Source organism: Salvelinus alpinus, chromosome 4 (genome assembly GCF_045679555.1).
Source record: "Salvelinus alpinus chromosome 4, SLU_Salpinus.1, whole genome shotgun sequence".
Taxonomy (NCBI): Eukaryota; Metazoa; Chordata; class Actinopteri; order Salmoniformes; family Salmonidae; genus Salvelinus; species Salvelinus alpinus.
Window position 1 is genome coordinate 66890354 of NC_092089.1, and position 279681 is coordinate 67170034.

General features: G+C 42.4%; 11 protein-coding genes, 1 long non-coding RNA gene and 1 other non-coding gene across 22 annotated transcripts; 5 read left to right on the forward strand and 8 right to left on the reverse strand.

Annotated features, from left to right (window-relative positions):
* The first annotated feature begins 21013 nt into the window (after positions 1-21013).
* On the forward strand, positions 21014-43037 carry LOC139574201 (ubiquitin-conjugating enzyme E2 D2-like). 2 transcript variants are annotated; one of them, XM_071398554.1, is made up of 8 exons: positions 21073-21403; positions 33053-33116; positions 33202-33233; positions 33323-33400; positions 33539-33644; positions 33759-33852; positions 34032-34081; positions 42209-43037. In XM_071398554.1, the coding sequence occupies exons 1-7, from the start codon at positions 21380-21382 to the stop codon at positions 34078-34080; spliced, it is 447 nt and encodes a 148-aa protein (XP_071254655.1). In that variant the 5' UTR covers positions 21073-21379; the 3' UTR covers position 34081; positions 42209-43037. The 2 variants fall into 2 exon arrangements, with proteins under 2 accessions (XP_071254656.1, XP_071254655.1); XM_071398555.1 differs by lacking the exon at positions 34032-34081 and having other exon boundaries at positions 21014-21403.
* Positions 43038-45993: 2956 nt separating this feature from the next.
* Positions 45994-80467, reverse strand: LOC139574202 (nuclear factor NF-kappa-B p105 subunit-like). Of its 3 annotated transcripts, none has more exons than XM_071398557.1 (24): positions 80208-80467; positions 79640-79698; positions 71795-71867; positions 66487-66527; positions 66247-66345; positions 59573-59721; positions 57096-57259; positions 56777-56935; positions 54164-54268; positions 52647-52738; positions 52421-52559; positions 52096-52239; positions 51783-51881; positions 51586-51705; positions 51259-51400; positions 50924-51038; positions 50618-50819; positions 50373-50542; positions 48984-49086; positions 48711-48844; positions 48407-48476; positions 48106-48272; positions 47669-47807; positions 45994-47537 (listed from the first exon to the last, which is right to left on the reverse strand). In XM_071398557.1, exons 2-24 carry the CDS (start codon positions 79673-79675, stop codon positions 47458-47460), a joined length of 2742 nt encoding a protein of 913 aa, XP_071254658.1. In that variant the 5' UTR covers positions 79676-79698; positions 80208-80467; the 3' UTR covers positions 45994-47457. The 3 variants fall into 3 exon arrangements, with proteins under 3 accessions (XP_071254658.1, XP_071254657.1, XP_071254659.1); XM_071398556.1 differs by having other exon boundaries at positions 79640-79680; positions 80208-80466; XM_071398558.1 differs by lacking the exon at positions 79640-79698 and having other exon boundaries at positions 80208-80466.
* Positions 80468-84174: 3707 nt separating this feature from the next.
* LOC139574203 (diacylglycerol kinase theta-like) lies at positions 84175-110773 on the reverse strand. Of its 2 annotated transcripts, XM_071398560.1 has the most exons (24): positions 110168-110772; positions 109817-110044; positions 108201-108280; positions 107743-107842; positions 107352-107437; positions 106443-106568; positions 106175-106328; positions 103013-103075; positions 102598-102698; positions 101918-102132; positions 96102-96186; positions 95686-95740; positions 95473-95534; positions 95224-95374; positions 94978-95016; positions 94354-94469; positions 94070-94221; positions 91977-92125; positions 91687-91865; positions 91352-91452; positions 91116-91262; positions 90658-90769; positions 88443-88595; positions 84175-88304 (listed from the first exon to the last, which is right to left on the reverse strand). In XM_071398560.1, exons 2-24 carry the CDS (start codon positions 110037-110039, stop codon positions 88203-88205), a joined length of 2751 nt encoding a protein of 916 aa, XP_071254661.1. In that variant the 5' UTR covers positions 110040-110044; positions 110168-110772; the 3' UTR covers positions 84175-88202. The 2 variants fall into 2 exon arrangements, with proteins under 2 accessions (XP_071254661.1, XP_071254662.1); XM_071398561.1 differs by having other exon boundaries at positions 108207-108280; positions 109817-110773.
* Positions 110774-113248: 2475 nt separating this feature from the next.
* On the reverse strand, positions 113249-121686 carry LOC139574204 (uncharacterized). The gene is made up of 2 exons (XR_011674738.1): positions 117274-121686; positions 113249-115676 (listed from the first exon to the last, which is right to left on the reverse strand). It is a non-coding gene; the product is annotated as an uncharacterized lncRNA (long non-coding RNA).
* Positions 121687-136839: 15153 nt separating this feature from the next.
* LOC139574205 (tubulin beta-4B chain-like) lies at positions 136840-139577 on the reverse strand. The gene is made up of 4 exons (XM_071398562.1): positions 139370-139577; positions 138560-138668; positions 138283-138393; positions 136840-138052 (listed from the first exon to the last, which is right to left on the reverse strand). Exons 1-4 carry the CDS (start codon positions 139424-139426, stop codon positions 136992-136994), a joined length of 1338 nt encoding a protein of 445 aa, XP_071254663.1. The 5' UTR covers positions 139427-139577; the 3' UTR covers positions 136840-136991.
* A 1617-nt stretch (positions 139578-141194) lies between these two features.
* On the reverse strand, positions 141195-150128 carry LOC139574206 (lipid droplet-regulating VLDL assembly factor AUP1-like). Its single transcript, XM_071398563.1, has 12 exons — positions 149889-150128; positions 149399-149536; positions 147875-148025; positions 146935-147122; positions 146433-146505; positions 146060-146133; positions 142979-143045; positions 142639-142744; positions 142360-142503; positions 142025-142173; positions 141790-141878; positions 141195-141671 (listed from the first exon to the last, which is right to left on the reverse strand). The coding sequence occupies exons 1-12, from the start codon at positions 149927-149929 to the stop codon at positions 141581-141583; spliced, it is 1311 nt and encodes a 436-aa protein (XP_071254664.1). The 5' UTR covers positions 149930-150128; the 3' UTR covers positions 141195-141580.
* Positions 150129-164764: 14636 nt separating this feature from the next.
* LOC139574217 (synaptotagmin-like protein 4) lies at positions 164765-179654 on the forward strand. 4 transcript variants are annotated; one of them, XM_071398580.1, is made up of 18 exons: positions 164765-164917; positions 171051-171156; positions 171651-171829; positions 172106-172321; positions 172699-172808; positions 173103-173220; positions 173353-173502; positions 173605-173710; positions 173902-174007; positions 174149-174246; positions 174389-174478; positions 174880-175058; positions 176797-176899; positions 177247-177408; positions 177567-177669; positions 177778-177904; positions 178076-178284; positions 178838-179654. In XM_071398580.1, exons 3-18 carry the CDS (start codon positions 171711-171713, stop codon positions 178978-178980), a joined length of 2139 nt encoding a protein of 712 aa, XP_071254681.1. In that variant the 5' UTR covers positions 164765-164917; positions 171051-171156; positions 171651-171710; the 3' UTR covers positions 178981-179654. The 4 variants fall into 4 exon arrangements, with proteins under 4 accessions (XP_071254681.1, XP_071254679.1, XP_071254683.1 ...); XM_071398578.1 differs by having other exon boundaries at positions 171654-171829; XM_071398582.1 differs by lacking the exon at positions 171051-171156.
* Positions 179557-199953, reverse strand: LOC139574220 (sushi repeat-containing protein SRPX2-like). The gene is given in 4 exon segments (XM_071398584.1): positions 179557-180105; positions 182106-182227; positions 182396-182727; positions 199300-199953. Coding segments are annotated over 4 exon segments (675 nt in total). The 5' UTR covers positions 199352-199953; the 3' UTR covers positions 179557-179936.
* Positions 185465-196764, forward strand: LOC139574219 (piggyBac transposable element-derived protein 4-like). Its single transcript, XM_071398583.1, has 2 exons — positions 185465-185790; positions 193384-196764. The coding sequence occupies exons 1-2, from the start codon at positions 185480-185482 to the stop codon at positions 195029-195031; spliced, it is 1959 nt and encodes a 652-aa protein (XP_071254684.1). The 5' UTR covers positions 185465-185479; the 3' UTR covers positions 195032-196764.
* A 1455-nt stretch (positions 199954-201408) lies between the features above and the next one.
* Positions 201409-213293, forward strand: tspan6 (tetraspanin 6). Its single transcript, XM_071398585.1, has 8 exons — positions 201409-201761; positions 205104-205292; positions 205413-205487; positions 205784-205879; positions 209261-209416; positions 209628-209711; positions 209898-209982; positions 212534-213293. The coding sequence occupies exons 1-7, from the start codon at positions 201675-201677 to the stop codon at positions 209964-209966; spliced, it is 756 nt and encodes a 251-aa protein (XP_071254686.1). The 5' UTR covers positions 201409-201674; the 3' UTR covers positions 209967-209982; positions 212534-213293.
* Positions 213294-225683: 12390 nt separating this feature from the next.
* LOC139574207 (mid1-interacting protein 1-like) lies at positions 225684-227896 on the forward strand. The gene is made up of 2 exons (XM_071398564.1): positions 225684-225827; positions 226377-227896. Exon 2 carries the CDS (start codon positions 226467-226469, stop codon positions 226956-226958), a length of 492 nt encoding a protein of 163 aa, XP_071254665.1. The 5' UTR covers positions 225684-225827; positions 226377-226466; the 3' UTR covers positions 226959-227896.
* Positions 227897-239441: 11545 nt separating this feature from the next.
* On the reverse strand, positions 239442-275513 carry bcorl1 (BCL6 corepressor-like 1). Of its 3 annotated transcripts, none has more exons than XM_071398566.1 (12): positions 275343-275513; positions 248329-248419; positions 245535-248201; positions 245019-245149; positions 244411-244868; positions 243729-243937; positions 243207-243464; positions 242759-242925; positions 242386-242531; positions 241679-241756; positions 241290-241449; positions 239442-241101 (listed from the first exon to the last, which is right to left on the reverse strand). In XM_071398566.1, the coding sequence occupies exons 2-12, from the start codon at positions 248332-248334 to the stop codon at positions 240771-240773; spliced, it is 4611 nt and encodes a 1536-aa protein (XP_071254667.1). In that variant the 5' UTR covers positions 248335-248419; positions 275343-275513; the 3' UTR covers positions 239442-240770. The 3 variants fall into 3 exon arrangements, with proteins under 3 accessions (XP_071254667.1, XP_071254668.1, XP_071254666.1); XM_071398567.1 differs by lacking the exon at positions 275343-275513 and adding an exon at positions 256563-256707; XM_071398565.1 differs by lacking the exon at positions 275343-275513 and adding an exon at positions 256431-256569.
* trnaa-ugc (transfer RNA alanine (anticodon UGC)) lies at positions 241886-241962 on the reverse strand. The gene has a single exon. It is a non-coding gene; the product is annotated as a tRNA-Ala (tRNA).
* Positions 275514-279681: the final 4168 nt, after the last annotated feature.

Consider the following 279681-nt stretch of genomic DNA (forward strand, 5'->3'; position numbering starts at 1 on the left):
AAACCACTCTCCTTCAGATTTTATACATTTTACTTAATTAGAATAGAAAAGTCAAAGCATTGAACATTACCTAACTGACTGTTACTCTGTGTGCCTTGTAGGATGCCGCCGGAGAAGATGGCTGACGTTTTACCTAACCAAATGTGTTTTCTGTTAGTTTTTTTGCGTTGTTTGTAACTTATTTTTTTACTTATTCTGTACATAATGTTACTGCTACCGTCTCTTATGATGGAAAATAACTTCTGGACATCAGAACAACGATTATTCACCACGAACTGGCAGAAGTTGTTTTTTCCTTTAACGAGTCTGACGAGCCCGACGTGAAGGACATACTGCTTTCACGGGAACAGGCCCAAATCACAGTCATTTGCGTGAAGAGAAGATGGAGAAAAAGAGGACAGAGGTCGGGCTACCTTCTGAGAATTCGTAGGTGATCGAATAAACCCCCACTGCCTTCCGGTTTACTAGCTAACATGCAATCATTGGAAAATAAAATTGACGACCTACGAGGAAGATTAAACTACCAACTGGACATTAAAAACTGTAATATTTTATGCTTCATGGAGTCGTGGCTAAACGACGACATTATCAACATACAGCTGGCTGGTTATACACTATATCGGCAGGATAGAACAGCGTTGTCTGGTAAGACAAGGGGGTCAGACTATGTATATTTGTAAACAACAGCTGGTGCACGATATCTAAGGAAGTCTCAAGGTTTTGCTTGCCTGAGGTAGAGTATGTCATGATAAGCTGTAGACCACACTATCTACCTAGAGAGTTTTCATCTGTATTTTTCGTAGCTGTCTACATACCACTACAGACCGATGCTGGCACTAAGACCGCACTCAATGAGCTGTATTCTGCCATAAGCAAACAGGAAAACGCTCATCCAGAGGCGGCGCTCCTAGTGGCCGGGGACTTTAATGCAGGGAAACTTAAATCCGTTTTACCAAATTTCTATCAGCATGTTAAATGTGCAACCAGAGGGAAAAAACTCTAGACCACCTTTCCTCCACACACAGAGACGCGTACAAGCTCTCCCTCGCCCTCATTTGGAAAACCTGACCATAATTCTATCCTCTTGATTCCTGCTAACTATCAAAAATTAAAGCAGGAAGCACCAGTGACTTGGTCAATAAAAAAAGTGGTCAGATAAAGCAGATGCTTAACTACAGGACTGTTTTGCTAGCACAGACTGGAATATGATCCGGGATTCTTCCTATGGAATTGAGGAGTACACCACATCATTCATTGGCTTCATCAATAAGGACATCGATGACATTGTCCCCACGGTGACCGTACGTACATACCCCAACCAGAAGCCATGGATTACAGGCAAAATCTGCACTGAGATAAAGGCTAGAGCTGCCGCTTTGAAGGAGCGGGACTCTAACCTGGAAGCTTATAAGAAATCCCGCTATGCCCTCAAAAGAACCATCAAACAGGCAAAGCGTCAATACAGGACTAAGATCGAATCATACGAGACCGGCGGTCGTCAGATGTGGCAGGGCTTGCAAACTATTACAGACTACAAGGGGAAGCACAGCCCAGGGCTGCCCAGTGACACGAGCCTACCAGACGAGCTAAACTACTTAACATAACATTGAAACATGCATGAGAGTACCAGCTGTTCCGGACGACTGTGTGATCATGCTCTCCGCAGCCAATGTGAGTAAGACCTTTAAACAGGTCAACATTCACAAGGCCGCAGGGCCAGACTAATTACTAGTACGTGTACTGCGAGCATGCGCTGACCAACTGGCAAGTGTCTTCTGACATTTTATACCTCTGTAATACAAACATCTTTTAAGCAGACCACCATAGTCCCTGTGCCCAAGAACACTAAGGTAACCTGCCTAAATGACTACCGACCCGGAGCACTCACGTCTGTAGCCATGAAGTGCTTTGAAAGGCTGTTCATGGCACACAGCAACACCATTATCCCAGAAACCCTAGACCCATCCAATTTGCATACCGCCAAATCCACAGATGATGCAATCTCTATTGCACTCCACACTGCCCTTTCCCATCTGGACAAAAGGAACACCTATGTGAGAATGCTATTCATTGACTACAGCTCAGCGTTCAACACCATAGTGCCCTCAAAGCTCATCAATAAGCTAAGGACCCTGCGACTAAACACCCCCCTCTGCATTGGATCCTGGACTTCCTGACGGGCCGCCCCCAGGTGGTAAGGCTAGGTAACAACACATCCGCCACGCTGATCTTCAACACAGGGGCCCCTCCTGTACTCCCTGTTCACTCATGACTGCACGGCCAAGCACGACTCCAACACCATCATTAAATTTGCCGATGACACAACAGTGGTAGGCCTGATCACCGACAACGACGAGACAGCCTATAGGGAGGAGGTCAGACAGGACAACAACCTCTCCCTCAACGTGATCAAGACAAAGGAGATGATTGTGGACTTCAGGAAAAGGAGGACCGAGCACGCCCCCATTCTCATCGACGGGGCTGTAGTGGATCAGGTTGAGAGCATCAAGTTCCTTTGTGTCCACATCACCAACAAACTAACATGGTCCAAGCACACCAAGACAGTCGTGAAGAGGGCTCGACAAAACCTATTCCCCCTCAGGAGACTGAAAAGATTTTGCATGCGTCCTCCGATCCTCAAAAGGTTCTACAGCTGCACCATCGAGAGCATCCTGACGGGTTGCATCACTGCCTGGTATGGCAACTGCTCGGCCTCCGACCACAAGGCACTACAGAGGGTAGTGCGTACAGACCAGTACTGGGGCCAAGCTTCCTGCCATCCAGGACCTCTATACCAGGCGGTGTCACAGGAAGGCCCTAAAAATCAAAGACGCCAGCCACCCTAGTCATAGACTGTTCTCTCTGCTACTGCACGGAAAGCGGTACCGGAGCACCAAGTCTAGGTCTAAGAGGCTTCTAAACAGCTTCTACCCCCAAGCCATAAGACTCCTGAACATCTAATCAAATGGCTACCCAGACTATTTGCATTGCCCCCCCCCCCCCCCCCCCACCTCCTATTTTACGCCGCTGCTACTCTCCTACTCTCTGTTATTATCTATGAATAGTCACTTTAATAACTCTAACAAACATGTAAAAATGTACCTAAATTACCTCAACTAACCGGTGCCTCCGCACATTGACTCTGTACCGGCACACCCTGTATATAGTCTCACTATTGTTATTTTACTGCTGCTCTTTAATGACTTATTCCTTTTATTTCTTATTCTTATTCATATTTTTTAAACTGTATTGTTGGTTAGGGGCTCATAAGTAAGCATTTCACTGTAAGGTTTACACCTGTTGTATTCAGCGCATGTGACTAATAAAATTTGATTTGATTTCATTCTATAGCCTCTTTTGTCCAGTTGCCTTTCTGTGTAAATGTTCCATTTTCCGAACTCTGAACTACCAAATGAGAGGATGTAGGAAAACTATTGTGTTTTTTGGGGAATTTGTGAACTTATTTGCATTGAACTGTAGTGCAACAGTGCCTCTACAGTATTATATAATTTCTTATAATGAATACTGCTTTTATTCAATATTTTCTGTGATGACAACTGAAAGTATAGGCATTGTGGCAAGTATTCCCAGCATTTGCCTTTTTTTAAGGTATCATTTATGTTTATAGAATTTAATGTTTTATCAATTTATTATATTATTTGTATGTATAAAAATAAAAAAACACCAATGCATAGTTTATTAGTTGACTTGTGTCTAATAAACACTACTTTCTGTGATTTGTTTTGTTTGGGTGTGGTCAGATTAGGGTTGCAAAGAGAGGGTATATTATTGGAAACTTTCTAAGTTTACCAGTAAACTACCAGCGTTTTGGTATCTTTCAAGGATTTAATGTTATCTATCATAAGCAATCTAGTGGTCCTTTTGCGTACTTCAGATTTTTAAAGGTGTGTGTAAAATATATCTAATTTCTAAATAAGAGGATTTTCGAATAAAAAATGTTAATGACAAAGCTGTAAAACATTATCCTAAATATTTACCATCAGCTTAGTGAATGCCATTGGTGTTTAATATGAGGGTTTCAGCATGAAACTTCCTTTATATTTTTTTTTTTTAACATTTATTTATTTTACTATGTCAGTATGTATTTGTTAATGTTTCGGCTTTACTGGTGGCAGATGTGAAAAAAGTCAGTAGTTGGATGTTGCAGAGTTAAAGGAGAAGTTTACAAAAAAATCCAGAAACTCCCAAGTGATTCCTTATTTTGAAACTAGTTCAGTGGAGTTTGCCCACTCTCCCTGGATTGCAGAACTGAGACAGCTGAAAAAATGGTCATGTGACTTATGATGTTGCTGGATGCAGGCCTCGCTCTGCACTGTTGTCAGTGAATGCGTTATTTGGAAATCCGTGAATTGTGGACAAATTCATTGTTTTGTTGAAAGCGTACAGCAGAATTAGCTCTTTTTTTCAAAAGTACTATCGGTTTTGAGTCAGGAAATGTGCACTTTTCCACTTAAAACATTTGCGATTATTTCAAATAATTATTTTATGTAACCGACTGCCACACCAGTGGAGCTGGGTAACAACTGCACATGTGTACCCTCGTGGGGGAAACCCTGCTCATGATATGCCCTTACATTTTTTTTATTTTTTTTATTTCACCTTTATTTAACCAGGTAGGCTAGTTGAGAACAAGTTCTCATTTACAACTGCGACCTGGCCAAGATAAAGCATAGCAGTGTGAACAGACAACAACACAGAGTTACACATGGAGTAAACAATAAACAAGTCAATAACACAGTAGGGGGAAAAAATGAGTCTATATACATTGTGTGCAAAAGGCATGAGGAGGTAGGCAATAAATAGGCCATAGGAGCGAATAATTACAATTTAGCAGATTAACACTGGAGTGATAAATCATCAGATGATCATGTGCAAGTAGAGATACTGGTGTGCAAAAGAGCAGAAAAGTAAATAAATAAAAACAGTAAGGGGATGGGCTGTTTACAGATGGACTATGTACAGCTGCAGCGATCGGTTAGTTGCTCAGATAGCAGATGTTTAAAGTTGGTGAGGGAAATAAAAGTCTCCAACTTCAGCGATTTTTGCAATTCGTTCCAGTCACAGCGCGTGGAGCGCGTGCTATGGGTGGGTGTTGTTATCGTGACCAGTGAACTGAGATAAGGCGGAGCTTTACCTAGCATGGACTTATAGATGACCTGGAGCCAGTGGGTCTGGCGACGAATATGTAGCGAGGGCCAGCCGACTAGAGCATACAGGTCGCAGTGGTGGGTGGTATAAGGTGTTTTAGTAACAAAACGGATGGCACTATGATAAACTGCATCTAGTTTGCTGAGTAGAGTATTGGAAGCTATTTTGTAGATGACATCGCCGAAGTCGAGGATCAGTAGGATAGTCAGTTTTACTAGGGTAAGTTTGGCGGCGTGAGTGAAGGAGGCTTTGTTGCGAAATAGAAAGCTGATTCTTGATTTGATTTTGGATTGGAGATGTTTAATATGAGTCTGGAAGGAGAGTTTACAGTCTAGCCAGACACCTAGGTATTTATAGATGTCCACATATTCTAGGTCGGAACCGTCCAGGGTGGTGATGCTAGTCGGGCGGGCGGGTGCAGGCAGCGAACGGTTGAAAAGCATGCATTTGGTTTTACTAGCGTTTAAGAGCAGTTGGAAGGAGTGTTGTATGGCATTGAAGCTCGTTTGGAGGTTAGATAGCACAGTGTCCAAGGAAGGGCCAGAAGTATACAGAATGGTGTCGTCTGCGTAGAGGTGGATCAGGGAATCGCCCGCAGCAAGAGCAACATCATTGATATATACAGAGAAAAGAGTCGGCCCGAGAATTGAACCCTGTGGTACCCCCATAGAGACTGCCAGAGGACCGGACAACATGCCCTCCGATTTGACACACTGAACTCTGTCTTCAAAGTAGTTGGTGAACCAGGCAAGGCAGTCATCAGAAAAACCGAGGCTACTGAGTCTGCCGATAAGAATATGGTGATTGACAGAATCGAAAGCCTTGGACAAGTCGATGAAGACGGCTGCACAGTACTGTCTTTTATCGATGGCAGTTATGATATCATTTAGTACCTTGAGCGTGGCTGAGGTGCACCCGTGACCGTCTCGGAAACCGGATTGCACAGCGGAGAAGGTACGGTGGGATACAAGATGGTCAGTGATCTGTTTATTAACTTGACTTTCGAAGACCTTAGATAGGCAGGGCAGGATGGATATAGGTCTGTAACAGTTTGGGTCCAGGGTGTCTCCCCCTTTGAAGAGGGGGATGACCGCGGCAGCTTTCCAATCCTTGGGGATCTCAGACGATATGAAAGAGAGTATGAACAGGCTGGTAATAGGGGTTGCGACAATGGCGGCGGATAGTTTCAGAAATAGAGGGTCTAGATTGTCAAGCCCAGCTGATTTGTATGGGTCCAGGTTTTGCAGCTCTTTCAGAACATCTGCTATCTGGATTTGGGTAAAGGAGAAGCTGGGGACGCTTGGGCGAGTAGCTGCGGGGGGGGGGGGGGGCGGAGCTGTTGGCCGAGGTTGGAGTAGCCAGGTGGAAGGCATGGCCAGCCATTGAGAAATGCTTGTTGAAGTTTTCGATTATCATGGATTTATCGGTGGTGACTGTGTTACCTAGCCTCAGTGCAGTGGGCAGCTGGGAGGAGGTGCTCTTGTTCTCCATAGACTTTACAGTGTCCCAGAACTTTTTGGAGTTAGAGAGCTACAGGATGCAAATTTCTGCTTGAAAAAGCTAGCCTTTGCTTTCCTGACTGACTGCGTGTATTGGTTCCTGACTTCCCTGAACAGTTGCATATCGCGGGGACTATTCGATGCTATTGCAGTCCACCACAGGATGTTTTTGTGCTTGTCGAGGGCAGTCAGGTCTGGAGTGAACCAAGGGCTATATCTGTTCTTAGTTCTGCATTTTTTGAACGGGGCATGCTTATCTAAGATGGTGAGGAAGTTACTTTTAAAGAATGACCAGGCATCCTCAACTGACGGGATGAGGTCAATATCCTTCCAGGATACCCGGGCCAGGTCAATTAGAAAGGCCTGCTCGCAGAAGTGTTTTAGGGAGCGTTTGACAGTGATGAGGGGTGGTCGTTTGACCGCGGACCCGTAGCGGATACAGGCAATGAGGCAGTGATCGCTGAGATCCTGATTGAAGACAGCAGAGGTGTATTTGGAGGGCAAGTTGGTCAGGATAATGTCTATGAGGGTGCCCATGTTTACAGATTTAGGGTTGTACCTGGTGGGTTCCTTGATGATTTGTGTGAGATTGAGGGCATCTAGCTTAGATTGTAGGACTGCCAGGTGTTAAGCATATCCCAGTTTAGGTCACCTAACAGAACAAACTCTGAAGCTAGATGGGGGGCGATCAATTCACAAATGGTGTCCAGGGCACAGCTGGGAGCTGAGGGGGGTCATTGAGCTTGATGTCACTGTTTTTTGGGGTGGGAGAAGGAGCTTGTGCGAAAGTTGATAAAGTTAGTTACGCAAAGTGGAAAAAGAGATGGCAGCAAGAGACAGCTGGTTTTTGGTCCTTGCCTGCACTTTATAGGCTATATATAATTTAATCATGGCAAGGCGACTGGAAACATGGCCGAATACAAACAGTGTAGTAATTCCCTCCGTAAGGCAATCAAACAAGCAAAGCATCAGTATAGAGACAAAGTGGAGTCGCAATTCAACGGCTCAAACACGAGACGTATGTGGCAGGGTCTACAGACAATCAAGGATTACAAAAAGAAACCAGCCCAGTCAATACGTCTTCCTTCCAGCCAAATTAAACAACTTCTTTGCGCGCTTTGAGGACAATACAGTGCCACCGACGCAGCCCGCTACCTAAGGCCTTGGGCTCTCCTTCTCTGTGGCCAACTTGAGTAAAACATTTAAACGTGTTAACCCTCGCAAGGCTACCGGCCCAGACGGCATCCCTAGCCGTGTCCTTAGAGCATGCGCAAACAAGCTGGCTGGTGTGTTTACGGACATATTCATTCAATCCCTATCCCAGTCTGCTGTCCCCACATGCTTCAAGATGGCCACCATTGTTCCTGTTCCCATTAAAGCTAAGGTAACTGAACTATCGCCCTGTAGCACTCACTTCTGTCATCATGAAGTGCTTTGAGAGAGTAGTCAAGGATCATATCACCTCCACCCTACCTGTCACCCTAGACCCACTCCAATTTGCTTACCTCCCCAATAGGTCCACAGACGACGCAATCGCCATCACACTGCACACTGCCCTATCCCATCTGGACAAGAGGAATACCTATGTAAGAATGCTGTTCATTGACTACAGCTCAGCATTCAACACCATAGTACCCTCCAAACTCATTGTTAAGCTTGAAACCCTGGGTCTCGAACCCGCCCTGTGCAACTGGGTCCTGGACTTCCTGACGGGTAGAAGGTAAGAAACAACATCTCGACTACGCTGATCCTCAACACTGGGGCCCCACAAGGGTGCGTTCTCAGCCCCCTCCTGTACTCCCTGTTCACCCACGACTGCGTGGCCATGCACGCCTCCAACCCAATCAAATCAAAGTTTATTTGTCAAATGCTTACTTACAGGCTCTACCCAATAGTGCAAAATAGGTGTTAGATGAACAATAGGTAAGTAAAGAAATAAAACAACAGTAAGAAGACAGGCTTTATACAGTAGCGAGGCTACATACAGACACCGGTTAGTCAGGCTGATTGAGGTAGTATGTACATGTAGATATGGTTAAAGTGACTGCGTATATGATGAACAGAGAGTAGCAGCAGTGTAAAAAGAGGGGTTGGGGGGGGCACACAATGCAAATAGTCCGGGTAGCCATTTGATTACCAGTTCAGGAGTCTTATGGCTTGGGGGTAAAAACTGTTGAGAAGCCTTTTTGTCCTAAACTTGGCACTCTGGTACCGCTTGCCATGCGGTAGTAGAGAGAACAGTCTATGACTGGGGTGGCTGGGGTTTTTGACCATTTTTAAGGCCTTCCTCTGACACCGCCTGGTGTAGAGGTCCTGGATGGCAGGCAGCTTAGCCACAGTGATGTACTGGGCCGTACGCACTACCCTCTGTAGTGCCTTGCGGTCAGAGGCCGAGCAATTGCCGTACCAGGCAGTGATGCAGCCAGTCAGGATGCTCTCAATGTTGCAGCTGTAGAACCTTTTGAGGATCTCAGGACCCATGCCAAATCGTTTTAGTTTCCTGAGGGGGAATAGGCTTTGTCATGCCCTCTTCAAGCCTGTCGTGCCCAATCATCAAGCCTACAGTGGTAGGATTACCAACAACAACGAGACAGCCTACAGGGAGGAGGTGAGGGCCCTCGGAGTGTGGTGTCAGGAAAATAACCTCTCACTCAATGTCAGCAAAACAAAAGAGATGATCGTGTACTCCAGGAAACAGCAAAGGGAACACCCACCTATCCACATCGACGGGACAGCAGTGGAGAAGGTGGAAAGTTTTAATTTCCTCGGTGTACATATCGCTGACAAACTGAAATGGTCCATGCACACAGTGTGGTGAAGAAGGCGCACGAGCGCCTTTGGCTTGTCACCGAAAACCCTCACTAACTTTTACAGGTTGAGAGCATCTTGTCGGGCTATATCACCGCCTGGTACGGCAACTCCACTTCCCTCAACCGCAGGGCTCTCCAGAGGGTGATGCGGTCTGCACAACGCATCACCGGGGGAAAACGACCTGCCTTCGAGGGCACCTACAACACCAGATGTCACAGAAAAGCAAAAAAGATCATCAAGGACAATAACCACCCGAGCCACTGCCTGTTCACCCCGCTATCATCCTGAAGACGAGGTCAGTATAGGTGCATCAAAGGTGGGACAGAGAGATTGAAAAACAGCTAATATCTCAAGGCCTTCAGATTGTTAAACAGCCACCACTAGCACAGAGAGGCGGCTGCCTACCTATAGACTTGAAATCATTGGCCACTTTAATAAATGGATCACTAGTCACTTTAATAATGTTTACATATCTTGCATTACTCATCTCATATGTACAGTTGAAGTCTGAAGTTTACATACACTTAGGTTGGAGTCATTCAAATTCGTTTTTCAACCACTCCACAGATTTCTTGTTAACAAACTATAGTTTTGGCAAGTCGGTTAGAATATCTACTTTGTGCATGACACAAGTCATTTTTCCAACAATTGTTTACAGACAGATTATTTCACTGTATCACAATTCCAGTTGGTCTGAAGTTTACATACACTAAGTTGACTGTGCCTTTAAACAGCTTGGACAATTCCAGAAAATGTCATGGCTTTAGAAGCTTCTGATAGGCTAATTGACATAATTTGAGTCAATTGGAGGTGTACCAGTGGATGTATTTCAAGGCCTACCTTGAAACCCAGTGCCTCTTTGCTTGACATCATGGGAAAATCAAAAGAAATCAGCCAAGACTTCAGAAAAAAAATTGTAGACCTCCACAAGTCTGGTTCGTCCTTGGGAGCAATTTCCAAATGCCTGAAGGTACCGTGTTCATCTGTACAAACAATAGTACGCAAGTATAAACACCATGGGACCACGCAGCCGCCATACCGCTCAGGAAAGAGACCCGTTCTGTCTCCTAGAGATGAACGTACTTTGGTGCTAAAAGGGCAAATCAATCCCAGAAGAACACCAAAGGACCTTGTGAAGATGCTGGAGGAAACGGGTACAAAAGTATCTATATCTGTCAATGGTGTGCGTACTGGGAGAGGAGTCAGGTGCAGGAGAGCAGGGAGTTGTGAACAGGCGCACACTTTATTTAGGCAGTTGAAACCAACAGACGGACGCCACTGCGTCAAAACCTCCAACAAATAGGCAAAAGTGCAAAACGCGCAAACAGTCACAATAATTATGTACAAACAAATAAACAGACCTCGTGACAAAACACGGAATAAATGAATAAATGAACACATCAAAATTGACACGTAACACAAAACAATTTCACACAAAGACATGAGGGGGAACAGAGGAATAAATACATGTAGTGTGATTGGGGAATGAAAACCAGGTGTGCAGGGAACAAGACAAAACAAATGGATAAATGGAGCGGCGATGGCTAGAAAGCCGGTGATGTCGACCGCCGAACGCCGCCCGAACAAGGAGAGGAGCCGACTTCGGCGGAAGTCGTAACAATATCCACAGTAAAACAAGTTCTATATCGACATAACCTGAAAGGCCGCTCAGCAAGGAAGAAGCCACTGCTCCAAAACCGCCATAAAAAAAAGCCAGGCTATGGTTTGCAACTGCACATGGGGAAAAAGATCGTACTTTTTGGAGAAATGTCCTCTGGTCTCATGAAACAAATATAGAGCTGTTTGGCAATAATGACCATCGTTATGTTTGGAGGAAAAAGGGGGAGGCTTGCAAGCCGAAGAACACCATCCCAACCGTGAAGCATGGGGGTGGCAGCATCATGTTGTAGGGGTGCTTTGCAGCAGGAGGGACTGGTGCACTTCACAAAATAGATGGCATCATGAGGATGGAAAATTATGCGGATATATTGAAGCAACATCTCAAGACATCAGTCAGGAAGTTAAAGCTTGGTCGCAAATGGGTCTTCCAAATGGACAATGACCCCAAGCATACTTCCAAAGTTATGGCAAAATGACTTAAGGACAACAAAGTCAAGGTATTGGAGTGGCCATCGCACAGTCTTGATCTCAATCCTATAGAAAATTTGTCGGCAGAACTGAAAAAGCGTGTGCGAGCAAGGAGGCCTAAAAACCTGACTCAGTTACACCAACTCTGTCAGGAGGAATGGGCCAAAATTCACTCAACTTATTGTGGGAAGCTAGTGGAAGGCTACCCGAAACGTTTGACCCAAATTAAACAATTTAAAGTCAATGCTATCAAATATTAATTGTGTGTATGTAATCTTCTGACCCACTGGGAATGTGATGAAAGAAATAATAGCTGAAATAAATCATTCTCTCTACTATTATTCTGACATTTCACATTATTAAAATAAAGTGGTGATCCTAACTGACCTAAGACAGGGAATTTTTACTGGGATTAAATGTCAGGAATTGTGAAATTCTGAGTTTAAATGTATTTGGCTAAGGTGTATGTAAACTTCCGACTTCAAATCAAATTTTATTTGTCACATACACATGTTAGCAGATGTTAATGCGAGTGTAGCGAAATGCTTGTGCTTCTAGTTCCGACCATGCAGTAATATCTAACAAGTAAATCTAACCTAACAATTTCACAACAACTACCTTATACACACAAGTGTAAAGGAATGAATAAGAATATGTACATAAAAATATATGAATGAGCGATGGCCGAACGGCATAGGCAAGATGCAATAGATGGTATAGAGTACAGTATATACAGTGGGGAGAACAAGTATTTGATACACTGCCGATTTTGCAGGTTTTCCTACTTACAAAGCATGTAGAGGTCTGTAATTTTTATCATAGGTACACTTCAACTGTGAGAAACGGAATCTAAAACAAAAATCCAAAAAATCACATTGTATGATTTTTAAGTAATTAATTTGCATTTTATTGCATGACATAAGTATTTGATCACCTACCAACCAGTAAGAATTCCGGCTCTCACAGACCTGTTAGTTTTTCTTTAACAAGCCCTCCTGTTCTCCACTCATTACCTGTATTAACTGCACCTGTTTGAACTCGTTACCTGTATAAAAGACACCTGTCCACACCCTCAATCAAACAGACTCCAACCTCTCCACAATGGCCAAGACCAGAGAGCTGTGTAAGGACATCAGGGATAAATTGTAGACCTGCACAAGGCTGGGATGGGCTACAAGACAATAGGCAAGCAGCTTGGTGAGAAGGCAACAACTGTTGGCGCAATTATTAGAAAATGGAAGAAGTTCAAGATGACGGTCAATCACCCTCTGTCTGGGGCTCCATGCAAGATCTCACCTCATGGGGCATCAATGATCATGAGGAAGGTGAGGGATCAGCCCAGAACTACAGGGCAGGACCTGGTCAATGACCTGAAGAGAGCTGGGACCACAGTCTCAAAGAAAACCATTAGTAACACACTACGCCGTCATGGATTAAAATCCCGCAGCGCACGCAAGGTCCCCCTGCTCAAGCCAGCGCATGTCCAGGCCCGTCTGAAGTTTGCCAATGACCATCTGGATTATCCAGAGGAGGAATGGCAGAAGGTCATGTGGTCTGATGAGACAAAAATAGAGATTTTTGGTCTAAACTCCACTCGCCGTGTTTGGAGGAAGAAGAAGGATGAGTACAACCCCAAGAACACCATCCCAACCGTGAAGCATGGAGGTGGAAACATCATTCTTTGGGAATGCTTTTCTGCAAAGGGGACAGGACGACTGCACCGTATTGAGGGGAGGATGGATGGGGCCATGTATCGCGAGATCTTGGCCAACAACCTCATTCCCTCAGTAAGAGCATTGAAGATGGGTCGTGGCTGGGTCTTCCAGCATGACAACGACCCAAAACACACAGCCAGGGCAACTAAGGAGTGGCTCCGTAAGAAGCATCTCAAGGTCCTGGAGTGGCCTAGCCAGTCTCCAGACCTGAACCCAATTGAACATCTTTGGAGGGAGCTGAAAGTCCGTATTGCCCAGCGACAGCCCCGAAACCTGAAGGATCTTTAGAAAGTCTGTATGGAGGAGTGGGCCAAAATCCCTGCTGCAGTGTGTGCAAACCTGGTCAAGAACTACAGGAAACGTATGATCTCTGTAATTGCAAACAAAGGTTTCTGTACCAAAAATTAAGTTCTGCTTTTCTGATGTATCAAATACTTATGTCATGCAATAAAATGCAAATTAATTACTTAAAAATCATACAATGTGATTTTCCTGATTTCTGTTTTAGATTCTGTCTCTCACAGTTGAAATGTACCTATGATAAAAATTACAGACCTCTACATGCTTTGTAAGTAGGAAAACCTGCAAAATCGGCAGTGTATCAAATACTTGTTCTCCCCACTGTACATATGAGATGAGTATATAAAGTGACATTGTTTAAAGTGGCTAGTGATACATTTATTACATAAATGTTTTCATTATTAAAGTTGCTAGAGATGAGTCAGTATGTTGGCAGCAGCCACTCAATGTTAGTGATGGCTGTTTAACAGTCTGATGGCCTTGAGATAGAAGCTGTTTTTCAGTCTCTCGATCCCCGCTTTGATGCACCTGTACTGACCTCGCCTTCTGGATGAGAGCGGGGTGAACAGGCAGTGGCTCGGGTGGTTGTTGTCCTTGATGATCTTTTTGGCCTTCCTGTGACATTGGGTGGTGTAGGTGTCCTTGAGGGCAGGTAGTTTGCCCACAGTGATGCGTTGTGCAGACCTCACTACCCTCTGGAGAGCCTTACGGTTGTGGGAGGAGCAGTTGCCGTACCAGGCGTTGATACAGCCAGACAGGATGCTCTCGATTGTGCATCTGTAAAAGTTTGAGTGCTTTTGGTGACAAGCCAAATTTCTTCAGCCTCCTGAGGTTGAAGAGGCACTGCTGCACCTTCTTCACCACGCTGTCTGTGTGCATGGACCATTTCAGTTTGTCCGTGATGTGTATTCCGAGGAACTTAAAACTTTCCACCTTCTCCACTACTGTCCCGTCGATGTGGATAGGGGGCTGCTCCCTCGCTGTTTCCTGAAGTCCACGATCATCTCCTTTGTTTTGTTGACATTGATTGTGAGGTTATTTTCCTGACACCACACTCCGAGGGACCTCACCCTGTAGGCCGTCTCGTCGTTGTTGGTAATCAAGCCTACCACTGTAGTGTCGTCTGCAAACTTGATGATTGAGTTGGAGGCGTGCATGGCCACGCAGTCGTGGGTGAACAGGGAGTACAGGAGAGGGCTGAGAATGCACCCTTGTGGGACCCCAGTGTTGAGGATCAGCGGGGTGGAGATGTTGTTACCTACCCTCACCACCTGGGGGCGGCCCGTCAGGAAGTCCAGGACCCAGTTGCACAGGGCGGGGTCGAGACCCAGGGTCTCGAGCTTAATGACGAGTTTGGAGGGTACCATGGTGTTAAATGCTGAGCTGTAGTCGTTGATCAGCAATCTTACATAGGTATTCCTCTTGTCCAGATGGGTTAGGGCAGTGTGCAGTGCGATTGCGTCGTCTGTGGACCTATTGAGGCGGTAAGCAAATTGGAGTGGGTCTAGGGTGTCAGGTAGGGTGGAGGTGATATGGTCCTTGACTAGTCTCTCAAAGCACTTCATGATGACGGAAGTGAGTGCTACTGGGCGATAGTCATTTAGCTCAGTTACCTTCGCTTTCTTGGGAACAGGAACCATGGTGGCCCTCTTGAAGCATGTGGGAACAGCAGACTGGGATAAGGATTGATTGAACATGTCCGTAAACACACCAGCCAGCTGGTCTGCGCATGCTCTGAGGACGCGGCTGGGGATCCCGTCTGGGCCGGCAGCCTTGCGAGGGTTAACACGTTTAAATGTTTTACTTACGTTGGCTGCAGTGAAGGAGAGCACACAGGTTTTGGTAGCGGGCTGTGTCAGTAGCACTGTATTGTCCTCAAAGCGAGCAAAGAGGTTGTTTAGTTTGTCTTGGAGCAAGACATTGTGGTCTGCGATGGGGCTGGTTTTCCTTTTATAGTCCGTGTTTGACTGTAGACACTGCCACATCCCTCTCTTGTCTGAGCTGTTGAATTGTGACTCTACTTTCTCTATATTGACACCTAGCTTGTTTGATTGCCTTGCGGAGGGAATAGCTACACTGTTTGTATTCGGTCATGTTTCCGGTCACCTTGCCCTGATTAAAAGCAGTGGTTCGCACTTTCAGTTTTGCGCGAAGGCTGCCATCAATCCATGGTTTCTGGTTGGGGAATGTTTTAATAGATGCTGTGGGTACAACATCACCGATGCACTTGCTAATAAACTCGCTCACCAAATCAGTGTATTCATCAATGTTATTGTCCGACGCTATGCGGAACATATCCCAGTGCACGTGATCGAAGCAATCTTGAAGTGTGGAATCCGATTGGTCGGACCAGCGTTGAACAGACCTGTGCACAGGCGCTTCCTGTTTTAGTTTCTGTCAATAGGCTGGGAGCAACAAAATGGAGCTGTGGTCAGATTTTCCGAAAGGAGGGCGGGGGAGGACTTTATATGCGTCGCAGACGTTAGAATAACAATGATCCAGGGTTTTGCCAGCTTGGGTCGCGCATTCGATATGCTGAAAAAATTTAGGGAGCCTTGTTTTCAGATTAGCCTTGTTAAAATCCCCAGCTACAATAAATGCAGCCTCAAGACATGTGGTTTCCAGTTTACATAGAGTCAAATTAAGTTATTTCAGGGCCGTCAATGTGTCTGCTTGGGGGGGATATACATGACTGTGATTATGATAGAAGAGAATTATCTTGGTATATAATGCGGTCGGCATTTGATTGTAAGGAATTCTAGGTCAGGTGAACAAAAGGACTTGAGTTACTGCATGTTGTTATGATCACACCACGTCTCTTTAATCATAAGGCATACACCCCCACCCTTCTTCTTACCAGAGAGATGTTTGTTTCTGTCGGCGCGATGCGTGAAGAAGCCAGGTGGCTGTACCGACTCTGACGTATCCCGAGTAAGCCATGTTTCCGTGAAACAAAGAACGTTACAATCTCTGATGTCTCTCTGGAAGGCAACCCTTGCTCGAATTTCGTCTACCTTGTTGTCAAGAGATTGGACATTGGCGAGTAGTATGCTCGGGAGCGGTGCGCAAGTCTACGGAGCCTGACCAGAAGACCGCTCCGTCTGCCCCTTCTGCGGCGCCATTGTTTTGGGTCGCCGGCTGGGATCCAATCCATTGTCCTGGGTGGTGGACCAAACAGAGGATCCGCTTCGGGAAAGTCGTATTCCTGGTCGTAATGTTGGTGAATTGACGTTGCTCTTATATCCAATAGTTCCTCCCGACTGTATGTAATAAAACCTAAGATTTCCTGGAGTAGCAATGTAAGAAATAATACATAAAAAATGAAATACTGTGTACGGGTGAGACTTTGTGTACGGGTGCTGTGATGAGGAGGGGAAGGCTTTCTTGGTGAATGGGTCCAACGGTGATGGTGAATGGTGCTGTGATGTGCGTGACTGTACCAGATCCCAATGGTCGATAATCCAGGGCTAGAACCTGAAAAGGAGAGGGCAGCGGGTACAAGGGGGTGTTCAGGGAGGAGGCGAGGGCCTGGTAGATTAAATTCCCCATGGCACCGGAGTCCCCTAGAGCTGAAGAGACAACACATGAGGGACGTCCAGCCAGTGAAATGGAAACCAGGAACGGTTTGGCGGAAAGCGATGATGGAATACTCAAGCCTACCGCGGGAGACGGATGATCATGAGGCCGCTCCTCTGCCCCCTTGGACCCAGGGTCGGGATACACCAAACACCGCTGAAGCTGGTGCCCCTCCTGGCCGCAATAGAAACAGAGCCCCAGCTGTCTCCTGCGACGGAGAGGTGTGTGGCCCCTACCTCCATGGGTTCAGGCTCTGCCTCAGGATGGCCAAAGGAGGAGGGCGAGAGGCGAAGGGGAATGCCGGCGCTCCCGAAGAAGGTTGGCCAGACGGATGGCTATTGCGATGAGCGCGTCTCAAGGAAAGGTGGTAGTCCCGGCACGTCAACTCCGTCTGGACCTCATCGCACATTCGTCTTCGGAATAGGGTGTGTAGCACCGGCTCATTCCATCCGTGGGAGGTTTCCACGGTCCAGCAGGATGCAGACTGGGCATCCTGCGGGAGTTGGAATATTCACTCACCTCCCTCTCTGCCTTCCGGTGGATGCTTGAAGACCGCCATGAACCTCTCGTAGGAACCCAGCTCTTCCTCTCCTCTCTCCCAGACGGCTGTAGCCCACGTCAACGCCAGGCCGATCAGCAGGGAAATGCCTGTTGCAACCTTGGACCTCTCGTGGTGGGGGCTCCTGTCTGATGGGTGAAATAGAGGGAGCACTGGAGTAGGAATCCACGGCATTTGGATGGAGTCCTGTCATACTTGTCTGGGAGGGACAGTCGGAAATCGCTTCCCTGGGCAGTCTGCTGTGTAGGCTTGGGGGCTGGTTCGCTGGAACTACTCGTGGTAGGAGGCCCTCCGCTAGTTGGAGGTGAATCCTCTCAGATGGTGTCGAGGCAGTGGAGGATGCGGAGGACATCATCCATAGCCACACCCAATTGCGCCAGCTGATCGTGGTGTTGGCGGAGTAGGTGTCCCTGTTCGCCAAACGTCTGGGAGATGTCTTTCTTTTCTGCTGCTTCCATATAGCGAGGCAGCATTCTTTAAAGTATACACTGGGAGTCAGGAAGCAGGTGCAGAAGGTGAGTTTAATTCATCATTAGAAAAAGGCAGATAAACATAACAGGAGAAGTGTACTGAACGTGACAAAACCAATAATGCCTGATGACTGAAGCTACTGAGAGCTAAATAAAGGGAGAATAATCAAGGTGATGATGAGGTCCAGGTGTGCGTAACTATGGGGTACAGGTGTGCGTAATGATGGTTGCCAGACCAGTGGTTAGTAGACCCCCACTAAAAATGTAATCTGTAACATCAAGCTTTATATACGGGCATATCATGATGTTTCTACATAGCAGGGTTTCTCCCACGAGGGCGCTCATGCTACCCATCTCTGCTGCTGTCGGCTACGTAGTCGGCTACAGAGCGTAACGATATAAAATAATCTCAAACATCTTTGGTGGAAAAGTACCCATATCCCGACTCAAAACAATAGTACAAAACAATAGTACTTTTGACAAAAATATCTCATTCGGAAGTTCACTGTCAATAAAATAATGAATTTGCCCACAGTTCGCGGATTTGTGAATCATGTATGCACTGACAAAGGAACAGAGCAAAGCCTGCATCAAGCAAAGTCACGAGTCATGTGATCCGTGACTCGTGAAGAGAAGGGGAAAGGGAAAACTCCACTGAATTAGTTTCAATATATGGAATCACTTGGGCAAACCAGTCCTTTAATTTAAAATAATGCCATTGTTGATTATATGCTATTTTCATTAATTAGGCTATTTTCTTTTGAACCATATGGTCTATCTACTAGAAAGTCATGGACAATATGGAGAATGATAAAAAAAAATGAAAACTACAGTTGAAGTCGGAAGTTTAGATACACCTTAGCCAAATACATTCCTGACATTTAATCCTCGTAAAAATTCCCTGTCTTAGATCAGTTAGGATCTCCACTTTATTTTAAGAATGTGAAATGTCAGAATAATAGTAGAGAGAACGATTTATTTCAGCTTTAATTTCTTTCATCACATTCCCAGTGGGTCAGAAGTTTACATACACTCAATTAGTATTTGGTAGCATTGCCTTTAAATGGTTTAACTTGCGTCAAACGTTTCGGTAGCCTTCCACAAGCTTCCCACAATAAGTTGGGTGAATTTTGGCCCATTCCTCCTGACAGTGCTGGTGTAACTGAGTCAGGTTTTTAGGCCTCCTTGCTCGCACACGCTTTTTCAGTTCTGCCCACAAATGTTCTATAGGATTGAGGTCAGGGCTGTGTGATGGCCACTCCAATACCTTGACTTTGTTGTCCTTAAGCCATTTTGCCACAACTTTAGAAGTATTACTCAATATGGACCGTGGGCCCAGAGTTGAATTATTTTTGTTAATTTGGGGGGGGGGGAATTCGGGTTGGGATTTGACTCCTGGTATGATATGATACACATAAGACATGGAAAAATGTAAAATTGCAGGAAATTGGCTTTTAAACTGAGCTTTAAAATGGCTCTAAATCTTCCCTTCGCTCCATGGCATAATTATGGAAGCTTGTTCCCGCCACCCCCCAAACAAAAATCAGACTATGCACTATGCATGAGATTGTAAATCAGAGTTATGAGATAGTAAGTCATTATTATGAGATAGTAAATCTGAATCATGGACATTGAATAGTGCTGCAGATCTTCCACTTTTAAAGGGGCAATCAAACAATAACAAAGCAGCCCCCCCACTTTATTTGGTAAACAGCTGAGGAATGGGGCAGCAAAAATGTAGCCACTCTCAAATACATAGACGCAAGAACTCTCACATATGGATGCAAGGACTGACCATCCTTGAGATCGAAATTATAGTTGTAATCATGTTTTGAAGCAAAACAGTGTTTCTGCATGGCTTGAAGTAAACCAAGCTTATATTTTGGGTTCTGATGGGGTAAGACTGTTGCTCATGAGGCATTTCTAAGTTACATTCTTCAAAAATCAATGGCTATATTTTAATAATTTAAAAGTCAAAAAATGTATGTACCAATCCCAGATTACCCCTTTAATGGATTTAATTAAATGAATAAATTAATTCAATCTGATGTCAACCAGATGTCATCAAACAGGCACCAACTCACATCAACAAAACTCTCCAATCCATTAATATGGAAAAATAACACCACAAACTCTCTCTCATGCAAGCACTCACGCACGCACGCGCACTCTCTCTCTCTCTCACTCTCTCTCTCTCTCTCTCTCTCTCTCACACACACACACACACACACACACACACACACACACACACACACACACACACACACACACACACACACACACACACACACACACACACACACACACACACACACACACACACACACACACACACCCACTTGTGACTGACTATAGGATATACAGTATATGAGGATTGTATGTGCATGTGTGAGTCAGTATGAATGTGTGTGAGCAAATGAAGTGTGTGTGTGTTGGAGTGTCAGTGTGAGTGTGTGTGAGTGAGTGAGTGGGTAGAATGTGCATAGAGTGTGTGCGTATGCATAGAGACAGTGCAAAAAATATATATAATATAAGGGTCAATACAGATAGTCTGTGCATCCATTTTGTTAGCTATTTAGAAGTCTTATGGCTTGGGGATAGAAGCTGTTCAGGAGCCTCTTAGTACCAAGCAGTGATGCAGCCAGTCAAGAGACTTTCAATGGTGCAGCTGTCAAACATTTTGAGATTTCAACAGATTTTTACTGTTTATTGTAAAATGAATAAATGATTGTCTTTATGGAAGGACATTCCAACCTTGTTTAGCATTACCTAGTCCAATTGTGGCACGATTGAACTATTTGTATCCGTTTGCATCAGTTTCAATGCGGGACTTTTCTTTTGAAGGCGAACCGCTGATTGTACTCATCGCGAATATTGCTCACATCACAGTCGTGACTAGAAGAACGAGCCGAGCTAACGTAATCATTCGGCTGGTCAAGTTTGTAACGGCAACGTTGTAATATCAGTGCAGTCAAAGGCTGTCGACAAAGGAAAGCCAGAATATCATTCTATATTGATACCCTTGTCTCAACTGTAAAAGTAAAATAGTCAGTTTTTGTAAAGCAAGCTAGGTAACGAACACGTTAGGTAGTTCGCCTTACACTACAGCTAATTGATATATGCTAGTTAGCATCACGTAGCTAGCCTGTGCTCTCCCTCTTCGACAACCGCTCCCTGCTACGCACTGGCAGAATGGCCTTAAAACGAATTCACAAGGTAAATGGATTGTTTGACGCTTTGCCGTAAATACTGCTTAATAAGTTATTTCTTCTGTAGCAGGTAGCTAATGTGGTGAAATTGATATGTCGTTTTAGTTAGATAACTATGTTAGTTAATGTCGTTGTACAGTGGGCAGCTGACTATAACGTTAGCTAGCTCGCTATAACCTTAGCTCGCTATAACCTTAGCTCGCTATAACGTTAGCTAGCCAAGCGTGCTGCTTTGGCTTTTGGTTAGCCATTTTAGCTAGCAGTAGCAAAGTGGCAGCAGGGCTTAGCTAGCTAATGTCAGCTAGTTTTAGCCACTTTTTAAAGTGAGTGTGACGAAAACATTAGTAAAGAATCTAAGTAGTTAAAATCCAAGCTAAATGACTCGACTAACGTTAGGTTAGTTCGTGTAAAGTTTGTAAGCTAGTAACGTTATCCCTTAAACTACTACTGGAGTTATTAACAAGATATGGTGAAACCTGATGAGAGGGAGGATAAGGCTGTTGCATACCACTAACGTTACCAGCTCGTGGCATGTTTCGGGTTGGAGTTTCTTGCTGGAAATATAAACCTTGTCATGCAAGTTGGCCAAGTCAAGTGTTATCCTGGTGTGGGTATTTTTTTCTGGCCTCCACTATTTTAAGAAACACGGGCATAAAAATAGACTTAGCTAGCTGCTGTGGTGTTACTACTATGTTAGTCTGGAATTGCTGTGCCCCCCTAAGCCAAGTTCTACATTAAACACCTCTCCAAATCTTGGTTTAGAGGTGTCATTCACTGACACTTGAGTTGAAAATGCAAGAAAATGTAGTTAGTTGAAAGCATACCATATTACTCAGCTTTAAATGTTATAGGGCCATGGCATTAAGTGATAGGTATGCCTATTGTCATTGGCAAACATTCAAACTAAAACACCATGGATGAGGTCACCAACATTACATTGCTGTAGTAGGTGTTAAACCAATGCCTACATCCTTGAAACTTTTTTGTTGTTGAGGGGGTTTTTATGTAAAGAGTATCTTATAAACGTTAAGTTTGAATAGATGTAAACTAATGTTGGCCTATGCTGCTAGCTGTTCACCTTAAGTGGGACAGGGCCCATGCCTAAAAATAAATTGTTGGTATCCCTGGATGTTGCTTCAAAGCCCTTTGAGTCCTGCCTGAAAATAAAGGGGAACATTGGTTGTTACTGTACAATTAACTTATAGCATAAAGAACCTATTGGAATTAGTTTCAAAGGTACTAGTAGATTAAAAAACATGAGCTGGCACACACCCAGAAAAATAAGTTTGTGTGGGGGTGCTGACTAACAGTGAATAACCAATAAGGTACAGTTATGCCGACACGTTGGTAAATACCCATTAAAGTGCTGTGAGTTTATTTATGGAGTGTGCAACTTTATTTTGATAGATTATAGTTTCAAAGATACTGACACAATTGAACTGAATTGAACCCAGCATAGTTTATGAAACCAACAACAAAATGTAGACCTAAACATTAAGTACGATGCATATAACTCAGATTTATTAATTTGCTTCTTATCAAAAACCTTTCTAATTTCACTAAGCCCACTCTTTAGGTTTGCTCAACCACAGAGAAGTGCTTGAGTGCAGATACACATACTGACAGCAATGCTGCTGTTGTCTTTCCCTCCCGTTTGGGCTCCCACAGTATAACACTGGTCAGGCCAATCCTCATTCTGACTCAGGTGTTTGAGTAAGACATTGCCACAATTTGTTAGGCTTTCATCTATCATGCAAAGTTCTGTATTCCCTATCGCTAGATACTAATTACTTGCCTCAACTCACATACGCATCACTCAAGTCTTTACAGTCCTATGTTTATTACTGAGTTATAGCAGGTCTGTATTTACATAATGGTTGAGTGTTGATCTTTCTAACCGGTTAGTTGACCATAGTAGAGGAATCCTAGGCCCATGTCACACAGGCTGTTAGCCTGTTACTGGTTGAGTGACAGCTGTGTATGTTTATACGCTATCTCAGCTTTGCACAGACACCACCTGTGCCTGACGGAAATACAGCCCACAGCTTCCTACCTGTTCAAGGCTTGACTTACACCTCCTTTACTGATCTATTTGATGACAAACATTGTCTCATCCTCTCCCAATCAGACCCATATGCAATATAGACTGTAATCAACAGGACCCTGAACAGCTTCTACCTCCAAGCCTTAAGACTGCTAAATATTTAGTACAGGTTGCTATTGGTTATCTGCATTGAGCCTTTTTGCACTAACTCTATTGACTCACCACATATGTCTATCCTGTTGCCTAGTCATTTTATCCCTACCTACAGTGCGTTTGGAAAGTATTCAGACCACTTCCCTTTTTACGCATTTTGTTAAATTACAGCCTTATTCTAAAATAGATTAAATAATATATTCAAATCTATCTTCCCCCTAATACCCCATTATGACAAAGCGAAAACAGGTTTGTAGAAATTAGTGATGCACCGATACCCAATATTTTCCTTGTCAAAAAAACCCGATACCGATAACCAATATATTAAGAAAAAAATAGCAGCCTTTTAAGCATTCTAGTACAGTTAAATAGTTAAAACACACACATGGACACAGCGGTCTAAGGCACTGCATCTCAGTGCACGAGGTGTCACTACAGTCCCTGGTTCGAATCCAGGCTGTCTCACATCCGGCCGTTATTGTGATTCCCAGCGTCGTCCGGGTTTGGCCGGGGTAGGCCGTCATTGTAAATAAGAATTTGTTTTTAACTGACTTGACTAGTTAAAGGTTACACACATCACACTGACCAAAGGTTATTGTGTTTGTGTTTACGTATGTCCCCAATACCAGTAAAACATAATCAAAACCAATTTTTTTCACTTACTTGCTGTGCTGTTTCGTTTGTTTGTTCAGTCGTTTCATTCTCAACCAGGATTTCTATGGAATGCCGTTTGGGTCTTTGCTATGGAACGCTGTTTGGGTCTTTTCGTGTCAAAAAATATACTATAACACTATTTGACGTGTCAGATAAGCTTGTTGACCAATCTGGACCTGAATATGACTGCACGTCATATAATATTTTAACACGTTCATTTTTTACGTAGTTGTTACACATTGATTACACTATCACTCATATTTCATGTCACAATGATTCATCGATACGTATGCTATGGTGCTGGTAAAGTTGTCTCGCGCACCTAGAGTGCTGGTCATAAAAAAAGCTAGCTAGCTTATGGATGCAAACAATGTTCTTCCCCAAAAACATAGCAAAACATTGTTTCATTAGCTATAGTTAGCTAGATAACTATATTGCTATGTGTCATCTAAAATAACCGTAATTTATAAGACAGTTCTTATTTGATTAATGGTTGGACCATCTATGTGAAGCTAGCCACAATAGTGGACTTTGCGGTTAGCCTTCAAAATATAAGTATGATGTAATTCTGCTGTTTGTATTCATTTGCATCACTGTCATTGACATACTTTTATTTTGAAGGCAGACCGCAAATCTCACTATTGTGCCTAATTGTTGTGGCTAGCTTCACAAAACAACCTGGTCCAGTCGAGCATAACTAGCCAGATGAAGCTAGCTGGCTGCTTATAATGTTATCTTTTGGCAACAGGGTTAAGTAGCTGGCTAGCTATTTATTTTCATGAGCTGAAGTTCAATTTCAATAGGCGAACAACAAGTGGCAACCTAGCTAATACTTACTCACAAGGATTCCTAAATCGTTGCTAAGAATAATGGAAATGACTGCAGTTTTTACTGGTCATTGTTTTCAGGCTGGTTGTATTGGTGCTAGCTAGGTACCAAGCTAAAGCTAGCTACCCCAGAAGTTGCGGTCGAACAAATGATGCTATATTACCAAAGCGCTATTGTAAACACATCGTTCGTGGCCTGTGTTTGCTTGTTTGCAGACTTTTTCGTACAGCTTTGACAGTGCTATTATATATTTTGACACGCAAAATTTAATCCATTTTAGAATAAGGCTGTAACATAACAAAGTGGAAAAGGTCAAGGGGTCTGACTACTTGCATACTTTACTGTATATGTACATATCTACCTCAATTACATCTGCACATCGACTTGGTACTGGTACCCCGTGTATATAGCCAAGTTATCGTTACTCATTGTGTATTTATTCCTTGTGTTATAATTTTTCTATTGTTCTCTCTGCATTGTTGGGAAGTGCCCGTAAGTAAATATTTCACTGTTAGTTGCACGGTATACCGATACCACGGTAATATCACAGTACCAAAACATCATGATACTTATGATACCAACATTTTAGAGTACCGTTTCATATGATACTACCACGTTTTTCAGCTCTTCTACAGAACCAGCTGGCACCTATTATAAAAGTTTTATAAAGGCAGTTTTTTGTTCCTAAATTCAGTTGAATTTAAGCAAAAGCCACTAGTACGCGCCGGTCTAATAATATCCACTTCACTTTAATGTGCAAATCACGTGGCAGCTGTAATCCGCCAGCCGCATCCCCTGCCAACCCTCACTCACCTGCTTCTCTCCATCCGCTCTTCCTGTGCATCTGTTGCGCCATCCGTTTTTAAAATATAGTTTAACCGTGATGGCGAGCAGGGATGCAGACCCTGATGAGTCTTCTGTTATATTTGTACATTTGTGACATTGGAGCAGAGCGAGAGAAGTTGATACATTGTATAATGTAATCGCCTGTTATAACCATGAGCACAGGCCAGTCTGATTACACTGCAAGTTCGCTCTCATGCAGACTCCGAGCTCCAGAGAGGGGAAATGGAGCACAGCTTTGCGGCTGGCATGCTTGCAGCTTTACAGCAGAGAACGGCTTGTCTCCAGCCTAAATGGTTTTTAAAATTACCCTTATTACAGGTGTTACCTTTTTTTCTTCCTATTTTGATTTGCGCAGATTTATACTGGTCAAAAATCTAAATGCAACAAGGTCAAAGATTTAACTGAGTTACAGTTCTTATAAGCAAATCAGTCAATGGAAGTAAATAAATTAGACCCAAATCTATGGATTTCACATGACTGGGAATACAGATATGCATCTGTTGGTGAACCTGTTGGTGAGCCTGATGAACCAAACCACACATTTTTCTGATAATACCTACAGATTTCATCACTTTGCTGCAGACAAATTGAATATGATTTTTCCAGGATAACTTTTCATAAATTATACCTCAATGGAATCTAGTGGATGTGACTTGTTCCATTTCATTCCCACCAATTGAGATCCTTGCTCAGTTTTACAATATTTCATGTTCTTACTAGTGAATACAACAAAGTTGGATTTTTGTTAACGTTTAAAGATAATTTGTTTATCTGGAACCATTCAGAAAATGTGGCCATGCCTGAGTTGGCTTCATTAATTAGTAAATCAAAATTCTTGTGTGATGAAAATCTAATTGGTATCATCAGCAAAGAGAATGGGAAGTACGGTAGAAGACACAGCAGCAAGGTCATTGATATAGATTACGAATAACAAAGGTCCACTTATCAAACCCTGTGGGACGCCACAGGATATCTTGGCCCTGGTAGATGCTAATGCCATTTGCCTAAAGAAATTCTCTATCATAAACATAACTATATAATCATGAAAACCGTAATAATGCAATTTAGAAAGTAATAGTTTGTCAACCGTGTCAAACGCTTTGGATAAATCTAAAAAGATTCCAAGAGCGTATTCATTTTTAAGGGCTGTAAATATTTTATCCACAAGTTGCAAAAGAGCTTTATCTGTGGAATATTTTTTACGAAAACCATATTGGTGCTCACAGAGAATAGTTGATTTTTTAAAAATGTTTCAACATTCTTTTATACACCAATTTTTCTAGGATTTTAGAAAAACATGGTAGTACAGATATTGGGTGAATATTTGTAAAACATCTTTGATCCACAGATTTTAAAGATGGGGATAACAATTTTCTAATATTTAGGAACAATACCAGTTTGCATAGATTTGGTAAAGATATACAGTTGATGTCAGAAGTTTACATACACTTAGGTTGGAGTCATTAAAACTCGTTTTTCAACCACCATTTCTTGTTAACAAACTATAGTTTTAGCAAGTCGGTTAGGACATCTACTTTGTGCATGACACACTACATTTTTCCAACAATTGTTTACAGACAGATTATTTAACTTATAATTCACTGTATCACAATTCCAGTGGGTCAGAAGTTTACATAGACTAACTTGACTGTGCCTTTAAACAGCTTGGAAAATTCCAGAAAATGTGATGGCTTTAGACGCTTGAGATAAACGTACTTTGGTGCGAAAACTGTAAATCAATCCCAGAACAACAGCAAAGGACCTTGTGAAGATGCTGGAGGAAACAGGTACAAAAGTATCTATATCCACAGTAAAACAAGTCCTATATCGACATAACCTGAAAGGTTATCAGCAAGGAAGAAGCCACTGCTCTAAAACCGCCATAAAAAAAGCCAGACTACGGTTTGTAACTGCACATGGGGGAAAAAGATCGTATTTTTTGGAGAAATGTCCTCTGGTCTGATGAAACAAATATAGAACTGTTTGGCCATGATGACCATTGTTATGTTTGGAGAAAACAGGGGGAGGCTTGCAAGCCGAAGAACACCATCCCAACTGTGAAGCATGGGGGTGGCAGCATCATGTTGTGGGGGTGCTTTGCTGCAGGGGGGACTGGTGCACTTCACAAAATAGATGGCATCATGGGGATGAAAAATTGTGGATATATTGAAGCAACATCTCAAGACACCAGTCAAGAAGTTAAAGCTTGGTCACAAATGGGTCTTCCAAATGGACAATGACCCCAAGCATACTTCCAAAGTTGTGGCAAAACGGCTTAAGGACAACAAAGTCAAGGTATTGGAGTGACCATCACAAAGCCCTGACCTCAATCCTATAGAAAATTTGTCGGCAGAACTAAAAAAGCGTGTGCGAGCAAGGAGGCCTACAAACCTGACTCCGTTACACCAGCTCAGTCAGGAGGAATGGGCCAAAATTAACCCAACTTATTGTGGGAAGCTTGTGGAAGGCTACCTGAAACGATTGACCCAAGTTATACAATCTAAAGGCAATGCTACTAAATACTAATTGAGTGTATGTAAACTTCTGACCCACTGGGAATGTGATGAAATAAATAAAAGCTGAATTAAATCGTTCTCTCTACTATTATTCTGGCATTTCACATTCTTAAAATAAAGTGGTGATCCTAACTGACCTAAGACCGGGAATTTTTACTAGGATTAAAGGTCAGGAATTGTGAAACTGAGTTTAAATGTATTTGGCTAAGGTGTATGTAAACTTCTGCCTTCAACTGTATATATTGTTTTTTTAAACCATCTTGCCTCTGCCGCTCTATCATTGCTCATCCATATATTTATAGGTATGTATTCTTATTCCATTTCAAGCTCCTAAAGCCATGACAATTTTCTGGAATTTTCCAAGCTGTTTAAAGGCACAGTCAACTTAGTGCATGTAAACTTCTGACCCACTGGAATTGTGATACACTGAATTATAAGTGAAATAATCTGTAAACAATTGTTGGAGAAATGACTTGTCATGTACAAAGTAGATGTCCTAACCGACTTGCCAAAACTATAGTTTGTTAACAAGAAATTTGTGGAGTGGTTGAAAAACAAGTTTTAATGACTCCAACCTAAGTGTACGTAAACTTCCGACTTCAACTGTACGTATGAGATGAGTAATGCAAGATATGTAAACATTATTAAAGTGGACAATGATTTCAAGTCTATGTAGGCAGCAGCCTCTCTGTTAGTGACAAGCCACATTTCTTCAGCCTCCTGAGGTTGAAGAGGTGCTGTTGTGTCTTCACCACACTGTGTGGGTGGACCATTTCAGTTTGTCCGTGATTTGTACACCAAGGAACATAACTTTCAACCTTCTCCACTGCTGTCCCGTCAATGTGGTTAGGGAGGGTCTCCCTCTGCTGTTTCCTGAAGTCCACGATCAACTCCTTTGTTTTATTGACGTTGAGTGATAAGGTTATTTTCCTTGCACCTCTCTCCCAGGGCCCTCACCTCCTCCTTGTAAGCTGTCTCGTCGTTGTTGGTAATCAAGCCTACTACTGTTGTGTCGTCTGCAAACTTCCTGATTGAGTTGGAGGCATGCATGGCTACGCAGTCATGGGTGAACATGGAGTACAGGAGGGGGCTGAGGACGCACCCTTGTGGGGCCCCAGTGTTGAGGATCAGCGAAGTGGAGATGTTGTTTCCTACCTCCACCACCTGGGGCGGCCCGTCAGGGGTTGAGACCCAGGGCCTCCAGCTTAATGAGCTTGGAGGGTACTATGGTGTTGAATGCTGAGCTGTAGTCAATGAACAGCATTCTTACATAGGTATTCCTCTTGTCCAGATGGGATAGGGCAGTGTGATGGTGATTGCATCATCTTTGGACCTATTGGGGCGGTAACCAAATTGAAGTGGTTCTAGGGCAGGCCTGGGCAATTCCAGTCCTCTGGGGCCTGATTGGTGTCACACTTTTCCCCCATCCCTAGAAAGCTCACCTGATTTTAAACTAATTGCATTTTTAACTGAAGATCATGATTAGTTGATTATTAGAGTTAGGTGTGTTAGGTGTGGCAAGTGTGACACCAATCAGGCCCCAGAGGAATGGAGTTGCCCAGGCCTTGTCTAGGATGACCGGTAAGGTGGAGGTGATATGATCCTTGACTAGTCTCTCAAAGCACATCATGATGACAGGTTAGTGCTACGGGGTGGTAGTCATTTTACAATTGGCTCATTCATCCCCCTCTCCCCTGTAACTATTCCCCAGGTCGTTGCTGCAAATGAGAACGTGTTCTCAGTCAACTTACCTGGTAAAATAACGGTAAAATAAATTTAGTTCAGTTACCTTTTGCTTACTTTGGTACCTTTGCCTTCTTGGCATGTGGGGACAGCAGACTGGGATAGGGAGAGATTGAATATGTCCGTAAACACTCCAGCCAGCTGGTCTGTGCATGCTCAGAGGACGTGGCTAGGGGTGCTGTCTGGGCCGGCAGCCTTGCGAGGGTTAGCGCGTTTAAATGTCTTACTCACGTCGGCGAAGGAGAGCCCACAATCCTTGTATTATCCTCAAAGCAGGCAAAGGTGTTTTGTCCGTGACGTGGCTGGTTTTCCTTTTGTAGTCCGTGATTGTCTGTAGACCCGGCCACATACGTCTCGCGTCGGAGCCGTTGATTTGCGATTCCACTTTGTCTCTATACTGACATTTCACTTGTTTGATTGCCTTGTGGAGGGAATAACTACGCTGTTTGTTTTCGGCCATATTCCCAGTCACCTTTCCATGGTGCAGTGGTTCGCGCTTTCAGTTTTGTGCGACTGTCACCATCTATCCACGGTTTCTGGTTAGGATAGGTTTTAATAGGCAGTGGGTACAACATCTATACACTTCCTTATAAACTAACTCACCGAATCAGCGTTTACGTCGATATTACTCTCTGAGGATACCCGGAACATATTCCAGTCTGCGTGTTCAAAACAATCTTGAAGCGTGGATTCCGATTGGTCAGACCACCTTTTGAATAGTTCTTAGCACGGGCACATCCTGTTTTTGAGTGTCTGCCTATAGGAAGGGAGGAGCAAAATGGAGTCGTGGTCAGATATGATGAAGGGGGAGGGCCTTGTATGCATTGCAGAAGTTAGATTACCAGTAATCCAGTGTTTTTCTTGCGCGTGCTACAGTCAAAAGGTAGCCTTATTCTCAAATTTGCCTTGTTAAAATCCCCAGCTACAATAAATGCAGCGTCACGATATATGGTTTGCATAAAGTCCAGTGAAGTTCCTTGAAGGCTGTCGTGGTATCGGCTTGAGGGGGGGATCTACACGGCTGTGAAAATATCCGAGGAGGATTCTCTTGGAAGATAATACGGTCGGCATTTGATTGAAGAATTCTAGGTCGGGTGAACAAAAGGAATTGAGTTCCTGTATGTTATTACAATTACACCATGAGTCGTTAATCATGAAACATACACCCTGCCCATCTTCTTCCAGGAGATATATTTATTCCTTTCGGCGCGACACACAAAGAATCCAGGTGGCTATATCCCGAGAGAGCCATGTTTCCGTGAAACAGTATGTTACAATCCCTGATGTCTCTCTGGAAAGCAACCCTTGGCCTATTTTCGTCTACCTTGTTATCTAGACTGGACATTAGCAAGTAATATACTCGGCAGCGGTGGGTGTTGTGCACGCCAACGAAGTCTGACCAGAAGACCACTCGTCTGCCTCCTTCTTCGGCGGCGGCGTTTTGGGTCAGCCTCTGGAATCAGTTCAAATGCCCCGGGTGGTTCGGACAAAGGATCCGCTTGAGGTTAGGTGAAACACATGAACAAAGTACAGTAAATATGTGTATCTGTTGGTGTGAATGCGTGTGTGTCAAATCAGTGTAATATAGCTGAGTGACTTGCCATAGGCCTATGAGATGGGGGGTGAACGACCAGCTGATCATACTTCAGGTATGCGATGTTGCCTTTCTTTTTGTTCTTCAATTAGTCGTGGCAGCAGTTCCTTTCTTTTGAGGTGTACCTTTTCGGAGAAGTTTTCATTAATGAAGATTTTGGTTCCCTTCAGGCACTTGGCTCACCTGAGAATAGATCTGGGCTGTCCATCGGGGATGGAAGTGCCATTGATATGCGTCCTCCATCTCGAGGAGTTTAGGGTCCAGTTTAAGTTCATCTGCCAGGAGTTTCTTGGCCTTGACAGTAGGTCTAGGCAAATTTGATTGGCACAGGAAGAAAGGAAAAGGGTCTGCTACTCATGAGATGTGCTTCAATGTAAGCCTAAAATATATTTAAATGATATTTCTGGTGGTTCTTAAATGTTATATGGTGCCTAATGTTATAAGTTGGGAGCTGTGTGTGTTAACTGAGTAAAAGTTTAATGCAGTGTTTTCCCTTACTGCCACAATAACTTGCAGATCATTATACATGTATATTCCTTCCTCCCATTCCTCCAGCCAAATCACAGGTAGGCCTTTGCAAATCAGAAATTCTATGCAGTATTCTATTATACAGTGTGAAGTTAAATTCAGTTTGTTGTATTGAGTAGAATGTGAATTTCAGTGACAGGTTTTTGCGAAGCACATGCGCAGAACATTTAGAAAATGTGAACAAGGGGATGGGACGAACAGAACTCTAGGCTACTCAGAATTTTTAACCCTGTGGTATTGTGACATCACTAGTCTACACCTGTTGTTTACGAAGCACATGACAAATATAATTGTATTTATTGGCCGAAGAAGTTCTTACCTAATCTGGTTTCCTGAAGTGTTTGCTCTGGCAGGGCTCTGCAAGAGACCATGTCAAGAAACCTGTTAAGTCACTGCCCACTTTCACTAGGGCCAAGACTAGTCATTGTGCTGTGTCATTATGAAAATTGATTCCTCTTTTCCTCCGTCCCTAATTAACCTTTAGAAATACTTACTGTGCAGTGCTCTTTGCAACGGCAGCAATGTAAATGCCCTTCGAAATACAACTGTGAGGTCTGTACAGTAGCAGTATCATGGAGTTTGCTGTTTCCAGTTGTCCTATAAAATAATGACCAATGCACACGTGTTTGCAACCACAGCCATTATGCTGGATCAACTAAATAGGTGGAGTTGAAGGGATGAGAAACTCAATAACCATGTTGGTAGGGGAACAGTGGGACTGATGGTGTCCTGGTTTGGTCCCTCTTTCAGGAGCTGAACGACCTGGCCAGGGACCCTCCTGCACAGTGTTCCGCCGGCCCTGTTGGAGATGACAGTAAGGCCAAACTAAGCACTTTTATTTGAGCGAACATTCTCAACATTGAAACATGTTTCTAACTATCTACTTTCTGGTTTTGCAGTGTTTCATTGGCAAGCTACAATTATGGGGCCTGTAAGTATAATTTATGAAGTGTTTGCTCATGGAAGTTGCATTCGTTTTGGCTGGTCAGTGTGTCCGTTGACATTTTAGTTTCTTTTCAGAATGACAGTCCATACCAAGGTGGCGTTTTTTTCCTGACCATTCATTTCCCCACAGACTACCCCTTCAAGCCACCTAAGGTAATTATTTCCTCTCCTGTTCCTCTGTTCTATTACAATTAATAGTTTTCTTGATGCATGTAGACGATTGAGGAGTATGGTTTCCGTTGATCTTATGTAATCATGTGTTTGATTGCTGCTCCAACCTTTTCATTGCAGCTAGCATTCACCACAAGAATTTATCACCCAAATATTAACAGTAACGGCAGCATCTGCCTGGATATTTTGAGATCACAGTGGTCTCCAGCATTAACTATCTCTAAAGGTAGGATGTCCGTTGTTTTTCATGCTTTGTGATACACATTTTTACCTTGTGACTTCATTTCAATTCACATGCCTAAGATCCACTTCTAATACTTATTTTTAATCTCCTTTTCAGTACTTTTGTCCATTTGTTCTCTCTTATGTGACCCCAACCCTGACGACCCGTTAGTGCCAGAAATCGCCCGTATCTACAAAACAGATACTGAAAAGTAAGTATACTGTAGACCCAGCTTTGTTCTACATTTTGTTCATGAACTGCATACTCTAATATTTGTGAAAAATATTATGCTACTTTTTGATCCAAGACTTGAACGAGATAGGTGCTAAATGATAGTTAATTCCTATAATGTCATATCTTTATAATATAGGACTTTTCCTTCCATATCAGGTATAATAGACTAGCGAGAGAATGGACAGACAAGTACGCTATGCTTTAGGGTAAGACTGCCCTGCATTGTGAAGGGAGTGGACCGTGTGTGTGTCTGTGGTGGAGCTTTATGGGTTGTGACCAGGGGAGAAGGACTCCTCTCCCTTCTCATTGAATCCACGAAGTTCAAGGCCGACCGTGGTACTACAGGCATTGTTTGCAGAAAACAAGATCCCCCCATTATAGTGAAGGGAAAAATGGCAATCTTTGTGTAAACAAAAATATAATTTTTGATGACAATCATGGCACCAATAATTACTTTTACTACACCAGGTGTATTTCCTGATTATTTTAAAATCGTACACAGAAGTTATGAGGATAATTTTGTAGCTAATGGCAGCCTGCAGTACCCCGGTCGGCTTTCAATTTGAGATACTCAATGAGAGGGGGCAGCACTGAGCTAGCCTGCAACGTCATTTCCCGGTGTAGCTCAAACTGCATGTTATGTCTACATAAATCTCTGACATGAGACGCCATCTCAACTAACTTATTTGACTTCAAATGCGGGAATGAGTGATGTCACGCGATCAATAGCTTTGGCCAGACATTTTTTGTGGGTGGGCCTGCAGAAATGTGGGTGGGCCCAAAAAAAACACAACGTCTAAGTTACTGCAATTCTACACATTTTGTCATTGGGTAGAGAGGAAACTGCCGTTTTTATAGCTAATCTCATGCTATTCTACACATTTTGCCATGGGGTTGAGATAATTTTGCATTTGAAGCTAATTAAAGTATAAGTGTGACTGTGATAAAGGCACTGGATTATGAGCTGTCTTGTTTGCTAATGAACTAAGCAGTGGCATGGTGCATATAGCCATAGAAGCACAGTGGTTTCTGCCTCAATGCAGTCCTATTCTTGGCTTATTTGGGGTGTGGCTTTCAGTTAGATGTCATTCCAGTTCATCTGAATGTCAATCCAGTGCATTGCTTGCTATGAATTATATCTGATGGTGTTTGCATGTTTAGGTAAAAAGACAAATGTCCTGTTTGGAACACTAACAAGTAGAGAGCGTTAAAAAAAATATACACAGTACCAGTCAAAGGTTTGGACACACCTACTCATTCAAGTGTTTTTCTTTATTTTTGACTATTTTCTATATTGTGGAATAATTGTTTAGACATCACAACTATGAAACAACACACATGGAATCATGTAGTAACCAAAAAAGTGTTAAATATATATTTGATGATATTCTTCAAAGTAGCCACCCTTGATGAGAGCTTTGCTCAATCTTGGCATTCTCTCAACCAGCTTCATGAGGTAGTCACTTGGAATGCATTTCAATTAACAGGTGTGCCTTGTTAAAAGTTAATTTGTGGAATTTCCTTAACTTCTTTGGGCTGCAAGCCCGAAGCCGGGCACAATATGACAACAGCCACTTCAAGTGCAGGGCGCGAAATTCAAAAGATATTTTTTTGAAATATTTAACTTTCACACATTAACAAGTCCAATACAGCAAATGAAAGATAAACATCTTGTGAATCCAGCCAACATGTCCGATTTTTAAAATGTTTTACAGCGAAAACACCACGTATATTTATGTTAGCTCACCACCAAATACAAAAAAGGACAGACATTTTTCACAGCACAGGTAGCATGCACAAAGCCAACCTAACTAACCAAGAACCAACCAAACTAACCAAGAAACAACTTCATCAGATGACAGTCTTATAACATGTTATACAATAAATCTACGTTTTGTTCGAAAAATGTGCATATTTGAGGTATAAATCAGTTTTACATTGCAGCTACCATCACAGCTACCGTCAGAAATAGCACCGAAGCAGCCAGAGTAATTACAGACACCAACGTGAAATACCTAAATACTCATCATAAAACATTTCTGAAAAATACATGGTGTACAACAAATGAAAGACAGGCATCTTGTGATTCCAGCCAATATTTCCGATTTCTTAAGTGTTTTACAGCGAAAACACAATATAGCATTATATTAGCTTACCACAATAGCCAGAAACACAAGCCATTTACCAGCAGCAAAAGTTAGCGATCGTAACAAACCAGCAAAAGATATATAATTTGACTAACCTTGATAAGCTTCATCAGATGACAGTCCTATAACATCAGGTTATACATACACTTATGTTTTGTTCGAAAATGTGCATATTTAGAGCTGAAATCAGTGGTTATACATTGTGCTAACGTAGCATCTTTTTCCCAGAATGTGCGGATATTTTTATGACACTCAACTATTCTGACCAAGTAACTATTCATAAACGTTACTAAAAAATACATGTTGTATAGGAAATGATAGATACACTAGTTCTTAATGCAATCGCCGTGTTAGAATTCTAAAAATAACTTCATTACGACATCCAGATTAGTTATAGCGAGAGAGTGCCCAAAATCTGGTCGCAAACTACTAGTTCACATGTTCGACAGATATATGAAATAGCATCATAAAATGGGTCCTACTTTTGATGATCTTCCATCAGAATGTTGTACAAGGGGTCCTTTGTCGGGAACAATCGTTGTTTGGTTTTAGAATGTCCTCTTCTCCAGTCAATTGGCACGGAAAGCTAGCAAAGTGGCGCGAAGCTCTCCTTCCTGAACAAACGCAGACAAAGCAACACGCCTAACGTCCCGAAAAAAATTCAATAATCTAATAAAACTATATTGAAAAAACATACTTTACGATGATATTGTCACATTTATCAAATAGAATCAAAGCCGGAGATATTAGTCGTCTATAACGACAGCTTTACAGAAGGTAATACCAGGTCCCTTCTCGCGCGTTCCAGAAAACAGGAAATTGGGGTCACGTCATGCCAAGAGCTTTTATTCGACCTCAGATCATGTTATACACTCCATTTCTTCTCTCACTGCCTGTTGACATCTAGTGGAAGGCGTATGAAGTGCATGTATACTAATAAATATCAAGCACATTTATAGGCAGGCCCTAGAACAGAGCATCGATTTCAGATTTTCCACTTCCTGTCAGGAAGTTTGCTGCAAAATGAGTTCTGTTTTACTCACAGATATAATTCAAACGGTTTTAGAAACTAGAGAGTGTTTTCTATCCAATAGTAATGATAATATGCATATTGTACGAGCAAGAATTGAGTACGAGGCCGTTTGAAATGGGCACCTTTTATCCAGGCTACTCAATACTGCCCCTGCAGCCCAAACAGGTTAATGCGTTTGAGCCAATCAATTGTGTTGTGACAAGGTTGGGATGGTATACAGACGATAGCCCTATTTGGTAAAAGACCAAGTCCATATTATGGCAAGACCAGCTCAAATAAGCAAAGAGAAACAACTGTCTGTCCTTTTTGAGTCCAAATTTGAGATTTTTGGTTCCAACCGCTGTCTTTGTGTGTGGTTCCCACCATGAAGCATAGAGGAGGTGTGATGGTGTGGGGGTGCTTTGCTGGTGACACTGTCAGTGATTTATTTAGAATTCATAAAAAAAAAAAAATGTTTACCCATTTTCCTCCACAATTTCATGGTGTCCCACTTGTCTCATCGCTGCAACTCCCATATGGTCTTGGGAGAGGCGAAGGTCGAGAGCCATGCGTCCTCCAAAACACAACTGAACCAAACCGCACTGCTTCTTGACACAATGCCTGCTTAATCTGGAAGCCAGCCACACCAACGTGTCAGAGGAAACACCGTAACACTGGTGACCATGTCAGCATGCATGCACCCGGCCCGCCACAGGAGTCTCTAGAGCGCGATGGGACAAGGACATCCCTGTTGGCCAAACCCTCCCCTAACCCGGACGATGCTGGGCCAATTGTGCGCCGCTCCATGGGTCTCCCGGTCGCAGCCGGCTGTGACAGAGCCTTGACTCGAACCAGGATCTTTAGTGGCACAGCTAGCAACTGCGATGCAGTGCCTTGGACCACTGCACCACTCGGGAGGCCCCAAGACACACTTAACCAGCATAGCTACCACAGCATTCTGCAGCAATACGCCATCTCATCTGGTTTGCGCTTAGTGGGACTATCATTTGTTTTTCAACCGGACAATGACCCAAAACACACCTCCAGGCTGTGTAAGGGCTATTTGACCAAGAAGGAGAGTGATGGAGTGCTGGATCAGATGACCTGGCCTCCACAGTCACCCAACCTCAACCCAATTGAGATGGTTTGGGATAACTTGGACTGCAGAGTGAAGGAAAAGCAGCCAACAAGTGCTCAGCAAATGTGGGGACTACTTCAAGACTGTTGGAAAAGCATTCCTTATGAAGCTGGTTGAGATAATGCCAAGTGTGCAAAGCAGTCAAGGCAAAGGGTGACTACTTTGAAGAATCTCAAATATAAAATATATTTTGATTTAACACTTTTTTTTGTTACTACATGATTCCATATGTTATTTCATAGTTTTGATGTCTTCACTATTATTCTACAATGTAGAAATAGGAAAAATTAAGAAAAACCCTTGAATGAGTAGGTGTCCAAACTTCTGATTAGTACTGTGTGAGATGTATACCAAACATTAGGAACATCTACCTAATATTGAGTTGCACCCCCCCTTTTGCTTTCAATTTGTCAGGGCATGGGCTCGACAAGGTGTCCAAAACGTTCCACAGGGATGCTGACCCATGTTGACTCCAATTCTTCCCCCAATGCTTCCCACAGTTGTCAAGTTGGCTGGATGTCCTTTGGGTGGTGGACCATTCTTGATACACACTGGAAACTGTTGTGTGGGAAAACCCAGCAGCGTTGCAGTTATTGACACAAACTGTTACGCCTGGCACCTACTACCACCCTCTGAATTGCACACACACAATCCATGTCTCAAGGCATAAAAATCCTTTAACAAGTCTCCTCCCCTTCATCTATACTGTTTTGAAGTGGCTTTAACAAGTGACATCAATAAGGGATCATAGCTTTCACCTGAATTCACCTGGTCAGTCTGTCATGTAAAGAGCAGGTGTTCTTAATGTTTTGTACACTCAGTGTGTGTATATACACTGAACAAAAATATAAACGCAACATGCAAAGATTCCACCGAGTTTTGCTAACCTCTCTGGATTAAAACCAAATTATGTGTGCTATATTATGTATTGGATCACAAAAAAAATGCACATTTTACATTACTGTGTAGTTTACCAATAAAATGGTCTGACGGGGATGTGGACATACTCGGTATACAAATCCGAAAAGAAAGAAATGATCTCACTCCAATAAATGTTTATAGAAAGTTTGAAAAAATAGATAAGATCTTGCTACCATGGAAAGGAAAATACCTGTCTATTTGTGGAAAAATCACCCTGATTTAACTCTTTAGTCATATCACACTTTACCTATTTGCTTAAGGTTTTGCCTACACCTAGGGACCTGCTTTTTAAATTATATGAACAAAAAATATTCAATTTTATTTGGAATGGCAAGCCAGACAAAATTAAAAATGCCTATTTATATACTGAATATGAATTAGAAGGGCAGAAATTATTAAATATTAAAGCATTAGACCTCTCACTAAAGGCATCAGTCATACAAAAGTTATACTTAAATCCAAACTGGTTCTCTTGTAAATTGGTAGGAATGTCTCACCCCATGTTCAAGAATGGCCCTTTTCCCTTTATTCAGAATACATTATACAACTGCTCGCTTTCGGTTATTTGAAAACCAATTTATTCCATACTATCGTTATTTTTTTCAACAAGCTTTAGAAAGTTGGTTGCAATTTCAGTTTAATCCAACTGAAAAGACAGAACAAATAATACAACAAATATTGTGGTTAAACTCTTCCCGATTTAATTGTTTAAAAAAGGTATACTTTTAGTGAATGATATCATAAATAGGACTGGTGGAGTTGTCACACATGCAGCTAACACAGACATATGGAAATGTCTGCTCTACCCAAAATTAAAACCAATTTATTGCAGCATTACCACAAAAATGGAAGAGGCAAGTAGAAGGGGGAAAAGAAAGGAACTTGTCTGTCGGCCCTGCATTAAACAACATAAATGGTTAAAGAAAAGTATGATAAATAAAAACATATACCAATTTAATTTAAGGACCAAAAGATTGACAGCTGTGCCCTATAAATTGCAAAATAGTTGGAAGAGATTTGATGTACCCATTCCATGGCACATGGTTTATGAATTGACACGCAAAACAATGCCGGATTCAAAACTTTGAATTTTTCAATTTAAATTACTATACAAAATTCTTGCAACCAATAGAATGTTATATATTTGTGGGATACAATCTTCCCAGCTCTGCAGATTTTTCTGTGAGGAGGCAGTCATTAGATCACTTATTTTGATACTGTCCATATGTAGCTCGTTTTTGGTCACAGGTCCAGGAATGGCAACATTTGTCTAGAACTAACGTTGCAGATAGCAACACTGGGTGATTTGAAAAGCCATAGTCAATCGATCAATAATATAATCATTATTTTAGCAAAAAAATGTATCTTTAATTTACAATCTGTAGAAGCTATGAGAGAATAGAAAGGTTCAGTACTGTTGTGAAGCATCACAGCACAGTTAAAAAATATATGGCAAATAGAAATCCGAGATAGATGGGAGGGGTTGAATGGAGCTGAAGGGTGGGACTAATAACAAGACAACAAATGTAAAACATACAGGGTCTGTAAAATTGATATAGGTTCAGAAATGTTGTGAAATAGGACAGTTACAAACAAATCAAACTGGATGGACATCAGAAATAGAGGAAGGACTAAAAACAAACAAAATATAACTATTGTAAAATAAGTATAAAACTGAAGGTAGAAGCCTAAGTGTTATTGTTTATTAGTTTACTCCAATTGGGGGAAGGGTGGTAGGGTTTGCGGGGAATAATAAAGGTATATTTAAAAACACGTATGTATATATGTGTTTATGTATGTGTGTTTATATATATATATATATATATATATCAAAAAAAGATATGGGGGATTGGAAATGATGCAGACAATTACATTGATGGAAGCAACAATCTTTCTGCAATATTAAGCTGATCCACCCCTAAGAAAAAAAAGAAAAAAAAGGTTTTACCGAGTTTGGGTTTGTAGAAAAAAATCTAGCAATTTAAATGAATTAGGCCCTAATCTATGGAATTCACATGACTGGGCAATGGCGCAGCCATGTGTGAGCCTGGGAGGGCAAAGGTCCACCCACTTGGGAGCCAGGTCCCTCCACTGGGGAGCGAGGCCCAGCCAATCAGAATTAGTTTTTCCCCACAAGGGCTTTAATAGACGGAAATTCTCCTGAGCACCCCCTTCCCCATCCTCAGATGCTTCCGCAGGTTAAGAAGCCGGATGTGGAGGTCTTGGGCTGGCGCGCTTACATGTGGTCTGGTTGTGAGGCCGGTTGGATGTACTGCCAAATTCGCTAAAACGACGTTGGAGGCAGCTTATGGTTGAGAGATTAACATTCAATTATCTGGCAACAGCTCTGTTGGACATTCCTGTAGTCAACATGCCAATTGCACGCTCCCTCCAACTTTAGACATCTGTGGCATTGTCTTGTGTGACACAACTGCACATTTCAGAGTGGCCTTTTATTGTCCCCAACATAAGGTGCACCTGTGTAATGATCATGCTGTTTAATCAGCTTCTTGATATGCCACACCTGTCAGGTGGATGGATTATCTTGGCAAAGGAGAAAAATGCTCACTTAACAGGGATGTAAACATCATTTTAGAGAGAAGCTTTTTGTGCATATGGAAAATTTCTGTCAACTCGTGAAAAATGGGACCAACACTTTACATGTTGCGTTTTATTTTTTGTTCAGTGTATATATCTTTTTTTGTTGCTCAATATGATTGGGTGGTCCTGGCTCTTCAGTGGATGGGTCGGGACCACCGCTGCCTAAAACAGTTGATATATACAGTCATTGGTTGTGACAGTGATATTATTGACAGCACTTCAACTAACTCTAGGCTGCCATATTTGGCTGCTCTAAATAAATCTGCCTTTGCATCGGTAGATTTTGGCTTGGTACTGACAGTATTTCCACTGTCTGGGACTGTTTATTGACAATGTTGAATGCCATTTTGGTGGGACTATGGGGGGGTTTATGTGTGAACATCGTGGATCTCAACTTGGGTAGTTGGCAACCTGTTGCTGTGTTGTAATGCATGGCGTTCGTGATCTTCACACCCCTTGACTATTGTGTATTGATAGTCTATTTTCTTTTTGCTGATTTGTTCTATCTCCACAGGTACAACAGAATAGCCCGGGAATGGACTCAGAAGTATGCCATGTGATAATCTGTCATGGTCGTAACAACTTGCATTATAGATGGGATAAACTTTCAATTACTGTAATTCTTTTGCCCATTCGGCCGCAACCCCTTAACATCAGCCAATAACAGTAATTTTCTTTTTCGCCCCCCCCACCCCATACATTTATTTACATGCTCTTAACAAGGAAAAACATCTCCATGGCCCCCTTCTTTCCAAAAGATGCCAATTGATCAGAACTCTCAATGGAGCATGTATCTGTATAAAGCCAACCACAGCCACTTTGTGAAGAGCTCTTGATTTCTCTAAGTTCACACAGAAAGTGCCAACTAAAAGGAATAAGGATTCTCCAAATGCCACAATTTCTGTATTGAGAGGATCAACATGGTGCAATCACATTTTTGTAAGATTTGCCAATAGCGTTAGAGAACTGAGGTCTGTGAATATTATACACTTACTCTTAACTGTTTGAATGGAGAATTGCTGAAGTTAGCTATATCTGCAGTAAATAAGGACAAACATTTTATGCATGTTGATAAGATAAATATTTGGTTTATGTGCTGCTGAGAATGAAAAGAGTTGAGAGCAAACGTGTCCACTTTTTAAAGTTTCACCTTTTTTGTTAATCCTTTTCCTTTTGTCGTTTTTAGAACGGGAGCCATTAGTTAATCCATCATCCACAACACTGTTCTCGCTTTTGCACTGAATACGTTATTCAAAGCTCTCGATGGCTGATCGATCAACTAATAGCTCTGCTATTTAATGGTTACTTTTATTTTTTTTCTCAATAAAGTTGAACAAATAACCCTCTGGTATTCTGGTGTGTTTTGTAAGATAACTACTTTTTAATGTATGAACATGGAGATGCATTGGGACTGTTGTTGTTAGTCTGTTCTGGTTGCACTACAAGTAGGAAACGATATGCCGCTGAGAACCCCTCAACAACTGTGGGGCTATTTATAGGCCCCCCATGACTAGAGCAGCTATGGCCTTTCATATGTAATAGTAGCCGTGTCTTTTCCTAGACTCCTTACCTCCATTTTAAGCAAATCTTTGAAGACTTGGAATGGTCAGAGCAAGTCCACATCAGTATTGAGATGCACCTGGACGCTGTTCTCTGGATGCTGAATGCCTGCATTTTGAATATTTATTTACAGTTATTATTTACAGTTTGGTCATTTAGCAGACCTATCCAGAGTGACTTAGATACCCTATTACACTGAATACAAATATAAAGTTTTCATGTAAAGTGTTGGTCCCATGTTTCATACGTACCAAAATCATATTTCTCTCAAATTTTGTGCACAAATTTAACATCCCTGTTAGTGAGCGTTTCTCCTTTGCCAAGACAATCCATCCACCTATCAAGAAACTGATTAAACAGCATGATCATTACACAGGTGCACCTTGTGCTGGGGACAAAAGGCCACTGAAATGTGCAGTTTACTCACACAACGCAATGCCACAGACGTCTCACGTTTTGAAGGAGCATGCAATTGGCATGCTGACTGCAGAGAATGTCCACTTCTCTACCATAAGTTGCCTCCAATATCATTTTAGAGAATTTGGCAGTATGTCCAACCGGCCTCACAACCGTGTAAGTAACCACGCCAGCCCAGGACCTTCATGTCCGGATGGAGGGGATGCCAAATAGTAATTCTGTCATTTTGTGGGCCTATGTGCTCCCATGCCCACCCATGGCTGCGGCCTGTGAAATCCATAGATTAGGGCCTAATGAATTTATTTAAATTTACTGATTTCCTTAACTGTAACTCCACAAAATCTTAATTGTTGCATGTTTATTTTTCTGTATAAAATATTGTCCTATTATACAGTGTACAGTTGTGGCCAAAAGTTGAGAATTACACATATTAATTTCCACAAAGTTTGCTGCTTCAGTAGATATTTTTGTCAGATGTTAGTATGGAATACTGAAGTATAATTACAAGCATGTCATAAGTGTCAAAGGCTTTTATTGACAATTACATGAAGTTGATGCAAATAGTCAATATTTGCAGTGTTGACCCTTCTTATTCAAGACCTCTGCAATCTGCCCTGGCATGCTGTCAATTAACTTCTGGGCCACATCCTGACTGATTGCAGCCCAGTCTTGCATAGTCTGAATTTGTGGGTTTTTGTTTGTCCATCCGCCTCTTGAGGATTGACCACAAGTTCACAATGTGATTAAGGTCTGGGGAGTTTCCTGGCCCTGGACCCAAAATATCGATGTTTTGTTCCCCGAGCCACTTAGTTATCACTTTTGCCTTATGGCAAGGTGCTCCATCATGCTGGAAAAGGCATTGTTCGTCACCAAATTGTTCCTGGATGGTTGGCAGAAGTTGCTCTCGGAGGATGTGTTGATACCATTCTTTATTCGTGGCTGTGTTCTTAGGCAAAATTGTGAGTAAGCCCACACATGAATGGTCTCAGGATGCTTTACTGTTGGCATGACACAGGACTGATGGTAGAGCTCACCTTGTCTTCTCCGTACAAGCTTTTTTCTAGATGCCACAAACAATCGGAAAGGGGATTCATCAGAGAAAATGACTTTACCGCAGTCCAATCCCTGTACCTTTTGCAGAATATCAGTCTGTCCCTGATATTTTTCCTGGAGAGAAGTGGCTTCTTTGCTGCCCTTCTTGACACCAGGCCATCCTCCAAAAGTCTTTGCCTCACTGTGCGTGCAGATGCACTCACACCTGCCTGCTGCCATTCCTAAGCAAGCTCTGTACTGGTGGTGCCCCGATCCCGCAGCTGAATCAACTTTAGGAGACGGTCCTGGCGCTTGCTGGACTTTCTTGGGCGCCCTGAAGCCTTCTTCACAACAATTGATCCGCTCTCCTTGAAGTTCTTGATGATCCGATACATGGTTGATTTAGGTGCAATCTTAATGGCAGCTATATCCTTGCCTGTGAAGCCCTTTTTGTGCCAAACAATGATGACGGCACGTGTTTCCTTGCATGTAACCATGGTTGACAGAGGAACAATGATTCCAAGCACCACCCTCCTTTCAAAACTTCCAGTCTGTTATTCGAACTCAATCAGCATGACAGAGGGATCTCCAGCCTTGTCCTTGTCAACACTCACACCTGTGTTAACGAGAGAATCACTGACATGTCAGCTGGTCATTTTGTGGCAGGACTGAAATGCAGTGGAAATGTTTTTTGGGGATAGAGGGACTTTGCAATTAATCTGATCACTTCATAACATTCTGGAGTATATGCAAATTGCCATCATACAAACTGAGGCAGCAGACTGTGAACATTAATATTTGTGTCATTGTCAAAACTTTTTTGCCACGACTGTATACAGGTTTCTTTTTCTTTCTCTATAAAGAACCTCAATGTCTTACGTTTGTTTTCTTGGATAGCTTCGAGTGCTATTATGATGCAATATTAGTACTTGTTGCATTTACAACTTGTCTAAAAAGTCCTATCAACTGATTTGAGCCAGGCTGTAGATTAACTGCATTGTTTGAATGTAATGTTGGCAGTGAATATAAAAAATGTATGGTATCATTCCTCAAACTGTGGCTAGCTATCAGAACATAGTGGAGATAAGATATGCATTTTAAGAGTTTATCAAAGCACTGGCAAACAATGGCTGACCTTTAGACTGTCATAAGATTAATATCCATTCTAGTATTCTAATTCTATGGTCAGATACTTGCTATCTTCTCCCAACTTGTTGTGCAAGTGTGTGAATATGTACTGGACTTTGTCCACCACTAAGAAGCTGCTAGAATATGGGGAAAAGACATGCACACAATTAACAATTTTATTAAAAAAGTATTACAATAAAACCCATTAAAAAGCAAACCTTTGACTATACAAAAGTTTCACAGGGTACAGGTATAAATATTGAAGCTCCACACAAAGTGAAGCGGTGCTTGCCTATTAAATCTTTGGTTTGGCATTGAGAGTCATCTCAAAATGCCAGTGTTGTCAGGAAAATGTTGGAACAGCTTCAAACTTTATTGAAACAAATCTCTTGATGTCGATAACATAAAAAAGAGGGTTTAGGAATATCAAATGACTCACTGAATACTTAATTGTTCTTCCCCATTTTGCAATTAAGAAAATAAAGCACCACTCATTCTCCAACGTGGTCTTGAAGCAGAACTTGATAACCTGGCTATGAACATTTGATAAAACAATTCAACTTACTCCAAGTGCATTGATAACAGAAAAATGTTACTAGAAACAAATGGCTTCCAAAAGTGAGTTTAGACCCTACTTCATACAGACATCAATGGATAAAATGAAGGGATACACTAACTGATGATAACTGGTATGATGAAAAGCTTGTCTACACAGGAATGAACTCAAGGCTATTCAAAAGTGGTTTCTGTACTGTAGTCAAGGCTGAGGATTGTGCTTTAACAGGCTTCATGATTATTGCAATAAACCATTATCATACGTACAATTCACTGGTAGCACCACTTCCATAGGAAATGTAATTTGACTTTGTTGTACATGATACAAAAACATTGCAGGAGCATGTATTAGTGGTTGCTTGGTTTCAATACAAACCACTGAACAGTAAACCATTCTATCCATGTGATATTTCCACAGCTACGGAGTCACTTTATGAGTGGGGGATACATAACGGGCTATCCTTTTGGCAACTACTGCTGTATAAAGGGGCAATTTTCATTTAATATAATTTAATCAGACACTTTTTTCCAAAGTGGCATTGAAGCCTGCTCATTCTGTATGGGGGCTACGCCTTGTAAACAAGGGGGTGTTGGAACGTATTTCTCGGGCTTTGCCAAGGTCCAGAGTGCCACACTCAAAATTGGTCATTTGAATCGGCTGCATTTTTTACCTCCATGCTCCAAATGAACTGTAGTGTGGGGAGAACATTTCTGATCATATCATTTTGAATCTAATAAATTACAAATTATTTAAAAAGTATTTTCCACATTTATACCAAGCCTCTTGAGTTTTTCCCTGAATAAAACACATTCATGATGTTAATTCAAACAAGATTCAAATAATGACATTTCAGGAAACCTGAATGTAATCTATGCAAACATAACATGCATACTATGTTTACGTATTCAAAACATTAAAAGTAAGGATATTTAGCATGATGTGTGAGGAGACGAGCTTGCTAGAGTGTCCCTTTCAGAGAGAAATTGTCTGTAGCCTGCTTATAGGAAGTAGAAGCCTCATGAAATCCTGACAAGGTCAGGGCCCTGATGTGTGATAAACCAATCTGGCAGTCACGCTGTGGAGAGCTCCACCCCACTGTCACACACGCCGCTGTCCTCCTGTCCGTCCAGCTTCAGATCCTGGACACGTCCTGAGAGACAAGTGGGGGAGGGGGTTAAGGGCAGGTGACTTATATCCCAGATGATTCTATTTAAATCTTATAAGGTATGCTAGTATATATTTTGTACATTGAGCTACTGGCTGAGTCCTTTTTGAGCATACCTAAGAGCTCTGTGGTGCTTTGGGGAGCTAGAGGAGCCTGCTCTGTTTTACACAGTGCCCCCTGCAGTACTGTCAACGCGGTGGAGTTATCCACCATCCTGAGTCCCTCCAAAAGGTCCATGACCATTCCCCCGGACACCTACAGACAGGGGCATAGAAGTGTTACTTATCGACCAACTATTGAGTCCAAATTAAACGGAAGTGTTGAAAAAAAGTCCCCAAGTTTCAATGAGAACATATGAATTCATTTTCTGTGCTGACTTGAATTCAAGGTGGGAGAAATCCGAGCAAAATAGAAGAAACTATCAATGTGAAATTTCTAATCTATGTTTCCCCCTCATGTCTTTGTCTGAATGTTGATTAATGTGTCCTGGATTAAGTTCCAGAGAAACATCAGCTTTCTTAGGTTGGGATAGTGTGTGTGTGTGTGTGTGTACCTCGTAGCTGTCCAGCAGTGTGCTGGCGGGGGAGGGGCTGAGTCTGAAGGCACTGTTGAGGATGCCCAGCCCCAGCGTGTTTGCCAGGCTCTCCCAGCTCCCCCCCTGGCACTCAAGTGCCTGGCATAATGCCCGCTTTGTGTCTGAGCCCAGGCTCCGCATGTCGCCTACAGAAACATGACACCGTTAGCTGTACTCCACAGTGGACAAGAACCAAGATGAGACAGCAGTATAACCCTATGGCTTAAGACGTAGAGATCACAATGAAAGGGGTTGTTTAAACTGAAGTGCAGGAGCCAACCTTGAGGGGGGATGAAGACTGGGATGGTGATCTCTGGCTTGTACTCTTTGCCATTCAGAATTTCCAATACCTAGAAGTACGAGAGAGAATATTTAACGAACGTTCTTTCAACTCGTGAATTCACGTCAGTAGTTTCGTCGTCATAAAATGACATGCATGTTATCTTTAGAGTAAACATGTAAAGGTGTGAGAAAGGACTGTAGCAATATTAGTCAGTTGAGTGAGATATGTGCGAGACGATAGCAGAACATGGAGGAAAATGACTTCCAGAAAACACATCAAAGTGTGTGCATGTGGAACCCACCTCAGCAGTGGCAGCCATGTTAAGAGGAGTCATCCCTGGGATGTAGCCTTCATCCTGTTCCTCTTCCTCATCCACACAGCAGTCATCCTCTCTGAAGAACAGGGGCTCAAAGTTTTCTTTGTGAGGATTGGCACCTAGACATGAAAAGATTGATCAAGTCATGTCTGCCTTTGAGCTAGGACTATATTACCAAAGAGCAGTTACAGAGACAACAAAGACATCGAACTAAGCCATTTTCACAAAAGGGGACAGTTTGAAGAAACTCAGTCATACCTGCAGCCATGAGGAGAGCGGTCAGTTTGACAGAGCCCCGGCCTGCTGCTATGTGTAGAGGGCTGGAGCCGTTGTAGGTGCAGCAGTCCACATCAGCATTCCCCTGCGGAGGGAGAGAACACTGTCAACACACATATTACACCCAGTGGCGACCCGTCATTCTGACATTAGAAGTGCCCATCCATGAAAGCTCACGGTCATTGGCCACAGATAAAATGACGGCAAATCATGTTATATGTACAGAGGCTTTGATTGGACTGATCATGTCAACATCATACTTTCAAGAGCTTAGCTAGTAGTCATCATCATGAATCAAGTCGACAATCTACTGGAAAATCCTTTTCAATCCTTGTCATGTGACGATAAATAATGAAGAGAAATTCTAGATAAAACGTATTGGTGCTCATCGGCCATTGCACAAACATTTCACAACAAGTTGGAAATCGCAAATTCAACAATGAGTGGTTTGGAAGGTGAGTCCAAATATGTATTGTATGCTGATGCATAAATTATGTACGTAATATGCCAGGGAGATATGTATACGGTGGCTAAGAAAGTAATCATCTCCCTCCATGTGGCTCACGCTAATAATTTGGTCCCTTTTCCCCTCTTAATTAGCCTATAGCCTGTTTTAGAGAAATGTAATCATCGAATATTGTAAGAGCTTTCATTGCTTATATGCCCATGTTATTTATCCAACGGTTCTGACTTGGTGTACAGGGAGAATACTGTAAGAACGACTCATGTCCTGAATTCTGTTTCTGTACATTTCTAAAGTGCTGAACAAATAGTTATATCGACTACTTGCTCATTAATGTCTTAATCGAAATTACGGCTTGCCTCTTATCCGCTCGTCGTTCCCTTATGCCATAGTTTGTACATCTCAATTGTCAGTAGAAACTACATTTGTTTAAACATATCAGCTATGTTTTTTTAAAAGCCAGTAAATGAGGCTGAATGAACTGTTTCGCTGCCAGACAAGGCTCTGCTGATAGCCAGGTGTATCAGTGGTAAGGTGTTGGGACAGCTTTATGTAGGCCCTAACAGTTTGTGGGCACCGTTTGACACCGTTATAGCGCAATTAATGTATTGTTTAGTGTAGTGGCTTTGCTGGCATGCATAATTATTATTTTTAAATTAAGTTTGCCCCACCAAAATGTACATGCTAAAATAGCCACTGCTTACACCCATGACCCATCCACCGTCACAAGGAAAGGGCTACTTGAGTTGTGCTAGTTTGTTACGTTCTAGTTTCACCTTACTAAATACACTCTAGGTCTCCCTTCCAGGTATTGAACAGGCCCAACTCTGCTTAGCCTCAAGATGCCAGCCAGTAGAAAGATGCAGGGTGGTAGGTATGGAGGTAGGCAAGGCTTCTACGGTACGTACCTCCAGTAGCAGGCAGCCTGCCAGGGAGACGTTGTCCAGCTCAGTGGCCAGGTGGAGTGCCGTGCGGCCGCAGCTCCTCTCCTGGACCTCCACATTGCCCCCGCTCACCAGGAGGTCCCTGAGGGAACATAGGCTGTTGGCCAGCACAGCCAGGTGGAGGGAGCAAAATCCTGGAGGATAAAAGCACTGTCATGCTCTAGTCGACTCTTCACTTTCTACTATGCATGTGTCTGTGTGTGTTGTACCTGCTGTGTTGGGGAGGTCCACTAGTTCCACCACCTCTCTGTGTCTTAGTAGAAATCCCACCATCCCTCCCTCCTTCTGCTGAGTGGCCAGGTGTAGAGCCGTGTTTCCGTGGCGATCAGACAGAGTGACATCAGCCCCAGCCAATACGAGGGCCTCGGCTGCCTCCTTCTGCTGGGTTATCACCGCTAGGTGCAAAGGAGTCTGGGATAGAGGGATACAAATATAGGATATTACTGCCTGTTCTGTCACAGACGGACTAAGATCACCACAGAAACACAAGGCCTGTTAGTGTATGTGTTTGTTACCTGGTAGAGGTCATTCCTCATGTTGAGGACCTCCTCTCCAGGCAGGGCAGAGAGCACCTGGGCTAGACTCCTGACTGCGTCTGTCTGGCTGTGGATCACCCCCAGATGGAGACCACTGGAGAAACAGAGGACAAGTCCAGATTGGCATGTGCTACTGGAGAAACTATGCCATATCAGGGTTATATATCCCATTGGCATCAATGCAAAGCTGAATGCTGATGGACACAAAATGGAAGCAAATCAATGCAGTTAAAGAAGTTAGACAAATGCAGTGAAAGTTCGGAGTTATGTTCATGTTAGGATTAGGTCTGAAGTGATAGGTTGAGGGGACGGACGTGTCGCCGTTCTCGTCCTGAGTCGTCATGAGGTGGCGCTGTGGAGCCATCAGGTAGCGGACGTCTCCAGTGACGGCGTAATGGAAGAGGGCTTCAGCCTGCCTCTCAGCCACATCCACCAGCCTGGCCTCCAGCACGCATTCTGGACACAAAGACACTGTCATTAACTACCCTGGCTTCCAGCACAAACACACAGTCCTACACCGACAAGTACAGTAGTCTGTTTCCTTGTCCAGTGGCTCACTCTGGCTAATCATTGTACTAATTTCCCTGTTGGGCATACTGCCAGTCCTGTCCCTAGCTCCACACCAGCCCCTCTCTCCTCACTTGTCTCCCCAGCAGAGGCATCCTCCTCCGACTGGGCTCGGTCCGCCACCACTGCCCCCGAGGACGGGTCATCGCCCATGTCGCTGTCATCACCGCTGTCCTCCGCTCTGCCCTGTGTAGCTGTGTCGAGGGAACATGGTTGAGCTTCATTGCTATCCTGAACTTAAATGGAATTGCAGACAGACAAACACGCTCACCATGTTTAATGCCCGCCCCGCCACCACTCATGCCAGGGGAAAAGCCAGCGCTATAGCCGGTGCCGTAGTTATTGTAGGTGGAATAGGCCTGGAAGTAACCTAAAAGATAAAACAAAGATGTTCTTTTTAAGTGGTTACACATTTCCTTTTAGCCTAAATAGACAGTAAAGCTTTTGAACTTGTACCCTCTCATCGTGTGAAGGACTTTGAGAAATTGCCCATTTGAAGTTTACATGGCTTGTCTCGTTCACCTTAAAATCACATTCCTTCTGTGTAAAAATGAACGACTCATCAGAATTTTTGGGGGGTGTACCTCCTCCACCTGAGCCGGGTCCTCCCCCCGTAGCGGAGCCTCCTCCCCCTGGTCCCCGGTACATGCCCCCTGATCCACCTTGGCCGCTGTAGTCCTGGAAATTAGGCAGGGTCTTCTGTCTCTTCCTCTGCACCTCTTCCTTATCTGAGGATGAAGACCAGGGGCAAGATGAGCAGATTGACATGACAGTTGACAGAATAGTGGGTTATGTCCAATTTGAACCCTGTGCCATAAGAATGGCACAAACTATAGTGGGTTGGGATAGAGACCAGCATGCACAGGGATTCTCCAGGACCAGGTCTGGGGGTGTTTCAGACCGGCTCACCTATGATCTGTGGGTGGTAGGTGAAGGGCTTGGGCTCGCTCGTCTCGTTGTCCGATTTACGCTTCAGCTGCACAAACACTGAGGTGGGCTTCTGGAGGTTCAGGTCTCTGTATTTGGGGGTCTTGAAAACAATGGCAAACTGTGGAAGGGAGTGGAGATTTTACCAGTGGTTAGGTTATAGTACTGTTACAGGGGAGGAAATATAAAAACAGACTTTATTGTGCACCTGTCGATGCACATCAGTGGGGGAGAAGTCCCCAAAGGCCTCCCATGTCAGCCCGGTCTCGTCATCCTCATAGAAGCGTACCTGGATGTCATCTGTAATTACAGGGGAAAAGGTACACTGTCACAACCCCACTTTCAAACTAGGAGTAAAAGAACAAACTGGTGACGTGAAAGATATTGGAGGATAATAGAAGATGACTAGGAAAAAATATACTTATTTTCAAAACCAACATGTTTGCGCATATAGCCTTCAAGGGTTGATGAGAATCTTTCACGTGTCATCGGTCATGGAACCACAAGGAGATGTCAATGTCTTTCCAAGGTAACCAGGAAGTGGTGCCACCCACAACTGACAGCCCCACAACTACAGACAGAAGTATTTGAATATCCTATTGGAATGTTTTAGCTGCACCGTACATGTCCTTGACAAGAAAACTCAAGTCCTGGGAGAGCTGCTGGATGTGCAGACCTTTGCTCCAACCCAACACTAATATTTCAAAGAATCGACTAAAATCGTGATCTTCAGTATGTTTTGTCTGAAGGAAGTGTCTTAGAGCTGGGCTGAAATAAAAGCCTGAAGGGCTGGAGTAGTATATCACTGATTGACTCTGCAAAGCATGATACAGCGAGTGGACACTTACTGACAGTTGTGGCTGCTTCGCATGATGCATTTTTGTCTCTACCTACTTGCCCTTTGTGCTGTTGTCTATGCCCAACAATGTTTGTACCATGTTTTGTGCTGCTGCCATGTTGTGTTGCTACCATGATGTTTTCATGTGTTGCTGCTATGCTATGTTGTCGTCTTAGGTCTCTCTTTATGTAGTGTTGTGGTGTCTCTTGTCATGATGTGTGTTTTGTCCTATATTTTTAATCCCAGTCCCCGTCCCCACAGGAGGCCTTTTGCCTTTTGGTAGGCTGTCGTTGTAAATAATAATTTGTTCTTAACTGACTTGCCATGTTAAATAAAGGTTAAATAAAATAAATAAATAAAAAGGTAGAACTAGACTCGAGATGAGGCCCTTTGTTTGGAGGTCAAACAGCAGAGCACAAAAAAAGATAAACTTCTGTCCCAAGAGAGGATCTTGCATTCCAGGTTTGTTGACGTTTTGCCAACAGGCCAATACGGCTAAAACAAAAAAAGGTAGAGAGGACAATACACCACTATAAACCTCTTCCTGGAAAAGCAGGCCGGAGGACTTCTTCATGAACAGTATGATAATGTCACACAGAACTAAGAGCCGAAGAGATAATGCTTCAGACTACGTGTTGACTACGTGTTGCTTCAGACTACGTGTTGACTACGTGTTGCTTCAGACTACATGTTGACTACGTGTTGCTTCAGACTACGTGTTGACTACGTGTTGCTTCAGACTACATGTTGACTACGTGTTGCTTCAAACTACGTGTTGACTACGTGTTGCTTCAGACTACTTGTTGCTTCAGACTACGTTATCATCTTCATGTAAATCACACTCGGGATCATAGATGACAAATCCATTCCCCTGTCACATACTGTACCTTTCTGGACCTTGTCACAGAGCAGGTAGACCTCTTCTCCTCCTGTCACACAGCCAGCTGTGCGGTCCATCCGCACAATCTTCAGGTTGGATGCATTAGGAGCTTCTGCAAACAGAATAAGGGAACTCAGATCTTCTGTTTAGTGCAGGCAGAATACCGTTACTTCTCATTTATTGACAGCTAATAGGTACAGTTCCTTCAGAAAGTATTCAAACACCTTAACTTATTCAACATTTTGTTGTATGACAGGCTGAATTCAAAATGGTTAAAAAAATAAAAATCTCCCCCATCTACACACAATACCCCATAACGACAAAGTGAAAACATGTTTGTTTTTTAAAGAAATGTTTGTTTTCACACCCGAGTCAATACTTTGTAGAAGAACCTTTGGCAGTGGTCCCGTGTGGCTCAGTTGGTAGAGCATGGCGCTTGCAACGCCAGGGTTGTGGGTTCATTCCCCACGGGGGGACCAGGATGAATATGTATGAACTTTCCAATTTGTAAGTCACTCTGGATAAGAGCGTCTGCTAAATGACTTAAATGTAAAAATGTAAATTACAGCTGTGAGTCTCTAACAGCTTTCCACACCTGGATTGTGCAACATTTGCCCATTACTATTTTCAAAATCCTCAAAATTGGTTGTTGATCATTGCTAGAAAACCATTTTCAGGTCTTGCCATAGATTTTCAAGCAGATTTAAGTCAAAACTGTAACTCGGACACTCAGGAACATGTCTTCTTGGTAAGCAACTCCAGTGTACATTTGGCCTTGTGTTTAAGGTTATTGTCCTGCTGAAGGGTGAATTAATCTGTCAGTGTATGGTGGAAAGCAGACTGAACCAGGATTTTGCCTGTGCTTAGCGCCATTACGTTTATTTTTTATCCTGAAAAACTTCCCAGTCCTTAACAATTAAAAGCATACCCATAACATGATGCAGCCACCACTATGCTTGAAAATATGGAGTGGTACTCAGTGATGTGTTGTATTGGATTTGCCCCAAACATAACACTTTGTATTCAGAACAAAAAGTTAATTGCTTTGCCACATTTTTGCAGTATTACTTTAGAGCCTTGTTGCAAACAGAATGAATATTTTTAATCTGTACAGGCTTCCTTTTAACTTGTCAATTAGGTTAGTATTGTGGAGTAACTACAATGTTGTTGCTCCAGCCTCCATTTTCTCCTATCACAGCCAACTCTAACTGTTTTAAAGTCACCATTGGCCTCATGATGTAATCCCTGAGCAGTTTTCTTCCTCTCCAGCAGCTGAGTTAGGAAGGACGCCTATATCTTTGTAGTGATTGGGTGTATTGATGTACCATCCAAAGTGTAGTTAATAACTTCACCATGCTCAAAGGGATATTCAATGTCAGCTTTAAAAATTAAAAAAGTACCCATCTACCAATTCTTTGCAAGCCATTGGAAAACCTCCCTGGTCTTTTTGGTTGAATCTGTGTTTGAAATTCACTGCTCGACTAAGGGACCTTAAATATAAATTGTATGTGTGGGGTGCAGAGAGGAGGCAGTCATTCAAAAATCATGTTAAACACTATTATTGCACACAGGGTGGATCCATGCAAATGTTTACTCCTGAACTTATTTAGGTTTGCCATATCAAAGGGGTATAATACTTATTGACTCAAGACATTTCAGGTTTTCATTTTTAATTAATTTGTAAACGTTTCTAAAAACATTTTTCTCTTTGACATTATGGGGTATTGTGTGTATGCCAGTAACAAAAATCAAAATGTAACTCATTTTAAATTCAGGCTGTAACATAAACAAATTGTGGAAAAAGTTAAGGGGTGTGAATACTTTGAAGGCACTGTAACGAAAACACTTTTCTCTTTACTGTGCATAATCCATATTGGATTCCTTGTAAATCCTTGAAATTGCCCATTGTTATCAAACTGGAACCACTATTTTATTTGTTTCTCTTCAAAAATATTTTCTAATTTCAAAAAAACAGAGACACCAAATGTAGAAAGAATAACTTGACACAAACTGTGTGGATGCTTTCACACAGTAAAGGGCAGGCATCAAAATGAAAGTGAAGGCCTAGTTTCAGCCTGCGAGAGGAAGCCGAGTAAGAAACGTGACGTAGAGGAAGAACAGAGCTAGGAAAATGAAACCAGTGCACACTGATGTGGTTTTACTTCAATACATCTTAAACTCAGTGACTAATTACATGAATTCAGTATTGAGAGGCACAAGAATGGTTCTATTCATTTGTTCAAAACAGTAGTTCCTTTCTGAGCTTCATTAAGCTGAGGCACTACTGGGTACTATGTAGCCTAATATGGTGTGTGTCTATGGTGAGGTGGGGGACCTTTGTCATAGATGGATTTAGTGAAGGGTAATGGAACATCCTTCACTGATAATGTAAAGAAGAAACAAAATGGTGGAGCACAGACAGTTCTTATTGGGTCATGGCTAAAGACTGTTTCAGCTAGCTAGAACCGTTGTTTTGTTGGGGTCACAGCGCACTGGGAAACACAGCACTAATGGCCTAATAATTGTTTTCATAAATCATGCATTGATGTCAACGGGCACATTTTCACAAGAACTGAAGTTGATTTGGTGCTTAGTGACTAGGTGGCTGTTAGTGACTTACTGCTGTCGAAAATGGGGTCTGATATGACGGGGTCCAGTCTACGGGAGAAGCCCCCGTCACTATCTGGGAGGAAGGCTGTGAACATGAGGCGCACCACGCTTAGGTCCATCTCTTTAGCCTGCTTGGTTGCTGCACTGCAGATCATGCTTCTCTGGTGATCTGAAGGCAGACACACACACACACACACACACACACACACACGAAGGTTGAGTGTGAAGTTGGCGATGCGTATATATTCATATATATGCAAAACAACAAATATTCTTAGTGCTCTGCAGAAATACATTCATTCAATCAAATTGTCTTAAAGGTGACTGACCAGTGAGCTCCCGGGGGATGCGAACCTCTCCCTGGATGGCGTCTATCTCGGGGTGGATGACAATGCCACAGTTGTAACCCATCCTGTAGGCCTCAGTCATGCGGTCCTCCAGTGTCTTACTCACATTCTTCTTGGTCACGTGGAGGATGCCCAGGTTGGGGAAACTGTCACAAGGAATGTCTGATTTACATGTGGTACTTTTTTAAGAATTACTGCAAGATATAACACCATAAGGTCAATTCAAGTTAGATGGGGAAACCCTAAGTGAGAAATCCCATCATTACATATGATCTTAAAGGAAGGATCCATAATGGTCCTAAAGGATGTCCAGACATTTCTGCAATGTTGTCAATAAGCAAACAGTTAAAAGGTGTTAAACATACTCATTTACCGGTAAGCTAACTGGTTCTTTCGGTGGTGTGTGTTAGGGCTGTGAAGATCATGGAATTTTGGTTAACGGTTTGCAAAATTAAAGCAGGCAAATCTTCTGTCCTCTAGTGGGTAAATCTATCACGTGCAGTGGTCATGCCTCTGGGTTATGCACATAGACTTGACGTTTGCTAGCCTATTTGATCTCAAATTCGTTTTTTATAACATTTATAATTCACTTTTGCTTATACAGTGCATTCAGAAATATTCAGACCTCTTGACTTTTTCCACATTTTGTTACGTTACAGTCTTATTCTCAAATTGATTGTTCCCTCATCAATCTACACACAATACCCCCTAATGACAAAACCAAAACAGGTTTTTAGAAATGTTTGTAAAAAAATGTTAACGAAAAAACAAATATTAAATTTACAAGTATTCAGACCCATTACTCAGTACTTTGTTGAAGCACCTTTGGCAGGGATTACAGCCTCGAGTCTTCTTGGGTATGATTCTACAAGCTTGGCACACCTGTATTTGGGGAGTTTATACCAATCTTCTCTGCAGATCCACTCATGCTCTGTTAGGTTGGATGGGGAGCGTCGCTGAACAACTATTTTCAGGTCTCTCCAGAGATGTTCGATTGGGTTCAAGTCCGGGCTTTGGCTGGGCCACTCAAGGACATTCAGAGACTTGTCCCGAAGCCATTCCTGCGTTGTCTTGGCTGTGTGCTTAGGATTGTTGTCCTGTTGGAAGGTGAACCTTCGCCCCAGTCTGAGGTCCTGAGCGCTCTGGAGCAGGTTTTCATCAAGGATCTCTCTGTACCTTGCTCCCTTCATCTTTCCCTCGATCCTGACTAGTCTCCCAGTCCCTGCCTCTGAAAAACATTCCCACAGCATGATGCTGTCACCACCCGTAGGGATGGTGCCAGGTTTCCTCCAGATATGTTTGTCATTCCGGCCAAACAGTTCAATCTTGGTTTCATCAGACCAGAGGATCTTGTTTCTCATGGTCTAAGAGTCCTTTAGGTGCCGTTTGGCAAACTCCAAGTGGGCTGTCATGTAACTTTTTCCTGAGGAATGGCTTCTGTCTGGCCATTCTACCATAAAGGCCTGATAGGTAGAGTGCTGCAGAGATGGTTGTTCTTCTGGAAGGTTCTCCCATCTCTGCAGAGGAACTCTTGAGCTCTGTCAGAGTGACCATTGGGTTCTTGGTCACCTCCCTGACCAAGGCCCTTCTCCCCTGATTACTCAGTTTGGCCGGGCAGCCAGCTCGAGGGAGAGCCTTGGTGGTTCCAAACTTCTTCCATTTAAGAATGATGGAGGCCACTGTGTTCTTGGGGACCTTCAATGCTGCAGAAATTTTTTGATACCCTTCCCCAGATCTGTGCCTCGACACAATCCTGTCTCGCAGCTCTATGGACAATTCCTTTGACCTCGTTGCTTGGTTTTTGCTCTGACATGCACTGTCAACTGTGGGACCTTATATAGACAGAAATGTCAAATAACCTGTTGTAACTTTGTCATGATGGGTTATTGTGTGTAAATTGATGATGAAATGTATTTTAAATTTGATCAATTTTAGAATAAGGCTGTAACGTAACGAAATGTGGGAAAAGTCAAGGGGTCTGAATACTTCGCTGAATGCACTGAAAATGTCCACACTCACCAATAATGACATTGGCTAGCTAAATTCAGCAGACAGAGTGGCGATTCAGGTCAGATTTTGGCATATTTTTACATCTTTACAAACCGGAGAATTATGTGCACTGCAACTGGCTACAGCAGCATCTAAGGGAGTGTGCATTTTGAAGAACAGTGTGTGCCAAGACAGCGTGTGTCGGGAGGAGGTGGAGACAGTTTGATATCTAGATGGATTAAGGTAGCAACACAATTGTTCATAATCATTAATTGACCCTACTGCTATTGTGTCAAATATATCTACTATTGAAAATAAAGTTAATTAAAACTTTTTAAAAAATGATCTATGTTATTTTATTTATGGTCTTCATCCATAAATTGTTGGTTACATGTTTATACAATTACCTTGCCAGCCCTAGTGTGTGTTCATGCGCGACGCTAACTAGAGAGAGCGGTGGAGACACACACCTGATGCTGGAGTCTTTGGGCTGTTGGTCTGTGATGCAGATGCCTTTGTCACACTGCTTGCCCACCAAACTGTGGGCATGGAGGTGGGCATCTTTAGAGTTGGTCACCAGCTGTACCACCACACGTGCCAACCCCTGGTAGTTACAGATCTGCAAAGACAACAGCAGTCCTTTTTAGAGGGAGACACTTTTTAGACAAGATATTAGAACGATAGCCTCGTGTGCCAGACTGCTTAGTATGGTCGTGTTTTGTGTAAAGAAAAAAAAATCTTGTAAAATCTCAAATGTGCTCTCTGGTTTATTGGCTCTTAGCCGGTGTAGCTAGTTCAGTCATACCTTGACTGAGTGACAGGCTCAGTTAGGAGCTGGAGTGTTACTGTCACTTTGTGCTTTGTTTCTCATGTGGTTATTCAGACACTTTCTCTAGGGGGGAAATGAGTCACTTTTGCAACAACAACAACACACACATCATTCGAAACAGTTAAAAATCCACGTCCAAATGGTAAACCATTTCTGAGTGATGAATTAACCAAATGAGGTTAGTCACACACTTTCTCTAGGGGGGGAAAGTGTGTCACTCATATGTCAAAAAACACATACATACAAATCACACATAAACACACAGCATTCAAAACAGTGGAATATGCCAGTCCAAATGGTAAACAATTTCTGAGTGATGCATCAACCAAATGAATACATGAAAGAAATGCTGAATGAAAACAGTTTTACACATGGCTGAGATTTTGACAAAGGGCTACATGCTGACCACACCGCCTGTGTTGTGTGGGAAAGCGTTGCAAAATAAATGTACACACAAATCTTATTCAATAAATTTCATCCAAACGTTACCAGGCGATAAAATAGAACATGGTTCTATTCTAGACACTTGACGCGCTGTCAAGTCCCACCTCTCCCCACACACATACACGCACACGTGGGTGATTGACAGATGAACAAGGCCAACACTTCAGTAGGTTGCAGTAATGCACCTGAAAGTTGGTTGCCAACCGCCATAAGAAAATCCACAGAAGACTGAACTAGGAGAGGTTACTAGAAACTAACTAGGTTTCCCCTATGGATTAATTGTCAGAGTAGAGAACACACGATTTTGTGTGACTAAAAAATGGGTCAAAATTCTACAAAGATCCAGCAAAAAAAAAAAGGACCTTGTACATTTCAGGTAAAATAACAACCAAATGTCTATATCTCAGGACAAATTAGCTAGCAACAGCAAGCTAGCTAGCTAAATGTTTCATGTGTGTTTCAACCTTTTCCCAAACAAAAATAGGTGATTCAGAGTTTGTTTTGAGAACATTCCTGGTCATCCCTACTGCCTCTGATCTGACAGACTCACTAAACACAAATGCTTCGTTTGTAATTTACGTCTGAGTGTTGGAGTGTGCCCCTGGCTATCCGTCATTAAAAATAAAAATAAATGAATTTGAAATGGTTTATACTTTCACTTTTGATACTTAAGTATATTTAAAACCAAATACTTTTAGACTTTTACTCAAGTAATATTTTACTGGGTGACTTTCAATTTTACTTTAGTCATTTTCTATTACGGTATCTTTACTTTTACTCAAGTATGACAATTGAGTACTTTTTCCACCACTGCTAAAACAGTTAGGGTAAGGCAATTAAAAAGGTAACTATGCCTACCTATGCCTATCAATCCAGTGGCCATTTGATTTGAACACTCCATCACAAGTGTGCTACAGAAACACAGCTAGCCAAACAAAACCATCTGGCTGGTGCACATCTGAATTAAAAGGGTAACTACACAAAAACAAATCAACATTTCTAATATTTTACCCAGACCTAAAAGAATTGTCCCTTATGTTGTTTAAGAATTGTTGTGCAGTTAAGAACTCCAATCTTGTTGTTTTTCTATATAAAAAGTGTGATTTTGATAGTGAAAACTGGGGGAGAATCACAGTCCTCCTCTAAAATAAATGTAACAAATTATTTTTCAAAATTGGTGTGACCAAAACATGTGCTGGTGTCACAAACTAAAAAAGTCAGTAACACCAGTGCCACCAGTGGAAAACGTTAATGTAGAACCCTGGGTTAGGGTAGGTTTCACAATCTCAGTCCTTCATGTAACCAGAGCTATTTTCAAACAATGGTAAAATGTCAAGTTCTTCCACAACTTCAGCTAAAGATCCCATCCTTCCAAAACCCCTCACGGGAAACCCCTCAGCTTATCGGTCACCCATTCTTCACAGAAAAGAGAATGCACACTTCTCTTCAGTGAACAGATATGAATGGCATGCAGATGAATGACTTTCTATGACACATACACCAACGTCTCAGTAAGTTATGTTCGAACTAACAGGAAGCCAACATAGATCCAACAATAGTGTAAACAACATGCTTGATCTGTCAAAGGCTGATACCATTCATTTAATCCCGCCACAATGATGCATCACATACAGTACCAGTCAAAAGTTTGGACACACCTACTCATTAAATTGTTTTTCTTTATTTTTACTATTTTCTACATTGTAGAATAATAGTGAAGACATCAAAACTATGAAATAACACATATGGAATCATGTAGTAATCCATAAAAGTGTTAAACAAATCTAAATATTTAGAAATTAAAGCACTTTATATACAGTGGCTTGCGAAAGTATTCACCCCCTTGGCATTTTTCCTACTTTGTTGCCTTACAACCTGGAATTAAAATAGATTTTTGGGGGGTTTGTATCATTTAATTTACACAACATGCCTACCACTTTGAAGATGCAAAATATTTTTTATTGTGAAACAAACAAGAAATAAGACAAAAAAACGGAGAACTTGAGCGTGCATAACTATTCACCCCCCCCAAAGTCAATACTTTGTAGAGCCACCTTTTGCAGCAATTACAGCTGCAAGTCTCTTGGGGTATGTCTCTATAAGCTTGGCACATCTAGCCACTGGGATTTTTGCCCATTCTTCAAGGCAAAACTGCTCCAGCTCCTTCAAGTTGAATGGGTTCTGCTTGTTCTGATTAAAGAAGCAATAAAACTGGCCTTCTTTAGACTAGTTGAGTATCTGGAGCATCAGCAATTGTGGGTTCGATTACAAGCTCAAAATAGCTAGAAACAAAGAACTTTCTTCTGAAACTCGTCAATCTATTCCTGTTCTGAGAAATTACAGCTATTCCATGCGAGAAATTGCCAAGAAACTGAAGATCTCGTACAATGCTGTGTACTACTGCCTTCACAGAACAGCTCAAATCAGAATAGAAAGAGGAGTGGGAGGCCCCGGTGCACAACTGAGCAAGAGGACAAGTACATTAGAGTGTCTAGTTTGAGAAACAGACACCTCACAAGTCCTCAACTGGCAGCTTCATTAAATAGCACCTGCAAAACACCAGTCTCAACGTCAACAGTGAAGAGGCGACTCCGGGACGCTGGCCTTCTAGGCAGAGTTGCAAAGAAAAAGTCATATCTCAGACTGGCCAATAAAAATAAAAGATTAAGATGGGCAAATGAACACAGACACTGGACAGAGGAACTCTGCCTAGAAGGCCAGCATCCCGGAGTTGCCTCTTCACTCTTGACGTTGAGACTGGTGTTTTGCGGGTACGATTTCATTTCAGTTTAATCCACCTGAAAAGACAGAACAAATAATACAACAAATAGTGGTTGAACTCAAATATACCAATTGATTTTTAAAAACAATGTATTTTCCTATATAATTTATAATACATTTTAAAAAGTATCATAAACAGGACTGGTGGAGTTGTCACACATGCAGCTAACACAGACATATGGAAATGTCTGCTCTACCCAAAATTACAACCAACTTATTGCATCATTACCACAAAAATGGAAGAGGCAAGTAGAAGGGGGAAAAAGTAAGGAACTTGTCTGTCGACCCTGCATTAAAGAACATAAATGGTTAAAGAAAAGTGTGATAAATAAAAACATATACCAATTTCATTTAAGGACCAAAAGATTGACAGCTGTGCCATATAAATTGCAAAATAGTTGGGAAGAGATTTCCGATGTACTGGTTCCATGGCACATGGTTAATGAATTGACACGCAAAACATCCCCGGATTCAAAACTTTTCAATTTAAATTATTATACAAAATTCTTGCAACCAATAGAATGTTATATATATGTGGGATACAATCTTCCCAGCTCTGCAGATTTTGCTGTGAGGAAGAGTCATTAGATCATTTATTTTGGTACTGTCTATATGTAGCTCATTTTTTGGTCACAGGTCCAGGAATGGCTGAAGAATTGCAACATTTACCTAGAACTAACGCTGCAGATAGCAACACTGGGTGATTTGAAAAGCCATAGTCAATCGATCAATAATATAATCCTTATTTTAGCAAAAAAAAAGATCTTTAATTTACAATCTGTAGAAGCTATGAGAATAGAAAGGTTCAGTACTGTTGTGAAGCATCACAGCACAGTTGAAAAATATATGGCAAATAGAAGAGATAGATGTCAAGAGAGATAGGTGTCAAGAGATAGATGGGAGGGGTTGAATGGAGCTGAAGGGTGGGACTAATAACAAGATAACCAACGTAAAACATACAGGGTCTGTAAAATGGATATAGGTTCAGAAATGTTGTGAAATAGCACAGTTACAAATAGAAATCAAACTGGATGGACATCAGAAATAGAGGAAGGACTAAAAACAAACAAAATATAACTATTGTAAAATAAGTATAAAACTGAAGGTAGAAGCCTAAATGTCTTTTTTTATTAGTTTACTCCAATTGGAGGAAGGGTGGTAGGGTTTGCGGGGAATAATAAAGGTATATTCAAAAAATATATATAATATGTACTACAAAAACAATCATGTGAACAGAACTTAGAGCTTACTGAAGAAATTAAGAGAACATTCCTCTTTCCCCTGACCATTGAATGACTATCCATTCTCATGTCTTGCTCCAATAAAAGATCACTTAAAACCTTTTAGCAAAAAACCCTCAGGTGTAAATGTATTGAAACAAAAGCACGCTCAGAAGATGAGAGGTTGGAGTAAGTGACTCATCACCAACAGACAATACCTACTCTTACTGCTTGAGGGAAATATTTGGAGGCACAACAAGAGGGGATTTCCCAGAGTACAGTCTGAACATAGTTCAAATTGCCAAAAGATACATTATTTGTATTTGTGCTGTGTGTGTTTTTGTGAGGTGCAAAATTGTGTTATTTGTATGAACAGATTTCTGTCAGGATGGACATTTAAATGTTAGTTTGAAATACAGGCGGAGCTGATCAAAAAGTTTTCATTCACACATGAAAAAAATTATTACACCTCAAACACGTGAACACAAAATTCCTAGGAATCTCATGGGGAATTCCTACTTCCGCTTGTTTAGTTGAAAGATCAAAAGAAGAAAGGAGAAAGGGACGGACAGCAGGCCTCAAGGAGGGAAATAAAAAAAGAAAGTAAAGGAGAGGAGGGAGGGAAAGAACAAAGGAAGGAAGGATGGATGGAAAGACAGAATGAAGGACAGAAGGTGTGACTGAAGAAAGGAAGGAAAAAAATTACATCAGGAAGGACATGTTGGTGGGACCATAGAGATATATAAAGGACTCATCTTTGTATCTATGCCATTATAGCATCTGAGATAGCATGGGCAGAGTAGTCAATTTTCTTCTTCACGATTGGCTGATCCCTCATGATGACCCATTCGGACATGACTCCCACCCAGGTCCCACCCAGTTGACTACATTAAAATGGTGGAAGCCCTCAATTAGAGGTCTTCATGGATCCACCTGTACCCGAACAATAACTCAAAATAATGTCACAGGTCTGGGTCAGATCTGATATGTCTTGGGTATGTATAATTTTAAATGACTTGTCCGGAAGGGCCCGTACAGATCCAAACACGACTGCTGCAGTAGAGAGAGACATTTGATCCTTTATGCTGCTGCTCTTGCTTTTCACGAGAGTGGAGAGTGTGGCTTGTTGTTTGACAATCTTAAGTCAACAAAGCGGCAATAGGCTACAGTCATAGAGCCTCGCACTGTGTGGCAAAAGTTAGGAGATATCTAATCAAGGGAAGATGGAATTAAAATGACAATTAAAAGTTAAAGGAGGCGGATAGGCTACAACGACCAAGAGCCAACGTGTAGGCTGCTACTTAATTTTCTGAATGGAGTTGTTATTATTAACTGTAGGATGAGAAAGCGCATGCAGCCTCAATTAGCCTAGCTAGCTAGCTAACATTAGCTAGCTTAACTAGCTTCTCCCGGTTTGATGCAGTCAAGACTGGTACGACGTAATCATATTGGATGATAAATAACCTAGCTATGTAGCTATTAGTCTACTATAGCGCGCATCAGCTTGGTTGGTTGCTGTCTCTTCCTACTCAACTTGTCACTCGCTCACACTCGCGCTTTATCAGCGCCGGTTAATAGGGTAGCTTAAATTACTTTTCTGCTTCTTCCCTCACTCGGATCGGACCGGGTCTGCAGCCGACAAGGTCTATACAGATGGGATCTAGCTGTCTTCGGGATCGTTCGAAACGGGTCTCTATATTTAAAAAATGTTTTATGCATATTGGGTCTAAGTGGGAAAGTCCCTAGTCCATTTCGAAATGGGTCCAACATTCTGGACCCGAGAAGACCTCTACCCTCAATGGCGCTGCCCATGCTAATACAGCCTTTTGATCACTAGAGGCCTCTATCATTCTCTATGGGTGGGACTTACCTTGACCTGGGGATATGACTTCCTGTTCTTCTCGCTGGAGGCCCCTGGGAGCCCACCGTGAGAGGGCCCCTCACAGCCATAACGGAACCTGAAGCCCCGCTGGAACAGACATCAATAGTAGTCAAATAAACCTTTTGTAATATCACTTTGAAATTTGTTAACATTTTCATTTTGAGTGTACCTTGTTTACATAGCCTATGCTGTAACTGAGAGAAGGAGCACACTGAAGACAAGGGTTACCTGTTTAGGCTGTTCAATGATTTGGAGGTAGGGTCCATCTGCTGTAATTAAGAACAAATAAACAATGGTTTACATTAGTTTTACAGCAGGACTGGCTGACCCTCCTCCTACTGTATTGGCTGTGAAGGCTTTTGCTCCAGCTCTGCTCGAACACACCTGATTCTAATAACTAATAAGCGGCCAATGAGGACATTGATTAGCAAAAGCAGGTGTTAGAGCAAGGCTGGAACAAAACCCTGAACAACCAGTAGCTCTCTAGGGCCATCCCTCCTCTTAACAAACATCTTTAATTGAGCTCAGGTGCTGTAGTAGAGGATGTATTTTGAATCAGATAAACAAAACTAACAAAGTTATGACCATGTCAACAAAACAATGGTTTGAGGCTTTTACTAAATATGACAAAACCCCTTGTGATAGTTGTCTCATCTTGCTCCTCAAACAATTGTTTGCTGAGCCAGCCTCTTCCTCTTCCTGCCTAATGCAGAGCCCGCTGCCTAAGCCACATCCTCCCACCGATGTAACTTCAATCAAGCACCTTATCAGCCAAATTATACTCGGCTTCAGCTCTCTATAGAACAGACAACCTTCATCCGGACATTGAAATTCGACAATTTCCTTCAGCTCTAAAAATGGAGCAGAGCCCTCACAGGATGGCTGTATCCATACTTGTAAGATTAATGAAGTAATGAGCATCAATATAAGAGATTGTGGGGTATGTCCATTCATCTAGACTGCTCTTGAATATGCCATTTGTTGGTAAAGAGATGGGTATCCCCCATTATTCCCATTCCCACAACCATTACTCTTGCCTAAACAACCACTAGTCTCGCTTAAACCTTGGTTTTAAAACAGCCCACTTGAGAACAATGGAGAAGTGAAAGTTACAGAAGGAGAAGTAGGCTTATGTCTACATCGTAACTCTGCAATAATATCATGACATAAAACTGAGTTTAAAAAAACGACCTTTTCATGAAAAGAAGAGAGGTGGCGAGGAAGAGCTTACTCTTGACAATAAAAGTAAGCGCTCCAGTTTTAGGCTACCACTGGCATTCACGAAATTACATCTTTGGATAGACCCATTTAATCTCTATTTTGGAAAAAATACCTACAGTGCATTTGGAAACTATTCAGACCCGTCACTTTTTCCACATTTTGTTACGTTACAGCCTTATTCTAAAATGTATTGAATAGTCCCCTCCATCAATCTACACACAATACCCCATGATGAAAAAGCAAAAACAGGTTTTTAGAAATGTTTGCCAATGTATAAAAAATGTAAATATAACTGAAATATCATATTTACATAAGTATTCAGACCCTTTGTTATGAGACTGGTGCATCCTGTTTCATTGATCATCCTTGAGATGTTTCTACAACTTGATTGGAGTCCACCTGTGGTAAATTCAATTGATTGGACATGATTTGGAAAGGCACACCTGTCTATATTAAGGTCCCACAGTTGACAGAACATGTCAGAGCAAAAACCAAGCCATGAGGTCAAAGAAATTGTCCGTAGAGCTCCGAGACAGGATTGTGGGTACCAAAACATTTCTGCAGCATTGAAGGTCCCCAGGAACACAGTGGCCTCCATAATTCTTAAATGGCAGAAGTTTGGAACCACCAAGACACTTTCTAGAGCTGGCCGCCTGGCCAAACTGAGCAATCGGGAGAGAAGGGTCTTGGTCAGGGAGGTGACCAAGAACCCGATGAGCACTCTGACAGAGCTCTAGAGTTCCTCTGTGGAGATGGGAGAACCTTCTAGAAGGACAACCATCTCTGCAGCACTCCACCAATCAGGCCTTTATGGTAGAGTGGTCAGATGGAAGCCTGCTGTGGGGATGTTTTTCAGCGGCAGGGACTGAAAGACTAGTCAGGATCGAGGGAAAGATGAACGGAGCAAAGTACAGAGAGAGCCTTGATGAAAACCTGCTCCAGAGAGCGAAGGTTCACCTTCCAACAGGACAACGACACTAAGCACACAGCCAAGACAACGCAGGAGTGCCTTCGGGACAAGTCTCTGAAGTTCCTTGAGTGGCCCAGCCAGAGCCCGGACTTGAACACGATCAAACCTGTTTTGCTTCGTCATTATGGGTTATTGTGTGTAGATTGACAATCATTTTTTATTTATTATTCATTTTAGAATAAGGCTATAACATAACAAAATGTGGAAAAAGTATAAGGGGTCTGAATACTTTACGAATGCACTATATACACTAGAGGTCGACCGATTATGACTTTTCAACGCCAATACCGATTATTGGAGGACCAAAAAAAGCCGATACCGATTAAATCGGCCGATTTTTCGGAAGTCGGAAGTTTACATAGATTTAGGTTGGAGTCATTAAAACTCGTTTTTTTCAACCACTCCACAAATTTCTTGTTAACAAACTATAGTTTTGGCAAGTTGGTTAGGACATCTACTTTGTGCATGACACAAGTAATTTTTCTAACAATTGTTTACAGACAGATTATTTCACTTATAACTCACTGCATCACAATTCCAGTGGGTCAGAAGTTTACATACACTAAGTTGACTATGCCTTTAAACAGCTTGGAAAATTCCAGAAAATGATGTCATGGCTTTAGAAGCTTCTGATAGGCTAATTGACACCATTTGAGTCAATTGGAGGTGTACCTGTGGATGTATGTCAAGGCCTATCTTCAAACTCAGGGCCTCTTTTCTTGACATCATGGGAAAATCTAAAGAAATCAGCCAAAACCTCAGAAAAAAAATTGAAGACCTCCACAAGTCTGGCTCATCCTTGGGAGCAATTTCCAAAAGCCTGAAGGTACCACGTTCATCTGTCAAGCAATTGTACACAAGTATAAACACCATGGGACCACGCAGCCGTTATACCGCTCAGGAAGGAGATGCGTTCTGTCTCCTAGAGTCTCCGTACTTTGGTGCGAAAAGTGCAAATCAATCACAGAACAACAGCAAAGGACCTTGTGAAGATGCTGGGGGAAACAGGTACAAAAGTATCTATAGCCACAGTAAAACAAGTCCTATATCGACATAACCTGAAAGGCCGCTCAGCAAGGAAGAAGCCACTGCTCCAAAACCACCATAAAAAAGACAAGACTACGGTTTGCAACTGCACATGGGGACAAAGATCATACTTTTTGGAGAAATGTCCTCTGGTCTGATTAACTTCTTTGATATAGGGGGCAGCATTTTCACTTTTGGATGAATTGCATGCCCATAGTGAACTGCCTCCTACTCTGTCCCAGATGCTAATATATGCATATTATTTCAATATATGCATATAATTTCTATCCAATTACTATTGGATAGAAAGAACTCTGAAGTTTCTAAAACTGTTTGAATGATGTCTGTGAGTATAACAGAACTCATATGGCAGGCAAAAACCTGAGAAAAAATCCAAACAGGAAGTGAGAATTCTGAGGCTGGTCGATGTTAACTTCTTGACACTAGGGGTCAGATTTATTATTATTATTATTATTTTTTAATACCGTTCCCAAGGTAAACAGACTATTTCTCAGGTCCAGATCGTAGAATATGCATATAATTTACAGATTAGGATAGAAAACACTCAAAAGTTTCCAAAACTTTCAAAATATTGTCTGTGAGTATAACAAAACGGATTTTGCAGGCGAAAACCTGAGGAAATCTAACCCGGAAGTTATTATTTTATTTTTTTTATCTGTGTTTCATTTCCCGTCTTTCTTCCATTTAAAGGGGTATCAACCAGATTCCTTTTCCAATGGCTTCCTCAGGCTGTGACCAGGCTTTAGACATAGTTTCAGGCTTTTATTTTGAAAAAATTAGCGAGATTTTTCAAAACTAGTCAGGTGTCCTTTGATTAGTTCCTGCGCGCGAGAGGGGTAGCTCTCCATTTTCTTTCTCTCTTTTATTGAATAGGTTACGGTCCGGTTGAAATTATCGATTATCGATTATGTATGTTAAAACAACCTGAGGATTGATTATAAAAAACATTTGACATGTTTCTACGAACATTACGGATACTTTTTGGAATTTTCGTCGAACGGAAAGAGGCTGTGGTTTTCTGAACATAACGCGCAACCCAAATGGCGTTTTTTTGTTATAAAAGTAATATTTATCAAACAAAAAGAACATTTATTGTGTAACTGGGAGTCTCGTGAGTGCAAACATCCGAAGATTATCAAAGGTAAGCGATTCATTTGATTGCTTTTCTGACTTTCGTGACCATGCTAATTTGGGGCTAGCTGTTCTAGCATTGATTGATACACTCACAAAAGCTTGGATTGCTTTCGCTGTAAAGCATATTTTCAAAATCTGACACGATAGGTGGATTAACAACAAGCTAAGCTGTGTTTAGGTATATTTCACTTGTGATTGCATGATTATAAATATTTTTTGTAATATTTGGCGCCCTGCAATTCAGCGGTTGTTTAGGAAAATGATCCCGCTAAAGGGATCCGTAGCGCCAAGAAGTTAAACTCATCGCCTATTCAATTCCCTGTAATATATGGATCTGTTTGCACTTCCTACGCCTTCCACTAGATGTCAACAGTTGGTAGAACGTTGAATGAAGTTTATACTGTGTTCTGGGGCCAGATAAGAGGGGAATGAGTCAGTGGTCTGGCAGATTGCCAGTTCCTGGTCACGCGCTTTCCTCATGATATCGCCTTGCGTTCCATAACTTCTACAGACATGAAGGAATGCTCCGGTTGGAACGTTATTGGATATATATGATAACAACATCCTGAAGATTGATTCTCTACTTACTTTGACCAGTTTATTCGACTTGTAATATAACTTTTTGAAGTTTTCGTCCGACGTTTGCATCATATTGTGGGGGTGCTTTGCTGCAGGAGGGACTGGTGCACTTCACAAAATAGATGGCTTCAATAGGAAGGAAAAGTATGTGGATATATTGAAGCAACATCTCAAGACATCAGTCAGGAAGTTAAAGCTTGGTCGCAAATGGGTCTTCCAAATGGACAATGACCCCAAGCACACTTCCAAAGTTGCAAATTGGCTTAAGGACAACAAAGTCAAAATATTGGAGTGGCCATAACAAAGCCCTGACCTCAATCCTATAGAACATTTGTGGGCAGTACTGAAAAAGTGTGTGTGAGCAAGGAGGCCTACAAACCTGACTCAGTTACACCAGCTCTGTCAGGAGGAATGGGCCAAAATTCACCCAACTTATTGTGGGAAGCTTGTGGTAGGCTACCCGAAACATTTGACCCAAGTTATAAAGTGGTTAATTTAAAAGGGGTTTATAAAGTGGTTCATTCAAAAGGGGTTTATAGGTCAGATAAAAAGATTATGCTCTGCCATGAAGTCATGACTTCTTACCTGTCCGGAGTGAGTTGGTGAGTGACATGGGAGGGAAATTCAGAGGATCCCATATTGGATCTATGTCATAGTACTACAAGAAAAGAAAACAAGAGAGGACACGGTTATTGAAATCTCATTTCACTGACAAATGTAGGGGTACGACTATGAAAGAGACACAGGCAAACCTGTCAGCTCAAGATTCAGAAAGAATTCACTCCTCAACTTTTTGAAAATGTTGCTGTGTTACAGCTTGAATTTAAAATGTATTAAAATTAGATTGTGTCACTGATCTACACACAATACCCCATAATGTCAAAGCGAAATTATCTTTTTAGAAATCTTTACAAATTAATAAAAAATGTAATGCTGAAATGTCTTGAGTCAATAAGTATTCAACCCTTTTGTTATGGCAAGCCTAAATAAGTTCAGGAATAAAAATTTGCTTAACAAGTCACATAATAAGTTGCATGGGCTCACTGTGTGCAATAATTATGTTTAATGTGATTTTTAAAATGACTACCCCATCTCTGTACCCCACACATACAATTCTCTGTAAGGTCCCCAAGTTAGGTCTCTCTTTATGTAGTGTTGTCTCTCTTGTCGTGATGTGTGTTTTGTCCAATATATATATACAGTGGGGCAAAAAAGTATTTAGTCAGCCACCAATTGTGCAAGTTCTCCCACTTAAAAAGATGAGAGAGGCCTGTAATTTTCATCATAGGTACACTTCAACTATGACAGACAAAATGAGAATTTTTTTTCCAGAAAATCACATTGTAGGATTTTTAATGAATTTATTTGCAAATTATGGTGGAAAATAAGTATTTGGTCACCTACAAACAAGCATGATTTCTGGCTCTCACAGACCTGTAACTTCTTCTTTAAGAGGCTCCTCTGTCCTCCACTCGTTACCTGTATTAATGGCACCTGTTTGAACTTGTTATCAGTATAAAAGACACCTGTCCACAACCTCCAACAGTCACACTCCAAACTCCACTATGGCCAAGACCAAAGAGCTGTCAAAGGACACCAGAAACAAAATTGTAGACCTGCGCCAGGCTGGGAAGACTGAATCTGCAATAGGTAAGCAGCTTGGTTTGAAGAAATCAACTGTGGGAGCAATTATTAGGAAATGGAAGACATACAAGACCACTGATAATCTCCCTCGATCTGGGGCTCCACGCAAGATCTCACCCCGTGGGGTCAAAATGATCACAAGAACGGTGAGCAAAAATCCCAGAACCACACGGGGGGACCTAGTGAATGACCTGCAGAAAGCTGGGACCAAAGTAACAAAGCCTACCATCAGTAACACACTACGCCGCCAGGGACTCAAATCCTGCAGTGCCAGACGTGTCCCCCTGCTTAAGCCAGTACATGTCCAGGCCCGTCTGAAGTTTACTAGAGAGCATTTGGATGATCCAGAAGAAGATTGGGAGAATGTCATATGGTCAGATGAGACCAAAATATAACTTTTTTGGTAAAAACTCAACTCGTTGTGTTTGGAGGACAAAGAATGCTGAGTTGCATCCAAAGAACACCATACCTACTGTGAAGCATGGGGGTGGAAACATCATGCTTTGGGGCTGTTTTTCTGCAAAGGGACCAGGACGACTGATCCGTGTAAAGGAAAGAATGAATGGGGCCATGTATCGTGAGATTTTGAGTGAAAACCTCCTTCCATCAGCAAGGGCATTGAAGATGAAACGTGGCTGGGTCTTTCAGCATGACAATTATCCCAAACACACCGCCCGGGCAACGAAGGAGTGGCTCGTAAGAAGCATTTCAAGGTCCTGGAGTGGCATAGTCAGTCTCCAGATCTCAACCCCATAGAAAATCTTTGGAGGGAGTTGAAAGTCCGTGTTGCCCAGCAACAGCCCCAAAACATCACTGCTCTAGAGGAGATCTGCATGGAGGAATGGGCCAAAATACCAGCAACAGTGTGTGAAAACCTTGTTAAGACTTACAGAAAACGTTTGACCTCTGTCATTGCCAACAAAGGGTATATAACAAAGTATTGAGATAAACTTTTGTTATTGACCAAATACTTATTTTCCACCATAATTTGCAAATAAATTCATAGAAAATCCTACAATGTGATTTTCTGGATTTATTTTCCTAATTTTGTCTGTCATAGTTGAAGTGTACCTATGATGAAAATTACAGGCCTCTCTCGTATTTTTAAGTGGGAGAACTTGCACAATTGGTGGCTGACTAAATACTTTTTTGCCCCACTGTATATATAATATAATTATATATAATTATAGCCAGTGTCCCCACAGGAGGCCTTTTGGTAGGCCGTCATTGTAAATACAAATTTGTTCTTAACTGACTTTCCTAGTAAAATAAAGGTTAAAACAGGCTAAAACATGTATACATGAGCAGTGAATTTCAAGTACAGATTCAACCACAAAGAGTAATTGAACACTGGTCACATTAATACTGTTTAACCCACTTCATATGTATATACTGCGTGCACACCTTTTCTAATCATATACTGTGCATAATGTCTATAAACATCATATAAACTCAGCAAAAAAGAAACGTCCTCTCACTGTCAACTGCGTTTATTTTCAGCAAACTTAACATGTGTAAATATTTGTATGAACATAACAAGATTCAACAACTGAAACAAACTGAACAAGTTCCACAGACATGTGACTAACAGAAATGGAATAATGTGCCCCTGAACAAAGGGGGGGTCGAAATCAAAAGTAACAGTCAGTATCTGGTGTGGCCACCAGCTGCATTAAGTACTACAGTGCAGCGCATCCTCATGGACTGCACCAGATTCGCCAGTTCTTGCTGTGAGATGTTACCCCACTCTTCCACCAAGGCACCTGCAAGTTCCCGGAAATTTCTGGGGGGAATGGCCCTAGCCCTCACCCTCTGATCCAACAGGTCCCAGACGTGCTCAATGGGATTGAGATCTGGGCTCTTCGCTGGCCATGGTAGAACACTGACATTCCTGTCTTGCAGGAAATCACACACAGAACGAGCAGTACGGCTGGTGTCATTGGCATGCTGGAGGATCATGTCAGGATGAGCCTGCAGGAAGGGTACCACATGAGGGAGGAGGATGAGTTCCCTGTAACAAACACCGTGGAGATTGCCTGCAATGACAACAAGCTCAGTCCGATGATGCTGACACACTGCCCCAGACCATGACGACACCTCCACCTCCAAATCGATCCCGCTCCAGAGTACAGGCCTCGGTGTAACACTCATTCCTTCGATGATAAACGTGACTCCGACAATCACCCCTGGTGAGACAAAACCGTGACTCGTCAGTGAAGAGCACTTTTTGCCAGTCCTGTCTGGTCCAGTGACGGTGGGTTTGTGCCCATAGGCGACAATGTTGCCGGTGATGTCTGGTGAGGACCTGCCTTACAGCAGGACTACAAGCCCCCAGTTCAGCCTCTCTCAGACTATTGCGGACAGTCTGAGCACTGATGGAGGGATTGTGCGTTCCTGGTGTAACTCGGGCAGTTGTTGTTGCCATCCTGTACCTGTCCCGCAGGTGTGATGTTTGGATGCACCGATCCTGTGCACGTGTTGTTACACGTGGTCTGTCACTGCGAGGACGATCAGCTGTCCATCCTGTCTCCCTGTAGCGCCGTCTTAGGCGTCTCAAAGTACGGACATTGCAATTTATTGCCCTGGCCACATCTGCAGTCCTCATGCCTCCTTGCAGCATGCCTAAGGCACGTTCATGCAGATAAGCAGGGACCCTCGGCATCTTTCTTTTGGTGTTTTTCAGAGTCAGTAGAAAGGCCTCTTTAGTGTCCTAAGTTTTCATAACTGTGACCTTAATTGCCTACCGTCTGTAGCTGTTAGTGTCTTAACGACCGTTCCACAGATGCATGTTCATTAATTGTTTATAGTTCACTGAACAAGCATGGGAAACAGTGTTTAAACCCTTTACAATGAAGATCTGTGAAGTTATTTGGATCTTTACTAATTATATTTGAAAGACAGGGTCCTGAAAAAGAGACGTTTCTTTGTTTGCTGAGTTCACATATTGTTACAGGCTTTGGTTTTTCCATTTATGTTTTGAGTTTGGACTTTAGCGAGTATAGCTCATTAGCACATAAGGCGCACCGATTGGAGTCACCTCATTAGTCAGTATGTGCTACACCTGTGGTGGTTGCAATCTCATTAGTGGGGAGGTGTTTCACCTGTGCTGGCCCAGTGCTCTTGAGAGATGTGGAGGGTTAAACACCTTTAGTTGGCTCTCCCTATTTTGATTGCTAGACAAACAATCCTTTATCTGATTTCCCTGGTTTTGTTGAGCGCCACCTTTTCGGTTTGCTTACTGTCTATTTTGTTTACCTCTTGTTGGGCAAATTTAGTGGGTGTCTTTTAGGTTCCAGTTGTTGTTGCTAGTCAACTTTCAGTGGGACACCCCCATGAGTTTCTCTCAGAACCCCTCTTAAAACCCCACCGGTTTTGTTGTCGGTCTGTTAGTTCCCCCTTCTGTTTGAGCGACATTATTGGTTTTCATGCTGGGGAACGTAACACTATATATTTATATGTAATGACTGCACTGTCAGAGCTAGAAACATAAGCATTTCACAGCAACTGCGGTAAAATCTGCAAATTATGTGTACACGACCAAAAACATTTGATTGAGGTTTTCCTATTGTTTGCAAAGAAGGGCACCACCTATTGGTAGACGGGTAAAAAAAAAAAGCAGACATTGAATATTCGTTGAGAATGGTGCCGTTATTAACTTTACACTTTGGATGGTGTATCAATACACCGAGTCACTACAAAGATAAAGGTGCCCTTCCTAAATCAGTTGCCAGAGAGGAAGGAAACTGTTCAGAGATTTCAGCAGGCCAATGGTGACTTTAAAACCGTTACAGAGTTTAATGGCTGTGATAGGAGATAACTGAAGATGGAACAACATTGTAATTTATGTTAGTATTATGGGTAAAAACAGAGTGAAAAGAAGGAAGCCTCTACAGAATACAAATATTCCAAAACATGCATCCTGTTTGCAACAAGGCTCTAAACTTTAGTAATACTACAAAAAAAGTGACAAAGCAATGAACTTTTTGTCCTGAATCCAAAGCGTTATGTTTGTGGCAAATCCAACAACACATCACTGAGTAACTCTTCATATTTTCAAGAATGGTGGTGGCTGCATCATGTTATGGGTACGCTTGTCATCAGCAAGGACTAGGGAGTTTAGGATAAAAAATAAACGGAATGGAGCTAAGCACATGCAAAATCCTAGACGAAAACCTGGTTAAGTCTGCTTTCCAACAGACAGAGACAAATTCACCTTTCAGCAGGACAATAACCTAAAACAAGGCCAAATATACAATGGAGTTGTTTAACAAGACAACATTGAATGTTCCTGAGTGACCTAGTTACAGTTGTGACTTAAAATCGGTTTGGAAAACTATTGCAAGACTTGAAAAAGGCTGTCTAACAATGACCAACAATTTGACAAAGCTTGACTTTTTTTTAAAGAATAATGAGCAAATATTGTACAATCCAGGTTTGCAAAGATTTTAGAGACCCAGAAAGACTCACTGCTGTATTTGTTGACAAAGGTGATTCTAACATGTATTGACTCAGGGGGTTGAATACAGTGCATTTGGAAAGTATTCAGACCCCTACCCTATTTCCACATGTTGTTACGTTATAGCCTTATTCTAAAATGGATCAAATAAAAGTCTACATGCAACACCCCAACATGACAAAGCGAAAAAGGTTTGTCGAAATTTTGCAAATTTATAAAAAATAAAAAACAGAAATACTTATTTGCATAAGTATTCAGACCCTTTGCTATGTCTCGAAATTGAGCTCAGGTGCATCCTGTTTCCATTGATCATCCTTGAGATGTTTCTATAACTGGTGGTAAATTTAATTGATTGGACATGATTTGGAAAGGCACACACCTGTCTATGTAAGGTCCCACAATTGACAGTACATGTCAGAGCAAAAACCAAGCCACGAGGTCGAAGGAATTGTCTGTAGAGCTCAGAGACAGGATTGTGTCAAGGCACAGATCTGGGGAAGGGTACCAAAACATTTCTGCAGCATTGAAGGTCCCCAAGAACACAGTGGCCTCCATCATTCTTAAATGGAAGAAGTTTGGAACCACCAAGGCTCTTGCTAGACCTGGCCGCCCGGCCAAACTGAGTAATCGGGAGAGGTGACCAAGGACCCGATAGTCACTCTGACAGAGCTCCAGAGATGGTTGTTCTTCTGGAAGTTTCTCCCATCTCTGCAGCACTCCACCAATCAGGCCTTTATGGAAGACTGGCCAGATGGAAGCGACTCCTCAGTGAAAGGCACATGACAGCCCGCGTGGAGTTTGCCAAACGGGACCTAAAGGACTTTCAGACCATGAGAAACAAGATTCCCTGGTCTGATGAAACCAAGACTGAACTCTTTGGCCTGAATGCCAAGCATCATGTCTGGAGGAAACCTGGCATCATCCCTACGGTGAAGCATGCTGGTAAGAGCATCATGCTGTGGGGATGTTTTACAGCAGCAGGGACTGGGAAAAATTTACGGAGCAAAGTACAGAGAGATCTTTGCTAAAATCCTGCTCCAGAGCGCCCAGGACCTCTGACTGGGGGCGAACGTTCACCTTCCAAAAGGACAACAAACCTAAGCACACAGCCAAGACAAAGCAGGTGTGGCTTCGGGACAAGTCTCTGAATGTCCTTGAGTGGCCCAGCCAGAGCCCGGACTTTAACCTGATCGACCATCTCCGGAGAGACCTGAAACTCCAAATACAGGTGTGTCAAGCTTATAGTGTCATACCCAAGACTTGAGGCTATAATCGCTGCCAAAGTTTCTTCAACAAAGTACTGAGTAAAGGGTCTGAATACTTATGTAAATGTGATCATTTTTTATTTGTATACATTTGCACACTTTTCAAAAAAAAACTGTTTTTGCTTTGTCATTATGGGTTTTTGTGTCGATTGATGAGGGGGGAAAAAACAATTTTATCAATTTTAGAATAAGGCTGTATATAATCAAGATACACTCAGTTGCCCGTTTATTATGTACACCACCCCGTTCAAGAAAAAGCGGCTCCATTGGGCACGCAATCACCAACACTGGACAATTGAGGAGTGGAAAATCGCCTGGTCCGACAAATCCCAATTCCTGTTGCGTCATGCTGATGGCGGTGTCAGGATTTGGCGTAAGCAGCCGCTTCTTCTTGTTTTTAGCTGACAGGAGTGAAACCCGGTGTGGTTGTCTGCTGCAATAGCCCATCCGTGACAAGGACCGACGAGTTGTGCGTTCTGAGATGCTGTTCTGCACACCACTGTTGTACTGCACTGTTCTTTGCCTGTTTGTGGTGGCCCCATCCTGCATGGTGTAAAAGATACATGCTGGTGGTGGTGGTGTAATGGTTTGGGGAATGTTTTCCTGGCACACGTTTAGTCTCTTGATACCAATTGAGCAAAGTCTGAATGCCACACGTTGTAGAATCCATGCCCCAGGGAATTAAGACTGTTCTGGAGGCAAAGGGTGACCAACCCAAGGCTAGATGGGTGTATTTTATTATTTTCCATTAATAAAAAATAAAAATGTATTCCACTTTGACATTAGAGTATTTTGTGAGGATAGTTGACACTTATTTGTTTTATTAAAGCAATTTTAATCCCACTTGGTAACAACAACATTTTGTAAAAAGTCTGAAGGCACTGTACATCTTTCGCCACAATGTTAACCTCTACTTTTATAATTATATTGTTCTGAAGAGTTTTTTAAAAATCTATAGATTTCTGCTTCAAACTTTGTGACAAACGATATAGCCTACAATGTATATATATAACAAATACAGAGATCCAGTGTAGACATAGCATGGACATGAAACACCTAGCCTACCTGTGGGTGAGGCAGGTAAGCCTCCTCTTCTGCCATGGCGTCTGAGAGAAGATAAATACCTTGAGAAAAGTCATGACTTATACAATTTAATTGTAGTTTACTGTACATATGCTTTATTACATAGCTAAATGTTTTACCGGAATTAAAGATTTTAGTGATTTTCTGCATCTCATCCAATCTCAAATGTGCCCTGATTAGACACCTCTCGTGACATTTGGACTTTCTATTGGCATGCTGTGTATAAACCACTTATCTAACAAGCTAACCAGTTAGCTAACTAAAACACAAGTGTCAAGATATATTAGCTAAAACAGCACCCTCTCTTAAGTCAATTTTTCAAGACACCAAAACAAAGACAAAGCCAACCGTCCGTTTGCTCTGGTCTAACTAACGTTAGATAGCTAACTAGTCAACTTCATTTTTTTGTGGCTAGCATGCAAATAGCTAGCTAATTTGACAATGAGGAAGTGGACTTGGCTAGCTAGCAAAGTTATAACAATAAACTTAAATTGGTTACTTATTATAATTACTCATATCATTACATTTAAATATTGTAGCCAAAGCTTACCTAGGTCACATGCGATTCCTACATCCACATCAGATGAGTCGAGTTTTGCACATTATTGCGCCATGCTTAGGTGAACTGATTTGACCGAATCTGACAGTATCCTATCGTCAAACGTTCATATTATACAACACTTCTAGGTTAATAATTTTGCTTCAGTTAACGAGGATGAAATATAACAGTGCTAGCTAGCAACATCGACTTGTACAGTTGTTCAGAAACTTCACTTCCCCACTGGAAATTCCCAGTGACGTAGACTTGTGAAGGTCTTTGCAGCACCTGCCCCCAGGTGGCCAAAGCTGGGATATGTTTCCTCACAACTAGGCCTCCTAAGGCAACAAAAACCCAGGCAAAGATTATCTATTATATTGACAAGATAGCCGAATGGCCGCTCTAACAATGGAAATACATGTACTCAATGACTGAGGCGAGATCAGGTGCGACAATTCGAGCCAATGAGAGGGAACTACCCTCTCCCATGGCCGAGCCACATATAAAACAATGATATGGATATTTCACCGGATATGAAGCATCCGCTTTGTGTTTCCACTAACTATATGGTAGTGAGAAGAAGCCCATTGGCCGGCAGTGGGAGAAGATGGAAAGAGATGGATTTTAGCCGACATTCTGCAAATGTTCTCATTAATTAAACATTTGATCTTAATGCAGTTCTGTTCGCAAAACTAACATCGGTTATGAACAGAGTGGACTAAGTTTTGTGGACTTTCCCCTTTACAATAGTAAAACAATTAATATAAAAAATATATATCGTTGTTTAGACTGCAAAGGCGAATTTGAGTTACTGCACACGCGCACTTCACAGAGGAGGCGTTCCCCAACGGAAAACGTGCAGATGTCTGCTAGAACGCGCCAATTACTTCTCGTCAAGATCAGTATGTAGTAGTGGGTCATTCGCGAACGATCGGCTCTTTTTGGTGAACCGAATTGCATCGGTGGAAGAGCCGTTTATTTGGCGCCCGGATTTGTATACCTCTATTACTGCAGAACGTTTGTCTTCAGATAAGTTACACAATAAATTATCTAAAAAGGGTGAATCCTCACTGCAGAAACAAGAAATGGTGGGGAGACCACGTCAAACTTGACCTCCAAAAAACATCTGGGTCAGATGGTTTAGACATTTTTCTTCTTAAGGTTGCTGCCCATATCATCGCCAAGCCTACCTGACCATTTTAACATGTCTCTCCTCTCTGAGGAGGTTCCCATTGCTTTGTAGGCTGCCATGGTTAGTCCTTTATTTAAAGGGGGAGATCAAGCTGATCCTAACTGTTATAGGCCTATTTCTATTTTTCCCTGTTTATCAAAAGTGTTGGAAAAACTTGTCAATAATCAACTGACTGGCTTTCTTGATGTTTATAGTATACTCTCTGGTATGCATGCTGTTTTCCGCTCAGGTTATGGATGTGTCACTGCAACCTTAAAGGTCCTCAATGATGTCACCATTGCCCTTAATTCTAAGCAATGTTGTGCTGCTATTTTTATTGACTTAGCCAAAGCTTTTGATACGGTAGACCATTCTATTCTTGTGGGCCGGCTAAGGAGTATTGGCGTCTCTGAGGGGTCTTTGGCCTGGTTTGCTAACTACCTCTCTCAAGAGTGCAGTGTATAAAAGTCAGAACATCTGCTGTCTCAGCCACTGCCTGTCACCAAGGGTGTACCCCAAGGCTTGATCCTAGGCCCCACGCTCTTCTCAATTTACATCAACAACATAGTTCAGGCAGTAGGAACCTTTCTCATCCATGTATATGCAGATGACACAGTCCTATACTCAACTGGCCCCTCCCCGGACTTTGTGTTAAACGCTCTACAACAAAGCTTTCTTAGTGTCCAACAAGCTTTCTCTGCCCTTAACCTTGTTCTGAACACCTCCAAAACAAAGGTCATGTGGTTTGGAAAGAAGAATGCCCCTCTCCCCACAGGTGTGATTACTACCTCTGAGGGTTTAGAGCTTGAGGTAGTCACCTCATACAAGTACTTAGGAGTATGACTAGACAGTACACTGTCCTTCTCTCAGTACATATCAAAGCTGCAGACTAAAATTAAATCTAGACTTGGTTTCCTCTATCGTAATCACTCTTCTTTCACCCAAGCTGCCAAACTCACCCTAATTCAGATGACCATCCTACCCATGCTAGTTTATGGAGACATAATTTATAGAACGGCAGGTAAGGGTGCTCTCGAATGGCTAGATGTTCTTTACCATTCGGCCATCAGATTTGCCACCAATGCTCTTTATAGGACACATCACTGCACTCTTCTGTAAACTGGTCATCTCTGTATACCCGTCGCAAGACCCACTGGTTGTTGCTTATTTATTAAACCCTCTTAGGCCTCACTCCCCCCTATCTGAGATATCTACTGCAGCCCTCATCCTCCACATACAACACCCGTTCTGCCAGTCACATAATGTTAAAGGTCCCCAAAGCAAACACATCCCTGGGTCTCTCGTCTGTTCAGTTCGCTACAGCTAGCGACTGGAACGAGCTGCAACAAACACTCAAACTGGATAGTTTTATCTTAATCTCTTCATTCAAAGACTCAATCATGGACACTCTTACTGACAGTTGTGGCTGCTTTGCGTGATGTATTGTCTCAACCTACTTGCCCTTTGTACTGTTGTCTGTGCCCAACAATGTTGGTACTTTGTACTGCTACCATGTTGTGTTCATGTTGTGTTGTCATGTGTTGCTGCCATGCTATGTTGTCGTCTTATGTCTCTCTTTATCTAGTGTTGTGTTGTCTCTTGTCGTGATGTGTGTTTTGTCCACTATTTTTATTTAATTGATTTTTATTCCCAGCCCCCATCCCCACAGGCCTTTTGCCTTTTCGTAGGCCATCATTGTAAATAAAAATGTGTTCTTAACTGGCTTGCCTAGTTAAATAAAGGTTAAATAAAAATACATTGCATTCATGTAATAGTTTAACATTAAAATTGTCAAAAAGCAACAAAAAATAGCTTTTTAGCAAAAAACTATTTCTCAATCATGAATTTTGCTTGGACTTTCTGGGAGTGGTCAGAGTGAGGAACCTAATGGGAGGGATATACAGTGTACAAAACATTAGGAACACCTTAATATTGAGTTGCCCCCCCTTTTCCCTCAGAACAGCCTCAATTCGTCAGAGCATGGACTCTACAAGGTGTCAAAAGTGTTCCACAGGATGCTTGCCCATGTTGACTCCAATGCTTCCCACAGTTGTGTCAATTGGGCTGGATGTCCTTTGGTTGGTTGACCATTCTTGATACACATGGGAAACTGTTGAACGCGAAACCCAACAGCGTTGCAGTTCTTGACACACAAACCAGTGTGCCTGGCACCTACTGCCATACCCATTTCAAAGGCACTTAAATATTTTGTCTTGTCCATTCACCCTCTGAATGGCACACATACACAATCGATGTCTCAATTGTCTCAAGGATTAAAAATAATTATTTAACCTGTCTCCTGTGCTTCATCTACACTGATTGAAGTGGATTTAACACATGACATCAATAAGGGATAATAGCTTTCACCTGGATTCACCTAGTCCTAGACAGTCTATGTAATGAAGAGCCTGTGTTCCTAATGTTTTGTACAATCAGTGTATAACCTGAAAACTAGAGGTTGTTGGCAGAGAGATTTGGAACTCTGTTATTGGTCTATTAACTTATACTGCCTGGGGATGTCACCAGGCAAGCCAAAACTTCACCCATGCAAAACCTCCTGATTAAAAGGTCCTGTGTAAATTGTATTTTCAATCAATCAACTATCAGGAAATAACACAAAAAAACTGAATTTTGACAGCACTGGGCCATTAAATGTGCTACTATCTTGTACCAAATTATGCTTTACTTAATGAAATGTAAAATACCTTGTGATTTCAGTACCGTAAAAATGTGCTACCAGTTTTTGCCTTGTATTATCAGCCCCAGACATGACACCCAACTACAATAATAACTCAGGTAGATATTACATAAGATGTTCCATTTATTTTATTTTAAAAATGGACACAGTTGTTACACAGTATCTTTTCATATATTTTTAGTTTTTGAACATAATGTTGAAATAACTAAATAAAAAATAACAGTAAACAATCTTATCACCTAAAAGCATCTGTAAAACAATACATTTAGTGCAATTTACAGTTAAAACTATACAGTTAAAGACTTAAAAAACAAAATACCTTCTATTAGGAAAATAAAAATACAGAATTGACAACATAAGTCACATAAGCTCAAAATGGTCTAGAAATGCAGAGATTAAGATATTCAAATCACTGCACCAGCAGGAGTGGACCACATATCATGTTAAACATTTTGACACACAGGTAATACCACCAAGGTTCGAGAAGCACTTGAATGAGGCACAACGTGGAGTTTAGGCCTAATGACACCACTTTGGCCTGAAGGTTCATCGCACAGGCACAATTTATGCAGAAGCTGTAAACTTACTACGAGACGCACAAAAGCGGCATTCAACACACAAAAAATAGTACCTTGGGCATTGACATCAACACTGTTACGCAGTTTTCAGCGCAGCAACATTGAGAAATGAAAAAATATATATATATAAATGGCACTTTTGTGGGTAAACACATTGAAAACCCTGATCAAACTGTGTTTCGATGCATTTACCAGCAATCAGTCATCACTTATCCCATGTCTTTTCATATCATCCCTTGGTGTGGACATTCTTCAGTCTTATGAAACGGGTTAAAGGGGCAAACATATTGGACTATCGCCATCATTGGTGTGGATTGCTTTTGGGGATGGAGTTATGTTGTGATTACAGCCTCACGGCAATTATTCTAAAATACTGTCTTTTCCAATGGGCACTGCAGAACAGAGCTGACCATTGACACCAAAGACAGATACATATTGATCTGAAACACAATACTTACCTCTACATACTGAACATGCATAAACACTTTCTGCCTCTAAATGGAATAAACATGGACAATATAAAAACTCTGTTTACCCATGTGACTTCTGTACACATGGTGTTAAAAGTACATGCATTTCACAACACAAAAGCTGTGTCCCCTCAGTCTTATATGGGTTCATTAACTTGTCATACGTCTCTTGACTTGAATGGTGAAAGTATGGTACTGTATATAATGAATACCTATCCAATCCTTTCATTTACTAGTGGTCAGGAAGGAGAGGAGACAAGGAAAGGAAGCCATTGAGAGAATTGGAACACGGCCGATGAGGAACCACAGGTGAAATCACCATAGTGAGTAAGTCTAAATGGCCATGATGACCCAACAGTCTAGGACCCTATTCATTCAAGCCTAGCTGTCAATGCACATTTGATTTCCTGTAGTCGAAATCAAGAACATCAACTGCATGTCAATTCAAAAGCTTTCACACTGTATATAAAGGACTGCAGATTCAGACTCAACCCTGACATCCGCTTATCAGCTTTGATTGAATAGGGCCCAGGAAGCTGCTAGTGGGTTGAAAGATTCAAACGTTTTGCTACACACTAGCACCAAGCCACAAAAGTGAGTCAACTTATATACAACTTCAATAAAAAATTTAAAAACACAAATACTGTTCCAGCTACATCACATGTCCTGGGATGTAAAAAAAAGAAGAAAAAAAAGAAGAGATCTTTCATATTATGGAGTCTTTTCATGATTGCATTTTCTTGTAAATTATACATCATCAGGAATATGGACGAAGTGCTGACAACAAGAGAACAGGTACTCAGGCGTACTTTCTACTATGGATGAAACATGATCTCTAGGCCAACTAAATGACTGGAGAAATCCAATACAAGCCTCTAGTTTATAATGCATGTTTAGGATTGGCTAGTGGCCTCCTCCCTGCATTCATTCCATCAACTATAAAAAATGAGCAGCAACAGAGATACTGTAAGACAACATATGGAGTGCAACGTTTAAGTCATGATTCCTTTCAAACTTCCTACCTACAGCTTCCTCGACAGCTTTCAGCTTTCCCGTCTCTCAATGATACTTATGTTTGGAATACATTTGTGAGGCCTTAAGTGTTGGTAAACACATATTCTGCAGTGAGGGCAACTGCTACAGAGAAAGGTTGAGGTACTAAAATATGAGGTACTTAGCTACAGACTGAATATTAAGATGTGAGTGTGTTTGTGTGTGCGGCTGTGCATATTTCCGAGACTGAAAAATATAATATTGTCTCACATTAACTTCATAAAATTGTTATTGAATGGCCACTGTGGTTTTAGATGTATTGTCAGTTTTCTTTTCCTCTAATCTAATTTCGTATGAATTTTATGATAAGCAAGTTTTTTTTTTTTTTTTTTACATTAGTACTTTGTAAAACCAAGCACAAGTGTCTGGACTATTTTACATTTTAATCCAGTATTTGGCACAGAGGACTCTCTGAAGCAGCTCGATGTCTGAACTTCGAAAAAGCGACAATTACACTTTATTTTACAGTCTGGTATTTACTTTGATTTTAAATGGAAGCAGTGTAATTACATCTTATAAATACACTACATGACCAAAGGTATGTGGACACCTGCTCGTCGAACATCTCATTCCAAAATCATGGGCATTAATACGGAGTTGGTCCCCGCTTTGCTGCTATAACAGCCTCCACTCTTCTGTTAGGCTTTCCATTAGATGTTGGAACATTGCTGCGGGGACATGCTTCAATTCAGCAACAAGAACATTAGTGAGGTCAGGCACTGATGTTGGGCGATTAGGCCTGGCTCGCAGTCAGCATTCCAATTCATCCCAAAGGTCAGGGCTCTGCGCAGGCCAGTCAAGTTCTTCCACACCTGTCTCAACAAATGGACCTCGCTTTGTGCATGGGGGGGGCTAGCCTGAACCATGAAAAACAGCCCCAGACCATTATTAGGGCAGGTAGCGTTCTCCTGGCATCTGCCATACCCAGATTAGTCCGTCGGACTGCCTGATAGTGAAGTGTGATTCATCACTCAAGAGAACATGTTTCAAGTGCTCGAGTCCAATGGGGTTCCACTCCAGCCGACGTTTGGCGTTGCGCATGGTGATCTTAGGCTTGTGTGAGGCTCCTCGGCGATGGAAACCCATTTCATGAAGCTCCCAACGAACAGTTCTTGTGCTGACGTTGCTTCCAGAGGCAGTTCGGAAACTCGGTAGTGAGTGTCGCAACAGAGGACAGACGATTTTTACGAGCTACACACCTCAGCACCTGGCGGTCCCGTTCTGTGGCCTACCAGTTCGCGGCTGAGCAGTTGCTCCTAGATGTTTCCACTTCACAATAACAGCACTTACAGTTGACCGGGGAACCTCTAGCAGGGCAGAAATTTGACAAACTGACTTGTTGGAAAGGTGGCATCCTTTGAGGGTGCCACGTTGAAAGTCACTGAGCTCTTCAGGAAGGCCATTCTACTGCCAATGTTTGTCTATGGAGATTGCATGGCGGTGTGCTCGATTTTATACACCTGTCAGAAACGGGTGTGGCTGAAATAGCCAAATCCACTCATTTGAAGGGGTGTCCACAAACGTTTGTGTGCGATATATATATATATATATATATAGTACATATATATATAGTACATCTCGGTATCTTATTGATTCATTGTAACTACTTGGTACCAAATTCTACTTAGTACTTACTACTTGTTTCAAAATGTATTATTGAATCATTTTTAATAAGTACCAGATAGTACCACTATAAAATTGTTACCATGTATGTCGCTCATAAAATACCAGGCCATAACAACTCTGATGGACTGTAAAACAAAAAATAAACCAACGAATTAGACAAGAAGCTAATCTGAAGGATCCTAACAGGGGCAAACCGAACCCAACAACAGTGAAATTGATAAGCAGTAAGATGATAATGGGAGTGACTGCTAAATGTTTTGTCAATGTACCACTCTAGGAGCTATAAGTGCTAACTACACAAACCATCTGAGAATCTACTGGGCACACAGGCCACAGCTATTTAGAGCAGCCAACAGACCATCATGCTCTCACGGAGACACCAAGGAGCAGATGTTGGGGGGGGGGGGGACCTCATTGTCCCCCATCGCTGGACGAAGGGCTTTCAGATTGCCAGCCTAAAAGAGGGGCTGACTGCTTCTTCTGCTTGTGTTTGGACTTCCTCAGCATCCGCACCTGAACACAGCAACAAGGACACGATTACTTAATAGCTGTTGACTTTATAGAAAGGTATGAGAGGTTTGCAACCATAGTGAAGGATACCACAGTGAAATTGTAACTATTTGTCCCATTATAGTAACAAAAAACTGTTACCTTTGGGCCTGCTGCAGATATGATGATATGTCCGGGGGCCTGGATCCAGGGCTCTCCATCCACCTGCACAGGGATGGGCTTGGTCGCTGTGATACGCACGTAGTTGCCCTGGGCGAGACGGATCCCAGAGCGCATGCCGCTCTGCACCTGGCCCTAGACAACACAACACACATTCCGTTGGCTTGCACGATTCTTTCCATTCTCCTTCGACCTCTCATTTCGCACACAGAACTGCCGCTGACTGGATGTTTTTTGTTTGTCGCACCCTTCTCTGTAAACCCAAGACAATGTTGTGTGTGAAAAGGCCAGGAGGGCGGACGTTTCTGAGATACTGGATTCGGCGTGTCTGGCACCTCATTTAGCCCATTCTAACGTTCAAATAAAACTGTAACTGAATGCCTCGATGCCTGATTTATATAACAAGCCACAGCCACGTGACTCACTGTCTGTAGGAGCGATCCATTTTCGTGAACGGGCTGGTGTACCTAATAAACTGTCCGGTGAGTGTATATAAACTGTCCGGTGAGTGTATAAACACTACATACAGTGCATTCGGAAAGTATTCAGACCCCTTGACTTTTTCCATATTTTGTTACGTCCTTATTCTAAAACGGATTAAATTGTTTTTTCCCCCCCTCATCTTTCTACACACAATACCCAATAAAATTTATAAAGAAATTCCAAACTTAAATAGCACATTGGCATAACTATTCAGACCCATTACTCAGTACTTTGTTGAAGCACCTTTGGCAGCGATTACAGCCGAGAGTCTTCTTGGGTATGACACTACAAGCTTGGCACACCTGTAATTGGGAAGTTGCTCCCATTAGTCTCTGCAGATCCTCTCAAGCTCTGTCAGGTTGGATGGGGAGCGTCGCTGAACAGCTATTTTCAGGTCTCTCCAGAGATGTTCGATTGGGTTCAAGTCAGGACTCTAGCTGGGCCACTCAAGGACATTCAGAGATTTGTCCCATAGCCACTCCTGCGTTGTCTTGGCTGTGTGCTTAGGGTTGTTGTCCTGTTGGAAGGTGAACCTTCGCCCCAGTCTGAGGTCCTGAGTGCTCTGGAGCAGGTTTTTAATCAAGGATCTCTCTGTACTTTGCTCCAGTCATCTTTCCCCTTGATCCTGACTAGTCTTCCAGTCCCTGCCGCAGAAAAACAGCCCCACAGCATTTTGCTGCCACCACCATGTTTCACAGTAGGGATGGTGCCAGATTTCCTCCAGATGTGGCGCTTGGCATTCAGGCCAAAGAGTTCAATCTTGGTTTCATTAGACCAGAGAATCTTGTTTCTCATGGTCCGAGAGTCCTTTAGGTGCCTTTTGGCAAACTGCAAGCGGGCTGTCATGTGCTTTTTACCGAGGAGTGGCTTCCGTCTGGCCAGTCTACCATAAAGGTCTGATTGGTGGAGTGCTGCAGAGATGGTTGTTCTTCTGGAAGGTTCCCCCATCTCTGGAGCTCTGTCAGAGTGACTATCGGGTTCTTGGTCACCTCCCTGAATAAGGCTCTTCTCCCCTGATTGCTCAGTTTGGCTGGGCGGCCAGCTCTAGGAAGAGTCTTGGTGGTTCCAAACTTCTCCATTTAAGAATGATGGAGGCCACAGTGTTCTTGAGGACCTTCAATGCTGCAGAAATGTTTTGGTACCCTTCCCCAGATCTTTGCCACGACACAATCCTGTCTTGGAGTCGCTAAGGACAATTGCTTCAACCTCACGGCTTGGTTTTTGTTCTGACATGCACTGTCAACTGTGGGACCTTATATAGACAGGTTTGCGCCTTTCCAAATCATGTCCAACCAATTGAATTTACCACAGGTGGTCTCCAATCAAGTTGTAGAAACCTGATTGGATGATCAACAGAAACAGGATACACCTGAGCTCAATTTCGACTCGCATAGCAAAGGGTCTGAATACTTAATAAATTTGCAACAACATTTTTTTAACCTGTTTTCACTTTGTCATTATGGGGTATATTTGGGGTAGATTGATGAGAAAAAAAACGATATTTGATTCATTTTAGAATAAGGCTGTAAAGTAACAAAAAGTGAAAAAAGTCAAGAGGTCTTTCCAAATGCACTATATCAATGAGAGTTATTTACATTTTGATCTGGATAAAACATTTTGGATCACTGGGATCATTTTTTAGCTCTGATCCCTTCTTTGTGGCAACAGAACATACTCAGAGTAAGGAAATACTTGTAGTGAGTGATTAACTCACCATGTGTACCACCCCAGTCACCCCCACCACCTCCAGCATGCCATCGTCAATGCGAGGTTTCCCGTAGCGCGAGTCACCCTCTGATCCCCACAGGTCTGCCCCGGAGCCCCAGCTACACACACACACACACACACACACACACACACACACACACACACACACACACACACACACACACACACACACACACACACACACACACACACACACACACACACACACACACACACACACACACACACACACACACACACACACACACATACACACACATACACACACAGTTGTAAGTGCTGTGTTTCAGATCAATATGTACTGAAGGTGTAGGGGGCCAGTGTGGGGCCAGTGTGCGAGGCCATTCTTGTTTAGGAGCATGCATCTTAAAGTGAATGACATGCGTCATGAGTGTCTGATTGTTAGCTGTGTGTAGAGTTTAGCCGTTTGTGTGCATTTCCTACCTGGGGATGTTTAGGAAGATGAGGCCTTCTATGCTGGGCAGTTCTATGTCTTGCTTGTCCACCTGTAGTTTGAGGACCTTGTGAAGGTTCCGTGTGTGACTCAGCTTCTGCAGACCCGCCTTCAGGTACACACCTTTGTTGTGAAACCTACACAGACACCAAAGATAAGTCGTTTTGGAGAAATTCCTTTTTTGGGGATATTTTAAAGCAACTTCTCACCGGAGGTGGTCTCCTACCTGCTGTTGAACTTCCCAGGTTCCTCTTGACGGGCATGGTGGAAGTCCAGACTGACTTCAGCATCGATGCCCAGCCCAAAATAGTTGTTCATCTGCACTATCTGCAACAAGGGAGACCACCAGTTGAACGGCCACGCCAAAAAGTACACCCATGCATCGATTAAAATGGCAATGTAGTTATAACAATGGCAATAGTTATAACATAAATCATATATTTCTATACCTATTCATGTTTGTCAAGTTATTGTTTCGTGTGCATTGTTATATTGTGAAAGTAAACAATAAAAACTACAATTGCAAAAACATGAATCATATCTGCATTATTCTGATTGGACCTTTGGTGGTTCCAAAAAGCCGTTCTCCTTGCCGTCATCTGTGATCTCCTGTGCATCCAGCAGAATAGTCCAACGGTCTATCTGCACCTCCTCCGCCTCGTCCACAGATACCAGGATGTGGTGTGGGTCCTCTCCGCTGTAGCCCGCCCCCCAGCGCAGGATCCGCGCCAGGTCGTTACCTGATGGGAGGCATTAGGGGTGGGAATATTGTGAAAACTACTGATTGAAGCTAACTTATGCAAACTACAGCAATTAGAAGAGAAGGGTGTGTCCTCAGGGGTCCCGCTCACCTGTGCCGAGTGGGACGATGCCGACGGGTGGCTCGGGACAGACCAGCTTGTGTCTGATGGCCTCCAAGACTCCCAGGACCCAGCCCACTGTCCCATCTCCCCCACACACCAGCACCCGGAAGCGGGGCACCGCCCTAAACGTGTGGAGTCTGTGGAAGATATAAGAAAACAAAAACATAAAAGAGATTAGGTGGGGAGGGCCAACTGAATATTAGGATGTTGTTCTTAATGTTTGGTATACTCACACACACATATATATATATATATATACAGTTGAAGTCGGAAGTTTACATACACTTAGGTTGAAGTCATTAAAACTTGTTTTTCAACCATTCCACAAATTCCTTGTTAACAAACTAGTTTTGGCAAGTCGGTTAGGACATCTACTTTGTGCACGACACAAGTAATTTTTCCAACGATTGTTTACAGACAGATTATTTCACTGTATCACAATTCCAGTGGGTCAGAGGTTTACATACACTAAGTTGACTGTGCCTTCAAACAGCTAGGGAAATCCCAGAAAATTATGTCATGGCTTTAGAAGCTTCTGGTAGGCTAAATAATTTGAGTCAATTGGAGTTGTACCTGTGGATGTATTTCAAGGCCTACCTTCAAACCCAGTGCCTCTTTGCTTGACATCATGGGAAAATCAAAAGAAATCAGCCAAGACCTCAGAAAAATAATTGTAGACCTACACAAGTCTGGTTCATCCTTGGGAGCAACTTCCAAATGCCTGAAGGAACCACGTTCATCTGTACAAACAATAGTAAGCAAGTATAAACACCATCGGACTACGCAGCCATCATACCGCTCTGGAAGGAGAAGCATTCTGTCTCCTTGAGATGAACGTACTTTGGTGCGAAAAGTGTAAATAAATCCCAGAACAACAGCAAAGGACCTTGTGAAGATGCTGGAGGAAACAGGTACAAAGGTATCTATATCCACAGTAAAACAAGTCCTATATCGACATAACCTGAAATGCCACTCAGCAAGAAAGAAGCCACTGCTCCAAAACTGCCATAAAAAAATCCAGACTATGGTTTGCAACTGCACATGGGGACAAAGATCGTACTTTTTGGAGAAATGTCCTCTGGTCTGATGAAACAAAAATAGAACTGTTTGGCCATAATGACCATCGTTATGTTTGGAGGAAAAAGGGGGAGGCTTGCAAGCCGAAGAACACCATCCCAACCGTGAAGCACGGGGGTGGCAGCATCATGTTGTGGGGGTGTTTTGCTGCAGGAGGGACTGGTGCACTTCATAAAATAGATGGCATCATGAGGCAGGAAAATTACGTGGATATATTGAAGCAACATCTCAAGACATCAGTCAGGAAGTTAAAGCTTGGCCGCAAATGGGTCTTCCAAATGGACAATAACCCCAAGCATACTTCTAAAGTTGTGGAAAAATGGCTTAAGGACAAAAAAGTCAAGGTATTGGAGTGGCCATCACAAAGCCCTGACCTCAATCCTTTAGAAAATTTGTGGGCAGAACTGAAAAAGCGTGTGCGAGCAAGGAGGCCTACAAACCGGACTCAGTTACACCAGCTCTGTCAGGAGGAATGGGCCAAAATTCACCCAACTCATTGTTGGAAACTTGTGGAAGGCTACCTGAAACGTTTGACCCAAGTTAAACAATTTAAAGGCAATGCTACCAAATACTAATTGAGTGCATGTAAACATCTGACCCACTGGAAATGTGATGAAAGAAATAAAAGCTTAAATAAATCATGCTCTCTACTATTATTCTGACATTTCACATTCTTAAAATAAAGTGGTGATCCCAACTGGCCTAAAACAAGGAATTTTTACTAGGATTAAAATGTCAGGAATTGTGAAAAACTGAGTTTAAATGTATTTGGCTAAGGTGTATGTAAACTTCCGACTTCAACTGTATATATATTAGAGTCAATCATATATTCACTGGCTGACATTTCTCTGTGTCGTGCCATGGCTCACAAAAATACATGATAGACAAAACTATTTCAAAGATCTTGCGGAAAATAAACATTGCACAACCCAGACCCCCCCTTCTACAAACACAACAGCTGTGACATCACACTGCTGAATGAGGATAACCACCATTTGTCTCACCCAGACAATGGTCCCCCATTGGTCATGTCAAACACTTGGTGGGGGTTCAGAAGCTTCCGGAAACCGTAGAGGAGCTCTCTGCCCTTCAGCTCACCGCTCTTGGGGTTGACAAACACCAGTAGGGGCGAGTCACCTTTGGGTAACTTGTTGTGCTGCAGGGGAGTTACAACAACAGCAATGTCAATGGAGTAAAGCAAGCCGGCTTCTTTAAAAGGTTCAGTTCACGTAAATTACACATTCAACTGGGATCTGGGTTTGTTTACATCACATTGACATAGCATTACCATGATCTCTGGTAGGACAAGAGAGGTGAGCTGCTGGTTGCTGACAGACGTGTCTTTGGCTAACATGTAGATCCTCTCAGCCTCAGAGAAACACGATATCTGCAACACCACTGCACCTTCAACGCAGACAGATAGACATGCAAACCTCAGAATCGATGAACTCCCACATTCAATGTTATGATGACATTTACCACTTTGTATGTAATGCACTAAAACTGCTCCGCATAGAAATCGCTTATTATAATAAAGACATCACAAGATAAATGGCTGTGGGCCATACAGCAGGCTTGATATAAATTGACCATTTAGCTCTTGGGCAGTGGCAGCAGCAGTGGGGCACTCACAGTCTGTAAGAAAGGGACTTATGTAACACTGAATGGGGTAGGACCCTGCTGCAGTGGCCTGCGGCAAAAGAGCAGCGACTTGAGCAGTGTCAAGCAGAGACATAGCCCAGAACAGGCCGTCTGGGGATGATGTGGAATGAGGGCATAGGGAGGGAGACAGGGAGGGGATTGTGGGGAGAAGAGAGTGTGATACTTAGGGAGGGGACAGCAGGATTAGAGAGGGGGACAAGATGGAGGGGGGGTGGTGCTCCACTAGCTGTTTCCATGGCGACGTACACACCTTGGTTCCCGTAAACATGTGTGATGGTGACCAAGTGACCTATGGAGGAGAGCAAATTCGCATCTAGTCAGTTAACAACAGTTTCAAATAACATTTAAATCAACTATTGTCCATTTCAAGGAAAATGTTCAGGAGGATCTCTGTGGTAAAGTGAAACAAAGGGGGACAGCACTGAACCCCATGGGATTCTGTCCGTTTTATTTCTTGCAAAGGAGTGGAATCGTGATCCGACGTCTGTAGACTCACTCTTGATAGCTAAGTGCTCCTGTAGCAGGTCTGCGTATTCCTCCTTGCTCAGCTGTACAGGCAGTCCCTCTAGCAGCAGGTTGACCTGCACAATCCTGTTCCTGCTCTCCACTATGTAGAAACGGGTCTGGTTCATCTGCCTCAGGGAGATCTGTCAGAAACAAAAAGACACAGCTATAAACACACACACAAACACCCCCCCAATTACCCATAAACTTGAATGTCAGCTTGAAGTTCCTCATACTGTACCTTCCTTATCTCCTGCAGTTTGTCCAGCAGCAGCTCGTGGCCTGTCAGCACTTGTCTCTGAACTGGGATGTGGAGAAAAAAAAAACACACACCGTCAATGAACTTTGATAAGATACAATAATGAAGGCATATAAACAAAGAGACTTCTTATTTTATGGAAAAGGCCAGCATTGATGTTTAGGTCAGACATATTCCTGTTTCTTATTTCCTTACCTTGCTTACTGCCCATGTAAACCTCAACAAGATTGAAGCTTGATGGGTCTTCATCCTGGAGAAAAGAGTATCACCAAACAAGAGTATTGAACTAGTATTGTCATTAACAGATATATATTATAGTCAGAGCAATAGTTCAACCATTAAATTGAAACTTCCGGGTACAATACATTTAAATATTAGGCATATAGCAGACGTGTTATCCAGAGCATCTTACAGGAGCAATTAGGGTTAAGTGCTTTGCTCAAGGGCACATCAAGAGATTTTCACCTAGTCGGGTCAGGGATTCGAACCAGCGAGTTACTGGCCCAACGCTCTTAACCGCTAGGCTACCTGCCGCCCATACAATACTTGTGCCAAGTTGTATTTAAGATAGAGTGGTTGTGTTATGTTGGTGACCTGCTGGTAACCTGTACCTGTTTTCCCAGTTGAGTGAGGACCTCCTTAATGACAAAATCCACAGTGCTGTTCTTGGAGATGGATATGTACGCCACAATAACCCTGTAAACAGACCCAGGCAGTAGCGATGGAAGATATCAAAAGGTATGGTATGAGGGCAACTGTCACCTAGTCGGCTCGGGGATTCGAACCAGCAACCTTTGCATTACTGGCCCAATGCTCTTTTGACCAAAGCATTTTCTGATGCCTAATGAGTCCTTTGAGATTAACTCATTAGCGCATTTGAGATTTGCGCTAGTGATGTGGTTATATCAGCTGGGCGAACGGGTTTAGGTTAATTAAATATTGTGTGGATGAAGGGCGGGTTGAATAAAGAGAAAATAATACGTAAAAAAATCCATACATTTATAATTCTTGTGCAATTTACATCTATAGACTACATTGAGGTTTTTCTTTAAATATTTTAGGCTATCTGGTATTAGATCTTAAAGCTTAGGCTTACGCACTAAGTGCACATGCACCAAATAGCCTACACACCAATCACCAAATGCTTTTGGGAATGGGCAGAAAAAGTTCACGTCAATCCACGGAAGCAAAATGGACAATGTCACAGTTTAATACAAGAGAAAAGCTGCAACATGGAGAGTTGAAACTAAAAAGGGAGGGCCAGAAAAGTAATGTTTGGGAAAGATTTCGTGAAGTGGGAAAATAGAATTATAGCAGTACGGGCCAACTATGTTATGTGATGATTGTGAGGCGCTACACAAATTCGACAGCCACAAGACGGGGACTTCAAATAGGCCTATGGCAGGTCATCGGAACTGTGGCCTACTGTTCAGATGGGTTACATGGAAACTGTAGGTCTATAACCTCTCACACAGCCTTAATATGAACTCCCGCAGAATTAAGCATTTCTTGCAGTAAAATTATACACTAAATGTAGGCAAAATTCTGACTCTGGAACAGGAGTGGAGAAATATGAATTATTTATTTCAGCATCTTGAGTGAATGCGATTGTCACGCCCTGGCCTTAGTATTCTTTGTTTTCTTTATTATTTTAGTTAGGTCAGGGTGTGACATGGGTATTTATGTGGGTTTTTGTGTGTCCAGGGTGATTGTATGGTGTAGGGGGTTTATTTAGAGTAGTTGGGGTTATGTTTAGGATAGTTGTCTAGCTGTGTCTATGTGGGGTGTAGTTGTCTAGGAAAGTCTATGGTTGCCTGAATGGGTTCCCAATTAGAGACAGCTGGTTTCTGTTGTCTCTGATTGGGAGCCATATTTAGGGTAGCCATAGGCTTTAGTTTAGTGTGGGGAATTGTCTATGTTGAACGTTTGTAGCCTGTGTGTGTGCACTACGTTTATTAGCTTCACGGTCGTTTGTTGTTTTGATAGTTTGTAAGTGTTTTGTGTCGTTTTGCCTTCTTCTATAATTAAATGAAGATGGCTTATTTTCCTCATGCTGCGTCTTGGTCCGTCTCTCCTCTACACGATCGTGACAGAATTCCCCACCAACAATGGATCAAGCAGCATGAGCGGAACCAACAACAGCGGCAAAGTAAACAGGACCCACCTACACCGGACTATTGGAATTGGGAGGAAATTCTGGACCGCGAGGTACCAGGAGAATATAATCGCCCCAAAGCTGAGCTGGAGGCAGCGAAAGCAGAGAGGCGGAGATATGAGGAGGCAGCAAGGAAGCAAGGCTGGAGACCGGAATATCAAGCCCAAAACCGGCGTTGTGAGGGGACGCGTCTTGCACGGAAGCCCGAAAAGCCCGTGAGTACTACCCAAAAATTTCTTGGGGGGGGGCTAAGAGGTAGTGGGCCAAGGGCAGGTAGGAGACCTGCGCCCACTTCCCAGGCTAACCGTGGAGAGCGGGAGTACGGGCAGACGCCGTGTTACGCAGTAGAGCGCACGGTGTCTCCTGTACGTGTGCATAGCCCAGTGCGGGTTATTCCACCTCCCCGCACTGGTAGGGCTAGATTGAGCATTGAGCCAAGTGCCATGAAGCCGGCTCTACATATCTGGCCACCAGTACGTCTCCTTGGGCCGGCTTACATGGCACCAGCCTTACGCATGGTGTCCCCGGTTCGCCTACATAGCCCGGTGCGGGTTATTCCACCTCCCCGCACTGGTCGGGCGACGGGGAGCATTCAACCAGGTAAGGTTGGGCAGGCTCGGTGCTCAAGGGAGCCAGTACGCCTTCACGGTCCGGTATTTCCGGCACTACCTCCCCGCCCCAGCCCAGTACCACCAGTGCCTACACCACGCACCAGGCTTCCAGTGCGTTTCCAGAGCCCTGTTCCTCCTCCACGCACTCTCCCTATGGTGCGTGTCTCCAGCCCAGTGCCTCCAGTTCCGGCACCGCGCACTAAGCCACCTGTGCGTCTCCTAAGTCCTGTGCACACTGTTGTTTCTCCCCGCACTCGTCCTGAGGTGCGTGCCCTCAGTCCGGTACCACGCACCAGGCATATAGTGCGCTTCGAGAGGTCAGTGTGCCCTGTCCCTGCTCCCCGCACTAGGTTTGAAGTGCGTGTCCCTAGCCCAGTGCCTCCAGTTCCGGCACCACGCACTAAGCCACCTGTGCGTCTCCTGAGTCCTGTACACACTGTTATTTCTCCCCGCACTCGTCCTGAGGTGCGTGCCATCAGTCCGGTACCACGCACCAGGCATATAGTGCGCCTTGAGAACTCAGTGTGCCCTGTTGTTGTTCCCCGCACTAGCCTGAAGGTGCGTGTCCTTAGCCCGGTACCTCCAGTTCCGGCACCACGCACCAGGCCTACAGTGCGTCTCAGCCGGCCAGAGTCTGCCGTCTGCCCAACGGCGCATGAACTGCCTGTCTGCCATGAGCCTGCAAAACTGCCCGTCTGCCATGAGCCTACAGAGCCTTCCGCCAGACAGGAGCAGCCAGAGCCTTCCGCCAGACAGGAGCAGTCTGAGCCATCCGTCTCCGCAGCGCCATCTGAGCCATCCGTCTCCCCAGCGCCGTCTGAGCCATCCGTCTCCGCAGCGCCATCTGAGCCATCCGTCTCCCCAGCGCCGTCTGAGCCATCCGTCTCCCCAGCGTCGTCTGAGCCATCCGTCTCCCCAGCGCCGTCTGAGCCATCCATCTCCCCAGCGCCGTCTGAGCCATCCGTCTCCCCAGCGCCGTCTGAGCCATCCGTCTGTCCCGAGCCATTAGAGCCGCCCGTCTGTACAGAGCCGTCAGAGCCGTTAGTCAGTCAGGAGCCGCTAGAGCCATTCGTCAGTCAGGATCTGCCAGAGCCGCCAACCAGACAGGATCTGCCAGAGCCGCCAACCAGACAGGATCTGCCAGAGCCGCCAACCAGACAGGATCTGCCAGAGCCGCCAACCAGACAGGATCTGCCAGAACCGCCAACCAGACAGGATCTGCCAGAACCGCCAACCAGACAGGATCTGCCAGAGCCGCCAACCAGACAGGATCTGCCAGAGCCGTCAGTGAGCCATGAGCGTCCAGAGCTGTCAGCCAGCCATGAGCGTCCAGAGCTGTCAGCCAGCCATGAGCGTCCAGAGCCGTCAGCCAGCCATGAGCGTCCAGAGCCGTCAGCCAGTCATGAGCTGTCCCTCAGCCCAGAGCGGCTATTTCTCCAGAACTGCCCCTCAGTCCAGAGCTGTCTCTCTGTCCGGAGCTGCCTTTCAGTCCGGAGTTGCCCCTCTATCCTGAGTTGCCCCTCTATCCTGAGTTGCCCCTCTATCCTGAGTTGCCCCTCTATCCTGAGTTGCCCCTCTATCCTGAGTTGCCCCTCTATCCTGAGTTACCTCTCTATCCTGAGCTACCCCTCTGTCCCGGTGCTGCCCCTGGTGTCGATGTTACCTAAAGGATTTAGTGGGGTTAAGATGAGGGTGGTCATTAATAGGGGGAGATGGAAGCTGGGATTGACTATGGTGGGGTGGGGACCTCGCCCGGAGCCTGAGCCACCACCGTGGTCAGATGCCCACCCAGACCCTCCCCTAGACTTTGTGCTGGTGCGCCCGGAGTTCGCACCTTAAGGGGGGGGCTATGTCACGCCCTGGCCTTAGTATTCTTTGTTTTCTTTATTATTTTAGTTAGGTCAGGGTGTGACATGGGTATTTATGTGGGTTTTTGTGTGTCCAGGGTGATTGTATGGTGTAGGGGGTTTATTTAGAGTAGTTGGGGTTATGTTTAGGATAGTTGTCTAGCTGTGTCTATGTGGGGTGTAGTTGTCTAGGAAAGTCTATGGTTGCCTGAATGGGTTCCCAATTAGAGACAGCTGGTTTCTGTTGTCTCTGATTGGGAGCCATATTTAGGGTAGCCATAGGCTTTAGTTTAGTGTGGGGAATTGTCTATGTTGAACGTTTGTAGCCTGTGTGTGTGCACTACGTTTATTAGCTTCACGGTCGTTTGTTGTTTTGATAGTTTGTAAGTGTTTTGTGTCGTTTTGCCTTCTTCTATAATTAAATGAAGATGGCTTATTTTCCTCATGCTGCGTCTTGGTCCGTCTCTCCTCTACACGATCGTGACAGCGATTGCACAGTTAGATACAGTCTGTAGAGGTGCTATCTTTACCAGAATCATAAAAGCTGAAAGTATTTCAACCACATAAAGTATGCATCCAAGCCGAACTGAAATCTTATCAGAAACATGTTGGGTCATTTTCACAGCTTTCCATTTTCTTACAACCGGTCAAACTGATGTAATTTGGAAATTTTGCACAGAAAATCTTTTCAGTTTTGTTTTTGTAATTGCATTTTCTCTCCGGTCCCTAAACGTCTTTGCTCCATTAAAGAAGATGAAAAAAATGATTTGTTTGCATCCCTGTTAGTGAGCATTTCTCCTTTGCCAAGATAATACATCCACCTGACAGATATGACATATCAAGAAGCTGATTAAACAACATGATCATTACACAGGTGCACCTTGTGCTGGGGACAATAAAAGGCCACTCTAAAATGTGCAATTTTGTCACACAACACAATGCGTGCAATTGGCATGCTGACTGCAGGAATGTTCACCAGAGCTGTTGCCAAATAATTGAATGTTCATTTCTCTACCATAAGCCGCCTCCAACGTTGTTTTAGAAAATTTGGCAGTACATCCAATCGGCCTCACAACCGCAGACCAAGCGTATGGCGTCGTGTGGGTGAGCGGTCTGCTGATGTCAACGTTGTGAATAGAGTGCCCCCTGGTGGCGGTGGGGTTATGGTATGGGCAGGCATAAGCTACCGACAACAAACACAATTTAATTTTATCAACAGCAATTTGAATGCACAAAAATACTGTGACGAGATCCTGAGGCCCATTTTTTTAAGGTATCTGTGACCAACAGATGCATATCTGTATTCCCAGTCATGTGAAATCCATAGATTAGGGCCTAATTATTTATTTCAATTGACTCATATGACCTGTAACTCAGTAAAATCTTTGAAATTGTTGTATATTGCGTTTATATTTTTGTTCAGTATAGATTGAAGCATTCATTCTATTGATTTATGACATTCTGGTGAGCAGGGCTTTATTTAGTCTTCTAGGGCAACATATAATGACAGAAGAGAAGCTGCTTGTATCTAATTATAGACAAGTTGACTAACAAATAGCTTACCAAAACATTGGAAATTATAAGCAGAAACATATCTAAATCAGGCAAATCGTTCCGCCGTCTTTGACTAACCTACAGCACATTTTCTACATTAGCAGGTTAGGGTCAGGTGCAGGCCTCAGACTTTCCATTTATCACATATGGTTGGGCGGTTGCGGATGGGTTAATAGCAACTACAGGCGGGTTAACAAACAGCTGACCCATGCATCAATAGTTTGCACCATAACTGAGCAGTTTCCCTATACATTACTCACTTGAGCCAGCCGGCATAGATCTTGAGGACCTCGGTTTCCTGAGGTTTGGCCCTTAGGAGCCACGCCTCGGGCACATTCTCCTTAAAGATGGCCTTGCTATCGGGGGTGCCGTTATGGTTGAGGACGTCGTCATCGACTAGAGCCTGCTGGCCGTTGTCTTGGAGCTCATATTCCAGGGGGTCATCTGCGATGTAAAAGGCCCTCAACGCTGACTCCTGCAGACAAGGATTAGATCAGGGACTGGTGACCCTCCTCCTGGAGAGACCTATTGGATGTGCAGGCTTTTACTCTATCCCTGCTCTTAGAAACACACCTGGCCTGATTCTACTGATCAGGTGCATGTCAGACCCTTGATTAGATGAATCAGGTGTGTTAGAGCAGGGCTGGAGCCAAAGCCTGCTCTCCAGGAGGGTTGGCCTTGGATTAGGTTGTTCAAAACTATTGTTATTATCATCATTAGTGATGTTACTAGTGATAGTAGTGCGGTAGTATTGGTGATAATAGTATAAATATTATTAGTACCTGTTGTTGCTGTAGTAGTTCAACAATATTAGATCAGTATTACAGTAGTAGTAGTAGTAGTAGGAGTTGTGGAAACACAAATGAATGCACTCTTAAAACAAGGAAGCACTTAATTAATGTAGTGTAAATCTGTTTTTAGGGAATGGGGAGAATCTCACCACCACTTCCACATTCTTGGTTATCCGAGGAATGGAGACCAAACGGAAGTGGCTACGCTTGACTGCATCATCCCCATCAAACACCTTGAGAACCTGCTTCCCTGCAGTTTTGCACACAATTTTTTTTTTTTGACCAATATGGTCAATTCTATGGACCTGTATGATTAGGATTATGTTAGACTTGGATTTGATAATTAAGCATTAGCAAATGCTGCAAAACAGGAGCGGTAGGACAACTGTTAGCTTAGTGTCATGCTCTAAATAGCAAAGCTAAAGCATTTTAAAATAACTTTAAACCAGAAACGTTAGGGAATCTTTTTTCTAGCTGAAACATGGGAATAATCATACGTTTACATGTGGCTTCAATGGGGACATGCTTGGCTAAATACAGTGTGACAACTCATCCTGTACCTACCTGAATCTGGTGTGGTTGCCAGCTGGCTCTCCTTTGTAGGTTTGTCAGCATCTTCCAAGTTATCTGATGAAGCAAAGTTCAAGTTTTCGGTACGTGAAAGCAAACAATGATGAAATAGAATGAACGTTGCATTTGCTACAGGTTTTTCCCATATACTTTACATTGTTTCACTTCTGTGTGCAAACAGTCTACTGAAGAATGGATGCCTTTTTCATTTCAGGTTAAAGCCAAACACAGTTTTACCATTGCTCATCTTGTTTGACAAATGGCTTGTGACTCATCTTGCCTGATGTAGAACAAGTGACCAACAACATGTTGACACTTGCTCCAAGCACCTCTCATTCCTGGCAGCCTAGGTGCCCAAGTACAAATGCTTACAAAAGGGAGTGCAAAGTTGACTGTGTGGAGTTAGCGGTGAATGAATTAAACCTATGTCTTACATTGTCATAATGGAAACAAATTTTCTTGATTTACACTGAACCAAATTATAAATGCAGCATTCAAAAATGTCAAAGATATTACTGAGTTATAGTTCATAAAAGGAAATCAGTCAATTTAAATAAGTTCATTAGGCCCTAATCTATGGATTTCACATGACTGGGAATACAGATAATGATTTATTTCAGCTTTTATTTCTTTCATCACATTCCCAGTGGGTCAGAAGTTTACGTACACTAAATTAGTATTTGGTAGCATTGCCTTTAAATTGTTTAACATGGGTCAAACGTTACGGGTAGCCTTCCACAAGCTTCCCACAATAAGTTGGGTGAATTTTGGCCCATTCCTCCTGACAGAGCTGGTGTAACTGAGTCAGGTTTGTAGGTCACCTTGCTCGCACACGCTTTTTCAGTTCTGCCCACAAATTTTCTATGGGATTGAGGTCAGGGCTTTGTGATGGCCACTCCAATACCTTGACTTTGTTGTCCTTAAGCCATTTTGCCACAACTTTGGAAGTACTGGGGTCATTGTTCATTTGGAAGACCCATTTGCGACCAAGCTTTAACTTCCTGACTGATGTCTTGAGATGTTGCTTCAATATATCCACGTAATTATCCTGCCTCATGATGCCATCTATCTTGTGAAGTGCACCAGTCCCTCCTGCAGCAAAGCACCCCCACAACATGATGCTGCCACCCTGTGCTTCACAGTTGGGATGTTGTTCTTCAGCTTGCAAGCCTCTCCCTTTTTCCTCCAAACATATCGATGGTCATTATCGCCAAACAGTTCTATTTTTGTTTCATCAGACCAGAGGACATTTCTCCAAAAAGAACAATCTTTGTCCCCATGCGCAGTTGCAAATCGCAGTCTGGCTTTTTTATGGCAGTTTTGGAGCAGTGGCTGCTTCCTTGCGGAGTGGCCTTTCAGGTTCTGTCGATATAGGACTTGTTTTACTGTGGATATAGATACTTTTGTACCGGTTTCCTCCAGTTTCTTCACAAGGTCCTTTGCTGTTGTTCTGGGATTTATTTACACTTTTCGCACCAAAGTACGTTCATCTCAAGGAGACAGGATGCGTCTCCTTCCTGAGCGGTATGACGGCTGCGTGGTCCCATGGTGTTTATACTTGTGTACTATTGTTTGTACAGATGAACGTGGTACCTTCAGGCGTTTGAAAATTGCTCACAAGGATGAACTAGACTTGTGGAGGTCTACAATTATTTTTCTGAGGTCTTGGCTGATTTCTTTAGATTTTCCTGTGATGTCAAGCAAAGAGGCCCTGAGTTTGAAGGTAGGCCTTGAAATACATCCACGGGTACACCTCCAATTGACTCAAATGATGTCAATTAGCCTACCAGAAGCTTCTAAAGCCATGACATCATTTTCTGGAATTTTCCAAGCTGTTTAAAGGCACAGTCAACTTAGTGTATGTAACCTTCTGACCCACTGGAATTGTGATACAGTGAATTATATGTGAAATAATCTGTCTGTAAACAATTGTTGGAAAAATGACTTGTGTCATGCACAAAGTAGATGTCCTAACCGACTTGCCAAAACTATAGTTTGTCAACAAGAAACTTGTGGAGTGGTCGAAAAACGAATTTTAATGACTCCAACCTAAGTGTATGTAAACTTCCGACTTCAACTGTACCTTAAAAAAAAAAAGTGTTGGTGAGTGGATCAGAAAACAAGTCAGTATCTGGTGTGACCACCATTTGCCTCATGCAGCGTGACACATCTCCTTCGTATAGAGTTGATCAGGCTGTTGATTGTGGCCTGTGGAATGTTGTCCCACTCCTCTTCGGTGGCTGTGCGAAGTTACTGGATATTGGCGGGAACTGGAAAAAGCTGTCGGACAAGTCGATCCAGAGCATCCCAAACATGCTCAATGGGTGACATGTCTGGTGAGCATGCAGGCCATGGAAGAACTGAGACATTTTCAGCTTCCAGGAATTGTGTACAGATCCTTGCGACATGGGGCCGTGCATTATCATGCTGAAACATGAGGTGATTGCGGTGGATGAATGGCACGACAATGAGCTTCAGGATCTCGTCACGGTGTCTCTGAGCATTCGAATTGCCATCGATAAAACGGCATTGTGTTCGTTGTCCATAGCTTATGCCTGCCCATACCACAACTGCACAGCCAGCATGGGGCATTCTGTTCACAATATTGACATCCGAAAACCGCTTGCCCACACAACGCCATACCGGGGATTCATCTGTGAAGAGCACACTTCTCCAGCGTTTCTGGCAAGAGCTCTGGTGGACATTCCTGCAGTCAGCATGCCAGTTGCACTCTTTCAAAACATCTGTGGCATTGTGTTGTGTGACAAACATATACATTTTAGACTGGCATTTTATTGTCCCCAGCACAAGGTGCACCTGTGTAATGATCATGCTGTTTAATCAGCTTCTTGATATGCCACACCTGTTAGGTGGATTGATTATCTTGGTAAAGGAAAAATGCTCACTAACAGGGATGTAAACAAATTGTTGTGCATATGGAACATTTCTTGGATCTTTTATTTCAGCTCATGAAACATGGGACCAACTGTTTACATGTTGCGGTTATTGTTTTGTTCAGTATAGTTTCCAATGTGTATATTTTTTGTCCAATTTAATATTCCTTTGTATGTACATTTCTGTGAGTGAAACAGTTGCTGAGAGGATGTGACTTTGGGTAGGGGGAGGGGTAATGGATGTTGGAGACCACAAGCTTACCCAGCTCATTCTGGTAGCTCTCAGAGATGCGGTAGCAGTGCATCTTGCTAAAGTTCCTCGAGCATATTCGCACACAAGCAGGGTGAAGAAGCATGTTGCGTAGCCGTCCCAGACTGCACTCTGGGGCCACGATGAGATAACAGGCAGCGTGTGTCTGCAAAGTATGACACAAACACTGTTAAAACAAGCACATGCAACATGCTGTCTGGCATTATTAGCTACAATAGTTTTTTTGTGGCGGCACTTTTATTTTCGTTTTGAGTCTTACCGTAATACCACACCACTGACACCGCATCCCCGCCAGGACGTCTGAGGAGCTACAGGTGCGCCGGCAGACCTCACAGCGTGCACCTGAAGGAATGTTCCCCTCCCGCCAGTGGTGGGGGAACGTATCCTTGCCCAAGAGGATTAAAAAAAAAAAAAAACGAGAGAGATGCGTTACAATAAGCAAAAAGTAGACCAGTCAAAACATAGGAAGAAACTCATTATCCTGTTGGATGTGCTTTTATGTTAATCTAAAAGGACCAAACATATTTGGTATTGCTCAGCACAGCTGTCATTTCTCTCAGGCCGTTCCAGTGTTATTTCTCAGAATCAAGCCCTTGAAGCCTCTCTATGGAACTCTCTATGGAGGATTCGTCCCTTGACAGTGGCAGGTGATAAGTGTGAAGTGCCCAGTGCATTCAAAAATGTGATTTTCCTGTGTTTTATATATATTTTTCACACTACGGAGGTTGGAATAATACTGTGAAATACTGCCTGAAATTTCAGCCTGTTTTGGTGGGATGGAGTTTTGGCCTACCTGATGACATCAATAGGCAGTAAATTAGTTATTAGACCAATAAGAGAGTTCCAAACCTCTCTGTCAGCTAGTTTTCAGCTTTCCCCTCCCCACTCAGACCACTCCTAGCAAAAATCTTGCTTCAGAAATTGCTCTTTGCTTCTTTTTGACCATTGTAATTGAAAACAATCACAGTACGGTATTTAATTGTTACCCAGAAATGATTTGATATTGAGATAAGAATAGCTGCACTTTCATTTTAACTCAAAAGTGCACTTGTCTTTTGTTTAGCTTCTTGGCCTAATGAGTTTATAATATCTTAACATGCCACTGAGGAAATGAAGTGAACATTGTGAACAGAATGCACCTTTTAGACAGAAGGCTTGTGATACTTACAAAGTCCTGACTCCCATCCTGGTGACAGAGACGGCAGTCGCCACAACTGAACGTAGCACAGTCATAGTGGGCATGCAGCTCACAAACTGAAAGCAGAACCAATGGTTACGTTACTTCTGTAAAAGTCACTACTACCACTGATGGACTGGCTCCCTATCAGATTTCCCCCAAGGAAGTTGAAATACAATTTGAATGTACATAGAATGTACTTTATGTGTGTAAACTTGTGCGTTTACTTTGTCATGTAGCCTATCTACACATACGCTGAGGTTTAGCTTGCTAGATTTCACTCATTTGTTACATCATGACCTGTACACTTCTACAAAGTGAACCTGCAAAACTTTGGCCATAAGTTGTACATTGTATGTTGTGAAAGCTCTTAAAAACCAACCTTCACAACGAACGGCAGTGTTTCCCTCCAGATGCTTTCGACACACACAGCAGAATCTCTTTTTCTGCCCTGCTGGACCAAAGCAATGGGCGACAGGGACCTGGAGTTCACAAATGGACAAAAAAGGAATATGACCAAAAATACCATGACAGAGGATTGCCGTGCCAGGGTGCACTCAACAGGAGCATGCACTCAACAGGAGCATGCACTCAACAGGAGCATGCACTCAACAGGAGCATGCACTCAACAGGAGCATGCACTCAACAGGAGCATGCACTCAACAGGAGCATGCACTCAACAGGAGCATGCACTCAACAGGAGCATGCACTCAACAGGAGCATGCACTCAACAGGAGCATGCACTCAACAGGAGCATGCACTCAACAGGAGCATGCACTCACTCATCAGATCACAGGCAGTAACAGAGGAGTGTAACTTTATGGTGTCAGTGTCACTCACCCGCACCTGTGTTGGGGCCATGCATGCACACACAGTCCTCACCATCTTCAGGCACTTTTCATGGCACATAAAGTTACACACTAGCGGTGGGAGGAGACACCAAATAACAGAGTCAGTCAGTCGAGGAGCATCAGGAGCATCAGAAACTAGGCTATCCAAAGTCCCATTCATATTCTTGTAATTAGATTTTTGTTGTAACATCGTCTATGAACCACCTTTCAGTGTTTCCCCTATATTATTTTCGCAGCTGTGTACCGCTAGCTAAGATACAGTAACGTTATGCTAGCTAAACAATTGTTTTGTTAATATAGGATTGGCTGGTGATGTCATTAAGATCAAGATATCAAATTAAACTGTCCTCAATTTTCAGATGAATTTCAAAGGAAGAGAACATAATTAAATGTTTATGTATTTTGGAATAGAATGTCCTTTTACCACCCCTGCCACCGCTGCTGAAATAAATCCTAAAGGGAAACATTGCCTTTCTATAGGCTAATGCATTATAAATGCATTAGTAATGCCTTCACCCAATAATGCAATATGGTATTTGCTAAGCATTCACAGTAGCCTAATAGATCCACGTATCTTCAAACTCAGTCATAGTGCATTACATAGAGCAGAGGTTCGTCACAAAGGAGCAGTCGACCTCAAGCTGGCTAGGGAGGCTTTAGTCCTTGTGCATCCATTGCCCTCTAATAAGGCAACCTGTCTAACAGAGTTCATGAGAAGCATCCAATTTCATGGAGGCGACACGCAGTATACGCTTCAGGTACTAGTCTAGCATAGTTTTGCTAGAATTTGACACATTAACAAATAGGCTGTTACCTCATTTAAGTAGGCACATTAGTCTAAAATATAGCACCATTGTAGCATTATACATTTTTTATGCTGTGTCTAGGGTGATATGCTTTTACAGATGCTCTGCCTCTGCTCTCCAGCGTCCAGGTCCATGTTGCCATGCCGACCAGTTAAAGTATATCTGCAGCTGATTGCGCAGCAGAGGCTTTGAATCTCCCCTCTCCACTCTGCATGGTTAACACTATGTGTTATCCATCATCTTCTGTTGTGTTGTGCAGTGCTGCTCCTATATGCTTTAGTGCTAGGTGAGGGGTAGCTTCGCTTACTACATGTTCTATTCACGTTTTCAATCTTTTTCAAGGGAGCAACATTTTCTGATGTCAAACATGTAGGAAAAGAGAGGGAATTTACTAAATTCACATTAATTGATAGAATCACAATGTCAGTCTGTGCATGATGATGGCATAGCCCTAAAAGCCAGTGATTTTCCACATACAAACAAACTCATTGGACACACAGAACCAAGGCACCTTTTCTCTCTCACACACACACACACAGCTTCTCCTCTCGCACACACACAAACATGCCATCACCCTCTATGAACATACTGTACATGATGACAATATCTAGAAAAGTTGAGAACATATAGCATTTATTTAAGCTCAAAATGATTCCGTTTGTGCATCCATTCAACAATTCAAAGTGAATTCCCCAATGTCAAATACATTTGACATTTCAGTTGAGCGGTTTCAACTCAAATAGTCTGGCCAAGTGAAGAAACAAAAACAACCGTCACGTTCTCATGTAAACCAACCTACCTTCACAAATGAATCCGTTAAGACCCCATATGAAATCACTGCAGTTGTGGCAGAACGTTGGCTTGGTGAGAGTCACTTTCCTAAAACTGTGTCCGGGTGCGCTGACCTGGTACCTTGAGCGAGAGCCAGGGGACTGTGGAGGCTTTTCCCTCCCGAACAAGGGGCTAACGAGTGGGCTTTCCATTATGGAATTATCATTCTTAGCTCGAGCGCTGTCTGCCATCGTATCTGTGCATCACAAGGGTCGCGTACAATGAAAACTTAGTTAGTTCAAATATGTTTCCGCTGGTAAACTAGCGCGCTCCAAGCAACGCGTTATCCCGCGCGGCTGTGTCATTCATTAAGTTATACCTTGGAACCAGATGCGCCAGCTGCTGAAGCCATAGCGGTCATGAAGTTGGCGAGCTAGCTAACAACAATAACGTTGGACATGGCAGTTAACTGCATTGCAAAACATTTTATAAAAATAAGTATTGAATGATCCAGAACGACGGTTAATTCACAACAATACACTTCACCTGAGTCTTGTCGCTCGTCACCTGGAAACATTAAAAATAAGCTTACTGGCTAACGTTAGCTAGCAAGCTACATTTGCTCGCGAACAAAATAAAAGCAAGAAACGAAAATCCATCAAAAGCAACGTGTCAAGCTAACTAATTATCACATTTTTACGCCCACATAACTAATTAGCTAATTTTTACGCCCGCAGTTTTCATAGCTCTGTGTAGTCGTTTACATCCACCCTCAGTGTCCAGGTAAAATGAGTGAGTGACTATCGTAAGAGAATATTAACAAAGACAGCACAGTATGAAGATAAGCAGAAACTGCTTCTCCAATAGAAATCCCCGATAACGTTTGTAGGCGATGTCATGGCGACGTTGGCTAGCTAAACTCAGATGCAGAAACACGTCATCGGTTTAACTGTCGTCTCCAAGTACCCCTGATGGCAATGAATTTAAACTATGTCAACTGGGTGATGATACCGCCATATTTTTGAGAGACAGGAATGAGGTTTCTAAAGCAGTTTCCTGTATTGAAGACTTTTCCTTAAGTTTCAGGTTTGAAAATTAATATCAATAAGTCAGTCTTATTTCCACTTAAGGACTGTGTTTTACAGGAAGTATATGGAATCCCAATTAAAGATAAGGTAACTTATCTTGGAATTGTTATATGCAAGGATGAAAAACAAAGGAGTGAATTAAACTTTGACCCCATTATTGAGAAAACAAAGAAGAAATTGAACCTCTGGTTGCTGAGAGATATTTCGTTACACGGTCTGGTTTTATTGTCCAAAGCTGAAGGGTTATCCAGATCGTTTATGTCTCGTTATCACTTGAATTATCCCCTAAAATTGTAAAGGACTTAGATAAGATTCTTTATAGTTTTATTTGGAGGAACAAGCCTCACTATCTACGGAAAGATATTCTCACTAATACCCAAGAACAAGGAGGTCTTGGGGTTTTAGATTTCAATACTCTAAATAATACTTTTAAAATAAATTGGATTCTGAAGAATATTAAGAACCAGAACAGTATTTGGAATGTCTTCCCTAAATATTTATTTGACTCTGTTGGTGGTTTAGAATTTTTGCTTCGACGTAATTTCGATGTTGATAAAATCCCAGTAAAATTGGCCAAATTCCACAAGCAAGCAATTTTAGCTTGGATGTTAGCGTATAAACACAATTTTCCCCTCACAGATACTTTATATGGAACAACAAAGATATACGATTTAAAAATAAGTGTCTTTTTTTTCGTAACTGGTTTGAGAATAAAATTATTTTGGTTGGTCAGTTACTGAATGAGGATGGATATCTACTCTCATATGGGGAATTTCTTGATAATCTTAAAATTCCAATAACCCCGAAAGAATATGTCATTGTTTTTGATGCGATTCCAATGGGGGTTGTATCTCTTTTAAATTCCTCTGTGGTTGATGTAAGTAACATAGATTTACATTAAAATATATTCATTGGCAATATTAACATCAAAGATAAATGTATAAACAGATTAGGAATATTGTTTGTGATACTACAATTCCCTCAGCAAGATTATTTTGGTCAAATATCTATGGTGATATACAATGGGGGAAAGCATGGAAAATTGCTAACAAATATTGTATCAGTAACAAGGTAAAGGAAGTTTCATTTAAAATGTAACATAGAATTTATCCTGTGAAACATGTTTTGGAAAGATTCAAGCTAAATATTGACTATAAATGTGATTTCTGTGGAATGGAGAAGGAGACCATTATGCATTTGTTTTTTGCCTGTATTTATAGTAGAATTCTTTGGATTGACATAGAGAATAAAAAATTAAAAAAATAGGACCGGTTGTACTATTTAATGGTTTTGATATAATGATTTATTTCAGAAATTCTGACATAAAGATGTAGTATATTTAATTCAAATGCTAATAATACTAGGTACATTTCATATTCACAAATGCAAATGGTCTAATTCACAAAACCTAACTTTTTTCACTTTATAAATAAATTTAAACAATATGGCACTACTTTAACTAAAATGAAAAACAAAAAAGCAATTAAAACTTATTGTATTATTGAATATGATTTGTTTGTTTAGGATTCCTGGCAATGTAAATAGTTTGTATGTATGCTTGTTTGCATGTGACTATTCCGCTTTTGTTTGTTGATATTTGTTTAAAAAAAAAGGGAAATAAAAAAAAATAATCAACATTTATTTATTTTTTAAATATATGCAAAAAATATATTCAAAAAGTACCCCTGACTGCAGTGTGCAATTCGGGGCCGGGCTCAATGTGGGCGGAGTCAAACGTTTACTTTTGACTCCGCACACATTTGACCCCACCCATCTTTGTGTGTGACTGAGGTGACAGTCACACACTGAATACAAACACATGTTTGCGCAAGGCACACGTTGAATACAAATGTATTTAATTTTGAAGATCATAAGAAATATTATATAAAGTACCAGCAGATGTGTTGCAACACTTTTTGCTTCATGCTACATTTGAGACAAGCTACTGATATTGTTGCAGTGAACAACAGACTTGTTATGTATGTCATGTACTGTTAAAATTGTGCTGATAAATGTTATAACGTTGTAATTATATTATTTCATTGAGCGCATATATACAGTATATACAGTTGTGGCCAAAAGTTTTGAGAATGACACAAATATTAATTTTCACAAAGTCTGCTGCCTCAGTTTGAATGATGGCAATTTGCATATACTTCAGAATGTTATGAAGAGTGATCAGATGAATTGCAATTAATTGCCAAGCCCCTCTTTGCCATGCAAATGAACTGAATCCCCCAAAAACATTTTGATGAAGGAATTTGATTCCTATGTGTTCGTTAACCAATTTAATTATAACAAAGCAAACACTCTGTCCATTTAAAATAATTTGTAAGGTTCTTATTTGCATAAAATAGACAAAGACCAGCCACCAAATTAATCAATAGCTTTATTCTCGAGAGAGCTCTACTCAAAAAACCATGTACATTAGTTTATATATCACACATAGCGTCATATCTTTCTAAATATCCCTCCTCTTCTCCGATAAGGACAAAGCTGATTCCAAAGTCCATCCCAACACACTAACGCACATACTTTACACACTATATCTGGATTATCTCCTGAAGTCTCACCACACTTTATTACCACTTAGCTGACAGTTCCAGTCCCCCCCAGATACGGAAAACCTAGAGGGGCTCTTGCTCTTGTCTTATCTCCACAGAGTTATAGCTTGGTCGGTTCAAACATAGGTTAATGATCCACTTAGTTTTCTTTAGGCACACACATACATTCCTTTCTTCCCATGTACATGCTACATAACCTCTTTCTTATGAACTAACATTATTTATCAATATAGAAAAACAGGGTAGATTTCAATCAGTTATAGTTCTAGTTAAATGTATACATCGTTTAGTAATTTATTCATAAAATTCATAACACATTTCCACTGCATTTCAGCCCTGCCACAAAAGGACCAGCTGTCATCAGGTCAGTGATCCTCTCGTTAAAACAGGTGTGAGTGTTGATGAGGACAATGCTGGAGATCACTCTGTCATGCTGATTGAGTTTGAATAACAGACTGGAAGCTTTAAAAGGAGGGTGGTGCTTGGAATCATTGTTCTTCCTCTGTCAACCATGGTTACCTGGAAGGAAACATGTGCCGTCATCATTGCGTTGCACAAAATGGGCTTCACAGGCAAGGAAATTTCTGCAAGTAAGATTGCACCTAAATCAACCATTTATTGGATCATCAAGAACTTCAAGGAGAGCGGTTCAATTGTTGTGAAGAATGCTTCAGTGCGCCCAAGAAAGTCCAGCAAGCACCAGGACCGTCTCCTAAAGTTGATTCAGCTGCGTGATCAGGGCACCACCAGTACAGAGCTTGCTCAGGAATGGCAGAAGGCAGGTGTGAGTGTATCTGCATGCACAGTGAGGCGAAGACTTTTGGAGGATGGCCTGGTGTCAAGAAGGGCAGCAAAGAAGCCACTTCTCTCCAGGAAAACAATCAGGGACAGACTGATATTCTGAAAAAGGTACAGGGATTGGGCTGTTGAGGACTGGGGTAAAGTTATTTTCTCTGATGAATCCCCTTTCCGATTGTTTGGGGCATCCGGAAAAAAAGCTTGTCCGGAGAAGACAAGGTGAGCGCTACCATCAGTCCTGTGTCATGCCAACAGTAAAGCATCCTGAGACCATTCATGTGTGGGGTTGCTTCTCAGCCAAGGGAGTGGGCTCACTCACAATTTTGCCTAACAACACATCCTCCGAGAGCAACTTCTCCCAACCATCCAGGAACAGTTTGGTGGCGAACAATTTATTTTCCAGCATGATCCAGCATGATGGAGCACCTTGCCATAAGGCAAGGTGCTCCATCATAACTAAGATCCATCATAACTAAGATAACTAAGTGGCTCGGGGAACACAATATCGATATTTTGGGTCCAGGGCCAGGAAACTCCCCAGACCTTAATCCCATTGAGAACTTGTGGTCAATCCTGGACAAACAAAAGGTGGCAGGTGGACAAACAAAAACCCACAAATTCTGACAAACTCCAAGCATTGATTACGCAACAATGGGCTGCCATCAGTCAGGATGTGGCCCAGAAGTTAATTGACAGCATGCCAGGGCAGATTGCAGAGGTCTTGAAAAAGAAGGGTCAACACTGCAAATATTGACTCTTTGCATCAACTTCATGTAATTGTTAATTAAAGCCTTTGACACGTATGAAATGCTTGTAATTATACTTGAGTATTCCATATGAACATTTGATAAAAATATCAAAAGACAGTGAAGCAGCAAACTTTGTGAAAATTAATATTTGTGTCATTCTCAACTTTTGGCCACAGTTACTACCTATCCTGACTTATAATGCTATTTACTTTCCTCGTGAGAATGGAGACAGACTATACCATATAGACATACTGACAAGCTGAATGTGCTTTGTACATTTAAGTTATACCAGCTCCAGGAAAGAGATCAGAGACGCGGGTGACTTCTACGTCATCTTTACTAAACAACATACCACAATTAACAAAGCAGACAAAACAAGGTTTGACCACTCCTCAAAAATGGCTTCACTCCTGCTCCTCAGAAGAGGCAAAGACATTCATTTTCTTGTTGTCAACTGCCTCCACATAAAACATCTCATAATCTCTCTGTAACTGGAACATGAATGGTTCCTTGAGGATAATATCTTCCTCTTCATCCAGGCCATCATACAACCGTAGTTCTTTAAGGGTTGTAATGCAGTCTTCCCCGTCCATCCCAATTACACTAGGGAGGGAAACTGTGCCTTTAAATGTTTGGAGTTCACGCCACCTTGCTGCCTCTAGGGTGCCCATTAGAATAGCATCTGCTTCCTTGAAGAAAAAGGAAGAATAAATATTAAGAATAGTGCCTCATTGGGTGATCAAGTCAAATTACACCCCACTTTCACAATACAAACAAAAGACACTATTACTAAAGGGGTTTTCTGTGATATCTATAACTACTCAACAAGTCATCACAACTATTATAAACTCAGCAAAAAAAGAAACGTCCCTTTTTCAGGACCCTGTCTTTCAAAGATAATTCGTAAAAATCCAAATAACTTCACAGATCTTCATTGTAAAGGGGTTTAACACCATTTCCCATGCTTGTTCAATGAACTATAAACAATTAATGAACATGCACCTGTGGAACGGTCATTAAGACACTAACAGCTTACAGGCGGTAGGCAATTAAGGGCAGTTATGAAAACGTAGGACACTAAAGAGGCCTTTCTACGGACTCTGAAAAACACCAAAAGAAAGATGCCCAGGGTCCCTGCTTATCTGCATGAACGTGCCTTAGGCATGCTGCAATGAGGCATGAGGACTGCAGATGTGGCCAGGGCAATAAATTGCAATGTCCATACTGTGAGACGCCTAAGACAGCGCTACAGGGAGACAGCACGGACAGCTGATCGTCCTTGCAGTGGCAGACCACGTGTAACACCTGCACAGGATCGGCACATCACACCTGCGGGACAGGTACAGGATGGCAACAACAACTGCCCGAGTTACACTAGGAACGCACAATCCCTCCATCAGTGCTCAGACTGTCCACAATAGGCTGAGAGGCTGGACTGAGGGCTTGTAGGCTTGTTGTAAGGCAGGTCCTCACCAGACATCACCGGCAACAACGTCGCCTATGGGCACAAACCCACCGCCACTGGACCAGACAGGACTGTCAAAAAGTGCTCTTCACTGACGAGTCGCGGTTTTGTCTCACCAGGGGTGATGGTTGGATTCGCGTTTATCGTCAAAGGAATGAGCGTTACACCGAGGCCTGTACTCTGGAGCGGGATCGATTTGGAGGTGGAGGGTCGTCATGGTCTGGGGTGGTGTGTCACAGCATCATCGGACTGAGCTTGTTGTCATTGCAGGCAATCTCAACGTTGTGCGTTTAAAGGAAGATATCCTCCTCCCTCATGTGGTACCCATCCTGCAAGCTGATCCTGACATGACCCTCCAGTATGACAATGCCACCAGCCATACTGTTTGTTCTGACAGGAATGTCAGTGTTCTACCATGTCCAGCGAAGAGTCCGGATCTCAATCTCATTGAGCACGTCTGTTGGATCAGAGGGTGAGGGCTAGGGCCATTCCCCCCAGAAATGTCCAGGAACTTGCAGGTGCCTTGGTGGAAGAGTGGGGTAAAATCTCACAGCAAGAACTGGCAACCCTGGTGCAGTCCATGAGGAGATGCACTGCAGTACTTAATGCAGCTGGTGGCCACACCAGATACTGACCATTACTTTCGATTTTGACCCCCCCCCCCCTTTGTTCAGGGACAAATTATTCCATTTCTGTTAGTCACATGTCTGTGGAACTTGTTCAGGGGGGGGGTCTTCTACATCATCCTGAAATATATTGGAGGGATGGTTAAGTCTTTAAACATTGGTTTAAGACTGTACCACTCATCATATAACACCTACCTGTAGTGTGTTTTGTTTTCGCCGCCTTATTCGATCTTTTGACCCCTCTTCTTCAGACCATAGTGAGTGAATGACCTACATTTAATATGATAATATATTCAGGTCAGTCTGGCTACAGTGAAACAAGTGATTTTAAGGATGCAAATGAAAAGTCTTTATAATGTTCAAGACTTATGGCATGGGAAAGTACTGCAGGAGAACTAGGCACCACCATCGCTTAATTTGCTCCATGTTTTCCTTTGAAAAAGAAAATCACACAATCGGATGGGGATCCCAAAAAACATTATATCCACTAGTGATGAGAATTTATACATACCTCAGTGAAATCACACTGTGCTTCCATTGCAATGTACAGAACGCACTGTAAGTTAAGAAAGTGTAGGTTTGATAGTTATGATAACAATAATGATAATAGTAAATAATGAGAAAGTATGAGCAATAACAATAGTGTGTTTTGCATGCTGCAAGCACAGAAATAATAACTTTTCACATGTTATAACAGAAAATAGGACTAATATAATATACTGAACAGTCAGCATCTTACCATCAAAACAAACACCCCACAGTTGTTTGAGAAACCCTACTTTGGTAGGCTCTGTGGTGTGAACAAGGTACAATTTTCAATAAAGGAATGACAATCAAATGGTGCAGTGGAATAATTTAAAGGAATATCTAACCTGAACATCATCCACACCAAAAGTCCTGTCACGCTCATCATAATAAGTAGACCAAGGCGCAGCGTGCGTAGAGTTCCACATATTTTAATAAATTGAAACTCACCAAACAAAACAATAAAGCACAAGAACAAACAAAACGTAAAGCTACTGGTGTGCACACAGGCAACTAACTGTAGACAAGATCCCACAAAGCACAATGAGGAAATGGCTACCTAAATATGATCCCCAATCAGAGACAGCAATAAACAGCTGCCTCTGATTGGGAACCATATCAGGCCACCATAGAAATACAAATTCACCTAGATGACCCACCCTAGACACTATCACGCCCCAACCAACATAGAGAATAAACAGCTCTCTATGGTCAGGGCGTGACAGTACCCCCCCAAAGGTGCGTACTCCGACCGCAAAACCTGACTCAATAGGGGAGGGTCTGGGTGGGCATCTACCGTAGGGGGCGGCTCCGGTGTGGGGTGAAGTACCCACTCCGCTAGCAGATACCCCATCCAGCTCTGGTGCGGGAATCGTCGCCGGAAGCTCCGGACCGTGGATCCTCACCGGAGGCTCCGGACCGGGGACCGTCGCCAGAGGCTCCGGGCCATGGATCGTCGCCGGAGGCTCCGGGCCATGGATCGTCACTGGAGGCTCCGGGCCATGGATCATCACTGGAGGCTTCGTACGTTGAGCCGGAACAGGTCTCACCGGACTGAGGAGACGTACTGGCAGCCTGCTGCGTGGAGCTGCCACAGGGCTTACCAGGCTGGGGAGACACACTGGAGGCCTGGTACGTGGAACCGGAACAGGTCTCACCAGACTGGGGAGATGCACTGGAAGCCTGGTGCAGGCACCGGATACACTGGGCCGTGGAGGCGCATTGGAGGTCTCGAGCGTAGAGCTGGCACAACCCGTCCTGGCTGGATGCTTACTTTCGCCCGGCAAATGCGGGGCGCTGGCACAGGACGCACTGGGCTGTGAAGGCGCACCGGAGACACAGTGCGCAGAGCCGGCACAATCCGTCCTGGCTGAATGCCCACTCTAGCACGGCAAATGCGGGGAGCTAGCACAGAGCGCACCGGGCTGTGAATGCGCACTGGAGACACAGTGCACATCACCGCATAACACGGTGCCTGACCGGTCACTCGCTCCCCACGGTAAGCACGTGGAGTTGGTTCAGGTCTTAACCCTGACTCCGCCAATCTCCCCGTGTGCCCCCCCAAATTTTTTGGGGGAGCTGCCTCTCGAGTTTCGGTCGTTGACTTAACTCCTCGTATCGTCGCCGTTCCTCTCTCGCTGCCTCCATCTGGTCCCTTGGACGGCGATACTCTCCGGCCTGCGTCCAGGGTCCTTTTCCATCCAGAATGTCCTCCAATGTCCACGCCTCCTGGCCACGCTGCTTGGTCCGCTTGTGGTGGGATCTTCTGTCACACTTGTCATAATGAGTAGACCAAGGCGCAGCGTGCATAGAGTTCCACATATTTTAATAAATTGAAACTCACCAAACAAAACAATAAAGCACAAGAACAAACTAAATGTGAAGCTACTGGTGTGCACACAGGCAACTATCTGTAGACAAGATCCCACAAAGCACAATGAGGAAATGGCTACCTAAATATGATCCCCAATCAGAGACAACGATAAACAGCTGCCTCTGATTGGGAACCATATCAGGCCACCATAGAAATACAAATTCACCTAGATGACCCACCCTAGACACTATCACGCCCCAACCAACATAGAGAATAAACAGCTCTCTGTGGTCAGGGCGTGACACCTCCAAGATCCAGAGGACAAGATCCGAGCACTGTGAACACAGTGTATGTCAAAGTAAAGAAAAAGTACAATTCAACAGCTTTTTATACTCCAGCATGCATAACAGTTTTGAACACAGTTGGAACTGAATTAGCCCAAGTATTTTTCACAACATGTATGGGTTTTGCTGGACCAGAAAATGTATTTTCGACTGCAAACACACCATTTCTCACATCAATGCACTCACATGCCAAAAATCTTTCCTTGGACACTGTTTCAAAGCAATGTGTATGCTTTCTTCGTAAATGTGTTTTGACGTTTTTCTTATTTAACTTCAGTTTGCAGTTACAAGTTACAATGACTTTTCTTGACTTGCCATGTACGTTGTGACCAGGTGATTTTCATTATTGTATATACTATGTGTAGGCTGTGTAGACTCGCTATGTGTAACTAAGGGAATGGCATCAACGATACACATTTAGAGCCAGCCAAACACAACAAGGCATACATTGAAAAAACACAGAAAATCAACGATCAAATCGATTACATAACTGTACATGTAAACCTGGGCTTACTGCTCAAGTAGGCAAATTTCCCTCATTGTAAGCAATTAGCTAGCTCACATGCAAATAAATGCTAATTAACGCTATGCTAACATTGGTGCGGTGGTTGGTCATACAAAAATATACCACTGCACTGGTATAACATGAATATTACAAAGTAGATTATGCATAATGATAGTCTCACTTCCATGGTTTATATTTTTATCCATCTAGGTTAGGTTAGGTTCGATTAAGATTCGCTTTCGTTGATGTTGATACCTTCGATGTTTACCTCAACTTGGGTAACCTTGAAGGAGACGGGAGGGTTCAGGTTAAACACGTTTGACTCCGCCCACATTGAGCCGCCCCAAACTGCACACTGCAGTCAGGGGCTTCTCATCATCTCGCGCAGAACTGTGCATGTGTAGGCCGTCAAAGGCACTACTTCGATATAAAAAGTTGTTCAATAACATGTTCAACTACTAAAGATATTAGCTCGAATCTAGTGTGCGCTTTTAGATTTCGAGAAAATGTAAACTAAGAATTTTTCATTTCTCCGATTGGGCTTGTTCGACTTCGCAACCGACATTTCAGGCGACTGCTGACTGACTGATCTACAATGTACTTTGCATCATAAATAACTACTCATTAGTATAACATCATAAATTTCTACTCACAATGTGCGCATGATACCTTACGGGTTTGATCCTATTGAACACGGCCAAGCTCAAACCCCCGGCCTTCTTCTGTCACGCCCTGACCTTAGATATCTTTGTTTTTCTATATATTTTGGTTAGGTCAGGGTGTGACTAGGGTGGGTACGCTAATTTTGTATGTCTAGGGTTTTTGTATGTCTAGGGGTGTTGTATGTCTAGGGGTGTTGTATGTCTAGGTTTTTTTTATGTCTATGTTGGCCTGAGAGACAGCTGTTTATCCTTGTCTCTGATTGGGGATCATATTTAGGTAGCCATTTTCCTCATTTGTGTTGTGGGATCTTGTCTACATTGAGTTGCCTGAGTGCATACCAGTAGCGGAACGTTTAGTTTGTTCTTTATTTGGTTTGTTTTTGGTGAGTTTCGATTTATTAAAATTATGTGGAACTCTACTCACGCTGCGCCTTGGTCTCATCCTTACGACGAACGTGACATCTTCTGATTGGTCTGTTTCGCAAGCGTTCCCAAAAGTCTCTGGATGCTGCTTCTCTGGGTTAAGAAAATCTGTGATATTAAGCCATTTAATCCTATCAGTCACAATACTGAAGAAAAAACACTTTTGTACATTACAGGCTCTAGAGAAGTTAAAGTTGTACTTATCAACAAATGTGTTATTTATTATGCCTTATTAAGGTGTCTAGTATGATTCAGAGAAGTTTCATATGATTTCTCAAAATGGTCACAAGACCACAAGCATAAATCTCCAAGGTGTACTTTCACAGATGAATTTGGCACCAGAAGTCTATATTCAACAGCTTAAAAAGAAAATACATTGTTGAAATTTATTGAAATTGAAATTGAAATTTAATTTAAAATATTTTATTTGTAAATACACTGAACAAAAATATAAAGCTACGTGTAAAGTTCTGGTCCCATGTTTCATGAGTTGAAATAAAAAATCCCAGAAATGTTCCATATGCAAAAAAAGCTTTTTTTGTCCACAAATGTGTTTATATCCCTGTAAGTGAGCATTTCTCCTTTGCCAAGATAATCCATCCACCTGACAGGCTTGGCACATCAAGAAGATAATTAAACAGCATAATCATTACAGGTACACCTTGTGCTGGGGACAATGAAAGGCCACTGTAAAATGTGCAGTTTTGTCACACAACACAATGCCACAGAGAGTGTGCAATTGGCATGCTGACTGCAGGAATGTCCACCAGAGCTATTGCCAGAGAATTGAATGTTAATTTCTCTAGCATAAGCTGCCTCCAATGTAGTTTTTGAGAATTTGGCAGTACGTCCAACCGGCCTCACAACCACAGACTACGTGTAAGCACTCCAGCCTAGGACCTCCACACCTGGATTCTTCACCTATGGGATTGTCTGAGGGGGGTGCTGAGGAGTATTTCTGTCTGTAATAAAGCCCTTTTGTGGGGAAAAACTATTTCTGATTGGCTGGGCCTGGCTGCCAAGTGGGTGGGCCTATAGCCCTCCCAGGCCCACCCATGGCTGCACCCCTGCCTAGTCATGTGAAATCCATAGATTAGGGCCAAATTAATTTTTTACTTATTTCCTTAATTCAGTAAAATCTTTGAAATTGTTCCATGTTGTGTTTATAATTTTGTTCAGTGTATACTGTTTATTAAAGGATATAGTTTACGTATGTGCCTTCATTTTCAATACATTGAATCCATGGATGCTTGTGGTACAGTATATTAAAATATCTTAGCGTCACATTTGCTGTTATATGCAGTATATTTAATCATAGCATATTACTTTTTTCAGTAGATTGAAGTTGAGTTGGGTTATGGATAAACTTATATATACTTATTTTACTATTATCCATTAGCCTTAACATATGTTTAAATCAGTGATTTTGACTGTAAAACATCAAATGTTATTTCAAGGGTCATAATTGACCCATAAACTGAATTAGAGTAATAACTTAACACATATTTAATGTCAATAGGTTTGTTTAGTGTCTCTTGCACATTGGTAGACCTGGTTTATGTGAGTTTTGCTGAATAGTCACAAGGGTAGACCTGAGCTGTGTTCGAAAACCCATACTAACATACTATATACTGCATACTATATACTATTAGTTTATTTTAGTATACTGTAAACGAATGGTATCGTTTCAGTTGAACGCACTAGAGCTTCACCTGTCTTACCGGAAGTTGATGCTGTTACTATGTAACCTCTTGCTAGCTTGTTAGTTTAACAAATGACTAGCTAAACTTTTTACGATTTCGGGTGTGTTCGTAAATTCAATCTGGAGTGCCAGAGTGCGCTCTTGGCATTCCTAAATCCAGAGCGTTGTCAGATTGTCCATTAGTAAATTCAGAGAATTTTGCTCTCAGGGCGTTCAGAACGCACACTGGACTAGTAGTGTATTAGTAGCCGACTAACCTTAGGTAACTAGCTAACATACCGGTACATACTTCTGTAATGCTATGCGGTTCATAAGGATAGCGTAGCTAACAAATTGTCATCCAAAATAACATGTAACGTAACTTATTTGAAAAGGCATTACTTTATTATATTTTTCAACATTTTCTTAACAATTGTCATAATTAGTTAAAACAATTAATTTATATCCGCTCTCGTCGGACTTCGGCTGCATATTTTCTGCCATTTTCTTAAAATCTGAAGTTATGAAGCCACGCCCCTTTTCTGAAGAATTACATATATTTTTTATTTTATTTAATTTGACCTTTATTTAACTAGGCAAGTCAGTTAAGAACAAATTCTTATTTACAATGACGGCCTACCAAAAGGCAAAAGGCCTCCTGCGGGGATGGGGGCTGGGATTAGAAATTTAAAAAATACAAATATAGGACAAATCACACATCACGACAAGAGACACAACACAACACTACATAAAGAGAGACCTAAGACAACAACATAGCAAGGCAGCAACACATGACAACACAGCATGGTAGCAACACAACATGACAACAACATGGTAGCAACACAACATGGCAGAAGCACAACATGGTAGCAGCACAAAATATGGTTCAAACATTATTGGGCACAGACAACAAACAGCACAAAGGGCAAGAAGGTAGAGACAACAATACATCACACAAAGCAGCCACAATTGTCAGTAAGAGTGTCCATGATTGAGTCTTTGAATGTAAAGATTGAGATAAAACTGTCCAGTTTGAGTGGTTGTTGCAGCTCGTTCCAGTCGCTAGCTGTAGCGAACTGAACAGACGAGCAACCCAGGGATGTGTTTGCTTTGGGGACCTTTAACATTATGTGACAGGCAGAACGGGTGTTGTATGTGGAGGATGAGGGCTGCAGTAGATATATCAGATAGGGGGGAGTGAGACCTAAGAGGGTTTAATAAATAAGCAACAACCAGTGGGTCTTGCGACAGGTATACAGAGATGACCAGTTTACAGAAGAGTGCAGTGATGTGTCCTATAAAGAGCATTGGTGGCAAATCTGATGGCCGAATGGTAAAGAACATCTATCCGCTCGAGAGCACCCTTACCTGCCGATCTATAAATTACGTCTCCGTAATCTAGCATGGGTAGGATGGTCATCTGAATTAGGGTTAGTTTGGCAGCTGGGGTGAAAGAGGAGCGATTACGATAGAGGAAACCAAGTCTAGATTTAACTTTAGCCTGCAGCTTTGATATGTACTGAGAGAAGGACAGTATACCGTCTAGCCATACTCCCAAGTACTTGTATGAGGTGACTACCTCAAGCTCTAAACCATCAGAGGTAGTAATCCCACCTGTGGGGAGAGGGGCATTCTTCTTATCAAACCACATGACCTTTGTTTTGAAGGTGTTCAGAACAAGGTTCAGGGCAGAGAAAGCTTGTTGGACACTAAGAAAGCTTTGTTGTAGAGCGTTTAACACAAAGTCCGGGGAGGGGCCAGCTGAGTATAAGACTGTATCATCTACATATAAATGGATGAGAAAGCTTCCTACTGCCTGAGCTATGTTGTTGCCGTAAATTGAGAAGAGCATGGGGCCTAGGATCAAGCCTCGGGGTACTCCCTTGGTGACAGGCAGTGGCTCAGAGGGCAGATGTTATGACTTTATATACTGCACTCTTGAGAGGGGTAGTTAGCAAACCAGGCCAAAGACTCCTCAGAGACACCGATATTCCTTAGCCGGCCCACAAGAATGGAATGGTCTACCGTATCAAAAGTTTAGGCCAAGTCTATAAAAATAGCAGCACAACATTGCTTAGAATCAAGGGCAATGGTGACATCATTGAGGACCTTTAAGGTTGCAGTGACACAACCATAACTTGAGCAGAAACCAGATTGCATACCAGAGAGAATACTATAGACATCAAGAAAGCCAGTCAGTAGATTATTGACAAGTTTTTCCAACACTTTTGATAAACAGAGTAAAATAGAAATAGGCCTATAACATTTAGGATCAGCTTGATCTCCCCCTTTATATGGGCAGCAACCTTAAAGAAGAAAAGGTCTAAACCATCTGACCCAGATGTTTTTTGGGGGTCAAGTTTAACCTCGGACTCAGTGACCGCCTGCAGGGAGAAACTTTGTAGCAGGGCAGGGATAAAAAAGGGAGGAGCGTCGGGGCTAGTAGCATTAGAAGAGGTGGGAGATGAGGAAATGTTGGACGGGCAAGGAGGCATGGCTAAGTCAAATAGGAATCCTGACATAATTAAGTGGTGATTAAAGAGCTCAGCCATGTGCTTCTTGTCAGTAAGAACCACATCATCAACATTAAGGGACATGGGCAGCTGTGAGGAGAAGGGTTTGTTCTCCAGGTCTTTAACCGTTTTCCAGAACTTCTTGGGGTTAGACCCACAGAGAGAGAACTGCTCCTTAAAGTAACTAACTTAGGCCTTCCGGATAGCCTGAGTGCACTTATTTAGCATTTGCCTGAACGAGAGCCAGTCAGCCCGAGTATGCGTGTGCCGAGCCTTTCGCCAAATGCAATTCTTGAGGTGGAGTAACTCTGCAAGATCACTGCCGAACCAAGTGCTGAACCTGTTTTCAATTCTCATTTTCTTTATGGGGGCGTGTTTGTTAACAATACCACTGAAAATATTTAAAAAATAAGGTCCAAGCATCTTCGACAGAGGGGATCAAGCTGACTATACCATTTTACAGAGGCCAGTTCATGAAGGAAGGCTTGCTCATTCAAGTTTTTTAGCAAGCGTCTATGACAAATCAGGACAGTTCGTTTCACTGAGGCTGTAAAACAGTGATCACTAAGGTCCATCTTGAACTTGCAGACGTGTTGCTGTGCGTTTTGTTTTGTTGCCAACCTTACTTTGCTAGCTGACAACTTTACGGTTTTTACTTTTTAATTACCGTTTATATTTCTAGTTTTTCCCTCACAACTTTTTTCCCTCATTCAACTTTTTCACTCCGGACGCTTTATCTGGACATGGTTCGTCAGCACCTTCAACAGCCGAAGCTAAGTAGTAACATTAACATGATGCCTTCTAATTGCAGTCGCTGTACTTATAATATACAGGAGAACGATCGCCTTACGGCGAGGATAGCTGTGCTACAAGCCCAGCTTCAGACGCAATCGTTAGGCAAGGGTAATTTCAGTGTAGGAAAGGAAGAAACAGCGTCTGTGCCACCAGTAAGTACAGATAGTAGTATAAATCCCCCCCGCACAGTCCCCGCAGCCGGACAACTTTCTCATGGCTTCTGGAGGGAAATGCTGTAGGAATGCTCAACTGGTGTCGCTCATTCAGCCGACAGAAATTTTCAACCGGTTTTCCGGATTAAGTAGCGAGTCGGAGTCTGAGGCCGAGTCTTCTCTTGTCTCTACTCCTCCCGTTACGGGGTCTGAGACGCCGAAGCCTACCACCATTAGCTCTGACAAATTGAAAACCCTAGTCATTGGCGACTCCATTACCCGCAGTATTAGACTTAAAACGAATCACCCAGCGATCATACACTGTTTACCAGGGGGCAGGGCTACCGACGTTAAGGCTAATCTGAAGATGGTGCTGCCTAAAGCTAAAACTGGCGAGTGTAGAGAGTATAGAGATATTGTTATCCACGTCGGCACCAACGATGTTAGGATGAAACAGTCAGAGGTCACCAAGCGCAACATAGCTTCAGCGTGTAAATCAGCTAGAAAGATGTGTTGGCATCGAGTAATTGTCTCTGGCCCCCTCCCAGTTAGGGGGAGTGATGAGCTCTACAGCAGAGTCTCACAACTCAATCGCTGGTTGAAAACTGTTTTCTGCCCCTCCCAAAAGATAGAATTTGTAGATAATTGGCCCTCTTTCTGGGACTCACCCACAAACAGGACCAAGCCTGGCCTGCTGAGGAGTGACGGACTCCATCCTAGCTGGAGGGGTGCTCTCATCTTATCTACCAACATAGACAGGGCTCTAACTCCTCTAGCTCCACAATGAAATAGGGTGCAGGCTAGGCAGCAGGCTGTTAGCCAACCTGCCAGCTTAGTGGAGTCTGCCACTAGCATAGTCAGTGTAGTCAGCTCAGCTATCCCCATTGAGACTGTGTCTGTGCCTCAACCTAGGTTGGGCAAAACTAAACATGGCGGTGTTCGCCTTAGCAATCTCACTAGGATAAAGACCTCCTCCATTCCTGCCATTATTGAAAGAGATTGTGATACCTCACATCTCAAAATAGGGCTACTTAATGTTAGATCCCTCACTTCAAAGGCAGTTATAGTCAATGAACTAATCACTGATCATAATCTTCATGTGATTGGCCTGACTGAAACATGGCTTAAGGCTGATGAATTTACTGTGTTAAATGAGGCCTCACCTCCTGGTTACACTAGTGACCATATCCCCCGTGCATCCCGCAAAGGCGGAGGTGTTGCTAACATTTACGATAGCAAATTTCCATTTACAAAAAAAAAATGACGTTTTCGTCTATTGAGCTTCTAGTCATGAAATCTATGCAGCCTACTCAATCACTTTTTATAGCTACTGTTTACAGGCCTCCTGGGCCATATACAGCGTTCCTCACTGAGTTCCCTGAATTCCTATCGGACCTTGTAGTCATAGCAGATAATATTCAAATTTTTGGTGATTTTAATATTCATATGGAAAAGTCCACAGACCCACTCCAGAAGGCTTTTGGAGCCATCATCGACTCAGTGGGTTTTGTCCAACATGACTCTGGACCTACTCAATGCCACAGTCATACTCTGGACCTAGTTTTGTTCCATGGAATAAATGTTGTGGATCTTAATGTTTTTCCTCATAATCCTGGACTATCGGACCACCATTTTATTACGTTTGCAATCGCAACAAATAATCTGCTCAGACCCCAACCAAGGAGCATCACAAGTCGTGCTATAAATTCTCAGACAACACAAAGATTTCTTGATGCCCTTCCAGACTCCTTCTGCCTACCCAAGGACGTCAGAGGACAAAAATCAGTTAACCACCTAACTGAGGAACTCAATTTAACATTGCGCAATACCCTAGATGCAGTTGCACCCCTAAAAACTAAAAACATTTGTCATAAGAAACTAGCTCCCTGGTATACAGAAAATACCCGAGCTCTGAAGCAAGCTTCCAGAAAATTGGAAAGGAAATGGCGCCACACCAAACTGGAAGTCTTCCGACTAGCTTGGAAAGACAGTACCGTGCAGTATCGAAGAGCCCTCACTGCTGCTCGATCATCCTACTTTTCCAACTTAATTGAGGAAAATAAGAACAATCCAAAATTTATTTTTGATACTGTTGCAAAGCTAACTAAAAAGCAGCATTCCCCAAGTGAGGATGGCTTTCACTTCAGCAGTAATAAATTCATGAACTTCTTTGAGGAAAAGATCATGATCATTAGAAAGCAAATTACGGACTCCTCTTTAAATCTGCGTATTCCTCCAAAGCTTAGCTGTCCTGAGTCTGCACAACTCTGCCAGGACCTAGGATCAAGAGAGACACTTAAGTGTTTTAGTACTATATCTCTTGACACAATGATGAAAATAATCATGGCCTCTAAACCTTCAAGCTGCATACTGGATCCTATTCCAACTAAACTACTGAAAGAGCTGCTTCATGTGCTTGGCCCTCCTATGTTGAACATAATAAACGGCTCTCTATCCACCGGATGTGTACCAAACTCACTAAAAGTGGCAGTAATAAAGCCTCTCTTGAAAAAGCCAAACCTTGACCCAGAAAATATAAAAAACTATCGGCCTATATCGAATCATCCATTCCTCTCAAAATTTTTAGAAAAAGCTGTTGCAACTCAGCAACTCACTGCCTTCCTGAAGACAAACAATGTATACTAAATGCTTCAGTCTGGTTTTAGACCCCATCATAGCACTGAGACTGCACTTGTGAAGGTGGTAAATGACCTTTTAATGGCGTCAGACCGAGGCTCTGCATCTGTCCTCGTGCTACTAGACCTTAGTGCTGCCTTTGATACCATCGATCACCACATTCTTTTGGAGAGACTGGAAACCCAAATTGGTCTACACGGACAAGTTCTGGCCTGGTTTAGAGCTTATCTGTCGGAAAGATATCAGTTTGTCTCTGTGAATGGTTTGTCCTCTGACAAATCAACTGTACATTTCGGTGTTCCTCAAGGTTCCGTTTTAGGACCACTATTGTTTTCACTATATATTTTACCTCTTGGGGATGTCATTCGAAAACATAATGTTAACTTTCACTGCTATGCGGATGACACACAGCTGTACATTTCAATGAAACATGGTGAAGCCCCAAAATTCCCCTCGCTAGAAGCCTGTGTTTCAGACATAAGGAAGTGGATGGCTGAAAACGTTCTACTTTTAAACTCGGACAAAACAGAGATGCTTGTTCTAGGTCCCAAGAAACAAAGAGATATTAATCTTGATGGTTGTAAAGTCGTCTCAAATAAAACTGTGAAGGACCTCGGCATTACTCTGGACCCTGATCTCTCTTTTGACGAACATATCAAGACTGTTTCAAGGACAGCTTTTTTCCATCTACGTAACATTGCAAAAATCAGAAATGTTCTGTCCAAAAATGATGCAGAAAAATTAATCCATGCTTTTGTTACTTCTAGGTTAGACTACTGCAATGCTCTACTTTCCGGCTACCCGGATAAAGCACTAAATAAACTTCAGTTAGTGCTAAATACGGCTGCTAGAATCCTGACTAGAACCAAGAAATTTGATCATATTACTCCAGTGCTAGCTTCCCTACACTGGCTTCCTGTTAAGGCAAGGGCTGATTTCAAAGTTTTACTGTTAACCTATAAAGCGTTACATGGGCTTGCTCCTACCTATCTTTCCGAGTTGGTCCTGCTGTACATACCTACACGTACGCTACAGTCACAAGACGCAGGCCTCCTAATTGTCCCTAGAATTTCTAAGCAAACAGCTGGAGGCAGGGCTTTCTCCTATAGATCTCAATTTTTATGGAATAGTCTGCCTACCTACAGTGGGGAGAACAAGTATTTGATACACTGCCGATTTTGCAGGTTTTCCTACTTACAAAGCATGTAGAGGTCTGTAATTTTTATCATAGGTACACTTCAACTGTGAGAGACGGAATCTAAAACAAAAATCCAGAAAATCACATTGTATGATTTTTAAGTAATTAATTTGCATTTTATTGCATGACATAAGTATTTGATCACCTACCAACCAGTAAGAATTCCGGCTCTCACAGACCTGTTAGTTTTTCTTTAAGAAGCCCTCCTGTTCTCCACTCATTACCTGTATTAACTGCACCTGTTTGAACTCGTTACCTGTATAAAAGACACCTGTCCACACACTCAATCAAACAGACTCCAACCTCTCCACAATGGCCAAGACCAGAGAGCTGTGTAAGGACATCAGGGATAAATTGTAGACCTGTACAAGGCTGGGATGGGCTACAGGACAATAGCCAAGCAGCTTGGTGAGAAGGCAACAACTGTTGGCACAATTATTAGAAAATGGAAGAAGTTCAAGATGACGGTCAATCACCCTCGGTCTGGGGCTCCATGCAAGATCTCACCTCGTGGGGCATCAATGATCATGAGGAATGTGAGGGATCAGCCCAGAACTACACGGAAGGACCTGGTCAATGACCTGAAGAGAGCTGGGACCACAGTCTCAAAGAAAACCATTAGTAACACACTACGCCGTCATGGATTAAAATCCTGCAGCGCACGCAAGGTCCCCCTGCTCAAGCCAGCGCATGTCCAGGCCCGTCTGAAGTTTGCCAATGACCATCTGGATGATCCAGAGGAGGAATGGGAGAAGGTCATGTGGTCTGATGAGACAAAAATAGAGCTTTTTGCTCTAAACTCCACTCGCCGTGTTTGGAGGAATAGAAGGATGAGTACAACCCCAAGAACACCATCCCAACCGTGAAGCATGGAGGTGGAAACATCATTCTTTGGGGATGCTTTTCTGCAAAGGGGACAGGACGACTGCACCGTATTGAGGGGAGGATGGATGGGGCCATGTATCGCGAGATCTTGACCAACAACCTCCTTCCCTCAGTAAGAGCATTGAAGATGGGTCGTGGCTGGGTCTTCCAGCATGACAACGACCCGAAACACACAGCCAGGGCAACTAAGGAGTGGCTCCGTAAGAAGCATCTCAAGGTCCTGGAGTGGCCTAGCCAGTCTCCAGACCTGAACCCAATAGAAAATCTTTGGAGGGAGCCGAAAGTCCGTATTGCCCAGCGACAGCCCCGAAACCTGAAGGATCTGGAGAAGGTCTGTATGGAGGAGTGGGCCAAAATCCCTGCTGCAGTGTGTGCAAACCTGGTCAAGAACTACAGGAAACGTATGATCTCTGTAATTGCAAACTAAGGTTTCTGTACCAAATATTCAGTTCTGCTTTTCTGATGTATCAAATACTTATGTCATGCAATAAAATGCAAATTAATTACTTAAAAATCATACAATGTGATTTTCTGGATTTTTGTTTTAGATTCCTTCTCTCACAGTTGAAGTGTACCTATGATAAAAATTACAGACCTCTACATGCTTTGTAAGTAGGAAAACCTGCAAAATTGTCAGTGTATCAAATACTTGTTCTCCCCACTGTATGTGAGAGACGCAGACTCGGTCTCAACCTTTAAGTCTTTACTGAAGACTTATCTCTTCAGTAGGTCATATGATTGAGTGTAGTCTGGCCCAGGAGTATGAAGGTGAACGGAAAGGCTCTGGAGCAACGAACCGCCCTTGCTGTCTCTGCCTGGCCGGTTCCCCTCTCTCCACTGGGATTCTCTGCCTCTAACCCTATTACAGGGGCTGAGTCACTGGCTTACTGGTGCTCTTTCATGCCGTCCCTAGGAGGGGTGCGTCACTTGAGTGGGTTGAGTTACTGACGTGATCTTCCTGTCTGGGTTGGCGCCCCCCCTTGGTTTGTGCTGTGGTGGAGATCTTTGTGGGCTATACTCGGCCTTGTCTCAGGATGGTAAGTTGGTGGTTGAAGATATCCCTCTAGTGGTGTGGGGGCTGTGCTTTGGCAAAGTGGGTGGGGTTATATCCTTCCTGTTCGGCCCTGTCCGGGGGTATCATTGGATGGGTCCACAGTGTCTCCTGACCCCTCCTGTCTCAGCCTCCAGTATTTATGCTGCAGTAGTTTATGTGTCGGGGGGCTAGGGTCAGTTGGTTATATCTGGAGTACTTCTCCTGTCTTATCCGGTGTCCTGTGTGAATTTAAGTATGACAGAGACGCGCGCCGACAGAAAGACCCATCTCTCTTGTTTTGCACACTTTGTACAAAATAATTCTCTCCTTCTCTCTTTCTTTCTCTCTCTCGGAGGACCTGAGCCCTAGGACCATGCGTCAGGACTACCGGGCATGATGACTCCTTGCTGTCCCCAGTCCACCTGGCCTTGCTGCTGTTCCAGTTTCAACTGTTCTGCCTGCGGCTATGGAACCCTGACCTGTCCACCGGACGTTCTACCTGTCCCAGATCTGCTGTTTTCAACTCTCTAGAGACCGCAGGAGCGGTAGAGATACTCTTAATGATCGGCTATGAAAAGCCAACTGACATTTACTCCTGATTATTATTTGACCATGCTGGTCATTTATGAACATTTGAACATCTTGGCCATGTTCTGTTATAATCTCCACCCGGCACAGCCAGAAGAGGACTGGCCACCCCTCATAGCCTGGTTCCTCTCTAGGTTTCTTCCTAGGTTTTGGCCTTTCTAGGGAGTTTTTCCTAGCCGCCGTGCTTCTACACCTGCATTGCTTGCTGTTTGGGGTTTTAGGCTGGGTTTCTGTACAGCACTTCGAGATATTAGCTGATGTACGAAGGGCTATATAAAATAAACTTGATTTGATGATTTGATTTGGTTATTATAGGCCCTAAAAAATGTGCTTATCTTAGTCCTGTGACTTCTGTCCTCTATATGCTAATCATTTTAATGATAAACTCATAGTACAGTGGTATAGCACATGTGGCCCAGGGTTGCTGTGTGCCACCGATAGCTGCATATACAGTGAGCTCCACAGTGGATTAAGGGTACATTTACTAGGCCTACTAGTTACATATGTAATTGTGAATTGATCAAAATAAACAATCAAAGGGCAAACAACTCACACAATGAAACAATGAATATCCAATAATTGTCAGGAGACAGCAGAGCACATGGAGAGAGATGCCCATATCTTCACCTACACACCCTTCCCCTTCTACTTGTCTCAACATTTTAAATTATACTCAAAACACATTATCTTCCCACATTTTAGGTGATTTTCATTGACTGACACAACTCAATAATCAGCTAGGCCTATTGCCACGCACACTGCCCAAATTACTGGCTTCCCAAATAGTCATAGGCCTATGCACTTGTGATTTTTTAAAGAAGCTAATGGTCATCTGTGGCTAAATCAAGCTCTCTGGTAAAGTATTTTGAATTATTAATTTACTGTAGGGGAAGCCAGCATCCAAACAGTGCACTGTGCACCCGCCAACTTTCCTTTCTAATTCGCAAATGGCTGAAACCAGAAAACTCTATATAATGATGAGATGCTCATTTCCCGCCCTAAAAATACAAGTCATTGTCCCAACGCCGGGATTGTCATAGATTGTAAAATCGGAAATGCAGGCGAGAAGATAGGTCTACATATTTTGCCCATAGAATCGCATTGGGATTACTCAGCACAGATTTTTTATTTGTGAGAGTGAGCCCTTTCGCTTCGCCTCTTCCTCTCTGGTGAAACTAGCGAGCGAAACAGCGCCCGTTTTACGATATGTAGCCAATGTACAATATCATCTGAAACTGTCAATACAGAAAAAGTATGACATGCAATACTCCTTTTGTCCAGACAGCTTCAGATACATGGCCTACACTTACGGAGACAGAGGGGCGCTGTTTCGCTCGCTCCGATGCATTAGATAAGATTGATGGTGTAATATCCATATGTGTAAACATACTGAATTATAATTGGGTGCATTTTACCGCCATATCATACTGTGCTATGATTGGTTAAGACCACCCAAATGGTTAGGTCATGATCAGTTTGATCCTGGTTGGCGATACGTGAACATGGCAGTTATAGCTAGCTAATAAAGAGCTACGTTAAGAAATATCCTGTAGTACTGCATTTTATTATTTTGTACAAAGTGTGCAAAACAAGACAGATGGGTCTTTCTTTCGGCGCGCGTCTCTGTCAATATTTGTTCAATATTTTAGTATTTTATTTGGAAAGGCAAGGAGATACGGTAGGGTGGGGCCAGGCCCTATTGCGCCCGCCCATAACGTCGGCCCTGCGCATAGGTGTGCTTCATCATAAACCCTGGCCTCTGACTTTCATCTCGTCCCTGGCATTCTGGGCAAAGAACAATTAGTGCCACCTAGTGATATTTAGGTGAAAAGACAACCGACTACTCTCACATGACATGAAACAGTTCATTTGTATTTTCTTTTAACTAGGGAAGTCAAATTCTTATTTACAATGACCGCTTACCCCGGCCAAACCCGGACGACTGTAGTGACACCTCTTGCACTGAGATGCAGTACCTTAGACAGCTGCGCCACTCGGGAGCCCAACAGTTAAAGAGAACCCAGTTTCTCCAAAACATTAAATCCAGATCAAAATTGTGTAGCGTTAAATGCTGCTCATTCTTCAGATTTGGTCCCTCATTTTTGGATGTAGTTAAGAGAGAACTGAACCAAATCTCTAACATACATCATATGCTACAAATATCATTTTATATGATCCAATGACATTTGGGCAAAATATAATCTAAAGTGAAGGGGGTACTGAATTTAATGAGGGTTCAGGGTTGAATGTTCTGAAAAACTGGGCCCAGGTGACCCCTTTTCAGGAAAGGAATTTCACATTTTGTATTATATTGTAGTCCTACCTACATACTGTTTAGTAATAGAGAATAGGAGATTGCATGGGCCTTGACCTCACTAGAATTAAAATAATTCCACATCACTGTTTTAGGTTTCATACTCACAATCAATATTAGTCATTTAGCAGATGCTCTTAGTATGGGATTTTCCTAACCAGATTTGAATCGGCTACATATTTGCCTTTTAGGAACCAAAATCCTTGAGATCCAATATTTAACTTTAAAAAATGTATTGCAAATACCAATATTCTCTAAAACAAACATGAATACCGTTCAAAGGCTTGTGTAGAACTACAATTAACAAAAATATAAATGCAACATGTTAAGTGTTGGTCCCATGTTTCATGAACTGAAATAAAACATCCCGGAAATTTTACATACACACAAAAAGCTTAATTCTCTCAAATTTTGTGCACATATTTGTTTAAATCCCTGCAACTGAGTATTTATTCTTTGCCAAGATAATCCATCCACCTGACAGGTGTGGCATATCAAGAAGCTGATTAAACAGCATGATCATTACACAGGTGCACCTTGTGCTGGGACAAAAGGGCCACAAAAAATTTGCAGTTTTGTCACATAACACAATGCCACAGATGTTTCAAGTTGAAAGGGGGATACCTAGTCAATTGTACAACTGAATGCATTCAACTGAAATGTGTCTTCCACATTTAACCCAACCCCTCTGAATCAGAGGTGCGGGGGGCTTCCATAATCGACATAGTCTTCAGCGCCCGGGGAACAGTGGGTTAACTGCCTTGCTCAGGGACAGAACGACAGATTTTTACCTTGTCAGCTCGGTGATTCGATCCAGCAACCTTTCGGTTACTGGTCCAACGCTCTAACCACAGGGAGCGTACATTTGGCATGCTGACTGCAGCAATGTCCAGAGCTGTTGCCTCCAATTTATTTTTAGAGAATTTGGCAGTACGTCCAACCAGCCTCAACTGCAGACCACATGTATGGCGTTGTGTGGAGGTGAACAGTGCCCCATCATATGGGTAGGCATAAGCTATGGACAACACAATTGCATTTTATCGATGGCAATTTGAATGCAGATACTGAGGCCTATTGTTGTGCCATTCATCCCCCACCGTATGTTTCAGCGCGATAATGCACGGCTCCATGTCACAAAGATCTGTACACCATTCCTGGATGCTACAAATGTCCCAGTTCTTCCACAGCCTGCATACTTCTAGACATATCACCCATTGAGAATGTTCAGGATGCTCTGGATAGACTTGTACAGCCACATATTCCAGTTCCCACCAATATCCAACTTCGCAAAGCCATTGAAGTGGAGTGGGACAACATTCCACAAGCAACAGCCTGATCAACTTATGTGACTGTGTCACGTTGCATGCAGCAAATGGTGGTCACACCAGATACTGGCCAACACCCCCCTTTTCTGGTATCTGTGACCAACAGATGCATATCTGTATTTCCAGCCATGTGAAATCCTTAGATTAGGGTCTAATGAATTTATTTCAAGTGACTGACTTCTTTATATGAACTGTACCTCAAAATAGTTGCATGTATATTTGTTCGGTATAGCTGAACTGCATTGGAAACAATTTTCACCGTTACCTCCCTCACAAAATTGTAATGTTAAAGTCTACATTTCTAAGAAATTACCATTAGCTTCACTTACTATACATTACCCATGATCGTATTAAATGACAAACAAGTGTTTAACCATGTTTCTTTTATTGCAAGTAAACAAAACAAAAAAACATTACAAAAAAAAAAAAAAAAGTACAGCTGAAGGTTGTCAGATACAGGAAACATGAAGTGAAAAACAAACACCAGTCAGCTGTTTCACAAGAAAAGAAAACTGACAATTTAAGCCAACTCCTCTTCACCCTCCTCTTCAAACTCGCCCTCCTCCTCTGCAGTGGCGTCTTGGTACTGCTGGTACTCAGACACCAGGTCGTTCATGTTGCTCTCTGCCTCAGTGAACTCCATCTCATCCATGCCTTCTCCTGTGTACCAATGGAGGAAAGCCTTACGGCGGAACATAGCTGTGAACTGCTCAGAGATGCGCTTGAACAGCTCCTGGATGGCAGTACTGTTTCCAATGAAGGTGGCAGCCATTTTGAGGCCACGGGGAGGAATGTCACAGACTGCAGTCTTGACGTTGTTGGGGATCCATTCAACGAAATAGCTGCTGTTCTTGTTCTGTACGTTCAGCATTTGCTCGTCCACCTCTTTCATGGACATGCGCCCGCGGAAGACTGCAGCCACGGTGAGGTAACGGCCGTGACGAGGGTCGCAGGCGGCCATCATGTTCTTCGAGTCAAACATCTGCTGAGTGAGCTCTGGAACCGTCAGGGCTCTGTACTGCTGGCTGCCCCTGCTGGTGAGGGGGGCAAAGCCAGGCATGAAGAAGTGGAGACGGGGGAAGGGCACCATGTTGACTGCCAGTTTGCGCAGGTCAGCGTTGAGCTGGCCGGGGAAGCGGAGACAGGTGGTGACCCCACTCATGGTTGCAGACACCAGGTGGTTGAGGTCTCCGTAGGTGGGCGTGGTGAGTTTGAGGGTACGGAAGCAGATGTCGTAGAGCGCCTCGTTGTCGATACAGTAGGTCTCGTCTGTGTTCTCTACCAGCTGGTGGACTGAGAGGGTGGCATTGTAGGGCTCGACCACAGTGTCTGACACTTTTGGGGAGGGCACCACGCTGAAAGTGTTCATGATGCGGTCGGGGTACTCTTCACGGATCTTGCTGATGAGCAGGGTGCCCATGCCAGAGCCGGTTCCACCTCCCAGGGAGTGGGTGAGCTGGAAGCCCTGCAGGCAGTCACAGCTCTCAGCCTCTTTCCTCACCACATCCAAGACAGAGTCAACCAGCTCTGCACCCTCAGTGTAGTGGCCCTTGGCCCAGTTGTTACCTGCTCCACTCTGACCTGTAATGGACAGAAGTATAATGTCAAAGTAAAGATAACATGAGATGAAACTGGGCCCTAGTGATGGATTACACAAACACTAAAGCAGGAGATGACAAAGCTAATTAAGTGACATTGCAACCCTTTATTTTGAGTAACCAATGCCAACGGTTTGCCTGTGGTGCCTGTAGTCAAGTAATGAAGGTTTGTTGTAGTAATACTGGCCCATAGACCACTTCCAAGTTTCTTACCGAAGACAAAGTTGTCAGGCCTGAAGATTTGACCGAAAGGTCCGGACCTCACAGAGTCCATGGTCCCAGGCTCCAAGTCCACAAGTACTGCGCGTGGCACGTACTTTCCACCTGAAAAGTCAAAAATAGCACTTAAAAAAGAAATTCAAAACAATCGTACCTGGCTAATAATGGTAACTAGGAGATCCATTTTTGGTTTTGTTGCATTTAGCCCAAATGGACAATTGCCAGATTTACCAGACCATTGTGGCTCAAGAAATCACACCACTTAACTCACCTGAAGCTTCATTGTAGTACACATTAATTCTTTCCAGCTGAAGATCACTGTCCCCGTTGTAACTTCCAGTGGGGTCAATGCCATGCTCATCACTAATCACCTCCCAGAACTAGCATAGGGAGACGTCAATTAATGCCAATCCAGAGTCAATTCACTGTCAATTTTTGCAGTTGAATTAAATACAAAATGGCAAACAATCCATTTTGAACTTGTTTATAAAAAATAAAGTTCTGCTTTCTGGCTTCCATGCGTCAAGTGTCAAAAACAAAATGGAGTTTCAAAAGTTGGCACCCATTTTATATATTTTTTTTCTGCGTTGTCCTTCGCTAAATGTACAAATAAAACATGACAATTATGCTCAATATATTAGTACATCGATAAGTAAATATAAACCAAACTAAAAACAGCAAGGCTATAACGTAATCGCAAAGAGCGCGCGCTGGCCGACTTGGCGCACTCCACGACCTGAACCAGACATAACTGCTAGTTCGTCCAACGCGGGGCAGTCAACACCCTTGAATTACATTACCTCGATCATTTGAATGGTTCCCCGAATAAAACAAGTACATACAACTTAAAATCATTGAACTTGTTGGAACAGGAAGGCAACCAATGTATAATCGAGAGGATGATACTTTCCGCCAAACAATTATTGATAATCTGAGAACAAAGGGGTTACATGTTTTCGCGCACACTTTGAAAGAGCATTATCTCGAGGCCACTTGGCCGTAGTTTTTTTTTTAAACCAATAATAATTCTTGACATAATACAAAAAATAGATGGCTAAAAAAAGCCTAGACGTGTACAAACCTTTGCGCCAATTTGATTACCGCACTGCCCTGCTTGTAAATGAACAATCTCTCTCATTTTGTTAGTGGAGTAAAATTAATCTAACTTCCTTCTTCGAATGGCTACAATCTTCAAACTTTTGCGCTCATATGTGTATTTATATATACCTCAGTGGTGCGTACAGGGTATTTTTGTTAGGTCATTCTCTAAAACCGCTTCAATTTACAGCAATTATATTGGTCCGTTTGGTCGCAGTGCCCGCGTTGTAAGCGACGTGATTGGTGGATTTCTGATTGGAAGTGCGACATCACGTGTTGTAATAGGCTGAATATTATAGGACCATGGGAAATGAAGCGAGAATAAAACACTGGCTACATTAGCCTATGCCTACATTCAGATTGTGCATCGTACTAACGCTATCATATTATCAAAAGTCTAGCACGTATGCCGTGACAGAATGAATTTGTTCAAGTTTGCAGCATTCAATGCCTTCAATCATAATGTTTGCATCATGAAACAGCGCTCAATCACTTACACTAATTAGGGAGAAATTATGAATAATCATATTTATATTATTTTTTACCTTTGATTTGGTCTATTTTCTTGGAGGGAACAAACCAGCGACAGACTATATATTTGAAATGTTGAGGCTTTTGCTTAAGTGATTAAATGCCATCTTCAAGACAGTCATCCACTATCTGAATTATACGAGTTACAGGCAAAATATATAATCGTTTACCTTTAAGGTTCCACATAATTAAAAAAAAATCTGCAACATTCAACTAACCATTGTCAGGATGAAATCTCAGATTACAGATAGGCCTACTTGAATAACATTTTTTGTATCACCCATTCTTCCCTTCACTCTCCCGACTATGAGATACATACACATTGGTGATAAAAAAAAAAATCTAGTTACATAGAGATATTATTTTTGAAGAAATATTATTTTGACAATATTGCAAGATTATTTTTGCACTAGTTGGCTATACCTGCACCAAAACAGTATTTTTCCTTCATAGCTAGTTCCCCATCTTCTTAAATAGGAGCCCATTTGTTTTCAGCACTTTTATTTCATGACTGATCAAAACTTGTTTTCTCATGGCTCTCTTGTCTCTGTAGCAGACATATGGTGAGCAATAAGTTTGGAACATCAAATTGCAATCAAATCACAGTATTGAATCGCAACACGTATCTTATCGGCACCCAAGTTTTGTGATAATATATTGAGGTCACTGGTAATTTCCACCCCGTGTACACGATACTGCCACAGTGCCCATAGTGGGGCAGATAACTATAGGTGATGTACTGGGTTAGTGGCCTACTTCTCAAACAAGTGTATGAAAGAGGGAGAACAGTTTAAGGGGGGGGGGGGGTCGGCCATATGATCCTGCGGTGCAGAGGGGAGTGATATACCCGCTGCGCCACAAGAGCCTGGGCCTCAGGCAGAGACAGAAGAACACTCATATGCCACGCCTACACAACCATAACACCTCATTCACAATGGTGTGCTATTCTTATTTCGTCTGACTATTAAACATTTGTTTAATGTTAAGTTTCTTTAGCTAATCACAGGGATGATCAGCCTGTCTTATCTACTGCCAACAATAGGATTCACTTTGAATGACCTCCCTCAAAAGCTATATGCTCTAGTTTACGGTTTTATAGTTGGGTTTTTGACTTGATAATTACAAACGTTTATACACAAATGTATTTACTCTGAAGAAAAGTTCAAAAGTATGACATACACTGATTTTATGACCCAATGGTGCTTTGCATTCATTGATTCCAGCCAGGGTAAATCAAAGATAAATACTGGAATTGTGATGCTATTCAAGACAATCTCTTGCATTTATAAATGACTGATTTTATTGAATTTAAAAATGTATACTGCAGAAACACTTACTGACAAATCATAATGAACCTAAGACCTGAGGAGTATTCTCTGAAAGCAGAGCAAGATAGATTTAGTTTTTACCACCACCTCTGCCATTATAAAAATAATGAGATGTTTCACGTCACTGGGTCTTAATAGAAATTGTTATCAAAATAATATTTTTACCAGGACAAACAATTAAAAAGACATGCATGATTTCCATGCAAAAAATTATAAAAAAATACAAATAAATCCATTGAAATCTTCAAGTCTTCTTCCTGTACGTGTGGGTCAACAAAAACTCCTCTGCTCTGCATACACTCCAGTACACTTATTGTCTGTACAATTTTTTGATTTTAACAACTGTCATTCCTAACACGTTTCCCAGCAATCAGATCTTGTTCAGAGGTTTCGTCCTGCTCCAGTTCATGCTTTTCGATGTAGCGTCTAGAGAAAGGAGGGCGGAAACAACTAACAGAGTTGAAAAGTGGACAACAACGACTGAGTGTAAAATGTAGGTGAAATTATAAATCAATCCGAGATTGAATTGCAGCTTTGATCTCACCTTCTTGCAAACTCATACAAGGCCTCTTTCCTCTCTTGTAGGGACATGTGTCTGTCTACCGGTGATTTCCCAAAAGATTTGGCAGCAGGCTATGGGTCAAAATGATCAAAATCAGACTATATAGCAAACTCCTGATAAATAGAATAGCGTAGCAAGATGGTACATCAATTACTTTGCGAGCAAGGTAATATAGACTACCAGTGGACGTAAGACATCATTTAGATGATTGGCAAACCTTAATGGTGGGAGCAGGTGCAGCTGAAGAAGAGAGGGACCGCCAGGCTGGGCCTGGTGCAGACGTGGTGCCGCCTGTGGCCTCCACTGGGAACACCTCAGTGCTCTCCAGCAGGTTAGTGATAGTGGTGTCCACACAGTTGGTTTGCACTGTATAAAGGGTAAAGGGAAAGATTTAGGGAAAGCTGCAAGCTACTGTGCCTTTTTCTCCCATTGATCCTAATACAAACTCCATTTGAATAAAATTCACATGCAAATACAGGACTCGAGTCAGTGCACTGCTCATCACCATGCCAAATTCCCAGACACTGCACTGGAAATAAAAAGGTGGCATACCCAGGTCTCTGGTGATGATGCCAAGGGGGATGTCAGGCAGAACCTCCTTCACCTGCTGAGCCATCCTGCTGATCCTGAGCTCCTCCACCCCAGAGCTGCGGATCATGAAGCCCAGGGGAACTGGACGTGGTCTGGCACCCAGATCTGGACAGACAGCAGCAAATACACACCATCACCAATGGTGCCAACCACCCTCCAAGTGAGCATAACTTGCACCAAGGCCATGCTGTAGGAAGGGCCTTGTCAGGGAAGTTTTCTCCAGGGCTCTCCCTTACTTACTTGAGGTTGTGGTGCGCGGTGCAATGTGCCTTTTCCTCTTGATGTGCTCTGCTTTGTCTGCTTTGGTAATCTGTGTAGAGACCACGCTGAGCTCAGTGGCTAGAAGCTGAAAATGGACGACACAAAGACAAATCAGAGGACAATATAATAATTATTCTCTTTAGTGTTCCATATCATTGTGAATTTTCAGCTCCCAATGTGATAATAACTTGCAATATACAACAAACCCTTTGATAAGATACATACTTGCTTTGTTTGTTTGATATAAATGTGGGCGGTAGGGAATAGAAGGCAGTGCAGAATAAGGGTGTAAAAATTAGAATGACAAAAGGTTTTATACCTCTTGGACTTTGTTGGCAAACTCTTGAAGGGACTCTTCATCTTGTCTAGATACAGGGGGGAGCCATCTGTGAAAGTAAACAAAACAGGGTCTCTACAAGCCTTGTGAGCATTAATAGTGAACTTATTCTGCTTTCACAACGGTTTTACGGTATGTAAAAAAAAAAAAGTGGGCAATGTTTACATAACCCCCTTAAACAGGCCAATTTTTACGACATTCTTTCCTGCATACGCCTTTTACACCTCCCGTGCGCATGCCAATGACGAGTGGTTGTAGTTGTATGAATATACACCATCAAAAAAACATAGTTTAGGCAGGTCATAAGATGGATAAGACAAAATGTATTTTCAAAATAATGGCATACTGAGTTTAATTACACTACATGAACAAAAGTATGTGGACGTCGAACATATCGTTCCAAAATAATATGAAGTTGGTCCCCCCTTTGCTGCTATAATAACCTCCACTCTTCTGGGAAGGCTTTCCACTAGATGTTGGAACATTGCTGCGGGGACTTGCTTCAATTCAGCCACAAGAGCATTAGTGAGGTTTGGGCACTGATGTTGGGCGATTAGGCCTGGCTCGCAGTCAGCGTTCCAATTCATCCCAAAGGTGTTTGATAGGGTTGAAGTCAGGGCTCTGTGCAGGCCAGTCAAGTTCTTCCACACAGATCCCTACAAGCCATTTCTGTATGGACCTCACTTTGTGAACAGGGGCATTGTCATGCTGGCCCTCGCTTTGTGAATGGGGGCATTGTCATGCTGAAACAGCTTGGGGGAGGCCCTTTCCTGTTGCCACAAAGTTGGATGCGCAGAATCGTCTAGAATGTAATTGTATGCTGTAGCACTAAGATTTTCCTTCACTGGAACTAAGGGGCCTTGCCCGAACCATGGAAACCCATTTCATGAAGCTCCCGACGAACAGTTCTTATGCCGGCGTTACGTCCAGAGGCAGTTTGGAACGCGGTAGTGAATGTTATTTTATTTTTGTACGTGCTACGTGCTTCAACACTCAGCAGTCCCGTTCTGTGAACTTGTGGCCTACCACACAAGTTGCTCCTAGACGTTTCCACTTTACGATAACAGCACTTATGGTTGAAAAGGTGGCATCCTATGACGGTGCCATGTTGAAAGTCACTGAGCTCTTTGGTAAGGCCATTCTACTGTCAATGTATGTCTATGGAGATTGCATGGCTGTGTGCTTGAATTTATAAATAGCCGAATCCACTCATTTGAAGGGGTGTCCACATACACTATATATACAAAAGTATGTTATGTCCAAATGAATGAAATCAATAGTTCATTATTTTGTTCAACAAACAGACAACACACCTACCCCAATCACAAATACACTGAGTGTACAAAACATTATGAACACCTGCTCTTTCCATGACATCGACTATCTAGGTGAAAGCTATGATCCCTTATTGATGTCACTTGTTAAATCCACTTAAAAATCAGTGTAGATGAAGAGGAGACAGTTTAAAGAAGGATTTTTTTTCACCTTGAGACATAGATTGTGTCTACGCCATTCAGAGGGTGACTGGGCATGACAAAAGATTTAAGTGACTTTGAAATGGTGTATGTGGTGCCAGGCTGGTTTGTGTCAAGAACTGGAACACTGCTGGGTTTTTCACACTCAACAGTTTCCAGTGTGCATCAAGAATGGTCCACCACCCAAAAGACATACAGCCAACAGCCAACTGTAGGAAGCATTGGAGTCAACATGGGCCAGCATCCCTGTGGAACACTTTCAACACCTTGTAGAATCCATGCCCCGACAAATTGAGGTGTTCTTAATGTTTTGTACGCTCAGTGTATATTTGTAGTGAGAATATATAAGGAATATAACAGAATAAAATACAAATAATATTTTTCCCACTCAACTTGTGTCAAGGGAATGTGTAGAATCGCTGTCATAAAATAACGTATATTATTTTATCCATGCTTCATCTCTTTCCTATCCTCACTCAACTTTGCTAGCAAGCAGGCGTAAGGTCTTACATTGAGAGTACCTTCATCATGATACCCATAAAAAATAATAGCAATCCTATTTTCAACAGCATGTGAGTCTCGTCTTCATATTTCACAACCTCCGCAGGCTTTTGGAGTGGTCTATCCGCGATCTAGCAAAATAATAGGCCTACACTTCATTTAGGCTACATTATTGCATGCAACATGTTTCTGATCAGTGATAGAAGAGCAAATGAAATAGACGAGCTATACCACCTCAGAAAACCAGCCAGAAACCAATGAACCTATACAGACAGAGATTCAGTGAAACAAAATCACATTGATTGGGACAAGACAGTGAAGTCACTGGCGTTTGGTCGGGAGTAGGCCTAGGCTACTAAGCGACTGAACAGCAAAATAATCCACTTGTTAAAACTACATAACATAAAATTTGATACATGCCGTCAATTGCATTAGCCTACTTTATTCTAATATTTTCGTCAATCAGTGATATTTATTCCCACAGTAATTCTTTAGGGATCCATCCAGCTGTGGTTAAGAAAACAGTGCATGCTTAGTGGTGGGCTATGCAAAGTTTAGAACTAGCAGGAGGATGGTTAACTGGCGCTGCCTAACATTCATGAAGAGTTTAAGAACGTAGTGCATGCCAATGCCCCCTCAGGTTTACGACTACGTTTCATACTAAGCCGTAGGCAGAAGTTTACCGAAATCATTACTAGGCCGTTAGGCGGAAATAAAAAAGTTTCCGCTTTGATACCAGCAATACCTTTCAGGTATGAGGAAAAAGCGAAAAATAGTTGGCAGTGTGGTAAATTTTGCAGAAAAACATTTAGTATAAAAGTGATATTAAACTTTCCCCGCCTCTAATCAAGCTGAATGAAAAGTTATATTACAACACAATATATTGCTGATCTTGACAAAATGTTAACTCTGAAACAGCAAGACCATCACAAAAACCATTGTTAATTCTAGCAGAATCTTCCAGTGAGTAATGGACTGGACTTTAAGGGCATGCATAAAATGTGTCAATTATCAAAGTGATACCTTTACAAGGTCCAACCAGAGCCCCGACAAAGACAAGTAGTGAGAGACAGTAATTATTTAGTACCTTACATGGTACACTGTACATGGGACGAAAAAGGTCCACAACAGTTCTGTCAGCCAAAAGGACTCTGGCGTGCTCTTGAGAAAGAGGAACAAACTGCATTAGTACTTTCATTTCAGGAAATCCTCTGCATGTGTCTAACAGAATTATGTAAAGGCAGAGTGAAGAATCAACACAAAATCTTTAGGTCTATCACTGGCGTGAAAACCAATTTTACAAGAAAGTACTGGTCGTCTATGGACTGTTGGAGGAAACCTTCAATTTTTGAAAGACCAACTTTTTACACAAACACTCACCAAATGTAGATGGTTAAATATGCTATGAGTACTGCTTTTAAATTAATATGACAGAGGCAGTTTAGTTTTGATGGTATTACCAGAGCTACAAATGGCCTCTTCACTTGTAAGGCCACAGGCTGAATGGAATCAGTCATGGAGAAAGGCCAGGAGCTGAGGGAGATAAAACACAGGTTAGCTCAGTAGCTCTTAGAATCAGTAATACAGGGGCAGTACAGAGGCAGCTTACAGCAGTGTTGGCATTCTGCTCAGGACAGATTCTCCTCTAAAGACCCATTAATAAATCACTATTTCCATTTAAATTAATAACAGCAATAGTTCTGTGTTCTACTGGTGATTAGGGAAAAATTAAAAAACGTATTTGTATATACAAAGACTGAAGATATAATCGATTACAAAAACATTTGTCTTATACACAAGATAAATCCCATGGATAGTACTGATCTGCACATTATGCTTAAACCAGTGCTGTGGGGCAGGGACACTTTTGGTTTGATGAAAGAACACTTCAAACCCAAAGCGAGAGACAGTGAGAACTCAATCAGCTTGATGACAGGGATAATGCAGTGTGTTGTAGCTCACCTGAACTTCAGCAGGCCAGCGCGCCCGTTGGTGGTGTCCTCCTCGGGGAAGAGGAGCAGGGGCAGAGTTTCTGGAGAGGAGCAGTATCTCCTGAGGGACTCCTCCATCTCATCCTGGCCCGATATGGCACCTAGCTCCATGAAGCCTCTGGCCCAACACACGAAGCCTGCAGAGTCCTCCAGCATAGGCTGAGCAGAGGAACAGGTCACAAGTCATGGTAAAAATGAATAACAAACACTGGCTGATGGCGTAAGGTTGAGCTCCATGAAGCCTCTGGCCCAACACACCAAGCCTGCAGAGTCCTCCAGCATAGGCTGAGCAGAGGAACAGGTCACAAGTCATGGAAAAAATGAATAACAAACACTGGCCGATGGCATAAGGTTGAGTCAATACCGCTCTCTTTGTTCAGCTGGGCAAGAACAACCAATGATGTTTACAAACCCTGGATTGCTGATGCCATGTATTGGCCATTGAGCGGCTTTGACGCCACCGGTCTGCCATACTGGCACTCCCCAGTAGGAGCAGTCCTCTATAGGAATGAATGGAATTCTACAGTATTTCAATTAAATGTTTCAAGGACAAAATTACATTAGTCATATCTAAATAACAATGTTTTTACATATTTTTTTATGTTTAGCTCATATCATATAATGTAAAAGTATGCATGAAGGTGTCTAATTAAACAAATGTGGCAAAAACTAATATAGACATTAAATGCATTTCTATAGCTTCCAGAATATTTTTTACAATGGTGGGGGAGTGCCAAGATGGAGGCACAGTGGCTTCAACACAATGGTGAGGGAGAACCAAGATGGAGGCACGGTGGCTTCAACACAGTGCCCCCTATCAGTCATCTATTGTATATATAAAATCATTGAGAACAACTCAAGGAGCTCAAAGTGCAACACGATGCATAGATTCACTTCAACAAAACACTCACCGTATTGCAGGAAGTCAGAAGATTGACAATGTTGTGGTCAAACTGGGTCACGTGATTGCAGATGTACAGTTTTGTGCTTTTGTCTCTTGAACGTGGGCTGTTCTGTCTGACGTGCATACCAAGGACTGAGAACATTATTCTCACAATGAATCTGGAACAGGAAGAATTCTTTGAGTTTGATCCAGTGAACACAAAACAGGATAATATGTTTTAAAAATGGAGAGATAGTAGACAAACAGCAAATTTGCCAAGACTTCCCACAATTGGTTCCTTCAAATGTGCACCCTTCTTTGGTTGAGGCATACCCATATTGGGAGAAGCCAATAGCAGAGGTGCATAAAGATGGTGACCCCCATGTACTTTAAACTATCAAAAGAAAGAAAGTTGCACACTCCATGTATAATCTCCCAGCAATTTAATGGGTATTCAAAAGTGTGCGACTTTATTTTGATAGTTTATTCGCCGTTAGTAAGCACATCCACACAAACTATTATTCTGGTGTGCACCAGCTCATGTTTTTTTAGACCTCATGTACTTACCACAAATGCCTCGTTTTCTAAGTTTTTTGTATTGTACATTTATTTCCTTTATTATTTTTTGTGTCGTCATTAGCAAAGTATACATTGACCCAATTCTAGCTCCAGGTTGCCAGCAATTTGAAAAACTGAAAAAGTATATTGTGCTGATTTATTGGTGCATTGAACCATGTTTAAAAAACATTTAAAAAGCCATCGTTTAAATCCTCAGTGGACAGTGTACCCCATTCATAGACGCCAACTGCTTTAGCACCTATTGATGTTAGTATCTCCTGACCGGGGGAGTTTTTTTAAGAGCCCTGACGCTTGCTTTAAACATTAAAACCCATCGCTGACGGTGTTTTTGAAAGATAAGGAACATATCTTTCATATCAGCGAGAAATACTTTTCTAAAAACAAAAGGTTAAATACTACACACCTTTTATTCGGTTAATGTTCCCACACGGCCATATCTCCATGCTACATCGCTTATTTTAAAAAACAGACAGAAGACAAGAGGCGACCGCCTGTGCTAATTAGCTATCTAGTGTGCTCCAAACACCTGTGTGTAAGGGTAACTCTGGAAGTGTATAGGAAGTGTAGTTTAGTCAGATGGAGGCACCCATAGCTGAATGGATGTGTAAAACTGCTACAGTAAGTGTATCTTTTTTATTTGAAGGATTCTTTCTCTTCTGATGAAAGATAAAGGCCATTTTTGAAAGCGTTGATTATTGACGTGTCTAAACACAGCATCGGGATTGTAGTTCACATGAGCGAAGCTAATCGCTCAGAACTGTAGGGAGAAGTCAGAATTCCGCCTAGAGTTTAAGCACTATGGACAGCGGTTTAACAATGACATATCGACATCTTTATGCCCCTTCACCATTGTGCCTGTATGACAGATTTGTTTTTATTTTAAGCAGGAAGTCACCCCACTGTGTATGATGACGTCATTATGCTGAGTCAACCTAACATTTAGTAAGATAACCATTTGCAAAACTACCCTTACCTTCTAGCAAGACTGTCTGGGAGTGCACAGCTCACCAAAAACACATGTGCACCTACGAAGAGTCGTAGTAACATCAAACACAGGCCAACTGGAGAATAAAGCAACACCAGCAAAAGGACCAGTCCATCGTTTGGCAACCTGTTTGAGACAGACACAGAGACAACTCAGTGTTATCCTTGACAGGAAAAATATTCTGAGTCCAAGGGGACAGATTATATGCCTCTAACTATGAAACTAATGTAACTGCAACCGACCAAACTACTTGCTAGCTAGCCGTTAATGGATAATAGTATTGACATCTTGTAGGCTAATTTGCTTACAGTAACTAACAAGCTAAATGAACGCCAAGAAGACGGTGACTTAGCTAGCTAATAGCCAGAGCCGATTATGAGCAACACTATTGGAAATCTCTGCCATGGGTATCGGTGGACTGATAAACTAATTTAACTGCTAGCTAGCTTGTCTTGACAACAACACTTCTTGTTCTTACCGCTGGAAGTCAAACATCTGTTCTATTCCTCGAGTTTCCATTATTTCACCTAATCTGTAGGTTGAGAAAGTTAATTACACGCGTCACTTTCCTGCATACTACCTAATCAACCATTTAATTCGAAACGATAAAAGGTCAAACTGGTAACCATTTATTTGCTCATGTTGATGCTGGCTAACGTTTCCAGCTAGTCTACCTCGGTCGCCATGTTCAACGCTAGAAAGAGATCAGAGTCTCGTCAGCAGCACAAAAAGTACTTCCGGGTTACGGAATTTCGGAACATTTCAAAATAAAAGTCCCCATGTAACAGTATAACAATTATTCATGTTCATATTTAAGTGACATTTGCATTACATTTGTGTTTTAAAACATGTTCCAAGGTTAAATAAACGCCCCCAATGTGAATCACTGTATATGGTATACACATTGATTTATTGAGCAAAAACTATTCTTGGTGCCGCAGTAAAAGTGGGGTAGGGAATACTCAGTAGGGGCTGTATAATCTATATGGTGTCATTTCATGGGGCTCTGAATAACCCGCCATTACATTGGCCACAATTAGGGCTGGGTGGTATATTTTATTTTACGATATACCAATATACCGTATTTTACTATATATATTTACGATATAGTATTGATGCATGGACCGGTTTTGTTTTTTAACTTTACGTTCTATAACGGTATTTGAATGTTCGGTTTGTTAAATGTAATACGCCGTGTGTAACGTGCATTTTTTTAGTTTACTTCGCTAATTTACTTGAGTAATTTCTCTCCGCTGCGTTCCACACAGACCTAGCCCCGCCCCTGTCAATCAATGAGCGCATTTGTTGTTCCTGGAGCACGAGACGCTTGCGTTCAATCTCTGCATGGTCAATGCAGCACATGCAACAATGTTGATGACCAAGAGGCTGTTTTCACTTTGCTTCTCAATATAAGTCCACTAGCGTTCTATAATTACACTATTCTTAAATGACTTGCCTAGTTAAATAAAGGTTAAAGAAAGAAAGAAAAAACAAGCTTGGCACACCTGTATTTTGGGAGTTGCTCCCGTTCTTGCTCCCGCAGATCCTCTCAAGCTCTGTCAGGTTGGATCCAGAGATGTTCGATCGGGTTCAAGTCCAGGCTCTGCTGGGCAACTCAAGGACATTCAGACTTGTCCCGAAGGCACTCCTGCGTTGTCTTGGCTGTGTGCTTAGGGTTGTTGTTGTGTTGGAAGGTGAACCTTTGCCCCAGTCTGAGGTCCTGAGCAGGCTTTCATCAAGGATTTCTCTGTACTTTGCTCTGTTCATCTGTCCCTCGATCCTGATTAGTCTCCGAGTCCCTGCTGCAGAAAAACAGCCCCACAGCATGATGCTGCCACCACCATGCGTCACCGTAGGGATGGTGCCAGGTTTCCTCCAGACGTGATGCTTAGCATTCAAGCCAAAGAGTTAAATCTTGTTTTTCATGGACAGAGTAATTTAGGGGCCTTTCGGCAAACTCTAAGTGGGCTGTCATGTGCTCTAGGAAGAGTCTTGGTGGTTCCAAACCTCTTCGATTTAAGAATGATGGAGGCCACTGTGTTCTTTGGGACCTTCAATGCGGCAGAAATGTTTTGTTACCCTTCCCCAGATCTGTGTCTTGGCACAATCCTGTCTTTGACATGCACTTCTTCTATGGTATAATGGCGTTGGTAACAATTAAATGTGCATTCCGCCACCTACTGTGCAGATGGATAATAAGGATCCCAAAAAAGGAAAACATTTGGGTAAAAATAAATAAAATATCATACAAACTACCAAAAAAAAATTAAATACTAAAAATCAACTGGCTTTTCTGTACAAACCACATTCTAATCAGGTCCCAACACAGTCTCAGAAGCCTCCTGTGAGGGTGGGACATTTCCTAGCGACAAAAGTCCTTGATGTGCTTCTGCCGTGAAGTCTTGGAGCCCCAAAAACTTCTCAGCTGCAGATATAATGATATCCAGCTTCTTGGACTTCTTAAGACACTTGTGCTGTACAATTAATCACTGTGGCTATAAATGCCACAAAATCCACCTTCTTCACAACGAGTGTATCCAGATCACCCGATTGACTTAAAACACTGGCAACTAGTTGCATTGCATCCGCCGCCATATCTTCAACATTGTTGCCTCTTGCCCCTTCGACTCTCTTCAGCACCTCCACATAGGAGATCCGCTGTGCAGCCCTGGTCCTTGACACCTCGACCTCATTCCCCTTAACAGGGCACTCAAGGAAGTCCGGAGTATGATCCCCACCACAGTTGCAACATTTTCCATTCACAGATTCTTCAATATCATAATTATCTTGTCTGAAAACATTTGACACGTGACCATACCCTTTACAATTTCCACACTGTAATGGTTTGGACACAAATGCTCTCACCGCAAAACTTACATATCCAAGCTTCACACATTCAGGTAGAGTCTCCTCAAACAACAATGATATCCACAGGCTTTTCTCCTTCCTTCCATTTACCATACTGGTCAGGCAACATGCACTGACCACACCTGGGATTTTCTGACATAGGTACTCATCATTTATATCCAATGAGACTCCAGCTATAACTCCTTTGGCAGGTGCCCTGCTCCGAAGATCAATACATGTTACTTCTGACGTGGACAATTCTGCTAAATTCTTCAACACAATTTACCAAAACAAGGCTGCTTCTAGTCCCTTGATTGAATTCACCTTTCCCACTGCTTTCTTCACAGTCCTCGATATTACAAATGGATTTCCCAAAAGAATCTCCTCCAAAAATACGCAGCCCAATAAGGCTTAATCGGGCTGGTCCTTGTCTTCTACTACAACTTTTGCTCATTTTGTTCCATTCTTTGATTTCACTATTTTCCATTAATTATCTCACACACACTTCACTTCACTTCACTTCACTTCACTTCACTTCGCTTGCCGCTTGCCGCTTGCCGCCCTTCGGATTCAAGCACAGGCGCCATTTGCTACTTCTCCCAACCTGACATTCACTGTCAACTGTGGGACCTTATATAGACAGGTGTATGCCTTTCCAAATCATGTCCAATCAATTAAATTTACCACAGGTGGACTCCAATCAAGTTGTAGAAACATCTCAAGCATGATCAATGGAAACAGGATGTAACTGAGCTAAATTTCGAGTCTCATAGCAAAGGGTCTGAATACTTATGTAATAAGATATTTCAATTTTTTAATACATTTGCTAAAATATTTTTTTTTTTAAACTGTTTTTGCTTTGTCATTATGGGGCATTGTGTGTAGATTGATGAGGAGAAAAAAACGATTTAATCCATTTTAGAATAAGGCTGTAACGTAACAAAATGTTGAAAAAGTCAAGGGGTCTGAATACTCTCCCGAATGCACTGTATAGATTCTACAGACCCTAGTGAGTAATCCCAACCCCACTTTTACATCAGCACAAATAATGTTTTTTTCCTCTATAAACCAATATTTAATGTATAAAAGTGAACGTTATTGATTTTTATTTTTGACGGTATGACTGTATTTTATGTTTTTGAATAATAAAAGTTCAGAATTTGCTTTATGAGTAGTGCCACCCTAGGGTGGCAATACATACATTCTGAGTGATTTCAATGGGTCGTTCTCCATTCTGATTGTTTGGATCAGAAAGTTAAGATAAAATAAATATTTGGATTACCATGCTATTTCAAATGGCAATACATTCCGTTATGCAGCATAATGAACAACTTGACTTCCAATTTTGTGAGGAAGTTGCCAAAACTTTGCAATGACCAATTGGAAATCCCATTGTCATTAAACGTGGTGTCAAAAAATCGTAGGAATATGTGGGACAAGAATAGCGGTAACATTCAAAATTGTGTTATTCAGAGTGAGGACCAACCCTTTGAGCCCGTCACCCATATGTAATGAGATAGGAGATGAGGGTGACAGCACAAACTTAAGTCATTGTAACACAGAGTGGGGAAGAGAACTTGATTTAGTTTTAAAGGGGACTGTGACACATTTATACATGCTGTTGCTAGTGACAAGAAGGTGAAATTAAACAAAATGTTACAAACAGAATGTAAATGAGGTTCAGGTACAAAACCTATTGCCTGTGGAGAGTTTAAATCAGGGAATGTCAACTGCTCAAAGAAGACCCTCAGACTTCCAACTTAATATGCAAAATGTACACACTTTTAATGGTAAACAACCTGCTTCTAAACTTCATCTTGATGTAGCCAAGAGTTCATGTTTTGGAGTGTCAGTGGTGCAGCCCAATCAATCTCAGACACCCAAGATATTGGGAATGAATTCTACCACAGAGACAGGAAGTTGTGGTAGAGGTTTATCAGGAAATTGTAAGCTCTATGACAACTGAATCAGATGAATCAGATGAGCAGTATGTAACTGGAGAGGTTGACGTCAAAATAAGAGAGGATACATTGAAGTGTGTTTTGTCAGATGAGGCACATTTTTGGAAAGTTCAGGCATACCACTCTAAATAATAGTGTGTTTACGTTGACTCGTGACAATAGGGAGAAGGTCCATTCAGAAAGTTCTCATGGTTAGGCTATTTGCACCGCAGAGAAGCGGGGGTCCGGAAAAGTCAGCTCAGCAGCCTCTGCCTTTAAAAAAAAAAACAGTAGCAGTTGTGGTGTTTATGTGTGCTTATTCTCTAAAGCAGGAGAGGGCAATGTGAATACACTTTTTCAGAATGGCATGCAAGACCGTTTTACATGAGTTATCGTAGAGGAAATGAATTGAAATAAGTTTTAAGCTTGAATGATACAGCAGATTTATGAAATTAAGCTATATGCTTAATAATGAAATTATATTTAAATATGAATGTATTTATTTAATGTAGTGGTAGGCACCAATATCAATCATTTGATATATCGATAGCATTTGATATTGATATGAGCAAGGCATATCGTGATTGTGGTTTATTCTTCCTGTTAAACTACACTATTCTGTGACAAAAAGCATACATGACTGTTCCTGCATGTACAAACCCTCTAACAGACCTTCTCACAGGCTGCTTAGCATACTTTTAAAAAACTAGCACTAAAACAAAAATAGTCTGCTTAGCATATATAATTGCCTGCTTCTCATTGAATTAAAACTGTCTAGGTAAATTTGTCAGCAGAATACAGCTGTCCCAATGGACAATCCACAAGGAGTTGTCTGGACTTTACAGAAAAGTGAACATTCACACAGTTGCAATGTATTTTCTACGAACAGATATATCGAATCGAAAAATGTATTGCGTCGGGACCAATGGAATGGGTGGAGTAGAAAGTGTTGCTGGGTATTTATACCAGAGTCCCCTATGTATTAACACCATAATAGATTCTACAGACCCTAGTGAATAATCCCAATGCCACTTTTACTTTTGCACCTAGAATAGTTCTCTCTATATAAGACAATATGTAATGTATATGCCTATAATGGATTGCATCGGGACCATTGGAGTTGGTGGAGTAGAAAGTGTTGCTGGGCATATAGACCTCAGTCCCCCATGAAATAACACCATATATATTCTACAGACCCTACTGAGTACTCTTGACTCCTCTTTTATATCACCACAAACAATAGTTGTTCCTGTATAGTGCTATACTTGTACCGTATAGTTTCCTGGCATCTGTTTGACTACAGTAGAATGCCAGCAACACTCCATATTATTCAGAGTCCCATGAAATGACACCATATATCATTTCTACAGACCCTATGGAGTACTCCCCAACCCACTTTTACATTGGCACATAGAATAGTTTTTTGCTATATAAACCAATATGTAATTTACAGGCCAACAGTGTATTGCATTGGGACCAATGGAATGGGTGGAGTAGAAAGGGCTGTTGGGTATTTAGACCAGTCACCCAAGAAATAGAACCATATACAGTGGCTTGCAAAAGTAGTCACCCCCCCTTTGCATTTTTCCTATTTTGTTGCCTTACAACCTGGAATTAAAAATATATTTTTTTGGGGGGGGGGTTGTATAATTTGATTGACACAACATGCCTACCACTTTGAAGATGCAAAATATTTTGTGAAACAAACAAGAAATAAGACACACAAAAAAAACAGAAATTTAGCGTGCATAACTATTCACTAGTACTTTGTAGAGCCACCTTTTACAGCAATTACAGCTGCAAGTCTCTTGGGTATGTCTCTATAAGCTTGGCACATCTAGCCACTGGGATTTTGCCCATTCTTCAAGGCAAAACTTCTCCAGCTCCTTCAAGTTGGATGGGTTCTGCTGGTGTACAGCAATCTTTAAGTCATACCACAGATTCTCAATTGGATTGAGGTCTGGGCTTTGACTAGGCCATTCCAAGACATTTAAATGTTTCCCCTTAAACCACTTGAGTGTTGCTTTAGTAGTATGCTTAGGGTCATTGTCCTGCTGGAAGGTGAACCGCTGTCCCAGTCTCAAATCTCTGGAAGACTGAAACAGGTTTCCCCCAAGAATTTCCCTGTATTTAGCACCATCCATCATTCCTTCAATTCTGACCAGTTTCCCAGTCCCTGCCCATGGAAACATATCCCCACAGCATGATGATGCCACCAACATGCTCCACTGTGGGGATGGTGTTCTCGGGTGATGAGAGATGTTGGGTTTGTACCAGACATAGCATTTTCCTTGATGGCCAAAATGCTAAATTTTTGTCTCATCTGACAGGGTACCTTCTTCCATATGTTTGGAGACTCTCCCACATGCCTTTTGGCGAACACCAAACGTGTTTGCTTATTTTTTTCTTCAAGCAATGGCTTTTCTGGCCACTCTTGCTGTAAAGCCCAGCTCTGTGGAGTGTACGGCTTAAAGTGGTCCTATGGACAGATACTCCAATCTCCGCTGTGGAGCTTTGCAGTTCCTTCAGGGTTATCTTTGGTCTCTTTGTTGCCTCTCTGATTAATGCCCTCCTTGCCTGGTCCATGAGTTTTGGTGGGCGGCCCTCTCTTGGCAGGTTTGTTGTGGTGCCATATTCTTTCCATTTTTTAATAATGGATTTAATGGTGCTCCGTGGGATATTCAAAGTTTCGGATATTTTTTTATAACTCAACCCTGATCTGTACTTCTCCACAACTTTATCTCTGACCTGTTTGGAAACTCTTTAGTCTTCATGGTGCTGCTTGCGTCGTGTTGGTGGTGCCGCTTGCTTGGTGGTGGTGCCGCTCGCTTGGTGGTGGTGGTGCCGCTTGCGTGGTGGTGTTGCAGACTCTGGGGCCTTTCAGAACAGTTGTATATATACTGAGATCATGTGACACTTAGATTGCACACAGGTGGACTTTATTTAACTAATTATGTGACTTCTGAAGGCAATTGGTTGCACCAGCTCTTATTTAGGGGCTTCATAGCAAAGGGGGTGAATACATATGCATGCACCACTTTTCAGTCTTTTATTTTTTTGAAACAAGTAATTTTTTTCATTTCACTTCACTAATTTGGAATATTTTGTGTATATCCATTACATGAAATCCAAATAAATATCCATTTAAATTACAGGTTGTAATGCAACAAAATAGGAAAACACCAAGGGGGATGAATACTTTTGCAAAGCACTGTATAGACTCTAGTGCTAGATCAATAGGTTCTGTAGAATATTATGTTCTTTACATTAATTTACTTATACTCCAACCATTTTTCCATGTGCTCCACCTTGCTTGTAATATTATTATTTTAAATAAATTAGTAATTTTCTTAAATTTAGACCCCAATGTAATTTTGTAACTTTATTTTAACATTATGCACTATACAAAGCTGCAAAAATGATTGATTTCGTATCATACACATAGCGTTTTACCGAATACTTTTATTTTGAAGGCAAAATCGGAAAACCCGGAAGTTTTAATGTTGCTGCCATGAGCAGAAAGAGCAAGAGTGGCATTTTCCACCATTTCCAGTTCCTTCTTTTTTTGTTGACTGAACTATGCTTTATTATGGTATGCAAAAGTTATTAAGACATCAAATTACATAGTGCTGTTACAGTCATGTTTTTAAATTCAATTGAGTAGACATCCTGTTATCCCAGTGCATCAACACCTTGTTTTCCTACTGTGTTCAGCGTTGAACCACATGTGTATTCTTACTTTTATCTGGTTCACTGTGATGAGTGAGGAATGAAGTGAGCGCCGGAAAGAGGAACACATAAAAAGGGAGAAAGAGGAGAGAGCAAGTGATAGTGATGTACTTATTTTCAACTCTGGGACCCCTGGCTCACCCTGAACCCAGACCCAAATGGAAGTTGATCAAACAGTGATTTTAATAAATGTTATATGGAAATATTTTATAAAATTTACTTTTTGCCCTCAAATATGTTAATGGTCGATTTTCTTCAGTCTGTGTGGATGTTGAAATGTAAGAGAAAAAAACTGCTCAAATTTTGCAATGGAACCAGACCATAGTGCACTGTAGATGCTATTATTATTTTGTTATTGTATTTTGTATATTTTTTCTTTATTATTTTTTTCTATTTTATTAAACAGTAACATGCAAAACACAAGAAACAGAACAGCCAGAGGGGTGACACAAAGAAATAAGGAAGAGAAGAAAAAAATATATACAAATCCACATTATTTGTATCAAATGAAATCCAGACATGTAGCAAAACATTTTTTTTTACATTTTGTTTTGTGTTCGTTTTAATGATTCCATTAGTTTTTTTTTCTATATACACTTTGATTTGTGTATGAAATATTTTCCTAATAAAATAAAGAGATTTATGACATACTGACGTTCAATTGTGGAATCAGTGTAGTAAAATAATATCTCAAACTTAGATATTTCAATGGTTGTGTGCATTCAGTTCTATTTTAGAGCCTGGCTATGCAGACGCTCGCAAGCAGACACTAGCTCACAAGCAGTGTGGGTGCAATGATTGAATAACATATATGTGTACATTTATTTTGCAATGCTCACACATGCGACTCGTCCGGTCTGATCAGCATGTAACGTTCTCCTGCATCATTGTTTTCCAGTATTTTCAGGTTTTGTGATATCTCTGGGGGAAATGGATGGTAGGAGCATGGAGAGGTCGGAGATAAGTTAAGGTCAAAGGAGTGGAATGGGGTGGTATTTTTGTTTATTTGATCAAATAGTGGTATGTAGGCGTAGGATTAGTTGATGGTGGAATTATTTTCTCCCTTTCCCCCTTCCTCTTATTTTTGGATCACAAAATGTAACTTGATTGACCACAGTAGGTGGCGGCATGCACAAACAAAATGTGCAAAGACATGATACTGATGAAGTCAAATTGGATGGGATTCGGAGTTTATGGTAGCTGAAGGATGGGATTAAAAACAAACAAAAGATAACTATTATAAAATACATTGTGTCCATAAAATGTATATAGTATGCATAAACTGGAAGTAGAAGCGTAAGTGTTGTTGTTCATTAGTTTACTCCAATTACGGGAGTGGTGGTAGGGTTAAGGGAAAATAAATCAAAATACATTTAAAAGAGATGTGTACATGTATGTATATATGCAGGGTTGGGGAGTAACAGATTACATGTAAGGGATTACAAAAAAAAGGTAATCCGTTATGTTACCAGCAAAAATATTGTAATCAGATTACAGATACCACAAGTTCCTGAGCAAGCTCTGTACTGGTGGTGCCCCAATCCCGCAGCTGAATCAACTTTAGGAGACGGTCCTGGCACTTGCTGGACTTTCTTGGGCGCCCTGAAGCCTTCTTCACAACAATTGAACTGCTCTCCTTGAAGTTCTTGATGATCCAATAAATGGTTGATTTAGTTGCAATCTTACTGGCAGCAATATCCTTGCCTGTTAAGCCCTTTTTGTGCAAAGCAATGATGACGGCACGTGTTTCCTTGCAGGTAACCATGGATGACAGAGGAAGAACAATGATTCCAAGCACCACCCTCCTTTTGAAGCTTCCAGTCTGTTATTCGAACTCAATCAGCATGACAGAGTGATCTCCAGCCTTGTCCTCATCAACACTCACACCTGTGTTAACAAGAGAATCACTGATATGATGTCAGCTTGTCCTTTTGTGGCAGGGCTGAAATGCAGTGGAAATGCTTTTTGGGGATTCAGTTAATTTGCATGGCAAAGAGGGACTTTGCAATTAATTGCAATTCATCTGATCACTCTTCATAACATTCTGGAGTATATGCAAATTGCCATCATACAAACTGAGGCAGCAGACTTTGTGAAAATTAATATTTGTGTCATTCTCAAAACTTTTGGCCACGACTGTAAATAGCACTTTCAGTAGTGCTCAATGCATGCCATTCCATGAGCACAGCATTTATTTTTCAACTCGATTCAATGAGCCCAATCAGTCCTCCATGACAACAAAATCATAAACAGAGTAGGGCTGGCTAATAAATCCTTTGTTTTGGGGTTATGCTCAGGTAAAACAATTTGGCTAATCTATACTACCATATTTCCAAGTCCAATTCTTGAAGATCAAGGGATATAACATTGATTGGAATGACTGGAATTCTGATAGACTTCGTTTTTTAATGTAAAGATATCATTTAATTGTATTATTATATGGAGTAGAAAGAGATTGGTTAGAATAAGCCTACATAACCAACATAAAAAGTCAAATGTAACATCCATATATGGCCAGCTACATAAACTTTAACATTGATTGATCCTGCAATAGATGTCGTTCAATTGGTATCATACATTTTTTTCTTCAAATGACTCTTAAGGGGAAAGTAATCCAAAAGTAACTGAATGTAATCAGATTACGTTACTGAGTTTGGGTAATGCAAAAGTTACGTTACTGATTACATTTTGGCAGGTAACTAGTAATTGTGACGGATTACATTTAGAATGTAATCTACCCAACCCTGTATACAGTACGAGTCAAAAGTTTAGACACACCTACTCATTTAAGGGTTTTTCTTTATTTTTACAATTCTCTACAATGTAGAATAATAGTGAAGACATCAAAACTATGAAATAACACATATGGAATCATTTAGTAACAAAAAAAGTGTTAAACAAATCAAAATATATTCTTCAAAGTAGCCACCTTTTACCTTGACAGCTTTGCACACTCTTGGTATTCTCTCAACCAGCTTCACCTGGAATGCTTTTCCAATTGTCTTGGAGTCCTCACATATGCTGAGCACTTGTTGGCTACTTTTCCTTCACTCTGTGATCCAACTCATCCCAAACCATCTCAATTGGGTTGAGGTCGGGTGATTGTGGAGGCCAGGTCATCTGATGTAGCACACCTTCACTCTCCTTCTTTGTCAAATAGCCCTTACACAGCCTGGAGGTGTGTTGGGTCATTGTCCTGTTAAAAAACAAATGATAGTCCCACAAATCACAAACCAGATGGGATGGCCTATCGCTGGAGAATGCTGTGGTAGCCATGCTGGTTAAGTATACTTGAATTCTATATAAATCATTGACAGTATCAACAGCAAAGCACCCACACAACATCACACCTCCTACCCCATGCGAAGATCATCCATTCACCTACTCTGCGTCTCACAAAGACACGGCTGTTGGAACCAAAAATCTCAAATTTGGACTCATCAGACCAAAGGACAAATTTCCACCGGTCTAATGTCCATATGGCTCGTGTTTCCTGGCCCAAGCAAGTCTCTTCTTATTATTGGTGTCCTTTAGTAGTGGTTTCTTTGCAGCAATTTGACCATGGAGTCCTGATTCACACAGTCTCCTCTGAATAGTTGATGTTGAGATGTGTCTGTTACTTGAACTCTGTGGAGCATTTATTTGGGCTGCAATCTGAGGTGAAGTTAACGCTAATGCACTTATCCTCTGCAGCAGAGGTAACTCTGTGTCTTCCTTTCCTGTGGCGGTCCTCATGAGAGCCAGTTTCATCATAGTGCTTGATGGTTTTTGCAACTGAACTTTAAGAGACTTTCAAAGTTGTTGAAAGTTTCCGAATTGACTGACCTTAATGTCTTAAAGTTATGATGGACTGTCGTTTACCTTTGCTTATTTGAGTTGTTCTTGCCATAATATGAACTTGGTCTTTTACCAGATATGGCTATCTTCTGTATACCACCCCTACTTTGTCACAACACAAATTATTGGCTCAAACGCATTAAGAAGGAAATAAATTAACTTTTAAGAAGGCACACCTGTTAATTTAAATGCATTCCAGGTGACTACCTCATGAAGCTGGTTGAGAGAATGCCAAGATTGTGTAAAGCTGTCATCAAGGCAACGGGTGGCTACTTTGAAGAATCTCAAATATAAAATATATTTTGATTTGCTTAACACTTTTTTGGTTACTACATGATTCCATATGTGTTATTTCATAGTTTTGATGTCTTCACTATTATTCTACAGTGTAGAAAATAGTAAAAATAAAGAAAAACCCTTGAATGAGTAGGTGTGTCCAAACTTTTGACTGGTATTGTCTATGTATATATTACCCAAAGATATATGGGCGATTGGAAATTATGCAGCTGCTCTTTTTTTTGGTTGCCTACTTTTGATTTGACTGCTAACTACAGTATAATAATGAAGTTAAAAAAAAGAAGAGATTTTCACAGGTGGGGAGCTGAACTTGGTTAACACTACAAGCGTGCGCTAGCTGTTCTTCTTCTATGGCGGTCTTCAAACAAACGTTAAAGGTGCAGGCCACCAACTACTGTGCTGGAGTGTGTGGTCAGTCACGGTTTACAACATTAGTGCCACATTTCTAAATCTTCCTACCCAACTCAGTACTTCTGAGAAAATAAAAAAGAGCCCTACTAACTTCTAGTAGACCCTCCCCCATTCCCAAAATCTCTTCCAACCCCATCCAATCTCGTCCAACGTGTGTCCAACCCGTCCAACCCGTCCAACCTCAATGACCCTACACTTCATTCTGTCTCTCTCTTCAACATACTTACAATAATATAACAACACATGCTTCACCGTTTCATTGACCATACACTCAGAACCTCACAACTACGCCCAGTCTCTCAATTGTCCATAATAACATTAATGCCAACAATAGTAGGTCACTCCTATTAGATTTGCCAGATGATAAACTATTCAATACAGACATGGAAATTGAGCATACTATAAATCTGACCAATCCACACCAATACCTCATAATGGCAAAGCAAAAATGGAAATAATACATTTACATAAGTATTCAGACCCTTTACTCAGTACTTTGTTGAAGCACCTTTGACAGCGATTATAGCCTAGAGTCTTCTATGGTATGACACTACAAGCTTGGCACACATGTATTTGGGGAGTTTCTCCCATTCTTCTCTGCAGATCCTCTCAAGCTCTGTCAGGTTGGATGGGGAGTATTTTCAGGTCTCTCCAGAGATGTTCGATCTGGTTCAAGTCCGGGCTCTGGCTAGGCCACTCAAGGACATTCAGAGATTTGTCCCCGAAGCCACTCCTGCGTTGTCTTGGCTGTGTGCTTAGGGTTGTTGTCCTGTTGGAAGGTGAGCCTTCGCCCCAGTCTGAGGTCCTGAGCGCTCTGGAGCAGGTTTTCATCAAGGATCTCGCTGTACTTTAATCCGTTCATCTTTCCCTCGATCCTGACTAGTCTCCCACTGCCGGCCACTGAAAAACATCCCCACAGCATGATGCTTCCACCACCATGCTTTACTGTAGGGATGGTGCCAGGTTTCCTCCAGACGTGACGCTTGACATTCAGGCCAAAGAGTTTCTCATGGTCAGAGTCCTTTTTGGCAAACTCCAAGCGTACTGTTGTGTGCCTTTTACTGAGGAGTGGCTTCCGCCTGGCTACTCTACCATAAAGGCCTGATTGGTGGAGTGCTGCATAGATGGTTGTCCTTCTGTAAGGTTCTCCCATCTCCACAGAGGAACTCTGGAGCTCTGTCAGTGACCATCGGGTTCTTGGTCACCTCCCTGACCAAGGCCCTTCTCCCCCGATTCCTCAGTTTGGCTGGGCGACGAGTTCTAGGAAGAGTCTTGGTGGTTCCAAACCTCCTCCATTTAAAAATGAAGGAGGCCACTGTGTTCTTGGGGACCTTCAATGTTGCAGAAATGTTTTGGTACCCTTCCCTAAATCTGTGCCTTGACACAATCCTGTCCTGGAGCTCTACGGACAATTCCTTCGACCTCATGGCTTGGTTTTTGCTCTGACATGCACTGTCAACTGTGGGACCTTGTTTAGACAGGTGTGTGCCTTTCCAAATCATGTCCAATCAATTGAGTTTACCACAGGTGGACTCATATCAAGTTGTAGAAACATCTCAAGGATGATCAATGGAAACAGGATGCACCTGAGCTCAATTTCGAGTCTCATAGCAAAGGGTCTGAATACTTATGTATATAAAGTATTTACGTTTTTTATTTTAATTAATTTTCAAAGATTTCTAAAAAACGGTTATTGTGTGTAGATTGATGAGGAACATTTTTAATTTAATCCATTTTAGAATAAGTTTGTGACGTAACAAAATATGGAAAAAGTGAAGGGGTCTGAATACTTTCTGAATGCACTGTAATAATAATGTAGCTATTTAGGAAAAACATGATTTTAAAGGTTTATTCAATGTGAAAATGAAGCCGTTTTTTACCAGTTGTTTTACAACTGATTTGACAAAATGTCATCACATGCAATGACTGACTTGCCACATGGTGCCTGTCTGGGAACACGTTTGTTACACATTTCTTTATAAATATTGTAACCATAGGATGAAATATCTGGCCAAATAAGGGCTATACTATACAATTACACACAAAAATTAAAACATTTTTTATTTTATTTAATAGCTAAGTATTTGTGTATTTTGCCTCTTGCATTATTTCCATAATAGAATAATGCTCCACATTATTATGTAATTTTACTAAATTATTTGTACGGGGTTTGGTTATTTACTTGTGGAAACTATTGGTATTGAATTAATTAGCACTGCTTCTGCTTTTTTCTCAGAAAAGTAGGGAAATAGAGCAGAGGAAATGCACCTGCTGCGGAAAACGTCTGTAGTTATTTGTCGCCCCACCGCTGTCACAAAGTTTCCATATCTTCCGGGATGTGATGATTATAACCAACGCGGAAAGTCAACAGTTTCAGAGTGCAGGAAAGAGACTGGAAGGTAGACTGTGGGAGTCACGCTGACACATTGCAGCAAAGGGTAGAGAGGTAAGTTGAGTTTGTTGTGATCTATAACATTCATTCAAACTGTTTTATTGAATTACAGTTGCAATCAAAACATGTTTTACACGACAGTAAATTGTTGAATACCTTTTCCTGATATGGGAAACCTCCCTTAGGAATGATTTACTATCCTCGATTCATTAACGTTGCGAACAAACGATATACCCATGCACTTGTTTTGCCCGCTACCAGTCTGCTCTAAAAAGTGTATTATTCCATTTTATTATTTTTCATATCCTCCCTTCCAAGATTTGGGAACGAAAGAAAGTGGTATGGTGAATTGATTTGAATCACAATCGAAGTGTAGTTTACGATTTTCTCAATGGAATTAAAACTCCCTCTGGACAGGTGTTGAAATACATTTTTCGAGACTGACAAATCTTCTATGAACAATATTTGCGCTCGCTCATTCAGATGCATTTCTTATGTAGTGTTGTCTTATTCAGCAGATCATGTGTGTTGATAAACAACTGCGCTTTTTCAATAATGTCCGATTAACTGGATGTGTTGCCAACACAATCTTAAATCCAGCCACATCATGCATTGTCTCTAGGCCTACAATAGATTTGTTTGATTACATTTAGGCTGTTAGAAAAAATACAACAAAACAATCAAATGTAGCCTACTGCATTTTTTGTTAAGTCCTTTTGGCAAATGAGGTAAATTACATACTTTGAAATAGTCCTACATTTGCTGTTAGACTTACATTCCTTATTGAGTTACTGTCAAGAAAATTGCACATTAAACTATGCTATTCTCATGCATTGTTAAATTGGAATTAACTTTCCTTTATTATAGCCTATACCCACAATGAGACTGTGTTTACACAGGCAGCCCAATTCTGATATTTTGGCAAAGAATCTGATTTGTCAAAATACCAACTAGTGGCGAAAACATCGGAATTGGGCTGTAAACACAGCCTAAGATACCCTGGAAAAGCACTTTACGTGGAGTTTTCTTTCCTGTATTCGCCAAATGTTTACTAACATTGGTATTCGTACAATTTGTCCTCCCTCTTTCTGTAGATATCCTTCTTAGTGTCTATTGACTCTAGAAATATCCCAGGGCACTGTCATCTTTGTCTCTGTGACACACGCATTCCCTTGAAGTAGGCAGCTGCCTGCTGAGCTGCCCTACAAGGCATTGTACACTTCTCAAATGTGAGTCAAGTGGCCTCAAGCGTTAAAACAATGAGGAAAAAGTTTTCCTCCAAAGTTCTGCATGAGTGACACAGCATAGCACACAAACACTGTGCTAATGAAGGCTAAGTAATTTAAATCAAGGTTTCTTTTCTGCTTAAACTCACTCAACATTATTAGAATTACAAAAACTTTATTGTTCACCCAATGTGGAAATGTGTCTTTGGCTTCACAACATAAAAACAGACATTAAAAGCCATCAGGACTCCATCATCCTCAAAATAAATAAACTATACAAACTACAAAAGTGCTATACATTACATCATCATTGGTCTAAAAGCCACAATCAACATCAAGAATTTCTAGTAAAAAATACATCATCATTAAGACTGAAGGGCACCTGATCATCTCCATGATTCAATAATTCATATGTACGTACATCAGGATCTGAGACCATTATCAACAACTTGGGACAAATGACTTTTTATAGATATTCTTAGATATCTCCTCCCTGAGGGGAGCTTTTCAAACTGGAAATAGTGGATGGGAGGGGTCATTAGCTATAGTCAGTGCTTTGCTCTGAGTGCTCAGCACTTGTAGTGCCTTCAGAAAGTATTCATACCCCTTGACTTATTCCACATTTTGCTGTGTTTACAGCATGAATTCAAAATGGATTAAATCATTTTTTCCACTCACCCAGCTACACAGAATACCCCATAATGACAAAGTGAAAACATGTTTTTAGAAATGTTTGCACATTTATTGAAAATGAAATGTTCACTCGAATCAATACTTTGTAGAAGCACCTTTGGAGCCAATTGCAGCTTTGAGTCGTCTGTATCAGCTTTGCACATTTGGAATAGTTTTCTTTTCTCCCATTCTTCCTTGCAGATTTTCTCAAGCTCTGTTAATCTGTAGGCTGTCATTGTAAATAATAATTTGTTCTTAACTGACTTGCCTAGTTAAATAAAAATAAATAAAAATAAAGGCTAGATGGAAATAAATGCTTCAGAGTTTAAGACAGTGAACAGCAATCTTCAAGTCTTTCCACAGATTTTCAATGGGATTCAAGTCTGGGATTTGGATGGGCCACTCAAGGACTTATATGTTCTGAAGTCATTCCAGCTTTGCTTTGGCTGTTTCCATTGATCATCTTTGAGATGTTTCTACAAGTTAATTTGAGTCCTCTTGTCCAATCAATTGAATTTACCACATGATTTGGAAAGGCACACACCTGTCTATATAAGGTCCCACAGTTGACAGGGCATGTCAGAGCAAAAACCAAGCCATGAGGTTAAAGGAATTGTCCGTAGAGCTCAGAGAAAGGATTGTGTCGAGGCACAAATCTGGGGAAGGGTACCAAACATTTTTTGCAGCATTGAAGGTCCCCAAGAACAAAATAGCCTCCATAATACTTAAATGGAAGAAGTTTGGAACCAGCAAGACTCTTTTTAAAGCCTGCCGCCAAGCCAAACTGAGCAATCGGGGGAGAAGGGCCTTGGTCAGGGAGGTGACCGAGAACCCGATGGTCCCTCTGAAAGAGCTCCAGAATTTATCTGTTGAGATGGGAGAACATTCCAGAAGGACAATCATCTCTGCAGCTGTCCATCAATCAGGCCTTTATGGTTGAGTGGCCAGATGGAAGCCACTCCTCAGGAAAAAGTTACATGACAGCCCGCTTGGAGTTTGCCAAAAGGCAACTAAAGGACTCTCAGATCATGAGAAACAAGATTCTGTGGTCTGATGAAACCAAGATTGAATGCTTTGGCCTGAATGCCAAGCGGTTTTCTATTTTCTCCATTGTAGAATAATAGTGAAGATATGAAAACTATGAAATTACACATATGGAATCATGTAGTAACCAAAAAAGTGTTAAACAAATCAAAATATATTTTATATTTGAGATTCTTCAAATAGCCACCCTTTGCCTTGATGACAGCTTTGCACACTCTTGCCATTCTCTCAACCACCTTCGTGAGGTAGTCACCTGGAATGCATTTCAATGAACAGGTGTGCCTTGTTAAGTTAATTTGTGGAATTTATTTCCTTAATGCGTTTGAGCCAATCAGTTGTGTTGTGACAAGGTAGGGGTGGTATACAGAAGATAGTCCTATTTGGTAAAAGACCAAGTCCATATTATGGCAAGAACAACTCAAATAAGCAAAGAGAAACGACAGTCCATCATAACTTTAAGACATGAAGCTCAGTCAATACAGAACATTTCAAGAACTTTGAAAGCTTCTTCAAGTGCAGTCGCAAAAACCATCAAGCGCTATGAAGAAACTCGTTCTCATGAGGACCGCCACAGGAAAGGAAGACCCAGAGTTACCTCTGCTGCAGAGGATAAGTGCATTAGCGTTAACTGCCCCTCAGATTGCAGCCCAAATAAATGCTTCACAGAGTTCAAGTAACAGACACATCTCAACATCAACTGTTCAGAGACTGCATAAATCAGGCCTTCATGGTCAGATTGCTGCAAAGAAACCATTACTAAAGGATACCAATAATAAGAACAGACTTGCTTGGGCCAAGAAACACGAGCAATGGACATTAGACCGGTGGAAATCTGTCCTTTGGTCTGAGTACAAATTTTTGATTTTTGGTTCCAACCACCGTGTCTTTGTGAGACGCAGAGTAGGTGAACGGATGATCTCCGCATGTGTGGTTTCCACCGTGAAGCATGGAGGAGGAGGTGTGATGTTGTGGGGGTGCTTGCTGGCGACACTGTCTGTGATTTATTTAGAGTTCAAGGCACAATTAACCAGCATGGCTACCACAGCATTCTGCAGCGATATGCCATCCCATCTGGTTTGCGCTTAGTGGGACTATCTTTTGTTTTTCAACAGGACAATGACCCAACACACACACACCTCCAGGCTGTGTAAGGGCTATTTGACCAAGGAGACTGATGGAGTGCTGCATCAGATGACCTGGCCTCCACAATCACGCGACCTCAACCCAATTGAGATGGTTTGGGATGAGTTGGACTGCAGAGTGAAGGAAAAGCAGCCAACAAGTGCTCAGCATATGTGGGAATTCCCTCAAGACAATTGGAAAAGCCTTCCAGGTGACGCTAGTTGAGAGAATGCCAAGAGTGTGCAAAGCTGTCATCAAGGCAAGGGGTGGCTACTTTGAAAAATTATAAAATATATCAAAATCTTTTTTTGTTTACTACATGATTCCATATGTGTTTTTTCATAGTTTGATGTCTACACTATTATTCTACAATGTAGAAAATAGAAAAAGTTAAGAAAAACCTTTGAATGAGTAGGTGTGTCCAAACTTTTGACTGGGTGTGTTTGTGTGTGTGTAAAATCTTGGTCAACCAACAGCCCACCGACCAGTAAATTGGGGACAGCCCTAGTGTGAATACTAATGTGAATGAGATATTTCTGTATTTCATTCTCAATAAATTAGCAACAATATCTAAAAACATGTTTTCACTTTGTCGTTATGTGGTATTGTGTGGTATTGGTGAGAATGAATATATTTAATCCATTTTGAATTCAGGCTCTAAATGTGGAATAAGTCAAGGAGTATGAATACTTTCTGAAGGCACTGTATATGTTATTGAACTTCTTTTTGAGGTTTGCTAACTATCTTGCTGTCCATATTTGCTGCCCTGGACAGTTGTCCTCTTCTTGGCACTCGGGTTTCCATACCATGTGGTCATGATGAACAAACAATACTTTTGTACACTATTTCTCGAATGTTCTGGCTCACATTGAAACTGTTCCTGAGCAGATAAAAACATTGCCTTGTGTTCACAGTAAATTCAAATTTGTCAAAAAATGGAAGTGCCTTTTTTTTTTTTAAACTGTCAACTTGACTATTCAATGTCTTCTGAGGTTCTGGATTCACCTAGAGATTGAAGCTCATAACTGGAACATGGCCGATGACAGGCTTGATGTCAGGATTAAACAAATGGTTTAACCAGTGCACTCCACCCGCCGCTCTATGTCCTTAGAGGGTGGGAACCCTGCGATATGCTGCGCTCGTGTTGTTTTTAGCTTTCCTGTTCAAATTCCCTCAAGCAAACTTTCACCCTGTCAGAGGGGTTTAAAACCTCAAGGATCCTGGATCCTATTTGTCATCATCTATCTATTCTATATGCGTGCCAGCGTCTGTCAAAGTAAGATTAGGTAGAGACTATTTTCCCATGTCTTCCTGTTATAATTTACTATAGGATGACATGCTGAAATAAAATCACTATCTATATGTCAACAAATGTTAATTTCTGTTTGTGTACCTGACTCAAAGCTCAAGATCTACTTAGGCAGGGCTGTTTTCTTTCCCTGCAAAGGATTTTCTACATGATGTAAGCATATACAGTACAACGTTATAGGCTTAGTTTGTTAAAGGTGTTGTAGTTTGGTGTTTACTCCAGTTGAAATGACACAGTACTGTACATCCTGGTGAGATTTACACAGTGTACAAAACATTAGGAACACCTTCCTAATATTGAGTTGCACCCCCATTTGCCCTCAGAACAGCCTCAAATCTTCAGGTCATGGACTATAAAATGTGATGGCATTCCTCCAATGCTTGCCACAGTTGTGTCAAGTTGAATGCATGTCCTTTGGGTGGTGGGCCATTCTTGAGACACAAGGGAAACTGTTGAGCATGAAAAACCCAGCAGTGTTGCAGTTCTGTGTTCGCCAGTTCGTCTGGCACCTACTACTATACCCCGTTCAAAGGCAATTAAATCTTTTGTCTCGCCCATTCACCCTCATGTCTCAAAGCTTAAAAGTCCTTCTTTAACCTGTCTCCTCCCCTTTTATCTACTGATTTAAAAAAAAGGGGATTTAACAGGTTACATCAATAAGGGATCATAGCTTTCACCTGGATTTACCTGGTCAGTCTGTCATGTAAATGTTCCGCTAGTCCACCTTCAATCTGGTTTGTCTGCAGCAGGGCCATCTCAGGGTGTTGACTCTAAGCTAGGTTGTCTGTTTTCTGGGTCTGTCCATGCTTGCCAGCTCCACCTCCCTAAATTACCCAGCCAGCTCCAGCAAGGCAGAGTGAGAGGCTTCTGACACTGTGGCAGCAGCAGCCTCTCTGCATGGAGGCTCACTAGTGGAGGAGGTAAGGGTAACACCATCCACTAACATTCCCCTTTGTCTGTCTGTATGTCTGCTAGTCCTGCACTGTCTACCGCTCTCTACCTGTCTCTGTCCTTTCCCCTCACATCAAGCCCTCCCATTGTTTAAACGCGCACTCTCTCCTGCAGTGGTCCACTATAATGCTGTGCTCTTTCTGAGTAGCCTGTACTGTATATGAGGTCGTTGCTCATGTACTGAAAGTGGGTCCTCCATTAAATGGACATTAGCTGGGGGTAAAGGAGCCTTAGCCTCCGATCAGCTTTACTCCATCTTCAATGCTGCTGATGTTTGGGATTAGGACTTTCACACTGGTTTTCACTGTGATATCATGAGGGATTTCAAATGTAAGCTATGGTGCTTGGTAAAGCAGGAGAAAGGCATTTTCAGGCAGAAACCACGAAGGACAAGTTATAGATAGATAAAACATGTTCCCATTTTGTGCCTTCTGAACTCAGCCCTGTTCTCTTCTTTGGCTAGCAGGAGCCTGTCTGGCCTAGGGTGACAATCCCCAAGGGGTTAGCCTGGGACGGAGGTGCAATGCCACAAGCTGCAGACATGATTAATGTGGCCTTCCTGACTGACTCGGAGCGGGAGCTGATCCTGGAGGTGCTGCGGAGGGACGAGGAACTGAGGCAGGCTGAGGAGCACCGTGTCCGGTGAGAACTCCCCTCCCGAGCTGCATCTCAATAGTCCTAAAGTGGCTTCCTCCTGCCCTTGTCTCATTTCCTTAATCTGATCTAAAAAGACAGGACCGGTGAAAGCGATACAGTGCATGCTGGTGGGAATTTAGCATTCACTTCATCAACTCAGTATTTCATGAGTGCAGATGGAGGAAGTCAATAGACTTTCAACATCCAGTTAGGCAAAGATGTCAACACAGACACCAATAGGCAAGGGTCTAACCAATGCCCCCCCCCCCCCTGTTGTTTTAGGAAGCTGAAGACGGAGCTGCTGGACATTAAGAGGAAGGGCGCCAAGCGTAGCAGTGAGAAGTACAGTGAGCGCAGCTGCGGCCGCTGCCAGGAACTACTTGGTCCACTATCTGCCGGCTCCAGCCAGTGTAGGGCATGTAAACACCAAGTGTGCCACAACTGCCGCGCAGTGTGCCCCAATGGATCCTGGGTGTGCAGTGTGTGTGCTAAAGAGGCGTAAGAGTCAATTTCTCTGTACATCACCCCACCCTGTCCTTTAGCATCTAAATGGCGATGATCCCTGTGTTTGCTGAATCTATATGCAAAGCGTGATGTTTTTATTAACGTCAAAGACTCTCACTGTACAACGCCCACGAGGAGACGATAATACTTTCAGCGGGTTTACATTTCGTTGGTCCGCGATGTATGCTATGCATATCTGTTGCATTCTAAACTCATGTAAAAAAATATATATCTTTCTGTGTCTTTTTTAAATATTTTCTTTTACAACAGTGCAGCGTTTTTGCACTGTCAGCATGTCACCCTTAGGGTTGTGGTCCATATATTTGATGATGTTTTAACGTGGTGGTAATGTGTGGTGTTATTTTCTCCAGTGATCTAAAGAAGTGCACTGGAGACTGGTTCTATGACCAGCGAGTCAACCGCTTCTTCACCACCCCTGGACACGACATAGTGAGGACTTCCCTCAAAAAGAGGCCCCCATGTGAGTCCAAGAACCACCAAGTTGTGGGCAACGCTCTATTCAATTGGAAACCATAAACGACTCACTGCTGGTGCAGAGTGGAATGTCATTGTCGGTGACGTGGCAGCATAGCAATTTGTCCTATTTTCTCCGCTCAATTTCAATATTGATACGTAAGAAGCTCCGTTACTGCATAGCTTTTGTTCATGTACTTTTTGAATGGCACTTCCCAGTAATGAAATCCCTATCTGAATGAAGCCACTGTCAGCATATTACCAGTCGCCTGTCATGCTGAAGCTTGGTGTTCTGTTTTAGTGAGGAAGAGGGAGAACATGGGAGCGCTCCTGTTGAAGAGTACAGAGTTGAACCCCAGCCAGCCCGCCTCCCCTGTTCCCCGACCCAGACTGAGGGACCTAGCAGCCTCCAACAAGGAGTGAGTCCTATTTTTATCTGGGGGAGACAACACAGGCTTTACAATCAATAGTGTGATGCAGTTACTGTAATATGTGGATGGAGTTTAAATTCAATATATAACATTTTGACACTGTTATTTCGACCTTCTCAGTCTGCTAGACGAAGTCTCCGAAGAATCCGTGGGAGTCAAGGAGCAGCAGGAGCAACAGCAGCACAGGGACAATGAGCCTGCAGAGAAAGCCAGCCTGAACAGTGTCATGACAGAGACTGAGTCCTCTCTTGGGACTCCTCTCTTGCCAAGGTAAGTCTACATCCAAACAAGTAGGCCTATTGCATTAGCGCTGCATGCTAACAAAACTGCTTTTGGGATGTCTGCTCATTATGAATGGTGTTTATGATCCAGGAAGGAGGAGAGCACAGGTCAGTCTAGTCCAACAGGGTCCAGTATGAATGTTCTAGTCAAAGCAGACCTCGTCAGTAGCCACAGCTCCACCTCAGATGCAGACACGGTAAGGAGACTGTTTACCTATCAATCGGGTGTTGGGGTCAATTCCATTTCTGTGCAGTCAGTCAAGTCGACAAGTGAAAAGTCCACATGAAAAATAATGGAATTGACCCTAACCCTGTATTAGTCCTCATGTCTCCAGCCAATACATATTATACTGTCACACCTGACTGTAACTCTTGTCCCTTTCCATAGTCCTCTGTAGTAAATAGTCGTAGTGTTAGTCCCTGCACGGGGTCTGTTGCATTTGAAGATGGCGGCCTGTTCAAGAAGAGCGTCAGACGAGTTCAGAAACCCTCCGGTGAGACTCTTGTGTGTCTGTCGCCTCAGTAGCCCTGACTCCCAAACTCTACTCAAATATTGTTTGTTTTAAGGGCATCCGGCCTGCTCGAGTTAACAAAGACATGCTCCATTTTAATGCGTCTCCATGGGTTTCACTCAGAATTCACATCTGTGCTGGACCTGCGTGAGGAGGGGGCTGAAGCATCAGAGGGCTTTATGGGTGACCGGAGCAAGTCGGTGCCTGGGCTCAATGTGCCAGTGAGCAGTACCTCTTCCTCATTACAGACTAATGCATAAGGCTTCACTATACTGCAAAATACTTCCTTATAGTGCTATTATTGGTGAAAGATGCAGTTGCGTTGTCTTTTTCATGATTTTAAATTGTTTGCTCTGCTTGCAGGATGATGAGGAGGATGAAGACATTGATAACTTGGTGAGCATCCATAGAAAGAAGGTGTGCTCAAGTACCTCAAATCTTCGCGGCTCCAAGGTAAATGCATGCGATTCTCACTTATCCTATTTTCAAAGGTTCTAGTTAGTGTGTGATGCTATTTTTAGAGTTCCTCAAGATATTTATTGAACCAGAACTTTGAGACAATTCAGGATATCCTGGTTTGTGTTGTGAGCTGCTGCCTAATTAAGTTACCATGGCAACAAAAGCTCACGCTCAAATTTGCGTCAGGGCATGCAAATTTGACTGACCTGATTTTCATGGTCACAGGCCTCCTTTGTCCTTTCCAGGAAGTTTATGTTACTTGATTGAATACGCTACATTTACCTTTCTGGTCACAATTTTTGCTCATTTTGAATTCCAAGTTCTAGAATTGTAGTCAATATGAATGCATTTAAACCAACTACTAACAGAAGTCTATCTGTGTGTGTCCACCACAGAGCACACTGGGCAGTCTGATGAGTATTTACAGTGAGGCAGGAGATTATGACAGCGTGGAGGTGAGCGGGGACATCGTGTTCTCTATCAGCTACGATGACACCACCCAGAGCCTGGCCGTCCTCGTCAAGGAGTGTCACTCGCTGGCCCACGGGGACGCCAGACGCCAGCGCTCAAACCCGTGAGTGTCCCCTCAGGACTAGGGTTTAATAGTTGTCTCAGTAGGAAATGATGGGTGCATCTCAATAATGTTTCCTCTCCTTCATATCCCCACATCTGAAAACACTGGGTGGATGAAAGTCATGGTGGATGCCTTTACACTATTCAGATGCATTCCATCATGTCATTGCCAACAGTGATAGTATCCCCCACTCCTTCAAGTGAGACCAACACTATTCTACCGTAGGTTGCAATAAGTCTCGTCATGTTTTTATGATGACAGTAGATGAGATGCGTTGTAGAGAATGATTCCCAATAATCCTGTTGTTCACTCTAGACACACACTTCAGTGTTATTACTGTATGACATCATGTAGATCAGGTTCCCGAATTTGGTTTGGTTTTATTTGGCCCCCCCAATTTTCTGAGCAACTCTTATTTACTTATTTTATTGTTGAACATAACACTAAAAACATCAGGAAATCATCTCCAAGTGATTTTTAATTGAAGAAATCGGTTCAAGTATTCCCATGCATAATAGAGAGAACCATGTGATCGTAAGCAAGGTTTGAATAGATTTTTAGTCAAACATATCTGTTTGGGCTTTTTGCGGTCAGTTTGCCATTTACAAATTATTTGTAATTATGTTCCGGCCCTCCGACCATCCACTCAAGAACAAATTGTCCCGCAACTGAATCTAGTTGATGATCCCTGACGTAGATAATCTTAGATAAGACCCTGTCCTGTTTACAAAATGTTTGATGTGCCCAGGGGTCATTATCAGAGTTCCAAAAGGAAGAATTGTAAAGGTTACATTTAACGGAAGAAAAATAATTATACATTTGTAGTTTGGAAATGTAGGCACTTTATATTTGGACTTAAATAACAGAACAAAAATATAAATGCAACAATTTCAAAGATTTTACTCAATTAAAGTTCATATGAGAAAATCAGTCAGTTTAAATAAATTCATTAGGCCCTAGTCTATGGAGCTCACATGACTGGGAATACAGATATGCATCTGTTGGTCACAGATACCTTAAAAGAAATGGGCCTCACAATGGGCCTCAGGTACTCGTCACGGTATTCCTGTGCATTAAAATTGCCATCAATAAAATGCAATTGTGTTCCTTGTCCATAGCTTATGCCTGCCCGTACCACAACCTCACAGCCACCATGGGGCACTCTGTTCACAACGTTGACATCAGCAAACCTCTCGCCCACACAACGCCATACACACAAATTCTCTAAAACGACGTTGGATGAGGCTTATGGTAGAGAAATGAACATTCAATTCTCTGGCAACAGCTCTGGTGGACATTTCTGCAGTCAGCATGCCAATCGCACGCTCCCTTAACTTGAGACGTCTGTGGCATTGTGTCGTGTGACAACTGCACATTTTAGTGGCCTTTTATTGTCTCCAGCACAAGGTGCACCTGTGTAATGATCATACTGTTTCATCAGCTTCTTGATATGCCACACCTGTCAGGTGGATTGATTATCTTGGCAAAGGATAAATGTTCACTATCACGGATGTAAACCAATTTGTGCACAAAATTTGATAAATACATTTTTTTGGGGCATATGGACAATTTATGGGATCTTTTATTTCAGCTCATGAAACATGGGACAAACACTTGACATGTTGCGTTTTATATTTTTGTTCAGTATAGTTTCTTGGTGTTGCAGGACCAGATGGAATATGGCTTCATTTGAACTCTTTAACATGTAGGAAAATATTCATGTTTTTTTGTCCTGCAGGTATGTCAAGTGTTACCTTCTCCCTGACAAGTCTCGCATTGGCAAGAAAAAAACCAGCATTAAACATAACACAGTGGACCCCACTTACAATGAGACCCTAAAGGTGATGGCCTCTCTGGAACTGCAGTAGAATTAGATGAACACTGATGAACTTTAACCCTGTACACATCCCTTATTACTCAATGGCCGGTTGTTAAGTTGATAATGCCGCCTTCTTCAGTAGGCAGTAAGATTGATATTGGCATTCAAGATAAGGAGAGTTAATCGCCGTTAGTGAAAGACAAACAAATATTGATTTTGTTGCTGCCCTTTTTTAACTCGGAGTATAGTGAACAAGTAACTCTGATGCAAAGGCCAGAGAGGTTGGGTGGAAAACTTTACTAAGATGTCGTTGACGGATCAGTGAGAGCAGGGTGTCACTCTCTCACTTCATCTCTTCTCCTCATTCAGTTTTCCATCAGTCGCTCCCAGGTGCTCAATCGTTCCCTCCAGCTCTCCGTCTGGCACCATGCCCGCTTGGGCCGTAATGCCCTCCTTGGAGAGGTGGAGGTGCCTCTGGACTGCAGGAACCTCGACGCAGGCCACGAGGAGTGTGTGGCGTTCGTGGGAAAAGTAAGCCTGAATAGTCTCATTACTAGGGCTCAGTTGTTCCTGGTCAGGTCACATGGTCAGAAAACATTGCAGGCCCTACACATCAATCACTAAATGTATTTCTAATCTACAGTACAACCCTGTGGTCTAGTGGTTTTACCGACTATTATCCTCTATAGGCGTCACCACTGCAGTCCTCTGCCTTCTCTCAGTACAAAGGAGAACTGTTGATTTCCCTGAAATACGTCTCGACCAAGAATTCACCCACTGAAAAGACCAAAGGTAGGAGTGTCCGTGTCGACAGAACAAACGAACAGAAAAGCTCAGTCAGCACTATCTGTGTCAGACCAATCCCTACCAGTGGCTGTCTGACACCACTATCTCCCCTAGGCAAGAGACTCTCTCTAGGCAAGAAGACAAAGACGGAGCAGGGAGGGGAGTTGCACGTCTTGATCAAAGAGGCCAAGAACCTGACGGCAATGAAAGCAGGGGACACGTCGGATTCCTTTGTGAAAGGGTTAGCTGGAGGCATGATGTCACTAATTCTCTACGTTCACTCTAACAGAGATGAATTTTGTTTCATCATCCTCACTTGAGATTGTGCAACTCCCGCTCATTTTAAGAACATTTTTCAGCCACATAGCCTTCATCAAAATGTAATCCTTCTCACTCATGCTTTTAAACCTAGGTACTTGTTGCCATCGAAGGCCAAGTCCACTAAGAGGAAGACTCCGGTGGTGAAGAAAACTCTGAACCCCCACTACGACCACACATTTGTGTACAAAGACCTGACCCTAGACCAGCTAAGTGAGATGTGGCTAGAGCTGACAGTGTGGGACCGGGAGGCCATGTCCAGTAATGACTTCCTGGGTGGGGTTCGACTCAGCACAGGCACAGGTAATGACACAACACCTTTTTATCTTCCTGGGTGGGGTTTCGACTCAGCAAAGCCACAATTAATGACACACAACACCTTGTTGATTTATGGCGGGGAAGTATCAGTTTATATCCATTGGCAGTATTGCTCTACTGTTTTACGTGTTTGATTTACTATTCCGTTGCAGGTCACCTATTTTGCCAATGTTAAAGTTGGTAGTAAGGTGAAGCTACCTCAGTTCAAATTACTAAGAGCAGTAGGCCTATTGTTAAAATAAATCTCATTCCCCGACATTTCTGTCCAAATGTGTGAAATCTGGTGGACCAAAGCATCAAACTTTAGCTTTTGTTAGCCAATACAGAAAGACCGGGAGAAACTCACGGTGCAAATAGCATTGGCTTCATCGGCTTATACTACCAAACTATCCCACAACACCTAATGGTCACACCCACTAATGCCAACTTTGAATCATTATCCCAGGCTGATATGCGCTTTGTGCAATAGCCTGGGGACGAGGTCAGGACAGGACAGACCTACTTTAGTTCACTGTGTTTCTGGTGCCCTTATTTTCAGCCACACTGGAGGTTGGGAAGGAGGAAGTGGAGGCGGATTCTACAGGGGAGGAGGTGACTCTGTGGCAGAAGATGATGCAATACCCTGACTCGTGTGCAGAGGGCACTCTTCCATTACGCTCCTCTATGGGCAAGAGCAAGTGAAGACGCCACACTCTACCTCGTAACCTGAAAGAAGAGCTATGGACACAGGGCAATCCCTCAAGTTTTTATCACCATCATTCTGTAACAAAAAAAAGAGACTGTCATATATACAGCTGTGTCTAACCTCAGGCACCATTACGACACATTGGCCTAAAACAAGTGATTTGAAAGCATAGTGTAAATTCACCTGATGGCTTCAGGTTTTTGATAGAAGAGGTATCATTTCATATTTTTAAATGTAAGGTTGTCTAACTATACAAATACTTTTTGAGATCAATCGACACTAACCAAAGTTTTGATCAAATTTAACAACTCCTGTTTAATTTACATTTTATCATGTATTTATTGAAGCTGAATTCTATCCATGTTCAGCAAACCACTCAATTAACTGTGGTGCTTCATGGGGGTTGCTGGTGTTTCAGTTTCAGGCAGAATCTCTGTTCCACTCTTAAGGCATTGAACCAGTTTTGGTCCATGTCACCTTGGGTTATGATTCATGGTAATTGAAAAACTACTGTGCCTGTGATTTAAATATGTATGTAAATATTACCAGTTGCACAAAGTGAAGGAGACTAATTTTATTTCTCAACTTTTATGCTCTTTTATTTGAGTCCTATGGCTTTATCAAATATTTAATTCACCTAATAAATAAATAAATATATGAAGTGACTAAACCTGTAATCATCCACGTTTGTTATACCTGTCTGTGCAGTATGGAAGGTGAAGTAAAAAGGTGCCTACGTTTCACCCTCTAACAATACACCAACAATCTCTATACTTTTAGACCTGAAAAACGGCTGAGATCTCTTCATCTATCAGCCAGTGGAAACATTTGACTACCAGAGCTGTTATCTGTTTTCTTGTTTCTCTCTCTATTCTGGGCCAGCCTTCCTCTGAGCTGATATCTTTGTAAAAGTGTCTGACCTCCCCAAGCCACCAGGGGGCACTCTTAAGTCTTAGTCACAGAGGTCTCTGTAACTCCAACCCTCTTCGTCCAAAAGGTTATTGTCGATGTATGAGAAGAGCTCATTGGATGTGGTGGGTGTGAGGAATCTCTCGTGGTCCAAACCATCCTTGTCCAGCAGCACCATGTTGAAGTAGGATCTGGAGATCTGGAAAGCCTGCCTGTACCACAGTACGAGATGACCATTTCGTGTCAAGTCAGTGATGGTGTATTACATTGCCTGAAGAGGCAGTGCAGCCAACACGATTGGACACTCTAACAAATGGATCAATAGTCACTTTATTAATGATGTTTACATATCTTGCACTACTCATCCCAGATGTATATATTGTATTTTATACCGTCTATGCTGGTCGGTCATGGCCCATCCATATATTTATATGTACATATTCTTATTCCATCCCTTTACTTAGATTTGTGTGTATTAGGTAGTTGTTGTGAAATTGTTAGATATTGCTGCACTGTCGGAACTAGAAGCACAAGCATTTCACTACACTCGCAATAACATCTGCTAACCATGTACAGTGGGGCAAAAAAGTATTTAGTCAGCCACCAATTGTGCAAGTTCTCCCACTTAAGATGAGAGAGGCCTGTAATTTTCATCATAGGTACACTTCAACTATGACAGACAAAATGAGAAAAAAAATTCGAGAAAATCACATTGTAGGATTTTTAATGAATTTATTTGCAAATTATGGTGGAAAATAAGTATTTGGTCACCTACAAACAAGCAAGATTTCTGGCTCTCACAGACCTGTAACTTCTTCTTTAAGAGGCTCCTCTGTCCTCCACTCGTTACCTGTATTAATGGCACCTGTTTGAACTTGTTATCAGTATAGAAGACACCTGTCCACAACCTCAAACAGTCACACTCCAAACTCCACTATGGCCAAGACCAAAGAGCTGTCAAAGGACACCAGAAACAAAATTGTAGACCTGCACCAGGCTGGGAAGACTGAATCTGCAATAGGTAAGCAGCTTGGTTTGAAGAAATCAACTGTGGGAGCAATTATTAGGAAATGGAAGACATACAAGACCACTGATAATCTCCCTCGACCTGGGGCTCCACGCAAGATCTCACCCCGTGGGGTCAAAATGATCACAAGAACGGTGAGCAAAAATCCCAGAACCACACGGGGGGACCTAGTGAATGACCTGCAGAGAGCTGGGACCAAAGTAACAAAGCCTACCATTAGTAACACACTACGCCGCCAGGGACTCAAATCCTGCAGTGCCAGACGTGTCTCCCTGCTTAAGCCAGTACATGTCCAGGCCCGTCTGAAGTTTGCTGAGAGCATTTGGATGATCCAGAAGAAGATTGGGAGAATGTCATATGGTCAGATGAAACCAAAATATAACTTTTTGGTAAAAACTCAACTCGTCGTGTTTGGAGGACAAAGAATGCTGAGTTGCATCCAAAGAACACCATACCTACTGTGAAGCATGGGGGTGGAAACATCATGCTTTGGGGCTGTTTTTCTGCAAAGGGACCAGGACGACTGATCCGTGTAAAGGAAAGAATGAATGGGACCATGTATCGTGAGATTTTGAGTGAAAACCTCCTTCCATCAGCAAGGGCATTGAAGATGAAACGTGGCTGGGTCTTTCAGCATGACAATGATCCCAAACACACCGCCCGGGCAACGAAGGAGTGGCTTCGTAAGAAGCATTTCAAGGTCCTGGAGTGGCCTAGCCAGTCTCCAGATCTCAATCCCATAGAAAATCTTTGGAGGGAGTTGAAAGTCCGTGTTGCCCAGCAACAGCCCCAAAACATCACTGCTCTAGAGGAGATCTGCATGGAGGAATGGGCCAAAATACCAGCAACAGTGTGTGAAAACCTTGTGAAGACTTACAGAAAACGTTTGACCTCTGTCATTGCCAACAAAGGGTATATAACAAAGTATTGAGATAAACTTTTGTTATTGACCAAATACTTATTTTCCACCATAATTTGCAAATAAATTCATAACAAATCCTACAATGTGATTTTCTGGATTTTTTCCCCCTCATTTTGTCTGTCATAGTTGAAGTGTACCTATGATGAAAATTACAGGCCTCTCTCATCTTAAGTGGGAGAACTTGCACAATTGGTGGCTGACTAAATACTTTTTTGCCCCACTGTATGTGACCAATACAATTTCATTATGTGAAGTCACCTTACCTCAGACCCTCAATGATCTCAGTGTCTAGGTGACGTCCCTTGATGCGGCCCACTTCTCGAGGAGGGGACCCTTGCAGCTCAATCACTGTCACTCGTCTTAAGTCCAGACCACAATCTGCTTTCTAGGCATGAAAACACCCCAAGCATGGTCACAAGTCATACAAACAAGGTGCTCATATTTCATTCCCTAAACAGCTTTTTATTAAGTCCTGTAGTAACTACCATTGTTGAGAGCAGAAATTCCCTGACTTGCAGATAATACCCAAACCATGCCGGTGTCTCGGACTCACCTGTACCATAAGGTTTTGGAGCTTGTAGTCTCCATGGGCTACGTTAGGTGCCGACACAATCAGAAGCCTCCTCTTCTCGTAGAACTGGTCCAGTTCCAGTTGAAGACAACAAACCAGATGGTCATGCTCTGTCATTGGTTCTCAATACTAACGGACGCACTCGACAGGGGCCTCAGTCCAGCTGTGGTCGAACTGGCAGACACGGCTGGAGGTCCCCCTCCTCTCCTGGCCCCTGTCACAGTGGTACTCGCACACCGCCCCGTAGTTGTTCCCGTTAGAGTCACAGGTGACGCAACCATGGAGAGTGGGCTTGAGGACTGGACACCTCCTGACTGGGGAGAGACGGAGAGAAGGATCTCTTTGTTTTTTTTAATTGTTTTTTTAATCATTATTATTTTTTTACCCCCTTTTCTCCCCAATTTCGTGTTATCCAATTGTTAGTAGTTACTATCTTGTCATAAATAAAATAAAAAAGTCATGCGTCCTCCGAAACACAACCCAACCTAGCCGCACTGCTTCTTAACACAGCGCGCATCCAACCCGGAAGCCAGCCGCACCAATGTGTCGGAGGAAACACCGTGCACCTGGCGACCTTGGTTAGCGTGCACTGCGCCCAGCCCGCCACAGGAGTCGCTGGTGCGCGATGAGACAAGGATATCCCCACCGGCCAAACCCTCCCTAACCCAGACGACGCTAGGCCAATTGTGCGTCGCCCCACGGACCTCCCGGTCGCGGCCGGCTGCGACAGAGCCTGGGCGTGAACCCAGAGTCTCTGGTGGCACAGCTAGCGATGCAGTGCCCTAGACCACTGCGCCACCCGGGAGGCCCAAGACCTCTATTGTTCACAAAGCAATTGCTGATCTAGGATCAGTTTAGGATTTAAGATGATATGGACATAGGGACATGATCCTTGATCAGCACTCCTACTCTGAGACGCTATAGGGGAATTCCCTTTTTATGCACTTTTCTACCTACGAGTATTATGACCTTGAACTTAAGCATGACAGTAGCATGCTATTCACCCACTATTTGTTTCCGGGGTGGAGATGGAATAAATGAAGGTGTGGCGGAGGTGTGTCTACAGATACACCGTAATCTGACCTTGACCTACACTAAATGACCAAAAGTATGTGGTCACCTGCTCGTCGAATATCTCATTCCAAAATCATGCGCATTAAATATGGAGTTGGTCCCCCCTTTGCTGCTATAAGAACCTCCACTCTTCTGGGAAGGCTTTCCACTAGATGTTGGAACATTGCTGCGGGGACTTGCTTCCATTCAGCCACAAGAGCATTAGTGAGGTCGGGCACTGATGTTGGGCAAATAGGCCTGATTTGCAGTCGCCGTTAAAATACATCCCAAATGTGTTCATTGGGGTTGAGGTCAGGGCTGTGTGCAAGCCAGTCAAGTTCTTTCACACCAATCTCAACAAACCATTTCCGTATGAACCTTGCTTTGTGCACGGGGGCATTGTCATGCTGAAACAGGAAAGGGCCTTCCCCAAACTGTTGCCACAAAGTTGGAAGCACAGCGTTAAGATTTCCCCTCACTGAAACTAAGGGGCTTAGCCCGAACCATGAAAAACAGCCCCAGACCATTATTCCTCCACCAAACTTTACAGTTGGCACTATGCAGTCGGGCAGGTAGCGTTCTCCTGGCATCCGCCAAACCCAGATTCGTCCGTCGGACTGCCAGACGGTGAATCGTGATTCATCAGTCCAGAGAACGCGTTTCCACTGCTCCAGAGTCCAATGGCAGCAAGCTTTACACCACTCTAGCCGACGCTTGGCATTTGGCTGCTCGGCCATGAAAACCCATTTCATGAAGCTGACGAACAGTTCTTGTGCTGACGTTGCTTCTAGAGGCAGTTTGGTAGTGGTGTTGCAACCGAGGACAGTCGATTTTTACAAGCTACACGCTTCAGCGGCCCCGTTCTGTGAGCTTGTGTGGCCTACCACTTTGCGGCTGAGCCGTTGTTGCTCCTAGACGTTTCCACTTCACAATAACAGCACTTACAGTTGACCGGAGCAACTCTAGCAGGGCAGAAATTTGATGAACTGACTTGTTGGAAAGGAGGCATCCTATGACGGTGCCACGTTGAAAGTCACTGATCTCTTCAGTAAGGCCATTCTGATGCCAATGTTTGTCTATGGAGATTGCATGGCTGTGTGCTCGATTTTATACACCTGTCAGCAACATGTGTGGCTGAAATAGCTGAATCAACTAATTTGAAGATTACCATGGGTTGAAGAATGTGGCAATTTCTCTCCAAACCTCTTTTTTTATGATTCATAAATACTTTCCTAAACGTAAATAATCTATGTTTTTCAGTGGCAGGGACTGGGAGACTAGTCAGGATCGAGGGAAAGATGAACAGAGCAAAGTACAGAGAGATCTTTGAGGAAAACCTGCTCCAGAGCGCTCAGGACCTCAACCTGGGGCGAAGGTTCACCTTCTAACAGGACAATGACCCTAAGCACACAACCAAGGCAATGCAGGAGTAGCTTCAGGACAAGTCTCAATGTCCTTGAGTGGCCTAGCCAGAGCCCGGACTTGAACCCGATCGAACATCTCTGGAGAGACCTGAAAATAGCTGTGCAGCGACAGTCCCCATCCAACCTGACAGAGCTTGAGAGGATCTGCAGAGAAGAATGGGAAAAACTCCCAAAATCCAGGTGTGCCAAGCTTGTAGTGTCATACCCAAGAAGACTCGAGGCTGTAATTGCTGCCAAAGGTGCTTCAACAAAGTACTGAGTAAAGGGTCTGAATACTTATATAAGGTATTTCCGTTTTAGAAAACATTTGCAAACATTTCTAAACAGTTTTTGCTTTGTCATTATAGTGTGTTTGATTGACAAAAAAATAACAATTTAATCAATTTCAGAACAAGGCTGTAACATAACAAAATGTGGAAAAATTCAAGGGGTCTGAACACTTTCCGAATGCACTGTTTGTTTGTCCAGTAAGTCTGGGCTTTACTCTAGTCCAAATGTCAGGTCATTGTGTCTGAATGTCAGGTCACTGTGGTGCTTTACCCTCCACACAAACAATGAACTTGCAGGCAGCCCTGTTTCTGGCTTGGTCATGTGCTGTGTACCGGATAATGTTCATCCCCTCTTTAAAGTTGGTATCTGGCCCCTGGCCTATCAGTGTTACACTGGAAACAGACCAAGAACACCACGTGATTCACCTCCTGATAAGGCACAGGGGAAGAAGGAGGGAATCTTTTTTTTTATTGTTAAAAAGGACTGTCATACTCTAGTGTTTTATCAGCTGTATCCGAGGCAACATGGGGGTCCCAGGACACTCTGGCTGTTAGTTTCCCAGGCTCAGCGACCTTCACTCGGGACAGGGGACACTTTATTTGGGGAGGATCATGATCTGAAACACCACAGGTTGGTAAACCAGTGAAGAAAAAGAATAGAGAATAGAAAAATATCTGAGTTAAATGTTAACATCCTCTGTTGGTCTGGGTCAATTGAATCAATTCATCTTTTGAGGGAGGGGAACTTTGAAGATAAGAAATATCTATTGGTCTTGGTTTTGAGACAAAGACAGAAAAAGGAAATGAAATGTGGAAAGAGCGGTACTAGATGAGTATCTGTGTTTTGTTTATGTGGGTGGGAGACATGCCCATGGGAGCTGCCGGGGCTTATAAAAGTCAGAAACAAAACGGCACTGGAAAAACAATTAGCTTGGATTCCAAATGTTTTTGTTTTTGTTTTGCTGTGCTTACAGGGTGCATGCATCTCATTAATTCATGGAAAAAAATTAAAAAATATGCTGACTTAATTACCACTGACTTTGACCATTCACTTGCCTCCAGGCATATCAAACCAAACACCACCTGGGTTTCACACCACAGTGAAAAAGCATTCATGAATCATGTCAGTATACTTCGAGGTGCTGACTAAACATATGAGCTATACCTGCACAGATGGGCTCTGCCCCACTCCAGGACCCCCCATCCAGACAGGTACGAGAGTGGTCCCCCTCGATACGGTACCCCGGCTCACAGATGTAGTCACAGCTGGAGTCCACCACATAACCCTGGGTGCAGTGGTACGTGCCATGCCAGATCAGGTGCAGCACGTTGCAACGAACCTCTGTGGAGTCACCATAGTCAACAAGATAGAAACTGAGTATAGCAAACATTAGGAAGACCTTCCTAATATTGAGTGGCATAACACCCCCTCTCCCCTCAGAACAGCCTCAGTTCATCGGGGCACGGACTCTACAAGGTGTCGAAAGCATTCCACAGGGATGATGGCCCATGTTGACTCCAATGCTTTCCATAGTTGTGTCAAGTTGGCTGGATGTCCTTTGGGTGGTGGACCATTCTTGATACACACGGAAAACTGTAGAGTGTGAAAAAAGCAGCAGTGTTGCAGTTCTTGATTCAAAATGGTGCGCTTGGCACCTACTACCAAACCCGTTTCAAATTTTATGTCTTGCCCATTCACCCTCTGAATGGCACACATACACAATCCATGTCTCAATTGTCTCAAGGCTTAAAAATCTTTCTTTAACTTGTCCCCTCCCCTTCATCTACACTGACTGAAGTGGATTTAACAAGAGACATGAATAAGGGGATCGTAGCTTGCACCTGGATACACCTGGTCAGTCTGTCATTGGAAGAGCAGGGTCCTGCAGGGTTTTGTATACTCCGTGTATATTACTCCTATGAAGGTTTTTTCTAAAGAAAACTCAGGGCCTTTAAAAAAAAGAAAGTAGGAAAAGGACTTAACTGGGCACATATTGCACTGAATGTGCACTGGGATCATGACACATGAACAAGATAACGTTGGAAAGCAGAAGTCCTCTCCTCCATTTTGAGCACATTACTGTAACTAGTTAGTCTTTTCGCCTCATCGTTTTCACTGTAGCTTTAAACCAAGGAGCTGAATCTAACTTTCCATACATTAAGTCTCCCTTACCACACTCATTCTTTCCCCTCACTTGTGGTCTATCTTATTTCATAAACCCAATCTCTTGAAGGATATTTAAAAGGGACTCTTCTGTTTAGAAAGAGGGCTGCCAGATTCGATTTCCCCCTCTGGTCTCTGCTCTGAGTACTTGTAACAACAAAGTGGTCCAGATACTAGCTTACCCAGTAGACAGGGGCTAGCCAATGTGTAATTTAGACCAATGGAAATTCAACTCATGGTGACAAATCTCAACAACGTTTCTAATGATGGTAATTTGGGCACTTGCAATAGGCTGCTAAATGTACAATGATGTTTTCTTACAAACACCTTTCATCAAATGCCTTATTTCTAGTCTAACTCTGAATAACACATAAACATGCCCTCAGATTCCTAGCACCCAAGTCTCCCTCATGTTTGCAAATCCAAGTGAGGATAAACAGACTCTTCGGCATTCAAGATAGTTTTACATTTCAGCAGCGATTGAAATAATTTGTACCATGTCTCATAGTAGTCATGCAAGTGGTATTAATATTCAAATATCTCTTTTACATTATTACACTAATGCAGGCAGCTGCTATGGCCGCCTGCAGGTTGTAAAGCAGACAGACACAGCATGCATCACAGTGAGACCAGCCAGGAACACTTCCCACTGCTCTCAGTGAGGCAGTTACTTTACCAGAAAGACATGCAATGACCACTGCAGGGAGAACATCCAACTAGGAGAAATGAGTCATTCTGGAGAGGGTGGATTTCACAAGCCAACTATTCACAGCAGCCATACTGCACTCGTTTCAATGGATATATTCTCATGTTGAGGTTTAGAAAGTTCATTCCAGATCAGCATTCTTTGTATTTCAGTTGGAAAAGTGTTAAATTACAGGAGAACAAGTGACTAATAGCAATGGTGAGACATAGCCAGAATCAATCCATTAGCGACTAGATTTTCGCTTTGTGGTTTTGCTTTGTAATCAACTGGCAGCAGGCATGAGTTTGGGTGGATCTGAGGTGACTCAAATCACTGTCTTGTAGGGGCCAAATGAGGGCCTTGGCACAGCTGGTCCGTGCACACAACCATTTGTCTGTGATTGAAGTTGTAATTACACAGGTCTGAGAAGGGGTGACATGCTCAACATCAGAGGAGGGCTAGATAGAAAACACAGGTGACTGTAGGCTTACTACAGTGATGACTTGTATTCACCTACAAAACTTTTTCTTAACTTGGCTTTCGAAGAAAAATGCATAGATGGGATATTTGGGCTTCTTTGCTCTCTCTTTTTTAACTGAAAAATAATGTTAGAAGAGTGGTTGAGTTTCTGTTCAGGAAATACTCCCTGCTCTCTTTGTAATTCCTTCAGGTCCCTCTAAAGATCCCACCTCGGCTACTTCTATCTACTGCGGTGATTGAGGTATTTTTTAATTTTTTAATTTCACCTTTATTTAACCAGGTAGGCTAGTTGAGAACAAGTTCTCATTTGCAACTGCGACCTGGCCAAGATAAAGCATAGCGGTTCGACACATACAACAACACAGAGTTACACATGGAATAAACAAAACATACAGTCAATAATACAGTAGAAAAAAAGAAAACAAAAAGCCTATATACAGTGAGTGCAAATGAGGTAAGATAAGGGAGTTAAGGCAATAAATAGGCCATGGTGGCGAAGTAATTACAATATAGCAATTAAACACTGGAATGATAGATGTGCAGAAGATGAATGTGCAAGTAGAGATACTGGGGTGCAAAGGAGCAAGATAAATAAATAAATACAGTATTGGGATGAGGTAGTTGGATGGGCTGTTTACAGATGGGCTATGTACAGGTGCAGTGATCCGTGAGCTGCTCTGACAGCTGGTCAGATCGAACGTATGCACCACACGGAACGCACTGCAACTGCCTCTGCAACGCAATGCTGCATGATAAACGCAGCGTTCCATTGGAAATGAATGTACTTCTGGTGTATCGAAACGCAATGACGCAGTCGGTGTGTTCGAAGCGTAACACGAAACATTTTGTGAACGCTTATCTCGTTGAATTTCGTGTCATTCAATTTTCGACGAAACATCCGACATAAATACAGACTATACCTGACTTCATCTAGTCATGTTTGGTTTCCTTGCAATCAACTGTTTGTTTTTAACATAACCGTTTGGTTTGTATGATTGGTCATTTTGCGGGACGTATTGACCCGAAAAATCGATTGGAAGACAACAAGTGACGAGCTCATTGTGCACCAATTATATGACCACTGTCTCGTTGATTGACTGTATTTTATGACCACTGATCGTCTTGAAATCTAGCTGGGTAGATAGCCAATGAGCAGAGGTAAACGGTAATATCCAATGGTTCTTTGTTGTTCGACCAACCCATATAGTGAACGCTGGCGTAACGAAGGTCTTTCGTCATTGCAAATTGTACTGGAAGGAGCAATATATATTTTAAAAAATGTGTAAAGTACACGTTGGCTATTCATTGTGAGTGAGGGTATGTTTGTATGTATGTGAACAACCCATAGCCTATGTTTGTGTGTATATATATATATATATATATATATATATATATATACACTGCTCAAAAAAATAAAGGGAACACTAAAATAACACATCCTAGATCTGAATGAATTAACTATTCTTATTAAATACTTTTTTCTTTACATAGTTGAATGTGCTGACAACAAAATCACACAAAAATGATCAATGGAAATCAAATGTATCAACCCATGGAGGTCTGGATTTGGAGTCACACTCAAAATTAAAGTGGAAAACCACACTACAGGCTGATCCAACTTTGATGTAATGTCCTTAAAACAAGTCAAAATGAGGCTCAGTAGTGTGTGTGGCCTCCACGTGCCTGTATGACCTCCCTACAACGCCTGGGCATGCTCCTGATGAGGTGGCGGATGGTCTCCTGAGGGATCTCCTCCCAGACCTGGACTAAAGCATCCGCCAACTCCTGGACAGTCTGTGGTGCAACGTGGCGTTGGTGGATGGAGCGAGACATGATGTCCCAGATGTGCTCAATTGGATTCAGGTCTGGGGAACGGGCGGGCCAGTCCATAGCATCAATGCCTTCCTCTTGCAGGAACTGCTGACACACTCCAGCCACATGAGGTCTAGCATTGTCTTGCATTAGGAGGAACCCAGGGCCAACCACACCAGCATATGGTCTCACAAGGGGTCTGAGGATCTCATCTCGGTACCTAATGGCAGTCAGGCTACCTCTGGCGAGCCCATGGAGGGCTGTGCGGCCCCCCAAAGAAATGCCACCCCACACCATGACTGACCCACCGCCAAACCGGTCATGCTGGAGGATGTTGCAGGCAGCAGAATGTTCTCCACGGCGTCTCCAGACTGTCACGTCTGTCACATGTGCTCAGTGTGAACCTGCTTTCATCTGAGAAGAGCACAGGGCGCCAGTGGCGAATTTGCCAATGTTGGTGTTCTCTGGCAAATGCCAAACGTCCTGCACGGTGTTGGGCTGTAAGCACAACCCCCACCTGTGGACGTCGGCCCCTCATACCACCCTCATGGAGTCTGTTTCTGACCGTTTGAGCAGACACATGCACATTTGTGGCCTGCTGGAGGTCATTTTGCAGGGCTCTGGCAGTGCTCCTCCTGCTCCTTCTTGCACAAAGGCGGAGGTAGCGGTCCTGCTGCTGGGTTGTTGCCCTCCTACGGCCTCCTCCACGTCTCCTGATGTACTGGCCTGTCTCCTGGTAGCGCCTCCATGCTCTGGACACTACGCTGACAGACACAGCAAACCTTCTTGCCGCAGCTCGCATTGATGTGCCATCCTGGATGAGCTGCACTACCTGAGCCACTTGTGTGGGTTGTAGACTCCGTCTCATGCTACCACTAGAGTGAAAGCACCGCCAGCATTCAAAAGTGACCAAAACATCAGCCAAGAAGCATAGGAACTGAGAAGTGGTCTGTGGTCACCACCTGCAGAACCACTCCTTTATTGGGGGTGTCTTGCTAATTGCCTATAATTTCCACCTGTTGTCTATTCCATTTGCACAACAGCATGTGAAATTTATTGTCAATCAGTGTTGCTTCCTAAGTGGACAGTTTGATTTCACAGAAGTGTGATTGACTTGGAGTTACATTGTGTTGTTTAAGTGTTCCCTTTATTTTTTTGAGCAGTGTATATATATATATATATATATATATATATAAATGGTATGGTGTAGAATGTAAGCAAACCCATACATCTCAACACAGCCAGCATGCTTCCTCCAATCAGTCTACATGTTAGGGATTAGAGGGAGCATGGTCTAGCAACTGCTGCTCCACCCCACCCCCACATGAAATAGCCTATTTGAGGCAGGCCCACAACAATGGCCAAAGTGAAATGGAACAGCACTTTATGTTCCCTGTACTCTATATACAGTGGGGAGAACAAGTATTTGATACACTGCCGATTTTGCAGGTTTTCCGACTTACAAAGCATGTAGAGGTCTGTAATTTTTATCATAGGTACACTTCAACTATGAGAGACGGAATCTAAAACGAAAATCCAGAAAATCACATTGTATGATTTTTAAGTAATTAATTTGCATTTTATTGCATGACATAAGTATTTGATACATCAGAAAAGCAGAACTTAATATTTGGTACAGAAACCTTTGTTTGCAATTACAGAGATCATACGTTTCCTGTAGTTCTTGACTAGGTTTGCACACACTGCAGCAGGGATTTTGGCCCACTCCTCCCTACAGATCTTCTCCAGATCCTTCAGGTTTCGGGGCTGTCGCTGGGCAATACGGACTTTCAGCTCCCTCCAAAGATTTTCTATTGGGTTCAGGTCTGGAGACTGGCTAGGCCACTCCAGGACCTTGAGATGCTTCTTACGGAGCCACTCCTTAGTTGCCATGGCTGTGTGCTTCGTGTCGTTGTCATGCTGGAAGACCCAGCCACGACCCATCTTCAATGCTCTTACTGAGGGAAGGAGGTTGTTGGCCAAGATCTCGCGATACATGGCCCCATCCATCCTCCCCTCAATACGGTGCAGTCGTCCTGTCCCCTTTGCAGAAAAGCATCCCCAAAGAATGATGTTTCCACCTCCATGCTTCACGGTTGGGATGGTGTTCTTGGGGTTGTACTCATACTTCTTCTTCCTCCAAACACGGCGAGTGGAGTTAGACCAAAAAGCTCTATTTTTGTCTCATCAGACCACATGACCTTCTCCCATTCCTCCTCTGGATCATCCAGATGGTCATTGGCAAACTTCAGACAGGCCTGGACATGCACTGGCTTAAGCAGGGGGGCCTTGCGTGCGCTGCAGGATTTTAATCCATGACGGCGTAGTGTGTTACTAATGGTTTTCTTTGAGACTGTGGTCCCAGCTCTCTTCAGGTCATTGACCAGGTCCTGCCGTGTAGTTCTGGGCTGATCCCTCACCTTCCTCATGATCATTGATGCCCCACGAGGTGAAATCTTGCATGGAGCCCCAGACCGAGGGTGATTGACCGTCATCTTGAACTTCTTCCATTTTCTAATAATTGCGCCAACAGTTGTTTCCTTCTCACCAAGCTGCTTGCCTATTGTCCTGTAGCCCATCCCAGCCTTGTGCAGGTCTACAATTTTATCCCTGATGTCCTTACACAGCTCTCTGGTGTTGGCCATTGTGGAAAGGTTGGAATCTGTTTGATTGTGTGTGGACAGGTGTCTTTTATACAGGTAACGAGTTCAAACAGGTGCAGTTAATACAGGTAATGAGTGGAGAACAGGAGGGCTTCTTAAAGAAAAACTAACAGGTCTGTGAGAGCCGGAATTCTTACTGGTTGGTAGGTGATCAAATACTTATGTCATGCAATAAAATGCAAATTAATTATTTAAAAATCATACAATGTGATTTTCTGGATTTTTGTTTTAGATTCCGTCTCTCACAGTTGAAGTGTACCTATGATAAAAATTACAGACCTCTACATGCTTTGTAAGTAGGAAAACCTGCAAAATCGGCAGTGTATCAAATACTTGTTCTCCCCACTGTATATGTTTATTATACCTGTTGATACAGGGCTCATATATGAAACTATTCTAACTTAACATTTTTTTTCACAGTGGCACTGACTCCGACTGGGAGCCCCCATTGCCAACTTGTCCATCCCCCTCTGAAGCTGGTTCATCCATCTGTACCCCTGCTGTCTCTGGCTCCACACCTCCCGGGCCATCTAGAGGTGTGAAGGCACTGACAAAGAAGAGGAAGAGGGGAAGTGTGCCACCCGCTAACAGAGGGACAGAAGGGCGTTGGCACACTGTCCTAGAAGATGATGTGGAGCCACCCCAACCAACTTTTAGGCCGAAAAGGAAGCCAGGACCTCAGGTGAACTCGACCGCAACTTACAGCCCCCTTCAGCTGTTTTTCACACAATCTGTTGTAGATTCGCTCGTGTCTAACACGAATAAGTATGGGGAGAAGAAGCAAGCAGGCAAAAAGGTAGCATGGAAGCCCATATCCATGTCAGACTTTTTCTGCTACCTTTCACTGGTCATCTACATGGGGCTGGTGAAGCTGAAAAGCCTGAAGGACTACTGGAAAACGTCATCTCTCTACCAACTGCCTTTCCCCATGACTGTTATGTCCTGCAAAAGGTTTCTGGTTCTCTCACAGGCGCTTCATATCAGTGACCCAAAGGTTGATGAAGAGAATGAGAAGAAGAGAGGCACAGCAACGTTTGATAGACTGTGCAAAATCAAACCTCTCTACCACAGCATTGTTGAGGCCTGCAAGACGTACTTTCAGCCAGCCCAGAACGTGTCAATCGATGAGAGGATGGTAGCCTCAAAGGCCAGAATTGGCCTCAAACAATACAGGAGAAACAAACCAACCAAGTGGGGTTACAAGCTGTTTGTGTTGGCTGATTCTGTGTGTGCCTACACATGCAATTTTTTTGTCTATGAGGGGAAGAACAGTTTTGCTACCGGTAAGGGACTTAGCTATGACTCTGTAATGGAGTTATTGGATTTTCAACTGCTAGGGAAGGGCTACAAACTGTTTGTGGATAACTTCTACACAAGCCCTACCCTGTTTGCAGACCTTAGGAAGCGGGAAGTGTGGGCTTGTGGCACCATTCGTACCAACAGGGTGGGCTTTCTGAAGACGAAGGTGAACGACATGCCTAAGCGGGCTGAGCGGGGGACCATGCGATGGATCCGTGAAGATGGCCTGCTTTTTGTAAAGTGGATGGATACCAGAGAGGTGGTGATGTGCACATCAATCCACAAGTCCTTCAATGGGGATCATGTTGTCAGACGTGTGAAGGACGGTGCCGGGGCATGGACCACCAAAAATGTCCCCATTCCAACTGCAGTAAAGGACTACAACAAGAGCATGGGAGGTGTGGACCTATCAGATGCCCTGATAGGCTATTACAATGTTCTCCATAAGACAATGAAATGGTACAAGACCTTCTTTTATCATTTCATCGACATTGCTGTGGTGAATGCATTCATCCTACACAAGGAAATGGCTAAGAGCTGTGGAAAGCCCTTCCTCTCACAGAAAGCCTTCAGAGAGCAGCTCATCAAGGAGCTTGCTGGCTACAGCACCACTGCACCACGCCCTGTCCCTTCTGCTCCTGCCACAAGTGTTCATCTGCCCAAATATATTTGTGCAGGCAAGGATGTGCCTAAGGGCCAAAAGGATGGAGGCGTTGCTGTGTTGTTTGCAAGATTAAGTCCCCCATCACATGCACCACATGCTCGGTGACCCTCTGCTTTACATCAGAAAGAGACTGCTATGGCATCTGGCATCAGCAGCAGAATATTGTGTAGAGCTTTGGCAAAGTGGGTGGGGTTATATCCTTCCTGTTTGGCCCTGTCCGGGGGTCTCATCGGATGGGGCCACAGTGTCTCCTGACCCCTCCTGTCTCTGCCTCCAGTATTTATGCTGCAGTAGTTTGTGTCGGGGGGCTAGGGTCAGTATGTTATATCTGGAGTACTTTTCCTGTCTTATCCGGTGTCTTGTGTGAATTTAAGTATGCTCTCTCTTTCTGTCCTTCTTTCTCTCGGAGGACCTGAGCCCTTGGACCATGCGTCAGGACTACCTGGCATGATGACTCCTTGCTGTCCCCAGTCCACCCGGCCTTGCTGCTGTTCCAGTTTCAACTGTTCTGCCTGCGGCTATGGAACCCTAAACTGTTCATTTTTACTCTTGAGGTGCTGTCCTGTTGCACCCTCTACAACCACTGTGATCTCCACCCGGCACAGCCAGAAGAGGACTGGCCACCCCTCATAGCCTGGTTCCTCTCTAGGTTTCTTCCTAGGTTCCTGCCTTTCTAGGGAGTTTTTCCTAGCCACCATGCTTCTACACCTGCATTGCTTGCTGTTTGGGGTTTTAGGCTGGGTTTCTGTACAGCACTTTAAGTTATTAGCTGATGTACGAAGGGCTATATGAATAGATTTGATTTGATAGAGGACTGAGGGTCTTCCAAATATTGAAAGTGTGTAAATAGTTACCCATGTTATTTTGTAAATGTATATATTTTTTTTCTATATTTTTTTCCCATTTTTCCCCCCATTTTTTTTTCAAATTCTTTTTGGGGGGTGTGTTAGAATACCATTTTGGTATTTTGTTTATAGTTATTTATTTCAAAATGTATACCTTCACCAATTTGGCCACTTGGGTACATTTGGGCTACTTGTGTGGGACACCTGGGTGACTTCATGATAAATGTCATGTAGCATACTCATTTTGGAAGTTATCATTCTGAAACTTTGCACAAGTACTGTTGCCCTCTTATGTTTTCCACTGAAATTGTCCCCATATTCATATCTAAATGTTTGTTTTATCTTGTTCATTTTAAAGATGATGATACAACAATTAATAATAATTCATGTTTTTTTCATTGTATTATCTAAACCAGATCTATTGTGTTATATTCTCCTACATTCAATTCACATTTACACAAACTTCAGAGTGTTTTCTTTCAAATGGTACCAAGAATATGCATATCCTTGCTTCTGGGCCTGAGCTACAGGCAGTTACATTTGGGTATGTCTTCAGGCGGAAATCGAAAGAAGGGGGGGGGGGGGGGGGTAGTTCTAAGAGGTATAGTCTACGTTAGTTCAACTGAAATGACGTAATAACAACGATGATTAAACCCGTGTGTGCCCTGTGGGTGGTCTTACCCTCATTGTGTCCCAGCAGCTCTCTGATAAAAGGTCACCAGGAATAGTGACATGACAACACGGTCTTTAAGCGCAATAATTCAGATAAATGTGGTACTAGGCATCGACTTTAGCCAATGTGGAGATCATTGACCATAGTCCAGGGCAGAAAAATGTAAGGCGAGCTCCAGTCCAGACCCTAAGCACGACTAAAACGTAAATTCATTAAATCGTTTTTTTTTACTGACAAAATTATTCGCTTCGTTTTTCTTATATCGCTTTCTCTCTCTGTGCAAAGAAGAAGCCCACCAACGCTCCAGTCAAACCAGACGTCAACTTTTACTGTAGAAGTTCCTCGGTTTCAAATCAAATCAAATTTTATTTGTCACATACACATGGTTAGCAGATGTTAATGCGAGTGTAGCGAAATGCTTGTGCTTCTAGTTCCGACAATCCAGTAATAACCAACAAGTAATCTAACCTAACAATTCCACAACTACTACCTTATACACACAAGTGTATAGGGATAAAGAATATGTACATAAAGATATATGAATGAAGATGCAGTAGATTACAGTAGAGTAGTGTACAGTCTATACATATGAGATGAGTAATGTAGGGTATGTAAACATAAAGTGGCATAGTTTAAAGTGGCTAGTGATACATGTATTACATAAAGATGGCAAGATGCAGTAGATGATATAGAGTACAGTATATACATATACATATGAGATGAGTAATGTAGGGTATGTAAACATTATATTAAGTGGCATTGTTTAAAGTGGCTAGTGGTACATTTTTACATAATTTCCATCAATTCCCATTATTAAAGTGGCTGGAGTTGAGTCAGTATGTTGGCAGCGGCCGCTAAATGTTAGTGGTGGCTGTTTAACAGTCTGATGGCCTTGAGATAGAAGCTGTTTTTCAGTCTCTCGGTCCCTGCTTTGATGCACCTGTACTGACCTCGCCTTCTGGATGATAGCGGGGTGAACAGGCAGTGGCTTAGGTGGTTGTTGTCCTTGATGATCTTTATGGCCTTCCTGTGACATCGGGTGGTGTAGGTGTCCTGGAGGGCAGGTAGTTTGCCCCCGGTGATGCGTTCTGCAGACCTCACTACCCTCTGGAGAGCCTTACGGTTGTGGGCGCAGCAGTTGCCGTACCAGGCGGTGATACAGCCCGACAGGATGCTCTCGATTGTGCATCTGTAGAAGTTTGTGAGTGCTTTTGGTGACAAGCCGAATTTCTTCAGCCTCCTGAGGTTGAAGAGGCGCTGCTGCGCCTTCTTCACAACGCTGTCTGTGTGGGTGGACCAATTCAGTTTGTCCGTGATGTGTACACCGAGGAACTTAAAACTTTCCACCTTCTCCACTACTGACCCGTCGATGTGGATAGGGGGGTGCTCCCTCTGCTGTTTCCTGAAGTCCACAATCATCTCCTTTGTTTTGTTGACGTTGAGTGTGAGGTTATTTTCCTGACACCACACTCCGAGGGCCCTCACCTCCTCCCTGTAGGCCGTCTCGTCGTTGTTGGTAATCAAGCCTACCACTGTAGTGTCGTCACTACAGTGGTAGTGTCGTTTCCACTAGTTACTACAGCCACAAAGTCAACAGGTTGTGGTTAGGCATAAGGTTAGCAGTGTGGTTACGGTTAGGTTTAAAATCACATTTTAAGAAGATACATTTTAGAAATACGCAGGGTTTATTACCTTTTGGCTGTGGTAACTAGTGACGACCAAGTTCCTCCGCGTTTATTACATGCGGTTCGATAAATTACCACTAGGTAGCGTTGTTGGACTAGTTACAACGGCTATCATATGTTACACCCCTGAAAAAGGGTAGAAAGAATCACGAGAGCGTGATACGGAATGTTTACTCATGGAACGTTTAGTGCAATCATTTTACAAAGTAACACATTTTACAGAATAACAGATCTACAGGAAATAGAGTTTTGTAGGGTACAAGGCTTATTCAAATCATAACAGTATACACTGTACATCACTGAAACAAATACTATTTTCCTTTTCTTTTTTTTTTTTTTTCTTTTTTTTCTTTTTTTTTTTAATTTTATCCCCTTTTCTCCCCAATTTTTCGTGGTATCCAATCGCTAGTAATTACTATCTTGTCTCATCGCTACAACTCCCGTACGGGCTCGGGAGAGACGAAGGTCGAAAGTCATGCGTCCTCCGAAGCACAACCCAACCAGCCGCACTGCTTCTTAACACAGCGCGCCTCCAACCCGGAAGCCAGCCGCACCAATGTGTCGGAGGAAACACCGTGCACCCGCCCCCCTCAGTTAGCGCGCACTGCGCCCGGCCCGCCACAGGAGTCGCTGGAGCGCGATGAGACAAGGATATCCCTACCGGCCAAACCCTCCCTAACCCGGACGACGCTAAGCCAATTGTGCGTCGCCCCACGGACCTCCCGGTCGCGGCCGGCTGCGACAGAGCCTGGGCGCGAACCCAGACTCTGGTGGCGCAGCATAGCACTGCGATGCAGTGCCCTAGACCACTGCGCCACCCGGGAGGCCCCACAAATACTATTTTCAATATAACTGTCAAGCAAAGCTTTAACTCAGTAAACCAAAACACAATTTATCAACAGGCAATAAAGTGTTTGAAAAACCATTACACAAATATCACCGCAAAATATCTTATTAACAATGCACAGGTTCATTCACAATCGACATAAAATGGCAGCTACGTAGCAGTACCTAGCAGTGCGAAGCTAGCTGCAACCGAGCACGGCTCGTATTACTCTCTGCAAACTTAACTAACTTCCTCAATATGTTACTAAAACAAACCTTAAACACTCTTGACATGTTAGCAAGTTATTACATTTAAATTACTCTTTTTAATCATCAATAACGTACCTGAAAAAGGGTAGAAAGAATCACGAGAGCGTGATACGGAATGTTTACTCATGGAACGTTTAGTGCAATGAGAAAAAGACCGCGAATTCTCCGTGAACTTGAGTGGAGACCAGAGCAATCGATCTCAGGCTCATAGATTAAGAGCATTTAGTAGATCACAGATTAACACTTTTATCCACGACAACATAAAGTAATCAACATAACGTTTACACATTCCTCTCACAATTCGTACCCTTTGTATGCTTGACGGATTTTAACAGAATTATATAAATGTTATCAATCTATCAACTAATACTGAATGCATGATCTTCTTAACCTTAGATGTTTTAAGATCCTCACATACTATGAATTTACTAATACTTTTTAATGTATAACAGGCTATTAGTATTTCCTTTAACCTGTCACACATACAGCCCTAACCCTGATCCATCACTAGTTTAACAGTTATAGCCTAAATAATTATAGTAATAGGGAAACCATTGTCCATGTGCCCAAGAACGCCAACGTTACCTGTCTAAATTATTATTGCCCAGTAGCACTCACATCTGTAGCCATGAAATGTTTTGAAAGGCTGGTCATGGTGCACATCAACACCATAATCCCAGACACTCTGGACCCACTCCAATTCGCATACCGCCCCACAGATTCACATATGACGCAATCTCTATTGCACTCCACACTGCCCTTTCCCACGTGGACAAAAGTAACACCTACATGACAATGCTGTTCATGGACTACAGCTCTGCGTTCAAGCCATAGTGCCATCCAAACTCATCACTAAACTAAGGACTGGGACTGAACACCTCCCTCTGCAACTGGATCCTGGACTGCCTGACGGGCCACCCTCAGATGCTGATGCTTACACCTATCCATTTGATTAATCAGGGATGAATCAATTTATAGCTAGATACCTCAATATGACAGACATAACTAAATGTATAACTAGCAACATGTAGATATGGCCAACTAGCTAGATGGAAAATGGTTGTTGAAAAATGGTTGTACACAAATCAACAGCCAACAATAAATACAGTATAGTTAACTTAAATTGTTGTAGCTTCCTTTTGTTTACTTTTTCATGTGTTGTATTCATTAGACATGATAGCCCAGGCATTATTTTTCTTGTTTTCTGTTGATGAATCATGCTGTTTGTTTTCGATAATTGGGTGGTTTAACACAATTCGCTTCAAGGGGTTTTTTCCCTCTTGAAGTCACTGAAATTCTTTGAATGTTTTCTTTTACCTCTGTCCATTGTTTGGTTTAGGTGACTTGCTCCAATTCCACATAATGCTTATGTATTAGTGTCCCATCCCTGGTTTTTGAAGCGTCCTCAGGTCAGCACAAAGTGCACATCTTTAATCTAATCAGATTTCACAAATATAACTGGTATGTCCTTATTTACCTTAGTCTGGGACTCCCTAGTATAGAACTAATTAATCTGAAGTTAAGCAAAGTGGCACAGCGGTCTAAGGCACTGCAGCTCAGTGCAAGAGGCGTCACTACAGTCCCTGGTTCGGATCCAGGCTGTATCACATCCAGCCGGGATTGGGAGATCCATATGGTGGTGCCCAATTGGCCCAGCATCGTCCAGGTTTGGCCGACATTGTAAATAAGAATTTGTTCTTAAATGACTTGCCTAGTTAAATAAAGGTAAGAAAAAAAGGGCAATTTTTTATCTGGAGTAATTTAAGTAGAATTTATCCTAGTCCTGATTTAAATTAAACTCTGTCCACGAAACCGCCCCTGAGTAAAACAAGAAGTGATGTTTAAATCCACCTACTGAAATTAATCATGTTTACAACATTTAATTCCCCGTACAATTTTGAAACTGTTTTATTGAAAACCAGAACGAACAATTAGTTCAAACATGACGCTGACAGCACACGCAGGAGCGGAAAATAAATAATACATGATATGATCAAACACTGAATATATATACACAGCAATATTCAGTACTGCAATCAGGGCGCTAACTCTGGTATTTACCTCATGAAACCAATAGATACACTAGTAGTGTTTAAGCCAACCGGCACCAGTAGGGATTGTTGATGAAAATTACATTTTTGGGACTAATAATATCTTGTATAGTATAGCATTTGTATCAGTCATGTGTTAGGCCTAGTGTCATACGTCGTATCCGTATTAACTGAAGTTGCCCTTGGGAATAATAAAGTTATTATATTTTATGGTCGAACACCATACATTTAAAAAACAACTAGGAAATGTATTTTATTCTCACGGAGTATGAATCTGGATCAATGACGTCACTTCACTTCTCCTTGGATTCTGTTTAGTCGAGAAAAGTTTTCCAGCACGGCGCCTTAGACATTTTTTTCTTCCCCTTTTTGACTGACCATTTCTGCGGAATAGCCATCATGTCTCCCCCATCAAGAAGGCTTCAAACGAAGCCTGTGATTACATGTCTCAAGACCTTTCTTATTTCTTACAGTCTTATATTTTGGGTGAGTATTTACATGTAAATAACTGATGCAAGCAAGCTACCGTAACAATGGGCTAAGTTAGCGGCGATGCCAGCAAGCAACCTTTCCAACCATTTGGCATTTACAAAGGAATAACGTTAGGCTACGGCTGACGCGAAAGGACTCGAATTATTGAAAATAAAACACTTCATCAAAAAATATTTCCCCGTGATATAGCGCGACAACACTGGTATAAAAGTCCCTTTTTGGGATATTTAGCGACGCCTCGAGCTAATTTACATAATTAATGTGCAAACTTTATCATTCAAAGTTGGGCCCCTATCACAGTTCGTTATGTTGTAATAAACTTTACTCCCAGGAGCGACAAACAACGCTACCTTTTTCTTTTGAGTGTTGCAGTCCGCGAGCAGAGGCTACATTTCGATTGTTCACGTTGATTGCGGGGCTCATTGTAGTCGATAATTTCTACCCAGCTAAGGCTCGTATAGCCCTAGATCATGGCTCCCAGTTCTATTACATTACACACACACATTGGAGAAATTAGTCTTCTGTACGGGGGAGTTTTGTTAAGAGCCCAGACGCTCGGTCTGAACATTAACATGTGTCGCTTGCGGTACGGTTTTGGAAGCATATAGAACTTATCTTTCATATCTGCGAGAAACAAAACGTTAAATTGACACACACATTTATAGGGTAAAGGTTAGGTTTTCTACATGGCAATATCTCCATGTTACAGCTCCTATTTACGGAAGACAGTGACCACCTGTGCTAATTGGGAACTGTATCTAGCATGAGCCGAACATCTGTGTGTAATGGAAGAAGGCCTCCAGAAACGTGTCATCACTGAAAAAATACTATCAGCAGCAACTGTGATGAAGCCGGTTAAAATGGTTTACGTTTTGCTTTTGTGAAATTATTTCGAGGTGATATGAAAGTAAAGGGCTATGTTTCTAGAACCCTGTCGCAATTGAGAATCGATTCAAATTTGGCTGTTTTGGCTGTTAGAGCCAGTCTACCTCTGAAAATAACATATAAGAACCTTCGACCTTAAGGAGTAACCGTAGGCTCCATTAGAGTACATTTTGCGCTAGGGCTTGAGCTGACATTATTAGGCAAATTGGCAGATGTTGTAAACAGCTTTTCTAAATGGTAGTTGATTGAGAAACAACCTCAGACGGCTGGCATTCTACCTAAATAATTATGAGCATAAACATCTATTTAGTTGTAGTTTTAGGTGAAGTTATTTTTTTAGCCAAATTGACATTAAAGACAGTTAGACAGCTTTCATTTTTCTAACAGCTTTCTTGATAACTCTTGTGAAAATTTGATTTCCCAATGCTGTTTATTCAATTTCCATTTTTCTGTCTATGTCATTAATTGAATGTGGCTTTTTTCTGGGTTCAAAGTTCATGATAACATATTTATCTCAGCCGTTTATTGATATATATAGAGGGTGATGTGTATCATTCATGGCCCGGTGAACTAATGACAGCACTCTGACGAATGACTCTTGTAGAAGGAAGGGCAATACATTTTTCTAGGGAAGATGCTGAGCTCACTGATGTGAGACCTTGAGCTATTGGTTGTGGGGGAGATGTTTAAGTTCAATGTTGACTTTGCCTTCCATGTGAGAAAAATCTGTTGTAGGCCACTTATACCAACCTCAAAGCTTTTTCAGCTTTGTAAAGACCCCCAACAACAGTCACACTGAGTTGAATAAAATTGTTAGGTGCTCAAGGTGTATAATTAGGATGGTTGTTTTTGAGCCTTAAATCTTGAGTTTGTGTCAAAGAACTAGGCCAAACTTGTTAAAAATCCCCTTATGGACCTGAGAGTGCAGCAATATACAGTGTATTCAGACCCCTTTCCTTTTCCCACATTTTATTACGTTACAGCCTTAATCTAAAATTGTTTAAATAATTTTTTCCCCTCATCAATCTACACACAATACCCCATAATGACAAAGCAAAAACAGGTTCTTAGAAATGATTGCAAATGTATTAAAAATAAAAAACAGATACCTTATTTACATAAGTATTCAGACCCTTTGCTATGAGACTGGAAATTGATCTCCGGTGCATCCTGTTTCCATTTATCATCATTGAGTTGTTTATAGAACTTGATTGGAGTCCACCTGTGGTAAGTTCAATTGATTGGACATGATTTGGAAAGGCACACACTGGCCAAACTGAGCAATCGGGGGAGAAGGGCCTTGGGCAGGGAGGTGACCAGGAACCTGGTGGTCACTCTGATAGAGCTCCAGAATTTCTTTGTGGAGATGTGGAATCTTCCAGAAGGATAACCATCTCTGCAGCACTCCACCAATTAGGCCTTTATGGTAGAGTGGCCAGATGAAAGCCACTCCTCATTAAAAGGCACATGAAAGCCCACTTGGAGTTTGCCAAAAGGCACCTAAAGTACAATGATCATGAGAAACAAAATTCTGTGGTCTGGTGAAACCAAGATTGAGCTCTTTGGCCTAAATGCCAAGTGTCACGTCTGGAAGAAACCTGGCACCATCCCTATGGTGAAGCATGGTGGTGGAAGAATCATGGTGGTGGAAGCATCATGCTGTGGGGATGATTTTCAGTGGAAGGGACTGGGAGACGAGCAGGATCACGGGAAAAATGAACGGAGCAAAGTACAGAGAGATCCTTGATGAAAACCTACTCCCGAGCGCTCAGGACCTCAGACTGGGGCGAAGGTTCACCTTCCAACATGACAACAACACTAAGCACACAGCCAAGACAATGCAGGAGTGGCTATGGGACAAGTCTCTGAATGTCCTTAAGTGGCCCAGATCTAACATTTCTGGAGAGATCTGAAAATTGCTGTGCAGTGATGTTCCCCATCCAACCTGACAGAGCTTGAGAGGATCTGCAAAGAAGACTGGGAAAAACTCCTCAAATGCAGGTATGCCAAGCTTGTAGCGTCATACTCAAGGCTGTAATTGCTGCCAAAGGTGCCTTAACAGAGTACTGAGTAAAGGGTCTGAATACTTATGTTAATGTAATATTTCAGTTTATTTTTTATACGTTTGCAAAAATGTTAAACCTTTTTTTGCTTTGTCATTATGGGGTGTTGTGTGTAGATTGAGGGAAAAAATAATTAAATACATTTTAGAATGAGGCTGTAACGTAACAAAATGTGGAAAAAGTCAACGGGTCTGAATACTTTCCGAATGCACTCTATATCATATATGCCATTTAGCAGATACTTTTATCCAAAGCCACTTAGTCATGTGTGCATACATTTTACATATGGGTGGTCCCAGGAATCGAACCCACTACCCTTTCGTTATAAGTGCCGTGCTCTGCCAACTGAGCTACAAAGGACCAGCTGACTGTCTGTGCTTTCTCCCAGTTTACAGGGGTTATCCTTCTGGCTGTTGGAGTATGGGGGAAGGTGAGCCTGGAAGCTTATTTCCAGCTGGCCTCTGAAAAGAGCACCAACGCACCATATGTCCTCATTGGAACTGGAGCCATCGTCGTCATTTTTGGCCTGTTTGGTTGCTTCGCTACATGCCGCGGTAGCCCATGGATGCTAAAACTGGTCAGTTGTGCTGTGAAGTGTTACATTTTGTATTGTACATTCTCCTCAAATGTTTCTAGTCTTTGTATGCAGTCTTTGTATGTAAATTGATGAGTTTATTTGTTTTTGTTCCCCTCTCAGTATGCTATGTTCCTGATTCTGGTGTTCTTAGCTGAGTTTGTGGCTGGCATCTCTGGCTTCTTATTCAGACATGAGGTGAGATATTTTTCAAAAATAGTGTTTCCACATCCAACAATTTACCAGGTGCGGGGTTACAAAAAATGTCATATATAATAAATGGTATTACCCGTGCACTGAGGTATACTCCCATATAGATTATTCCAACGTTTCCGACTAGGACTACGAAGACCTTCTGATCGAAATGTTGCAGTAAACTATAGGGTAGTATAGAACAACGTGTGGGTACTTCTATGAGGTGACTTAAACTACACTTGCCATTACTATAGGATTGTTGGCCACAAATCAAACCCAATTCCCTTTGTTTATTGCAGATAAAGGCTGTATTAGGTGATGCCTATAAAGATGCTGTGACGAACTACAATACCACTGACCCCAAAAGCTCTGCAGTTGACACCATCCAGAGGACTGTAAGTGATATTTTTGTCATTCATTGCGTAGCCTAATTCTATCTGGTTCCTTTGCAAAGACCACAAAACATTCTGTTAAGAGAAGTGGCTTATAACAACATTTTATCAGAGACCCTGCAGAAGTGTTTCTATAATCAACTTTTACAGATTAGAGGTCGACCGATTATGATTTTTCAATGCCGATACCGATTATTGGAGGACAAAAAAAGTCGATACCGATTAATCGGCCGATTTATAAAAATAAAAATACGTTTTTTTAAAATATATATACACTGCTCAAAAAAATAAAGGGAACATTTAAACAACACAATGTAACTCCAAGTCAATCACACTTCTCTGAAATCAAACTGTCCACTTAGGAAGCAACACTGATTGACAATAAATTTCACATGCTGTTGTGCAAATGGAATAGACAACAGGTGGAAATTATAGGCAATTAGCAAGACACCCCCAATAAAGGAGTGGTTCTGCAGGTGGTGACCACAGACCACTTCTCAGTTCCTATGCTTCCTGGCTGATGTTAGAGGATGGAGGCGCTACCAGGAGACAGGCCAGTACATCAGGAGACGTGGAGGAGGCCGTAGGAGGGCAACAACCCAGCAGCAGGACCGCTACCTCCGCCTTTGTGCAAGGAGGTGCACTGCCAGAGCCCTGCAAAATGACCTCCAGCAGGCCACATGTGCATGTGTCTGCTCAAACGGTCAGAAACAGACTCCATGAGGGTGGTATGAGGGCCCGACGTCCACAGGTGGGGGTTGTGCTTACAGCCCAACACCGTGCAGGACGTTTGGCATTTGCCAGAGAACACCAAGATTGGCAAATTCGCCACTGGCGCCCTGTGCTCTTCACAGATGAAAGCAGGTTCACACTGAGCACATGTGACAGACGTGACAGAGTCTGGAGACGCCGTGGAGAACGTTCTGATGCCTGCAACATCCTCCAGCATGACCGGTTTGGCGGTGGGTCAGTCATGGTGTGGGGTGGCATTTCTTTGGGGGGCCGCACAGCCCTCCATGTACTCGCCAGAGGTAGCCTGACTGCCATTAGGTACCGAGATGAGATCCTCAGACCCCTTGTGAGACCATATGCTGGTGCGGTTGGCCCTGGGTTCCTCCTAATGCAAGACAATGCTAGACCTCATGTGGCTGGAGTGTGTCAGCAGTTCCTGCAAGAGGAAGGCATTGATGCTATGGACTGGCCCGCCCGTTCCCCAGACCTGAATCCAATTGAGCACATCTGGGACATCATGTCTCGCTCCATCCACCAACGCCACGTTGCACCACAGACTGTCCAGGAGTTGGCGGATGCTTTAGTCCAGGTCTGGGAGGAGATCCCTCAGGAGACCATCCGCCACCTCATCAGGAGCATGCCCAGGCGTTGTAGGGAGGTCATACAGGCACGTGGAGGCCACACACACTACTGAGCCTAATTTTGACTTGTTTTAAGGACATTACAAAAGTTGGATCAGCCTGTAGTGTGGTTTTCCACTTTAATTTTGAGTGTGACTCCAAATCCAGACCTCCATGGGTTGATAAATTTGATTTCCATTGATAATTTTTGTGTGATTTTGTTGTCAGCACATTCAACTATGTAAAGAAAAAAGTATTTAATAAGAATATTTCATTCATTCAGATCTAGGATGTGTTATTTTAGTGTTCCCTTTATTTTTTTGAGCAGTGTATATATATATATATATATCATACACATTTTTGTAATAATGACAATTGCAACAATACTGAATGAACAATGAACACTTATTTTAACTTAATATAATACATAAATACACACACGCACACAGCTCTGAAGTGACAATGATACTGAAGAGTCTGCTTAGGAGACATACTCTCAACTGTTTGAATAAAAATACAGTTTAAGTTACCTGTGATGAATGTTGAAAACAAAAACTTTAATTTCTATATGCAGGAAATCATATTTTAATAAATGGGCATGGTAAGAATTGACAACCAAAGTGCGAGTCATAATTCACATGACACCTTTTAGCAAAATCTGAAAAGCGGTTCCTTCATTTATTCCATATGATATTTTTAGATTCACTTAAAATAAGGTCTGTGTTTCGTGTAGGCTTACATCACCGTGCCAATTTTATAACTGTGTAGATATCCATAGGACAAGGTAACTCTGATCAATATTGGCTAAATATAAGCGAAGATAAAAAAAATTGTAGAGTGGATTTATGAAAATATGTTGACAAACGTTACCTTATCCTAGTGAGATTTACATGGGTATCAAAACGTCGAGGCGGTTTAAGCCTGCACGAAACACAGACCTTATTTGAAGTAGATCAAGACATTCTCTATGGAAGACATGAACGGTAAAATAACGAAGGAACCCCTTTCAAATTCAGCCGCAAGTTATTACAGGAATTATAACGCGTCGACTATTTCTCTCTAAACCATATACCTTTGACTAATCCGGAAACTATCACCTCGAAAACAAAACATTTATTCCGTTCCGTATTTTATCTAACGGGTGGCATCCATGAGTCTAAATATTCCTGTTACATTGCACAACCTTCAATGTTGTCATAATTACGTAAAGTTCTGGCAAATTAGTTCGCAAAGAGCCAGGCGACCCAAACTGTTGCATATACCCTGACTCTGCGTGCAATGAACGCAAGAGAAATGACACAATTTCACCTGGTTAATATTGCCTGCTAACCTGGATTTATTTTAGCTAAATATGCAGGTTTAAAAATATATACTTGTGTATTGATTTTAAGAAAGGCATTGATGGTTAAGTACACATTGGAGCAATGACAGTCATTGATTGATTGTTTTTTATAAGATAAGTTTAATGCTAGCTAGCAACTTACCTTAGCTTACTGCATTCGCTAACAGGCAGGCTCCTCGTGGAGTGCAATGTAATCAGGTGTTAGAGCATTGGACTAGTTAACTGTAAGGTTGCAAGAACGGATCCCCCGAGCTGACAAGGTTAAAAATCTGAGACAGAACGTTCCTTGGCCGCCATTGAAAATAAGAATATGTTCTTAACTGACTTGCCTAGTTAAATAAAGATTAAATAAAGGTGTAAAAAAAAAAAAAGGCAAATCGGCGCCCAAAAATACCTATTTCCGATTGTTATGAAAACTTGAAATCGGCCATTCCGATTAATCGGTCGACCTCTAGTACAGATGGTCACGACCCGCCATCTTTTTTTCAGTTGCATAGATCTTGTTGGTATACGATTGTATTAGGTTATGGTCTGTCTTTTACATTATTAAATAACTTATTGACGTACAATAGAACCACCTTTAAAACATTATTTGATTTGCACACTTGGCTAAGTCATCCATAGAATTAGGAATTAGAAGTCACCGTTGTTATTTCCTCTTGATCATTAGTAAATGTGTGTTTTGTACAGTTGTACTGCTGTGGAGTGAATAGTTACAAGGACTGGAACACAACAAAGTACTTCAAAGACAATGGCGTCCCTGTCAGCTGTTGCAAAGCGAACGCGGTCTGCTCTGTCGAGAACCTCAAGGACCTTGACAAGGCTCATGCCGTGGTGTATGACACGGTGAGAGCACTGCCGCATATCATTATCAATCATATCACACAGAATTGTCAGAGCTTTGTGTCTCTGGTTAGCTAAGTTCAGACCCTGCTTTGATTCATAGTTTGTCAGTATTTTAGATCAAGTGTTTGCCAATCAGTAGTTGTAATGAACAGCTATAACCTAAAGGAACCATAGTAAAATGTTTGTTTTCCTTCTGCTTAACATGTTTTAGGGCTGCTTCTCACTGGTGACCACTTTGATGGAGTCTAACCTGGGAATCATTGCAGGGATATCTTTTGGAATTGCGTTCTTCCAGGTACATGAATTGACAGGCTGCTTACAGTAGGCATAATAATCTCTATGGGGAAAAAGATACAATTATGTTATTACCTGTAACATGGATCTTGAAATGTTGTGAGATCATCAAGAAAATGCTAGATTTAACCTTGTCATTTTGTTTGGTTCACATCCTAATTGAAACTCTGTTTAACTTTCTGCCTAGCTCATTGGGGTATTCTTGTCCTGCTGCTTGTCTCGATACATCACCAACAACCAGTATGAGATGGTCTAGCAGTGTCCTTCCACAGGTAGTACCCTACTAGTGGTGTGGGATCCCATCCCATGCCTCATTATTTTCACATAGAAAGGAATGTCTTAGGAGTGCTCAAAATGTTGATTCCTGTGTATCCCAGTTCTTAGAGCGTCGCGCTTGCAGCGCCAGGGTTGTGGGTTCGATTCCCATGGGGGACCAGTACGAAAAAAGTATTAAAATGTATGCACTCACTACTGTAAGTTGCTCTGGATAAGAGTGTCTGCTAAATGACTAAAATGTCAATTATTATATTGTCATACATGACATGAAACTGGAACCCCTGTACTTGGTTTGGTCACTTAAGTTTCTGTGTATCAACTTCTTGATTCCGCCACTACTGAAGAGAGCATTTTCATGAAAGGAAATGCCCACTTCCGGACATCAGATATGGTATTCATTACTTAGGAAGGCGATCGTGTACAATACCAGTCAAAAATGTGGATACATCCACTCATTCAAGGGTTTTTCTTATTTGTTTTACTATTTTCTACATTGTATAATAGTAGTGAAGACATCAAAACTATGAAATAACACATATGGAATATTGTAGTAACCAAAAAAGTGTTGAACAAATCAAAATATATTTTAGATTCTTCAAAGTAGCCACCCTTTGCCTTGATGACAGCTTTGCACACTCTTGTCATTCTCTCAACCAGCTTCACCTGGAATGCTTTTCCAACAGTCTTGAAGGAGTTCCCACATATGCTGAACTTGTTGGCCGATCTCTATTGGGTTAAGGTCAGGTGATTGTGGAGGCCAGGTCATCTGATGCAGCACTCAATTACTCTCCTTCTTGGTCAAATAGCCCTTACTCATCCTGGAGGTGTGTTGGGTCTTGTCCTGTTGAAAAACAAATGATAGTCCCACTAAGCGCAGAAAGCTGTGGTAGCTACTACGCTGGTTAAGTGTGCCTTGATTTCTAAATAAATCACTGACCGTGTCACCAGCAAAGCACCATCAAACCCCCTCCATGCTTCACGGTGGGAACCACACATGCAGAGATGATCCGTTCACTTAGGCAAAAACACTGGTATACAGTGATTTATAAGGCCATATTGGGTAAAATGCCATTTTATCTCTGTTCTTTTTTCGTCAGGTCGGTAAATAAATATCAATTACCCTCCCATTCTCATTTGCTTCTAACAGTACCAAAAATTAGAACAGGTCATGGTAGAAATAGTTTGTTACTTAGCTCCGTGGTCCTGGAGTTCTCTCCTGAACATTTTAAAATTTGATGATCTAGTTTCGTTGGTGGAGTTTAAACAATTGATCGATGTATATATCATGTGTAAATGTCTTTAGGACAGCTGTTTTTAGTCAAGACTTTCGTGTTTTTAACATTATGTAGTTGTTGTACTGTATGTGTTTATAGTTTTGTTTAATGTTGTGTTAGTGTATGTAAGTTTTGTCTGAAACGTTGTTCCCCCTGCTGCTACTGGACCAGGTCTCTCTTGGAAAAGAGATGTTATCTCAATGAGAAAAACTTGTATAAATAAAGGTAAAATAATATGCATCTCACAAAGACATGGCGGTTGGAACCAAAAATCTAAAATTTGGACTCATCAACCCAAAGGACAGATTTACACTGATCTAATGTCCATTGCTTGTGTTTGTTGGCCCAAGCAGGTCTCTCTTCCTCTTATTGGTGTCCTTTAGTAGTGGTTTCTTTGCAGCAATTCGACCATGAAGGCCTGATTCACGCAGTCTCCTCTGAACAGTTGATGTTGAGATATGTCTGTTACTTGAACTCCGAAGCATTTATTTGGGCTGCAATCTGAGGTGTAGTTAACTAATGAATTTATCCTCTGCGGCAGAGGTAACTCTGGGTCTTCCTTTCCTGTGGCGGTTCTCATGCGAGCCAGTTTCATCATCGCGCTTGATGCTTTTTATGACTGCACTTTAAGAAACTAAAAGTTATTGAAATGTTCCGCATTGTCTGATCTTCATGTCTTAAAGTAATGATGGACTGTCATTTCTCTTTGCATATTTGGTCTTTTACCATATAGGGCTATCTTCTGTATACCACCCCTACCTTGTCACAACACAACTGGTTGGTTCAAACGCATTCAGAAGGAAAGAAATTCCACAAATTAACTTTTAACAAGGCACACCTACCTGTTCATTGAAATGCATTTGAGGTGACTACCTCATGAAGCTGGTTGAGAGAATGCCAAGATTGTGCAAAGCTGTCATCAAGGGTGGCTACTTTGAAGAATCTCAAATACTTTTTTGGTTACTACATGATTCCATATGTGTTAATTCATAGTTTTGATGTCTTCACTATTTATTCTACAATGTAGAAAATTGTAAAAATAGAGAAACCCAGGAATGAGTAGATTTGTCAAATGTTTACTGGTACTGTAAATTCAAACCATCATGTGGAAATCTAGTACAGTGTATCAATATTGTGCTCAACAGTTGAGTAAGACCAGTGGCTGAAGTCCCCAACCTGACGTAACATTGATTATTGATGCACCAATAAAAGTAATGGAAAATGTTAATGACTACAACCCATCTAACATGTCATTTGTCTTTTTTCTTTGCAGGTCACTGACAGGCTGCTCATGATGCAAAGGGAACTTGCATATTTTTAATCCTTCGTATACGTGTAATGGTTATCTATGACACTTTAGAGTACACTTGCAGATTTAAAAAAACAAAAAAAACATTTTTAGACTTCACTTTTCAATGGCAGCCAGACTGAAGGAAATAAAGTTATTGGACACCATAAGGGATTTATTTCTGCCATTCCGTCATCAATGGGATAAAGCTTTGCCTTGCTAAGACTAGTGGAATACAGTTTATTGTGCTTAAATGTTCATTTGGGATTCACTGACTTTGTTTGATGCTATTATATATGACATATTGCAATTGATTTGGTGAGCTTAGACCAAATATTAATGTATACGTTAAACGTTCTCATGCATGTAATTTTTTTATAGTAAAGGCTGCCCTCATATTGTTGTTATGGCATCTTGTGTTAAAATGGTCTTACTGTAGCTTGTTATTTTCATGATCGGCATTACAATATTATAAGCTGGTGACTAAATAGACCATCTGGAACACCACAGTAATTTACACTGTGGAAAACCTCCAGCAATCCAGCCATCTCTTCTGTGGAGACTGGGAGAAAAGTATTCGAAGTAGCCTTTGTGCTGTTGACAAGTAGTTAATAGAGAATAGAAAATTATACACCATGATTTTGTGTGAACGTGAAGGCATTTTATGTGATTTACTGTGTTTAAGTTTGATATGTTCAGGTTTTGTGTTCACAAAAAAAAATATATATATATCCTCAATTGAAAATAATTGTCAGTGTTAATTGTTCATTTTGTGTAAAAAGCATGTAAAATACTTGAAGTTAGGCGTCTATTTTTTTCCATCTTTAAAACAACTGGGTCGCACTCAAATTAGTGTTTTATAGACCTGCCTTGTTTTTTTTTATTGACTGAAATAGTGTGAAAATTGCATGCACCTGGGGTGTATTCGTTATGGAAACCGTTTAAGAACCAAACCGAGCAACACTAGAGTTTCTATTGGACAAATTCAGGTAGGTCCCTCCCGGTTTTGTTTGCTTCCGTTTTGCAACATAGTCTGTGGAATGAATACTATTCACTAGGAAACAACACGAAGTAAACCGACTGTCCAATAGACAATATTTGCGTTGCTAAAAGTTTTCCGGTGTGGTGTGCAGCAGCTGGCGAGTTTATTTGGCCACGAGGGACGCGATTCTCACCCAGAAATCACATCACTGAAAACTTAACAGGTCTATTCCACCACTATAACCTGATTTTTCATTATCTCTAGCACAATACCAGTGTTAACATAGTGAAAACGGCGCATGTATACGTTTTCTAGCCTCCCTCTGGCTAGAAACTTTTTGCAGATTTGGAAAACTTTCTATTCACCCTGTGATGTCACAGAGAATCATTTTTTAGAACATTAGCGATCTTAAAAACACGCTGTTTTCACACGTGTAGACACTGGTTTGGTCTTGGAGATAATGAATATGAGGTTGAAAATTGGCGGAATTACGCTTTAAGAACCGGCCTTCAGTCTGTGGCATGTGTGGTGGGAAAATGGCGGAGGCATTGGCAAGTATATCGGTGGTACAGGACCAGACCAGCTGTCCAATCTGAGGGATCTGGTAGCTCTCACAGTTACTGCATGAGCTATGTTACACACTGTTGGAATGTGAAATCAAAATGGTGTCTATGTAAGAGGTGTTGAATTTCATGTTGTATATTTACATAAAATCTGAATAGTTCCCATGCTTGATATTACTGTACATTCCTTTTGTTGTTGTATGTGCCCTTTTTAATGTCACACATTTCCTTCTCTTTCTGCATTCCTCCTAGGTAATTGAAAAATTGTCCCATGAAAATCATAATCTTGTATGTTAAAACAGAGTTTATATTGCTACTAACATTGTAATATTATGGTCTTCTACCAGTACATTGTGATATTTATGGATTTCATGCATTTATGTACTTTATCTGTTGATTTGTGAATGCTGTGCATGCTAGCTAGCTACCTACATGTCGTCATTGGGCTATTCATGTCTCCGGTTGTTAATTTATACTTTACAGAGGAGTTGGTGCATAAGGACAGCGCATTTAATTTATGTATGTTTGTTTATCCGGTATGTCATGTGTTTTTGTTTGTTATTTTGACGATATTTGTTTGCAAGTGCACGTCAGGCACTAACTGTACGTAACGCTTGGCTGTCATTTATGAAAGTTGACTAGCCCAGTCCCATAGGCTATATTCTACATTGCATCATTATCAAACGAGACAAATGTTATTCTTATTTTCACACTGTCTATTGTATCCATGTGGAAGTGAGGAGTTGGTGCGTGAGGGCAGCTCAACATTTAATTTATGAATGCTGTTGGTTTCTTTATCAGAATAAAACATCGACCTTGATCCTTTGGCCATATGTAAGGCGATCAAAATAATCTACACCAGTCTCATCTGCAGCTGCCCTCAGTGCAGAGACAAGGCCGGTGCTGAAGAAAATGTTTATGATGGTGAAGGTTATGGAGAAACTAATGACAGTCCAGGTCTCGACTTGAAGTCGACTGTTATGCTAGACCTGGCAACAAGGTGTATGATTTCTGCGTCAGTAAGAAACATAAAGCTGTCAAGTCCTGCCAAACTATTGTGACCTCGTTTTGTGAAACTTCACAAGCCTCACCATAAAGTTTCCACCTTGCTAAAGGATAGGCCTACCCTAGTCGACGCCGTTCAAATGAAGATGAAAATCTGCCATAATCACAATAGAGTACTTGAAATGTACTGTCAATGGGATGACTACGGCATTTGTTACCAGAGATGGGCAGTATTTTTGTCTGTTACATATAATTTTAACAACTGAGTATTTAGTCATTTGTATTTTCGGATGAACCGGCGGTAGTAGTTGGAGAACCATTGTAGTTCCTTTACGGTGGTAGGTTTGGGCCAGTTAAGCATGGCCGTGACTTTGCCTTCGTCCATGTTGACCCCTCCTGGTGTCAGCACGAACCCAAGGAAGGTTACCGTGGTAACGTGAAAGGCCTCTTCTCAGCATTTCCATAAAGATGGTGGTCCTGTAGTTGTTGGAGGACCTGTTGCACATGCTGTACGTGTTCTGCAAGGGAGTGAGAGTAGATCAAGATATCGTCAATGTACACGATGATGAACTGGTTGATCATGTCCAGCAAAACGTCATTCATGGAGGACTGGAAGACTGCGTGAGCATTGGTGAGACCGTAGGCATAATCAGGTATTCCTAGTAACCCTTAGCGGTGATGAACCCCGGCTTCCACTCATCCCCACTTCGGATACGGACCAGGTTGTAAGCACTATGTAGATCCAGTTTGGAGTAGATGGTAGCCTGTCCAACTTGTTCTAGTGCGGCCGGAATCAGAGGAAAAGGGAAGCGATTCTTGATGGTAAAGTCATTGAGGGGTCGGTAATCTATGCAGGGACAGAGACTACCATCCTTTTTCTTCACAAAAAAAGAAAGTGGATGCAGCTGGAGATGTGGATGGACGGATGAATTCCATGTCGAGGGCCTCTTCTATATAGGTGTTCATAGCCTCATTCTTTGGGATGGACAAGGGGTAGATCCGACCCTTAGGGGGCGATGCCCCAGGAAGGAGGTCGATCGCGCAGTCCTCCGGGCGATGAGGGGGCAGAATGGACGCCTTTTTCTTGCTGAAGACACTCAGAAACTGGGCATATACAGGTGGGATGTGGGTTGGAATGGCAGACTCCGATCCTTCTATAGAGGTGGCTCAAAAGGGTAGACTGAAGCGGTTCTTAAAACAGGTGGGAGACCATGACAGCAGTTCCCCTTGTCGCCAGGTGATGGCGGGGTTGTGAAGGCTTAGCCAGGGGTGACATATGATGAGGGGTTCTTTAGGTGAAGACAACACCATTCACTGAATGACTTCAGAGTGAACGAGGCCAATCTGAAGGGTGATACGTTCGGTCATGCGAGTCACAAGACCAGTTCCCGAGAGGTTGTCCGTCCAGCGCAATAATCCTAAAGGGAGGATTAACAGGGATTAGTTTGACTCTTAACTGTTGTACCAATTGTTCGTCAATGACATTTCCTGCCCCCCCATTTCCTGACCCCATTAGCAGAAAGAAGAGCTGGGATACCAAACTGCCTTTTGGTAATATTGAAAAATGTAGTGGTGCTTACCCGAGCGGAAGTGGAGGGGTTGTGTTCACCCCTTCGTGTGGGCTGAATCGGACAGATAGTGAGTCGGTAGTTACTCTCCACAATAGAGGCACAGGTTTTCACATAACCTCTTGTCTCTCGGCAGGCATGAGAGGGGCGCGGCCGAGTTGCATGGGTTTGGGGCTATTGGACCATGGTGGACGAGAGAAGGGCGTGGAAGACTCGTAGGCAATGGGCGACTGTATAGGTCTGCGGTCCACCAATGGATATGGACATCCGGATGTATTGGTTAAGGTCCGTTAAATCTCCTCTGCAGCCAATCTCCTCTACCCCTCCGGTAGACTAAGGAGAGCTGGTTCACTCCATCCACTGCCGGGCAGCCTTGGTGCAGAACTGAAGGGCATACTCAGTGGTGGACCGATGGCCCTGTCGCAGCTCACATAACAGGTCCCCGGTGTGACGGCCTGAAACTGAATGGTCGAACACCTCCTTGAAGGAGGGAGTGGAAACGTGATTCAGAGGACAGATCAGAACTTTGAGAGGTCCACAGGGCTGTGACCTAATCCAGAGCTTTGCCTGTGAGTAGGGAGATGACAAAGTCCACCCTGTCTTTGTCAGAGGTGAAGTCAGCGGGGTGATGGTCTACGTACAGGTTAAACTGCATGAGAAATCCTTGACATTTCCCTGGGGAGCCGTCGTATTTACTAGGCATGGATAGAGGGGAGGATGAATGAGAGGAGGCTGTGGCACCTGATATCGGTGAAGCAGGAATGGACTGGCGAAGGAGGTCGCAGAGTTCATCGATCCATTCCTCTTGTCGGGCTAGATGTAGCTGCAGCTCCGCTGAATCCGTCTGTCATTTTTGGTGAGGTATTCTGTACTGAACACGATAGGAGACAGAGAGCTGGTTTCAAGCGCAGAGCGCAGCAGGTGTTTATTGAAAGGGACCATAGGAGGAGGCAGATAGCTGGGTCCAGGGGTAGGCAGAAGGTCATACACGGTTGGTCCAAAAATGGCAAAAAACTATCATACCCGGGAACAGGAACAACCAGCGCTCCGAAAGAAGTGTCTCGAAACAAACAATACCTCACAGTGATGGGATTCAAGGAACTGAACTAAATAGTGTGGTATGATGACATGCAGGTGTGTGAACAGGTGATTAGAATTCCGGTGATTGGGATCTGGAAAGTGAACTGGAAAGTGGGCTGCGTTCCGGGGATCTAAGTGTTTGGGAGTGTGATTTGGGCACAGACGTTACAGGACTGAACTACACTCCTATGTATTTTGTAACAAGATACTTTTGAGAGCTGTAATTTACATTTTCAAAATACTTTTCTATACCATTTTTTAAATATTGGTTCACAATTTTGTGGCCCCCTTTCACCCTGCATTGGTAGCAGAAGTCTGATGGCACCATGGTGTGATAAGCCGGTCTGCTAAATGAACTATTGCAAAGCATGCTGAGTATTACTCTGCTCCCCGACCCCGAAACAAGAACAATAGTTATACCCAGTGTGGTATGTTTATCTTCTTATTACATTTACATTTTGGTCATTTAGGAGACATTCTTATCTACACTGACTTACAGTCAGTGCATTCAACTAAGGTAGATAAACCACAACATATCACAGTCATAGCAAGTAAAACATCTCTGTAACCGTTACTGAGAATGTTGTTGCTATTCGGGCCAGCTACTTTCAAATTTATTTCTGTATTTTAAAATACGAAATGTATGTATTTTAATTAAATACATTTCAAAATACAAGTATTTTGTAGTTTATTTTGACACATTGATCTTTATGGTATTTTGTCATTTTATTTTATAATTTTTTACCAACCCCTGTCTCTTACTTGTGCACCATGGATCAACACCATGGACACATGGTTGTTGTAGCAGCAGGTCGGGCTGTGCAACAGGTGGGAATAGAACAAATTAGATATTTATCTCATGACTTCCATGCTGGTTGTCCCTGTTATCATCTTTTTTTCTTCTCCAATTTCGATTTTTTGGCCTGTGTATTTTGCAGGGTAGATACATCACCAGGACGGGTGACAAGTTGTGAGTGGCTTTTCATATTATTTTGTAAAGATGATATGAATTTCATGTAAAGCACCACCTCACATGTAACGTTAAGAGTTCTGTCTCTTGTCTCTCCATCTGTGTGTGACTACTACAAATGTGAATAACATAGGTTAAAATGTAATTTGATTGATACTGTCTGATGTGTAAATGTGACAAAAACATTGATAAGAGAGAACTCTGTATTTTTGGGTTGCGCACAAGAGAGCCTTTTTGGCACACTTTGAGTGTAGTGCATTGCAATACAATCACGGTTGTTGAGGTGAAGGATTCAATTGAAGCCTTTACGGGAGGAAGCTCCATCATGGTTGTTGACATGAAGGATTAAGTTGAAACATTAGCAGGGGTGAATGACATTAAGTGAAACTCCAATTTAACTGTTCTCTTCATTTTATGAACTGAGCAGGAGCAAAGGACCTTCGGTGAAGTTCCACATGGTAAAATTCTCTGTTCATTTCTTGAGCAGAGTGGGGGTGACAGACTCTGGTGAAGCCCTTTCTGACAGATTGTTCGGTTAATCTTTGTACCTGATATCGGTGAAGCAGGAATGGACTTCACCGTTGGGATGGTGTTCTTCGGCTTGCAAGCCCCCCTTTTTCCTCCAAACATATCAATGGTCATTATGGCCAAACAGTTCTATTTTTGTTTCATCAGACCAGAGGACATTTCTCCAAAAAGTACTTAGTGTATGTAAACTTCTGACCCACTGGAATTGTGATACAGTGAATTATAAGTGAACTAGTCTGTTTGTAAACAATTGTTGGAAAAATTACTTGTGTCATGCACAAAGTAGATGTCCTAACCGACTTGCCAAAACTATAGTTTGTAAACAAGAAATTTGTGGAGTGGTTGATAAACGAGTTTTAATGACTCCAACCTAAGTGTATGTAAACTTCAGACTTCAACTGTATAAGCAGGATAGCGAAAGGGTATGCATGAGCCGGCTATGTGTAATTGTACGTGTGACAGTATGATTCATTGAGTGAGTGTGTGACTCATATGGTTTAAGAGCAGCACTGGGGCTCGCGAAAGATATGTGTCGCTGACGCTGTCTATAGTGATAGACAGTAACCCTAATGTTAAAGTGATTCCTCCAGAGAGTTTGATGACCTGGGTTGACCGCCACGATCAGGCAAGGTTTTTAGAATAGGCCTAAATTGAAATGGAGATGACGGCCAATGCTGAGTGCTTAAAAGTAACGTACGGTATATTTGTTCATCCTGAAGGAAATATTGAAAAATGATATCCAACGAAAAAGGGTTTAACCCGAGGTAGAGGTTTTTACGTAGACAAGATTCGTGGAACTCATGGCCTATCAGTTGAAGTTGAGTTTGTAGGGAATGTTGACAGTATGGTTCATAGTATGAATGTGTTATTAGTAGCTTCTAGCAAGCACTCAGATAATGCAATAGAGTGGTCATCTGAAACTAGTGTGTTAGAGATAAACAGCTAAACAGACAGATGGGCTGCTTCTGGACCTGATATTTGGGGGAAATTTGCAAAGCACTATAAATTTTTCTCATTCTCCTAACATACAAATCACATGAGATTCGAAGGTCATTTCCATTCCGTTCCCCCTCCAGCACATCTAGGTTAAAGATAAGCTTCCTGTGGACTCGTAGATAAGCCTCCACCAGTGAAAGTGAGTGGTAGCCTACTCGCCTACTCGCTTAACTCAAACAGGCTGTAAGAGAAAATAGACCGCACAGCTAAGAATAGCAATAAATACATAAGATCGTCAACCTGGCTGACATGATGTTCTAATTATTATTAAATAAAATTATAATTTTGTGCTAAATATAATCTACTTCCATTACATGAAACCACTGTCAAAGACTGAATCAAGTAGATGTTTTTTGTAGAATGAGGACTCCGAACTAAAAGAGCTGATAAACTGGCACCCCCGGATGTGTAAATAACAGATTTCATATTTTGACTATTGATTCTCCCAGGGACAGGAAGTATAGACCACAAGCCGTACGTCAAATGTAACAGGCCTTGACGATAAGATGAGACTAGTGGAAAGAACTCTGGGATGGTTTCAACTTTAGTAGGTGTTATCGAGGCATCCTGCAGTGCCAGGTGCAGCAAGCTCGATTAAAAAAGGGAAGCGAGGTACATAATTAAGGCCTCCCAATATAGGAAAACAGCATATACAAACTAATTCAGAAAAAGGCGGAATTAAAATGTTTGATTAAGATTTTGAAGATTGATTAAGATTTAGCTTAGTGAAAACAAACTAAAAGTACATTTTCTCTACCAGGACTGATGGAATGTCCACTACCAAATATTCTGATGAGTTTAACAAGGATTTTGTATCTCTCCTTTTGAAATTCTTACAGAGGCACGCCACCTTGGGAGAACAAATTAGGTACCAGAAACTGGCTGTTAAAGGACCTCCCAATGTAGTAAGGCTTGGCCATTTCTTTGTAATTGTTTTGGGATTGCCAAAATTGTTTATTTGCAGTAGCGGGTTGATTGTTGATTGTGTGGGTCTTCACACTGGGGGGAAAAATGTAGCAATCTTGATTTTAAAGAAATGCATTGAGATATGTGTATGTACCAATCCCAGTTTTCCCATTTAAATGAAATGAATGAAATAAATATTAATAAACATATGCTAACTTTACATGTCTCTCCAAGAATTACAAGTATAAATAAATATTAATACATGCAGCATAACAGACAAAATTTCTTACCTGGTCCATTTGAATGACAATGTTGTAAAATTGTCACATCCCGTAAGACCATCAAATAAAGCCATGGGCTTTTTCTCCACATACTGTATTGTGTATCTAACTCAGGCAAAAGAAAATCCTGCTCCCCGGTCAAAAAATTGTTTGACCATCTCTTACTAGCCTACAGCACATTTTCTATATTAGCGGGTTAGGGTGGAGCGCAGGCATCAGATTTTCAGTTTATCACATATTGTCAGGCAGTTGCAGATGGGTTATTAGCAATTGGGGGCGGGTGCGGGTGAACAAATAGCTGACCAGCGCACCAGTAATGTGGGCTATCAAGATTGCCTCTGACTGGCAAGAACTCACAGGGGGTGTGGCCCAGGGAACACTGTTAGGTTCATTGATCTTCCTTGCAGTTATTGACAGTGCTGCCAGAGACATAGACAATCGCTGGAAATATATGTTAATGATTTAAATTTAATCCATAATTGTACAGTGGATAATATCTCCACACCAAAAGCAACCTTAACTGGTCTATAAGAATAGATCCATAGAAGTGACATGGCCCTAAATGTCACGATCGTCGTAACTTTGAATAGAGGACCAAGGCGCAGCGTGAGAGAAAGACATATTTTTATTTAGAAGACGAACAAAAACAACAAACAGACGACCGTGAAGCTATTCAAACAAATAGTGCTGACACTAAACACTACACATAGACAATTACCCACAACAGCCCAATGCCTATGGCTGCCTTAAATATGGCTCCCAATGAATCACAATGAATGACAGCTGTCTCTGATTGAGAACCATTCAGGCAACCATAGACATACCTAGACACCTACACTCAACACAACCCCATACACTCTAACAAAACCCCCTAGACACTACAACCACCCAAGACAAAACAAATACACACAAACATCCCCCCTGTCACACCCTGACCTAACCAAAATATTACAGAAAACAAAGATAACAAAGGCCAGGGCGTGACACTAAACCCTTTAAAATGCAAGATCCTGTTGGTAACATTTATGAGAAACTCGCCCCCTTCATGTCCCCCTTATGATAGATGAGAAAAATTTGCATGTCTGTTAAAGTGTGTCATTGTGCGTTTTTTCGTGTCCATGGGCGTGACCATGGACCAAACATTTCAGGGGCCCTCCTGTTGGCTGGTGACAAAATGTAGCTGTTTTAAAGGTAATTTCCTGCAATTCTATACATTTTGCCATGGCTTATGCTATCTGAGTGACTCAAACACTATAACAAAATCAATGGGGGCCCCATGCCATGAGAAAAATACTCCTGAATGCTTAATTATTTTAATTTTAGAATCTCCCTAAACTGTTAGTTCTCAAAAATGATCTTATTGAAAAAAAATATGGTCCATTATCTTTTCTATGTACATTATATCTGGTTTAAGTCATTTAAGTTTACACTGAAAAATTACTGTTTGGACATAGTCAGCACGAAAAAACACTTAGACGGCCCAGCCAAGAATTTTCTCTGCAGATAAAACCCTGATAAAATAATCTGCATTGGAAAGACCAAATTGAATCAATGATTTAACATACAGTGGGGCAAAAAAGTATTTAGTAAGCCACCAATTATGCAAGTTCTCCCACTTAAAAAGATGAGAGGCCTGTAATTTTCATCATAGGTACACTTCAACTATGACAGACAAAATGAGGAAACAAAATCCAGAAAATCACATTGTAGGATTTTTAATGAATTTATTTGCAAATTATGGTGGAAAATAATTTGGATTGTATTTTTTTCTTCATCAATCTACACACAATACCCCATAATGACAAAGCAAAAACTGTTTTTTAGAAATGTTTGCAAATGTATAAAAAAATCTTTAATATCACGTTTACAAAAGTATTCAGACCCTTTACTCAGTACTTTGTTGTGGCACGTTTGGCAGCGATTACACCCTTAAGTCTTCTTGGGTATGACGCTACAAGCTTGGCACACCTGTATTTCAGGAGTGTCTCCCATTCTTCTCTGACGATCCTCTCAAGCTCTGTCAGGTTGGATGGGGAGCGTCGCTGCACAGCAATTTTCAGGTCTCTCCAGAAATGTTAGATCTGGGCCACTCAAGGACATTCAGAGACTTGTCCCGAAGCCACTCCTGCGTTGTCTTGGGTGTGTGCTTAGGGTCGTTGTCCTGTTGGAAGGTGAAGCTTCGCCCCAGTCTGAGGTCCTGAGCGCTCTGGAGCAGGTTTTCATCAAGGATCTCTCTGTACTTTGCTCCGTTCATCTTTCCTTCAATCCTGACTAGTCTCCCAGTCCCTGCTGCTGAAAAACATCCACACAACATGATGCTGCCACCACCATGCTTCAACGTAGGGATGGTGCCAGGTTTCCTCCAGACATGACGCTTAGCATTCAGGCCACAGTGTTCAATCTTTGCTTCATCAGACCAGATAATCTTGTTTCTCGTGGTCTGAGAGTCCTTTAGGTGCCTTTCTGCAAACTCCTAGCGGGCTGTCATGTAGTGGCTTCCGTCTGGCCCCTCTACCATAAAGTTCTGATTGGTGGAGTGCTGAGGAGATGGTTGTCCTTCTGGAAGGTTCTCCCATCTCCACAGAGGAACTCTTGACCTCTGTCAGAGTGACCATCGGGTTCTTGGTGACCTCCCTGACTAAGGCCCCTTTCCCCCGATTGCTCAGTTTGGCTGGGCGGCCAGCTCTAGGAAGAGTCTTGGTGGTTCCAAACTTCTTCCATTTAAGAATGATGGAGGCCACTGTGTTCTTGGGATCTTCAATGCTGCAGAAATATTTTGGTACCCTTCCCCAGATCTGTACCTCGACACAATCCTGCCTCGGGGCTCTACAGACAATTCATTCAACCTCATGGCTTGGTTTCTTCTCTGACATGCACTGTCAACTGTGGGACCTTATATAGACAGGTGTGGGCCTATCCAAATCATGTCCAATCAATGGAATTTACCACAGGTGGACTCCAATCAAGGATGATCAATGGAAACAGGATGCACCTGAGCTCAATTTCGAGTCTGATAGCAAAGGGTCTGAATACTTATGTGAATAAGGTATTTTTTATTTTTTTTTGTAATACATTTGCAAAAAGGTCTAAAAAACTTTTTTGCTTTGTCATTATGGGGTATTGTGTGTAGATTGATGAAGATTTTTATTTTATTTGATCAATTTTAGAATAAGGCTGTAACGTAACAAAATGTGGAAAAAGTCAAGGGGTCTGAATACTTTCCAAATGCACTGTATTTCAGTGTCGTTGACTGCGATGTGGATATCAGTAAAAACTTGAACTCTAACTTTTATTAAATGTAATGTCAAACTCATTTTTATATATTAAATCACTTACTAAATACAGCTATGAATACCTATAACCACACTATCCCAGCAATCACAGCAACCCTGTTCATAAATGAGCATGTTTTGTTATTATAATCATATGCTATACAACAAAAGCTGAAATGTATAAATATAATGTTTAAATCAATGAAAAGATAGTAAAATGCAAAGCACAATATGATTTTGAGTTATTTCTACCATATTATGTATCTGCTTGAATTTACCACTCGTTTCAGCATGGATGTGGCTTGTGTTGAAATGAACACCAGATGACAGTATTGTAAACCCCTAGTGATTTCTAAAAGGCTGTGACTCACACAGAGCCTTTAGAAAATAGACCCCAATTATCCTATGGATCCAATTGTCTCACACAATTTGTGGCCAAGGTAACTTTTCAAGTCAGTCCACTTCTGTATTTTCATATGACAGCATGTCATTAATTATTTATGAAGCAAGACTGTCCTTCCTGTTCAGTGTACACTGAAAACTTTCAACTGTCATAGTTTCAAGTATTCTAGTTAATCATGTCAGCCGTTTCATTGTGTGCTTGTATCTTATTTAGTAGGCCTAGCCTATGAGAGCAAAAGTAGGATAGGACTCATGATAAATAGGCACATAAGGCCTACTATACTGTAGACTATTACATAATAGGGTAATAGGCTAATAATAATAAAATATATTTTTACAAACGAGTGCATTGAAATTACCATTCATGATTAGAACAAAAATAATTGCCATATACAAACACCGATTCACTCATGATTTTTGAAACAATGTATCAAGCTTAAATATACGGTAACATTACTGTGGGTCTTTGCTGCGGACAAGCTCACGAAATAATGTGCTCTCTGATTGGTTTTTATCACTGTCAGTAACCTAAAGTTAACGCCCAATTTCCTCAATACTATCCTATTGCGCCATTGATATCGTGAAGTGGGAGAGGTCGTTTTTTTCTAGCCGGCGTGCCCACTATAAAGCTCCACGTCAGGCTTCAAAAGCCGAGGACGTCTATACATACTTGTTCTTGTACGGGCGGGTGGAGCAAGGAATATAATTAAGAAAGAGTTTGCACAGGTCAGTATTTGTTTTGTTCAAGACTTACCGTTTATTTGGGCGTTCTCAGTTTTCTGTAAATATGGCAAGGTCAAGTAGCTACTATACAAGATTTTACAGGAAGCGCTACCGGTTAAATGTATAACGCCTTGCTGTTTGTTCCCTACATTGCGGGAAAATGTTTCTGATCGCGTAGGCTACCTTCATTTTTAGTGTGGGCATTCTGTTCTGTGTCTTGGCATCCCAAACCATAGCCTACTCTGGTACGCAGTAGTCAGATTAAGCCTTTAAGCCCTGTCTATGAAGTGGCTCTTCATTCTGTTCATGTCTCCATTTACTGTTGTGTAGCCACGCTTATTTTACCAGCTGCAAATGTCATACGCAGACAATGGTGGTGCATGCCTTTTGCTGCGTTCTTAGTGGGCTGATGTGATGGCCTATTATTTAGTAGGCCGTTCTATTCGGGTGGCTGTATTGTGTTGACCAAAGGCCTTTGTTTATAGCTCTGGGATGCAATATTCTTTCTTTTTGTATACCTTTGTCTCATGGCTTCAATGTTTCTATTTCCAGTGACATTTGGATCATCAGTCAGCCTTAACATCAAACTCCTCCTTACTCCACCTGTTTCCTGCAAACCCAAGTCTTGCCAAAACCTCCACAATGATGCAAATTAGCAGTGACCCGGCCAGCAACAAGAACTCCCTCCTCAATGTGATGCACCGCTTCATCGCTGCAACCAACAACATGGATGAGACCATCATGGTACCCAGCCTGTTGCGGGATGTGCCCCTGGAGGTGCAGGAGAGCCAGCAGGTTGAGGTGGTGGAGAACAACGAGCCTCCTTACCCTAACAAGCAGAAGGACATGTACGAGCACTACCTCCTCCTCAAGTCCATCAAGAACGACATGGAGTGGGGCCTGTTGAAGAGGGAGATGAGCGGTGGGGCCAGCTTCCTGGAAATGGCTGTCAAGCAAGAGGAGCAGCAGTTGATAATTGGGGAGCTCCCTGGTGAAGAGGGCTCTGATCTGGAAGGCCAGTTCCACTACCACCTCAGGGGACTGTTTGGCGTCCTGTCAAAACTCACAGTGCAAGCAGACCACCTCACGAACCGCTACAAGAGGGAGATCGGAGGTGGTAACTTCATGAGATAGGGTCACTTTTGACTGACCTTGGACTGCTTGACTCACAAACACAAAGTGGTGTTATCGGAGACTTCGTGCAACTGACCAAGGACCGGTGTACTGACCAGGGCCTGGTTTCCCAGGAGCATCTTAAGGCTTGTTAATGGTTAGAACCATAGGATCCTATGGTTCTAATGATGAACTTAGCCTAAAGATTATTTTGGGATACCGGGCCCTGAGCTACTTGACTTTCAATCCTGACTTGAGTAGTGACACGCCACCCCCTCTCTCGTCCCTTGCTTCCCAAAGCTCCACTAATCATACATTTTAAACCAATCTGATTGACACCTGCACATGTTCCTGAATATTTAAGGTCATGTCTGATTTGTTGAACTGTGCATTGTAAGTTTATCAGAGTTGACATTTCATGCTTATTGGCTGTTTACAGAGTTGTTGGTATCGTATTTGGAGTGTCGTTGACTCATGGCTCTGGTAGGTAGATAACCGTCAGTCTTCATTTCAAGTCCAAACATTCAATGTGGATTCACGTGTATGTCAATGGAACTGGGTGTCTGTATGCCATGTCTTTTGTAAATGTCTCTAAAAAAGGTTTGACTGCAGGAGTATTTAGAATGCTGGTTGTTCTGTCCCTCCTTAAAATGTAAAGCACACTTTAGCATCTGGACTTGTTTTTAAGGGCCTTTTATTAATAAATAAAAAAAAGTTATGATATATTCATGTCTCTGTAGCACTCCTGATGAAACATGCTGTGCCTTGAATTTTTTTAACTCATTCAAGTCCTGCTCCGATGCCCATCTTGTCCACATTGTCTGATGGGTATAAAAATGTCAACCGACCCATTTTGGAGTGACGGTATTGTAACACTATTCCTTTCTGTGTTGTCCTTGGTTATTTCAATTTTTATATTGTGCACAAATGCAGTACAACTAAATAAAGAATTAAACTCCTGTTTGTATTCAGCTCAAATTTGTGTGCAGCTAATGTCAAGGAGTGGTATTGACCAGACTTGTTAAGGATCAATGGATGTGCCGTTTTCATTCTAGTCGTTTCGTCCCTGGTTTAGTTCTGTCTATATAGCATAGGCTCTCGCTTGGTCTGCATTCCAAATGTTACTTGTTGATTTTTGTGGCAGATTCCTGTTAAGACTAGAAGCTGACTTTGACATGCTATAACATGAGCACTGATTTCTGTACGCATAGTACAATTGCTGTTGTCTTTCTTACAATACAGGCTCCTTGACAGTTTAAAGCAAGTCTGGGTACTAACTTGCATCGTATGAGGTTTATGGAGCATCATGAGCCCTGGCACTTGCCCTGGAATGACCTTGGGTGAACATTGATGCAGTTATTGTCAATCTGTTAGTAATATTTACATTGGAAGGGAAACTTCAAGCTGGGTTATCTGTGGTCAACTATTTCCTGCGTTGAGCTCATGGCTCAATCCCCAAAGGTATGACTTCTCATGCAAATGACGGGGGCATTTCTGCTGCAGTGGGCCTGGTTAAGGAAATGTAGGTTTATAACTGATTTACAGTGCTTTCGTATGCCATTGAGTCATAAACATATGACTGATTTAACCTAGAGTTCATGACTGTTTTCCTTGTTCCTCGGTCAAATCAATGGCTTTTTAACAAGTACCTCAACAATCAGCTGGCAATTGTTCAACCTGCATATCACACAATCTTGTTTGACTCAGATGAGAGATGGGATTAATAAAAAGTAACATACAGCTATAAAATTATGGCATAAATCTGGGTTTTGACCTAAAGAATATTGCTCTGTTTAATCATTAACACTTCTCAAAGCGCTGAATCAAGACCATTACTTTCAATACATTGTTCTCTTAAAATATGGGTCATTGAATTACTTTAATCAAATGTATGTATAAAGCTCTTACATCAGATGTCACAAAGTACTTCTACAGAAACCCAGCCTAAAACCCCAAAGAGTAAGCAATGCAGATGTGGACGCAATTAACACAATGGAGTCATTATCCGCTATCATTTGTAAAATCAACACAAAATATATAGGTCAGAAATTATTAATGAAGATGAGCAAAAAATACATAATACACACCCTGAGCTATATTGTATGCTCAAAATGTCAATTATTTTAAGGATCAGGGTGCTGGAGTATTGAAAACGGGTGCCAGTACTATCAACCCCTATCTTTTAGAGAATTTTTAGTACTTAATCTCTGAGTATTTTTTTGAGTGTACAATATAGCTCACTATTTGTATTATTTTACTATTTTTTTGCTCATATTTAGAAAAGATGCCAATAATTTTACACCTCAATATATCTATCTATGCTTGATGTGTATCAAACACAAATTATCCATATGGCTTCCTCAAACGGCAATCTCCCACCTCCATCACCCTCTCAACCCCTTCCCTTAGCAACAGCTCCACCAACAGCAGCCAATAGGGTAACAATGCTTTTTTTCTCTCTCAAAGGCACAGCAGTGATTAAAAGATTGCAGACAGAGGGACAGGACGGGTGAGAGAGCACTGCTAAAAGGGCTACTCTGACCCAACACAAAGCACATTGGGGCATGAAAGGCTCATGTATTAGGCTATGAATACGAGAGCACATTTATATGAAGCTGGGTTCCTGAGTCTTCTCTGTAGATGCTCTCAATGTATGTCGGGAAATATCTGGACAACAAAATTGCTGTAGCAAAGTTGGTCAATCCTTCAGCCCACTCAAGTGAACTGGGTCAACCACACATTTTGGGACAGCTGGTTAGGCTGTTGATAGTGAATGGAAATTGGGTTTCTTCACGTTACGTCCCCACGACTGTTGGCTATCAGAGAGGATAAATTGTCTGTGTGGGGGAGACACATTTTAGCACCATTTGTTGATATAGTCAATGGACTCAAGTGGAGATTATTGTTGACCTTTATCTGTGGAGCGTGACTGGATTAATACAGTGATCCAAACAAAATGGGGTTAATTTCTTAGTCAATTCTAGATCAGAACTGAAATTAAATGAATGAATTGAAAATGTACTTTCAAGAAATTAAAACGTTTTTTAATAGCATAATATCTGAATCCCTTTCCTAAATGGCGTGAGGCCCCTATAGTCACATGGCTCAGCACTGACCAATTGGACCAACTAAATGTCTTCAGAAACGCTATACAACAAAGGGGTACGATCACACTCATTGCCTCTCCGATTTGAGTAAGTTTCACATGGTGTGGTTGTGATACATTTCACCATGGTCTGTCAGCAATTGTGACATGATTATGAACCAAGAGTCATGTTTGAAAACACTGCAATATTTCTTGTCTACATATGGTCTGTGAGTGTCCGACAAATGCAGTGACAGTTGAATGCAGTAACTGTCCAAATCTAACCAGGTGCTAGGTATTTTAAGTAACAAAGCCATCTATATGTAATGGCAAGACAATTGGCTGTATGTCCTTGATACTCAACCCTTGACACTGGTGTCAAGGTTATGGAGATGAGTGCTTTTCCAGCCCCCCCCCCCCCCCCCCCCCTCTCTCTCTCTCTCTCTCTCTCTCTCTCTCTCTCTCTCTCTCTCTCTCTCTCTCTCTCTCTCTCTCTCTCTCTCTCTCTCTCTCTCTCTCTCGCTCTCGCTCTCGCTCTCTCTCTCTCTCTCTCTGTGAAGGGGAATGGATGTAGTGCAATGTGACCAAGGGGGAATTGGATAGCGGCGCGACACTGACGGACACATGAGAGTGTCTGTGTTGCAAGACCCTTCTGAGGCTCTATAAATTGTGAATCTGTTGCCCATGCCGTGGGTCAGCGTGCGACGGCGTGATCACTGACACTTGGCAGGGAGCGGCCCCGTTGACTGGCCCATCTCAGCCAGCTGCCCCAGCCATACCTCCTTTTCCCTGCTAGTAGTCGCTGACAACGGATGCTCAACTGCTGCAACACTTTCATCTGGCACGGGCTAGACATTTAACCACACAGACAGGCCTCTCAGATAACAATCTTCACGAGGTAGAGTGGACGAATGTATGGCCAAATGAAATGGATGACCTGACCTGAATTGTTGCTGAAGGTCAATTCATTGAGTTGAGCCCTTACTCAGTTGCAAAGCGGTGGTGTCTATCTTTAACTGATTGGCATGGCCTGTTTCTGGTTTAATCAACTGCTTGCTCAGGTAGATTCCCGCCTTACTATGTCAACAGTGCTGCTCCAAGAGTAAACACCTGCATACTGAATATGTTTGCTTGAAACATACTGGCATGCTTGAATGAAACATCCAAGTTCACAGGGAGTAATAGCAACAACAAAAAAACACATCAGGTCTTTGGAGTCCATTGGTCAACCAGCAAGTAAACAGGTCATTCTAATTGGAAGTCATTTGTAGGGTTCCTGTGTACTGTAATGTATACAGCCTGGCTGTCTACTGTTAGTGTTTCTAGGCATTGCTATTTAGTAAAATAACCTGGCTGGATATGCTCACACAACAGCCCATGGGGCGTAGCCTTACATTACCCTGCCTTGTACTGCACAAGTCTTATGAGAACCAGCATGCTCTATCAAGTTAATACTAACATTCCTGGCAATGGGAACATCTCTTAAATGGTGAGGAGGACATTGGAAGAAAATTAAGCCAAGGAAATTACAGGGAGTTTCCCTCCCTCACCAAAGTGGATCGTCTTTCAGGAAGTATATTTTACAAGTTATCCATCTGCATAATTGCTTGAGCAATAAAAAAGTGCCTGTCCTTGAACTATGCTCATAAAGGCACATTAGGCATTTTAATCCTTTATGCTAAAAATTGACTGATAATTGTCTCAGGTTCCTAAGTATATTAATCCATTTAGTTAACTATGCATAGTGGTTGATAATACTAAATAAAGTCTGCATAATAATGTCAAAGGATGCCAAGCAATGCATGTTTTGAGTCAAATCATGCATTGCTTAGCAATCTCATCTATGCTTTTCTCAGTGATCAATCTTTTGCATGCCATATTTGAAAACAAAGCAACTCTAACGCTTTATCAGCAAAAAGGTGGAGAAGGCCGTCTTGGCTCAATTTACTCGGATAGGCTGCAAGTCTTTTGTTCTAGCAGCCTGGGAAGCAGTTGTGGAGTCGGGAACACTGTGTTCTCATTTGGGCAGATGCTTTCCCACTGAGCTCCTTCAGTGCCCAGCCAGCCCCCCCCCCCCCACCCTCCCTCTGCCTTCATAGAGGCTGGGCTGTGCCAGGCCCTTCTTGTACCATCTCAATCCTCGTGCGTGCGCGTGCGTGTATGTGCGTGGTAAATTAACAAGACAAGTAAATCAAATAATGGGTTTTAAAGGTTTCCTTTAAAGGTTTCCTTAGTTTGTCTACAAGGGGAATCTGGTCTCTGGCTTGTGTGTATATACCAATAGGACAGGAGGAAATCCACCCAGATCTCCCTGTTATCTGAGCGGTCAGTATTCATTGTTAGCACTGCATCATCCCCTTCAGGTGAGTAGGAGCTTGGCCTCTCTCCTGCCTTGGACAGACTTAGCATGATCAGTATGCCTGCTTCGTGCAGAACGTATAGGCGTGGAATGTTGGCTCTTACGTAACAGGCGAGTGGGCGTCGAGCCCAGCTGGCTCTGCTACCGGCCAGTGTCTGACACAGAGTGTCTCTCGCAACGCACTGAAGGCCCACCCAGCCCTGTACACACCACTGCTCTATTAACTTGATCTAATTAGATCAATAAAATATCCTTGTTTTCACTGGTATTGTGTACCTACGTTGATCCTATGTCAATTCTGTACTGTATGTGAGGTAAATATACCAGGCTACAGTAGATACGCATGGAATGTATTCTGTTGTTGAAACTCCGTTTTTCCCAGGGTTATCTTTGCCCTCCACATATATCTATAGCACAAATGTCTTTGTTTTCTACTAGGAATCAGCTTACGGTAATTGTCAGGTGATAAGCATCAGTTTCGCTGGCCTTTCAACCCTCATGTAGAGGAGGCCTGTTCTCAGTGACAGAGCTTGGAGGATACAGAGACAGATTAAAAAGCTGAGTTCTCCACAGGTCAGTGCTTGCATCCATCCTTGGCGGGGAAATTTCAATTAATCTAATCTGCAAGACAAGGACAAGACAATGGCAACGGCTATGTGTGTGCACGGTGCAAGTCAGCGATTCCACCATGTGCTCTTCCACAAGACAAGACCTGAACTATCACTGCAGACTCACTTTCCCCCTTGTAAGATAACCAAAATCAAGGGAGGTGTTGAGCTCTCTCCTCCACATACAATACCTTATATTCTCTAAAACACAATCAAGTCATTTTAAGGATTCAAACCAGCATTGATAGTCTAGCTGTTAGGGAATATGCTGCTATAAGACGCACATGAGATTTTAAAAGAACTTTCTCCATTGACACGTGAACAAAATCAAGATATAAAGTTCAAACGTGCATCTGTGATCCATGACCTGCAAGTGGTGTCTACACTATAAAAAGCATGCCGTGGACGTGCTGATTGATTGTCTGAATGCAACAGTCTGGCCAAGGCCGGTCAATTACAGTGTGAAATCTGATGTGGAAATATATGTGACAGGCTGTTACTCTCCCTCCTAAGTCTCCTGATATATTTATCCCTCAGGAGCTTAGAGTATGTGTCCGTTAAGTCAACGATAGCAGCAGATTAACCAACTACAGTGGCCTTGGAGGTCAGAGTATTATAATACCTGCAATGATGAGCAACAGTGTCCTCTTTGCATTGCTCAGCATGTTTGTCTGTGAACTGCTTGCGCATTGCTTTGCAAGACTCTGTGGAGTAGTCGATAGCTAAGATGTTTGTGGCGTATACTTGTACGGAAGTTCGAAACAACCCCTTCATACAAACCCTTAGATGAAATGGCAAAAAGATGAAGCATATTTCTAATTTGAATAATTAGTAATAATAATAATAATAAGTAATACATCAAAATAAGATGGCAATAAGCAGTTTCATTACAAATCATGAGTCAAGGAATATGTTCGACTACACATGTTCTCATTTGCTAGATTTTGACTTTCACATTCATATTCTCAATTACAATGACTGGTGAAGTAAAAAATAATGGCTGAAAACCAGAGAACGATACAGTAAGTGTCCGTTGTGGCATATTTAAGATTCTGGGCATCATGGAGTGGTCCTCAGCAGAGTGATATGGTAAGTCGTTTTGAAACCTCCCTTTGTGGGTTTCAAAGAAGACTGTTGCATAACCCAAGGCTTGGTGAAAAAAACTACAGACAACCTCCATGAACCTTGAGAAAGCAGGCAAAAGGGAAGGGGTAGAGGAGGTCCACAAGAAGGGAGCCTAAGGAACATTTGGGAGAACAGGTTTACCTCTTCTGTGGAAGAACATGCAAATATTTCTGAAATAATTGTCAACAGGGTGCAGCTGCAGGGAAAGACTCCTAACATGATTAGAATATTTTTTGCAAAGAACTGGAGAGTGAGTTTATATGTTTTAATGTAATGTCTTATTTTGACAAGGGTGTGATATTTAAGCAATAAGGCCTGAGGAGGTGTGGTATATGGCCAATATACCACGGCTAAGGACTGTTCATACGCACGACGCAACGCGGAGTGCTTGAACACAGCCCTTAGCCATGGTATATTGGCAATATACCACAAACGCCCGAGGTGACTTATTGCTATTATAAACCGGTTTCCAATGTAATTAGAGCAGTAGAAATACATGTTTTGTCATACCCGTGGTATAAGGTCTCATATACCACGGCTGTCAGCCAATCAGCATACAGGGCTCGAACCACCCAGTTCATAATATCAGTTTAATTCGGAGTAAAAATTAGGTCATCTCGCTGATGTAACAGTCCGTTGTTCCCCTCCTCCTAAAGCTTGACTGATATATCACATCATCTTCTGTATTAAAGCTACCCATTCTGTCCTTTTTTGTCAATAAGGTCTGCATATAGGAACAATGAAAAACCACTGCGTGCCTTCTGCGCTCTCCCTTCCTTCTCTTTTCCATGTTAGTCAGTAAGCAGGTCTTGTAGAGACTTGCCCTCGTTTAAAACCAATCAGAATTCACTGCCCTAAAACAACAGATGGCCAATGAACGCAGCAGGATCCCAGGGGCTCGTTGAATGGGTGGATCTCAAATCTGGATCCATGTATGATGTCATGACGCTCAATTTACAGGGCTATCAGCAGCTGTGCCTTCCACCCTTGTCAAAGAATTCAAATGTATGCAATTTTTGGCATCCAATTGCCAGATTTTTGATAATCTCTTACACAGTATGGATATTGTAGATAAATAAAGTATGATTGTACAGAAAACACATTTTTCAAAGCAGTTGAGCATATAAAATAATGATATATCTTCACATCATTGCATGTACGTACCCCTAGACCACGGGTATTCAACTCTGACCCTACGAGGTCCGGAGCCTGCTGGTTTTCTGTTCTACCCGATAATTAATTGCTCCCACCTGCTGTCCCAGGTCTAAATCAGTCCCTGTTTAGAGGGGAACAATGAAAAAATGCAGTGGAACTGGCTTCGAGGTCCAGAGTTGAGTTTGAAGGGTCTATCTATCCTATACTTTTTGATCTCACATTCTGCTCCAATAATGACAGAGTTAAACACTATACTATAACAGGGCTCTCCAACCATGTTCCTGGAGAGCTACTGTCATGTAGGTTTTAGGGGGATATATCAACTAAGGGTTCACTCTTGGAACATTAATATCTGTAAGGAACTTGCTACCTAGAAGGAATTGATTGACTCTAGCTCTGCCAGACTGTACAGAAGAAGTGTTGCAGAAGTGCTGAACTATAGTAACTTTGGGGGTTGCAAAGTGCACAAAATGTATAATGGGGGCCCCGCAATGAGGGGCTTGTTCTTTTGGTATGTCAGTGTCATGTTTTAGCCATGCTGGCTGCTGAATCTGTGTGTTGAAATACAGTACCAGTCAAAAGGTTGGACACACCTACTCATTCAATAGTTTTTTCTTCATTTTTACTATTTTTTACATTGTAGAATAATAGTGAAGACATCACAACTATGAAATAACACATATGGAATCATGCAGTAACCAGTGTTAAACAAATCAAAATATACTTTATATTTTAGATTCTTCAAAGTAGCCACCCTTTGCCTTGATGACAACTTTGCACACTCTTGGCATTCTCTCAACCAGCTTCATGAGGTAGTCACCTGGAATGCATTTCAGTTGACAGGTGTGCCTTGCTAAAAGTTAATTTGTGGAATTTCTTTCCTTCTTAATGCGTTTGAGCCAATCAGTTGTGTTGTGACAAAGAAGGGGGGATATACAGAAGATTGCCCTATTTGGTAAAAGACCAAGTCCATATCATGTCAAGAACAGCTCAAATAAGCAGTAACATTTACAATGTAGAAAATAGTAAAAATAAGAAAAACCCTGGAATGAGTAGGTGTGTCCAAACTTTTGACTGGTACTGTACATGTACGCCGAGGTTTTAAAAAGCTTTTCACTCATGTCTTGTAATTTTTGCTCAGTGACCAACACCTTTTATGACTTCATGAGAAATCTCATGAGATATGCTATCATGGCTTAGTTGTATATCAATATTTCCTGTATTACATCCCTGGAAACCTAACCAGGATGACATCCAGGCTGTCAGATGCACCTATCGTCTGGAAAAGCACCCTTGGAGACAGTAAGAGGAACACATATGACAAGGAGATATTAACAGGCAGCTTTAGATATACCCCGCTGGCACCCTGGTACTTGCAAGTTTCCAAGCATACAATGCAAACATGACATGTCAATACTTCCTTTCTTCAAGACAGATCAGGTGAAGGCGCACATTTCATTTATAGAAACACTGTCTCAATCCCAGGAGTATTCAACTCTTACCCAACGAGTTCCGGAGCCTGCTGGCTTTCTATTCTACCTGCTAATTAACTGCACCCACCTGGTGTCCCAGGTCTAAATCAGTTTAACTCTGTCATTAGTGTAGCAGAATGGGAGATTTAAAAAAGTATAGGATAGATAGACCCTTCAAACTCAACTCTGGACTTCTAATCTAGTTCCACTGCATTTATTAATTGTTCCCCTCTAATCAGGGACTGTCTGGGACAGCCCCAGGATAGATCATTCTATAACAGGCTCTCAAACCCTGTTCCTGGAGAGCTACTGTCCTGTAGGTTTTTAGCTCCAACCCTGATCTAACATGCCTAATTCTAATAACTAGCTGGTTGATAAGCTGAATCAGGTTAGTTACAACTGGGGTTGGAGTGAAAACCTACAGGAGCGTAGCTTTCCAGGAACAGGGTTGGAGAGCCCTGTTCTATATAGATGTCTCACGCGTTGGCAACTTTGACACAGGTGGTATATTTGTGCAACGCACAGCTTGATCACAACTACTCCATCATTTGTAACTGCAACTAATTCCACGTGTTTCTCTGTCAACACGATGTCATCTGGTGGAGAATCTATTTTTATAATAGAAATGTATATGGGCATCACAATTTAGAGGTTTTCAAAGAGTGTTCTAAAATATCCTATAATGACACATTTATTATGTTACGCAGAATTATATCATCAGCAGCATCGGCAGCGGCGGGTGGCAGGTATCCTAGTGGTTAGAACGTTGGGCCAGTAACTAAAAGGTAGCTGGATTGAATCCCCGAGCTGACAAGGTAAAAATCTGTCGTTCTGAACAAGGCACTGTTCCCCAGTAGGCCGTCGTTGTAAATAAGAATTTGTTCTTAACTGACTTGCCTAGTTTAATAAAGGTTAAAAAAATACAAGTATTTTCAATTGCAAAAACCAAACCCAGTTAAATAAAAAACTAGTGGTGATACAGCAAGACGGCCGTGACTTGACGCAGGTAGGCTTCTACACTTTGCACCCCTCCAGCTTTACTGATTTATGGCACTAGACTGGGTCACTAGTTCTCTTTTGTGGAGATCATCAAATCCTTATCACAGCACCATGTTGGGGTTTGAGTCATGCTGTGTACCTTCGAATTTCATAGGAAGATGGATATTTCCTTGACAGTGCAAGTTATGATATTTCAGAGAAGTTAATTTCTAATTTACAGTGGGCCTATTTAGGCTATCATTTTTTTAATGTTATTGGCCATCGTGGGCATTAGGCTGACGATAAGATTGGATAGGTTACATACACCTCTTCAAGAGGTCGATTTATCACCAGTCAGAGGATTACGACCAAGTTCCAGCTAACATTTGTGTGCCCTCCACCACGCCTATCTATCTGTCTGCCTTTAGACTTACACAATACGGTCTAAAATGTAAAAGGTTGTGCGTTATCATTTTATCTTAAAATGAGCTCAGAGCAACTGACTGTAAATATAATACACCCAGATAGCACATAACGTTCTGAGAACCATGTGTTTGGTGCAGGATAGTTGCTTGGCTTTGGAACACTCAGCACATTTTCTTGGTATTTATTACTTTAACAGAACATTTCCTTAAAGTTCAAACATAGTTACATTTCATTTCAATTTTGGTAATGTTCTAGGAACGTTCTCCAACTGGTTTGACATTGGGAATGTTCTGAAATAGTTCAGAGAACGTTAAGAAACAACGTTTTTCTGTGGGAATTTCAGTACTTCAGCATAATGTTTCCTACAGGTTTCCTTATGGTTCTATTTAAAGTCATGTTCTCAAATTGTTCCAAGAACGTTAAGAAACAATGTTCTTCTGTGTTGAATTTCAGTACTTCAGCATAACATTTCCTCATGGTTCTATTTAAAGTCATGTTCTTAAATTATTCAGAGAATGATAAGAAAACTTTCCATAAGAAAACTTTAGTAATGTTCAGAGAAACTTCTAAGAATGTTATTTAAAAACATATACATTCCGTTCTCAGTATCAAGAAAACTCCCTCTATCCTGTTAAGGGTGTTCAGGTGTTGGCTGCACCCAGTAATTGGCCACACCTGATTTTAATGAGCGCTTGTTTCCTTTGAAATGGGGTCTGTTTAAATAGAATAAAATGAACACCTTTGTATGCGGTTAAAAACTTAGCATGCTAGCGCCATCCTGGTGGCGCAGTGGACTAATTCCATGGATAGTGAACAGAAGATTATAGGTTTGAATCTCACTGATGCTGTGTTACAATAAAAAATATGTTTTTCCATGAATAATGCCTATCTGTGCTTGGAGTTCAAAAAAGTTAACCCAAAATAAGATAGTATTGTTATTAAAAAGACTTGAAACATTCAGTGTAAGTTAAGGAAGTTATTCAAAAACCTTCAAATAAGCTATCATTTCTTTTCTCAGAGCATTAATAAAACCTCCCAGGAAAACATTCAGGGAACCATAGTAAAACATTCTCAGAACCTCGATGCAACCTAAAAAATTTACGTTCCCAGAACAGGTATAATTTTCACTTCCATTCTCAGAACGTTTAAAAAACATTCAGTTTTACTGGTCAGGAAACGCATGGCTTCGTTCCCAGAACCAATGGGAAACCAAAAACATATGTTCCCACAACTTCCAAGGAAGTAAATGTGCTCGATGGGTATGCTTTCAGAAGAGTGAAATGAATACCCACAAACAATACTTCACAATCATGCTTTATTCTGGTTGATTTCATAAAAAATAATCAAATAAAAGGTTAACCTGTTTTAACAGCACTCACACAAGCAGTACATTATTGTCCTCTTCTCCAGACTAGATGTATTCCACTTTCTCCATCATAGGTAATGAAACTATACTCTCTCTTTACATTTCTGTCACTTCACCTTAATTAAATATAATTTATTGGTTTTAACTTCAAACAAAAACTTCATTGATTGTCAACACAAATTCTAGCTTAGCACCAGTACAATAAAACTGTACTTTTGCTTGTTAAAATACTGTTTGCAATAAGGGAAAAAACAAAAATCTCGGGAAGGATAAAGGAATCCGTAATTGTACATTTCAAATGAAGCACCAACCATACAAAGCAATTTTTTCAAATATATTAATGACTATTAAATTAAGCACAAACAGTGTAAATAAAACACACGCGCCACAAAGCACGTTGGAGTCCGTCTGTAGCGCAATGAGGAGGACGGAGGTGTGATGAGCAAGGAGCAGTAAAAGGATACCTATCCAATCCCTCCCATGAGTCAGTCTTATGCAGCAAAGTGAAGGTTAACCAGAGGACCCTGGACTCCAGATACCATGTGGCACTTCTTCTCAGTTACTGAAAGTTATCCACATAATTCTAGATCACTATGGTTCTGTTAGCTGGGAAGATGTGTGTGTCCGTGGTCTGTTCTCTGTGGGTCTCCCAGGTTAACGGAGGGACCATCTGGCCCCAGGGCTTTCCTGCCACTGTTAGCTGGCCTGGCCGTAAGCTTCTTAGCTGCACGCAAGAGTTCACCAAAATAAAAGCCTTGGATTATCTCCCACCCAAAAATATTCGCTTTCCCTCAGGAACAAACGGAACAAAACCACACACCAAAGAAATCCTAAAACATAATCCATCCCTTGCCACACGAATACATTACAACCAAATGTGTTCACCCTGGTGGCAAGATATACATATATTAACATAAACATATAGAATCATAAAAAAGGGGGTTTCTGAAAATGTTCTTCCATTCTGAAATATACCTACAGATTGGAACCTGAAAGCTGCCCTCCAGCACTGAGCACCCATCCACGAGGTGGCGCTGTCGTGACCCCCATTTCACCTCAATGTGGAGGTCCCAGGTCATTAGTGAGGTGTGTTCTTCCCAGTGGCGTAGCCAGAGTTTGGCCACAACCACCGTTACGACGGCACCTCCAGACATTGTTTACTTTGATCTGCTGCTCGCGGGGAGGTTAGGTTGAGACACTGGGGACGTGTAGAGGAACAGTTTGGATGTGTGAGGGGCTGAGAGCGAGAGGAGGGTGGGCTACCGGCTGCAGGGAGTGGCTGTATCCGTTCTGTCCCCTTCCTCCTCCCCCTCGTCCTCCTGTAGGATGTGAATGGAGGAGCCCAGCAGTCCCTGTAGCTCCGGTACACAGCGTACCAGTTCCACCAGCCCCTCCCCCTCATCCTCCTCCTCCTCTTCCTCTCCCTGAGGCTGTGCAGAGGCTGTGCTCACCTGGCTTACCGACACCTGCCTCCACAGCTCTGTCCGTGCCAGGCTCACCACCTCCAAGTGCGGGTACCGCGCCCGGAATATCCGGGACGACATCTTCAGCCGCTTCAGAACATCCGTCAACAGGAACCAATTGCAAAAGCTGTCAGGGACAAACATAAGGTTTGTATTACAACTAGCTGATATCTGAAGAGTGGTTGCAAGGATTTCAAAAGGTGCTTCTGGGTTTAAAATGACAAGCAGAAACAAAAGCACTAGAATATGGGTGGAAAAGCTGGGACTATGTATTTGACTGATTGTGTTGACAGGTGATTTTCTGTGTTGACTCACCCCTGGGTTAACGACACTTGGACATGGAAGCAGGCTAAGAGGGGCTCTGAGGAAAATTCAAACAGGAGACAGTCCCCATCGGAGTCTCTCTCCTTACTCCCCTCTCTCTCCTCCTCCCGCTGCGAGAGCAGGAAGTCCCAGCATGCCTCCTGGCCAGTCTCTGAAAAAAACATTTTGTGACGTGAGCTCAGGATGGCCGGGAGAACTCGCTTCACCTTCGTTCTAAGTACTAAGAGCCTCTTGTTTGACCATGGGCTTAAGGCTCCCCTAGTGGACTGTTCTGTTCCTAACAACCACACTATGCATTCTAATCAAGTCATAACACAGATAACAGTGGATGCAGAGGTCAATGGTGAGGAAAATAAACCAATCAAGCGAAGGTTTCTTACCAAACACAGAGCTGCTGTAGAATTCCCATGGCAGGCTGGGGTCCTGGTCACTTCTCCCCTCCAGGTCTGTGAAGTATTCTGAAACAAAGAACATTCAGGGTCAGATTAAAAAAGGCCACCAAACACTACCCATTTACATTTACGTCATTTAGCAGACGCTCTTATCCAGAGCGACTTACAAATTGGAAAGTTCATACATATTCATCCTGGTCCCCCCGTGGGAATTGAACCCACAACCCTGGCGTTGCAAGCGCCATGCTCTACCAACTGAGCCACACGGGACCTACCCTACCCTGTAACATTCTGAACAGGACAGACTCCTGAGTGGGCTCCAGAGTGGCGCAGCGGTCTAAGGCATTGCATCTCAGTGGTAGGGGCGTCGCTACAGACCCTGGTTCGATTCCAGGCTGTATCACAACCGGCCGTGATTGGGAGTCCCATAGGTCGGCGCACAACTGGCCCAGTGTCGTCCGGGGTAGGGTAGGCCGTCGTTGTAAATAAGAATTTGTTCTTAACTGACTTTCCTAGTAAAATCTAATGGTCTGTTTTCTGGTATAAATCTGGAAACATCAAACCGCATCAGGCACTGATATGAATGAGAATAAGATCAACAAAATGAGTAATCCTCCAATGCTAGTGGTATGTGACAATGTTGTGTGATGTCTGTCACAGGGGTCAAAGGTTAAGGAGATAACAGGTTTGAGTACCTTTGAGGAAGGTCTTCATGCTGGGGCTCTGGGCCAGTTTGACCACTGTCTGCCCAGAGTAGGTGGCCAGGGTGGGGTCTGCCCCGTGGTTCAGCAGCATCCACACCACAGGTAGATTATCACTGGCTACTGCGTCATGGATGGGCCTGACAAAATACAATAGCACCACTGTGTTACTTTTCACTTCTTCAACTAACATACATTTCAACAGATCTCATATAAGCCAAGCTTGAATGTTATATTTTATGCAACAGATAAAGCCCAGAAATTGATTTATTGCAGGCATAACCCTTCAGCTCGGGAGTGTATGGCAAACAATATCCTCATTAAGTCTGAGCTCTCATTAAGTGTTCAGTAGTGCTTAGAAGCTCACCGTGTTCCGTCCTGGGCGCTGCAGTTGACGTCGGCGCCGTACTTCAGCAGCACCTGGACGATATGGCTCCAGCCTCGAGAGCAGGCCTCGTGGAGAGCTGTGTAACCTGCGTTGTCACGCCGATTGACCTCCCGCACATCCTTCTCCAGACAATAGTGCACCACATCCTGCAGAAAAAAAGAACACTTGAACATGTCTTTTCCTACTAGCCATGACTTTGCTGATAACTACTTTATTGAGGTAACATTTAGCTACTTAGCTATTTTAAGATGAATGCATTAACTGTAAGTCGCTCTGGCTAAGAGCGTCTGCTAAATGACTCAAATGTACATGTAATGTCAATTCATGTTTGATAAACTGAATTCTGTTTGGGGTCAGGGTCTGGTATGAGGTGTAGGGCCCACCACACCTGAGTAATGGCAAGGGGGAAAGCGCAGTAGAGCAGTACCTGGTAGCCCAATCGGGCGGCTCTTTGTAGCAGAGTTTCCCCGGCGTTCTTGTTGACAATGAGCCGGCGAACCTCTGGAGGAACAGGTCTGCTAGGAGGAGACTCTGGTGCCCCTCCTCTCCCTTTCTTACTGGCTGGAGGGGAGGTCGGCCCCTTAGGGGTGGCCGGGAGGCCTGCTGGTTTCTTAGCGTTGGGGATGTCATCATCCGTTGCCACAGAGGTAGGGCGTTTGCCCAAGCTGGAACGCTTGGTCTTGAGCTGCATAAAAAAAAAGCAGGGTAATGAGAAAGTCGTGTGTAACGGAGTGTGACAGCAAGGACGAACGGCCTCACACTCTGCGCTGGAGGAAATCAGCTGCCAGAGCACAAAATACATAGTACAGATTTGCGCCACAAGGGGGCACCATGAGCCAAGCTTTTAGGCTCATCACAGCACACTGTATCTCACAACAAGGATCTGTTTGACAGGAAACAGAAACTCCAGATCTATGGCCTCTGCGATGGATGCTGCTAAACTTCCTACCTTCTTGGGCTCGTCTGTGTCACTCAAGTGCTTGCTCTTGAACTTCCTCTTCCCAGAGGGCTTGTCGCTGGGCTCTGGAGAGGCCTCTCTCTCCGGGCGCCGCACCGACCCTGAGCGGGTGAACGAGGGCCTCCTGTGACCAGGCTCTGGGCTGGCGCCACGACAGGTCAGAGTGGCACTGAGGCGTGGGTACATGCCAGTCCTCAAATCTAGCACAACACAGAAAAGATTTACTCAACGGTTATAAGCAGTATGTTGGGTGTTTGTAAATGCTGTAATGTTGGTGTGGTCTCATGCTGGTGAGGATCACCAGCTGTGTACAGACAGGCTCATATGAAGCCACAATATTTGTTTGGGCAGACTTGTATAATCTTCACACTTGGTAGTGGATGGCAGCTAGAGGCACAAACAATGAGGCTAGCCCCATCACAATAAACATGCCTTCCATCTCTGCTGAAGTGTGCCATCCAAAATAAAGAGTGTATTAAATGGCACATACATGGATGATTTCACATAATAAACGACAAATAGAGGAAAGCTACTGTATTCAAAATCAGTTATACTGTTTACAGTTATATTCAGTCACTCAACTCTACCCAACTCTGCATTGTGTAATGCCCACATCCAAACAAACCTTCAACTGCACTGTCTATTTTATTTTTCATTTCCAGGTGAACCGTACCTGATCGAGTACCCTGCCTGGTGAGGACAGATCTTTCCTCCCCCTCTCCGTCTCCATCCTTGTCCTTCTCCGTGATATACTCCCCATTCTGGTACTTCCTGTTCCGGCAGCGGTTCCGTTTCTTGCGTTTCGGGGTGTCTCCCTCAGTGCTGGGGACGGGCCTGGCCTTGCACTGTTCAGCCTTCTCAGGCAGGGGGTTGGTGCGCGGTCTGCCCCTGGGCCGGCGGGCAGGCTGGAGGGGTGGGTATGTAGGGGGAGGAGGAGGACTTGGGGGAGGTGGAGGAGAGGGAGTAGTGAAGCCCCAGTCGTCCAGCCGAGCCTCATCAGCCCTCCGCCGGGCCCTCCTCAGCCTGGAGGTGGAGCTCTCGGAGGACGCTGGCTCCTTACTGGGTCTGCCAGGGCTGCTGAGGGAGACTGGGGTCTCAGATCTCTGGGGACTGAGGAGAGGACTGCTCACGCTACCTGTGGAACCCACATCAAAAACAGACTCACTCATAGCGCTCTAAAACAAAGTGGACAAGAGGAATCGTGACGAAGGATTTCTGATTAGATCTTTGGCTGAGGTGTAGTATGTGAAGTTCTATTCTAGACTGTCACAAGAGACAGACCTACCTGGTCTGTCAGCCTGCTTGTTATCAGTTGGGCTGCTCTTCTCCTTCCGAGTGTTCTCCCCCTCATCCCTGTGTGGGGATGGTTCCACCAGCGACAGACTGTGGTCCAGTACAGGTATACATGGTTTCTTCCGTGGCAACACACAGGGGACAAAGTGAGTGCACTAAATAGGCCATTCAGGTAATCGATCATAAAGCTTGGATGGTGATGGAGAGCATACGGTGAAACAACTGGACTGTATAAACACTGAATTGCCTTTTTGTATTTCAATCAGTATACTTGAATCATAATGCAATAACACAGGCAGGTATGTTTTGACGGGCGGTTGATATTTCACATATTTTTTTATTATGCTTCGTTATAAATGCGGACGAGTCAAGTGTGTGAATGTAGTAGTTTTTCTTTCTTTGTTCAACCAACAAAAGAGAATAATGCCATTGTAAACAACACATAATCAAAGAAACTCATCTAAATGGAATTCTAAATAGGACAACAGCCGAATAACAACTTACCTTTTTGGGACTTGGTTCTTTCTTAACTGGAGTGGCTTCCTGGTCTTGCTTTTTCTTCACTGGCGCCGCAGCCTTCTTTGAATGGTCCGGTGAAGCCTTCTCCTTTGCCGGCTTCCTTGGACTAGGGGGCTTCTTCTGTTTGCTGATGGCAGATTTCGCTTTGGTGGGAAACTCCTCTTTAATTCCATTTGTCTTCTCCACCTCGGCTACCCCTGCACACTGCCCAGTGAGGATGGATAGGGCAATCCCCTCCAATTTAGCACGGGGAGCGAGACCAGCAGGGGCCATACTCTCCTCCTTCACCGTTCCTCCCTCCAACTCATGGGCCAATTTGCTGTCCATCCTGTTTCTGTTAGCTGAACCGCCGCTTCTAAAGGCATGGGTGTGGCTGGTGCTGTTTGCAGAGACCTGTATCTCTTTGCCACCTGCCTGCTCCCCCAGTTTAATATGTTTCTCAGTACTCTTTTCTTTGGACTCAGAGACACTCATTTTCTCAAGTTTGTTCATAACTTCTGTGGAATCTCCTTGAAAGGAAAGTGTCTCGTTGTTCACCACAGATCTGATAGGTGGGCATCCAAAAGCAGCAGTCTGATGTAACAATATGTCCTGGCCCGCAGTGTGGGAGCTCACCACTTCAGGCTTTCTGGATGCCACAGGTGCTAGATGGCAGTATCCCTCGCTAGTCAATGCAGTGGTCTCTAGAGCTTTCTGCTTCACTATGGACTCAAGGTTGGACAGGGGGGACTTGGTTCTGTCCCACTTTTCGGCTTCCATTCTGGACGGGCTTTGATGGGCACCCTGAAATTTGGGACCATCTGAACCTGTGCCCCCCTTGACCTTGGGAGTCCCTTGAATGACCTTGGGAGTCCCTTGAATGACCTTTCTCTGAACAGAAGCACCTTGGTGAGGAAGAAGTGCTGGTCGCTGCCATAACGGCTTGAGGACAGTGAGGGAGTATGGGATTGCTGCTTTGACACTTCCAGATTTCTGATGAGAGTGTGAGTTGGCAGAACCGGGCAGAGCTGTGGCGAAAGCCCCCTTAGAGGGACAGTTTTTTGTTACAGCTGGGCTGGTACTGTTAGGGTGCTTGATACCATATACGTGCTGGTTGCCCTTAGTCATGAATGATGCCTTCTTTCCCCTTGAGGCCAGGTGTTCCCCTTGGTCAATGATAGAGATAGTCTCCTGTCTAGCGAAAGTCTGGAACTCGTCCTCAAAGGACCCCTTCCCATCTTTGCTACGCAGGGTGGAAGCAAGTATGGGGCTGGCCACACCTACATAGGTTCCTGGGAGGTTATTAATGGGACCTTGAGAGGAACCTTTGACCCAGGATGAGTTGGGTTCCAAACCCTGATGAGTTAGGGGCCTACTAGCCTGCTTTAGAGCCCCATTTCGGTGGGTGTTGGGTAGGATGGGGTATGGCGCGGCAGAGCCATACATGGCAGTATGGGGCCTCTTTGGATGGAGGGCAGCTTTCTGGCGTGCCTTGTTATGGAGATGCTCTGTGGTGGCAACCGTGTTTGGAGAGTCTTTGACCGTTTTTGGACGCTTCGACTTGGCAGACAGGTCGAGGGGCACATCTCTTGCTTCAGTCGGGCATGCAACTGCATGGTCATCAGCAGCAGATGGAGCCTTCAGTTTTAGAAAGCCTACGGATGTCTTGTCTGCACTGCGGTGCGTAAGGTCTTTCTCCACATAGTTCAGCAGCCTGCCCTGAGTGGTGATGCTGGCCAGTGCAGGGCCACAGCAGATGGCAGCGGAGGGAGACAACGTGAAGCGAGTTGGTACGGCAGAGCCTAATGCTGGGTGCTGTATTGGGAGCGCGATAGTGGGAGAGGCCACCACTGAGGCGATAGTGGATTTATGCTCCCTCCCAGCTTTGGAGCTCTTGCTACTGGACATCGAGTTACATTTGACTTTGGGTGTTGTGTTGGGTGTTTTCTTTTGAGGTGCTGGACATTGACCCACTGAGAAGTGATATGGATAAGTCTGCAGCAGTGGCGCAACACCAGCAGCTGTGCTTAGTGGTTGACTCCCCTTCTGAAACTGGCTGGCTGTGGCTTCTCTCAATGCTGCGATCTGACCCAATGCGGGTGGAAGAGTGATTTTGCAGAGTGGAGATGAGAAGTTAGTGGAGGGAAGAAAAGTAACAGGCTGGCCTGGTTTAAACAGTGTTGAGCGTTGAAACCCGGCGGGAAGACTAATCACTGACTGGGTCTGAACATGTGGTTTCTTATTGGACGTCACACCACTGTGGCTTGGGTTAACTGGGTCCTCAGGGCCGTTCTTTGTACCACACGGCCACTGATGTGTGGGAAAGACCCTAGGACCATCAGCCTTGGGTTTGGGGACCTCTGACCTCTTGTTTGCTCTCTTGTCAGAGCTAATGATGGGAGGGCCTGACGTTGGAGCATTGTTGTGTTCTTGAGGGGGAGGGACCACTGGGCAATGGGTGAAGTTGCTAGGGTCTGAACAGACGTTGACTGGCATTTTACAGTCTGTTGCTGTGCTGGTCTTGTTTTGCTGACTGAGGGGCACATCTCCTCTGAGCTCAGGGGGCAGCGTCTGAGGGGGATTTCCCACCATGCTAGCAGATGCTTTAATCGGAGCACTGATCTCTCTGCTCACTGTGCCTCCATCCCCTACATTCATTGGAGTGGGATCCACCTAGATAACAAGAAAGTTACATTAAGCCCATGTTCACTACTCATGTAAATATCTCCCAGGTAAAGCACCATTGCATCATCTGTGAAGCTGACAGTTCACACAGTCAGTGTTCAGGCACAAAAATTACCTGCATATGTGTTTCTTTAACACAACATTCCTTAGGTGTAGTTGACCTCAGGTCTGCAGCAATGGGGTCTTCCTCTGTATAAGACGCTATGCTGTTGAACAAACAGATAGAAGACTTAGTATGATCTGTGACGATCTGATTTTTCTTTTCTTTAACATGAAACAAAGTTGTGACTGCATTGACGTTTTTTGATCTTGTAAAACATTCTGAAAAAGACAGTTGTTCTAAAAGAGACAATTGCGCAAATATTGCATTTTTTTGTTCTACTTTTACCAGCCGGCTACCACCCGGTACTCCACCTTGCACCTTAGAGACTGCTGTCCTATGTACATAGTCATTGAACACTGGTCACTTTAATAATGTTTACATACTGTTTTACCCACTATATATGAATAACCTGTAGTCAAGGCTCATTCTATAGAACTACTGCTGTACTCACCTTTCCTATTCATATACTGTCTATACACACCATTACACTACATGTTAATGTTTTTAAATGTATGTAAATTGTAAAGTATTTTGTCTGTAATGTCTTTTTCGTTATATGTCGGACCCCAATAAGACTAGCTGTCGCCATTGGCGTCGGCTAATGGAGATCCTAATAAATCAAATCAAAATGATATACGCACACACGTACATACAGTTGAAGTCGGAAGTTTACATACACCTTAGCCAAATACATTTAAACTCAGCTTTTCACAATTTCTGATATTTAATCCTAGTAAAAATTCCCTGTCTTAGGTCAGTTAGGATCACCACTTTATTTTAAGAATGTGAAATGTCAGAATAATAGTAGAGAGAATGATTTATTTCAGCTTTTATTTCTTTCATCACATTCCCAGTGGGTCAGAAGTTTACATACACTCAATTAGTATTTGGTAGCATCGCCTTTAAATTGTTTAACTTGGGTCAAATGTTTCAGGTAGCCTTCCACAATAAGTTGGGTGAAAAAGTAAGTTTGTCCCATTCCTCCTGACAGAGCTGGTGTAACTGAGTCAGGTTTGTAGGCCTCCTTGCTCATACACGCTTTTTCAGTTCTGCCCCGCAAATTTTCTATTGGATTGAGGTCAGGGCTTTGTGATGGCCACTCCAATACCTTGACTTTGTTGTCCTTAAGCCATTTTGCCACAACTTTGGAAGTATACTTGGAGTCATTGTCCATTTGGAAGACACATTTGCGACCTAGCTTTAACTTCCTGACTGTCTTGAGATGCTGCTTCAATATATCCACATAATTTTCCATCCTCATGATGCCATCTACAGTCAAACGTTTCAGGTAGCCTTCCACAAGCTTCCCACAATAAGTTGGGTGAATTTTGGCACATTCCTCCTGACAGAGCTGGTGTAACGGAGTCAGGTTTGTAGGCCTCCTTGCTCACACACACTTTTTCAGTTCTGCCCACACATTTTCTATGGGATTGAGGTCAGGGCTTTGTGATGGCCTCTCCAATACCTTGACTTTGTTGTCCTTAAGTTATTTTGCCACAACTTTGGAAGTATGCTTTGGGACATTGTCCATTTGGAAGACCCATTTTAGCTTTAACTTTCTGACTGATGTCTTGAGATGTTGCTTCAATATATCCACATATTTTTCCATCCTCATGATGCCATCTATTTTGTGAAGTGCACCAGTCCCTCCTGCAGCAAAGCACCCCCACAACATGATGCTGCCACCCCCGTGCTTCACGGTTGGGATGGTGTTCTTCGGCTTGCAAGTCTCCCCCTTTGTCCACCAAACATAACAATGGTCATTATGGCCAAACAGTTCTGTTTTTGTTTCATCAGACCAGAGAACATTTCTCCAAAAAGTACTATCTTTGTCCCCATGTGCAGTTGCAAACCGTAGTCTGGCTTTTTTATGGCGGTTTTAGAGCAGTGGCTTCTTCCTTGCTGAGCGGCCTTTCAGGTTTTGTCAATATAGGACTCGTTTAACTGTGGATATAGATACTTTTGCACCTGTTTCCTCCAGCATCTTCACAAGGTCCTTTACTGTTGTTCCGGGATTGATTTGCACTTTTCGCACCAAAGTACGTTCATCTCTAGGAGACAGAACGCGTCTCCTTCCTGAGTGGTATGACGGCTACGTGGTCCCATGGTGTTTATACTTGCGTACAATTGATTGTACAGATGAACGTGGTACCTTCAGGCATTTGGAAATTGCTCCCAAGGATGAACCAGACTTGTGAAGGTCTACAATTGTTTTTCTGAGGTCTTGGCTGATTTCTTTTGATTTTCCCATGATGTCAATCAAAGAGACACTGAGTTTGAAGGTAGGCGTTGAAATACATCCACAGATATACCTCCAATTGACTCAAATGATGTCAATTAGCCTATCAGAAGCTTCTAAAGCCATGACATCATTTTCTGGAATTTCCCAAGCTGTTTAAAGGCACAGTCAACTTAGTGTATATAAACTTCTGACCCATTGGAATTGTGATACAGTGGATTATAAGTGAAATAATCTGTCTGTAAACAATTGTTGGAAAAATTACTTGTGTCATGCACAAAGTATGTCCTAACCAACTTGCCAAAACTATAGTTGGTTAACAATACATTTGTGGAGTGGTTGAAAAACGAGTTTTAATGACTCCAACCTAAGTGTATGTAAACTTCCGACTTCAACTGTACATACATACATACATACATACATACATACATACATACATACATACATACATACATACATACATACATACATACATACATACCAGTATCAGTCAAAAGTTTGGACACACCTACTCATTCAAGGGTTTTTCTTTCTTTTTACTATTTTCTACGTAGAATAGTGAAGACATAATCAAAACTATGAAATAACACATATGGAATCACGTAGTAACCAAAAAAGTGTTAAACAAATCAAAATATATTTTAGATTCTTCAAAGTAGCCACCCTTTGCCTCAATGACAGCTTTGCACTCTTGGCATTCTCTCAACCAGCTTCATGAGGTAGTCACATAGAATGCATTTCAATTAACAGGTTTGCCTTGTTAAAAATTAATTTGGGGAATTTTTTTCCTTCTTAATGCGTTTGTGCCAATCAGTTGTGTTGTGACAAGGTAGGGTTGGTACACAGAAGATAGCCCTATTTGGTAAAAGACCAAGTCCATATTATGGCAAGACCTGCTCAAATAAGCAAAGAGAATAGACAGGCCGTCATTACTTTAAGACATGAAGGTCAGTCAATCCGGAAAATGTCAAGAACTTAATTTTTTTTCTTCAAGTGCAGTCACAAAAACCATCAAGCGTTATGATGAATGCATGGCTCTCATGAGGACCACCACAGGAAAGGAAGACCCAGAGTTACCTCTGCTGCAGAGGATAAGTTCATTAGAGTTACCAGCCTCAGAAATCGGCAATTAACTGCACCTCAGATTGCAGCCCAAATAAATGCTTCACTGAATTCAAGTAACATACATATCAACATCAACTGTTCAGAGGGGACTTCGTGAATCAGGCCTTCATGGTTGAATTGTTGCAAAGAAACCACTACTAAAAGAAGAGACTTGTTTGGGTCAAGAAACACGAGCAATGGACATTAGACCAGTGGAAATCTGTCCTTTGGTCTGATGAGTCCAAATTTGAGAGTTTTTGTTCCATTTGCCGTATCTTTGTGAGACGCAGAGTAGATGAACGGATGATCTCCACATGCGTGGTTCCCACCGTGAAGCATGGAGGAGGTGTGATGGTGCTTTGCTGGTGACACTGTCAGTGATTTATTTAGAATTCAAGGCACACTTAACCAGCAAGGCTACCACAGCATTCTGCAGTGATATGCCATCCCATCTGGTTTGCGCTTTGTGAGACTATCATTTGTTTTCAACAGGACAATGACCCAAAACACAACTCCAGGCTGTGTAAGGCCTATTTGAGTGCTGCACCAGATGACCTGGCCTCCACAATCACCCGACCTCAACCCAAATAAGATGGTTTGGGATGAGTTGGACAGCAGAGGGAAGGAAAAGCAACGTTTGACTGGTACTGTACATACACTACATGACCAAAAGTTTGTGGACACCTACTCGTCGAACATCTCATTCCAAAATCGTGGGCATTAATATGGAGTTGGTCCCGCCCATGATGTTGGGCAATTAGGCCTGGCTCGCAGTCGGCGTTCCAATTCATCCCAAAGGTGTTTGATGGGGTTGAGGTCAGGGCTCTGTGCAGTCCAGTCAAGTTCATCCACACCGGTCTCAACAAACCATTTCTGTACGGACCTTGCTTTGGGCACGGGGGCATTGTCATGCTAAAACAGGAAAGGGCCTTCCCCAAACTGTTGCCACAAAGTTGGATGCACAGAATTGTCTAGAATGTCATTGTATGCTGTAGAGTTAAGATTTCCCTTCACTGGAACTAAGGGGCCTGGCCTGAACCATGAAAAACAGCCCCAGATCATTATTCCTCCTCCACCAAACTTTAAAGTTGGCACTATGCATTAGGGCAGGAAGCGTTCTCCTGGCATCCGCCAAATCCAGATTCTTCCGTCGGACTGCCAGATGTTGAAGCGTGATTCATCACTCCAGAGAACGTGTTTTCACTGCATCAGAGTCCAATGGAGGCAAGCTTTACACCACTCCAGCCGACGCTTGGCATTGCGTATGGTGATCTTAGGCTTATATGCGGCATTGCATATGGTGATCTTAGGCTTATGTGTGGCTGCTCGGCCATGGAAACCCATTTCATGAAGCTCCAGACGAACAGTTATTGTGCTGACGTTGCTTCCAGAGGCAGTTTCGAACCGCGTAGTAAGTGTTGCAACCGAGGACAGACAATTTTTTACGCGTTACGCTCTTCATCACTCTGCAGTCCCGTTCTGTGAGCTTGTGTGGCCCACCACTTCATGGCTGAGCCATTGTTGCTCCTAGACGTTTCCACTTCACAATAACAGCACTTATAGTTGACCAGGGGCAGCTCTAGCAGGGCAGATATTTTACGAACTGACTTGTTGGAAAGGAGGCATCCTATGAAGGTGCCACGTTGAAAGTCACTGAGCTCTTCAGTAAGACTGTTCTACTAGCAATGTTTGTCTATGGAGATTGCATGGCTGTGTGCTCGATTTTATACACCTGTCAACAGTGGGTGTGGCTGAAATAGCCGAATGCACTAGCTTGAAGGGGTGTCCACATACATTTGTATATATAGTGTATATATATTTGTATTCCGGACTCTGTGTGTATTGTTTTGTATTGTTAGGTATACTGCACTGTTGGAGCTAGAAACATAAGTATTTCGTTGCACCTGCGATATCTACTAAATATGTGTACGCAACCAATAACATTTGATTTGGATTCGATTTTTCATCATGGTGTCATTGGCTCAATACACCCGAAACTGGTCAAATGCCTCATTCTTAGGTCATGAGTCTTGCCATAGAAGAGGTTAGCAAAATATCAGTTACCTTGTCTTGTTAGGGAACAAATTAGCCAGCCCTTTGCTAACGCTACTATACATTCCTAACAGTAGAATTAACTCATGTTAAGTTGGCACATTTAGAATAAACATCACTGTTTTGTGTTTTTTTGTGCTTTTTATTGAGAAATTGTTCGATAGTTTTCTGTGTGAAAGAGAAGCTTGATGACGTGAGATGCCACACTGTCCTCAGTCACAAAATCCAAGAAGGTAAATTGATTGTTTAAGTAAAGAAAATTACATTATATGACTTTATATTTTATATTATTTTTTATTTTATGTTATATTCATATTATCAAGAAATATCCAATATTGGTACAAGGCATATGTGTCAATAACTTTCACTTACTCCATATGTATACTTTGTAATTTAACTATGGGTAGGCCTATTTGCATGGACATAAAGATACTAACATAGGAGTTGATGCTTTGCCCTCTTCACCAAGGGAAATTGTCACATATTGCTTGATACTTGGAAACCATATTTTATGACCTCTCTCACAGTTCTCCTTTACTGTTGCACGGATGGACATGGTCAGTGCTGACCAAGCCATGCACGCTGCAGCAGAGTGGACTGGCTGAGACCATGGAGAGAAGTAGAAACATGGTAGGCAGGTGGGGGAAGGGGTAATGGTTTCCTCACCACCCTTCATCATACATCATTCTGAAATCCCTCTCTACCAAACTCATTCATGCGGCCTTAACCCTCAGCTCATTTCCAGCTCATGTTAGAGATCAATCTGAGGGGCAAGGAGAACCTGGGGATGATGCCATATAATGTAATACACATTCTTAATCTTAACTACAGACACTATATTACTCAAGAATGAATTCTAAAGTTGGTATATCTCAAAGCACTGGGAGTAAAGAAGCCTCAAAATCCAAATCTAGCTTCTGTTTCCCTTTGCCTTGAGCCCTTGACCATGATGCCCAAATTCCAAAGTAAAGAGAACAATTAGCAGTGACATCTAAGCAGACAGGCTAAGACACTAAGTATCACATGCATGCACAATAATTTGAATCTTCCAGTAACGTTATTCCTAAAGAATGGCAACTTCATGAATATATCTGACCGAAAGCAACATTTTAAAAGCTTTCAGACATCCACCCTACACACGTCAACACACCCTACGAGGAAAGGTGAGGCAGCCACCCCACCCGACAATTAATGTGATGACTACAAATGGGTCCGGTATAACTATCCACCAGCAAATATCAGAGGAACGTACCGGGTGTTGAAATCATTGTAGTTGGCGAAACATACCCGTACCGGAAAACGTGAGTGACATCCCAGGTAGGCGACATATCTCCGCTGAAATCGTTAAACATGGGCTGAATATAGTTGCAAGCATCTATAACTGAAAATGAGAGGCTTTTGCATTCGTTATCGCATAACCTCATGTTGCTACTTGCTTATATTGCTAGTTTGTCTTTGTGCTGCAGATACGCCGTCTCCTCCACTGAGTAGCCCATTGGAATGCTAGGACATATTTTAGAAACATATATTTTGGGTTTAATTTCTCATGCTGTCAGTCTGCACACCATGCAGGTAAAACAAAGTCACAGCTGTCCCAACTATAATGAAGTGGCTATCCCATAGAGTCTTTCGGCTACGTCTAAATAAGAATAAAATAATCTCCCTCTGACTCGAGATGACTTGATCTCCCTCTGACTCGAGACGACTTGTCCGTCTGGTCAACTGACTGCGCAGCCCGGAGCACACATGCACAAAAGAGACGCATTCGAGTGTCAAATCTATGCATTTGAAAATGCAGAAAATACAGTCGACGAGCGGGGTCGTTTTATTATACTATTTCAACTAATTGAGAAATTGGTTTAATCTCTATAAAACCAACATATTCATGCTAAAACTCCGGGCATCCCACTCGCCCAAAGAGCTGGCGAGCTGTAGTATGATAATCGGTAAGGACGACACTATTGCCTCTCAGGTGATCAGCCTGTCCAAGACAGACTACACATGATCAAAATGGAACCAAATTCACCCTTGATTTTTGAAGCGAGAATGATGCGATAGCACCCAGCACAATAGCCTACAATGCAAGCATTTCCAATATCTAGAACGAAACGACTGACACGAGAATATCCTTTGCCCTATCAAATACTTACATCGTCCATCCGCACTTGCATGATACATGCATTATGTGCCTAACGACTGTCACATAATGAAGCCAACATCAATCAACAGCCAAATATCGCGGAATAAACATTCCAAACTCCAATGACTATATTATTTAATCATTCCATAGACCACGAGGTACTGTCCATGACGTATTTTACTGCTAAATAACATGACTGAAGAAACGATGTAATGGTATAACGTTGGATTGTATTGCATAGACTAATATTGATTGTATGAGGAATATATATTACACTTTAACTGTTTCCTAAGCTCATTTTCTTATGAAAAGTATTTCAGAACTAACGGAGGGTAGGGCAACAATTTACACATAACTTGTAGTTGGCTACTGTAACGTGCACCATACACAATAAGGAAAACAAAATGTAACTCATGTTCAAAATACCACGAACAATTTTCAGATCCCTGCGCAGCAAAGTCTCCGCAAAGCCAGTATTGGTCTGCATTACACAGTGCTAAGCATGTTTAGACAGGCTACTGTATTTATCTCCGGCCGTGCGACACAAAATGTTGATTTGACTCTTTCATCAGCCCTTACCGAACCGCTTCTGTGTTCAAAGACATGCAAGAGTCCGACCCGAACCGAGTCTTCTCGTCCCTGATACTGAATAATTCGAAAGGTAATTAGCAAGCAAGATAACGATGTCAAATGGCACAAACAATTACAAACCCGTTCGTCCAGGGTATGAATTAAAGGTATATATCACGGCTCCAGCGAGAATCAAGTCTTCCGTTCTTGTAGGTTGCTGTTCACTAATCTCGACGGTTTTCGGTTCTGAAAGTCGGGGGGGTTCGTCAAGACAGTCCGTACAGTATCTCGGTCTACGGTCTGGTGGGAGAGAGGGGCAAGAAGGTGGACTGATAGTCTGGGACTTGTAGTGTTTGGCTATCCACGCCCAAACGATACATATCATGCAGTGGGAGGAGTAAGGACTGCAGGTACCAGCATGCAACGCAGTACACCAGCCGCTCAAGGGGAAAGGGGGATCGCAACGGTGCGCTAAACTGAAAAAGCTTACCGAATTAACAAAGTGAAAATTGACATTTTCATCATAAAGACACCGAGTTATATTGAATGAATGCACGAATAACACTAATATATAATCCAATAAATGGAAGTACACATACGGATGATGGTTGCATTATGGACTAAAGCAGGCCAACAAAAAAGAGTGAGAGGCATTAGTTCTAGAGCAGCGAATTAACACGAGGGACCAAGATCTTGGCTGGTCTGTGAAGGGAAAATACTCAAATATCACTGTGTAGTTATGTTATGGAGTCTAGAGCTGGTCGATATAGACAACAATCCATATCGCAATAAATTGCCTGAATAGATGCAATAACGATAAATAGAAAGATAAGTATATAACATTAATGTGCACCTCCGTTTTCTTTATTAATTATCCTTTAAACTACAATTACTATTTTGATGGTTTTAGCCATCAATTACTTGTCCCATTAACAATGACCCATATTAGCAAACCTATTTAATTCTAACTTCACATTTCTCTAGTATAGGCTACATGTCGTAATGAATGATATCAGCAAAATGCCTGCGATAAGTGTTCGTATTGGTCAGTGTCGATCATTTTCGGTTTATCTTCCCAGCTCTAATTGTGTACCCATCATTATCATATGAAATTACAGTAGGCTTTATGGATTTGATGTATGGCCAATAGGCATAGCCTTGCTGGTTGTGGCAGAAATGCATTTGGACAGACTTTCCTAAACAGCATGAAACATTACATTTTCACAAAAATAATTAAGATTGATATGACCACATTATATTCTCACCCCTTGAGGTCCAGTTATACATACCCTGCTTACACTACTTGACAGTACACATTGCCCCAATGCCTCTCTTTCCCCCTGTCTCCTGAGTGGTGCAGCGGTCTAAGGCACTGCATCTCAGTGCAAGAGGGGTCATTACAGTCCCTGGTTTGAATCCAGGCTGTATCACATCTGGCTGTGATTGGGAGTCCCATAGGGCGGCGCGCAATTAGCCCAGTGTTGTCCAGGTTTGGCCGGGGTAGGCCATCATTGTAAATAAGAATTTGTTCTTAACTGACTTGCCTAGTTAAATAAAGTTTACACACTCTTGACAACCAGGCCTCCAATAAACGTGTACCTCAAACATCTTAACACTGACCTCCATCACTGCTCTGAATTCAACCCCTTTTGCCCTATTCCAGGCATCTTCAATTTCAATCCCCTCCCCAATCACAATCCTAATTTACTGATATCCAGAAATGCACCATTTCCCTTGTCTGACTACTCAAACTGAATTATTCTTCTGCTCTATGTTCGCTATATACTCAAGTCTGAGACTGCCATCGTTGAAGTCGTTTGTGGTGACAATAAAATAACAATAATGAGGCTATATACAAGGAGTACTTGGACCAAGTCAGCGTACTGGGGTACGAGGTAGTTGGGGTGATTGATTGAGGTAATACAGTATGTACATGTAGGTTTGGTGATTGATTGATTAAAGTACTATGTACATGTAGGTAGGGGTAAAAAGCAGAAAGTCTGAGTAGCCATTTGTTTAACTGTTCAGCAGTCTTATGGCTTTGCGGTAGAAGCTGTTCAGGAGCTTTTTGGAGTGGGTCCATGGTGTCTGGGAGGAAGGTGTTGATGTGAGCCATGACCAGCCTTTCAAAGCATTTTATGGCTACAGATTCAATTGCTACGGGGCGTTAGTCATTTAGACAGGTTACCTTGGCACTCTTGGGCACATCGACTATGGTGGTCTGCTTGAAACATATGAGTATTAGGGTCAAGGAGAGGTTGAAAATGTCAGTGAAGACACTTGCCAGCTGGTCAGCACAAGTCCTGTTAACCCGTCTGGTCCTTCGGCCGTGTGAATGTTAACCTGTTAAAAGGTCTTACTCACTTCGACTACGAAGAGCGTGATCACATAGTCGTTCTGAACAGCTGGTGCTCTCATGCATGGCTCAGTGTTGCATGCCTCAAAGCGAGCATAGAAGGCATTTAGCTCATCTGGTAGGCTTGCGTCACTGGGCAGCTCGCAGCTGGGTTTGCCTTTGTAATCCGTGATAGTTTGCAAGTCTTGCCACATCCGACAAGCATCAGAGCCGGTGTAGTAGGATTTGATATTAGTACTGTATTGACACTTTGCCTGTTTGATGGTTCATTGAAGGACGTAGCAGAATTTCTTGTAAGTTTTCGGATTTCTGTCCCGGTCCTTGAAAGCGGCATCTCTAGCATTTAGCTCAGTTTGGATGTTGACTGTAATCCATGGCTTTTGGTGTGGGTACAGTCACTGTGGGGACTATGTTGTCGATGCACTTATTAATGAAGCCGTTGACTGATGTGGTAAACTCCTCAATGCCATCGGATGAATCCCGGAACATATTCCAATCTGTGCTAGCAAAACAGTCCTGTAGCTTAGAGTCCACTTCAGCGGGTCACTTCCGTATTGAGCTCATCACTGGTACTTCCTGTTTGTGTATTTGTTTGTAAGCAGTAATTAAGAGGATGTAGTTATGGTCAGATTTGCCAAATGGAGGGCAAGGGAGAGCTTTGCATGCGTCTCTGTGTGTAGAGTAGAGGTGATCTATAGTTTTTTCGCCTCTAGTTGCACAGGAGACATGCTGGTAGAAATGAGGTAAAACGGATTTCAGTTTTCCTGCATTAAAATCCCCGGGCCATTAGGGAGCTTCTAATCCTGCTGAGCATTTTCTTGTTTGCTTATGGCCTCATACAGCTCGTTGAGTGCGGTCTTAGGGCCAGCATTGGTCTGTGGTGGTAAATAGACCACTACAAAAAATATAAATGAAAACTCTCTTGGTAAATAATGTGGTCTACTGTTTATAATGAGGTATTCTAACTCGGGCAAGCAGAACCTCGAGACTTTATATTAGAGATTGCGCACCAACTGTTGTTGACAACACACCCCCCCCTCCCCTCACCTTACCAGACGCAGCTGTTCTGACCTGCCGATGTACAGAAAAAACAGCTAGATTTATGTTTTCCATGTCCTTGGTTCAGTGAAACATAGGATATTAGTTATTCAGATCACTTTGATATGACAGTCTTGAACGGAGCTCATCCTGTTTATTTTCCAGTGATTGCACGTTCACCAATAGAATGGAGGGTAAGGGCGACTTATCCACTCACCGTCGCATTCTTGTTAGATATCCCGCACGCTGGCCCCTATAGCGGCCCCTCCTCCTCAGAGTGACAGGAATTTGGGCCTGGTCTGGGAAGAGCATCATGTCCTTTACCTCTGATTCGATGAAATTGCATTCCTCATCCAAAACTAGGTTAGTAATCACTGTTTTGATGTCCAGAAGCTATTTTCGATCATATGAAACGTTAAGATCAGCACAAAAAACACCGAAAATAGCACGATTGGTCAGGAGCCCGTAAAATGGTGGCCATCACCTCCAGGGGCCATTCTGTAGTTCAAAGCCAATGACACATTCAAAACGCTGCTTTATCCATGTGTGTTCTGGCTCTAGCCCAACCCACCGGTTTCTGGGACCAATTTAGAACGGTTAGAATTTGTTTCTAGAAATTGTTGGGGAGGTACTGAGATCCAAACTCATTGCAGAGAAGAAACTAATGTTTGTGGGCATGGAGTAGCGTTTGGCCAAAGCAAGGAGTTTGGGTAGCCAGGCAACCATTTCCCCACCTCACACTAGAGAAAGACCGATACGGATTTTTTTGTGCTGATGCCAATAACGATGACCGTTATTTTAGGCCAATATTCAATATCATTAAATGTGAACATTTTAAATTTTAATCAAACAATACAATTGACTTTGGTAAAAACAATCTAACTACATTACAACATAATGGTAATACTTTTATTTGAATGGTAAATCTATTGATAAAATGTGTAAATTAAGATGGCCTCGGTCTATTCACAATACAGGTAAAAGCATATTCATTAGAAGTGTGTGCATGCTTCGAGTTATTGAGCTTGTTTTGGCTGATCAGTGGAGTCTATTGTGCTAGATGATTAACAATCTGTTGGAGATAGGAACACAAGCATTTCGCTACACCCGCAATAACATCTGTTAAATTATGTGTATGTGACCAATACAATTTGATTTGATCTGTTTGCCTTCCATTTGGGACTGATAGCTTACTGATTAACAACATTTGCATAGAAGGGAAAGGGGGATGCCTCGTCAGATGTACAACTGAATGCATTCAACTGAAATGTGTCTTCCGCATTTAACCCAATCAGAGAGGTGTGGGGGCTGACTTAATCAACACGCCCGGGGAACAGTGGGTTAACTTCCTTGCTCAGGGGCAGAACGACAGATTTCTACCTTGTCAGCTTGGGGATTCAATCCAGCAACCTCCTACCCGCCAGGCTACCTGCTGCCCCAATGTGTCACTCCAGCATGTCATGCCTGTATGGAAGGACATCATATACTGTAGGCACTGCTGACCCATACAAATGGGTTCAACTTAAGGTCATGATTTGTGATCACGGATCCATTTTCCGTTATCTGGAAAAAGTATTTTTTTCAGCTGTCAGGACGCATCTCTAAACAACTCAGCTGCCAGGACAAAATTTGAAACAACTCAATTGGCTAGTTCAGCTATCTGTTAAGAAACAGGTTTTAACTTGATCCTACTGCTACGATTGGATAGAGCTAGGCTGTAACTCCGTTCCCTTTCATATCTCTCTCCATCGCTCATATCACTTGGTGCTGTTTACGGCTACTATGAGAACTAGCTCAATGGCGACGACATTTGCTACCAAGCCATACATTTGCATAATATTTAACAAGGAGAGCGAGGGCAGGCAAAAAGATGAAACAATGTTGCACATTCTGTCTAAATGACTCAAATCTGCCCGTAGTTTGAGAGGTGAGAATGCACACACGTGCACTGATCTACAGCTTTCTTGGACCATAAACATGAAGGAAGATTCTTAGGTAGCTAAACCTATTTCCAACCTTTATTTAGGCATGTTAAAACAATTCCTTCTTTCTCTATTACGACAATCATCCAATCCGACTATCAATTTTCAATCGACGGGTACGATTGCAGCTGCACACCAGCACACCAGTAAATAGCTAACGTTGCACCCCAAGTCAGATGGCTCGTTGCCAAAAACGTTGCATGTTCAAAATGATAACCAGCTATTAGCTCCTATCTGATATTTTAGCGCCACGTTTATCTAGCCAGCTAGCTAGCATAGTAGATAATACAGCTAGCTAGCTAACAACACAGATGAAAGGATGACTTATCATAATCTTTCTAACAGGTCACATAGCTACATGCTTAGCTAGCTTGCTTATTGCATGCATGCTCAGGCACGTTGACACAAGCCTTATTATTAGTGAATTAACTAAACTAATATTTTCAACAGGAGTTTGATTTTTGTCACCGTGTTAATTTATCATTTTCTTAATACTGCACCTTTCTGTTAGAGAATGAGCTAGATATTCCACTGCATTGTGCAGTGCTCGTGGCTCAGGCGGTGAGTGGCGGCTGGTATAGCAGCAGGGCCGATAGACTAGAAAAGGCCAATATCGGCCCGATATATTGGCTCGGACGATTATCAGTCGTTCTCTACCTCACACCCCACATCTGTCTCCCCTACATCACTTGGTACTGTTTTCTGTATGGTTATTTTAACTGGGCTCTCTGACATTCTCTTCACATTGACCTTCGCTGTCCTCCCAACTCCTCCACCTCTCTTCCTGCTCAAACTCATTCATATAGTCACAGGACAGCATATAGGCCCCAAACCCGTCCTTGACCCCTCTTGCATGGTAATTCATTTCTTCATCTTCTTATCACTGTGCAGACAGTTTTATCTGTTAGAATATTCTGATTAAAATCAATTTCTGAGGATGAATGGATCAAATGAATTTACACTGCTTCATGACTGAAACCTCAGGGAAAATTCCAAATATTAATGGTGAACTCGACCTGCACATATCCTTATCTTTCTTTACATCTCATATAACTTCCCCAGTTTTATCATTAATGTGTGGAGTCAATGAAAACTATGCATTAGTTATACAGTGCATTTGGAAAGTATTCAGACCCCTTGACCTTTTCAACATTTTGTTACGTTACAGCATTATTCTAAAATTGATTTAGTTTTTTCCCCCTCATCGATCTACACACAATACCCCACAATGACAAAGCAAAAACAGTTTTTTAGAAATGTTTGCAAATTTATTTAAAAAAATTAAACTGAAATATCACATTTACATAAGTATTAAGACCCTTTACTCAGTACTTTGTTGAAGCACCTTTTGGCAGCACTACAGCCTCAACTCTTCTTGGGTATGACACTACAAGCTTGGGACACCTGTATTTGGGGAGTTTCTCCCATTCCTCTCTGCAGATCCTCTCAAGCTCTGTCAGGTTGGATGGGGAGCGTCGCTGCACAGCTATTTTCAGGTCTCTTCAGAGATGTCCGATCGGGTTCAAGTCCGGGCTCTGGCTAGGCCACTCAAGGACAGTCCTGGAGCCACTCCTGCGTTGTCTTGGCTGTGTGCTTAGGGTTGTTGTCCTTTTTGAAGGTAAACCTTTGCCCAAGTCTGACGTGACGCTTGGCAATCAGGCCAAAGAGTTCAATCTTGGTTTCATCAGACCAGAGAATATTGTTTCTCATGGTCTGAGAGTCTTTAGGTGCCTTTTGGCAAACTCCAAGCGAGCTGTCATGTGCCTTTTACTGATGAGTGGCTTCCGTCTGGCCACTCTACCATAAAGGCCTGACTGGTGGAGTGCTGTAGAGATGGTTGTCCTTCTGGAAGATTTTCCCATCTCCACAGAGGAACTCTAGAGCTCTGTCAGAGTAACCATCGGGTTCTCTGTCACCCCCCTGACCAAGGCCCTTCTCCCCCGATTGCTCAGTTTGGCCGGGCGGCCAGCTCTAGGAAGAGTCTTAGTGGTTCCAAATTTCTTCCATTTAAGAATGATGGAGGCCACTGTGTTCTTGGTGACCTTCAATGCTGCAGAAATATTTTGGTACCTTTCCCCAGATTTGTGCCTCGACACAATCCTGTTTCGTAGCTCTACGGACAATTCCTTCGACCTCAAGGCATGATTTTTGCTCTTACATGCGCTGTCAACTGTGGGACCTTTATATAGACAAGTGTGTGACTTTCCAAATCATGTCCAATCAATTGAATTTACCACAGGTGGACTACAATGAAGTTGTAGAAACATCTCAAGGATGATCAATGGAAATAGGTTGCACCTGAGCTCTATTTCGAGTCTCATAGCCTCATAGTCTGAATACTTATGTAAATAAGGTATCTGTTTTTTTTTTATTGTATTGTGTGTAGATTGTTGATGAAAAATGTTGTTTTAATACATTTTAGGATACGGCTGTAATGTAACAAAATGTGGAAAAAGGTCAAGGGGTCTGAATACTTTCCGAAGGCACTGTAGACCTATGTTTAAGTTTTTGACATCAGTCAAGGGTACTGATATAAGATACGGGTCATTTTAGAGATGCAGTATATTTCATCATTTGAAACACATGACAACCTGGCCCTTTCATTGAGGCACAATAATTTCCACAATCCGATAGAACGGTTACTGATGTTGGGTCATTTTATTGGGTTATTTCCTGCTTGTTGGGTTGTTTTAGCAGTAACTCAACAGGTTGGGTACAAGTAAATTAATCTCACGACAGGCATTTGTAATCAAACCCCAACAGTCGGGTACCGGGGGACGGCAACTCTCTGCAAAACCCATTGCCACTTATTGTGCCACTGGACAGAGACAAACGGGTAAGTTAACCTTTATTTATAGTTATTTAAATGAGCTAATTGTTTAGCTAGATAACATGACTGCCTCAATCATTATTTCAAATAATTCTGGTGACTTTACAGCAGCTAACGTCTAGGTTGAAGATAACAAAGGTTAAGACAAGTTATGATTCCATATGGAAGCTTTTCGAAAATAAACAAATTCATGAGACCAGCGCCGTTGCTAACTACTAGTGCCGTTGCTAACTACCAGCGCCGTTGCTAACGACCAGCGCCGTTGCAAACTAGCATAGCTGGTCCCATTGTTGCAAAGAGTTATGCGATATTAAAATTCTCTTGTCTTAACCTTTGTCATCTGCAACTTAGGCTAATGTTAAAAGAAAGTATTCACACCCCTGACTTTTACCACATTTTGTTGTGTTACAGCCTGAATTTAAAATGGATTCAAATTATATTTTTTGTCACTGGCCTACACACAATACCTCATAATGTCAAAGTGGAATTATGTTTTACGAAAGTTTTACAAATGAATGAAAATTGAAAAGCCGAAAGTATTCAACCCATTTGCTATGGCATGTCTAAATAAGTTCAGGAGTAGAAATGTGCTCAACAAGTCACATGAATTGCATTGACTCACTCTGTGTGCAATAATAGTGTTTAAAATGATTTTTGAATGACTACATCATCTCTGTACCCCATACATATAATTATCTGTAAGGTCCCTCAGTCGAGCAGTGAATTTCAAACACAGATTAAACCCCAACAACTAGGGAGTTTTTCCAATGCCTCGCAAAGAAGGGCACCCATTGGTAGATGGGTAAAAATGTAAAAAAGCAGACATTGAATATCCCTTTGAGCATGGTGAAGTTATCACTACAAAGATACAGGTGTCCTACTTAACTCAGTTAATTGACGGAGTGAAAAGAAGGAAGCCTGTACATGATACAAATATTCCAAAACATGCATCCTGTTTCCAACAAGGCACTAAAGTAATACTGAAAAATAAATTGTCCTGAACACAAGGCCGTCATTGTAAATAAGAATTTGTTCTTAACTGACTTGCCTAGTTAAATAAAGGTTAAATAAAGTTTAAATGTTTGAGGCAAATCCAATACAACACATTACTGAGTACCACTCCATATTTTCAAGCATAGTGGTGGCTGCATCATGTTATGGGTATGCTTGTAATTGTTAACGAATGGGGATTTTTTCAGGATAAAAAATAAACAGAATGGAGCTAAGCACAGGCAAAATCCTAGAGTTCAGAATCCTGAATCGTGGTTCAGTCTGCTTCCCAACAGACACTGGGAGATGAATTCACCTTTCAGCAAGACAATAACCTAAAAAAAGGCAAAAATCTACAATGGAGTTGCTTACCAAGAAGACAGTGAATGCTCAGTGGCCGAGTTACATATTTGACTTATATCTGCTTGAAAATCTATGGCAAGATTTGAAAATGGTAGTCTAGCAATGATCAACAACCATTTAGACAGAGCTTGAACAATTTTGAAAAGAATAATGACAAAATATTGTACAACCCAGGTGTGCAAAGCTCTTAGAGACTTACTCAGAAAGACTCACAGCTGTAATCTCTGCCAAAGGTGATTCTAACATGTATTGACGCAGGGGTGTGAATACTTATGTAAATGAGATATTTCTGTATTTCATTTTTATAAAATCTTCAAAAATGTATAATATTATGTTTTCACTTTGTCATTATAGGGTATCGTGTGTAGATGGGTGAGAAAAATATATATTTAATCGATCTTGAATTCTATCAGTACCACAACAAAATGTGGAATAAGTCAAGGGGTATGAATACTTTGTGAAGGCACTGTATTTCTTCAGTTTAAGACATTGTTTCAAATAAATATATACAGTTGAAGTCGGAAGTTTACATACACTTAGGTTGGAGTCATTAAAACTAGTTTTTCAACCACTCCACAAAATTCTTGTTAACAAACTATAGTTTTGGCAAGTCGGTTAGGACATCTACTTTGCGCATGACACAAGTCATTTTTCCAACAATTGTTTACAGACAGATTATTTCACTTATAATTCACTGGATCACAATTCCAGTGGGTCAGAAGTTTACGTACTAAGTTGACTGTGCCTTTAAACAGCTTGGAAAATTCCAGAAAATTATGTCATGGCTTTAAAAGCTTCTGGTAGGCTAATTGACATCATTTAAGTCAATTGGAGGTCTGCCTATGGATGTATTTCAAGGCCTACCTTCAAACTCAGTGCCTCTTTGCTTGACATCATGGGAAAATCTAAAGAAATCAGCCAAGACCTCAGAGAAAAATGGTAGACTATCACAAGTCTGATTCATCATTAGGAGCAATTTCCAAACGCCTGAAGGTACCATGTTCATCTGTACAAACAATAGTACGCAAGTATAAACACCATGGGACCACGCAGCCATCATACTGCTCAGAAAGGAGACACGTTCTGTCTCCTAGAGATGAACATACTTTGGTGCGAAAAGTGCAAATCAATCCCAGAACAACAGTAAAGGACCTTGTGAAGATGCTGGAGGAAACAGGTGCAAAAGTATCTATATCCACAGTAAAACGAGTCCTATATCGACAAAACCTGAAAGGCCGATCAGCAAGGAAGAAGCCACTGCTCCAAAACCGCCATAAAAAAGCCAGACTAAGGGTTGCAACTGAACATGGGGACAAAGATTGTACTTTTTGGAGAAATGTCCTCTCGTCTGATGAAAAAAAAATAGAACTGTAGTACATCGTTATGTTTGGAGGAAAAAGGGGGAGGCTTGCAAGCCGAAGAACACCATCCCAACCGTGAAGCACGGGGGTGGCAGCATCATGTTGTTGGGGTGCTTTGCTGCAGGAGGGACTGGTGCACTTCACAAAATAGATGGCATCATGAGGATGGAAAAATATGTGGATATATTGAAGCAACATCTCAAGCCATCAGTCAGGAAGTTAAAGCTTGGTCGCAAATGGGTCTTCCAAATGGACAATAACCCCAAGCATACTTCCAAAGTTGTGGCAAAATGGCTTAAGGACAACAAAGTCAAGGTATTGGAGTGGCCATCACAAAGCCCTGACCTCAATCCTATAGAAAATGTGTGGGCAGAACTGAAAAGGCGTGTGTGAGCAAGGAGGCCTACAAACCTGACTCAGTTACACCAGCTCTGTCAGGAGGAATGGGCCAAAATTCACCCAACTTATTGTGGGAAGCTTGTGGAAGGCTACCCGAAACGTTCGACCCATGTTAAACAATTTAAAGGCAATGCTACCAAATACTAATTGAGTGTATGTAAACTTCTGACCCACTGGGAATGTGATGAAAGAAATAAAAGCTGAAATAAATAATTCTCTACTATTATTCTGACATTTCACAATCTTAAAATAAAGTGGCGATTCTAACTGACCTAAGACAGGGAATTTTTTACTAGGATTAAATGTCAGGAATTGTGAAACTGAGTTTAAATGTTGGCTAAGGTGTATGTAAACTTCTGACTTCAACTGTATATTGTGTTTCATCAAATGCAGGGGTGACCTGTGGAGTTTCATTGGACTTGTTGTTGTCTTCCATAGGGGGAAGAAAAGGGCAAGTGACCTGGCAAAGGATGCTGAAACCCTTCTAATGGTAAGACAATGTAAAAAATATACTAGGCCAATAATAATTATGCTTTTCGACATCATACTTTTCTTGTTCTTTATGGAAATTGACATACCAATGCCCTGATCCAATATGTTTTCTTGATAACATCAATAATTTGGGTTTTGTTTGAAATGTTGTTTTCCCCTATAGACCTGTTTTGTGATGTGGCCCTGAAGGTGGGACCTGCCATCCTGCGTCCATGGTCATACAGAATGGATGGGGAAATGATTCACCCCTAATAATACAACATGTAAGTATACAAGCTGTGGTCTTCCCAGGGGGGTCTGGGGAAATGCCCCCCGGGAGATTACATTTTTGTTGAATGACTGTGAGAAGGTCACTACTGGGGACATTCTACTCCAAACTGCATAAACATTTTATTATGTTCAGTTTCATTAATTATCTCTTGATCTCAATTACATCACCAGAGAATTCTATATTAAACCCAAATATAATTTAACTAGCGTAACGTTACTGCATCTTTGCTAACAATTATTACATACATCTATTAATAGCGTTTTCTCATAGAGATATTTAGAGGACGCAACATTTCATCTGTCCCATTATGGTGTCTGAGAGAATGGGCAGTGCCATTGAGGCCATCTCCATTTTGAAGTAGTACATTTTTCTTCACCTACTACTTCTATGAGTTGGTAAACAAACTGAAAGGGTGCACACTGCCACCTGAAGTGTGTTGTTTGAACAGGTATAAAGACAAGGTTGACGATTTACTGCCACCTGCGGTTATGGAATGTTTGCTCACAAGTATAATTCATTGTCTGAGCACTCCCGATGAACTGGATGGAATTGTGATCCTTCCTTAACCCATAGGAAGTCCCACCCAGTTGACAGTTTTTTGTTGTTGCAGCGACGGCAACAATTTAGCAGCAGCGATGCGCCAATGCTAAATTAATATAGGGGAAACACTGCTTGCTGGACCTTTTGAAATGTAGTGTATTTGTCTTTTTCTAACTTTTATTTTACATCCCATGTGTTAAGGAATGGGGGTGGCGTATTGATGGGTAGGAGTTTAAAGTGTAAAGCTATTAAATACAACTATTAAATATTAATAATCACATTGACATTGTATGAAAACCTTTTATTAGCAGGAAATAAAAATGATTTATGCTTGGCAATGCATTGTATTATCCATTACTTTCATCATTCAGTATCTAAATATTGTATTGTTGCTTAAATTAATGACAATAGTATTAAAATAGGGAGAAAATAAATACAAATAAGAATATAGATGGGTTATTATGAAACCAGCTATTGGGTTATAGTTAATCCAAATGTGGGTTGATTAGATAACCCATTGCATTGGGTAAAAAAATGATCAATTCAATGCATTGGTTAAAATAACCAATAATACAATTCATGAATTACCCTCATTATGTATGTCTATACAGAACAAAAATATAAATGCAACATGTAAAGTGTTGGTCCCATGTTTCATGAGTTGAAATAAAAGATCCCAGAAATGTTCCAGATGCAATTCTCTCCAATTGTGTGCACAAATTTGTTTATATCCCTGTTAGTGAGCATTTCTCCTTTGCCAAGATAATCTACCCACCTGACAGGTGTGGCATATCAAGAAGCCGATTAAAAAGCATGCTCATTACACAGGTGCACCTTGTGCTGGGAACAATAAAAGGCCACTCTAAAATGTCTCTACCATAAGTTGTTTTAGAGAATTTGGCAGTACGTCCAACCGGCTTCACAACCGCAGACCACGTGTAACCATGCCAGCCCAGGACCTCCACATCCGGCTTCTTCACCTGCTGCATAGTCTGAGACCAGCCACCCAGACAGCTGATGAGTATTTTTGTCTGTAATAAAGCCCATTTGTGGGGGAAAACTAATTCTGATTGGCTGGGCCTTGCTCCCAAGTGGGTGGGCCATGCTCTCCCAGGCCTGCCCCTGCCCAGTCATGTGAAATCCATAGATTAGGGCCTAATGAATTTATTTCAATTGACTGATTTCATTATATGAACTGTAACTCAGTAACATCGTTGAAATTGTTGCATTTATATTTTATTTCAGTATATATCTGTATAGCAGACGCAGTAGCCATCAGATATAAAAAAATGCATGTCGGTGTCATAGCATGCCACCAACATATCTCTATCTCTCTGGGGTTAGGCCTAAGCTTCTCTTCCTTTATATATACAGTACCAGTCAAAAGTTTGGACACACCTACTCATTCAAGGGTTTTTCTTTATTTTTACTATTTGTAGAATAATAGTGAAGACATCAAAACTATTAAATAAAACATATGGAATCATGTGGTAACCAAATATATTTTAGAATTTAGATTCTTCAAAGTAGCCACCCTTTGCCTTGATGACAGCTTTGCACACTCTTGGCATTCTCTCAACCAGCTTCACCTGGAATGCTTTTCCAACAGTCTTGAAGGACTTCCCACATATGCTGAGCACTTGTTGGCTGCTTTTCCTTCACTCTGCGGTCCAACTCATCCCAAACTATCTCAATTGGGTTGAGGTCAGTGATTGTGAAGGCCAGGTTATCTGATGCAGCACTCTATCACTCTCCTTCTTGGTCAAACAGGCCTTACACAGCCTGGAGGTGTGTTTTGGGTCATTGTCCTGTTGAAACAAATGATAGTCCCACTAAGCACAAACCAGACGGGATGGCGTATCGCTGCAGAATGCTGTGGTAGCCATGCTGGTTAAGTGTGCCTTGAATTCTAAATAAATCACAACAATTTCACCAGCAAAGCACCCCCACATCCTCCTCCATGCTTCACGGTGGGAACCATACATGCGGAGATCATCCGTTCACCTACTCTATGTCTCACAAAGATACGGCGGTTGGAACCAAAAATCTCAAATTTGGACTCATCAGACCAAAGGACAGATTTCTCGCGGTCTAATGTCCATTGCTCATGTTTCTTGTCCAAAGCAAGTCTCTTCTTCTTATTTGTGTCTTCAGTAGTGTTTTTTTCTTCTTCAGCAATTCGACCATGAAGGCCTGATTCTCCTCCTCTCCTCTGAACAGTTGATATTGAGATGTGTCTGTTACTTGAACTCTGTGAAGCATTTATTTGTGCTGCAATTTCTGAGGAAATTCCACAAATGAATTTTTAACAAGGCACACCAGTTAATTCAAATGCATCCCATGTGACTAACTCATGAAGCTGGTTGAGAGAATGTCAAGTGTGCAAAGCAATCATCAAGGCAAAGGGCTACTTTGAAGAATTTCAAATATAACATATATTTTCATTTGTTTAACACTTTTTGGTTACTACATGATTCCATATGTGTTATTTGATAGTGTTGATGTCTTCACTATTATTCTACAATGTAGAAAATGGTAAAAATAAAGAAAAACCCTGGAATGAGTAAGTGTGTCCAAACTTTTGACAGTTACTGTATATATTTATTAAATTGTTAATATCATACAGTGGACACCTAAGCCTATAGGCCTATGCATACAATGCCCTGATACAAATGAACCGTGAGGTGAACAATTATTGTTTTAGGAAAGTAGCCTAAAAACCAATATCAAAAATAGGTTTAGTGTTTTTGTAATTTGTTATAGGCTGTTAAGGATACGTAAATGTGGCTCATTTGGCCAATATCCCTCATTTATTGATGTTGCTGGCTGTGCCAGGTTGGATATGAATGCATATGGATGTCCGGTAAATTCCTCAAATGTCTGGTAAATTAAAATCTTCCCGGTCATGTTGTCCGGTGCAAAATTTTCCAAAAGGTAACTCTGAAATGGCATTTTGTTTTTATGAAGATTTTCGAAAATCTGTCGCCAATTGGATGAAAACGTAGCTAGTGCACTAGTCCAATGTCACTTTGATTATGCTTGTACATCATGGTTCACAAGCAGCCCCAAACATCGAAAGAATAAGCTACCAGCCAAACAAGCTTTTAAGAAATATACTTAAACTCCTCCCTCATACTCATCTGGAGGTTGAGCATTTTTTCATCTCTATCTCTGTAATGTGTCTGTATCTATGTAAAAAATATTGACCACAATGGAAATAAGTCTCCGACTGTATCGTGTATATATTGTGTATTTTATATTTGTGTATATATATTTTTTTAAACGGACTAATAAAATATATAAATCCAAACTATGCAGCAGCCAATGGATGAATGGAAAGAGACATCTGTTACAAAACACCAAAACTTTAATGACATTCAGATATTGTCAAGCCAAGCCTTCTATATTGGGTAAGCCTACAAGGTAGGGAGGGATGTATTTTCTGTTTGTCGAAATTTACATAGTCTATTTATTGTGGTGCTGAAAACGCAAACCATGATATTGAAGTGCCCGAAGTTAGTATGCTTTGTTATTGGTTGTGTAGTGCATTGGCACAGAAACCTGTCGCTGGAATATTCTTTGCATATATTTTATATAATTATAAATATGGCATCATAATGTAAAAAATCTGCTTTCCCCATAGCTGATCAATGTATGCAGCTGACTCTGATTGTAGTGTAATGAAACAGGCAGGGAGAGTGAGCTCGTCTATGGTGGTCAGCGAACCCCTAACCTTCTGGCTCGTAGCCCTGCTTGGCACCGACTGGGCCACAAAAGCATGCTTAAGTGGCAAAGTCGATATCCACGTTTATAAACAAAGGGTCGCTACAGTTATTCATATTTGTGGTCTTAAACATTATTTTGAGTTACTTCTGAGGAGGGAGGGCGTTCAATTTATTTTACTGTACAAGGGGAAGGTCATGTGAAAACATGTTGGGGAAGGGAAGTGCATTTTTTTAAAGACACCTCAAGTTGGACCAGCCCCTCCCCCTGGTAAATTTCGATCTGTCCCCTACTGAATGTGAGATGAATCCATTTTTGAAAAATATGCATTATGTGTTCAGAAATTCAACCTTTATCTCATATAATATTCAATACTATTGGCACCATGTGATGTATGAACGCCTTTTTATTGAGTGATTATCATGATGACCAATATATGTGCATACAATAAGTAATGTTTGATGTTTGAGAAGTGTATCAGCCCAAGTCCTGTTGGCTGATAGTTCAGAGATAAGCATTTCAATATTTGAAGTGACCTACACGTTTTCATGATGAATTATGATGCTGATAATCACTCCTCTCATATACGCCATTACAGGTGGTAATTAACAATTAACAACACCTCTTTCACGTTTTGGAGCATTGATTAATTGTTTTCATAGAGTTGTAAATGCTGAGGTAAAATAGGTGTGAATGATCAAGGTTAGAGGATCAGCCTTTCCACCAATTTAACACTGATTGCAAGTGTCAACGAGTGTCAGGTGAATACATCTTACAGTTAACTTGAACAGGCTTGTCCTAAAAATACACTGGAATGTTTCGCCACTCGATATAATGAGGCTATAATATGCGAGCTGAGAACCTATAAGTTATATTACCTTGCAAGGTCAAACCGCCTAAAGACAGGTCTCGAAGCCTGTGTTGTCTGCTTAATGCAGAATAGACACAATAGCGTACGCCAAAACATTCAGCAGGCCACGCGTTCATACAGTTGACATCTAGAAAAAAAAGCCTTTGGCACATCTGGCTTTCCCAATTTCGGATACCTTTAATCAGGCCAGCGCAGGATTCTTACCTAAATCATACGCAGGTATACACTAAGTAGCTTATGGAATACAATATCACAGACTTGTGAATGACATAACTGTGATATATACACCCGGTTATAGCAAATGTCTAAATGTCTGGTAGTCTAAATGATAATGGAAGTAAACAAGTTTGTTGTTTAACAATGACCTATTTCTTTCCTGTCTCCCGGCCGTTGCTGCACAGTGATGCACCCCACCGGATACATTTTCGTCTTTCTACTATTTCGCAGCCTTCATCTCGGTGAAGGTAGCTAGCTATTGGAGTGTAGGATCATTTGCCCATTGCCCAACACCATTCACTCGCGAACAGCACTGAGAGTTGCATGTCGGCTGACAGACTAGTCGTTGACATATTGCCAAATATCAAAATAGAACCAATATACACACCACACGAGCTACAGAATAACACGACTGATTGTTGTGCCTTCCTATCGAGCACAAGAGGAACCAGGTTGTCTCCACATTGCATTGTGTCAGAGCGGGGTTACCCAGAGACTTCAACGACAGAGCGAAAGCAATCCCGGTTGTGGCCGGCTGCTCCGGTCTTTAGCTATCGACTAGTTTTGGTCACTGCCACTAGCAATGAACGTTTGAAGCCATAGGCTCAAAAAACGTAAATACAGTGAATATACATTTGCACACTCCTGTGCACATTTGACTGGTGATCAAAACAATCACACTTAAAACAGCAAGTTTACAGTGAATGAAGCCACAATGTTTTGTTTGAGGCCTCGTCAAAATTACTGTCGTTCCCTTTCAAAATGGGGCTTAGGCTACCGAGAGTAAATTTGGTCGATTTATGGAATATTCGAACGCTTCGTCCAAACAACCTAGGCCTGGGATACGGCTGCTATAGAGTAGTAGCTACAGCATGGCATGTCCCGTCTGAGTTCGCGGTTGCCATTACCTGACATAATGTTTACGTTGAGAACGTAGTAAATCATGCAAAGCATGAAATATGTCACCACCAACTATGTAAAAAGACGATGACTTTTGTTCATATGTGCGTAAAAGGATTGGACCTGATGTAGGCTATACCATGGAGGCAGAGAACAAGTTGGAGACGATGCTCTGAGTTGGCAGGTTGAGGATGCCACGATGTGTAAACTCATGGCAGATGGAAGATTAATGTTATAATGAAATACAGTGAAACTAGAATTCACGACCTTTTTTGGTTGTAGTAGCCTTAGCAAAATATAATGTGTGCCACTGCCGACTGAGACAGGAATTCACCCCAAGAAACATGTGACACGTTTATCCTCACTTGAAGACTTTACGTTACCAAAATGCATACCTTGAATACCGTTAGACAGGTTTGTTATGGCCTGTACGTGGATTTACAAACTTTACTGTACACAATTATTCACAGCAAAAGTTTGGGAGAGTTGACTGTTGCCCTCTATGCCGTTGTGCAATGCCCCCCTTATTGCCCCCTGCTCTCCAGTACGCCTTTGTTATTAGTAATCGCATGGTATCGCACCGCCTTACCTTGCGCTCCAAACTGCCCTTTCAAAGCTCGCAAATTGAGCTTTTCACACCACGACAAGTGATTGTTTGAGACTTGGTGACTTCTGTTAAAGGTCAGGAATGTGATTTTGTGGTAGAATAATTCCAGTGTGACATGTCGGCTTCTCCTCGCGATCTTCTCTCATCGCCCGTTTTCAGACCGCAGCAGCTGGAGATGAAAATCGCGCACCCTGGGTCCTAGCGCCGACAGAGGCCTACAGGTGAATAACAGGTGGTGACCGTAGTCGAGCCCTTATATAATTGTAAATTCCTATTCAAAACATGGACATTTTTGGAATCATCTTTGGAAATTACAACCATCCCTTCTAATATGGAAATAGGTCTACCACAACAGCCAAACTCTGATGACCCAAGTGATGTTATGGCTGCAAGTGTGTGTTTATGAACCACCGTTAGATAGCTGACAGAATGGTATAGTTATTAAGCATAGGCACATCATACTATTTGGCTACTGGATATTTCTTCCTGACAATGATATGAATGTAAGGAAAGATACTAAACTATAAGAATAAAACAATTGTGGCACTAATTTGGGATTTTTTTCTGCAATGCATAACACATGATCACTATGATGACATAAAATACGTGTAAAAGCTTACATTGTTATCATGAGGGTTTGGACAGGAGTGTCCATCTTCATATTACTGTAAAGTTATTATTGCCATTCAATAAGAATGCACATTTCCTTTACGTCGCATTCTAGTGCCCTATAATTACACACAAGACACAAATAAATTCGGCAGAATCCGTGTCTCAGAATCCTGTCCTGTTTGCACAAAAATTTCCCAAAATTGCGTTATTACATATGCGATGTGAAGAGAGGACAGACAGACACTTCGTTTAGTTACTGAGGTTTGGAGACTTGAGTGAAGCTAGCCACAATAAGGATTAGCAACAATTAGCAACAATAGTGGGATTTGCATTTTGCCATCAAAATAAAAGTCCCCTGTTGAAACATCCAAACGGATACAAATAGTGGAATAAGGCCATATTTGGACTAGATAATCAAATCAAATCAAATTTTATTAGTCACATACACATGGTTAGCAGATGTTAATGCGAGTGTAGCGAAATGCTTGTGCTTCTAGTTCCGACAATGCAGTAATAACCAACAGTAATCTAACCTAACAATTCCACAACTACTACCTTACACACACACACAAGTGTAAAGGGATAAAGAATATGTACATAAAGATATATGAATGAGTGGTGGTACAGAACGGCATGGCAGATGCAGTAGATGGTATAGAGTACGGTATATACATATGAGATGAGTACTGTAGGGTATGTAAACATAAAGTGGCATAGTTTAAAGTGGCTAGTGGTACATGTATTACATAAAGATGGCAAGATGCAGTAGATGATATAGAGTACAGTATATACATATGAGATGGGTAATGTAGGGTATGTAAACATTGTATTAAGTGGCATTGTTTAAAGTGGCTAGTGGTACATTTTTACATAATTTCCATCAATTCCCATTTTTAAAGTGGCTGGAGTTGAGTCAGTATGTTGGCAGCGGCCGCTAAATGTTAGTGGTGGCTGTTTAACAGTCTGATGGCCTTGAGATAGAAGCTGTTTTTCAGTCTCTCGGTCCCTGCTTTGATGCACCTGTACTGACCTCGCCTTCTGGATGATAGCGGGGTGAACAGGCAGTGGCTTGGGTGGTTGTTGTCCTTGATGATCTTTATGGCCTTCCTGTGACATCGGGTGGTGTAGGTGTCCTGGAGGGCAGGTAGTTTGCCCCTGGTGATGCGTTCTGCAGACCTCACTACCCTCTGGAGAGCCTTACGGTTGTGGGCGGAGCAGTTGCCGTACCAGGCGGTGATACAGCCCGACAGGATGCTCTCGATTGTGCATCTGTAGAAGTTTGTGAGTGCTTTTGGTGACAAGCCGAATTTCTTCAGCCTCCTGAGGTTGAAGAGGCGCTGCTGCGCCTTCTTCACAACGCTGTCTGTGTGGGTGGACCAATTCAGTTTGTCCGTGATGTGTACACCGAGGAACTTAAAACTTTCCACCTTCTCCACTACTGACCCGTCGATGTGGATAGGGGGGTGCTCCCTCTGCTGTTTCCTGAAGTCCACAATCATCTCCTTTGTTTTGTTGACGTTGAGTGTGAGGTTATTTTCCTGACACCACACTCCGAGGGCCCTCACCTCCTCCCTGTAGGCCGTCTCGTCGTTGTTGGTAATCAAGCCTACCACTGTAGTGTCATCCGCAAACTTGATGATTGAGTTGGAGGCGTGCATGGCCACGCAGTCGTGGGTGAACAGGGAGTACAGGAGAGGGCTCAGAACGCACCCTTGTGGGGCCCCAGTGTTGAGGATCAGCGGGGTGGAGATGTTGTTACCTACCCTCACCACCTGGGGGCGGCCCGTCAGGAAGTCCAGGACCCAGTTGCACAGGGCGGGGTCGAGACCCAGGGTCTCGAGCTTGATGACGAGTTTGGAGGGTACTATGGTGTTAAATGCTGAGCTGTAATCGATGAACAGCATTCTCACATGGGTATTCCTCTTGTCCAGATGGGTTAGGGCAGTGTGCAGTGTGGTTGCGATTGCGTCGTCTGTGGACCTATTGGGTCGGTAAGCAAATTGGAGTGGGTCTAGGGTGTCCGGTAGGGTGGAGGTGATATGGTCCTTGACTAGTCTCTCAAAGCACTTCATGATGACGGAAGTGAGTGCTACGGGGCGGTAGTCGTTTAGCTCAGTTACCTTAGCTTTCTTGGGAACAGGAACAATGGTGGCCCTCTTGAAGCATGTGGGAACAGCAGACTGGGATAAGGATTGATTGAATATGTCCGTAAACACACCAGCCAGCTGGTCTGCGCATGCTCTGAGGACGCGGCTGGGAATGCCGTCTGGGCCTGCAGCCTTGCGAGGGTTAACACGTTTAAATGTTTTACTCACCTCGGCTGCAGTGAAGGAGAGCCCGCAGGTTTTGGTAGGGGGCCGTGTCAGTGGCACTGTATTGTCCTCAAAGCGGGCAAAAAAGTTGTTTAGCCTGTCTGGGAGCAAGACATCCTGGTCCGCGACGGGGCTGGTTTTCTTTTTGTAATCCGTGATTGACTGTAGACCCTGCCACATACCTCTTGTGTCTGAGCTGTTGAATTGCGACTCGATTTTGTCTCTGTACTGAGACTTAGCCTGTTTGATTGCCTTGCGGAGAGAATAGCTACACTGTTTGTATTCGGTCATGCTTCCGGTCACCTTGCCCTGGTTAAAAGCAGTGGTTCGCACTTTCAGTTTCACGCGAATGCTGCCGTCAATCCACGGTTTCTGGTTTGGGAATGTTTTTATCGTTGCTGTGGGTACGACATCGTCAATGCACTTCCTAATGAACTCGCTCACCGAATCAGCATATTCGTCAATATTGTTGTTGGACGCGATGCGGAACATATTCCAATCCGCGTGATCGAAGCAGTCTTGAAGCGTGGATTCAGATTGGTCGGACCAGCGTTGAACAGACCTGAGCGCGGGAGCTTGTTGTTTGAGTTTCTGTTTGTAGGCTGGAATCAACAAAATGGAGTCGTGGTCAGCTTTTCCGAAAGGGGGGCGGGGGAGGGCCTTATAAGCGTCGCGGAAATTAGTATAACAATGGTCTAGGGTTTTTCCAGCCCTGGTAGCACAATCGATATGCTGATAGAATTTAGGGAGTTTTGTTTTTAGATTAGCCTTGTTAAAATCCCCAGCTACGATGAATGCAGCCTCAGGGTGTGTGGTTTCCAGTTTACAAAGAGTCAGATAAAGTTCGTTCAGGGCCATCGATGTGTCTGCTTGGGGGGGAATATATACGGCTGTGATTATGATTGAAGAGAATTCCCTTGGTAGATAATGCGGTCGACATTTGATTGTGAGGAGTTCTAGATCAGGTGAACAGAATGACTTGAGTTCCTGTGTGTTGTTATGATGATCACACCACTTCTCGTTAATCATAAGGCATACCCCCCCGCCCCTCTTCTTACCGGAAAGATGTTTGTTTCTGTCGGCGCGATGCATGAAGAAACCAGCTGGCTGCACCGACTCCGTTAGCGTCCCTTGAGTTAGCCATGTTTCCGTGAAGCAGAGCACGTTGCAATCCCTGATGTCTCTCTGGAATGCTACCCGTGCTCGGATTTCATCAACCTTATTGTCAAGAGACTGGACATTGGCGAGTAGTATGCTAGGGAGTGGAGCGCGATGTGCCCGTCTCCGAAGCCTGACCACGAGACCGCCTCGTTTGCCCCTTTTTCGGCGTCGCACAGGGTCGCCGGCTGGGATCAGATCCATTGTATTGGGTGGAAGGCAAAACACTGGATCCGTTT

Excerpts from the sequence above, each read along its gene's own strand:
- bcorl1 (XM_071398565.1), bottom strand. The coding sequence starts at position 256,456 with ATGTCTTTGAACACAGAAGCGGTTCG. Across the intron at positions 248,420-256,430 it reads TTGAACACAGAAGCGGTTCG|CATAGCGTCTTATACAGAGG; the intron begins GTAAGGGCTGAT and ends TTTGTTCAACAG. Across the intron at positions 243,465-243,728 it reads ACACAGACGAGCCCAAGAAG|CTCAAGACCAAGCGTTCCAG; the intron begins GTAGGAAGTTTA and ends TTTTTTATGCAG.
- LOC139574206 (XM_071398563.1), bottom strand. The coding sequence starts at position 149,929 with ATGGAAACTCGAGGAATAGAACAGATGTTTGACTTCCAGCG. Across the intron at positions 146,506-146,934 it reads GCTGGCCTGCTGAAGTTCAG|CTCCTGGCCTTTCTCCATGA; the intron begins GTGAGCTACAAC and ends TATCTCCCTCAG. Across the intron at positions 141,672-141,789 it reads TTGTATGAGTTTGCAAGAAG|ACGCTACATCGAAAAGCATG; the intron begins GTGAGATCAAAG and ends TCCTTTCTCTAG.
- LOC139574203 (XM_071398560.1), bottom strand. The coding sequence starts at position 110,039 with ATGGCAGACAGCGCTCGAGCTAAGAATGATAATTCCATAATGGAAAGC. Across the intron at positions 91,866-91,976 it reads CATCGTCCCACTCGGCACAG|GTAACGACCTGGCGCGGATC; the intron begins GTGAGCGGGACC and ends GCCTCCCATCAG. Across the intron at positions 91,453-91,686 it reads GCTTTTTGGAACCACCAAAG|ATAGTGCAGATGAACAACTA; the intron begins GTCCAATCAGAA and ends CCCTTGTTGCAG.
- LOC139574217 (XM_071398580.1), top strand. The coding sequence starts at position 171,711 with ATGCCACAAGCTGCAGACATGATTAATGTGGCCTTCCTGACTGACTCG. Across the intron at positions 171,830-172,105 it reads GCTGAGGAGCACCGTGTCCG|GAAGCTGAAGACGGAGCTGC; the intron begins GTGAGAACTCCC and ends CTGTTGTTTTAG. Across the intron at positions 173,711-173,901 it reads CCACCTCAGATGCAGACACG|TCCTCTGTAGTAAATAGTCG; the intron begins GTAAGGAGACTG and ends CCCTTTCCATAG.
- LOC139574202 (XM_071398557.1), bottom strand. The coding sequence starts at position 79,675 with ATGGCAGAAGAGGAGGCTTACCTGCCTCACCCACAG. Across the intron at positions 57,260-59,572 it reads CCCAAAGACTCCAGCATCAG|TTTCCCCAACCTGGGCATCC; the intron begins GTGTGTGTCTCC and ends TCCTTGTGACAG. Across the intron at positions 52,240-52,420 it reads CTACCACCCACAGATCATAG|ATAAGGAAGAGGTGCAGAGG; the intron begins GTGAGCCGGTCT and ends CTTCATCCTCAG.
- tspan6 (XM_071398585.1), top strand. The coding sequence starts at position 201,675 with ATGTCTCCCCCATCAAGAAGGCTTCAAACGAAGCCTGTGATTACATGT. Across the intron at positions 201,762-205,103 it reads CTTACAGTCTTATATTTTGG|TTTACAGGGGTTATCCTTCT; the intron begins GTGAGTATTTAC and ends GCTTTCTCCCAG. Across the intron at positions 205,880-209,260 it reads TTGACACCATCCAGAGGACT|TTGTACTGCTGTGGAGTGAA; the intron begins GTAAGTGATATT and ends TGTTTTGTACAG.
- LOC139574201 (XM_071398554.1), top strand. The coding sequence starts at position 21,380 with ATGGCCTTAAAACGAATTCACAAG. Across the intron at positions 33,234-33,322 it reads AAGCTACAATTATGGGGCCT|AATGACAGTCCATACCAAGG; the intron begins GTAAGTATAATT and ends GTTTCTTTTCAG. Across the intron at positions 33,401-33,538 it reads ACCCCTTCAAGCCACCTAAG|CTAGCATTCACCACAAGAAT; the intron begins GTAATTATTTCC and ends TTTTCATTGCAG.
- LOC139574207 (XM_071398564.1), top strand. The coding sequence starts at position 226,467 with ATGATGCAAATTAGCAGTGACCCGGCCAGCAACAAGAACTCCCTCCTC.
- LOC139574219 (XM_071398583.1), top strand. The coding sequence starts at position 185,480 with ATGTGCTGTGTACCGGATAATGTTCATCCCCTCTTTAAAGTTGGTATC. Across the intron at positions 185,791-193,383 it reads CATGATCTGAAACACCACAG|TGGCACTGACTCCGACTGGG; the intron begins GTTGGTAAACCA and ends TTTTTTTCACAG.
- LOC139574205 (XM_071398562.1), bottom strand. The coding sequence starts at position 139,426 with ATGAGAGAGATTGTTCATTTACAAGCAGGGCAGTGCGGTAATCAAATT. Across the intron at positions 138,669-139,369 it reads GTAATCAAATTGGCGCAAAG|TTCTGGGAGGTGATTAGTGA; the intron begins GTTTGTACACGT and ends TCCCTATGCTAG. Across the intron at positions 138,053-138,282 it reads GCCTGACAACTTTGTCTTCG|GTCAGAGTGGAGCAGGTAAC; the intron begins GTAAGAAACTTG and ends TGTCCATTACAG.